Source organism: Ammodytes marinus (genome assembly GCF_949987685.1).
Source record: "Ammodytes marinus genome assembly, chromosome: 2".
In the NCBI taxonomy this organism is placed as follows: domain Eukaryota; kingdom Metazoa; phylum Chordata; class Actinopteri; order Uranoscopiformes; family Ammodytidae; genus Ammodytes; species Ammodytes marinus.
This window is the reverse complement of record NC_137231.1, coordinates 17,660,099-17,901,326: the sequence shown is the minus strand read 5'-3', so window position 1 is coordinate 17,901,326 and position 241,228 is coordinate 17,660,099. Positions and strand designations below refer to the sequence as shown.

At 41.3% G+C, this 241,228-nt stretch overlaps 18 protein-coding genes across 26 annotated transcripts; 8 read left to right on the top strand and 10 right to left on the bottom strand.

The window, feature by feature from the left end:
- Positions 1–5,666: 5,666 nt before the first annotated feature.
- ssh1a (slingshot protein phosphatase 1a) lies at positions 5,667–29,527 on the bottom strand. 3 transcript variants are annotated; one of them, XM_080042753.1, is made up of 15 exons: positions 29,419–29,527; positions 25,303–25,340; positions 18,313–18,413; positions 13,685–13,749; positions 12,997–13,118; positions 11,945–12,013; positions 11,689–11,754; positions 10,804–10,998; positions 10,563–10,656; positions 10,324–10,452; positions 10,120–10,166; positions 9,858–10,004; positions 9,221–9,421; positions 8,423–9,119; positions 5,667–8,291 (listed from the first exon to the last, which is right to left on the bottom strand). In XM_080042753.1, exons 1-15 carry the CDS (start codon positions 29,497–29,499, stop codon positions 7,182–7,184), a joined length of 3,162 nt encoding a protein of 1,053 aa, XP_079898879.1. In that variant the 5' UTR covers positions 29,500–29,527; the 3' UTR covers positions 5,667–7,181. The 3 variants fall into 3 exon arrangements, with proteins under 3 accessions (XP_079898879.1, XP_079898880.1, XP_079898881.1); XM_080042754.1 differs by having other exon boundaries at positions 5,667–8,288; XM_080042755.1 differs by lacking the exons at positions 25,303–25,340; positions 29,419–29,527 and adding an exon at positions 20,492–20,696.
- A 1,188-nt stretch (positions 29,528–30,715) lies between these two features.
- LOC307262043 (D-amino-acid oxidase-like) lies at positions 30,716–38,014 on the top strand. The gene is made up of 11 exons (XM_080042780.1): positions 30,716–30,761; positions 32,073–32,268; positions 32,368–32,482; positions 34,486–34,562; positions 34,992–35,057; positions 35,606–35,660; positions 35,900–36,004; positions 36,082–36,164; positions 36,414–36,531; positions 36,764–36,862; positions 36,950–38,014. The coding sequence occupies exons 1-11, from the start codon at positions 30,731–30,733 to the stop codon at positions 37,073–37,075; spliced, it is 1,071 nt and encodes a 356-aa protein (XP_079898906.1). The 5' UTR covers positions 30,716–30,730; the 3' UTR covers positions 37,076–38,014.
- A 948-nt stretch (positions 38,015–38,962) lies between these two features.
- svopa (SV2 related protein a) lies at positions 38,963–44,707 on the bottom strand (the record flags this gene model as incomplete). The annotated part of the gene is made up of 16 exons (XM_080050913.1): positions 44,670–44,707; positions 43,380–43,537; positions 43,009–43,094; positions 42,797–42,895; positions 42,461–42,532; positions 41,895–42,019; positions 41,750–41,813; positions 41,483–41,608; positions 41,259–41,387; positions 41,084–41,157; positions 40,879–40,955; positions 40,364–40,468; positions 39,653–39,764; positions 39,482–39,563; positions 39,274–39,363; positions 38,963–39,175 (listed from the first exon to the last, which is right to left on the bottom strand). Exons 1-16 carry the CDS (start codon positions 44,702–44,704, stop codon positions 38,963–38,965), a joined length of 1,647 nt encoding a protein of 548 aa, XP_079907039.1. The 5' UTR covers positions 44,705–44,707.
- A 3,123-nt stretch (positions 44,708–47,830) lies between these two features.
- Positions 47,831–53,175, top strand: usp30 (ubiquitin specific peptidase 30). Its single transcript, XM_080051759.1, has 13 exons — positions 47,831–47,913; positions 48,712–48,821; positions 48,913–49,086; positions 49,193–49,296; positions 49,403–49,501; positions 49,657–49,702; positions 49,786–49,880; positions 49,967–50,026; positions 50,130–50,216; positions 50,414–50,494; positions 50,613–50,829; positions 50,926–51,037; positions 51,790–53,175. The coding sequence occupies exons 1-13, from the start codon at positions 47,843–47,845 to the stop codon at positions 52,043–52,045; spliced, it is 1,512 nt and encodes a 503-aa protein (XP_079907885.1). The 5' UTR covers positions 47,831–47,842; the 3' UTR covers positions 52,046–53,175.
- Positions 53,176–55,826: 2,651 nt separating this feature from the next.
- Positions 55,827–58,396, bottom strand: alkbh2 (alkB homolog 2, alpha-ketoglutarate dependent dioxygenase). The gene is made up of 4 exons (XM_080041673.1): positions 58,145–58,396; positions 56,968–57,185; positions 56,680–56,878; positions 55,827–56,609 (listed from the first exon to the last, which is right to left on the bottom strand). The coding sequence occupies exons 2-4, from the start codon at positions 57,149–57,151 to the stop codon at positions 56,285–56,287; spliced, it is 708 nt and encodes a 235-aa protein (XP_079897799.1). The 5' UTR covers positions 57,152–57,185; positions 58,145–58,396; the 3' UTR covers positions 55,827–56,284.
- unga (uracil DNA glycosylase a) lies at positions 57,181–61,463 on the top strand. Of its 2 annotated transcripts, none has more exons than XM_080041656.1 (7): positions 57,181–58,032; positions 58,410–58,607; positions 58,704–58,799; positions 60,474–60,571; positions 60,673–60,761; positions 60,876–61,054; positions 61,144–61,463. In XM_080041656.1, exons 1-7 carry the CDS (start codon positions 57,934–57,936, stop codon positions 61,282–61,284), a joined length of 900 nt encoding a protein of 299 aa, XP_079897782.1. In that variant the 5' UTR covers positions 57,181–57,933; the 3' UTR covers positions 61,285–61,463. The 2 variants fall into 2 exon arrangements, with proteins under 2 accessions (XP_079897782.1, XP_079897781.1); XM_080041655.1 differs by having other exon boundaries at positions 58,407–58,607.
- A 1,200-nt stretch (positions 61,464–62,663) lies between these two features.
- pxmp2 (peroxisomal membrane protein 2) lies at positions 62,664–68,434 on the top strand. The gene is made up of 5 exons (XM_080037192.1): positions 62,664–62,824; positions 66,887–67,009; positions 67,194–67,356; positions 67,507–67,626; positions 67,737–68,434. The coding sequence occupies exons 1-5, from the start codon at positions 62,715–62,717 to the stop codon at positions 67,803–67,805; spliced, it is 585 nt and encodes a 194-aa protein (XP_079893318.1). The 5' UTR covers positions 62,664–62,714; the 3' UTR covers positions 67,806–68,434.
- Positions 68,201–69,200, bottom strand: LOC307257848 (polyubiquitin-like). The gene is made up of 2 exons (XM_080037204.1): positions 69,095–69,200; positions 68,201–68,998 (listed from the first exon to the last, which is right to left on the bottom strand). The coding sequence occupies exon 2, from the start codon at positions 68,984–68,986 to the stop codon at positions 68,519–68,521; it is 468 nt and encodes a 155-aa protein (XP_079893330.1). The 5' UTR covers positions 68,987–68,998; positions 69,095–69,200; the 3' UTR covers positions 68,201–68,518.
- Positions 69,201–71,772: 2,572 nt separating this feature from the next.
- Positions 71,773–72,729, bottom strand: LOC307259250 (polyubiquitin-like). The gene is made up of 2 exons (XM_080039018.1): positions 72,619–72,729; positions 71,773–72,510 (listed from the first exon to the last, which is right to left on the bottom strand). Exon 2 carries the CDS (start codon positions 72,496–72,498, stop codon positions 72,019–72,021), a length of 480 nt encoding a protein of 159 aa, XP_079895144.1. The 5' UTR covers positions 72,499–72,510; positions 72,619–72,729; the 3' UTR covers positions 71,773–72,018.
- A 270-nt stretch (positions 72,730–72,999) lies between these two features.
- Positions 73,000–75,303, bottom strand: gatc (glutamyl-tRNA amidotransferase subunit C). The gene is made up of 5 exons (XM_080041909.1): positions 74,968–75,303; positions 74,813–74,863; positions 74,518–74,687; positions 74,291–74,394; positions 73,000–74,179 (listed from the first exon to the last, which is right to left on the bottom strand). The coding sequence occupies exons 1-5, from the start codon at positions 75,148–75,150 to the stop codon at positions 74,118–74,120; spliced, it is 570 nt and encodes a 189-aa protein (XP_079898035.1). The 5' UTR covers positions 75,151–75,303; the 3' UTR covers positions 73,000–74,117.
- Positions 75,304–79,968: 4,665 nt separating this feature from the next.
- sgsm1a (small G protein signaling modulator 1a) lies at positions 79,969–105,758 on the bottom strand (the record flags this gene model as incomplete). The annotated part of the gene is made up of 26 exons (XM_080035095.1): positions 79,969–80,082; positions 81,733–81,900; positions 82,338–82,434; positions 82,589–82,698; positions 82,847–82,929; positions 83,551–83,675; positions 83,798–85,012; positions 85,223–85,288; positions 85,482–85,664; positions 85,748–85,876; positions 86,530–86,675; positions 86,822–86,886; positions 87,394–87,523; positions 88,082–88,177; positions 88,326–88,461; positions 88,911–89,074; positions 89,247–89,314; positions 90,162–90,286; positions 91,196–91,333; positions 91,674–91,819; positions 92,024–92,091; positions 92,187–92,339; positions 92,621–92,783; positions 98,205–98,280; positions 105,507–105,550; positions 105,665–105,758. The coding sequence occupies 26 exons, from the start codon at positions 105,756–105,758 to the stop codon at positions 79,994–79,996; spliced, it is 4,077 nt and encodes a 1,358-aa protein (XP_079891221.1). The 3' UTR covers positions 79,969–79,993.
- A 5,749-nt stretch (positions 105,759–111,507) lies between these two features.
- Positions 111,508–117,789, top strand: slc6a4b (solute carrier family 6 member 4b; the record flags this gene model as incomplete). Its single annotated transcript, XM_080037688.1, has 13 exons — positions 111,508–111,748; positions 112,713–112,847; positions 112,968–113,187; positions 113,340–113,478; positions 113,578–113,712; positions 114,377–114,480; positions 115,465–115,592; positions 115,702–115,814; positions 116,231–116,362; positions 116,563–116,662; positions 116,782–116,882; positions 117,429–117,596; positions 117,709–117,789. The coding sequence occupies exons 1-13, from the start codon at positions 111,520–111,522 to the stop codon at positions 117,787–117,789; spliced, it is 1,785 nt and encodes a 594-aa protein (XP_079893814.1). The 5' UTR covers positions 111,508–111,519.
- A 6,596-nt stretch (positions 117,790–124,385) lies between these two features.
- On the bottom strand, positions 124,386–132,717 carry ankrd13a (ankyrin repeat domain 13A). The gene is made up of 15 exons (XM_080048990.1): positions 132,244–132,717; positions 131,250–131,385; positions 130,804–130,928; positions 130,647–130,692; positions 130,186–130,329; positions 129,888–130,077; positions 128,946–129,012; positions 128,765–128,846; positions 128,600–128,661; positions 128,382–128,512; positions 128,117–128,274; positions 127,895–128,026; positions 127,621–127,784; positions 126,385–126,455; positions 124,386–126,200 (listed from the first exon to the last, which is right to left on the bottom strand). Exons 1-15 carry the CDS (start codon positions 132,349–132,351, stop codon positions 126,002–126,004), a joined length of 1,815 nt encoding a protein of 604 aa, XP_079905116.1. The 5' UTR covers positions 132,352–132,717; the 3' UTR covers positions 124,386–126,001.
- A 958-nt stretch (positions 132,718–133,675) lies between these two features.
- Positions 133,676–148,586, top strand: git2a (G protein-coupled receptor kinase interacting ArfGAP 2a). Of its 4 annotated transcripts, none has more exons than XM_080043030.1 (20): positions 133,676–134,039; positions 136,849–136,982; positions 137,273–137,385; positions 137,550–137,655; positions 137,770–137,856; positions 137,971–138,101; positions 138,211–138,305; positions 138,574–138,619; positions 139,092–139,140; positions 139,231–139,303; positions 139,446–139,543; positions 139,652–139,763; positions 140,090–140,232; positions 140,355–140,504; positions 142,358–142,606; positions 143,743–143,832; positions 145,264–145,346; positions 145,522–145,713; positions 146,856–146,919; positions 147,297–148,586. In XM_080043030.1, exons 1-20 carry the CDS (start codon positions 133,988–133,990, stop codon positions 147,507–147,509), a joined length of 2,280 nt encoding a protein of 759 aa, XP_079899156.1. In that variant the 5' UTR covers positions 133,676–133,987; the 3' UTR covers positions 147,510–148,586. The 4 variants fall into 4 exon arrangements, with proteins under 4 accessions (XP_079899156.1, XP_079899155.1, XP_079899158.1 ...); XM_080043029.1 differs by having other exon boundaries at positions 139,089–139,140; XM_080043032.1 differs by lacking the exon at positions 142,358–142,606 and having other exon boundaries at positions 139,089–139,140.
- Positions 148,587–148,770: 184 nt separating this feature from the next.
- tchp (trichoplein, keratin filament binding) lies at positions 148,771–152,960 on the bottom strand. Of its 3 annotated transcripts, none has more exons than XM_080043082.1 (13): positions 152,815–152,960; positions 152,322–152,507; positions 151,606–151,816; positions 151,451–151,507; positions 151,040–151,108; positions 150,531–150,704; positions 150,316–150,428; positions 150,154–150,220; positions 149,884–150,056; positions 149,710–149,791; positions 149,439–149,624; positions 149,210–149,353; positions 148,771–149,095 (listed from the first exon to the last, which is right to left on the bottom strand). In XM_080043082.1, the coding sequence occupies exons 2-13, from the start codon at positions 152,501–152,503 to the stop codon at positions 149,063–149,065; spliced, it is 1,491 nt and encodes a 496-aa protein (XP_079899208.1). In that variant the 5' UTR covers positions 152,504–152,507; positions 152,815–152,960; the 3' UTR covers positions 148,771–149,062. The 3 variants fall into 3 exon arrangements, with proteins under 3 accessions (XP_079899208.1, XP_079899207.1, XP_079899209.1); XM_080043081.1 differs by having other exon boundaries at positions 152,819–152,960; XM_080043083.1 differs by lacking the exon at positions 152,322–152,507 and having other exon boundaries at positions 152,819–152,960.
- Positions 152,961–156,435: 3,475 nt separating this feature from the next.
- gltpa (glycolipid transfer protein a) lies at positions 156,436–160,046 on the top strand (the record flags this gene model as incomplete). The annotated part of the gene is made up of 6 exons (XM_080043156.1): positions 156,436–156,523; positions 156,759–156,888; positions 159,192–159,250; positions 159,334–159,467; positions 159,587–159,737; positions 159,864–160,046. Exons 2-6 carry the CDS (start codon positions 156,786–156,788, stop codon positions 160,044–160,046), a joined length of 630 nt encoding a protein of 209 aa, XP_079899282.1. The 5' UTR covers positions 156,436–156,523; positions 156,759–156,785.
- Positions 160,047–163,092: 3,046 nt separating this feature from the next.
- Positions 163,093–177,402, top strand: trpv4 (transient receptor potential cation channel, subfamily V, member 4; the record flags this gene model as incomplete). Its single annotated transcript, XM_080035082.1, has 16 exons — positions 163,093–163,245; positions 166,069–166,496; positions 167,161–167,336; positions 168,783–168,935; positions 169,742–169,882; positions 171,256–171,554; positions 171,685–171,864; positions 172,107–172,265; positions 172,828–172,920; positions 173,048–173,121; positions 173,476–173,641; positions 173,740–173,806; positions 174,325–174,629; positions 175,646–175,773; positions 175,867–175,988; positions 176,115–177,402. The coding sequence occupies 16 exons, from the start codon at positions 163,093–163,095 to the stop codon at positions 176,213–176,215; spliced, it is 2,745 nt and encodes a 914-aa protein (XP_079891208.1). The 3' UTR covers positions 176,216–177,402.
- Positions 177,403–186,536: 9,134 nt separating this feature from the next.
- On the bottom strand, positions 186,537–231,387 carry fam222aa (family with sequence similarity 222 member Aa; the record flags this gene model as incomplete). Its single annotated transcript, XM_080043069.1, is given in 4 exon segments — positions 186,537–188,011; positions 204,307–204,421; positions 204,425–204,449; positions 231,296–231,387. Coding segments are annotated over 4 exon segments (1,707 nt in total).
- Positions 231,388–241,228: the final 9,841 nt, after the last annotated feature.

The following is a 241,228-nucleotide window of genomic DNA, read 5'->3' as shown; positions in this document are numbered from 1 at the left end:
ACCTGCTATCCCCTGTGTGTTCAGCACTACCAAACATTGGAGACTATAGGACTTATTTTGCAGTAACCTACATTTTATACCCTTACCTTTTCTCACTGATGGCTTCCGCTCAACTGCCTTGTCTTGGGATTTCTGAGTGGAATCAAAAGCTGCCTTCATCTGTGCCACCTTCATAGACTGGCCCTGCTCATCAGACTTGACTTCGGCTGGCTTAGGCCTGTCCTGGTGCTGCAGCTTTTCATGCAGTTGAATGGTCTCCTTTATGAGCTCCGACACAGGCCTGGATTTGGGCCCTGTGCTTTCGGATGTTTCTCTCTTAAGCACACTGTCATTCTTCTCTTCGCCAGGTTTTTCATCCGGTTGATCTGGCATCCTATTTTCTGTATAATGAGGATCCTGCTTCATCCTGCTTTCCTGTGAGATGACAGTGCCGGCTACGACCAAAACTGAGCAAGAATCCACAGATGGTGCAGCAGCAATGTCATCAGTTGAGCCCTTTACCCTCTCCCTCCTCATAGATTGAGCATCTGAGCCTGCAGACCCAGATAGCTGGAGATCAGCTTTGCTCTCACTGTCAATCTTAATTTGTACAGGTGGTCTTACAGCACCGGTGTCCGTCTTCTCAGCAGTTTTAGTGGGAAAGAACATTGCATCAGATGCTGACAAAGGTGCAGATTCCACAGCAATCACACCAGTCACATCACATGACGGTCTTTCATGTGACACAGCTGATTGTAAGTTGTCCGAGGGCGGGTTTTTGAAGGGACTGATAGATGGCTTTGTCCCCATGTCCCCCTCGACTGGAGCATCTTTTGAGTTGATGTCCTTCACTGAACTCTGCCAAACATCTTTGGAATGATGCGCTTTTGTGAGTGAGCTCTCACACGTAGCATTTCCAATGGCTCCAGGCTGAAAACAAAGTAGATCTGAGGTCGTACTGTTTGCAGAGTCCTTCTGTTTCGTTTCCGGGTCTTTGACGTGTTGATCTACGGTCGCAAGGTTAAGGGGTTCCTCTTTCAACCCTTTGGTGTCAGGTACTGACGAAGGTGTGTTTACATCTGACTGATTGATTTTTTCAGTGGATAACTCTGTTGCTGCACTGTCAAGGACCTTCTTTGCAGTGGCAACCATGGTGTCCCTGTCAACCTCTTTTACCTCTGATAGAGCCGTTTCTTTCTCTTTTTTATTTCTCATCAGTAGTTTCTCCAAAATAGAACTGGGTTCCATGGGTATGGCGGGATGTGATGCTGCATCCGGGTCTATCTTTTGATTGTTGGTTGTTTCAGTCTCGTCCATTTGCAGATAAGGCCTCACTAACTCCCCTTGATCATCATAGTCATCGACATTTGGTTTTGTTGAAGAGTACTCATTCAAAACCGGCTTCACCTCACCTGCTGGCGTTTCCTCTTTTGTATCCTGTGCTGTTCTTTCCTTTGGAGCTCTGCATTGAATGGTATCACTCATGTCTGATAGAGGCTCTTTCTGCCCAATGTTTTTCATAGGATGTTGGTGTTGAGCTGTGGGCGGTCCCTTCCTCTCACTTAAGCGGCCCTCTGTTCCTGCACAGAGCTCCATATCTTCATCACCAACTTCAGATCCCACGGTGTCATTGTGATCCGATTGTACAGACAGAGGTTTCAACTCATGTCCTACTTCAGCTTCACATATGCTTGTCTTCGCCATCATAGAGTCCTCCTCATCAGTGTTATCACGTGAGTTTGCTTCCTCAAGGTTGTACCTTTTGTCTGAAACTCTGAAGTTTTCATCTCCGATCTCCACGTGTGGGATGGTTCCTTCCTCTTGACGCTCCATCCTAAGCTTTGAGGCCGTGTGACGCTCCTCCTCAGTCATGTGCTCTTCTCTCTTGATTTGAGAGAACAGCTTATATGCTCTTTCCTCAACCCTTGCGCTGCTCTTTTGCTTCAGGTCCGTCTCCTGTGGAACCAGTGGAGCGGTCCTGCCTCCTTCTCCTCCTCCTCCTCCTCCTTCATTTCCTGCAGTCCCTCCTTGTCTCACCTCCCCTATTTGCTTCTCACTAGAAGGTGTTGTTGGCTCCTGGCAGGGGCTCTCAACCAGATCCCGAGCGTCTCTCTCCCCTGAATTTTTTTCCCCGGTGGCACCAGCCTCCTCCTCCTCCTCACTGGAGCTCCCTCCCTCCATGATGACATCAACCACATGATTGCCCGCACCTCCAGAGTCATGGCTTGGGCTTGTCTCCTCAGACCCTTCTTCCCCAAGAGCCTCTCCCCCCCCTTCCATTGTATCCTGATTCTGCCCCATCCTGGGTCTGTGGAGAAAGACCTGATGTTAAGCTTACAAGAAAAGACAAATCCTCCCAAATCATGCCACAACATGTTTGGAATGCTCTACCACAGACTTTTTTTATTCTGAGAGTCTCAATTTGTATTTCGTGTCTGAATAATACACTACAAACTAGACGCTTCTGAAACAGACAAGGGAAGAAAATGAGCAGCCTCTTGGGTTTAAATTCACCGTCAACTACACATTAGACTTGGTTTCAGTGTTGCTTTGCATTTACCAAACAATTCTGTCACACAGGAGCTATTTTCACAGAAGTGTTGAATGGGAAGATCTCATGACTTCAGCTGCTATAGTAAACCCTATGTTGGGTTATTGTATGTCCGCAGTACCTCAACTTTAAGTAAAATTACATTCACAAGATTTTGCATCAATCTCACTTGTGAATTTGAACACTATGTTTTGTGTTTTAGTGCATACGTGATTCAGCAGCATTGTTTTCCACATTCTCCTTATGTAATGAAGTATTAATTCATGGTTATCATTCTTTAAAAATAATGGTTCATTTGAATTCACTATCTAAAGATTCCTCAGAATAACAGAGTGTATATGTGAAATCTGTGGTGAACATTCTGGGACAATCAGCCTCAAGGCACAACACAACGACTCTGTCTTATTGATTAAACCTCCTCTGTTTGCTGTGGAGGTTCACAAAGTCTTATGACATGCCTGTCAGCAAATCTCTCTCCACCTCTCCGCCAGCTTGTTTTGTCCCATTTGTTTAATAGTTTTTCCTGATTTGGCTTACTTGTTACGCAATCTGCTGATTGGGTGCCTATTAGTGCTAAAAATGTATAAGGTAGATATGACGTGAGCATTTAAAAAAACTCTGTAGATATTGCGTTTAAGTTGTGTGTCTTAATCAAACTTTGGATGTGTTTTGTTTACCAGGCTTCTCTAAGGAACATTTTCAGATGTTGCTACGTATTGCTCTTATAGTATTGATGCTGATGGTAACGGTGCTAATGGCCAAAGAGTTTTAGCAATAGCAGCAGTCGGAGGAGGTGGAATGATAGCACTGAGGTAGTTGACATGAGGCCAAACCTCAAATTATCTTTCTGCAGAGACACTTTTCCATGAGATCGTCTAATAGTTTAATGAGTTTTTCAGCCACTAACTTGCAGCAGTAAGCAGAGAAAAATGGAGAGGCACAATGAACAATGATCTGGACCATGAGTTTGTTTCTTGTCTATGGCCTCATCCCCCGTCTGTGTGAGGAGAACATATGACTGCTGTTGCCTTATCATCTGACAGGACAGAGACATGGCTGAGGGAGCTACTGTTATCAACCCATGTGGCATATGTGGGAGAAGAAGATACAAGTATGCTGTTTTCCAGGTCATTGATATTGAGAGAGAGAGAGAGAGAGAGAGAGAGAGAGAGAGAGAGAGAGAGAGAGAGAGAGAGTATGGCCATACATAGCAAAATTACACTAAAGTGTGAGGATAGCGAGTAACAGAACTGTCCTTTCTCTTCTTTCAGATCATGTGGTCTCGTCAGGATAAATCCATAGAAGAGCTTGTTGGAATTTGCACTCATTAACTTCTACCTACTCTATCATTCAGTATAGGGATTTTTCTCCCCTGCAGCAGTCTACCCTAGTTAACAACTGCTCTATTATCCTGTCTCATCCTCCCTGAATGCTCAAAGCCCATCACTTGATCACCACGTGTTCTACTGCCTCAACAAATTCAAAGATGATTTCAAAACCAACAAAGTAGGTTTCAGCATCTAAAAAATTGACAACTTCTTTATTTATAATCAGGTCTTATCTTACAACACAACACAACAAGCGGGGCACAGGCCCAGCTCATGACAGCTCTCTGCTCCTACGACTCTGATTCAATGTAATATTAATCCCTTATCATATTTCCCAAACCAACACTTACCAGTAAGAAGTCCTAGTCGAGTCGATCGCTCTCTCTCTCTGGACCGTCAGAGTGCTCTTTGTTGGTTGTTTGGTGGTGTTCTGTCCGCCCTCAAATGCACAAGCAATGAGAGCCTTATATGACATCCATGTGATGTCACAGCACATTTGACTAATACAATCAGGAGAATCTCGGACTTGTAGTTTTAGCATTTGCTGCCCTGAGAACCCCTGGGTTATCTTTAATATCTCCATCTCTTTGTTTTTCTTGTGTGGGTTCAGGTTCAAGGAAAATGTGTTATGATCCTGAGCTTAGATGTTATACGATGGTGACATTTTCACCTCACACTAAGAAAATATAAAATAAATGTCTTAAGTTTGTTACCCTTACCCAAAACAGTTTGTCTTCTGGTGTCATGGCCTGCTCAGATAATGTAACTTATTCCAGGAGCCTGGTTAAAATAAGTAAGAGGTGATAAAACAGTGTTCCTGTCTGGGATTAATGACTTGTCCAGCAGTGTGGGAAATGTACTCAAAAATAGTTCAGACCTATAACTTTGGTTTCTCTTTGTCTCTATAGTAACATCCAAAACAGGATACTCAAGATAATAAAACAAAAGTGGAGGTACGGCAGCCAAGAAATCACCGGCAGAAGAAGAGGAAGAGAGGCCGAAGAGTGGCCCACACCCAGAAACTGTGAACTGAATGCTGCAGTGTTGACAGTCAAGCAGCTAGCAGTCCTTGTGTTCTTGTGTTTAGAAAGTGTTACAGGTCACTCTCAATCTTGTCTAGACAAAAAGCCTATCTGTCTTTAATTTAGGAAAATAATTAATTCTAGACAGACTCCACAGGCTTCCTGGCGCACCGATGGGGCATTTTACGAAGCGTCTTATTTAGTCCCTCTATCATTTAAATGCCTACAGGTTTACGGAAGGCTCACACATTCATTTACCATTTCACCATTTCTGGAAAATACCAGTCTCAGGTTTCATGTCCACACACAAAAAATGAAATGCTCTACACCACATTCAGTTCAAACGCAATCAAACTCTAAATAACATCTTTGCTGCTTCAATGCCCCAACACCACAGGCTATAGTGTACACAGGGTCTACCATTCATTATACAGACACACAGCGCGATATAGGAGAAACAAGAGCATGTAACTTAACTAATTCACTGATGTCATGCAAACAGTGACGGAAAGCCAAATGTTATATAACCAGGCTCTGAGGAAACAGCTCTCCAGCCAAGGCATACAGATGGGGCACGATGATGTCATTTCAGGATACAGACACCATCACACTTGAGTCACTGCACAGAGATTTAGTTATGCCTGTGATTCTTTCCCCATTCAAGAAGGTCTTCAAAGCAGCAGTCACAACAGTTCTACTTCGTCTCATTTAGTCTTTTAACCATCTAAAATAATTCATACCATTACATTTCACATGAAAAAGCACGGTCCATGGGTTATGTAAAAGAAATGTTTATTTCCATAATGAACACATACAGTACATTATTTTGACCAACATAAAAAGTGCAATATGCATTCAAACTACAGCAATGTACAGTACAAAAGTTACTGCATACTTAAATATAAAAAAGAAAACGGTTACAAAACTGTGAAGTAACCCATTGTGATCGCTGTCACTTCAGTGTGACAAAAAGCTTTCAAACTCACTGATGATATGAGAATAAAGGCTTAACAGCTATGAGCCCAACAACTCCACTGAGTCTTTCATTTTCTCCCAAAAGGTGCAAAAAGATGTGACAGCCTTTAAATGTGTGTATGATTGACATTATGGTTCACATATTTTGTAGAGCTTCCATGGTGTTTCGAATTTGTCCAGACAGCCAAAGAACTTTGGTCTTTCACATTTGAAAAAGCACAAATGAGTTTAATATGTTGGCAACTCTCAAGGTTGAGCTGATTTAACGTTTGGGATGTTAGAAGTTCATTGTTTTTTCTATTTTTATCTTCAGTCCAGGAAAAAAAAACACTTACGTTATACGATTTGACTGCCGATAAATCCTCAGTTCCTGTCACAATAGGCATTCTTATTATGATTTCAAGCCGTGCAGCGTGACTCCTCACTCCGCTCTCCCAAGTACATGTTCAGGGAATGATGAGGCCAATAACATTACTCTAATGTTATTTTGGAAGATAGCTTGCTGTGTACCAGTATTTACTCTATTAAAAAAAGCAGTGCAAAAAGAACAAAAAAAATAAGATTTTTTTTAAAGTTTGTTGAACAGTGAGCAAGCCTCTGGCAAAACAAAGTCACAATATTCTCTTTTTCAACCCATTCACCCACTCACAGACACACACATATAGTTACGCATTAATGCATTACCACACTCCTCTGCATTTAACTGATTTCCTCACTTAAATTTGACATCAGCAAATTAACTGAATTAAGCTCTAACCCGCTGTTCATCCGAGGAAGAGCTTGATGAATACAACATGAGGTAACCATTAATTTTACAACCCTCTCTAGCATCTAAAACACAAACTGTGCGGTAAACAACTCTACATTTATAAACACTTTCTGTCAAGCTCCACCGAGGGACTCAAGTTCATCACTTTGTACCAGATAGGTAAAAATAATCTAAGTGCCAATGGAAATCCTAATATGGTACATACTGTATCAGGTTCTAACAGCTGAAGAGTTAAAGGTTATATAGACTTCTTGTGCCGTCTCATTCTGCAGTCTAACACACAGCTCTGTGCCTCTGGTCTCATAGGTAAGGCACTCGTTTGTCCATAAATCAAACAAAGTTAGAGGTGAACTGATGGCTTTGCACATTTGTCAGATACAGCAATATGACTTTCATCACTGTTAACAGCAGTTTGAGAAACAATGTGGCGAAGGAGTGTCTTCTCTCCATGACAACAGTTGGCATTGTTTTTTTTTGTTTTCATTTGTTTCTTGGACTCAACTGTCCAGCCCGCAGGGTGACAGATGAGGGGATGGGTGGAGTGCCTCCACCTGATGTCAGCTTCTGGGCTCAGCTGGTGGTGCCCTGTCTGGAGTGTGCAGGTCCTTGCAGGGCCGTGGTAGGGCAGAGGTGGTGGGGGAGGCCCACTCTAGGCCAGGGTCTGGCTCTGGGGACAGCGAGAAGAGCAGTAGTGTTCCTGCATCTGAGGAGCAGGCTGAACAAAGGTCCTCAGAGGAAAAGTTGAGGCTGCCCAACTTGGCCAGCGAGTTGGAGCGCTTTAGCCTGGAGGACACGGTTAGCCCAGCCAGACGCATGCGCGTCTCGATCTCCAGTGCCCTCTGACGCACCAGTCCGGGTTTCCCCCTCACGCTGTGCAGACTGTCACTGCTGGAGCTGCGTGTCAGAGCGCAGCCGTGAGGTGAGGGCGTGGGTGTGAGCAGCCCGGACCCCACCGACCCAAACAAGGCTTCGTTGGTCAGCGGCACCACCAGTGGCTCTAACCACACGTGGGATGGTGTAGAAGATTTAGGGAAGTCTCGGGTGAAGCCTGAGAACTCCCCTCTCTCCTCAGCGTGAAATGGGCTTGTTTTGGACATCTGGCATGTGTGCAAAGGCTTGGGAGAGTGCGGGCTCTCCTGGGATAATCCTGTAAGTCTCTCTAGTCTCTCCGCATGCCGGCGGACCAGCCCAGCCCGCTGCAGTTGCAAAAGGGTTTCCTGTTGTTGGCCAACGTAGCAAGCCACGGCAGGACCCTCTTCCTCCAAATCCATTCTCATCAGCTCAGGGAGAACATCTGAGGCAGCTGCATCATGACTTCTCTGAGCCTCAGTCTTTACTTCCAATATATCATCATCGTTCTTTAGATCTGGTGCGCGTAGTGAGTCCCCTGGCTGCTGGTCTCTGTCCAGTGGAGCTATGGGTGGGGAGGCAGCACAGTTGGCACAGTCACACAGAGGGCCACAGGGGCGCAGCAGTACCACTGGAGGCAGAAGGCTGTCAGGCGAGGAATGGGGACGTGGGAATGTAGCACATAGGACTTCAGGAGGACTGGAGTTAAGGCAAAGCTTAGAAATCAGGGGTGGAGAGTCTTCTTTGTGCTTGGATTTAGAGCCACACCAAGACAGTATAGAAGCATCAGCTGGAAGAGGGATGGAAGAAGGCTTCTTCTAAATAAAGAGGAAAGACAATAAATGTTGGAGAGAATGTTGTCATTTATTCAAAACTGTAAACGTGAAATTAACTAAAGCATTTCAAATTTAAAATGAGGATGTAGATTGATCATATAGCTGAAACTTACAATGGGGTTACGTGGGGTTCTCAAATGGTTGTTATTATTGGAGTTTTCATTTAGAGTTGCCAAGTCCATCCCGTTTCCCTCTGTATCCCCCTCTACCTCCACGTCTTGCGTTTCCTCTCCTGTGTCTCCTTGGCCGCCCCCTCCATCATCCGGCTGCATGAGAACCTCCATCTCTGCCTCCTCCTTCTGCACCTCCTCCTCATCCTCCTCCTGCACCGTGCTGAACTCCAGCCTCAGTCGCAGCTCCTCCAGGGGCTCCGGGCCCCGAGAGCTGGCCCGGGCAGCAGCTCCCTCCGCTGTCGGCCCAAAGCCGGGGAGTGGCAGGTCCTCATGCCCATCAAAGGACTCGTCATCCAGCAGTGCGTCCCGCTCCACATCCTCGATCTCTATAAAGACCTTTTCCATCCCGAGAAGGGGAGGGCCACGCACAGGCGTTGATGGTTCGCTGTCCAGTGCCGAGTCAGAGAGCCGGCGGAAGTAGTAGTTGTTGTAGGCGGGGTCGATCTCCAGTGCAACGGTCTTGCGAGGGGAAGGACATGCGGCCCCCTTATCAGACAGCGCTTCATCACAGCAGGGAGACATCCCGGGCTCTGGAGTCAGTCCCTCCTCCCCTCCACAACACTGAGTCATGCCTTGCTGCCCCTCTGCCATCTCACAGTCTGCATCTGGGTGCCACAACTTGTTGTGGCGCTGTTTACTGATATACAGAGACAGTGCGCAGAAGGAGACCAAAAGTCAAACCAAGAAGTATAAAAAACAAAACACTGTGCACAAACAAACAAATAGAAGGGTCTGTACCTGGCATCCAGGATGCCCTCGTACTCGGCCAGCTGTCTCATGAAGCCTGCATTGGGTCGTGTGATGGTCCTCTTTTGCTTGACAAAGTTGTAAGCCTTTTCTAGCGACCAGCCGTACTCCTTCATGGCGTAAGCAATGACGGTGGACGCGGACCGACTGACACCCATCTTGCAGTGAACTAGACACTTGGAGTGGTTCTTTCTATTGGGGGGAATTTAAAACGTAATCATAAAAAGACCTTAGGGTCCAGTTAATATGCTAAATTAAGGGCTTTCAAATGCATCCTGTGGTCTTCCTTAGCAGAAGGAGCTTTGGGTTTCATGGAGACTGTGCTGTTACCAAGTGACAACATATTGGAGCTTTATAGCAACAAGATATTTTGGGAATCCACAAGATATTCCCCCTTTTTAATCTAATCTAGATTTAATAAAGTCTAAAGTTACAACGTATAGCATAAATAGTATAACTTAGATGCATAAAATAAAAATACTTTGTAAAATTAGTTTCATTCTGTCAATACAAATATAAAATAATATAACATAATCATAATTCTCTTAATCTGATCGCCCCCCAAATGATGGATAAGCAGATACATACATACATGAACAACCTGTTTTCTGTTCCACTCAGGACTCACTTTGCTTTAACAATGAAGTTGTACGTGTCATTCCAGTGAGCCAGCAGGTCAGTGGCGTCTACATCGTAGACGCGTATGTTGTGATAACTGAATGTGCCTGGAAAGAAGTTGTCTATCTCCCTGGTAACGTTGAGGATGTAGCCCACTCTGGAGAGGAAAGATAATGTTCAGTCATCAACAACATTCTTTCTTGCTCAAATCATAAAGAATTTTTTTCTTTTTGTGGTTATCTAAGCTCCGTCCATAATATGAAATAAATCACCCCGTGTCTTGCAGCTCCTCCAAATTAGATGCATTCCATTCTGATCCCTACAAACAAATGAGGGGAAATACTGTTTAGACTAAAGGCAGCACTCTTCCTCTGGGATGGAAAGGGAATCATGTTATATCAAAGTTATTCACAGGAAACAACAGATGTGGCAGATGTATTGGTGAATGTAAGATTATCAGGTGTCAAATGTCCCACCAGGTAGACATGGTCAAAGATGAGGGTGGCTTTGTCCATCTGGCCCAGGATCAGCAGCATCTCGTTGTCGATGAACTCTTTGAACTCCTTCAAGTTACAGTTCATTTGTTGTTCCACCTCTGTACGAATCTGACAAAATAAATAAAAGTACAGTATATGTTGATTTGCGGCATTTGTATGTGTGTGTGTTTGTGTGGGTGTGTGTGTGCGTGTGTGTGCATGCGCGCGAGTGCCTTTACCTCTTTGCAGGTTACGTTCTCAAGGTCCTGGCAGGTCATGATGCTTCGGAGTTTGGATTTGATAAGGCACTCTGTCCTCTCTCTCTCAGAAGGCCTACCAAAGAGATACGTTTAAGAAAAAACTTTGCAGACGCACTATAAGAGTGGCTCTATAAATGTCTAAGCTATTTCAATTACATGTACAGTAGTGATTTGTTTCAGTCTTTGCATAATTCTTTTCAATTGGTTTGTGTCTACTGACTTGTCGACGAACATGGTGGGTGAGTCTGGCCGTGGGGTCTCGACGTCCTTCATGGTGTTCCACTCGTTGATGCAGCTCTGATCTGAAGCGATGCAGCTCTCATAGTAGCCCATCCAGGTGAGAGCTATGCCTCCGGGGAAGTAGTTGTACCTGCGTGACACCTCGCATACCTTGTGCAGCACCTGCAGGGCTGACCTAGATTTGTAATGTTTTAAAGAGAGATGGTTATAGGTTCAGATGATTGAAACAATTATATTCCTGTTTTGCTTATACTGTTTTCAGGAGTCTATGCAATTCTCTGTCAGCAGATGGCAGAATTTATCAGCACTGCCTCAACCTGCCTCACTGCAGCACAGTGTGGCACATGTGTTTATAAAGAGATTTATTTATGGTGTGTCATGACTCTAAGGGCCACATCCAATAAGAATGGATTGCGTGCGCTAATAGCTCCATGAATTGCGGGGAAATAGCGCCGGCAATCTGCCCAAGTTTTGCACCTTATACACAAATGAATTTGCACTTAGTATATACTGGCGCTAACATGCTCACAAAGTTTGGCCGCTAGGTGCAGTTTGCCCTCAATTTACATTGACGTGAGCTGGGGTGACAGGGAGACACTTGGAGAAAAAAACAAAAATAAACGTATCATACAAGAAAAGAGAAAAAGTCATAGACGCTGCTTTGCTTTCTAATACTAAAAAACTACAGAGGACAAAAAAACAAGGACATTCTCATCCCACTTCTGTGCTGCAACATTTTGAGTATTTTATCCACGCGAGCATGCTCTGTGGAAAGGCCGCTATTTCTTTCTCTCATACTTTAGTGGATGTGGCCCTAAAGGATTTTAGACAGCCACTGTGGCTCCAGAGGTTGTTCAGTACTCACCACATAGCCTGCACTGACACAGGTTTGAAGACGTGAGTCCGACCTGCTGTGTTCACAGTGAAGCCCCTGAAGAGCAAACGAAACAGATGGGTTATTCCCTGACCACCATGTAGCTGTACAGTATGTATTAAATTAATCCTAAGTGTTGAGTGTAGATGCAGTGTTGGGTGAAAAGCACAGAACAATCTGAGTTAAATGCTGCAGCTGTGTCCTCTGTCTCCGTACAGCAGGGGTCACACCGACAGAGTTGACTCACCCATCTCCATCCAGATGGATCTTTGTGTCGCTCCACAGAGGCAGCACCATTCCGATCGAACAGGTTTTGCTGGCAGAGGAGAATGAAAATGAAATAGCAGGCAAAAAAAGAAGTGCAAAGTCGATTCATAAACTAGATTTTCCACATTTAAAACCTCTGTTGCTACAATTGCTACATTCTAGGATAACTCAATGACTAGCTTTTCAATCTAAACATGTCATGCGAAAATATAAGGGAGGATTGAGTTTAAAATATTTGTTTTTAGAAACAGTATACACAAGGCTCCTACAGCATAAGGCGAGTTGAATCAAATTAAAGACCAATTTTACAAGAACCAAAATTGAAGAAAAAAACAACAACATTAATTACTTTGGGTTGAACAGAATCTATTACTTTAGGTTAGGGACAATTTGCCCAAATATTTATTACGACACAAAACAAGTTATTTTTATTTGGTATGTCACTATTCTACTTCAGGTCATTCAAAATACACAACTTAAAAAAAGCCAATTATAACAACGTGTCACGTAACGTCTTTGGGGTTTTTTAAATTGAAAAACTAATAATCAAATCCTGCTCCCCATGTCGAAGCATTTTAAGGCTTTTAGAAAATGTATTTAAGACATTGTAACTTGTAATAACAATAAAGGCCTTATTTTCAGGTGAATGAATTCAATGCCCTTTAACACTTTTTAAGGATCAACAGGAAACTTGATACAGTTTTGACAAGGCCTGCAGGGGATAAATCATTGTGATTTACTGGACAAAAGCGGATATTTTCGAGTTCAGAAATGACTGTTCCTACAGTAACATGATGGGAATAGGAAACACACAATACTGTAAAACAATTTGAATGCATAAAACAATTTCAGTTCAGCTCCAGTTTGAGGCAGAGCTCTGGGGGTGAGTGTATTTTCCCAATCAATTTATATGTCATATGTTCTTATAACACAAGCTAAATAAAAACATAATTTCATAAATTGAGCTCTGCCTGTCTGGCAAACAAATTATCATAAAACCACACACACACAAACAAAGGGGCTTCCTCTTACCAGTCTTTGCTGTTAAAATCGATTCCCAGTAGGATGTTCTCCTCTGTGTCTTGTCGCCCACTGGTATACACCACAACCATGTACCGCACACGGTCTGACCATGCACTCTCCAGCCGCACCGCCTGCACAGGGCAAGGGAAATTCACTTCAAATTCAAAGCCAGAACATTTCAGTTAAGAGTAAGAAATCCTGTTTCCTGTTTTTGTCGTGGTGCCAACCAAAATCTGTTTAATTACAGTGGCATTAGTTTGTCTGAAATCTCATTACTTTTGGCATTTATAGTAACAGCGTAGTGAGAAGCTTAAATGGTCAATGCCCTGACCTTCCTGCAAAAAACCTGTATCTAACAACTGGATTTTCAAAGAAAACTGGACCACAGATTTGATGTAATGGGGTAAACAAGTCCTCGGGATGTGTGAGAACACTGTGTGGAAACATTTGGTAATGCTCTCCTGTGTGTGTTCAAACCTACTCTTGTGAGCGAGTAATTACAGTGAAAAAAAATCCTTCAGAACACAATAAAATGAATTCTGGATGGATGTTTTGCCAGGTTGTTAGTCACTGGCCTGTGTGTGTGTGTGTGTGTGTGTGTGTGTGTGTGTGTGTGTGTGTGTGTGTGTGTGTGTGTTTGCATGCGTGTGTGTAGGTTTTTGTTTTGATATATGTATTTATTTATGTTGTATCTCACCAGTTTGATTTTGTCCTCCGAACGAAGAATGTTTATCATCACCTGTAGGTGTTGAGGTAAGTCGCCTGTTGAACAACATAAAAAAAATGGATCCATGATGAAGCAGTGTTTGGTCGTCTTACATGTGGAAACATTTAGACTTAAAGAGAAGATCCAAAGATGATAACGATGTAGGGTCTGGCAATGAGTAAAATATCTTCCCAACTCAAGGATGCATTTCAATACCACTGCACGCAATTTGATAGGACTAAGGCCCTGTTTCCACCTGGGATTATGATGTGATTTTGGTGATCCGATCAAAGGTGGCCAGCTCTCAGTCCGTGTGTTCACACTACAAGTAAACATACAGGGCTGTACAGTGCCACAGTTTTAATCGCATTTGCTATTAAAATGCATTACGTGCGAAGATAATTAGAGGTTGACGAGATAGGCTACTGTCTCATTTAGACAAGGAGGAGCAATGCACAACACTGCTTAGAGGGCTCTACATTAACACTCGCAAAATGCGGGTAAATAGCCTCTATAGTATATAAAAGTAAAAGGCGAGTAAGCTATTACGCCACTTTGGCTGGTGAAAGATGTGTGCTCGCTGGGCGGCTTTTCTAACGTCTGCCTCTGATACAATCTTGTCACCACCACTAGTACAAGGCTTTCCATATTAATGCAGTTAAGTTACTGCATGTGCGAACAGAATATTTCCTGTGCGCCTTCACATTAAAAGCCTGTTACTAGCCAAACGCGAGTTGACTTTTATTTTTAAGCAGATACGAACAGGAAGTCGTTGCCTTGCAGCTCACCAGTCAATAGCAGCGATTTCCGTGTTTTCAGATTTACGCAGTGAAATGAAAACAGAGGACATAAAGCTTGTCATTTGCAATACTGGCGGATGCAACTAACATTCATGAGGCTTCTATAAAAGCTGCATGAATGCCAGTGATGCATTTTCAACGTATTTCCGCTCAGGCAGGGGGCGGCAGTTGAGTAGGAGGTCCCTAATATGGCCAAAAGTCACATTGCTGTTTCCACTATAATTTGAATGCGGACACATCGGACACAAGCGACGCAAACCACCTCCGAATGTGGTTTGTGGTTCGATCTCAATGCGTCTTGAGAGTGTTTTCACCTGTAGTTAGAGCTGTATTCATGTGATCAGATCACAAAAACCACATGTTAAAGACAAGTGGAAACGGGCTCTAAGACCAATCAGAACAATGAACAAGGGGACGTCCTTCAGCAACCTTTAGGTGGTAAATTAAACTTTTTTTAAACAGCAAATACATCGTCTTCTGTTAATTTTTTTAAGAAAAAGCTAAGTCCAAATCATTAAGTGTCGAGGCCAAATCTGTTTCAAACATCGTATCCGCAGCCATCTTTGTTGTTTACTATCACAAGTTAGACAATACAGCACTGTCGTCATCCGGTTATGACTACCGTATATTACATTGTACGATTAGATTTTCGGTTGGTGCCCAGAGTAAGCTGCGGACAAATTGAAATTTGCTGGCGGCAAGTCTGGATTTCCAGGGAACTCACTATTGGCATTTTACACTAAATCCAATCACAAACAACCTGTTTCAAAGTAATTAATTTACAATACATTCTCTGGCTTCGCATGTGCATGTTTTTCAGCCACAAACCCACATTTTAAGAGCTTGTCTTTGTTCATTTTACAACCCTCAGTGATCCCTCTGCCAGCTCTGATGTAAGACTTGTCAGTGAAGCCAAATAATAAAATCTGGGGTGGGCACGGACCAACAGCAATTCAAAGCAGCAGCTGATCGGAGAGCACACTATGTGTCCTAAATATGATCCAAACAGGTAGACAAGTGATTTCATATTGACTGGTTTAAATGAATGAATGCTAATGCTGGGCAACACACTCTGTATCTCCCAGCCACAAGACTCATACTGTGAAAACATGTTTGAAGCTTCTCTAAAAAAGAGAAAAGAAATCCCACAGATCACTGTGTTTATTGGACACTGTTTTTAAGTAGGCGGCCTATATATTTTATGTCAAACATATTCAGATAAGAGACCTAAACATAAATCCACCAATAACTCCTTCTGAATTTACTGACTAACCTTATTCTGGCAGCAAAAAAACTATAATTTTCACGCAATTATGATACAGTATATGCTTTAGATCATGTTCCTTGACCAACACATGGTTGCTCAGGAGCTGTGCCAAAATATGCACATTAACACCGAAACTTCTTTCAAAATGTGAAAATGTAAAGCCTGATTATATGGCTAATTACAAGATATCTTTCATTGGGGAAGGTACATGCAAAAAGCACAAGGGCACTAAAAGTATAAATACTCGTAAAAACAATGTGGCACAATTATATGTATTTTTGTAATATAAACAAATTCAAAGATTCTGCTTGAGTAGATTGTGCTACTCACAAAGCAACTACTGCGATACTGTCAGAAATAACAACATGAAATGACAAACAGACACCAGGGGTCCAATGGTTATATTACATTATATGTCCTCTAGAAATGTTTACTCATTTGAAGCACTGCACATGGACTAATAAAATATAATTTACATTGTTTACTAATGCTCTTCCTTTGAGTTATTAGTAAATATAGACTTAGGCAAGTAAGTTATTGAGTCCACCCTCCACTTTAGCTGGTGAAAGATATGTGTCCTCGGGATCTGTGCTCGTGCTGCGATTCTAGGTATAAAAACTTCACCAACGGTAATTACCGGAAGGAGACGGCACATTACCGCAGTTAAGTTAGCGCGTGTAGAAACAGAACATTTCCTGTGCGCCTTCACATTAAAAGCCTGTTACTAGCCAAACGTGAGTTGACTTTTATTTTGAGGCCGGTAAGAACAGGAAGTTAGCGCTTTTTTCTAGCTTGAAAGGCAACTCCTTCAGTTGCAGCGAGCAGTCAACAGTAGCCTAGTCTATTTAAACAAACTTTTAAATAAGCCACTGAAAAGCTACTCCCAACACATTCACAACAACCTATTTAATGTATCCTAAATTGTACCAATATGTATACTTATTTATTTAATAGGCTATGTTTAATGTTTTAAAGTTTAGTTTTAATTAACAGAAGGACATTATAATAATAATAATTCTGAATCAGCAAAAAATTGCAATTGGCAGGTTAGATTCTTTTGTCTAAATTGCAATCAGTGCACCCCTATTCATTTTTCCATAATTATTACTGCACACACTAGGATATAATATTAATTGAGAATCTCAAATGAGACCAAGATAACATGCTCAAAGGTAATTAGAGCGAAATGTAAGGGTTAAGGTTATGCAAGTTTTTGATCATACTTTGTGTGCTACCAAATTTATTTTTGTGCTACTGAATTTTTTTGCTTGCTAGCACCAGTGCTACCACCTAAAAAAAATAAGCGTACAGCCCTGTGTTAGCTTGTTTTTCTTTTGTAATTTTTAAGCTCTGTAGTGTCGTGTTTACCTCTACAAAACAGCTTGTTGAGATATAGAAGTCACTGGTGGTGGGATGCCAGCTCAGACAACAGGGATACTTTTATCAAGCACTTTGCAGTAGTGCCTCGTTATCTTTTCTTTTTTTCTCTGAAGGCCTATTTCCCCAGCCAAATGGGTTGTGAGGACAAAGCAGGACCAGCAAATATGTGGGTTACCTGACAAAGTGGACAAAGCTGCCGACCACAGCCAGGCCTTGCCAAAAGGCTTGGCAGCGTTTTAGTTGTTGGCTGGTGCCGATTTCCCATCATGCCAGTGGACTGTCAGGTCAGCCTTATGTCTTAAAAGCAATACTTGTGGCTTACAAAGGTGATTACATACAATGGCCAGTTCAATGTTCCATCCAGCCTGACATGAGACCTCACATAAAATAAACAAGACACTTGTACTCATCTATTTATTTTCTATACACGTAATGTAACAATAAGCAGCAACCATGTCACTCAGTCTGAACACTATAGGTAATGCAGCTACTGACATTTTTTCTACAATCAACCCAAAACTTTAAGGCCAACTACGTTATTTTAATGTCGTCCAGCTCTTGTGCTATTAATTTTTCATCTCATTTAATTTAATATTTTTTTTATACTCAAGAGATCATTGAGGGGTGACCCTCATTTACAATGACATTGAGTCAAATATAATAATATTGTTAATGTACACAATACAAAAAGAAAACCGTACAACCTCAAAGTCAAATCCCCCTTAAAGTTAACCCTTATCCTAAATAACTCAAATAAACTACACCACAAAGTCATAGAGGTTCTGCAGAGAATATTTATTTACATTTTCCTTATATACGCTTTACTAAGTGAAGCAGTGACAAAAGCAGCGCGCCCAGAAGTTCATACAAACAACAAGGGCCTCCTTAAGTTGTCAACAGAAGTTTTGCTCAAAGTGCTACCAAGCGCTAGATTTAAAGAGCTAAGCTGCCTAAGCTATATGTCTTGAACACGTTTATCAACCTCCATCCTCCTCACCTCGGCTACAAACATCCGCTGCAGGGTCAGGGAAGCTCATTACACAAACGCACCACATAACCTGGACAAGAGGTCTGACATGGAGACCAACGAGATTAAAGCCACAGTTTGGATGAATGGTGTGGATAATAGGTTGTGTGCTTTTTGGGGTGCCGTCCTGTCTTGTGGGTCTCACCTGCATGTTTGTGGTGAGGATGTGCTTTCTGGCCCTGCTGGCTGCTCCCCTGCTGCAGGAAGAGAGCAGCACCTTTCACCATGAAGAAGCTCTCACTCAGGCTGAAAAAAAATGGGGGAAAAAAAAAGATCAAAGCATTGAAACATGGATGATATACATCAGGCTGCAGATCAACATTGTGCCAGTTAGTAAGTTGGACAGAAAGACTGAAAAATGGGGGAAAAGGAAATCGAGAAGATGTGCTTAAAGGTCACATAATATTATGCTAATTTTCAGGTTGAAATTGTAAACTGGGCTTCTACAACAACCTGATTTTTCCCCTACTTTGGGAGTCTATAGTCACCTCAGGGACCCATATAGATGATGAAAACAACATGAAAAAGTTATTTAGCAATAATAGGTGAATAAGCTCAGCTGCCACGTTACAGAGGTAGAACAGCAGCAGCCATGCATCAAGCTTCGATCCTGAATGCTTATCCGTCTTTTTCCTGCTGCGTGTGTAACATTTGACTTGTCAGGTCTCTGCTGGCTCAGTGAAATGCAACACAGACTTGAATGATCCACACTCATTGCAGTTGTTTGCGAAACTTTCACACTGAATGAAAAAGCAGCATCTGCCAGTTCACACCAAGCAGGAACGTTTACTTTAGCAGGTAAGGCTATGGAGATGACATAACTCAATACTGCAATAAAAATGAAGCGAACTCTTGGCTGAGTTCAATCATTCCATTTCAGTGAAAAACAATGTGAGCTCATTCATAAACCTACCTGGCAGCAGGGTGGAACACATGCAGCCTGTATTCTGTCTGTGCAGTCTGGCAAAACCAGTATCGGTCAATTATTATTTTCACTAATGACACATTGAGAATGGCATGCAAGGAAAAGCTTAAACCTGTTTTGCACCTGCAGTTTGTATTGCTATGAATTTTGAATACTAAAAATCAGTATTTCCCTGTGTTATTAATAAATGGGAAAATGCTGATTCTTGTAATGGACTTGAAAAGCATTTCCAGATTTAAGATGCTTTTTATATGAACAACAATTACAGCAGCAGTCGTTGGCAGTGAAATTCTTGAGTCTCAGGCTCCCATCAACAATGCAATATAAAAGAAGGATTAACCTTAGCATTGAAAAACATGTATGAACACATCCCCTTAATCTCAAAATAACAAGGCCTATTGACCAAATGCCTTTGGTTTAAAAAAAGGTATGAATTAAAGCCCTTCTAATAAATGACATCAAAGACTACAATTTCAGAACATCTTCTACATCCAGGCCAACAGTGAAAATGTTCCCTCACTCAATTCTCTCTACACAGCCTTTTAAAACCCACATACAGAAGAGCGGGCCTGGGCCAAACAGATGATTTCGTGGGAACAATGGACTTTGTTTTGTGCACCTCACAATAAATTCCCTCGGCCCCCCAACACCACAGGAAAAAGGCTTTACAGTGACAAAAACCTGAGGGTGGACACTTCTTAAGAGCTTTTGTTTCACATTGGTGGATTTGGTTGAGATTTATGAGGCTGTCAGGAGGGTCTAATGTCAGGGGATGTTGGATAACATGAGGCGAACGTGGCAAGAGCAAGTGCTACAGCCTCATACTGCTCCTAACTTTGTACAAGTCCCCGCTGCTTCAAGTAACTCCACAGATCTTAGCCTGTTATACCTGGCAACGTTTTACAGGTGAACTTTGAGGATGTGTCAAACTTGTCCTTATGCGTAAATCAAGACACATTACAGACTCCAAATTTAACAGCCTCAGCTCTACAGTCTCTTGCTCTGCCTGCAGCAGCCTGCTATCAGCTTCTCCACAAACACTAGGGCTAAAAATACATATGGTATCAAAGCAAACAAAGATTCTGACCAACAGCTCGCCCAATTGGCTCAATGATTCCACATGGATGTCAATCTGATGTACCTGTACCTTCTTTACAGACAGAGAGACAAACAATGCCAACACATCAGGTCATACGGGTAAAAAGAGGCAGAAATATCACTCATATATTGTATTGTGGACACAGCCAGCATACAGCGTTCAGTGTATGTTCATACACTGAACAGAATAAAACTTATAACAATAAAGAGCAAGAAGTGTAAAACATTAGATGTTTGATCTCACATCTCATCATCTTCAAGTTGCCACGTATTCAACTCATAGAGAATATACTTCACTCACATGCAGTGTATCTCACTCTGGGTCAACACAGCATTCTTCACAAAATACGGTAGCATCTTCAACACGGCCTCCTGAATGGGTTCTACAACCAGATGCATCCTGTAGGCCCTTCAGGCACATGCTACCTCCTCTTCATCAGCCTCCTGAAACAGTGAAGGAGCGAAGTGCAAAAGAGAAAAGGCGTCTCGGCACTGGCACGTTTGAGTGACACACTGACTAACTGACAGGCTGCTCTCATCTGTGCTGCTCAGTGTGAAGAAGCCGTCTGTTCGGATGCCACACCCTCTAGTTTCCTCCTCCTTCCTCATCTGAGCGTCTCTGTGTGTGAGTGCAAGTCAGACTCCTGCCTGGAGGGATGTACTGCAGCCTCCACCCGTTGCCTTACACACACACACACACACACACACACACACACACACAAACACACACACACACACACACACACACACACACACACACACACACACACACACACACACACACACACACACACACACACACACACACACACACACACACACACACACACACACACACAACTGCGCTCGCCTCTCCCGGTCTGTTTCATCTGTACCACACTCTTTTAACAGTTCACTGTAGGCTGCACATTCATATCACTCTTTCGTTCGTGCTTCCCTTTGATTTTCAAAACACAAGAACATGTGCAAAAAGCTAGACAGTTTAAGAGGACAATAGATGCAGAAGAGCGCATGAGACACATTTTCCCATCTTTACTTTCCTCGGTCATCCATCCAGTCTGGCTCAGTACAAAATGAACAACAGCTTCCCTCTTTAGCCAATGCAAAGCATGTCCACTTCTAGGATCTTGTGCTGCTGTCCAACAGAAAGCATCTCTCCAAAACCCACTGAGAGTTTCCTTCTCCCTCTTCCGGGGGAGAGAAGAAAGACCACTGTAGGAAGACAAAAACATGCAGACGGAAGAATTTTGGCCAAAACACTCTATGGGATGTCTCCATGCGCATGCCACGCTGGGGGTCAAAAGAATCCAAGGCACTGCCTCCAGGGAGCTGAACACATTGGCCAAGCATTGGTGAAAAGGGCAGAGTCCGGCAATCTCCCAAAACTCCCAAATCTCATTATACCAAGGCTTATAACGGAGAGATTATCTTGTTTCTCTGCTTCAAGAGGCAAAACTGGCTGTCACTCACTTAGCTGTATACCGCAAACAAACCACCATGTGTTACATTATTACTGTAATGAGGACAACTATACGCATGGAAGGAAAGTAAAATACAGAACTGAAATGAAGTATAATTATGCAATGACAGTCTAAAAGAATTGTTGATATTGAGCCTGCAGATTACTCTCCTTGAGGGTGTTGAAAGCGATAATGTTATTTTTCACTAAGCATTCAAAACCCCAGACACACACAATGAAGTGTCACGGCTCTCATTAATCTGGGGGCTTTTAGTTTACAAAACATATTTACTTTACATGTAATTCTTAGTATTGAATAATTCTATCATTTATCAAAACAGAATTATTTTGACGCACCTGGAACCGAATGTATGACAATATGTTTGTAAACACAACTGTGGGCTCTGCTGCTGTAAACAACAATAGTGATACAGTAACTTTTTAGGCAGCTTTAGAACTTCTAAAAGTATTTACAGGTATCCGGGGCCGCTCGTGGTGTAGTGGTAAGAGGGCATGTGGCTCAGTTCTCATTGCAGCAGACCCTGGTTCAAATCTGTCCCAGGCCATTTTCTGCATGTCATTCCCCTCTCTGCCCTATTTCAGCTGTCTCTAAAAAAAGCTAAAATGTATAAATATAATCTTATTTTTTTTTAAATACAATGAAAATTGTATTCCAGGGATAACATTTTCCTATGAGGAATATTTGTTTATTAAAGGAGCTGTAAGCGGAATGGTTCTTTTAGCTAACTTCCAGTTACTGCAGTTAGCAGTCCCCTCGCTCGTCCCTACGTCACCACATTAATGCATCGCGGTCTTCAAGCAGCAAGTTATCTAGCATCATCTCGAATCCATAAGTGTGATAAAACTGGATAAAACATGATAAAAACCATCAAAACAGACATTGGGAATGATTTTTACCTGCTCCGCCATTGTAGGCACATACACATTCACCCATCTGTTGCTCTGGCGTGCACCGGCAGTGAGACCATGGAGTGTATATAGTATATATGAGTGAGACGAGTGACGGTTTGTAGCGTTTTCTCTCCTGATTGGATAAAAAATCGGGATACTACAACATTTTAATTGGGCTATTACTGCAAATCAGAATGACTTGGAGACCTGTGATATGACGTCCACACTATGTTGAAGTGATTGCTGTAGGAATATGGAGTGATATAACACATATATTAACACAAATAAACCGCTCACTTCACCTTTAAGTATTGAATATACCTTTGAAAAAGTTCACTTCTCTGACACACCCAAAGTTACATAGTGCACCTTTAGGGTATGGTTTTGTTCCTGCAGCAGTAGCCAGGTGGACCTTGAAGGGGTCAAACAAGACCAGATGTCCTCTAAAAGTCACTGCTCTGAATCACCAGGTTTAGCAGTGAAAGCTGCACAGAGGGCGTAACCAGGTTGGTTTATTCATGGTTTCACAGTGTTTTGCATACACAAGCACCAATTGGAAAAAAAATGCCTTCTCTTGGGGCTGCAAGTTGCATAATGCCAACATTTTCTCCCTCCCATCACTAAAAGAGGGCAGAGAGACAGGGAGGGAGGGGGCAGGACTGGGAGGAACAAACCTCCTCAGGTATCAATGCAGAAAAATTACATCATCTTTTTACTGAAGAAAGATTTACCTTTAATAAAGACCTAGAGAATGGGCCTAATATGCAGCAGCACGTCTATTAATGGTTCTCCCTTTCCCTTCCACACATATTCTGCATTCAAACCCAGAGGATAGTTTTTGGCCTATTAAGGCATTTAAGTCACCACAGGTCTTGACAAGTGTGCTGTTTGAATGAGAATGGTGAGTAGATTACACCACATATCCACATGCAAACACACACACTTTTGTCCAACTGGGGCCTCTTGCCCAACTCTGCTGTGCACAAGGTGGTAAGATGAAATAATTCCTTGGTTCAGTGCCACCAACACCTGCAAAATGTTTACATTGGACTCCAACAACCCCAGCGGCTTGTCATCATTATGAGGTCAGTCAGGAACAGCAAGCGCAAATACTCCCACTTGGCAGTCGTGTAGCTGTCAGTCAACAGATGCAGCTATCTATCTAGTGTGCTAGATCAGTACACCCTAACCCAAGGAGCAATTTGTCTGTCAACTTAAATACACCTTAATATGACATTATGTAATAAAACATGAATTTACTGGCAATTGAATTGCATAACTGTGGCACACCGGCCATTCCTCAAAAAAAGGGAGGAATTCTTGAGGCAAGACAGGACTCGCATCACGCACAGATCATTCTCGCACACATGCATTGCTCAGGGATATTACATAGCTGGATAAGTTCTTGCATAACTAAAAAGAACCTGAACTCTCATCTTAGGGTCATACGTGTTCTATCTGATTTGAAGATTTCAGCCATTGAGAAGTGGTAAATAACAAATCTCACAACATAAAATCACATCTTCATGACAAGAGAACCCATTCACATTAGAACAGAGGATTCTGTCATTCTGAATGACACATAAAGAGCTACTTAGTCATCATTGTCACCGTCTTGACAAGTCAATATATCACTGGATATGTGGGAACAAAGACATGTAGGCTATTACAAGGCTGTACTGATCTGATCTGAATTTAAATCCCTGCAGCAAATAACTTCACTGCAGTTGGGTTACAATAAGATGCTTGCTATCGAAAGTCACTTAACAGCACAGTTCAGCTCAGTTTTGGGAATGTGTGTTTCCAAATACAAATGTTTAAGAAAAGAACATTCAGTATTAACAGCCAGACACCCGTGGCAGCTTGTGGGTGCTTTTCCATACCAAAGTTGTTACACATTGCATTGCAGTGGGGTCAATCTAAGGCTATACATTATGGATGGTAGTTGGAAGATAAAAACATTTAGCTTGTGAATATCTAAGACATGTTTATATCCTATTAAGCTCAAACTGTCTAACATGTAAATGTAGTGCTGTTAATAAATGAAGTAAAAAAATAAAAGTACAAAGTGCCAATGAGTTCTGGCTTTCTAATTTTCTGATCTTTTCTTAAGACTGCTGGCAGAGAAATAAGAAAATATTGGCACTGACGTTTTCTGCTTTTTATCACTTAAGTCCAAATACACAGACCCAGCTCAGTGCAACACTTCAAAGTATTCAATTTATTAATTTGACTGAAGGAGACAAAGTTGAGAAAACTGTCAAATGTTTACTTTTGAAGCTATAATAAGAAAATATGTGGTGTTTTTTTACCCTGTATATAACCACAACAATCATACCACTAAATTATAATCAGCTTATTCTGTCAATCCAATGCAGCAAATGCACTCTGTAAATAAGCCAAATTAGATTTTTTTTTAAAACAACGTGACTCAACTGATTTGTACAGCAGCTAAATAACAAACTCATCCATCTAAGCGCTGATAAAAATGCCGACACATCTGTCAGCATATTACTTAACAGACTATTAAGAATAACATGGGTTCATTAAAAATTGATGACAGGCAGACAGGTGTTTTATTACACTGTCGCCTAGTTGTCCTGATATGTTGATGCCAACTACTCTCCCCCCCAGATTTCACTGAATGACTCAAAGACAGATGCAGCCTATCAGTCAACAACACCTGTGTATAAAACATACCACGCAACAGAAAGGCTCAACTAAACTCAGAGCAAACTTACCTCTGATTTATTCGCCGTTCATCGTCACTCCCAAAATCCTGCAATGAAGATAAGAGTAAATATCAATACCACATCAAACATGCATTCCAAACATAAAGGTAACTAACTCACAACTGAACTCAGGTTGTGTTCACACTTAATAATCTGCTTCTTTGGTGCGCACCAGTTGAGAGTGGATACATTGCTTTGTTTTTTAGATGGTTCGGTTCGCGTAAACAAAGGCAATACTCAAACGGACTATACATTGTAAACAAAAGTCATGTGCACGTAAATGGTGTCAGACAGTTTGCAGAGTAAAAATGCATATCACCCACAATTCCTACCATTGCCTACATCACAAAGCATCTGCCAGTTATTTTCATGCTAAATGTGGAGCGCATAATGTAACAGACAGAATCTATTAAATGTAGTGCTACTTTCTTCTGTCTGTAGCAGGCAGAGCATGTGGGCGTATGCTCAGAAAACATGCGCTAAATAACTTAAAAACACATGCATTTAACGAAAGACATTATACCCAGGGGGCAAAGTGATTTTATGGACATGGAGCGTTGTAAAAGGTTGTTCACCAAAAATGACATCTATGACCTTCCACGATCACAACCTGGGTGGACAACCTTGTCAACTAGCTGCTGGAAAGCTACAGCGGGCCGACATAGCAAATCAGAACCACTGTTTAAGCGAATGGGGGTGAATGGGGATGGGCTAATGGGGAATTTTTTTAACTTATAGATATCATTATGAAACTTTGCCAGTTGATTACTGACATTAAAACAAAAACTTTTTGTATTACAGTATTTTCGAAAAATTTTAAATAAGTATGAAAAATCATCAATATCTTACTAATGATGCGTAAATTTGCATATCTGCAAAGCCCCAAAATCTAGATGTTGGAAGAAATCAAAGTCAATTTGTTTTTAAATTTAGAAAACAAAACAAGTGTCCAACTGCCTGAAGCCTTTCCTAATCACAGTTCAAATTTGATCAATAACCCATAGAAAATAAATTTTTTACAGTTACATTTCATGTGCTATGGACCAAAAGTGTCCTTTTGGAGTCTCCAGCTGGTATTTTAGGAAACGGCTAGACATTCCCTTGGAAAAACCTGTGTAAAAAATTCATTTTCTATGGGTTATTGATCAAATTTGAACTGTGATTAGGAAAAGCTTCAGGAAGTTGGACACTTGTTTTGTTTAAAAAATTTAAAAACAAATTGACACTGCTTTTGTCCAACATCTAGATTTTGGGGCTTTGCAGATATGCACATTTACGCATCATTAGTAAGATATTGATGATTTTTCATATTTATTCAAACTTTTTGGAAAATACTGTAATACAAAAAGTTGTTGTTTTAATGTCAGTAATCAACTTGCAAAGTTTCACAATGATATCTATAAGTTTAAAAAATTCCCTATTAGCCCATCCCCATTCACTTAAACAGTGGTTCTGATTTGCTCTATGGCCCCCTGTAGCTTTCCAGCAGCTAGTTGACCAGGTTGTCCACCCAGGTTGGGATCCTGGAAGGTCCTGGATATCATTTCTGGTGAACAACCTTTTACAACGCTCCATGTCTGTTTTTCCAAAAAAAGGGGTTTTGCCCCCTAGGTATTATGCAAAAGACAGCGAAATGATGCATCAATACTACGCTTCCTGTGATGAGTGCGGATGGGGTTCACACCAGCAATGATCCGCTCCAGAGTTCACTTGCAAGCGGCCCGAGACATCTTTCAAGCAGAGTAGAGTTTGGTTGTTAAGTGCGCACCAGAGTCTTGGACTGCATTCAAACCAACCCAAATGAACTGCACCAAGGGCTTAAACGCTCCGCACTAAACAAAAGCTGGTGTGAACACGCCATTTTGATATAATCAAAATATTGCAAACCCTTTAAAAGTGCAGAAATGCAAAATCTCAATGTTTATATGGCAGATACCACCACTTCTGTCTTTATACTGTATAATCAGGAATAAATGTGTATAATTGTGTCATAACAGCTGTGCAAAACCTCATGAGTTAATCTTAACACTTGTTCTTAGAGATACAGTGCTGTGAGCAAATACCAGAGTAGTCACTACAAGTACAGGTGTACACAGAGACACGACACAAGAAGTGAACAGTCTAGAGTCTAGACTAAAACAAATGTGTCTGCATACTACAGAGAAAGCACAGTCCACAGCAAATAACATGACGAGATGTTACATTGCAGGGGTATAATAGGGGCTGACGAAGACAGGCTACCTAACTAATGAATGACTTTGACAAAATGTAGTCATTTACGAACAAAACACCAATTGTGACTTGAAAAATACCCACATGTTAACACATAAATCAAAAGTTAGGGAAACATACTGTATATTAAGGTTGGAATCAGTGATTGTGGGGAATTCTTGTTGTCAAAATAATTTTTTGTCAAAATCAGCGTTCTCCAGAATCGCTGACTCCTCCTTTAAAGGCAGGCAGGTATATATTGACCCTAGCATTGGCCGTCGAAAGAAGTGACAGAAACGTCTCAGGGGCTTAAAGACATGTTTTACCACTTTCTACAGACACAAATGTACAGCTGCAGCAGGTCAAGTATACTCAGCAGCAGGAGGAGAAAAAAAAGAAAAGCTACGGTATACAGAAAAACTGAGAGTAGCGTACTCAGATTAAAGAAAAATCATTGCGCAACACACCGCATTATCAATTTCCCATTTCTGTCTATAAGGTGATATAATCTCCCACAGTGACCGCCTCTCATTGCAGCATCTATTAAATCAGTTTACCTCTGTTCCCTTTCCTGCCATAGTACTCTGCCACCCCACCCACCCCTCATGAGTAGATGACATCATAGCTGCAGCAGCTTTCTGCCAGCTTTACCCGTCACGCTTCACCACCCTGCTGCTGGACTACAGCAACCGTTCCAGCAAGACACAGCAAGAAGTACAGGGATAAAACCCTGTCACACCAGCAAACAAAGAAAAAGAAAAAAATCTGCTTATATATAAGTAACAACCAGGCGTCACATTTTAAGTGTTGCATGGCTGTGAACATGCTGTGGAAAAAAAGTAATGTTTTTCCCCCAACTTTGTTTGGATAAAACCCATCTCTAGCTCAAACACTGATGTAAATAAATCCAGCTACAGATGTCCAGTCTCTTTTACTCTGATGTGGTCAAACCATAAAGTCTATGGGTCATACAGACAGCAGACTTTTAGGTGAGCTTTACTGTTTATAGCTGGTGGCTAGCGCCATCTTCTGGCAGCGAGGACGAGGAAAATAATTGTGTTAGAAAATAGCAAAAGGAAGTTATCTTATGGTTGTATTTATGTGGCAAAGGGGATCATAGTTTTCCTGCTTAGGACGCCCAGAAAACAAAACGCTCAAACTGTGACTCTAGAGAAGCAAACATTACAGTTAAATCTTTCTTCCCCCGTGCATGTTTGCCAATCTGGAAATTTCATACTTTCCTTGGCTTACTGGAGGGAACAACAGGACAGTACAGAAATTGACGTATACATATCCTGTGTGGGTGACTGTCCCTAATGTATCGTCTGCTAAAGAGAATAGATATGCCACCGGGCTCAAACTTAAAAACCAATGATTGAATTTGAGTAGCCTACACGTCAATTTAACAGTGCTTGGACTGCAGCAGCACACTTTGTGCCCTGTAATTGTTGTGCTGATAATTAGTGGGTTAAACAAGTTTCAACTGTTGTAATGTTACATTAAAACATATCGGTATTTCTAATATCAAACAAACAATCACATCATAAACTGCCAACGTTAGCCAAAGCTTATGTCATTCATAAAGCACTTGTCAAACCAAAGCTAGCTCTTAAAAATTAACGCTACATTAAAACAGAAGTGGAGTTTGTTATTACTAATATTAAATAATTGAATAACATTTAAATATGACAAATATATCAGCCGTGTTGGATAGGTGATGTGGCCAGCAATATCTGGTTCCATCATGAAGACGTTAGCTAGCTATCATTAGCTGAACACCGAGCACAACACGTTAACTAACGGTACTAGCTTAGCTTTAATCAGCGGGCCTTTCTCCGGCAACATCTCTCCCATCCCCGGCCTATTCCCCCAACACCGGACCATCGCTGTCATTCAGCGGGGACCCAAACTGACCTCCCCCGCAGTCGTAGTCGCTGTGCTTGCGGTGGACGCGGCGCTCGGGGTCGGGGACCGCTGCAGGGTGACCAACGCCATGGCTGGAAGCTGAGGAAGGTGCACCGGCCGGCAGCTGGGCCCGGGGAGCTGCTAGCTGCCGGGGCTAACGACACATAGGATGGATGGAGGGACGGATGGAGGCGGAGGAGCCTGAATACCCCGCATGCAGGAATGTCTGTCTCTGCAGGAAGTGCTGCCTTCAAGGCCCCCGCCATCCTGCTGTCACAGTTCTTCTGTAATTGCGTAGTAATACAATAATTACTAAATTATTCTCTTAGGCCTGCTTGTAAATGTTAAGATTGATAAATCAATTAAAATTATTTAAATGAAATGTATGAATGAATCTATACATAATGATGTATAATAAATATCTTGATGGCCTTCATCAGATATACAGTTGATATTTAGCTAAATAAACTTAATTTTTTGGAAAAGGCATTTTTTGTTGGTGGCCCAATTTTAAGTTATACTAATACAACAGCAAAGATACATAGGCCTATGCCGGAATTTTTGAAAAATACTAGGGAATGTCCACAAAGTTGGCCCGCTTTGTTTACATACCAGTTTACAGAGCCTAGCCTGTGTAGTCGCACATTTGTTTTCAGCGCACAAACAGTATGGACAGGTTGCAGACCTAGTGTGCCTTTAATGTAGCCCACCCTGTGTAACATTTGTATCAATGAATATGGGACATCTGTCTCTGTGATCCCATGGCTGTGCCTATCTATAGGCCTACTGATTTTGTAGCCTATGTATTTGTGCCAGTAATTTCAGCTGTCATAAGCTGTGTATACCAACATCTTGTAAATAAAGCTTTGAAAAAAAAAGTCGGACCAAACCTCTAACCATAATGCAATGCGCTCAGGAGATCGAAAGTATTCTCAAGTGTAGGGCATGGAAGAGGCTGTGGGCAGTGCACTAACGGATTTGTAGTCTCATCACAGCCAGCGCGAGCACTGCTCCCGCCCTCATCCTTATCACCGTGTAGGCTACATACACAACAGACAAGTACTTTGCGTACTTAGAATTGAGAAACGGCTCGTAGGGGATCTCCGCTGTCATATCTGTCAAACAATCCAGACAATTCTACTTGCAGACTGGCTGCTGCCTCGCACGTCACCGCTGCAGATTTTAATTTCGATTTCAAAACCCCCGGCAGTGCTACACGGAAATTAGCTTAAAGGTAAAGTTTTAAAACTTTTTGGGAAGTCACACCGACTCACCTGTTTGTGGATACTTGGTAGGAAATCAGCACCGGATCGGTTCTATCATGCTGCATTTAGCATGCAGGAGTTTTCTGCGTAAGCCATTAGATCTGAAACTCTGCCTCGCTAAACATCACTCAAGATGTATGTATATCACATGTTGTGATCCCTAAATTAGCCTATGTCTGTAGATACAAGTAGGCCTTTATAGGCAACTCATCTCATATAGGCTACCTGATGTCATGATGATTTTACACTTCATAATTACCTTGCGGCGATTTTTTTTTTTTAACTTTTTGTCCTACTCTCAATAGGCTACATTATTACAAGCTATATTTTTAAAATGTAATAATGAATAGATACTTTTCTTATATTCTAACCAAGCACATTGTAAAATAGAGATCCAGGTTGTGAAAATGTCAGGGGTAACACTTTACAATAAGGTACACAAAAAAAGAGTAGTTACCCTTTTAAAAAGAGTAGTTACCCTTTTAAAAAGGGTATACAGTTTACCTTTTAAAAAGAGTAGTTTACCTTTTAAAAAGGGTAGTTAACCTTCCAAAAAAGACTAGCCTACTCTTCCAAAAAAGAGTAGTTACCCTTCCAAAAAAGAGTAGTTAACCTTTTAAAAGGTTAACTACTCTTTTTAAAAGGTAAACTACTCTTTTTTGGAAGGTAAACTACCCTTTTTAAAAGGTAAACTACTCTTTTTAAAAGGTAAACTACTTTTTTTAAAAGGGTAACTACTCTTTTTAAAAGGTAAACTACTCTTTTTTGGAAGGGTAACTACTCTTTTTAAAAGGTAAACTACTCTTTTTAAAAGGTAAACTACTCTTTTTTGGAAGGGTAACTACTCTTTTTTGGAAGAGTAACTACTCTTTTTTGGAAGGTTAACTACCCTTTTTAAAAGTTTAACTACTCTTTAAAAGGTAAACTACTCTTTTTAAAAGGTAAACTACCCCTTTTAAAAGGTTAACTACCCTTTTTAAAAGGTAAACTACTCTTTTTAAAAGGTAAACTACTCTTTTTTGGAAGGGTAACTACTCTTTTTTGGAAGAGTAACTACTCTTTTTTTGGAAGGTTAACTACCCTTTTTAAAAGGTTAACTCCTCTTTGTAAAAGGTAAACTACCCTTTTTAAAAGGTTAACTACTCTTTGTAAAAGGTAAACTACCCTTTTTTAAAATGGTAACTACTCTTTTTTGGAAGAGTAACTACTCTTTTTTGGAAGGTTAACTACCCTTTTTAAAAGGTTAACTGCTCTTTTTAAAAGGTAAACTACTCTTTTTAAAAGGTAAACTACTCTTTTTAAAAGGGTAACTACTCTGTTTATGTGTACCTTATTGTAAAGTGTTACCCCTTTTTGTGTGTGACTAAATCTCAAATGTTGTGTTTCATGCTGTTCCAGCCATGAGGGTTGCAGTGATTGGAGCTGGAGTTATCGGCCTGTCAACAGCTCAGAGCATCTATGAGCACTATCACTCCAAAGTCAGTCCGCTGACCATTGAGGTGTATGCTGACATTTTCACCCCACAGACCACCAGTGATGGAGCAGCTGGCTTCTGGCAGCCATATCTCTACGACAAAGGCAACGTCAAGGAGACGTGAGTAAAGCCTCTTTAAACTTCCTTTGTTTCTATACTTCATCTTCAAAGAAAAAAGGGGGGGCGTCACTTTAACACTGTATTTGTTCTCACATTTAGAAAATGGAATAAAGAGACATTTGACTACTTGGTGAGCTGCCTCAGTTCATCAGAATCCATAAAAATGGGTGTATTCCTTCAGTCTGGCTACAACATCTTCACTGAACCTGTTCCAGTGAGTAGTGCTCTCTTCTGCACAGTGAAGCTGACCTCCAAAGATAACATTTGACTTGTCTAGAAAGCCTTTAAAGGTGGAGTCAGTGATTATGGAGAACTCTTTTGTAAAAATCTACTTTTGTTGAAATCAGTGAATATCTCCTCTTAATCTGCTACCTGTAGGCTACGTGTGTGCGCTGAAAAAAATACAGTGTTAGTTTAAAGCTTAGGCTCTGTAAAAGGGCATGTTGCTAGCTACGGTGGGTCCCCTTTGCTTAGATACCCTTTGTTTACAACCCTTTTACAGAGCCTAGGCTGTGTAATAACACACGTAAGGAGATATTATCTGATTTTGAAAAAAAAGGGTATTTTTACAACAAGTGTTCTCCAGAATCACATTTAACAACCTGGGGCCTGTTTCAGGTAGCTGGTTTTACATACTCTGAGTTTAATCCTGCGCTCTGAGTTGGTAAACTCAGAGCGCAGGGTTGATGAGTAACTCTGGGTTTTCGGTTACAGAACAGTGGATCAGCGTTGGGTTTATCAACTCTGAGCTTGTTCACTCTGGGTGGAGCATGTGCGTAAAAGCCATCGTCAATGGATCGCTGATAACATGATTCACCATGGAAACAGAAGAAACAAATGCTTGATCCTCCCACTTCTCCACTTCTCAAAAAAGAAAGAAAGAAATCTCCGCTCCTCCCACTGAGTTAGAAATATTAACGAATGAGCTTATGGTAGCCTATGGAGAAGAATTAACGGGATATTGTCTCATAACTCTGATCTAATCTCCTCGGCAATTCAGAAAAAAAACAGAGCAAACATTTTTTGTCAAGATAATCATTTTGCTTCCGTATGAGAAGCCATTGTCTATTTTAAAAAGTTACTCATATCAGCTGTAAAGTAATAAAGCTGGCGCGGCACAGCATTGCTGACAGTGTTTTATATTCACTGTATAATATGTTGGCAAGCTATAGCCTAATAGCCTACTGTGCAGTAAACAGAACAGACTGTCGCTTCTTTTAAATGGGGAGTGAAAGACATTAACATCAGACACATTAGGTGACAGTTTCCATTGAAGAGCCTGATTGATTTATTACCAGATCCATTTTCCTCAAGTGATCACAGTTTAAATGATTATATCATTGTTATATTCATATTAGGCTATTTAACGAGGCTCGTCTGTGACTTTAGGATCGCACAAGTAGGCCTAACGATCGCGTGCAGCCGCAGCGTTACATGAATCCACCTGACATAAATCTGTTCAGTGGCACAGACGTTAAAAAACATAGGCCTACAATACAAATAGGTTTATTAATCTGAATGTAGAGCATGTCACGATGTGTAAGGTGGCCGCCTATATGAACGGACCGAGGGCTGAGAACAAGGCTACTGATCAGATAAATGATCGGTCAAACGTAAAATCATCAGGAAATGATAAAAACATCCCGATGGAGATTTCTATGGAGTGACTTTGCTTTAAACTGTACAGGGACGCGTGTGACAGTGACACTCTTTCTTCAGTCGGAGCTGCAGCGTAAAGTGAAAACAAACTCAGGGTAGGTCTAACCACCTCCCGAGCAGGTTAGACCCACGGCGTATGTTGCCGCAGTAACTGACTCTCGGTTGCGCTGAACCTGCTACCTGAAACGGAAAACCCAGAGTTTCCACCAACTCAGAGCGAACAAACTCTGGGTTGCCTCAAAACCAGCTACCTGAAACAGGCCCCTGGACCAAAGGCCCATGCAATCAAATGTTTATTATATGTCATAAATCAGTTTGAACTGTAACCTCAGATAGCTCTTCAATAAACACAGGCATTTATTATTCAGCCTGAATGAAAGTAAAGATGTGTTTAGTCGCACAAAGATGGTTGACTGCTGGGGTTTGACATCAATGACAGAGAGGCCTCATCATGAAAGCATTGGGGTTTACTCTTATTCAGGGCTTAATTGTAACAGCAATTTGTTTTGGACACAAATGATTTGATCTCATACTAAATGATTTGTCTTTGGATTGCAGGATCCCTCATTTAAAGATATTGTCCTGGGCTTCAGACATCTCACTGAGCGAGAGCTGCAGTTGTTCCCAGGATACAGGTAGGATCTGCCATGAAAACAAAACACTGAAAGAACATAAACAGAGTTACATATAAGTTAATAAGTAAGGTAGTTATATGTTTGACCCTTTCTACACGGGAAAGCAGCATCACATCTTCTAACGACACATAAACAAACCAAAAGATGAAAACAAATCATAAAATTGACTGATGATTAACTATATCTCATTGTATCTACAAACTAATTTCATCTTATAAATGCATTGACAAAGAAAACAATAAATGGTGTACACAGGTTTGTATCCTTATATGGATCTATCAAGCTATCTGCAAACAACTTAGATGTTTCATCGATGTTAAGAAAATCCATATCTGTTTTTATCTGACTTAACAATACTTTCAAAATAAGAGAAATAAATATTTCTGCTGGGATGGGTAATTACACATCCGTCTCTTCCAACATGTCCAGTTACGGCTGGTTCAACACTGCTCTCATGATTGAAGGTAAAGCATACCTACCTTGGCTGATGGATTGGTGAGTGATTTACTTCTCTCTTAAGTAACTTCTCTCATAAGTAGCAGGGTCAGGGCCAGGGGTCAGTTCAATCAGTTAATCTTGGTGTGGCACCTGTTTACCACAATATTTATCACCCAATAAAATTATCTCATAAAAAAGGGCAACTGGTCGATTGTTACATAAAGTTCATATTGATTTCAGTGGCTCTCCTCTAGGACCATAAAAGCTTATCTTACCTGTTCAAATGGTGGTCTGGGTTTAGCTTGTCTCTATCTTAAATTATTTATAATTAACTGTAAGCTGTGTTTCTCATTTTGTTCCCTTGCAGGACAATAAAGAACTGAACTTTGTTATCTTGATTGCAAAAAAAGTAAAGTTGACAATAACTGAGAGCTAACCACTACCAGGTATTGTGCTAGCGTGAGAAAAATAGGCACTTATATAGATGGGAATTAGGTGATTCAAGTCATTTTACGCTGTGAAACAAATGGTTAATGGTTGCATAAGTTCTCAATGGTTCTTATTTGAATAATAGACTGGTCCATCTGGTTTTGTGTCATTCCCAGGTTGCAAAAGAGAGGTGTGAAATTTCATCAAAGGAAAATAGAGTCCTTCACAGAGGTAAGTCAATGGTTTTCAATGTAACAGTTGCATATGGATGAATAATTAAAAAATATATATTTTGTTTATTATTATATTGATTTATATCAAATAAATAAATATCATTATTAAATGTATTTATATATTATATAATTATATTACTCTTACATGTATTTGTGTATTACTTCATATTTATTACAAGAGAAGAAACACTGCCATCATCATATTTCTTATCTCTTATCATACTTCCTTGAACTTAGCTGGCAGCAGCTGGGGCGGACGTGATAATTAACTGCACTGGGGTAAGGTCAGGTGCGCTCCAGCCGGACCCTGAGATCCAACCAGGCCGCGGTCAAATAGTGAAGGTGAGAGCATACAAACATGGAATGTAAAGGCACCAGGGAAATGGCAGTTGAACTTCATGGTTCCTTTGTTCTTTCAGGTGGAGGCACCATGGCTGAAGCATTGGATTCTCACCCACGATTTAAAATCAGGAGTTTACAACTCGCCATACATCATCCCAGGGTAGTTTCAATGGCACAAAACACGTCTGAACAGAATAGTGAGGGATAGGAGTACTGTGGCACCCTTAGGCTTACCGTATTATACACGGTATACATGTTTTAGTGTCAATTGTGTCCTTATATCCGCAACCCTTGATTAAATGTAACTAAATTCACATTAATTCCAGCAATAGTTTCAGTGGTTTTACAATTGTTATCTGGGATGGCGGTGTTTTTTTAAAAATTAGCTAACATATGTCTGTGTACGCAGGAGTCGCCTGGTGACAGTCGGTGGGTGTTTCCAGTTAGGAAACTGGAGTACAGAGAACAACCCTGATGACCACAAGAGAATCTGGGAACAGGCTTGCCAGCTCGAGCCCAGTCTCAAGGTCAGATGATGTAAAATAAAACTGTAATCAGAGTATTCTGTAATGCTTAGGTATTTTTTAACATTCTGCATTTGATATATTTACTATAGAATTCTGTGTTCAGAAGGATTTGATGGAAAAATACCCAAATCTGAATTCACACAATGCCTTAACAGCCCTCTAAATATAGTCTTAACTATTCAGAAAATCTCAAACTTGTGAAAGATTTTGTCGTGCTGTTTTCTATCCTCAGCATGCCAAGATTGAAGGAGACTGGACCGGCCTCAGGCCTGTTCGCAACAAAGTCCGACTAGAGAGGGAGACCATACAGTCCGGAGCAACCAGAATAGAGGTGAACCGTAACAGCTAAGCTAAACCATACATTATGAATTTTGGTCTTTCAACTTATTTAACTAAATGTGTGGTGGCTCTCCTGCAGTTGATACACAACTATGGCCATGGAGGTTTCGGACTCACCATTCACAGAGGCTGTGCTGAGGAGGCAGCAAGGCTCTTCGGCGGGATTGTGGAGCAGAAAGGCAAATGTCCCAAAGCTCGCATGTGAATTTTTGTCCAGCAGTAGGAATTGGTGAACTCCATTTTTATGATTCAATATCATTGCCTTGTTGTGTCCCAGACTGGCAGACTGCACCAACTGTTTTGGTTTGACAAACATTTAAATCAAGCATATATTCAGCATCATGTATCCCTCCCTGGGGGTAATAACTTTAAAACAATGTAATTTTGACATATCTCATTTATAGATAGCCCATTCACATGTAGGTTTGGATCATTTAAATAAGTATATAAAATATATAAATATGTATATATCTTTCACTGAACTTGTAATAAATAACAACATGAATCCACTGCCTAATTTTGAAAGATTATTTACTTACTATCATACACATTTACATCCAGTGTGTCGACAATAATCCGTGTACACAGACACTTAATGCAGCACAATATGTCAAACACTGGCAGATAGGAGTCAGTTCCCTGAAACTGTCCTGGTTAATCATTCTCTCTTCTTTTTTTAACAACAAAACTTTGCTCAGTGTGATACTCAGACTGCGCAAAGTGTCAGCTCCACGTCACCTTTGTTACGAACAAAAGCAGAAGACAACAACTAAACCAGGTATTTATACATTATATACAGAGGGACAGAAGGTAAAATCCTGATAAATGTTTCTGTTTGAACGTGTATGTCTATGGGTGTAAGAGATGCAACATGATTACAAGATGTAACACCATAGACTCATGTTAATGTCATTTTTTTAAAAGATGTCATTTTTACTAACTAGGTAGTCAGATTGGGTAATGAAAATACTCCAGAGTAAATTTACATAATGCAGATGTAATGTAATGTAATGTGGACCATAATCCAAGTACCCTGTTGTGCTATAAGAAATATTGACAAACAGTATGATGTCACTGATGTTGTAAAGCTCTAAAGCTTCTGGCAGATTTTGTCATTTTATTTTAAATAAAGGAATGACCTAAAGATCAAGACGTGAGGTGTTTTTTTCATTACTACAACAGTAAGACTCACGTTTACTCATTACTTTAGGAGGAAAACAAACCTCACCTGGGTTAAAATGTGAAAAACAACTGACACACTGACAAGAAGAAGTGTTTTAACCATGGACCTATTATGGTTTTAACAGTATTTAAAAAAGGATGCTTACTGTATATGAAAGTCAGTGATGTACTGTGCAGCATGTTCTTTCACTGCCCACAACTGAATCTTAGATGAAGTAAACCCAGACCTTATTTAATCTAATGGTCTGTTGATTTAATGACGTGATACTGTTCTTCACTCCAGCAAAGCACTTGTTTATAAAGCTCAGTTTGCGATTAGTGTATTTTAACACGCAATGTGTTTGCGCAAGATAATGCTCTTTCTTATTTACTCGTCTACGTACAGTCTGCTGATAAACACAGCTTTTTCATAGGGTTGAGAGTTTGATTCTCACACACAAACAGTATGTAGTTTTAAGGCTTTTTGAAAAGAAGATGGTTATTCGAAGCTAAAACTTTTACCTTTCTTTATCCTCCTTCGCTTCCCTTCCATTAGAATAGAAAAGCAGGATTCAAATACTTTTTCTTGAAGTATTTGGATTCTTACTTGTCGACCCCCATTCATTTTTCTCAATCTTTGAACTTGTGCTGGTCATTAGGGCTTTTTGCAGTCACCCCGTGTGCAAACAGTTATTCAGTGGCAAAAACAATGGTGACAGTAATGGTGGTTAAAGACTTTATAATAATGATATAACCTTGTACTGCCTGGCTCTCTTGACGACACTGTGGTCCCATACATTGAAGAGGCATAGGAAGGGACTGGAGATGACAGAGATGACACAGACAGCTGGGTCTAGCTCTTTCGGCCCTCTTTTTTTGACCTCACTGTGGGGCACCCCTCTCGTTTGTGCAGTCCTGTTCACGTGTGTCCTCAGCCCTGGGAGCCTGAGCTGGACTGAGGGATTCCCCCGGAGCTGCGGGAAGAGGCCCGGCCCACCATCTCCTGACCCCACTCGCGGTGGCTGGACTCCTGCAGGCCCCGGCCCGTCGTCTCAATGGGAAGCGCGCAGGAGGCAATGGCGGCTAGTAGGCAGCAGCAGCAGTACACGGAGAGAGCCAGGTACACCGACGACTCCAGCATCACCTAGTTATGAACAAAGAGTGATCTCCACTTGTGTGATGACGAGTGCAGTGATCGATAAACTACGTAAATGAGAGAACTGACAGGAAGGTGTTAGTTACCTGTGCGACAAAAGGTGTAATCAGGGCGCCGACTCTGGCCATTCCACTGCTCATTCCCAGACCCAAAGCCCTGGTCGCTGTCGGGTACACCTGAGGAGTTTCAGAGAAATTCTAACAGAGGCTGCTGTTGATGTTGGCTCCCCCTCCTCTCACTGTCTTATTTTGGACTGGTATGAAACTGTACAACAACACGGAACAAGCACTTTACCTCTGGAGTGTACACGTAGGCTGCCTGGAATCCGCCTGAGATGAAAGCTCTGGCGATGAATATCAACACAGTCATGGATGTTCTGCAACAGAGAAAGCAGTTCATTCTGAGTAAATTATGGATCCAAAGATTCATATTGGAGCGTTCTCACCACCAGTATCCACCTCCCACCTCCCAACACAGCCGTAGAGCGGAATGATGCACATGGAGAAGATGAAGAAACACAATGCCATGGTCTTCCTCCTTCCCAATCGATCAATAGCCCACAGCGTCACCAGCAGTCCTGTGTGAAACGATGGAAAATGCCAAATTTCACATTTTGGAAGATATAATATGCTGCTTTGCTCTTTATTCTGTTTCAGTGAACAGGTATACCAGGAGGGCCCTGGCACACCTAAATGAAACACAGCCATCATTAATGTTATCTGTGAGAGAGCTCTTTTAACAGTATTATTATGATAGAAATGGACCTTATTGCTGTTTTACGTCTATTTTCTGTGTTGCTGATCTGTGCCGGAAAAGTAATGTAGTAACAGGTGTAATTATTTCATAACATTTAGCAGTATTAGGATGACCTTTCTTTTTTCATGACATAGCAACTGCTGCAGGGCATGATAAGCCTTTGTTAGATGAATATCCATTAGTAGCTTGTGTAAATAACTTGCAGCGAGAAGAATAACAGAACATAGTAGTTACCATTTCATAATGACCTTTTAGTATCACTAAATCCTAAACCATCACCATGCTTGCTTTCAGAGTGCTAAATCTAATTTGTTTTTTTTGTATGTTATTATCCAGTAAATGTAAAGTAATTATGATACAGTGGAAAAACTTGCTTCTATTGCCAATAATGGCATATGCAGAGAATTGACAGATGTGTACCTGGGAATTCAGATAAGGTGGTCCACAACAGGTCTTTGTAGTCGTCTGAGTTCAGATATTTACACTCCAGGTTGCATCGGGGCTCCATCTTATTACGTTTGGACACTAGAGGGAGGTATAAAACAACAGGACAGTTCACACTCAGAACCTCTGTGTAGCTTTTGCAAAACACCCACTGTATAAATGCACAGACCCCCTTTTTTGAAGGCAGACATGTTGACTGCATAGCAGGAAAAGGACAGGTGTGACGCAATCATATTAATAATGTTTCTGTTCTATTACTCCTTGGTAATGTGTGACACTGACATATTTGGGGGATCTTTTTTTAATTCAAAATATATAGACTACAGCTGACACAATTCCCTGAGTTGGTTTTTATTAGCTTGGTCTCCTGGGGGCTCATCACGCAAGTCTCTGAACTACGTTGTGTGAACTTGTGTCTCTTGTAAGTTACCAACTTAAAATGTGTGTGCGTGCCCTTGAGTGTGTGTGAGGGCGTTGGAGCAGTGACTCACTTCCACATGCACCTCCCTCCTGAAACAGCTCTGTGGTGAGCAGCACCAGTCCGTAGTAAGAGAAGGCATTTGCAAACCTGTGGAGACAAACAATGGTTTGGAAATTAAAATGTGTATGTACTTGGAAAACATAAGGACTAAGGAGAGGGAAAATACAATTGGTGAGTAATGACTGGGGATATGATTTACTATTTACTGCATTTACCAGATAAACCAGAGCAGAACTGTGGTCCAGCGAAAGTGGGATGAAAATAAGTCTTTAATCTTTCCACGATCCTCCTAATAAAAATCACAGAGATAAAAGAAAAGACACTTAAAAGCATATTATCACACAGGAATAATGTCCAGAGAGTTTGTGTCTTGCAGAAACAGGCTTTTACCTGTTTGGCAGCGATAAGTTTTCCCAGTGGCATCGGCACTCCATTCTCCGTAGCGATGCGCTTCAGAGTGGCAAGGGCTTTTTCCTGGTTCCCAGTCAGCACGTCGTATCGAGCGCTCTCTGGTAGCCACTGCTCCAAACCAATCCATGTAAATGTGATCAAGCTGTAATTGGCAATGCTTACAGATTGCAGAATATTTGGAGAACCGACAACATCATACTCACAAAACTAAGGATGGCGAAGATGAAGAGAGGTATGGTGGAGAGGCCGAGCAGCCAGCGCCAGCCCAGAGTGGGCATCACCAGGATCGCTAAGAGGACCTCAAACACCGTGCCCAGCGCCCAAAATACCTGCAAGGCAAAATCTAAATCATATAAAGTCCTGCTAGTGAAACAAAGCATTTCAGAACTCTGCGTTTTTTGTCATTTGTGGATGCCCCAAATACTATTTCTAGATAAATAAGTTAGATATTAGCACAGGGTAGTCCTTACCTCAATCAGCAGGATGCATGTGGCTCTGGACTTCATAGGCAGAAACTCAGCATACAGTGTCACCCTTAAAAGGAGGGACGTTTCACTTTAAGCTCCCTTGTTAATTACAGTGTTTGTTTTTAGAGATAAATGATGGCTAACTCACGACTGCGGCGCTCCTCCGATGCCAAAGCCCACCAGTGCACGGAGGACAAGGATCCATCCATAAATAGGTGCAAAGGCACTCATCACGCCGTAGAACATTGTCCACAGCACGCTCATCTTGAGACCCTGTGTGTACATATGGTTGAAACATAACAAGCTGCTAAATAAATGATGGTGATCGGATAATAAATATACCACAGTGCCTGATGTTGATCTCTTTCTTTCATTCAAACCCCCCCCCCCCCCCCCCCCCGCCCCCCCTCCAAAACTTTTTATCGACTATAAACTTAAGGTAAAATTTGTCTTGCGAGGGGGGCGCTCGTGGTGTAGTGTTGAGAGCGTCCCCCCTATGAGGCCCAGTCCTCGCAGCAGACCCGGTTAGAATCTGTTCTCTGCATGTCATTCCCCTTTCTCCCCAATTCCATGTCTCTCTCTCTCTGCACCATAAAAAAAGCATTGTAAATGTAAGAAATTCTTAAAAAAAAATAATAATAATAATTTGTCTTGCGGGAAACAGAATCAAACATCTTCCTCATGTCAAACGGAAGCTTTGTTATGAGAACTTACTGTCTTCCTGCCATATCTGTCAGAAATGTTTCCCCAGAGAGACGAGCTGATCATCATCCCGATAAACACTGCCTGTATTGTGTGGGGGAAAAAAAGAAGGACATTGCCATTAGGTGTGTTGCAGCAGCTTAAGTGACGTCATTAAACATATGACAGTCTATTTAATACCTTCACATATCTGATGGCATCAGGAGCCCTACTGGTTTCCACGTGGTTGTCATTATTCAATACCAGCACTTATTTTAAACAAGTCCCTAAGCGCATAATCAATAACTTTCAGGGTGGCCGTACAGCACCGCAAGCATGAGCACTTAACAGACATTGGAGAGCCGTTACCGATGTGAGCAGTGCCACCTCCAAGCTGGGCAGTTTCCATTCACAGTGGAGCTGGGGGGCTAAGATGCTGAGGATCATCATCTCCATTGCGTCAGCCATCTGAGAGGAAAAATAACCCAGAGGCGCAAAATACACCAATGTTTACTTAAAAAGCAAAAACATAACACAAATGCACAGTATCTTGAAGCAGTATGTTTTTCACAGGTTCTCACCCAAGCCAGACCAGTGAGTATGGAGAGTTTCCACTGGAATGTCCCAAAGCCGATGGCCTCCACGGCATCTTCTACCATGAACGTGTCTGAGGAAATGAGCAGTTTGGAAATATTATATGTTGTGTATATGTTGTATGCCTTATGATGGGAGCACTGGCAGTTGATATGTATTGCTTTCTTACAAACAACCCCTCATCTCATAAGATATTACTTTTAAGACTGGGAATTCCTTCTTGACAAATATAGAAAGATATTACTCATGTGAAATCTTGGTTACTTTGGGGAAGGTGAACATGAGTTTGTTGTGATAGTTAAGGGACGGGGAAGTGATTGGAGCTGCGTGTGTCAGATGTGGCCCTGCCATACTTTACCATCAGTTGGATTTGCAAACTCCCGAGGAACTGGAGCTCCATCTGTAAGTGCAACAGACTCCAGGTCAGTCTGCTCTGCCATCTTGACAACGTGTTCCCTGTTCTCGCCATCATCCTCGGAGCGTGTGCTCTCACCGGTGCGACGGAAGCGGACAACACTACAAGAAAAGTTATTTATTTATTTTAAAACGCCAAGGGGGATTACTATCTCCACATTATGTCTGGTCAAGGGGGTATCAGCAGATTGTATCAGGGCAAAGCTGGGCACATAAGAGAGTCAGAGGCTGTTGCCTTGGTGATATGAGCTTTTTCTGGCTAGGATTTTGTGAATGGGTGGAACCATGTCAGTCCAAATGACAGCTCTGCACACTGCTCTTAACTGCTTGGTAAGCCTGTAAAGCATTGATATGCATGTTTGCTTACATATGGAAGGTACAATCTTTTTCAAAATGTAGATAAAAGATGGTTCATTGGGGATGAAACATTATAAGAGTGCCTGTGATTTTACTTAATCACTGTTATTACTTACACTGTTAAGTGGGCCTACTGGTGCTACAGATGAGTAAGTGGTGTACTGTAAGCCACTATAATTTTCATTTTCTAGCTCTTCACAGAAAAACACATGAGTGAAAATGTCAAGCAATACTGTAACAACCTATTGAAAATGTATTTTGATCATATTTGTTTTAGAAATTTGGAATGTCATCCAAATCCATAATCTATTAAATCAATTTAAAAATATGCATGTGTCATATGAATATGAGTATGTGAATGTGATCCTTATAAGAAGACAATATACGATTATCACTGCATGCGTTCGAGATGACAGTTAGTCTACACCTTTAGTTTAGTGTTTGTGCAGCAGGGTTGAAATCACGGCAGGTTCTGAGTCATGACAGGGACCACAAACAAAAGATGGAAAACTGATCATTTAATAAATCTCGGTAAACCTGCTTCCTATGAATAAAAAACTAAACAAAAACAAAATAGTCTGATAACAATTGCTTCGACTGTTAACAACCTCCGGTGGCTTAACATGCCAAGTAGATATATATATTTTAATTCCTTAATCCTGGAACATTTAAGGTATGACAGGATGCATGTTGTTATATATAAAAAAGAAATGTCACGCTTTTGTGGTCCAGTGAGCTAATCAAACAAACACAATGCGAAGCTGGTAGAGGGCGGCGCGTGGGCCAGAAGAACATGCGGTCTCGGATTTGAACATGAGTCGATTAATGATTTAAACGAACAACAAATCGTTTGTTTGCAGATGATCAGACTACTCACGGCAGCTGTCTCAGTTGGAACAGATCATCGTCCATTTTGGTGTTGACTGACTGACGCTCCGTTTGGCCTCATCGCCGTTCACATTATCCCGACGAGCAGCGATTTCAGCACCGAGGAGAGCAACCCGCTCCGGGGAGTCCGTTCACAGCCAATGAGAGGCCGCCTCGGCTGCGCGAGTCACAGCACGAGCAAGAGATAGACAGGAGTGGGTAGGGTGAGCTCAGGAGGGAGGATGTGACACTACATGACTGTTGATTAACTATGGCCCCACACTTGACTTCATGAACAGTAATTATTTACAGGCGAAGCAAACATGCTGCAAGATTATCAATGAAATGTGTTGGGTTTTTTCATTTTTTTTTTAAGCTACTGAAGCTGCAAGGTAAAGTTAGCAGCATTATATAAGATTAAAAAATGCATTTAATTTTTCAGAAATAACTTGTAATAGAATAATTAGAAGAATTGTATCAGATCAAATACATTCCTACAGACATAAAACCGTGTAAAAACAATCAACTTTAGAATAATATGTATGGTAATTTTGTTGTTTTGATGGTTATTAATCATCTGTAAGACCAGATGTACATTGTGTTTGGTATTTGGTCAAAGTCATACATATTTTTTCTCTGGCTCTCCTGGATGAGGCAACGCATAAGCCTACTAATTTTGCAAAAAGAATTATGACATTATTTATAAAGTATTTATTTTATTTTATTTTGACTGAAACAACATTATCCCACATTAAAACTCTTTACAAATATGGTCAAAGATGAGTCTACTGATGTTTTTTCAAAATATGTTGGTTTGATAACAATCCTAAAAAGATGCAATGCTGTTTCTGGATGGTCCTCACAGAAAGAACAGTTTATGTCTCTCTTGTGTTATGTGACATAACATGAGGAATAGAAGCCTCACATTAATATCATAATGGTTGCGTTCCGAATCGCATACTTTCTACTATATAGTATGTAGAAAAAAGATTTAGGATGTCCCGATTCTTATGGCCAGATTTTGGATGGTTAGAAGTACCCGGATGTCCTACTTCATGCGGCCAAGATTTTTATTTTATTTTTATTTTTTTATTCTTTATTATAAAGAACAACATTTACACAATTCAAAAAGGCATATCACATTCGTATTCCTATCATACACAAACAAACCGAGCGAGATCAACACACTTTACATAAAAGAAAATAGCATACAAAACAAAATAAAAAAACAAAACAAAACATCAACACAAGTGATCAATCAGGAATCAGGGCACACAAATATTCACTAAAAAGTTGGGCACATGCGGCCAAGATTGTTAGTGTTGAAAACTGCATCCTATTTGGGCCATTGCGCACGTGAAGTGACGTCACATCGACGAAGCCTCCATATGAAAACAAACAGGGATGCGACTTGTCAGTCAGAGGTTCCTTCTAACCAAGGCTGAGGGCATCTCCCGGCTCACTTATGCAGCTCTATCCTTGGATGTAAACAAAAAGACTTCTAAACAAATTGACAAAATGTTATTTAATTTTATTTGGAGGAATAAAAGCCACTATATTAAAAATGCTGTGATAATGAACCCGTATGATAAGAGTGGCCTTAACTTCCTTGATTTTTCAACCTTAAATTACACTTTCAAAATTAACTGGCTAAAACAATTTATAAAGAATCCATATTCAATTTGGAATTTCATTCCTAACTTTATCTTCTCCAAATTCGGGGGCCTGCATTTTGTTTTATTTTGTAATTATAATATTGAGAAAATCCCTACACAATTGTCCAACTTTCACAAGCAGATGCTTCTCTCATGGTCTATGATTTATAAACATAATTTCTCTCCTCAAAGATGTTATATATGGAATAACAGAGACATATTTGTACAAGAACAAATCTTTATTTGTTGAGAACTGGTTTGCACATGGTTTACACCCGGTCAGCCAACTGCTCGAATGCAATGGTTTTTTAATGTCATATCAGGAATTTTTGATGGAGTATGGTATTCCAATTCCTCCAAGGGAATTCGCTATTGTCATGGATGCAATCCCTACAGGAGTTTTGATGCTACTAAGAAGTACAGCAGGGGTTAAGCCAACCTTACTACCTCTTGACCCTACTGAGTCTGCAGTTGGTAAGGTTTGTTTCTCCCCTGGAACACGTAACAATAATTGTGGAATACGATCATTGTTCCAAAATGATATAGTCTCTGTCCCATATGTAGTTGCCTACTGGAATAATTGTGTATCTGACCTTAATTGGAAGAAAATCTGGACTTTACCATCAACATTTTTGATCACTAACAAAATGAAAGAGGTATCTTTTAAAATTATACACCGTTACTATCCCTCTAAAATATTTTTGCAAAGATTTAAATTAGATATAGATGTCAATTGCTCATTTTGTAATATGTACCCTGAAGATGTATCTCATTTATTTTGGAACTGTTCCCACTCAAATCTTTTATGGAAAGATATTTGCACTTATATCACTCGTTTCATTGACCCCAATTTTTCCTTTTGTGTTGAACATATTGTTTGGTTTCTTTAATTACACCCCTAGTCAAACAAACCAATTTTTTATTATAAACCTTATTATTTTAGTAGCTAAATGGCATATTCATAAATGTAAGTACTCTAATCAGAAACCTCTATTTATTGTGTTTGAAAAAGAAACCAAGCAATATATGAAAAATATCATATACTCTAAAAATAAGAAAGCTATCATAACACTTTATGTATGTCATTTATATAATGTTTTTATTTAATGTAATGCTGTTTTTTATTTTTGTATCTGTATTTTTATATAGGCCTATCGGCCAGTTCTGTAAGCTACCCCCTGGCGGCTGTTGTATTGCTTATTGTCAATAAAATGTAATTAAAAAAAACAGGGATCGACGGATCACGCCTATAAAAGCAAGAGGCAAGATCAATGCGCAATGTTATGATGAAATAAAAGAGTAAAGTATGTCCCAATAGTATGCCTACTGCATCCTAACTAGATTCTTTTTATCGTCGGATGTAGTATGTAGAATAGAAAAAATGCGAGTATGCGATTCGGAACGCAACCAATATATTTACTGGTCGGGTCGGAGTGTGACCTGTGAACACACCGGTGCGGTGCGCTCCTCTGAGGGGGCCCGTCCGGAAACACGCCATGACAGACGGGAGTTCCACAACGAAAGGAGGATGTTGTGGTGCAGACCAGAAAGCCCCGATAAGCTTATAGCGGAGTTTCTTGGCACTGGACACATAGTCAGGTAAAAACCTCTCTTCAAGCGAACAGCCGCTACAGCTTATACTTAGTGCAGGAGACAGAAGAAAAGTGGGTCACGACGTCGCCGTGCGTGATTTGACCCAAAGTGTAGCACGCGCATACTGGAGGACAGACAGACACTGAGTCCCGGTTTAACGTAATGGCCACACAGACGACTTGCAGTGATACGCAGCAATGAAACACTTAACTTACATTTACAGATAGCAACTTGGATATTTATCTATGGAGGCGACATAGTACGCCGCAGTCAGCTGTCGGTAAGTTAGCCGTAGCTAACTGTATGCTAATGGTAGTGAGAGCTGCTGCGTGGATACCATGGTGGTTACTGGTTACACATTATTCATTGATAATTAATAATTAGACTGTCGCCAAGAGGCTCAAGTCGCCTCAGGTCTGTTTTTACCTCAGATAAACGGCTCAATGGATGATACATCACATCGTGAATGATTTATTTCATGCTATGTTTTGTCTTTGTCTTTGAGGGAAAGAAAAAAAACAATCACAAAAATACATTACAAACTTAATAAAATATATGTAACAATATGTTGACAATAAATATAGCCATCTTCCTCGCATGATAAAATATGCTGTTGGCTTTTACTCATCGTTTTGATATTTTTTTGCTGCAGATTCAGATGTTACACACAGTGAATAAACAAAAAAACACTTCAGTATGAATGTATGCCTCTCCTATTTTTTTAACTACTCTTTGGTCCTTCACTCCCCCTTATCTCTAGACATTCACCTGTTGTGCTTCTTTAACATCATGTTGCTTTTTCAGAAACAAGATGATAAAAAACTGGGGTGTCATTGGAGGGATAGCTGCTGCCTTTGCGGCCGGAGTTTACGTTTTGTGGGGCCCAATTACAGAGAGGAAGAAGAGAAAGAGAGGTAAAAATCTACATGGCAATTGTACATAAATGGATTTAGTATGTCACTGGCTGTGATGCAGCATCTTACAATATGCCTTGTTTCCTTTCAGGTATGGTTCCTGGTCTTTTGAACTTAGGCAACACCTGCTTCCTGAACTCTCTACTTCAGGGGTTGGCAGCATGCCCATCCTTCGTCAGGTGGCTGGAGAAGTTTTCATGTTCGCCCACTATCCAGTCATGCAAAGAAAACCAGCTTTCTACGACGCTGCTTCAGCTTCTCAAAGGTAATTGAAAGCAAGTCTGTGATATGGGTCACTAGAGCACAGCGGACATGCACTGTTGATTTCTTATTGTTGGACATGGACGATGCGTCTGTCTCTGCACTGACAGCTCTGTCCAGTGATGAGCCCGGGGAGGAAGACGTGCTCGACGCCGGATGCCTCTTGGATGTTCTCAGACTATACCGGTGGCACATCAGTTCATTTGAAGAGCAGGTTAATAAGCAATGCTGTTGAATGGTATTTTTTTTTATGTTTCTATACTGTTAAAATCTATGGTGCAGTGTTTTATCAAAGTCTATGTTGACTTCTCCCCTCTCAGGACGCACATGAACTCTTTCACGTCCTTACGTCTTCTCTGGAGGAAGAGCGGGAACGTCAGCCCAGAGTCACTCACTTGTTTGACATGCAGTCTCTCGAGGCAAGTTCACATCTCCCTAAAACTTTACAAGAAGATCTCCTTTACAATTGCCCATGCCCCCAGTATGCTCTCGTAGAAGTGTCAAAAATAAAAAATATGGTAGTGCACACACACCTAGTAAGTTATTTTTTCTGTGTTTTTTTGTTTTATACCAGAGCCTCCCTGATCAAGATGAGAAAACTATGACTTGCAGAAGTCGAGGCAAGGACACTCATGAATAATGGAGCCCAGAATATTAGCCCTCAAAGAAATCTATTTCATCTGTATTCATTTTCATTTTGCAGCCCCCCTTCACCCAATACCAAGCCCTTGGAAGTCGCAGCACCCTTTTCATGGACGTCTAACAAGCAACATGTCATGCAAGCGCTGCGAACACCAAGTGAGTTTGTTTGTTTGTTTTTAGACAGGGAAGTTAGAAGAAAGTTTTTTTTGACTTCCTGACCTCTTATGTTGCTTTTTGTGTAGAGTCCGGTGCGGTATGACTCGTTTGAGAGCCTCTCTCTATCCATCCCTTTACCTCAGTGGGTAAGCAAACATGTCAGCAGCGTCTGAATATCAAATTTATCTTATCTTAATGTACCTTTTTGGTGTTCTGTTTGTCGTAATTGGATCCGTGTTTTGTCCTCAGGGTCGACCTATCTCTCTTGATCAGTGTCTTCAGCATTTCATCTCCTCAGAAACCATCAAAGAAGTTGAGTGTGAAAACTGCACCAAGGTAATTTCACAACTGTAGCAACGTCTTTTCAAATCCTGGTGATCATTTGGGTTGGATATGTGAATTACTTAAAACTATAGATATGAAACCCATGTGACAATACCAGTGTTAACTTATTTGTGTTCAGATGAACATATTCTATTTAAAAAATGTTCCTTTACTAATACGTATTTGCTTTATTTCTGTTTCCCTCTCAGCTTCAACAAGGAACCACAGTAAATGGGCAACTCCTGGAAAGCCAGAGGACAACATTTATTAAACAGCTAAAACTTGGAAAGGTAACTGTCATTTATAATTATTATCCTGATTGATTGATCTCAATATTCTACCACCATAAGCACTGTTTTCTCCTCCGTCCAATAAAAATGTTGTCTAATGTTTTCCTCCCTGTGCCAGCTTCCCCAGTGCCTCTGCATACATTTACAAAGACTAACGTGGTCCAGTGAAGGGACCCCCATCAAAAGACAGGAGCACGTGCAGTTTACCGAGTATCTGTCGATGGACCGCTACAAACACAACACGCTGAGAAGCCAGCGGCTCAAATGTTCTCAGAGGCCCATAACAGCAGAAAGTTCAGACTGTCCCGTAGAAACAACCAAAGCTAATGGAACTGGTGTGTTGGATGTGTCGCCTCTGTAACATCATTCTGCTTTATGCTCAATTAGTTTGTTTGTTTTTCGTCATGCATGTGTGACATTTTGTTTTCCAGACGCAGATCATCGTAACAACAACAACAAACATTTTTCCAATGGAACGTGTTCATCTGTATTTCTTCGCTCTCCTGGTGTGAATCCACAGCTCGGCCTCACATACGACTTCAGGTAAACTTAATCTCAAATCAAGTGGTTTATCTATCATGCATTTGGCATGAATACACACTGGCATTAGTGAGAGATTGTTGGTCGGATCATTATTGTGTTTTTTTGTCCTGTTACACCTCAACATATTCATTTCGATACATTCTCAGCCTTTTTAACAAACGGCAACATATAGCATCCTAATGCTAACCAGTATTACACTTTCAAAGGCTGGAGCAGATGTGCTCCACTGTGAAAATGTCTAAACTAGAGAGGGAAACTTTGCCTCATGTGTCATGGTAAACAAACGGTGTTCTAGACACATTATCACACTAGTTCTGAAATACTATATGTGTGAAAGGGTAGCACAATTTCATATAATGTGTCGAAAGGGAATAATGACAAAGGGAAAATGAATGGTGAACCTTGAATAAATAACAAAATACAGTACAGTATAAATTCAATACAGGGCATGAGGCGTAATTGAGTGGTTCGATACTATGAAAATGATGTGAATCATATGCTTCATTCAACAGAACTCAACCCAGTTACACACCAATGAGACAGCTCTTTTAGAGAAAAAAAACACGAAATGAGGGATTATCTTTTGGAAACGTGTTGTTCATCCCTCCAGTAGAATTTAGAGATTTTGAAAAGATAAAACACAGAGTACTAAAGCTTTTGTGCTGGCTCATGGTGACCTCACATCTTACTAAAAACTGTATGTTGGTTTCCCTTTTATTTGACACCTATGTTTTTATGCCTTATCCTTCCAGTTCTTCAGAGTATCTATTCCAGCTCACGGCTGTGCTGGTTCACCACGGGGACATGCACTCAGGACACTTTGTCACTTATCGCCGCAGCCCTTCCTCACCACGCAGCTCCACTTCGCCCTCAGGCACCCAGTGGCTTTGGGTGTCTGACGACTCAGTGCGAAAAGCCAGCGCACAGGAGGTGCTGTCTTCCAACGCGTACATGCTCTTCTACGAGAGAGTGCGAAGACTGAACCTTGCTCTGCGCTCAGAGAAGTGAACGTGAGCTTACAGCCTCGCAGCCTGACTGACTCAAACCTTTCCGCTCAAACTGTCACAGCTGTAAGCGCCGGGTACCAACAGGTGCATTTTTAAAGAGGCCAGAGAGGAAAGCCATCCTAAAATTATTGTAGAGATAATTTTTGCATCATGGATCACAGCAACAGGTTGTTGTCAAGCTATGATGTGTTCTGATCTTCAACCCATGAGTGGACACTTTACCTGCAGCTCTGATCCACAGCAGGGGGCTCTCGATCAATCCCAAAGATTATGGACCAGCAGGATATTTAGTGAAATATCTTGGATCACATAAGCTAATTTTTTCTTCTAGTAGTGCAACACTCAGCTTCTATGGATCAAACAAAAAAATAGTAACATCTGACAATATGGTGGACACCAGGGTGATACTTAGTTCATGTGTAAAGGTTATAAGGTTTTTGTTGAGTTCAGAGGTGTTGTTCAATTCTGTGGCATTTTTGGGATGCTCTCATTTTAGGTGTTTCGGATGGACTGCATTATACCTGAAGGTGTTCTTGTTATTTTGCCGACTGCCTGTACATTACAGACATGTACTGAGGTAGCTGATTATGAATTGTTACTTAGAAGTTACAGATCATTAAAAGGCAAATAAGTCAAATTTGATCTTTTTTTATCTGTTGTCTAATCATTCCCAGCAGTGTGGGTAAACTGTATTGGAAATAACATCTCAATTAATGGTGTTCATAAAAAGTTGAATTTGATATTTTGTCTTTCTATGTCTCCAATGATCCTCAGACTGTCATGATCTGCCTAAGGAGAGGCACAGTTGAGGTTAAAGTGCCATGTTGTCTTAAAATGCTCAATATTTTTCACACATGAATGAAGCCATGTGTGCTACAAGTGATGAGAACAAACGTAATGCATCAGAGCAATTCGGCACGGTGTTGATGTGTAGCAGTTTAACAGATTAACAATTATCTGCGCTCGGTCAATAAAGTTCCTGAATCCTGATCGGTTTTAATTCCCTGTAACCGACGACTGCCACTTTTGCTCCAATCAAACCAAGGAAGTCAAATTCAGCCTGGTCTGGCCTGGTGCAAAACTGCCCATACATGTTCTGCAATTTTTGCACAAATATATATATTCATTCGAGATTGTGTGTCTTTCTCTGAAACCTGTTTATGGTGATTGTTTTCAGGTATTAAAAAAATTAAAACAAAATTGCAAAGTGGTGCTTTATTTCTTAAAGCAAGATAATCATTTTCATATACACTCACCTGTCACTTTCTTAGGTACAGCGGTTAATTTTCTTGTTAACACATATAACTTATCAGCACGTCAGCATCTCAATGCATTTAGGCATGTAGACCTGGACGAGACAACTTATTGAGGTTGAAACCGAGCAACAGAATGGGGAAGAAAGGGATTTTAAGTGACTTTGAACATGGCAATGTTGAGGGTGCCAGGAGGGCTGGTATGAGTATTTCAGAAACTGCTGATCTACTGATATTTTCAGTCCAAACCATCTCTAGGGTTTACAGAGAATGGTCCGAAAAAGAAAAAATATCCAGTGAGCGGCATTTGTGTGGACGTTAAATGCCTTGTTGAAGTCAGAGGTCAGTGGAGGATGGGCATACTGGTTCGAGATGATAGAACAACAGTAACTCAAATAACCACTCGTTACAACCAGGGTATGCAGAATACCGTCTCTGAACGCAAAACACGACCAACCTTGAAGAAGATGGGCTACAGCAACAGAAGACCCCACCGGGTGCCGCTCCTGTCAGCTAAAAACAGGGAAATGAGGCTACAATTCTCACAGGATCACCAATATTGGACAATAGAAGATTGAAAAATCATGCCTGGTCTGATGAGTCTCGATTTCAGTTGTGACATTCAGATGGCAGGTTCAGAATTTGGCGTAAACAACATGACAGTATGGATCCATCCTGCCGTGCACCATCAACCATGCCATGTTCAAAGTCACCTAAACCCCCTACTTTCCCATTCTTTTTTTTTTAAAGATATTTTTTCGGCATTTTTTATGCTTTATTGACAGTGCAGAGAGACAGAGGTGAAATGGGGCAGAGAGGGGAGTGACATGCAGAGAACGACCGCGGGTGGGAATCGAACCCAGGTCTGCTGCTGGGCCCGGCCCGGGAGGGGGACGCCTTACCAACTGAGCTAAAGGCGTGTTGTTTTGATTGTGTTGCCCTTTTTTCTTTTCCATGCTAGCTGCCTTTTCCTGTTCTATTCTTTCCTTCTCTGGGGTGTCAGTGAGGATACAGCTTGACAATTTCTTTCGTTATTGGGTTCCTTTTCTGGCTGCAGAATTTGGATAACATGTGACAACCAACCCCCCAAAAAATGTGACGACCAACCCCATCTTGAATTTCTTGCTAGCATCAAGGCCAACAACCATCTGACAACTAATTAGCTTGCTAACCACAATCTAAACTATAGTTTACCCCTCACACTTTTTATGGGTAACAAGTGTTTTGTTATAAACCCATTGTGTAAAAGCCTAGAAGAAAAAAATCTGATCCCAATTCTGGATATTTACATACCAAAATTTAACAGACAGCGCCTTCTGGTTCCTAGATATAACGATTGTGACAACCAACCCATGTGACATATAACCCCGTTCTCCCCTATGTGTCATAATAAATACAAAGGTGAAGTCATGGATGGATTTAAGGGTCAGAAAGTTTCCTCCAACGTATACAATACCAACCTATCTAAAACTGCTTTCGGACAGTGTCGGTCTACATTCTGACCAAACTCAGCCCATCAATATAATTAATATATAAAACAGGCATCATGCACCAGGAGATACAAACTGTTTAACATCATGTTGGGGGCGTGCTGGAAGGTTTTCACTATCAAGTTAGCATTTATCAAATGTCTTGTCTGGTAAAGCATCTATAGGTCCCATGATTTGGTTCATGGTATCTGACATTGTTTAGTCAGCCTGATCAGAAATCATCATGGCTGCCAGTGGCGCAGCTCCTGCTTCCCAGTGTTACCCCCTGGGTCCATGGACCTATTATAAAAAAAAAATCAACCTTTTGACCATCATATATTAGTCATACTTATTTTCAATATAACAATATCAATTAATAAAATTAATAAGGACATTGGTCTTAACATTCCGATAAAGACATTTCCAAGTGTGTTTGTGGTGTTGTTTAGCAGCGTTTGAAATGTATGTATCCCCGAGATACAATGCCAGATTAATTTGGTCAATGTGTACAATTCAAAATGTTTCAAACTGGAAGGCATGTAAATAATTACTGCAGTACCAGATATAATCATGCACAGTCATGTCCATTACAACAGTGTTTCTGGGATAGTGTGATTTCCTGGCATACACCAGAAAGAGCACATTTGGCACAGACCAGGGTCCAGTTAAAGAACTTGGAGTTGCAGCCAATTTTGTTGTTCAACTCTCTGCAAGACCATCAATAACCCATCAGAGTGTGTTGTCTACTTTGATAACCTCTCTACCACCAGGATGAACATGCTCTACTGAGGCAAGGAAGGGGCAGCTATGACTACAGGGCGGATAATGAGGTTGAAGTGGCTGTTGTGAAATGGGCTGACAACAAAGCTGTCGCTCCTGTGCTGCAATCAGCCCTCTCAAGGAAGTCAGGCGTTTCTTCAAAGAGCAGAGAAGCAGAGTTGCTGTTCCCTGTCCAAAACAACAACAATCGTCTGTACATAATGTGGTGTTCGTCTGTGCATCATCACCGATCAAAATCCATGCAACTGCTTCCAAGTATTCCACAAAAGATACAACTGGGAGATAAAAAAATCCAAAATATATTTTAAATGTGGAAATATTTTTCCTAAGCCCAAAAGACATGAGTGACAAACATGGAGTTATTTTTTGCAACAAATTTTCCACTCATGCCTGCATTAGGGATAATAGCCTAAATAATAATATCATTCAATATAAATATAAAAAAGTGTCAGTTTTTGACACAACTCTCCATCCGGCATATCTACATTGCTCCATCAAAGTACACCAACAGTTCAACACAGAGCTAAATGTAAGCTACATGCTTTGCACTTAATGGGAAGGATATTTTATTTTTTTGTGAACTTTTCCAGAATACCGAATTTGAAAACCTGAAAAAGTAGATGAAAGTAAAGGAGGTAGTTTGAGCTTGACTCAGTCAGAACAGAAGTTTGTGTCTATTTCATTTGAAAACTAATGATTCACTGTGTATAAATGTGCTCATTCTCTAAACTCTGATCATCAATGCTTGGTCGTTTCTTCCTTTCTGTCCAGTAGGATGCGTCTGAAGGTGAGGTTGATGCGAGGCAGGGAAATCTTCTTGCGAGCAGGGAGGCTGTGGTACCAAAAAGTATTGGTTGGTGGGTTCATGAGGAGCATGCTTCCGTGAGCCAGCTCCAGCTTCACTGGTTCAATGCGTCGGTTGCTCTGTTTTCCCCTAGCGTCTCTGTGCCGGAAGACAAAGTCCCGCGCTGCGCCCAGAGAGACAGAGGCGATGGGGCAGAGGGGGTCCAGCTCCCTCTCATCATCACGGTGCTCGCCCATGTGATCCTGGCCATCTTTGTACCTGCCGGTGACAAACACTTTCAGCATGGAGACACATATCAGGCTTGGACCTCTGTGGCTCACTCTCTCACCTGTTGACCAGGACAAAGTTAAACGTTTGTCCAGTTGTTTTGGTGACAGCATCCCGGATATACTCCAAGGTTGGAGTCCACGGGCAGGCCAAACGTGTCACCCTAGAATAAGTGTAGGTCAAACCCACATCTCCGTATGTGGCCTGCTTTCTCGGTATATCGTACACCTTTCCAAACACATGGACCTTAGCCTCTTCCCCTGGAACAAAAAAAAGCCAACATCACCCAAATACACCAGAAGCTTCTGATAAGAACTTTACAGGAACGGTTTTGTTGTTGTTGTCATACCTGTTGAGTACACAATCTCCTCCTCTAGTTGTTTAAAAAGGCGGTCTGCTTCCTCTTTGAAGAACAGCAGAGCGTAGTCACAGTCCAGACCCTCTGCCTCGATGTTCTTCCAGGGAACAGGATGACAGAACTCTGCTAAAGCGCCATGTTCCTCTTCATCCTCCTCTTCCTCCTCCTTCAACATTGCATCAATCTTCAGTTTGATCTGCTCCTGTGGACTTTGTGCATCATTAATGCATGAGATGTAAAATGTGTTATATTTTGTTTAATTCAGGATCCATTTTTTAACAAAATAAAATTTAATTAATTTTCGTTCAATTTTAATTCGTTTTTCTGTGTTTTTTTAAATTTTCCTGATTAATTAATATAAAATGTAAAGACAATAATAACAATTTCCCTACGCCCAAGGTGAACGAATGAACAGTCCAAGATGTAAATATTAAATGTAGGGCCTACTATCAGACATAAAAAAGGCATAAAATCCTCACATTTAAGAAAAATTATCCAAAACATTTATAAATTGCTGCTTCAAAAATTACTTCTATTAAATTGATTACGGCATATATTTTATATTTAGCCTACAAATGTAGTATGTGGAAATATTTTTCTTAGGTCCTAAAGAGATGTGTGATAACATGAAATTATGTTTTGCAACTTATTTTCGACTATTGAGCAATCAAATATAACATAGCCTGATTATAAAAGAAAAGTAGAAAAACGTATTTGTATCTCCGGAATGCACGGTTCTTCGCCTGTCACAAACTGTTGATAATATCTCGCGGGAGTTTGTCTTGAACAGCGCTCATCTCATTTCCATAACTCTGCTTTCGTCACTTTGCTTTGGCGCCAGGTCCTCAAAGTGTTTAATTTTTGCCTAGGAGCCCACCACTGTACTGCTCCAGCGTTTGTTAAAAGGTGCAGTTTATTAGTCCACGGCAGTTTACGGCCAAGGTGTTAAGCAAAAAAATGATTGGACAGAAGACTATTCACTCATTTTTCTCGCCTGTCTCGAAAAAGAGAATTTCTAAGGATTTAAATGAAGACGAGGAGAATGCTAAAGACCCGGTGAGAGTCATTTCTGCTTCACTGTGTCCGCTCTGTAACTAACATTAGTCAATGCATATCTTGCAATGTTATAGGCCGAATATAACTTTTGTAATATTAAAACGGCAGTCACCGTAATGTGTAGGAGTATATCAAACCGTGAAGGATTTGTTGTTTCCCCTATGTTTCCCGCGAGACGGTCAACACGATCCAAGCTGCGTTCACGAGCTCCACTGTGTTCTTGGGTTTGTTGTTGTTAAAAGCTGTGCCCAATCCACCACAGCACGAGAATGCTTGTGCTGCTGCACTGTCGACTGTTTCTGAAGCCAGTTTCACCTCCAGCTGCACGCCTCTCACCGTCTCTTTGTTTTGCAAAATACACTAAAATCATACAGAAGAAGCGGAAGTCGTCGGCGTTGGAGCCTGAGCCTTCGGGCCATCCTCCTGCTCCACTGTCCCCGGATCAGCTGGACAGGATCTCCGTCAACAAGAGGGCAGCGCTAGAGAAACTGGTTTCCGCTCACACACCCCCGGGGTTTGGGGAGAGCTGGAGACATGGATTGGCTGCTGAGTTTGTGAAGCCCTATTTTAAACAAGTGAGAGGACACGTTTACCATACTGCACACATAGTTATATAGTCTCTGATGCTTTTGAAACTGTTTCTAAAACTTCTCTACAAATCTCTTCCACAGTTGACGAGTTTCGTCTCTGAAGAGAGAAGCCGCCACACTGTTTACCCACCTGCTGAACATGTCTTCACCTGGTCTCAGATGTGTGACATCCAAGATGTAAGTTCAACCAGACTGACACCTTCCATTTACTGACCTGCAGCATGGACTGACACCAAAGAATCAAGCATAGATATGGTGTAATAGAAGATGCATAGTAAGTTTGAAAAAGTTCCTTGTGGTAAGTAGGCTACCTAGGGGGCAAAACCCATTTCTTTTTAAAAACAGACATGGAGCGTTGTAAAATGTTGTTCACCAGAAATGATATCTAGGACCTTCCAGGATCACAACCTGGGTGGACAACCTGGTCAACTAGCTGCTGGAAAGCTACAGCGGGCCGATAGAGCAAATCAGAACCAATGTTTAAGCGAATGGTGGGCTAATGGGGAATTTTTTAAACTTATAGATATCATTATGAAACTTTGCAAGTTGATTACTGACATTAAAACAACAACTTTTTGTATTACAGTATTTTCCAAAAAGTTTGAATAAATATGAAAAATCATCAATATCTTACTAATGATGCTTAAATTTGCATATCTGCAAAGCCCCAAAATCTAGATGTTGGACAAAAGCAGAGTCAATTTGTTTTTAAATTTTGAAAACAAAACAAGTGTCCAACTGCCTGAAGCCTTTCCTAATCACAGTTCAAATTTGATCAATAACCCATAGAAAATGAATTTTTTACACAGGTTTTTCCAAGGGAATGTCTAGCCGTTTCCTAAAATACCAGCTGGAGACTCCAAAAGGACACGTTTTGGTCCATGGCACATGAAATGTAACTGTGTAAAAAATGTATTTTCTATGGGTTATTGATCAAATTTGAACCGTGATTAGGAGAGGCTTCAGGCAGTTGGACACTTGTTTTGTTTTCAAAATTTAAAAACAAATTGACTCTGCTTTTGTCCAACATCTAGATTTTGGGGCTTTGCAGATATGCAAATTTACGCATCATTAGTAAGATATTGATGATTTTTCATATTTATTTAAACATTTTCGAAAATACTGTAATACAAAAAGTTTTAGTTTTAATGTCAGTAATCAACTGGCAAAGTTTCATAATGATATCTATAAGTTCAAAAAATTCCCCATTAGCCCATCCCCATTCAACCCCATTCCAGTGGTTCTGATTTGCTATGTCGGCCCGCTGTAGCTTTCCAGCAGCTAGTTGACCAGATTGTCCACCCAGGTTGTGATCGTGGAAGGTCCTAGATGTAATTTTTGGTGAACAACCTTTTACAACGCTCCATGTCCATAAAATCACTTTGCCCCCTGGGTAAAGGGCAGAAGCCCAGCATCAAACAGGACTTTAAATGATCTGTATCTATGGGGGAGTGGGCCAATACATTTTATGTGCACAGCAGTATTTGGGTATTTTATAAATCATTTTAACTTTGTCACAGTTGCGTTGTAGAAAACTGAAATACTTCCTTTCTTTTATTTCTTTTTATTCTTTTATATATACAGTAAACTAAGGCAAAGTTGAATTGTGTCCAGCTTCATAGTTTCAGATTGACAAACTTGTTTCAGGCTCTCCTTGACAACAAGGAAACACAGCTGGAGCATCTGATTTCAGTTGTGATAGTGTTTTAAAGGCCCGCTTCAAGATAAAGGGGTAGTGTCACAGAATTGACTGCCTTCTTTTAAAAATGGGAAGTTGAGTATTATCTGAAATGTTTCTTTAGTTCTTTATCACAATAGTGGCCTTAGACTGAGATCTGTTTCTATTTCCAGGTCAAAGTGGTGATTCTTGGCCAGGATCCGTATCATGGTCCTAACCAGGCTCATGGATTGTGCTTCAGTGTCAAAAGACCAGTGCCTCCTCCACCCAGGTTCAAACCTTGTTTTGTGTCTTTCACTAAGTTTTTCTTTTTTGTCCCCTGTACCGTGCAGTAGTTTGACATATCACATCCCGATCCTTTTTCATTTCTAGTTTGGAGAACATGTACAAAGAACTGGTGTCGGACATCGAAGGCTTTCAGCACCCCGGGCATGGAGACCTGACTGGATGGGCCCAACAAGGTACATTTGATAAAGCAATCTGTTGAATATTTATTCACAGTTACACAGTGTTGGGGCTGTTGGTCTTTATCAGGCCTGATGAATTCACTGTCCGTTAACCTTGCTCATCACCAGGTGTGCTGTTGCTCAATGCTGTGTTGACTGTCCGAGCACACAACGCAAACTCCCACAAAGACAAAGGCTGGGAGAAGTTCACTGACTCGGTGGTGCAGTGGCTCAATAACAACCTGGAAGGCCTTGTCTTCATGCTGTGGGGTTCATATGCTCAGAAGAAAGGAGCCGCTATTAACAGGGTAGGTCTACACTATTGTTTACAAACACTTTAAACTGAAATACATTTTTTTCTTTCAAGCATCTAAGATTATGTGCTCTGGGTTTGTAGAAACGCCACCACGTCCTTCAGACTGCGCATCCGTCCCCATTGTCTGCCTATCGGGGATTTTTTGGGTGCAAGCATTTTTCTAAGGCGAACGAGCTGCTCATCAAGTCAGGAAAGACTCTCATCGACTGGAAGACACTTTAACTTGTTATACATGTTAGCTTTTCTAACAAGTATGTTTGTTATATAACCACATACAAAAACCCAACCATAAGCTTTCTAATGTTCCTGTTCTTTTACTAATAGTATGTGCAGATATTACTTTATGAAAGAGTTCATGTTGGCTGTTTACATAGTTTTATACTATACACTATTATCATAAAAGCCCTTTTCTCAAACTGTTGTGATACATAGTTGTATCACCTTGTACATATGTTTGTGTTTTTGCTTTTTTTATTAAAATATTGGTTATATTAAAGTGGTTCCAAAAAGTAAATGTTGTATATTGTTTTATATCAATGTTGCTGTATTGTAATGGATCTGGGGCAGTAACTTTGGATTGAAGCATCGATATTACATGTTGCCATCGAAATCAATCATCATAAAATAATTTCTAAATGTTTCAGTGGCAATAGTTTCTCTTTCAGTTCAAATTTTGTTTTTATTTACTGTATAGAGTTGAGGTACATATATCACAGCAGCTCCTCTCATAAGAAACAGTTTGAGCCCAGACTTATTACACAATGTCCTCAAAGATGTTCTACTCCGTTGACATCACTAGATTTATATGGTTTGCACAACATGAAATCACAACACTGACCCAAAGCACTTTGCATGGTTTTGCTTCATTCACATACACATATAGCAATTTTGGGTTCAGTGTCTTGCCCACTGCAACATGTGGTTGGGAGGTGGGGGATGGATCCAACAACCCTGCAATCCAATGACAACTGCCCTACCCGCTTCACCACAGTATTCCCCTGTACCTCTTAACAGGAGGTACAGGGGAATATCTTCTTTTATACACAGAAGATAAAAGTAAACCAAACTTAACACAATATATTTGTATATCGTCATCCACTAAAGCTTGGGTATAGTGTGACTGTTGATTGCCAATTAATGTCATTGTGTTAATGCTAACTATCTACTGGACAATAAAAATGTGTGGGTGAAATGTGGCACAGGCTCATATGAAATGATGAGGCTGCGATTATATCTCATATTCGTGTTACCATCCAAATATTGACTAATGGCGATAGAAGTATACTGAAAGGAAATTAACAGACTTAACCTGCAAGAATAGTTTCTTTGGTCACAGGGGCAGCAAAAAGCAGGCTGCAAAAACGACTATCAGTCACAATCATCACCTGATAAAGTTCACGTTATATTCATATGTTTTTGTATTGTTTGATCTGCAAGTATTTTAAACTGTTCGTGACGATAAAAAGGATGTATGCTTAATTAAATAATCACTTTTTTTCTTCGCTTTTCTGCTGATCCGACGTCGACGTGAAGGCGTGGATTCAACGGTGACGCAATGACGTCGACAGGAAGACAATTGAGGAGTTCGTTTTCAACTTCGCCCCTGTCAGTTGGGTTGTTGTAATGTGTGTACAGTTAAAAAGCTGACAACAATGCCTGTGCAAAGCCTGCCACTTCGCGATGCCTCCATACATGTCCGCTTGTTACAGCAATATCTGGCTCTCCTGAAGAAATACCCCATCCTTACCAAATCTGTAACCAGGTCAGTGGATAGTTAATTTGCTCTTTGATATGTAATTTCTTCAGCCTGGTGCTTGTATTTCTGACGTGTGTCCCAGGTTGACAGTTAAAAATGAGACTTCTTCCTTTGGATTGGCGTTTATTAGCCTACATTCTTTTCTACATTGTTGCAAACTTGGCCATTCGTTTGCAGCATTTATTTGATGGTTTACTTATAAATGTATCCTATCCTTTGGTCCACTGTGTTTGCTTTGACTACAGAGTGCCCTCCTATGCAAACACACTGCCTTTAGCCAATCAGCATCTGCTGGGAAAAACTCCCCTGATAAGTTAATGAAACTGATTTTATTCCATCAGGGTAGGCATGGGACAATATGGAAATGTCAATTTACGATAATCCTTTCTTGGCCATAATAATTTACTGTGTAGGCCTACAATACCTGGAGAATCGTCAAAATATTACTAAAACTCCTAAAGTGGCCTCAAAACATACTGTAATTCACTATATCCAGTACTCGAGTTGAGGGGGGGGGGGGATGGCATCCCCCCTTGGAAATAAAGATCGCAAAAGCATCCCCCTTCTAAATCGGCCATCCCCCCTTCCCATCCCCCCTGTTATTTTATCAATGAATGGAGAAATATCACCACTATTTCAACATTTAGTAACACCTGCGCATACGCTGCCGGTGTTGTGCCGAATTCCCACTCCCCCGCAGGATCCCACTCCCCTACGTATTGCTACTTGTAGTTTGGGGGGGGGGGGGGGGGGGATTTCGGCAGGTATGAAAAACAGTGTTGCCAAAATCCTACTCCCCTTCTAACTTTTACATTCATGCAACTAGTATCAAAAGCTTTTTATGGCACACTCTACAGGGCATGAGGAGCCAATTCACATATTACACTCATTTCGATAATAGGACAGTGTAGCACAACATCGACATCAACATCGTTTTTCAAGTGCAGCTCCAAAGTACGTCTATTTTCGTGAGACAATCATTCGGACTTTACGAGTAGCACGACATACAAATCGTATAGGCTCTCAAGTGCAGCACAACATAACTTGTATTTTGATGAACCATGAATTAAATAGCCTACTAACAGTTTCCTCAAAGCCTAAGAATCGCCTCGGAGGGGAGTGGGATCCTGCGGGGGAGTGGGAATTCGGCACAACACCGGCACTCCACTCGATTCTGGCGCTTGCCAGGGTTGGGGAAATGTATTTACATTTGTTCAGCCAATTAAAAAATGTGTATATAATATACCATTACCATTCGTAGCTTCGGATTGGATGGGCACGGCGAGAGCCCGCCTCCAAAATCAATCATCGCATCACATGCTTTCCTGTGGTCAACCGTCAATCACGTCCACAGAGCGCAGTCTCCCCTTTGCAAAGGCAGTTAGTAGGCTACTCGGCGACTTTTCTCACACGTTAACTTGTTCTTTCGGATATTAAATGCTGTGCGCAAAAGCTCATTAATTTCCTACTTTATCCAAACCGACTTACAGAACTTTTTGTTTAGCGTATCGCTTATTTAAGCCTGTAAACAAGCCTAGTGCTGCTTCCAAGAGTACCTATTTGCAGACCCATGGAGCAAACGGACCTCCACTACACCGGAAGCAAGATGGGGCCACGCCCCAAACTCATTTCATTGGTCAGAATTGTAACCTACTCTGAGTTTGTTTTCACTTTACGCTGCAGCTCCAACTGAAGAAAGAGTGTCACTGCAACAACGCGACCCTGTACAGTTTAAAGCAAAATCACTCCATAGAAATCTCCATTTTTATAATGTCCTGATGATGTTACGTTTAATCGATCATTTCAGTTTCTCCCGGCGAAAATGAAATCCAAGCTGTGGCCGCCATTGCTACAGTTTTTAATTCAGGTTTTTAAAAGATTTATAAGTTATTAATTGGGTTTTTGATAACATTGTTGGTGAGAAATGTGTGTCATACTTTCACAATCTTCACTCAGTGAATGTGTACGATTTAGTTTGATGGTTAACACGAGTATTATTCTGGACATCGCAAGGTTTGTTTATCTTTGATCAGCTGCTTGAACAACGTGCATTTGTTGATAGCAGAGGTTGCTCTGATTGTGAATTAAACAGACGGATTTCAGAAGATGTACACACAGCTTCGTTGCTTCATTCATCTTCTACCTCAACATCTACTTTTTACCACCGTGACCGTCCTGGCCACTTGGGACCCTTAACAAACTGACGTATTTTACTGTGTACTAGCACCATAACCGGTGGAAACTGTGTATTATTATCCACCGCTAGGTGAACTCCGGCAGTAAAACAAAAAGAAGAAAACAAATTCAGAGTAGGTTACAATTCTGACCAATGAAATCCACTTCCGGTGGAGCTCCACTTTCCCCATGCGTCTGCAAATAGGTGCCTCTCGCTGCTTCCGCCTCCAACGATGCTGCTGCTGCAACATCGGGGTCACTGCCTCTTCCCCTCAGCAAGCGCTCCCCCAAAGCCTTCTCTTCTATCGGCTCAGGCTGCCTACTGTACATGTTTTCAGGTTGATGCAAGGGGCGAATTAAAAAAATAACTAAAGGGTGATGTTTATAAAAACGTTTTGTTTTTATTCATCAAACATTTGGAAACAAAACAGCAAGCAAACAAACAATCAAAGTCGATTGCATATTGCGTTCTACAGGTTTTATTTTTTTATTTCTTTTACATAAATTAGATTTTTCCCTCTTGCAATTTTACTAGTTTTGTCTGGAACATTCCTTAATATCAGTGTTTCTGACAGCAGAAGTGGATTTTTAATTGAGAGTTAATGACATAATTATCTATTATTTCCTAAGAAAAATTAAAATTAAATATTTCTGCTTTTCATAGAAGTTGGCAGATGGTTTGTATACTGATGTGGAAAGCTTAGCAGTGCTATCATGGAAAACCCCCCCCCATACAATATTGATGTGTCTAAACCTTACATACAGTCCCTGACAAAAGTCTTGTCGCCTATCAATTTTGTAGAAACAACAGCTTATAAACTGACTTTTAATTAATCTATTGGTTTTAAAAAATGGCTCATATGAAAGCTAAAACCCTCCCAAATTATGTTTAATATACTAAAATAAATTTGCTTCACTACAGAAATATTGATAATTTAATGAACACAGAAAGGTCAGATTTTGGCAGGACAAAAGTAGGCGACAAGACTTTTGTCAGGGACTGTACAGTAACTGTGGCATAAAGCAAGCGCAAAGATCTTGCAAGGGCAAAAAAATTCTGCTCGCGTGCTGCGCACGCTCGCATCTTGGGTAGCCTAGCTTTGCCAGCCTATTAGGCCTATTTGTATCAGCACAACGCCTGAATGGAGAGGCTGTTGAATCTTTGCATCTTCACTAAATATTCACAATATAACAATGGTTTACTGATTTGCTAATATGTCAATAAGGGAGTACTGGCACTACCCCCACCCCCATTTCAAGCACTGAATATAATATAACAATTATCTCTATCTGTGCTTAAACAATAATCATAAGGGTACACCGTTGGTCTCCCATCATATGCGCTGTCATCAGCACAAGTGATCTGTCCCTAAATGTTAAATCCAATCCACCATCCCCCCTGATTTTTTTTTACAACTCGAGTACTGACTATATCCCACATTTTGTTGAGACACAAATATTTTTTATAGGACATATAATCAAAAATCTTTAAAAATGTACTTAAATTTTGTGGGGTATACAATTTCCAAGCCGAGCCTTCAGCCCTGGTGACAGGTTTAGGATTTTGGAAATGACCGGGGAGATGCAGCTCCCCCTTGAGGCAATTCGAAATAAATCCGGAAATCAATAAATGACTGTTCTTCAGAGAGCTTTACAGCTTTTTAAAGACACCCATGTGAACATATTCTTAAGAATGTTGGATACCTGCTAGTTGCTGTGAAGTGCTTTAATAATAAAAGTTGATTGATTAACCCAATAATGGAAATTCACCACGATCAACATATTGCTTGTGTTATCCTGATAAAGTCCCATCCCATCCTTGGATCAGAGTATGTTATTCTTAATGTACCTGTTGAATATTGATGCAGTTGTGTCTGTGCTTGACATTTTCAGTGGCATCCTCTCAGCTTTAGGAAATCTTCTGTCTCAGGTTTTGGAGGCAAGAAAAAAAGCCAAAAGTGGAGCCCCCGTCAATGAGATTGACGCAACTGGAGCTGCACGCTATGCCGTTTATGGGTGAGACTTGGTTGAGACATGGTTGACACTGTAAAACACCTCAACCATGGTAAACCATAATTACTGTGACTGATAGCAAAGTATCTACAGAGATAACATGTTGTTCTCGCCTGGTGAAACATTTTGTATTCAAAAATTCAACCTCCCTTTTACATCCATAGTTATGCCTTGTTGTCTATTACAGGTTGCTTATCACTGGACCGGTGAGCCATTACTTTTACCATCTGATGGAAGTGTGGATGCCTAGTACTGACCCGTTCTGTATAGTCAAGCGCCTGCTACTGGATCGGCTCATTTTTGCCCCCGGCTTTCTGCTAATTTTCTACTTTGTTATGAACATCCTGGAGGTGGGTCATGTCATTTAGTCTACTTTTCTTAATTTATTTTGTGCAATATAAAAAAACACGCTATAAAGTTTTATCTATAGACAAAAGTATGAACTGCTAAATTTGCAAGATGAATGTAAATACTGTATGTAGTCATCCAATCTATTCCAGGCTAAAGGGTGGGGAGACTTTGAAACAAAGATGAAAGGAAGTTACTGGACTGCTTTAAAGATGAATTGGAAAGTCTGGACCCCCTTCCAGTTTATCAATATAAACTTTGTGCCTGTTGAGGTATGCATTTCACTGACATCCTGTCATCCAACAAATAATGAGTCGCACAATGAAACCACTGGTTATGTTTTTCCCCTTCTCTGAGTTCCTGTGTCTGTTTTTTCTTTCAGTTTCGAGTGCTGTTTGCCAACATGGTCGCCTTATTTTGGTATGCCTATCTTGCATCAGTCAGAAAATGAATCTGGACAAACAGCTTCTTCACAGTGGCTGTTTACTGATCGACTGTATACTGTTCCTAATCCAGACAATAACTTTCACATACAGCAGATCCTCTGATTAACTCCATACAAAGCCTGTACAACGAGGTTAAACCATAATAGCATGCTGCTATGATATTTTGGATAGCCTACATGACCAGGTTTTTTAATAACAGAACATAATTGTCATATAATAAAGGGATGTCTTGTTTACAGATCACTGCCATAACCTATAGTCATATCTATCGTAACCCGGAGTGCTATTGAGATAGCCTCTTTTATATATTGTAGCCTAATAATGGCTATTTGAAATTTGCAATGCTCCAGCGAGCTTGTCAGTGGTTGTGAAAAAAAGGTAGCCTACAGTACAGAAAATGTAGAAATCACATGTTTTTATTTGTCATGTCCAACAACATAATTCAAATGTGTCCGTGACATAATCAAAATAAGATTAGAACATGCTACTTTGTGTTCAACACATTATGTATAGGCCTACTGCTAAAACAAATAACATTTTAAGACAGCACAAGTTCAGAAATGACACATGAACTATCATTAACATTGTGGTGTGGAATGTATTGATTTTTCAAAATAAAAGTATACCCAGAGTTTGAGGCTGTTCAATTTAAATTAATATCAAATCAAATAATGTACATTTTATTAAAAATATGGTAAAAAAATAACCGGAAGAGTAGTCAGCCTCCTCTCAGACGAAGCACCATGTTGATGGTGCTCAGAGCTTCGACGTTATAGTCCGAAAGTTTCCCGCTCGTCATCTCCTTGCTTTGGTGAATGAGCCTCTGCTGGCTGACCGGGACCCTCTCTCTCGCCTCCACCCTGCTTTTGAAGTGGTTCACAGTCTCGTCGGGTTTGATATCATAGGTGCTCATCGTCCCCTTTTCGTTTCTGAGGAACACCTGTATGGTCACCGGCTCGGTCACCAGAAGGGACAGCTGGGAGCCAGACTGTAGTCCGTAGTCGCAGACACGTTTGGAGTCGTCGTTGAGATGGACCGTCTGACCGTTGACGTAGACCAGCTTCTGCCTCTGAGTAGCAACTCCTAGTTTCTGATGGATTAGTATTTTCAGCGAGCCCACTGTGTCCTCATGGTGCACCCTCAGACTGAGGGACCTTCCATCCAACATAGTGATTATTATATCCATGGTAAAAGTGGCCTGAAAAATCACACAATATAATGTTTAAATAAGGCAAACTCTATGCAGTGAATAGGCTAAGGTATTTCAGCCCTATGTTGTTAAAGAGCGTCCTACCTTGTGATCACTTCAGTAGAGTCCCCCGGAAAACTTCTCGAAAAGTCTCGACACGGTGAGAGATAAACAAACGATGCTCTGCAGCAGCTGTTTCTCAGCATTCACATCACCGCACTTTATATAGAGGCTGTCTGTCCCAGCTGATCAGCACCGCCCCCTTTAGTTAACATTCGTTTTCCTTGCTGCCTTTACTAACTTTCGTTTTCTGAATATCATGACGTAGCTGTTATGGCCCCTTGTGTTGTTGTTATCATGACACTGCTCCAAGGCGAGGTGAGGAATTTACCAGTTATGTAGCCCTACCATTGGAGAAACAGCTAATATCAATAGGCTATTGGACTTACGGGACTTTCAGGTGGCCCGGTACACTGAGTTCAAATGAGACTGTGACCTGTGGTTACTCTACTCGGAAAACTTTATGACATCTTGCAATGTTCGTTTGTTGGTAGGATTAGTAATAATTAGTAAATTGCTCATCTTTACTAGCTCGTATCTTATCTGAAAACACACATGGCAGCAGTGGTGGCACACTCAGACAGGGATGGAACAATATAAAAGGGGATCAGCTGCCCAGTTCAAATTTTTGGAATGAGATTGTTTAATTTTGAAACTAAAATGTTCGCCTATAATACGCTACTACAACTCTAAAATAAAAACTCATGGTAAACTTGTAACAATTCAAAGAATGTTACCGTTTAGAGGCCAGCACATAGCACAAGACATTACACTGCTTGTCATTTTCTCCACTGACATCAAAGTTTTCTATTTTGCTTTGTTATTTTAATTTTTGTAAAATGGACCCCCATTCATGTGTTTTAGTCCCATTCTAATTATGGCAGCAGGCCTATGTGTAGCCTAATTTTGCTAGTCATTTTAATTTGTATTCTAAAATCTACTGAATGGCATATCATTTTTGGCCAGTTTCATCCGATACCATAACTCTTTAATATAACTTTATGTACAGCCTAAAGCACCTTTCAAAATAAAGCTACAACGGGCTCTACAATAAAACAGTAAAATAAACAAAAGAAGAACCACACCATACAACATCTGAAACAGGATAAATAGGAATAAGTTTGATTTTTTGTTTTGTAAAATGATAAAAGGACAAGATATGGATGTAGAAGATAACCTGCATAAAGGAGGTTATGGCTTATGTTACATATAACTAAAGCGCTATGTGTATGTTACATCTTGGTGGAACCCCAAATCTTTTTAATTTACCAATGTAAACCTCAGGGGTTAGTAGCTACACATTCCAAAGTTGAGACTTTTTCCATCATTGCTTACTTACTATTAGAGAAACACTTGCCTTAAATTCCAGCAGACTCACAAACTTCAGGTGTATATGTCTGATAGCGTCTCTGGAAGTCTGTACCACAGACTCAGAGGCTAAATCAATGGCTGGAGGGATGGCCTTGCATCAAACTCTTTCAGGAAAGGTTAGCAGGGAATATGAGAGGAATTGACTGGCCTGCTTAAAGATTAAATGGAAAGTTTTGAGCTTAACATCAATATCAACTTTGTACCTGTTCAGGTATGCATTTCCCTGTCATTGACACTTTTTTTTACCCCCCTTTTCTGTGTTCCTGTGTCTGTTTTTTCTTCCAGTTTTGAGTGCTGTTTGCCAACATGTTCACCTTATTATGGGATGCATAAGAAAAAGAATCCGGACAAACTACTTCTTAACACTGGCTGTTTACTGATACCTGTTCCTAATCTAGACAAGAATTCACACATACAAGGCAAGGCAATTTATTTGTATAGCACAATACACGGATGCAATTCAAAGTGCTTTACAGAGTAAAAAAGAGGTAATTGCAGTAGCTCCTCTCAGGCCTGATGTGACACAAATTGCTGGGCTTCTGAAAAGGTCCAGTCAATGGGACCCCCTTTACCCATGCTTTACTTGTATCAATGTTTGTGCATGCACTCATTCCTATATAAACATATACTGTAAGTGTATTTGGAGAGAGGCTATATATTATCAATTTACAAGTGACAAGTTCATGAAAAATTACAAGCACTGTACATGAAGCGTAAACTGGCTGCATTTATAAATTTAAGTCAAATTTATGAGCACAAGGGGTTAAGACACATTAAAGCAAGTCAGATGCACATAGGGATATAGAGAGCTTGTCTGGTTGACCTTTTGACATTGCACACAAAGGCTATGAGGGAAGAAAAAACGTTGGTTTAAGTTTTAGTGAATATTTTGATTGAAATAAAGTAGGCCTATCTATCTACTTAGGTTCTTTGCCTCTAAATACCATGGGCGTGGACGCTAGGAAGCTTTCCCACTTCCTTCCCCTTAGGGCAGCCTTGCCTCTGATTAACTCCCAAGAAAGCCTGCCTGGATGAGTTTATTCCTTTATAACATGCTTCTATGGCATTTTTGATACATAACTGAGTTTGTATAGCCTACAAAACAAAGTCTGCTGAATTTCTTTGAGAGCACTGCCAAATTATTAAATATTGATTGATAGTAAACATTGAAATATATAATTAAGATAGCCTCTTTTAAATAATAGAATTTTAAATCTGCATGTTAAATTGGCCTATTTGTCAGACTACTTGTTGTGGTTCTGCACAGCCTGGTACAGCATCACCCCAGCTTAAGTTACAAGAAATTAAAGAGACACGTATACAAATTCACATGTAAGACTTTATTATTATTGAACAATGTCCTGTTAAAATGTTTGATCAAATTAATAATAGGGTGTAATAACATAGGCTAGTGCATTTTGTGTAAAATATCGCCATAACGAATCTAAGATACATGCCACATGAATCACACATCGAGGAATGCATAGGCTAGATGTATCAAAATAAGAATACAAAAATAAAAGAAACAGTTTACGGCTATTTCATCTTAATTTAAATAAAAGAAAAGAAAGACCATTTATTATGTTCATAAAGCATCCTCAGCCTCCCCTCAGGCGGGAGGACATCTCGATTGTGCTATTAGCTTTGACGTCGTAGTCCGAAAGTTTGTGACCATCCTGCATGTCCCTGCTTTGGTAAGTTAGCCTCAGCTGGCTCACCGGGACTTTCTCTCTCTCTTCGACCCTTCTCTTGAAATGGCTCACGGTCTCGTCGGGTTTGATATCATAGGTGTTCGTCTCCCCTTTCAGGTTTCTGAGGAACACCTGGATGGGCACCACCTGGATGGGCACCACCAGCAGAGACACCTGTGAGCCAGACTGAAGTCCGTAGTCGCAGACACGTTTAGAGTCGTCGTTGAGATGGACCGTCTGGCCGTTGACGAAGGCAAGCTTCTGCGACTGAGGAGCATGTCCTAGTTTCTGCTGGATTAGTATTTTCAGCGAGCCCACTGTGTCCTCAGGTTGCACCTCCAGGCTAAGGGGCCCTCCACCCAACATAGTGACTACAATTTCCATCATGGTGAAAGTTGCCTGCAAGATCACACAAAGTTAAAATTAGGCAAACTCTTTTCAATGAACTAATACGCTATAGCCTAGTAATGTATCCTATTTCAGCCCTGCGTTGATGGAGCCTCCCACCTTATGATCACTCCAGCAATGTCCTCCGGTAATTTCTCGAAAAGTCTCCAGACGCTGTCAGTTTAACAAGGCTCAGCAGACACTGATCATCAGCATTCAGGTCAGCAGTTTTATAGGGCTGTCCCCAGGTGACACTGCCCCCTTTCGTTAACATTCGTTTTCCATACTCCCTTAATACCTTTCAGTTTCTATTCTCCTAACATGACGCATCTATTATGGCCCCTGGTAATGTTTTTTTTTCTTTCCATAAACGATTTTTATTGAAATTTTTCTTTTTTAACAAACATACAAAACATTTAGAACCCCACCCACCCCACAATCCTTGGAAAGATGACATATAAAATGACATAAAAAAAAAAAAAAAAACATTAAAAACAGTTAGAAAAGAGACAACTACATGCAGTGTGTAATATGACATCATCAAGAAAGTTCTAGAATGCAACATTCCCTGGGCAACCCCACTCCTTACAGATAATAACAGAAGTACAGTGGCCCTTAAAGGGGCACTGTGCAACATGACACCATCAAGAAAGTTCTAGAATGCAACGCTCCCTGGGTAACTCCACCCCTTTTGAATAATAACAAGCTAGTGACTGTCAAGGACAAGAACAATTCTAAATTTTAAACAATGCACCTGATGGCATTCCAAAAACATGGATGCCTCCATAAGACCTGCCTGCTCAATGTACAAAATGTAATATTAATATTTGTAATTCAGATAATTGGCAGGTGATTTTACACCAATGAGGACATATTTATGAATGAGGATATTGATTTTAGCTAATAAATTACTTAAAAATGTTACAGTGTCCCTTCAAGGACAAGAACAATTCCAAATTCCAAACAATGCACCTGAAGACATTCCAACCATGACGCCTCAAACAAGGGCGTGCATAGGCTGTGACACATGATATGGAGAAATATGGAGACATAAGAGACCCTTTCTAAGAGGGAAAAAACATTAAACACAAATAAAAAATAATAAAAATCTAATCACCCTGGTAATGTTTTGATAACTAACACTGCCACAATCAGTGGAATGAATCACATAATTGGGTATGAACTTTAAGATGGGCTGATTTACCTATACTTGGGTCAAATCAGGACTGTCTAGTTTCATTAAAGACAAGGCAAAATGATTCATCAGATGAAATGTGACTTACAGACACGTCATAGCCACTTATACTTTAACAAGTGTTTTAAGGAAACAAAACAGAAAGAGAAACTAGAATGAAAATGACACGACATGAGCATCATAACTCCCCAATCAAAACAATGCACTTACAACATACCATTGCACTGAATGTCTTCGTTATGCAGATTGGCAACACCCTGCACTACCACAACTTAAATTATATTGAAACTAAAACAAGATGTAGCCTTTATGTGTCAAATGAAACTGAAAAACAACAATCTAAATGCAAGACCAGCCTGTTTATTTCACACAACTTCCCAACATGAAAAAATATGAATAAATATCAAGCATAAATTCATCAAAATCACAACTCTGAGTTTTTCATCATGGCAGCCCGCTCCTCCCTGGCTGGTAGAGGAATATTTCCTGTGGTGAGAAAAATAAATACTCAGTTAACATTCCTTACAATGGACACTTATAAATCATCTTCTTTAACCACATATGTTTAAGAATAAATGTATGGATTTTTTTTCTTGCCTGGTGGTGCCACAAAATATTCTTCAACTGTGTTTTTGGAGAGCTGGAGCAGTTCTTCGGCACAGTCCCCATCCGTCACTGCATCGTCCCTCAGGTATAATGCCCTGAATGTGCAGATCAGGAAAGAACCACATTCAGAAAATATATTTCGCAAGTTAAGCTGCTCCTCATTACTCATGCCACTTTTGTTTATAACTGCTGCAATGACAAGGCTGTGTGTGCCGCACCTGTCACCCAGAACCGAGTCCATTGGCTTGACACCTTTCGTGTCAACGACATGAAGCTGGTCTGCAAACCGGATTGCTTTCTTCAAACAGGCCAGTCCCTGTTCTGTACGGAAATCCACCAATGCCAGTCGCTCCAGTTTGTCCACCAGGTCGGCAGGGATTTGGGCAGGCTGAAAAATCAATGACACGTGACAGTTTCAACCACCGCCTTTAACTAGAAGTGACATTTGGATAAAGTAATTACAACTATAAATAAGTTATATTCTTGTCAAATAAGATGACATGAGGAAGTTACCGGGGGAAGTTGGTCATCCGGTACTTGTTCCCATGTTGCAGCTTGTGGTACCTGTTAACACAGACACATAGTACACATCACTAGTCTGCAATGGCTACAGTAATGAAAACTATACTAATTTACACACCCCCCCCCCCCCTCCTTTCTTTTATTACCTTGGGGTTATGTTTGGAGCTGAACTGACGTACACATGTGTTGTGGCTTTGCGAGCAGCATTTTGTTCTCCCGTGGAAGTTATCTACGTCTGTTACAGAGTATCCGTCGTTTGCTAACAGGCTAAGTGAAGACCGGACGACTTTCATTGACACGCCTCGGAACGCAAGACGATACCCTAACATATTGAGAAGATTTAGCAACGCCGACTAAAATCCAAATTATATAAAAACGAGTGTAACATTTTTCATAGCATAAACTAGCTCACCAGTAAGGTCAGTATTGGGGTCTCAACCTCAACTAACCGGGCACGGATGTAGCTAACGACCTGCCGTAGCTAGCCCGCGCGGGGTAGGATTAGGAGAAGCAAGAGCAGTAACCTCTTGTACTTCCTTTTTCGTTTATGTCCCAGGCAGATAAAATACTGATTATTTTTAGTTTACATAAAGTCAGTATGAGTGTCTTCTATGTGGAGGAATATTGTTCTATTAAATGTGAAACATACCTAGTCAAATGATCGTAAAGTACAATATAAGCGAAAACCATCTATATAATTGTGGAAGCGACGTTCCTCGTGACAACATTCGCAGTTGGCGCAGGTGTACTATTGTTATTGTTTGTCACGTTACAGTTTAAATAGTTCGCCTTTTTATTTCACATATGCTCCTTTAAAGACACTTTTTTTTTTTTTACTATTATAGTAATACGTCACAATTTTATCACTCTCAATCATACCTATGTGCTTCAGAGCGCCCGGATAGCTCAGTCGGTAGAGCATCAGACTTTTAATCTGAGGGTCCAGGGTTCAAGTCCCTGTTCGGGCGTAGAACTTTTTTCTATTCCCTCAGATCTACTGCTGTCCAAGACTCGCCATTTCCATCTTTTTCCCAACTAATCACCATGTTCAACATTTCAGCTCATCCTGTCCAATCTCCATCTTTCGCTGACAGCCAATCATGATGACCCGGCCGTCTCCATCTTTCGCTGATAGCCCATCACAAGGGCCAAAACAAATATGTAACTTGGACGTTGATGATGCTAACATGCTGATTTGTATAAGTTTGTTGGTATTTGGTCGTAAACACTTCAAAATGTATCTGAAGTTACAATTAATCTTGAAATGGAAATGGATTCATGCCGAAATGTAATCACAATTCTTCCAATAGTTGCGGTGATATAGTATTTAAATATTAAGGTTATTGTTATGGGTCCCAGTGTTACGCCCCTGTAAGGGGGGTTATAGAAAAACAACGAGGACGCAGTATGTTTAGTTGAAGTCCAACGTTGTAATGCACAGTGCATTTCTTCATGCAACTTCAAATATCACAATGTCAATAAACAGTATTTTCACAAATTATCTTTACAGTACTCCTGAAATAGCATAGGCAAAACACATCAGAATTGTACCTTTAATTTACAAAATTACATTAATAAACAGAATGAAGTGTGCATAGTTTAAGGACTGAATACTGCTTTTTAAGCTTCTACACATTTCACATTTTTAACACATTGGCAAATATTTTACACATTAAATGAGAACCGCGCCAACACGTATTGTCGTAGAATGGCGGACACTTTCTTATCACGCGCCTGCCCGTGTGATGCTGCTAGCAAGCACGCTACGGCAGAGGGACTCCTCCGTTTTTAACCAAAATAATCTTTTTAACACTTCATGTTTTTACTCTCGGCATGTTCCCTAGCATTAAACATATACATAAACAATTTCACAGCCACCGTTCTTACCTGTAAGGGGGGTTATAGAAAAACAACGAGGACGCAATATGTTTAGTTGAAGTCCAACGTTGTAATGGCCGAGGAGACGGCGAGCACGCTATTCCCCTACAGGCTGAACGAGGTAAACTAAACTAATCGAACCCAGAGCATCTACAGATAAAACTAAAAATAACGTGAAATAAAGAAACACTGCAACAACTAATCTAATTTAGCATTTCTGAAAAGTGTTGTAGTAAATAAATAATAGATCCTAAACTAAACATGGGATTACACAAACACATATTCACCCGGCATCCCATTGTATCTAAAAAGGGGAGAGCAATACATAACAGATAATGATAGTGCTAAATCCGTTTTTGCATTTAAAAGCATTTCAGAAACACACATCTTTATAACCATTACACCAGCAGGTCATGGCGCCCGTGGACAGATGTAGGCTATAGATAGCCTACCTGAAATATTAGAAAACAATGATGACATGAGAGAGTGACTTGTCTTCACAGAATCCTCATTTGTTATATTTATTCACATGTTCTTTACTGTACTGTTCAACTTCACATTGTCGATTTGATTAACCAGTAAAATATTCATGTATATGTATCGTCTCCGTAGACATATTTTAATGTTCCAAACACACATTTTGCCACTGTGTTATTCTTGAACTTAACATTTTTAACATACACACTTTCTTACCAATAGGCTACACGTTAACTTCATGAAATTACATATTTGAACTTTACTCATGAACTTCAACTTGCATGTCTTGAACCCGTTTCTGAACAGTCTATTTCAGTGCGTTACAACACCAATACACCGTACAATAAATCAAGGAGCGAGCCACATGTTGTAATCCCCATAAAACAAAAGGTATGGACTTCATGTCCATGGTATGGACTAGGTTGGTCTACTAGCTCACAGCAACTAGCTAACCTCTAACAGTTTATTTTATGGCTCCCCATACACTCCTCTCAGCGAGCGTTGGACCTTATTAGTTACAAATGACATTCATTTCCAAACTCATACTGTACTGAAACCGTCCCTGGACATTCTCCGTTCAGTTACAGCAACTTCTATTAAGTTTTAAACACAATACCCACCTGAAATATCAGAAAACAATGATGATGACACGAGGGCGGTGGCTTGTACTCAAACAATCCTAATTCGTTAATAGGCGCTCACGGGGATACAGGAAACCACGATATCACTGTGCCACCTACTGGCGGGATTGTGCAACTGCATTGCAACAATTTAAAATTATAAACGGTGTTGCTCAAACTAAATAATATAATCGTTATAGAAAATAAAGTATCTTAATAATATAAAATGGTGCAGTATATTAAAATCCAATAAATCAAATATACAAATGTGGGCACACATTAGTGGGCATCACATTATGTTGGTGCGAGAGGATCTAGCACCACATCTAAATACTAAACTCAGAGGATCACCAAAGTAGAAACTTTTTCAGCCTGTGGAGAATGTGAATGGCTGTAAGAGATAAAAAAAAATCACTCTCAAGGATTGTCAACCTTCTACCTTTGTGATGTCTCTCGAACCTCCTTGATTCAAAAATGCACATTACAATATGGTTTGGAAAAATAAGAGATTCCATTTTATTTTTTTATTATAAGAACATATACCATTCAATATATTTATATATGAACTCTTAGTATGGAATTTGATTGTTTTACAATACACATGAAGAACTGGCGACAAAATACAAATAGCAGCTTTACAAACAGAGCAGCATCTGAATGAGAAAATTAATGAATAAATAAATAAATACTTTGGCAAATAAATGTTACAATAACTTAAAATAGTTTTTCCGACAGCAATTAGCATTCACAAAGAAACAGCAATATTATATATATATATTGCTATATATAATATAAACCAATTTATCTTAGCACATTCATGAAACAACACTTGAAGACAAACTGATTGAACTTTTAGGCAACGTATGACAAGCATGAAGGTCGGTCACTGAGACCACCATTAGCGCTAGCCTAATTCAAGGGGTTAAAAGCAAATATATGGTGGTATGTCATCACAAGCCCCAAATCTGCCAAACATCCAAACAGTTCCCCTCATCATAACATCAGGTTAGTTTGCAATTAATTTAGAAATTGTGACATACTACCTTAGTACCTCAGTTGAAGCCTCTCTCACACAGAATAATCTGAACAATGTGGACCCACAATATGTTTCCTCCGGTCGCTGTGACTAAATATCACATCTCATTTATTCTTCATAATTATAATCAAGCTGGAACGAACATCTCAGTCAACAAACACGTGCCAGACGATACAGAAAAAAAATCAACATGGTAAACTGCACAATATACAGTGGTTCACTGGATAATGAAAAATAACTTAAGATAACTTTTCAAATCAGGCTTGTTGCTTTATATAAATCTCCACTCAGACATTCATAAGTCACTTACATATTAGGTTATGATTTTGCAAGTGTTAACATAATATAATCCTTATAAGGTAAACACATTTTTCTCACACACAGTACAGTAGAGTTCACACGTGACAAAATAAAGACATAATAGTTGGCAGTTCAGGACATTGAAAACACTGTTGGATGCTAAATCACTGACATGGTGCTAAAAGCTAAATTATTCCTACTTCGTGTTAAACATAACCATGTTACACAAGCCAGTGTTCTGAATCAGTCTGAATGAGGGAGAATTGTGTTTTATTTAAGAAAATTAAAAGTCTGCTGACATTCTCTCCTTCGGTTAGGGATAGGAATAGGGGATACATTGCTGACATATTTAAACTTTAGCTTTGACTATTAAAATAATTATTATAAACTATTATCACAACGTATCTCTCTCATAAATATAGTCTCTGGTTGAATTCATCTCTGCATTTTGGTTTGAAATGTGCAACTAAAACCATCCTTATCTCAAAATATCAAGTGCACTCGGATTAAGATTAACACTTAAGGGATTTCTGACAAAAATATCTCGAAATATTAGAGAAATAGTTTTTCAGGTAAATTTGTTTTCACTTGAACATACGAACACATGAAGCATACTATTCTCGATCAACCGTTGACAACACAAACAACATCAAGGATACACTCAATAAGGCTCATAGCAGCAAACTGTGATTGTAAAGGCTGTGGGTAGAGGCAGACGGAGAGAGAGAGAGAGAGAGAGAGAGAGAGAGAGAGAGAGAGAGAGAGAGAGTGTTTGTGTTTCTATGTATTTTCTTTATTTGTGTGCGTGCTGCTACAGCCGTTCACACTTCACTTGGAAGGAAAAGAAGAAAAACAGCACAATCACTTGTTCTCTATCAGCATCTGCACCTTGCACACCAGATCTCTGGCCTGCGTCAAAATCTGCTTTATGTTGTGGTGCTCTGCCATTTCTGAAAGACACAACATACATGGAGTTTAGTTCTTATGTTCACTGCAAGAATGTCAACATTTAAATAAATAAAGCAAAAGGTTTGTGTCAACACAATGAAACCTGGAAGTTTGTGAGGTCACATTTGAAAACAAATACATTCATAACTACATTCATTCTGAAATTCTCCTGCTTAGAGTCCAAATAAAAACAGTTGAACGGAAAGTTAGACTCAAGTGCCTGCATGCTGTTATACCTGAATAGGTATAAAACACAAAACAACCATCTGTTTAGTTCATGGGAGCCAACCAGATATTTTGTCTTAAGAGGGCTGACCAGTAACTATGAGGTCACTGGTTTGATCCCTGGCACTGGACACAAGGGTGTTAGTAGTAAAACTAGTGGTGGCTGGTAATACATCTATGGTGCCCACCATCTCTACCATTGTGTCCTTGAGAAAGACACTTAAACCCCCCAAAAAACTGTTCCAGGGGTGCGGCACTGCTGCTGACCGCTGTGGCAGACCCTGCCAAACAGTAACACCAACATTTAGAGTTGTAGTCGGGTCAGATTCAAAAACAGTTTTACGACTTTAAGTCCCTAGTACGAGCCAAACCCTTGTGATGACTACAATACCAACAATGCATCATGATAGTGGCTTTGTTAAACCCTTCATGCCAAATACATGTTTGCATTTTTCCCATTATACAGTCATATGAAAAAGTTTGGGAACCCCTCTCAGCCGGCAACATTGCACTGATTTGTTGAACCATGTACAGATACACAATCTGCAGCCAGATGTTCTTGCAGGTCTTTGGAGGTGATCTTTGGGTTGTGTGCAACCATTCTCACAATCCGCCGCATATGCCGCTCTTGTACTTTTCTTGGTCTGCTAGACCTGGGTTTAACTGCAACTGTGCCTGTGTCCTTCCATTCCCTGACAACGTTCCTTACAGTAGAAATTGACAATTGAAACCTTTGGGAAAGCTTCTTGTAGCCTTCCCCTAAACCATGATAATGAATAATCTTTGTTTTTAAGATCTTTTGGGAGCAGTTTTGATGATCCCATTCTGTCTCACTTCAGCAGAGAGTCAAAAAGAAGTGCAACTTGCATTTAGGCACCTAAAATACATTTTCTCATGATTAAACAGACATTTCTATGAGGTTCAAGGCTTAACAACATAATCCAACCAACTTTGTGTTTAAAGTCATCAGTTTTACATGCTGTTACAGGCATTAAAATCAACAAAACCACAAGGGTACCCATATTTTTGCACAGCCAGTTTTTCACATTTTATTTGATTTCATACAACCAAATACTGCTTTTCAAAAAATCTTTGTTTGGAAAACATCCCAGTACTTAGCTGTTCCTGGTAAATTAAAGACATACGACTTTTATCTTTTTTTTGTGAAAGCAGAGTCAATTATAATGCCGGCTGAGAGGGGTTCCCAAACTTTTTCATATGACTGTAAATGCTTCCACTTTCAACGCGCAAACTGGAATATCCCTGATTACATCACTGGGGTAATTTACTGCGTCAGAACCACATACATGATATACTGTTTTGGCAGGCTGTACTCCCTATGATGACAACACTTCTCTCAAATGTGTAAAACCAGTGAATTGCCCCTTTGGCACAGTTAACGTCATCTGTGTAGTGCCATGTTTTACCATTGAAGAACTTAATGATGTCGGTGAAGTCCATGTTGTTCTCCAGGATGATGTCCCTGTAGATCTCCACCAGCGACAGGGCAATGAAGAGGACAAAGTGACTGGAGGAGACACACTTGGCTGCCCAGATGGTTTCCCAGACTGCAAACACGTCGTCATACACCAGCTCTGGAAGACAAAGCACAAAGAGGAACGGGAGTCCACCCGTGTCAGGATGGGAGGACTCTGATGGGAGGTGAGTTTGTAGAAAGGGAATTAAAGGAAGAGAGAGATAAGAGCGGAAGCAGGTGTTTTCAGTGGGAGAGTAGAAATAATGAGATACACTGGTGAGAAAGTTTACAGACAACAGGAGATTTGATAGTTAAATCCTCAGTATGAAATATAATATTTTTAAAAACCTAACCAGGCAGTTTGTGCCAATTATTTCATAAGCAAGGACTGGTTTTCCGAATCCCTTAAGCCTTTCCATGCATTTGATGGCTGCCTGTCTTGTTAGCATGCGGTCAAATGGTGTAGCATTTCATCCTGACACACGACTTAAAGAGGACTGAATCTCCTGCTTCTCTAATTGGCACAAACTCACTTGTACCATGCCTTCTCTTTACCTCGTTTGAAGTCTAGAAGGAACCAGCGGTAGCAGAAGTAGAAGTGGGTGTAGTCTCCGTTCTGGTGCATTAGCTCAAAAAGCTCAGAATCCAGGATCTATACAGAGAGGGGACCAGGGGAGTTCAGACAAAGATATAATGAGACTGGTTGAGTGAGGATAAGGGTAAAAGGGTGGAGCGTTTGTGGAGTTATGAATGGATTTATTGAAGGAAAGAGTAGGTGTACTAAAAGTTTACTGGTGCTGTGTCACCTGGATTAGAGAGCGCATGTTGGCAAAGTGCGTGTCCATAGCTCCTCCGTGTGGAAAGTTTTGATTCATTCTCTTCATGAGCTCCGTGAAACAGCTGAAGGCCATTGCCTCTGTAAAGAGGAATGGAGAGAGGGGAAGCTGGAGTGAGAAATTGAGCGGGCAAACTATCCTCTGTTTTTTTACCAACAAGAGCTATGAAAACACATCAAATGTCAGTGAAGAGGGAAAAATGAGAAGTGATTCAGAGTGTTGACTCACCGTCATCCAGAATAACTAGCAGTGGAGCCAGCAGGTCACACATGCCCTGTACGTAACCGATGTCAAGGTGCTTCCAGATATAGCTGAAAACATACAACCAAGAGAAGCGTTTCAATTGGGACAGCAGCTTATGACTCAGATCTGCACATATGGAAGTATTTCTACTTTTTGAGTGGAATAATATTCATCTTTTATCTTTTATCAAGTCAACCATTGGAACATTTATACAGTTACAGGTAAGTATGCTACATACATGTTTGCTCTGCCTATACTGGGGAGAAGGGGGTGTCTTTTTATAAAAGGGACAAATTTACCTCCTGTAAATATTGAGGGGGACATGCCTATATACACCATACGCCTATGCAATCAGGTGTCAATGGTGAATTAGTTGTCGACTATTTTGAGGTGCAAATTGAGACATTAGTTCCTCTCGTCAGAAAGAAGGTGTATAAGGGATGGCAACAGTGGATCATTGATCAATGGCTATACAGACAATACTTGTGTCGTGTTTTGTCTTTCCATGGGAAGTGAATAACAGTAAGAAAAATTAATTTAGCTGGATTTCCACTTTAAGATGTCATTCATTAATTTATTTGATAAGAACAAGAAAAATAATATATGTTTCACATAAAATAAACAATATGAAAATGGATAAAACATGTTAAAACGCCATTACATCCCCGATGCTGTCCCTGTTGTTTTACCTGCACATGATGTTGCGCAGTTTCTCCAGATTGGCAGGAGTGAAGTACCAGTAGTTTCTGTCACAGCGCTGGACATCCTTATCTATGCGGTGCAGATTTAATGTGTACAAGTCCAAAAGCTCTTGCTGAAACAAACAAAACAATAAATATACCGATCAATTAAACAAACAAGCTCATTAAAGCCTTGATTATCTTTTAGAGGTTAATTGAATTTGAACCTTTAAAGAGAAGAAAAAATAATGCATACAGAGAAGGTGCTCCCGGCAGATTCTTGCGAGGTGGCCTGGTCCTTGGTGTTTTCAAATGAAGAAGATTCAAAGTTGGGGTAAAGGCTCTCCATCTCTGGTTCCTCTGTCTGGATGTACTCTGTGCTCTCTGGACCGGGCTTCCCCTGCTTCTCCTCTGCTTCACAGGGTCCCTCCCTGCTCCAAGGCGCCATGGTAACCTTGGCTGTGGGGATCTCCTCCATCTCTATGGCTGAGGGAGACTCGTCGGATTCAGTCGTGTGCTGAGCCTCGTCTTTCTGAGGGGCAAAGTGGGCTTCTCTGGCGCTCAAGATCCCGCCGTCTGCTGAGAAAACAAGGTTCTCTTCAACTCCAGGAGCCGCCACGGGGTCTACGCATACATTTTCCTTCCTCTCCACCGACGAAACCTCCTGTGGTTTACTCGTCTCTGAATCGTCCATTTCCTTTGTCTTTTTTTCCAAATTCGATTCTGCAGTTGTCTTTTCCTCACAACTCTTTTCTACCTCTTTATGAAGACTTTGCTCAATTAGTTCTACTTTGGGTTCTGTTGCACCTGCTGATACAATCACAGTATCCTCAATGGACACTTCTTTTTCGCTTTCCGCAGACTCTAAAGATTTCATTTCTTCAATGTCTGCGGGTGAATGGAATTCTTTCTCCCCACACTTGGGCCCCTCTATTGTTATTGTTCCAGACTCCTCAGCGGTTTCTAGTGTTTCTGGTTGCAGACTTGTCTCTTTGCTCACCTCCAGCAGTCCCTCTTCCAATGGTTGCACCGCATTGTCCCCTGTCCCCTCAGTCTCTGTTCTTCCTGTAGGTTTGGCCACCACATCTGGTGCTTTCTCCTCCTCTTCCTCTCCATCTCTCACTGCACTTTTCACCTGGGTGTCCATTTCCTCTGTGACTGGGCTCTGTGGCCCCGGAGCGACAGCAGCAGATTTGGGGGTTGTGTCCTGTGCGGCGCTGTCCTCTGTGCTGAGCGAGCCGTCTGACAGGCCAGAGGTGACGGAGAAGTTGCGGGAGGAGGGATGCCCAGAGTCGGGGGAGCTGGTCCCGTTCTGCAGGGCTCCGTTGGGCACCTTTGGCACCTGTTTGACCTCCTCAGTCTTGGGCTCCGTCTCGATCTGGTCCACCTCCTCCACGGACTCAAACACCTGAAAGAACAAGCCAAAGGGAAGCAGGCTACTCCAGGGGAAGGACTGGGAGGATGTGAAGGACTAGCAGGAGAGAGAATGCAGGGATCAGGGAATATTGGTTCGAAGAGTTGAGATCAAGTGTGTTACTTTTGCCATGTATTGAGTAATGTGGCATACAAGATCAGGATTGGGGGTGTTCGAAACTCTTAACAGAAGTGTTGTTTAGTTTGTTTGAAAGTTGTTTTTAATAGACCATATATGCACGTTGTAATGTGTAGAGTTTTCTGATACCTGAGTGCTGCTGCTGGAGTCACTCTGCAGGCGAGCCAGACTCTGCCTGTCTGAGCTCTGGGAGGAGTGGGACTGCGTGATAAAGACATTCATTCAATGCCCATGTTTCTTTTAAAATGCAGATTTTTTTACCTAATAGAAAGATCCTTACAGAGTACAGCAGATAGTCACAGTTTCCACATGAAAGCACCGCCCATGATACTAGAGAAAAGCGTTCACAATTTCTATCTCTGGATATAAGTGTGTATGACTGCTTTACCTCATTGCTGATGGTGGAGTCATGGTGGATCATCTTCTGACAGGGAATGTCCATGCTCGCTCCAGACGAGCACTTGGCTATCGCCGCAGCATGCTGCTCCTTCTCCCGCTGGCGGACGATCTCCTCACAGCTAAGCCACTCACGCATGGTCTGTTGGTAGCATACTCTGACGTTCTCATCCACCTGGGGCAGGGGGGTTAGGGGTGAAGGATCAATGGTCAGGGTTCAGGTGGGACATGCTTTCGGATGCAAAGAAAAAAACCAACCTCCTTCCTCTTGGCTTCTGACATTCCAAACTGGTAATGACCCAACAGGAAAGGCCACACCTCCTTACGCAGCGAGGCTTCCACTCCGCCAAAGTACACCATGCGAAGCAGCTCCTTCTCCTCGTATGCCTGATGACGCAGGACAAGCCTTCAGTCGACTTTCTTTTGGGTCACTCTTTAGATTTTTCCCTTCATTTGAAAAGCCAAATAGGTGAGGGGGGGGGAGGGGGCAGGCGCTGGTCTCCAAACGGTCACTTTACGTTATTGAATGTGCTCATTATTTAGAATTTACTGATAAAGAAAAAACACCTTAAGATGAAATAAATAAAATTGTCAACAGCTGTTACTCAACCAGTAATCCATTTATCAACTAGTGCATTAACTAAGGGTACATTTGTATCCCTCTCTATATTTTAATTTTGATACAGATTTGTAAGGGGTTTTATAATGTTACTCAAAAGTACACACCTTAATAGAGTATTTTCTAAATGTAGATGTAATAAACTGTCCATGGCTAGGGTTACTAATGTCTACAGATACACTGTCGATGTGGACGGAGACTGACAAGACCATTAGTCAGGCTTCATGCACAGAGACGGTTGTGAGACTAATGGTGTGAGCCACATGATTAGCAGGGGATGAATATGGATGAGACAGAAGAGTGACAGAGTGAAAGAGATAGTCTGGGAGTGCACATGCATGCATGTGTGTGTGTGTACGTGCATGTATGGCACAGCACTGTGAAGTTTGTGTTGCAGTGCTGTGACACCAGCGATGCTTACTGTGCAGTCCTGGAGGAACGTCTGCCAAACGTCTGCAGTGAGCCCTTTGTAGGCATCGCACGGCCCGTCGGGAGCCACAATGGTGTGATTGACGAGAGCGGAGAGGTGTGTACGCACAGTGGACAGGTGACGGCAGTATGCCAACCCTGGATGAGGATATAGTTTATCATGTAAAGCCTCTGCAGATGTTAGTGATAATCATGTATGTACTACTTCCTGATATTTTCATTGTGAACGTGCATAGATACTGACAATTAAGGCTTTTTACTCTAAACAATAAGAAAGCACATACACCCATAAAATGCCCGAGAGATGATCTGATACTTCATGTTGTCGCACAGCAGCTTTAGAGGAGCCCTGCGGGAAGACATAGCACAGAGCATCATTTCACTCAATGTAGAAAAAACACTTATGCAACTATTCTGTTCTCCTGCCTTTAAAGACTAGCATAAACTGTCTTTAAAGTAGTCCTGAAGTGTGGGAGAAATTGCTCATATAGTCCTGAATGTATGAGATACTGTATCTTATGTAGAGTTTAAAACAGTGTTGGGCTAACCTTTTATCACTCAACTGATAACCTATTGTGCTACCATATGGAGCAAATTAGCCCTTGCCATTTTTTGAATAGCTTTTTTCCATTCATCTGCCATGCTTATCACCTAATTTTCCCAACACAATTTATTTCTGGGTAATTGCTAGGTTTGTGTATCTTTTGCTCCTTTCCTAGTCTGGTCTGTATTGATGTTGATTTCTAGTTGGTACACAGGGCTGTCAGGTGAGCGTGTCTTTCTCTGGAGCCTTCAGCAGTTTCCCTATGACGATCTAACACAACTGTGTCTGGCTGGAAGTGTGTACATCTCTCACCTCTCATGGTTGCAGCCCTTGGGGGTCGCCCCATCGGAGAAGCTCCCCTGAGAACAAGAGGAACACGACGACTTCCTGAGAGTGGGATGCCACATTGCAGCTCCCTGATCCATCAAGTCTGGAGGAGTCACTGTAACATGCGCACGCACACACACACAGACACACACACACAGACACACACACAGACACACACACACACACACACACACACACACACACACACACACACACACACACACACACACACACACACACACACACACACACACACACACACACACACACACACACACACACACACACAATCTCCTGAAAGCGATTCAAAGTACAATTTGTTTTGTGCTTGATTGCTGGTAGAACAAAGATGAAGCACACAAGCGAAAAAACAGTTATGCAATCAAGAAATTATGCATAAGTTTAAATCATTTGAGCCATCATATTCAATCACATTTATATAGAGAGAAAGATCAGTTGAGTAGTGAAAGCCTTTCTCAGACATATGTGATCAATCACCCATCAGCTCTTAAAAGGTTACTGCGCTGTAATGCAGTAGAAAAGCCATGACACTAGGTGGCAGGGATAACGCGGCACATCAATAAAGTTTTGCCAGAGGCGCAGGACAGGTCAGGAGGATATTAGATGCAGGGAATTAAAGCAAGGCAGGCTGACAGACGAGTGACAGTATTACAGCTGCTTCCTGTGACTGAGGGGGATTCTTGAGGACAGCTGAACAACCTCTTGGGTACAACCAGGGTGCCTGTTTTGGAGGGGCAATGTCCACTCAGTTGAAGGGAGAGGGAGGAAGTCGGATGAAGATGGGTTAAAGTCACTGTAACAAACAATGAGTCATATTTTCATAAAACAATGAACTATCTGAAGGGGGCCCCATGGGCGCTCCTCATATCAATTTACATTTCAAGAGGGAATCTCACCAAACTCTGACTGGCTGTTTGGAAAGAGGATGCGGAAGACATAGTCTGTGGCCTCGTCCCCCTCCTTGTCTGAGGCAGAGTCTGAGGATCCAGATCCCTGGGGAAGCCTATTCCGCAGCTTAGGAAACACCTTCCCCTGCAATGAGGAAACCACATAATCAACAACAAAATATCCTCAACCCTCAGAACCAATCCATGTGAAGTACAGCCGAGGAGTGTCTGCATGCTTAAGTCTATTAATGGTGGCTGAACATGCGTGGTGGTTTTCCATTTTTCAGATTAGCTGCGGAGACAATGCTAGTTACTCACAGTCCACAAAAGCATCCATTCACTTAAGTAGAACACTTTGTGTGCTGATGCAGAGTGAATTTTCACCAGTGACCCTCCAACCAATATTTACAATCAGGCAGTGCATCTGTATCGATGCACGTAAACATATATTTTTATTGATTTATCGACCAGATGACGGCTGATTTAGCATTTAAGTGCTGTTTTTTTCCCTAGAGAAGAATACCTAATGTGTGTCATTTGTGTGCAGGACCTGAAACCAGAGGAAGACCCCAAAGAAAGCCCTTGTGTGCTGACCTTTCCCCTCTGGGACCAGAGTGGGGGGTCCAGCTGGCCATGGGGAAGCAGGCCGTTCTCCAGGCAGGAGAGGAACTGGAGCAAGTGGCCTCCTCTGGGGAATCGAATTGGAGGTCTTTGGATCCCATCCTGACTGACCAGCACCACCGTCCCCCCACTGTCAACTACAAGGGGGAGATACGGTAAATGATTTCTGTTTTTGATGATTTGTTATGACATTTTGTATGACAGTCAGTAATTCATTGCAGGCCCTGATAATAAATAGACGACTCAGTTATAGCACGCAAACACTGAGTTAACACTGTGGTATAAAAGTAAAGGTTTGCCTGGACCCACCTTGTTGGTGACAGTGAAGGTAAACTATATCCTCTAGAGGTATCGTCATGGCATAGTCCCAGTATACACTGAAAAACATAAAAAAAAGAGTAAAGAAGAAGAAAAAAAGATCAAGAGTGCCTTGGTAGTTTCCTGGTAGTTTTCCACATTTCCGGTCTGCCTTTCAGCTTTACTACTATCCATTAAAAGCAAAAATGTCCCAAAAGTATCTTAAAAAATAAACAAACAAAACAAACAAAGTGTTTTCCACGTAAGACTGGGCAATAAGTTGGCTAATGCAACAATCAATTATTTTCCGGTGAGAGGAACCCCGCACAGGCACATGAACATAATACGGTTTTCTGGTTTGAGAGATGTCTGACAGTGTCCCAGTCACTAAACCATCTGCCTGCTGCTGGTGTGCTAAACAAATAAGCTTCACCAGATCGGCTGCATACTGAGCCGGGGAGCCACACACAAACACAATACATAATTCAGTAACAGCCAACGGCAGCAGAACAAGTAAAAAAAAATTGTTTACAGGCCTTCAAGGAAGCACATTACATTAGGTTGAGAAGGATTACTAATATTATCAAAGGCAGGCACTCCAACTACAATGACTCTGCGCAGGGAGATGAGATTTTATAATTATTTTTGCACTTGTAATATTACAATAGTAATCCTAGTTGTTTGATATAAGTAGGTTGGGATTTTTTATTTTCGTATACAATATATTTGTTTTATTTTTGTGTTCTGACTTTCTTACTTCATTGTGTGTTTTGTAAGTTATCAGTATTTTTTGGCCATTAAGTGTGTGTATATATACTGTGTATATACACAGTATATACACAGTATATATATATATATATTTACAACTGTCTAGACAGACATTAGTCACCATAATAACAGTCCATTTTCAGTCGAATAATGTTGCACCTGTGCTCATAGTCCAAGTCTCCAACGGAGCCGTTCATGAGCTGATTGGGTGTCCACTTTAGGGTCATCATGTCTGCGTTCTGGTGCAGGGACAGGTAACCTGGGATCGCCTCCATGTCATCTCTCTTAAACAACCATGAGGACGGAGGTTTTTATTTAATGCAATGACAGAGGATATGGCAGTATGCATAAGCCTGAATACTGTAACTGTTTGTAGAGAAGAAAACGCTAAATAAGGCAGTCTTGTCTTTACACAGATAAATAACACACACAGACAAATAAAAATAAATTGTTTTGTGTGTGAAAAGGGGAAGATTTTCAGGACATATGCATTCACCAAATGTCCTTGTATTGCTACATAAAAATGGGCAGGTGAAGTTTGAGCTATGCAAGACTGAAAGTATCTCCTACAGGCTTTTGGACAAGCCTAGTCTATCTTTTTTTATTTGTATTTGTCTGATGCTGACTCTTGTTTGTCCTGCATGCTTTATGTATTTTAATGCTTGAACTACTGAATACTTGTATGTGGTTATAATTAATGTTTTATCTGTTGCTTTTATATTTTATTTTTTTAACTCTTCCTGTTATTTGCTTTTTAGGGAGCCTATTGTTACATCTGGCCAAGGACTGCAGATGGAAAATAGCCTTCTGGCTAAATCTGGCATATTTACAGAAATGTTTATTTATATGCACTGTCCCTGTCAAATAAACGAATAAATAAATTGCATTTATTGCAGTATACTCAGAAAGTATCAAAAAATATTCTGTTTGAATCAGGTGTTGCCAAGAGTATTTTGGAGCATATTACGCTCTTACGCTTCAGTTTTCCTGAGGTGTATGGATGACAACACAATATGCAGTCTATCATTTTGATCTTGTCCCGCTGAAATTAAATCGTCCTGATTAATGATACGATTTAGCTAGAGTTAGAGTTTGTTAAAACGTATCTAAAACTCGTTGTAAATTGAGATTCTACTTGTAGGCGGTGTCACATCTATATAACGATGAGTGATTAAGATGATTTTAACAGTTACCGGTTGTACGAGCACATTGTTTTTCCCAAACAGCAAGGTAACCCTGTTGTTTTGATGCAGAGACTCCACATAATCACGAGCTGATGGCGAGGGGGAAGGGCGTTCATCTATGCTGCTGCTGGAGTTCCGTTTCTGGATCTGCACAACACAGACACAGAATATGTCACATCAGATTACAAGCATCATAAACCAGTGCTAAACTGATAACTACTTTGCGGAATACATTACAGGCTGGGAAGTCAAATCATAGCCAATAAAAGCCTTTCTGTCAAATGAGAACATTCATTCATGTGCAACAATGCATCCTCCCTTCTCAATGACGCCAAAGACCAGTCCACTCCTGCTTATAATACAAACATACAAATACACAGCACCAAACAACGGTAAAAGAGTATTGTGGTGTTGTAAGAGTGTCATAAAAAGAAAGCGACAATAATTCTGCATGACCATCCACTATGTTACCATTTTTAGTACTTACACACAGTGCAGGCCTCTTAGTGGGAGAATCCTGTCTGCAGTGGCCACTATGAATGCGATGTCTTTGCACCAACTCGTCTGCAGACGGATCTGTCCAGAAGTGGTCGGCCGTCTTCATCTTGGTGTACTCCAGAGCACAAGGTCCAACTGTCACAATGAAGGTGAACAGTTACATGGTGCAGACGCATGCTAGATTTCATTAACTTCTGATCTGCACAATATTATCTAAAACATCAATGAGAACATAAAAAAGAGGAATAGAAGGAGTGTACTTTTTAGAGATGTCCCATAATAAGCCTCAGATGACTTCTACTCATATTTTCATGCATACATGAGCCGAGAAACCTATACCTAACAAAGAGGCAAGGATAGGTCCGTCCACCAGGTCCATAAGGACAGCCTCCTTTTCATAGTATTTACTGGAACACAGGCATGAAAGGGAAAATGTAAGGGGACATAGACGTATTGTACCATTATCAGCTGAACAGAATGTCCCTGGGCCCTCTCAACGTACCTGCTGTTCTCCACCAGGAAGAGGACAATCTTATCCAACACCTTCTCAAATAGAGCCGTCCGGATCCATAGGTTCTTGACTCCCTGTGGGGTGAAGCTAGGCAGTCGGGGCATCTTGCGAATCCCGTCTTGACTTTGCAGGCTTTGACTTCGCCTGCGGAAGGACAGAGTCACAAGATTTAAAAAAACAAAGCAGTATAGGTAAGTATTCTATGTTTTTAAAATGTCATGAATTAAACTGCATCTGCATTATGCTAATGAAATCAGCAATTCATGATCCCTAAAAGCTCTACATGAATAATTTAAAAGCTTTTCATGCATCAAAAAATAGGCCTTCAAGCAGGCAGCCATTTCTTTTTAGTGCTTTCGTTTTGCACAGGGCTTTGATGTACGCTTTGAAGTCTGCTGTGAGGAGCTGTGATGTGCATCTCTCACTTTGTCTCAATGATCTGCTCAACCTCCTGGGCTTTCCTGCACAGCTCCTCAGCTGGGGCGAAGCTCTTCCCCACCTTCATGAAGAGTGCCGCTATCTTGTTGCTACGCAAAAACCCTGCTGCTCGGCGTTTCAGCCCATGCAGGACACATGCCTCCACTGCAGCTGTTTAAGAAAAACACATGGTTAAAAGTGCACTCAATATAATACTTGCAGAGATGGAGCAACATTATCATTCATTTGGAGACACATTTCTGATTCCCTGATGAAATCAAGTCCTCCAATAATCACTCATTTTAGCTTACTTCTGGGGTCCACCAACTACTGGGTAAAATGTCTGGCTCATACGATCAACACAATACATTTGCAAATTGTAGAACCAAAACAATCAGGTGGAAGATGCCAAAGCACTCCATTGTTAGTATAAAAAGTCTTAATAGCACATTTGAACTTGTAACACGTTGTTGAGATGAACATATTGTGCAATAAAAGCATAATTTGTTGCATTGTCACTTACAATAACATGTCCCCAGAAATAATTTTGAGGCAAAAATGAGTATAATCTGTTTTGTGTAATCTTTCTGCTATATAATCAATCCATTCTGCTATTTTTTTTGGTTTCCACTGGAAAGAAGACAGTATATTTTGTAAATGGATGTGTAGAAAGTGCAGAATAAAAATATTCTAAATTAATTTATGCATTCCCACCATCATCCACACACGATAAAGGTTTAAGTCAGTTTATATCATTATATGCTCTAGTGGACATAAGAGTCGATGACATGATGACACACCTGCACAGTAACTTGACTGTGTGGAAAAACAACAGATTCCTCTCTCTCTCTCTCTCTCTCTCTCTCTCTCTCTCTCTCCCTCCCTCTATCAGGCCTACGTGGCAGTGCCTGGAGCTGTGTTGACATTTGAGTTCTTTTTCAGGACTAATCCTGTGGCTCTGCTCACATGGGGTTAGAGGGGAAGGATGGGGTTTCCATGACAACCTCTGTTGATGGAGCGATCGAGCTCTGGGAGAGACAAGTGGAGGGAGGAGCGGCAGCAGCAGCAGCTCATCAGCATAGCGATCTCTCTCTCTCTTTCTCTCCCTCTCGCTCTCTCTCCTCCATCCCGTCCCTGCTGTTACTGCGATCGCTGTTAACAGGGTTTTACTTTATCTCAGGCAATAAAAGTGTCATCACGCCCATCAACTTCCTCATTCTCTACTCTGCTTTGTTTCTTCTTCTCCCTCTTTATGCATTTTATCCCTCATATCTCTTTGCTGCACCCCCCCCCCCCATCCAAGATCATTATAAGCGCAAGAAGCTAAATGTCAGAACAACGCATGACATTAAAAAGGTCTCCAAATATGGTTCAACTCCCTCTCTCAATATTCCTGCTAACTAGTTACAGAGGGCTAGAGTGCAAAGAAGGCAACTCCCAAACCATTCCATTTTATGAGAACTACTGTTCGCCAACATTTTAGTTGTATCTAAAACTATTGCCCTACAGCGATAATCCCAAACAACAATTAAAAGTGCAGCGGAGCAAATGGGTATGGTGTCAGCAGGAACAGCCGCTCCTGGTTAAAACAGCTAACCCAGTAAATTGCCTCTAATCATCCTGTATCTGTGGCAACTGAGTGCATTAGGAGACTGCTGGTCACACAGCTGGTCAAGCCGCAGAATGCCATCTAAGGATGGTGTTGATCCATTTATCATTTGTGTTATTTATTGGCTGTGAAAAACAAAAAAACAAATCAAAAAATCACAGGTACACATACACACTGTGATGACTTTGTGATGATTTTCAATTAATTGTCTATTGAACATCTTTGGAGGGTTATGACTAGATAAAATGCAATAAGCACATTTTTGGCATCACCAAGGCTTTTAGGCTGAGTTATTTTTATTTGACATTTCATTAACAGAATGAATAATGAGTCGATTGCTCAAATTATTGCTAGATAAATCGTAAAAGCATAAATATGAAACTTTACCACCAAGTTTATTCGTATTAAGCTATAATTCTTAAATGTATAATAAAAGTAATAATAATAATCTTTTCTATCATCTTGTATTTTTGTAGATACATTGTAATATGTACCAATTGAGCAAATAGTCCATTTCAATCATGTTTTGTAATCTGACAAAAAGATTTACAAATGCAATCTTTATTTGGTTAAAGGGACAGGGGTGCCCTTTGTCAATTAAGTTAAACAAAATATTCTTAGATTTCTTTGGTGAGTCTGGAAATGTAAAAAATAGAGTAAAGATCTAAAAGCTGCTGGATGTTGGACATGAAGATCATGTGATTGCATTGGCACCTTGCAGTGATCACACTCTAATATGTGTTCATATAATAGAGATATAAAATTGAGTATTTAACAGTTTTATCACATTTAAATATTAACATCTTTGGAAAACCATTTTTTATTATTATTTTTTTTAGCTGTTAAGCTGCGAAATGCAAACAGTTGTGGAAGCTGTGAAATAAATCAGTGTGACTGAACCATGTCAAAGAGTTGTTTTGACATGCAAAGGGGTAATATTAATTCATATTATTTGGAAGGAGAACAAAAGAAAGAGTTAAATCTATCACTAAAACTGCGGTTGTTTCTAGCTCTTTAGTGTTTTTCTTTCATTGTGTCATAACAGAACTCAGGAGTAGCCTTTTGACACACATTTTCTCCACAGCGTCTCCTTATCAGACTGTGCCTGGGCAGATCATCAAAGTAGCTGTGATGGTGGGGGCTAATTGCTCCCTTGAGAGCTGGCCGAGCTCCTCATCCTCCACTCCATTCACATCTCTAAACAGACCACAGCTGAAAGAGGACGTGTAGAAACAAGAGTCGCTATAAGGATCCAATGAGAAGTCGGTAAGAGTTGCAAGCCGGCTGAGCAAGTCATCCTGAGGTAGCCTACTAAGTGTCCACAGGGATGTATGATAGTAGTAGAAAATAGATACGCTTTAGTGTGACCAGCAGCTTTTTGAAAAGAATATTACATGATCCAATGGATAATGCTCACATTGCAGGCTAAGAAAAGTGTGGACTGGTGGAAATTAAAGCACCAATGGACACATAAAGCACACACAGTGCCCACAGGACTGGCATGTAAAAAGAAGAAAAGGCTTCCCACTGTCAGAAAAATCTGTGTTCGGTGACAAATGCTTTTCATAACCAAAACTATAAAAAGAGATTTGGGGTGAACTGGTTACTGGGTTGGAAGGATGTTAAAACATTTTCTCATACGGGTTTGATACGTTTTCAAGCTGTGCTGCAAATTAATTTCACACCATGAAATCCAATCCGAATTAGCTTAATTTGGACATCATGGTCATACCTCTGTGGAACAAAGAAGCACACAACATTTACATAATCATGATTGCAGAAAGAAATTGGACACTCGCTTATGCTGCCTCTGCCTCAACTTTATTAAGCTAATTTCTGTGTGAAATGATTATAATAAGTTGTGGGATCGAAGTGACTTTATTGTCTTCAGTAATTGTCTGAGTGTATTTTATATCTTGAATTTCTTGGGGAAATTGTTACTAAATATAAAAATGTCATCAACTGCCATACTAAGTCTGATCTAAATGTGCAATTACAATTTCACATCAATATAGAGCAGACCGCCGATAGAGATGGAACAGTTTCTCCATATTTTTGTTGGTGCAGCCCCTATCACATTACACCCACGAAATTGTTTCATGATGTTCAGGAATTCTGAACGGCACTTCCTGATCACCTTTTTGCTTAGGCTATATGCTTTGTGTGACAACATATGACTGCCTCTGATGACTATAAATGTCATTATTTTGTAATTAATAGCCTATGTGTGTTAGCATGACTGATGGTAGTAGGAGTTTGTTTCAAGGAAAGGTTACGATAGCATAAATACAGTTTTCCCACATTTTAATGGCTTTCAAGGAGCCTTTGGCAGCCCTTGTCTGCACACATGGAGCTGTCATTTTTCTTGACTTTTTCACACTTAAATCCCTCAAAATATCTTGTTGCTGATTACAGGTCTGAGCCAGACATCTCACAATTTGAGTGCCTGCGTGTGGGCAGTGTGTTTCTCTCAGTCATCCCACTGCACTGCATGTCAGTGCCTGCCTGTTTTTAAAGGGGATGCTTAAAACGCAAATTCCTTCCCAAATATTTTTGAGATATAAACTACGTACACTCACCGGCCACTTTATTAGGTACACTGGTTCAATTTCTTGTTAACACATATAACTAATCAGCCAATCTCATGGCAGCAACTCAATGTATTTAGGCATGTAGACCTAGACAGGACAACTTGTTGAACTTCAAGCCGAGCAACAAAATTGGGAAGAAAGGTGATTTAAGGGACTTTGAACGTGGCATGGTTGAGGGTGCCAGACTGGCTGGTCTGAGTATTTCAGAAACTGCTGATCTACTGGGATTGTCATGCACAACCATCGCTAGGGTTTACAGAGAATGGTCAGAAAAAAGAAAAATATCCAATGAGCGGCAGTTGTGTGGACGAAAATGCCTTGTTATTGTCAGAGGTCAGAGGAGAATGGGCAGACTGGTTTGAGATGATAGAAAGGCAATAGTAACTCAAATACCACTTGTTACAACCAAGGTATGCAGAATACCATCTCTGAACGCACAACACGACCAACCTTGAAGCAGATGGGCTACAGCAGCAGAAGACCCCTCCGGATGCCAGTCCTGTCAGCTAAGAACAGGAAACTGAGGCTAAAATTCGCACAGGCTCACCAAAATTGGACAACAGAAGATTGAAAAAATCTTGCGTTGTCTGATGAGTCTCGATTTCAGTTGCAAAGTTCAGATGGTAGGGTCAAAATTTGACGTAAACAACATGAAAGCATGGATCCATCCTGCTGTGCACCATCAACCATGCCACGTTCAAAGTTACTTGAACCCCCTCTCTTCCCCATTCTGATGCTCGGTTTGAACTTCAGCACGTTGAACTGAAATGTAAAACCTTTCACTTTACATTAGATTTTTTTGTGTATTGTGTGTGTGTGTGTGTGTGTGTGTGTAATGCTAAAATTAGGATAAAAACCGCTGTGTCTTCAACAGAACTTAAAAGACGCCATTAACTATTAGGCTATGCTTTCTTGCCTGTGCCTGTATTACTTTGTGTCATCATGTATCTCAGTTTGTCAATGTTAGTAAATTACTTGGGGGGTGTGTTTTGTGTACAACTCATTTGTGAACAAGGCTAAATAGATAAATGACAGTATGCTGAAAATGTATCAACACTAAATAAAGTAATTAGTCTAAAGTTCAAGAAAGCAATTCATGTAGAGTAAAATAACCACATTAAAATGAATCAGAAAATATTTCCCATATGGTAACCTACAGTAGCAGTTTATTATACGGTAAAAGCATAAATGTCAGCCAAGTAACTGAGGATAAAGCTTGCAAAATGTCACAATAAGTGTGTTATTAATATTATAACATGTATTAAACAAGACAAAACAGGTAATTTTTTCAATAAAGAAAAACCCACTTAGGCTCTTTTCAGTGTTGCAGAATGACTCAACCTGAAGGGGTAATAAAAGCTGCTTGATTCACCTGTATGTTTGGTAACTTACCACAGAAGGACACAATATGGCTGCTGTCTTCATGAACAAATTTCCTGGTGACAGCTTCCTCCATAATCTGCTTCACCTGTCAATCACAAATGGCAGATGCTGCTGGATGACTCATTCATTAACATGCCACCACTGGCACAAACACAAGCAGTCTGTGAGGTGCTGGTGGGTAAGTGTTTGACAGACTGATAAAAAACATTTCAGAATTTTTTTATTTCCATTTTCCTTTTAATTTGTTCAGAGAAAAACAGGTCAAATGGGAACAGAGCGCAGGGCTGAGGGGTGAACTGGGATTCCAAAAGTTAAGAGAAAGAGAAAACTGTGTGGGAAAGGTGCATGTTAAGTGGGTGGATGAGTCACCAGCTCTCATCCCAAGGACCTCTACTGGGAAATGGAAATGGTTCATTTGGGGGTGGGAGGGAGAATAATAGAAGGGGCTTTCATCCATCACACACCCCTATTTCTGAACAGTTTATAAACGTCAGCATCTCATTCTGTTGCCTCAAAAGCTGATAACATCATATTCAAATTGATTTTTAAACCAAAGGGGGGATGGTGAGAGGCACATGCTCACAAGGCAACGCTCATTTGTTCGCTTTTTGTCGTCAGGGCGATGTGCAGTTTTCCCCACAGATACGACAACAGCTACAGACCAACTGTTGAGACGACTGACAGATCAATCTCTCCGGTGGCTATGGAGACGTAGCCCTGTGTGGGCACCCCTCTGCACTCATCATGGGGAATAACAACCTCCGGACACAGCCAACCAGATAGCTGTAATTTCCTGTTCAAATGACTCTGTCTACAATGACCATGTTACACTGCCAAGTGCACCTGCTACACAAACATACACTCATTGACACACACACACACACACACACACACACACACACACACACACACACACACACACACACACACACACACACACACACACACACACACACACACACACACACACACACACACACACACACACACACACACACACACACACACACACACACACACACACACACACACACACACACACACACACACAGCCATTCGCTGCAGTGATCAAGTTTTCAATCCTTTGGTAGGGTGAGCAAATCTTTTCTCTGTGAGGTCGTTCTATGGTCATGTAGCAGCCAGCTGTCCAGCAAAATTGATTTCAATGTTTTTTTTATCTGCAATTTGATGATGATCTTTACAGGAGAGGAGAGACATTTCAGTCCTCAGGATAGATTTCCCATTACGTCTCAATGTTATGGACCAATACATTTAATATTTAGTTTACTTTCTATGGATGAATGAAAATAACTATAACTTTCAGTGGTAGAAGATGTAAGATGTGATACAATGTACTTTTAGTAAAATGGATGTGTCAGAGTGTCTATGTTATAATTAGATTATTACCACCGGTGAACAGCTGTGCTGCATTTTTATGTTGCGGCTGGTAAACACAGAGCTAATTTGTCTTTCTTTACAGTAAACACGGTTGGATCTAAAACAATATATCATCTTTCATTAGATGATCATGTGTTTTATATGGAAAGTCTTGATCCTCAAAGCTATATTCAATAGCTGCTAGAAATGTAAACGTAAAGTTAAATTGTACTTGGGTTAAGCACAAGTTAATTTCCACCACTGGTATCTTTATATACTGTATCGTTAAGCCGGTCATCCATTATGTAGTGTGTTTTCTGAAAATGTAATTAGGGAGCCATATAGGGATAATTAATAAATAAAATAAATAATCAGATTTTCAACTCTTTTTGGATAATCCAGTTTTAAATACCTGTAAAACACACGCCACACACATCTACACATCCATCAGTCCAATATGGAGTTCATTACTTTTCCAAAAAAGCACCTGACTAAAGGGAGACGAAGAAAATTAAGGTAAAAGAACAAGATTTCAGGTTTAAGAGTGAGACATTGTGCTGAGAAAAATCTGCCCGCTGTGCACTGATTGCACCCTTGCTGTTAAATTAATGCAAGATGAGGACCTAAAACCGACTAATCTCTGACTAAAAAGGTTTACAAAACACTTGGAAAACACAATGAGCCCAGGAACAGGTCCTCCCGAAAACATTTCTATGAAAAAACTAAAACATTCACTAATTAATCATCAGCCATTACTCATATGTGATCTGTTTGCATCGGCAGTTTTGTTATCTTCAGCATCCACAGAAGTGATTCATGCTGCCAACACAACAGAGACAATGTCGGTCTTATGTGATGCTCGATCGCTCCTCTCATGATCACACTTATATAAAAGCCACACACACACACACACACACACACACACACACACACACACACACACACACACACACACACACACACACACACACACACACACACACACACACACACACACACACACACACACACACACACACACACACACACACACACACACACACAATCTCCTGAAAGCGATTCAAAGTACAATTTGTATTGTGCTTGATTGCTGGTAGAACAAAGATGAAGCACACAAGCAAAAAAACAGTTATGCAATCAAGAAATTATGCATAAGTTTAAATCATTTGAGCCATCATATTCAATCACATTTATATAGAGAGAAAGATCAGAGCAGTTTTCTTTCTGAGTTCACCTGATATACAGAAAGCTGATTGAGTTGGCAGCTTGAGGGCTTCTTCTTGTGTTTTCTAATCTCTCTCATCTGGGCTACAGATCAAGCCTCTAAGGAATTTAATATGGTGAAGTGTCAAAGCACAGACGACCCGCATGTTTCTATGGAGACGGCACGTGTGCAGTCGCACTGTGGATCACTTCCGCCTAAGAAGATGCGTCAACAACATTCATTTATCTCAGAAATAAACACAAATGACTGCAGCTCCCCAACTACAGTAACTAATCATATTCAAATGTACAGTGCTGTCGTCAATTCACATTTTATCCAGCCACCTTAGCGCCCAGGTGTGTTCATTTCAGTATCAAAAAAGCACAACTCTACCCATATTTGCTATTTAGAGAAGCCATATCCACTGAGATAACAGCACAAAATAGATTTTCATTATGGAATTTAACGTTAAAAGGACTTGCGTGACATGAAAACAGTCATTAAAATGCCTATGTTATAGTGGCAAGGTGTGATGAGTCTGCTCTAATGAACCATTGTAGCTTGAAGGCATCATACAGAGTGATAAAAGATCGTCAGAGTTTTCCAATTAACTTCTGCAAAAGCAAAGCCAAGGAATAAGAGCTAGACAGAAAGTCCCATCCATTAACATTGTCCCGTTCATTATTCATAATGATGATAAATGTAGGGAGAACACAACGGGGAAAAAAGAGAAGTGAATACACATGCAAAGAGCTACACTTAGATAGATAACCTCTGTTTATACAACCAATTGAGAGCTTTGGCAATATAGTAGGCTACTACATAAAAAAGTAAATATAACAATGCAGAGGGGTAACATGTCTAAGGAAATTCTTGTTTTACTTCTGATTTAACAAAAAATAGAAGTAAAAGGCAGTGAACTTGACTCTGCCACAAAATCAATTCAACCACGACAAAGCCTAAAATATCTGAGTAGGCAACATGATTGCATGATCTGTAGACGTTTTGTTTTTTCTAAGCCCTTTGAGGACTTCTTGTCTATCTTGCCTTAACCTTACTGCGAGATTATAATGTCAATTTACGAGGTCAAAAGTACATTTTCAGCACAGGTACACTATCACTCGAGGTTTAGGGGGTCCACACTTTACACAAGCTTTTCCATAAAGCATCTATACTTTCTATACTAAAGTATAGATGCTTCATAGATAGAGCTGCTCCTACACTTATATATTCTATTATGTAGAAGCATCTCTCAGTACAGACAGGTAATCCTATCCAATAACACTTTCTTACATCATGCTACCACGAATCAGAAACGATCTTTTGAGCAGAAAACACTGAACAAATGGTAAACAAGCTGTACTTATATAGCGATTTTTTTGTCCACTCAAAGCGTTTTAACAATGGCGTCACATTCACCATTTCATTGACACAGTGATGGCAGAAGCTAGCCTTGCACCGCCCGCCTACGTACTTCCGCTCAGTCTGGTCCTGCGGTACATTTGCGTGTTCGAATCAGCAAACAGAGGGAGTGGCTGAGAACAATGAAATTGAGGTTATGTGCCAGTTTCAGTTGTAGTCAGAAGCCGGCGCATGACATACGTCACGACCAAACGTTATGCTATTGGTTGGCAGATCCAGAGTGGCACTGGGCAGATCCAACAGTTTTAAACTTCAACAGACACCCGCCTTCAAGTGAGTTAACCTTTGTCAATTGAGCGATTCCAGACCCTCTGTACAAATGAAATGAAGTATGACGGTTTGACTAGGCAAAGGCTGCTGCCCATCAGAAATTCTAAGGCTTACATTGTTTGCCTCCCAAGATGTATCCATTCACACACACTCATACACCAACGGCAGCAGGAGCAACTTGGGCCTCAGTGCTTTGCCCAGGGACACTTCGACATGTGGCAGGAGGCGGAAGATCGAAACACCAACCCTTCGATCAGTGGACGACTGCCCCACCTGCTTAGCCACAGCCATACAAGAAGGCAGGGATTATTTTACAATCCATTGCCTGAAACCTTATCCTGAGTGAGCACTCTGCATTTAACATAACAAAACAGGTAAGCAAATGGTGCAGATCTCGGTTGGGGTATTTCTCATAGTTTATCTCTCTCTCTCTCTCTCTCTCTCTCTCTCCCTCCCTCTCTCCTTTAGCAAACACAGGTGTGTATTTGTGTTTGTTTTCACTAGTGACATACAAAAAGACAAGCAGGAGGAGCACAATTCAGAGGCACGATCGGTGCAAGATGAAAAGACAGAGGCAGACTGAGAGGGGTTCTGTATCAAAGCCAAGGCAAATATGAGATCTAATGCAAACCAATTTTGTGCCAGAAAGTAATTCCGCCGCCACAGACGCCCTGCGCTCTCTGGATAATGGCCCACATCACGGTGAATTCAGCAGACTGGTGGCACATAACCAGCTGGACAAAGAGAGCGTGAGAACACACAGCATAGAGACACCATATGGCATAACGCACACAAAGTAATGTAATCATAAACTAATGGAAAAACAGACAACAATAACATTTATCTTTTTTCTTCAAGGGGATAGATATATTTTCTATCTGAGGGAATCCTACAATTAAAAGGAAAACTCTTTGTTGTCTATAGATGTCTCATCTATACTGTAGATTCATGCAGATTTTCATGAAGTGCTATCTGAGAATAAAGTGTGTTATCATCATGCTGTGTCCACAGACTCCTAAAGGCCGGATTTGCGGTAAACAGTGAAAGAGCCGCTGTGAATGGATCCCATCAAGGCCGTATCAGCACACAGGAGGCAGGTTTAATCAAGGGCAGGGTCTGGTCTCCACTGATAAGACTGCCAACAGGACTCAGAGGAAAACAAATCCCACCAAGGACTCCACATTCCTTCTTTAACGAGATCCAGGATGTGATGATGATTATCTTTGTTTGTATGGCAGACATAAAGTCTTGTCATTTACGGAGGCCATCGGAGATAAAAACAAAACAAAACCAAACAACAGAAACTAATTAAATCAATCTATCAATTGAGGGAGATTAAAACTACTGTTATGGTTCATCTGCTTCAGAGTTTTTAAGTGACCAAAACCAACGACACTAGAAGAGTTTAGGTTTTGCTGGAAGGCTCCCAGGGTTTACTGTATTATGTACATTTAAAAGAGATGTTGGTGATTTTGAGAAACCCCACCCAGAACAAACAGAGAGAAACAAAAAGCTTCAACAGTAGGAACCACAGAGAACACATTGCTGCAGGACAATGGAGAGAAAATGGAGTGGCACACATCATATTTCATTGAAACATATAGTTAACTTGGCTATATTCTATCTCCAATTCAGTGAATTTATTATAGTTAGTTTTTATGAGACTGAATTGGTATAATTATGAATATTTTCTGAGATGCTGTGAATGCCGTTAATAGGATCATTCTGGGCTGGCTTAAACAAATACTGCCCTCTGCCTCTTTACGAATAAACATAATAATAATAATAATAATAATAATAATAATAATAATAATAATAATAATAATAATAATAATAATAATAATAATAATAATAATAATAATAATAATAATAATAATAATAATAATAATAATGATAGGCTTGTCTTATGCAGTTACAATACAAAAGTGCTAGATTTCAACCCTTCATATTACGCTGTGGGGGGTTTCACCGGCCCCTTAAATGAGGGAATATTACGTCGTAATAATCAAAATATTAGGCTTTTCTTCTTTTACTTTTTTTTATTAATTATGTCAATTTGCTTTGACCTTTACATTTTAAGTAATCTAGTTCCTTTTAAAAATCCCAATGAATACAGATATTTGAATAGGAATAAATTAATCATTCCTCCCCCCCTAAATGGATGCTCATGCAACCTCCGTTTTGCATCTTAGCATTCAGGAATATTTGCCTCCAAGTGAAAGGATGACAGGCTTAATGTGGCATTTTTTCTTTCTTCAAACACTCATTAAGCTAATCACATGTCCCCTTGGTGCCTCTGAGAGGAAACATCTTCTAATGGTTGAATGGCAGACAGTGATATATGTTGAACACCTGAACTGTCTGCTTCCATGTTTGTTTCCAATCAACACCACATAATTCACCACACACACACACGCGCACACACGCGCACACACACACACACGCGCACACACACACGCGCGCGCGCGCATACACACACACACACACACACACACACACACACACACACACACACACACACACACACACACACACACACACACACACACACACACACACACACACACACACACAGTTTTTTGTCTAACTGAAGCCAGAAGGCTGATGGATTGCTCGGCCATAAACACCACAAACACAGAAAACAGACAATCTGCTTGATGCTGCTCCTCCACCCGAATAATTACTGAGCTGCAGCAACACCCAAAGAGGGAACACTGACTAAGAAATATAGATTTGAAAGAAAAAGCGATTAACAGTAGGCCTACTTTGAAGACTTCTTATATTATTGTGATATTTAATATAGCCAAGGCTATAGGAATACCCCCCCCCTCCCCGCCCCCAATCTTTCCAAAGAGATAATTCTATTGAGCATCCCAGCCGGTATCTCAGGTTTAATCGCCAGCACATTCAGTAGCCTACAGACACAATAAGTGTCAGCCAGTCTTTGTCAGTGAGTGCATGAGAAGCGTACAGGTCGAGCTGCTTCATACAAAGCAACGTGTTTGTTTTTCGATAACTGCTGAGCTGAAAACACCCACCTCCTTCTTGACGGTGCGCAGCAGCCTCTGACGGGTCTCTGCCTCTGAAACACAGCACAAACAGCCCCACACAGGACGCTTTTACCATATCTCACAACTTAACACATTCTGTATTCCCATAAAGCGTTCGGAAATATTAGTTTTTTGATGGTCCCCACCTGCCATAATTGTTGCCATGGATCCTGTCTCCTGTCTGCGAGCAGCACCCCTCACATCAGCTGAGTGCTGCTTGTATACAGGGACGGGGATCATGACTCCACCTCCACACGCCTTAAAGACACACGCAGCGCGTCCATTGGCTGGTCCGAGCATCACATAGCCTACACCAGGCCAGGTACAAAAATAAATACAAATTAATTCTAGCCTTCAAATCTCCACTGAAGGTAGTTACCTGCATAAGTAGGCTACGCAAGTTGGATTCACCAGGTATTAAACTTTAATACAAGTTTCATTGAGTGAGACACAATGTTGTGAACTTGTGATGTCCCTATTATAGGCCTATCGGTAAATCTCCGTAGAAATAATTTCATAAAAACATCAAATGAATGGGTGAAAAAATATCCCCCAACTGAAAACAAGCATAGGTTTACGTATCTATGCTACTTCTTGTCAATTTTCCTGACACAGAAACATGTTATCTTAACGCCATCTTGTGGTAAGGATATGGAAAGACTGGGAGACAAAATCAGGATGAGGAACATTTTAGATTTATCCTGTCAAAATATTTTCTTATGGTTCTCAGTGTGCATACAATCCTAGAAAATGTGATTCTGAAAGAATGATGTGCCAGATGTTGGATCCTTTACATTTCAATGCAAGTTTGCTCCCATGCTCCATTTGCAGAGCACCTGTTGCTGGATAATCTTGGTCAGTTCAACACTTGACACTTGAGATCAGGTCAAAGATCAGGTCAAACCCTATGGTCAAACCTCAATAATGAGGACAAACAAAACGCTGTAAATCTAAGCTTGAACTCATAGAAAAACAAAGTTGTATTGTTTGAGTAAGCCTACATTAAAAAATATGTACTTTATGTTAACTTCCTCACATCACCTTTGTAAAAGAACATGTCCAAATGTGCCAAGAACTTCAACAACAAAAATTGGATCCTTTTTATGATCTGTTGAACTATTTTTATTTCATGGTTACAGAACAGCTATATTGCATTATATCCAGAAGATGGCGACTGTTTCATTTTTGATGCCCAAGTTTAAAAAAAATAACACATAATTCCACATGGACAATGATCTAAAGTGTGCACTGGAGTGTGTTTCTTTTTGCTTTGGGCCATGCGTTCAGTTCTGCCTGCAGGACTGAGCTGTCAGGTAGATCTGCTGGTGAAAGGATGCTGGGATAACACAGGATGACAGGCTGAGAGGTGCAGGAGCGGAACCCGGCCTCCATGAAAGCTACCTTCATAGTCTCAGAACCAACAGATGTCATTCCTTGGCCTAATCCAAATCACATGTCCAGACCTGTGAATTTACAATCCGACACACCTATTCAGCCATAGAAGTGTTAATGTTAACCATATGGTTTTGAAAATACAGAGCAGCAGTTTATGTGCCCTTGACTGTGATCCCTTCTTCCTGCAGTGGCTTCATTGTGACAACTGTGCGTTCTTCATCCCATTTATTTTTCCTCCATTTTCATGACAAGCATCCTCTTCAATCCCAGGATTCCCTTGCTGGGGGTGACTCATGTAAAAGCGTGTCTTGTTAAATGCCACATTAGGACTTTTGCCTGAGTGAACAGCACACCAGAGCTCCTCTGCAGCTTGGCCTTCGTTTAGCCTTCTTGTCAATCTGCAAAAACATCTCTTTGTGTCTAAATGTTAGTTCAACCTGCACACAACAGCATCTATTTACAGTGAAGAGTCAAATGCTTGTCTGCAGAAACGTGTTGATGTTGAGGAGACATAAAGAGATTAAAATAATTTACAATGTGGCCAACGCAATGCAGGGGAAACAGTTCAAAACAAACCCCTTATTGTGAAAAACAACAATGCTGTGTCATATCCATGGCCGCTTGCCTGTCAGTTGAGTTTCTGGGCATGGCCAACATGCACATGTCCGTATGTGATTAGAGTCGACGTGCTCTAACAGGCACCAGGGCACACCATACAGGCTCCTGTCAGTCTGATGTTCTTCTGCCCATGTGTGCCAATGCAGATTGACAGGGTTGTATATTAGAGAAGGCCAGTGCTATATGATTTGTGGTTGCTTTTGGCCCTCAGGGGCCCCAGCACCTTGGCTGAGCAAACAGAGCTTTTTCAGCCCAGCTTGCTGAGTGTTACTGTTTCCCATCCTGGCTCTGGAAATGAGAAGACATATGGGATCTCTACCATCTATCTATCTATCTATCTATCTATCTATCTATCTATCTATCTATCTATCTATCTATCTATCTATCTACAGGTGATAATCATATTACAGTTTTTCTCAGTCGCTTTGGTGCTTTTCTCACATCACTATTAACATTTGCACAGCAGTTAGTGCATTTCTCAAATCAATTAGTGCAAACTGCAAAACCTAGTTGATAACCTGCAAAAGTACGTCACTTGCTCAAAATGGATAGTCTATTCCTCAAAAGCAAGTATTCATGTCAATGAAACTGCCAGTGTCATCAAAATGAGAAGTCTTGACACCATCGTTTATGAACAAGATAGTCAAATGGCTTTGTCATATTTTCATTATGACAGTTTATTCTCTCAGTGTTTTCCTATGCAAAAAAAAAGGTCAGAACTCGGTAACACTACCTGAAAATGCTCAAAACAGCACTGTACACTATTGTACAGCCATTTGAAAACTACAGTAAAGTTACACATTGCTGTAGTTAGGGGAGTAAGTGAGTACAAGACACTGAATACGTATGTTTCACATTTTTACTGTAACTTTGCAATTCTACAGCATTGTGCAAAAGAAAAATACACTTCAGTCACTTATTTAGAACAAACATAAACAAACACCCTTTTGGTAGAGCTGTGCACAAATGTGAACAATATAACAGGACATATTGTAACTGAACATATATAGGTAAATCATTCTGGCACATCCAGACGTTCCTGTCTGTCTGGCCACATATTTTCATCTACATCACAACGGATATTATCCCTTGCAATGAAGCGAGGAAAGTATCTCCTGGAGTGGCGAATCCACCCTCTGCATGACTCTGCTGTAATGTCGTCACATGCTCCCTCTTCCCCTGTTTTGCCCCCTTCCCCTTCCTCCCCGCATCCTCAATCCTTTTCCACGATGCCGACCTTCCATTTCTGTGTCACAGAATTGTAGAAATGGTACACACTCCTGCTCGGTTCATATATGCTTGGCTGCCAAGTGAGGGTTCATTGGATTCATCCCTGAGTGACTGTGAGCAAGTGGCTTGTCATTGGTTACAACTAATACTTCACACACCTCCTCGTGAGTGAAAGCTGAAGTCCACCTGAGAGCAATTGTTCAATTTAGGAGACATTTCCAGGAAAAAATGATAAAGAAAGGTATAATATTTGCTTGACAGAATTTGATAAGTAGTTCAACAATTTTGTATGTAATGACTCAAGCAATGAAATGAAGACTATTAGTTTTATTGGGAACGACTATTCAGCATCCATAAGTATAGTTCATTTTGTCATAAGCAAATGACAAATGTTATAAAACAGCAGAGAATTGTATGAAAGCAACTGATATATGTCCAAAAGCATTTGCAATTTGTTCAGAGGAAGGAGACATTGCTACTATGATGACAAATGACTAAATGTTGCGGAGGTTGAACTAATAGTTCTGAGAATTTTCATTCTGATCTGAAAAAAGCACCAAAGCAACTGAGAAAAACTGTATTAGAATATCATGGAAAATTAAATGGAATTGAGGCAAGAATTCATGCAAAAGGGGAACAAACTAAGTACTGAGTACATATGCATGATTGTACTTTATAGAGGGCCAACATTTCTGTATTCAAACTCCCATTTTTATTGATTTAATGTAATATTTTAATTTTCTGAGATTTAGATTTTTTTTTTTTAGCTGTAAGGCATAATAATCAAAATTATAACAAATAAAGGCTTGAAATATCTATCAATTTGGAGGTTTGTGTGGGGTTGGTGTGAATGTCATTGAAATGGATTTTGCACCTCCTCTGCACTTCATAGCAGACAATGTACTGGAGTGACACTTTTCAAACAAACAGTCTTCACTATTTCCCAGTTCCAGGTGACGCAGCCAGACAAACAAGTCACATGATATCAGGCAACAGATTGGCTGCCACTTGACTTTTAAGTGACACTTTTATGATGGTGCTAGATGTCTCTTGTGCCATCTCAGTGTCATATCCATTTCCTAAAGTAACTTATTTTGTTGCACTCCCTGCACTAGCAGACTTGCGTGACCGCTCCTCTCTGAATATCCAGTTAGCAGCCGTTTCAAAGCGCTCTGTGCTAAAAGCAGTGGATTTGATTACAAAGCCTTTTTATTAGGTTTTTCCTAATGAGTGCAGTTAAGCTGCTTTGATTCCATTTTGCCAGTCTTCACCAAACTATATTAAAATAGGATCAGGAAGCCAAAGTGGTTTGAAGTGCTATTTATAGCTTCCTGCATCCAACTTTTCGGAAGTTCAAATGGACTGGCTGATTGGTTTGAACAGGATCTTGATCTTCTTACAAATTTGACGTTTTCTCCAGTTTCTACTCACCTGCTCATTGTCTCAACATTGTTTTATTAACATTATGTCTACTTTATATATTTCTTCTATATTGGCTATATTTTATATCTCGCTTTTGACTTCTATTGTGAGGCACTTCATTGCATGTTATCTAGAAAGATAAGCTGGAAAAAATAAATTGCGAATAAAGACAATGTAGATGATCCCTGATGCTGCCCATGTCAAATTCTAGCTGAACATTTAGAAGCTTGACAGCAAGATGAAGCAGCAACAGATTATGTTCGAAAGCTGCAGAACTACTACTGTAAATGTAACCAACATGGACGATAAGTCCTTAATATGAGGGGGCCACTTCATCTGCTGATGAAGATCAGAGATGATTGAAAAGCTTCAGCTACTCAACGGTAGGTACTAAATGGACCCTGTGGTCTGATTGCTTTCTCAACTGAAAGGAGTGAGAAAAAAACATACATTCAAATCATTCTATGTCAAAATGTTAAACCAAACATGAATAATCTGGTACTTATGCTGTAATACTGTAAATAATGAGCTCAACATTATTTTTACTGAAGAGTGACAACCAGTAGACAAATCTTTGCAACCATTAATGTAACATCCTTATTATAATTTTTTTTTGGTAACCTGTTTTTTTTATTATTCTGGAGGGTACAATTTCAGTCATGTAAGCTAATATGTGCATGTGCTCAAGTACACTAGCACTTTTTACTCCATTGCATTTATTTGACACCAAGTCTGTTACTTTGCAAACGCAGAATAGAAAATGTAATCAACAAATATTGAGGTATTTTTATAGGCTGAGCCGTAGGGGGAGGCTAACCAGCTTTACCCAACAGCATAGGCTATATGAAGTGTTTCAAACGAGCTTCCACGTTCAAGCTGGGACATTAAAGTAGTCATAAATAATTAAAGAAATATGGTTTAATACATTTAGATAGTACAACTTCGTCTTTTTACCGAGTTAATCTTTTGAATACAGAACTTTTACTTGTAATAGTGTATTGTCTACACTTATTGTCTACTTAAGAAAATATCTGAAAACTTATTTCACCGCAATCCAATTCAATAAACTGGTACAGGCTATGATTGTAGGAAGGATGTGATGCGCAGTGAGTCATCTAAATCAGCCTGTTGACACTCAACCTCTCTGTTTTCTTTCCTTCTCTGACAGACAGACAGACAGACAGACAGACAGACAGACAGACAGACAGGTAGGCCTATCCCCCAAGTGTCGGCTGCAGCTCCACCAACTCCTCCCACCCGGCCCTGTCATCATAACGGGAGAAACATCCCTCTCCTCTCCGTGGAGCGGGTCCTCTGACTGACTTTTCATAGTCCGATGGCCCGACAGGACTCAGCAGTCATGGCAGGAACTTTGACGCACCACGGCTCCCCGAACCCCGGCTACAGCTCCAACAACGCTGTCCCTGCAGTGCCGGTCATCACTCAGACAGAGTCCAGGGACAAATGGAGCAAAAAGATGGATTTTCTCTTGTCTGTCATTGGATTTGCTGTGGACTTGGGAAATGTTTGGAGGTTTCCGTACGTGTGTTACCAGAACGGCGGCGGTAAGTGGTTTTTACAGATTTCCATTCAGTTCATTCATCTTAATCATAGAAGTTGGTATTTGGTAAGATGAACTCCGTATGTGTGGAGCCACTTGGCAAACAACTTTGTATGTTTGACAAGTCTTCAAATAGATTAAATCTCAGGATTCTTGGTGGTATTGGATTTAATTGATTCGACAAACAGGCTGAAGCTATACGCATCTGGCAGCAGAAACTGTCCATGGTGCTGAAGTGCGCATCTGTAGACTTCGATAAGAAGTGCACAAAACAAGTGTGTTAATTTTCCTGTGATACAGTATCACTTTTTATCAATCTTTTTTTTTTATTTTTTTTTATTCAAAAGAAAATATTTTTTACGACGCAGAAGCTCGAACAATCCTCGTTTGGAGAAGCGTTTTTAACTCATTTCTATCTAATCTTTTTGAATGATCTGCACAGTTTCTTAAGTCATTATGTTTGTTGTTGGGCATTAGTCAATCCGGTTGTAAGGCATGACAAACATATTAATTTACTTAAAATAGACAACATATAATTGTGATAAAAACGGGTCATAGATAGAAGATAGAAGTTTAAACAACTGGATATTATTATTTGTATATGTCGTTTTATAATAATTTTCAGTGGTAAAATAGCCTACATTAAGTGTTTCAGATGTGAGTAAATGTTATTACAAAAAACAGCATTAATTTTTTTTCCATGATTTGATTAAATAAATATTGTAATTCTTTCAGTTTCCCCTTTGAGCTGAAATTGAATGTAAACTACATTTCACACAGTATTGGATAAGAGTGAGATCTCAATTTTGACATTTTCATTCAAATTAAATGTTTTATATTCAGATTCAGGCCGTCTTAAGTCCTCATTTAATGTACTTTGTCACGGCACACGAGACAGCACTAAAAATCATCATGACATGATATATAAAAGCCCTGCATTACATGTATCCTTATGCATCCCTGTGCAGGTGCTTTCCTTATTCCCTACATTATTATGGCCATCTTTGGTGGTGTGCCACTCTTTTACATGGAGCTGGCACTGGGGCAGTTTCACAGAACCGGAGCCATATCCATTTGGAAACACATCTGTCCCATTTTCAAAGGTAAGACCTCACACTGCACGACTCAATAGCACATATTCAGTTAATTCTAGATACCTCGGACATATGTATGACTGCAAAATCAACCCACTAACATTCATTTAAATCCATTTTTGTTTGCAGGTATAGGATATGCCATTTGTGTCATCGCTCTGTATGTGTCCTTCTACTACAACACCATCATCGCCTGGGCCCTTTTCTACTTCTACCACTCTTTCTCCAGCATCTTGCCCTGGACAAACTGTGACAATGTGTGGAATACCCCCGACTGCACCAACTATTTTGGCGAAGACAACGTCACCTGGACCAATTCCTCCAGGTCTCCAGCAGAGGAATTTTACACGTAAGTGCATGTAAGTGTGAGTAGCAGAAGCCACGCATATAAATAGATCTACAGTAATACTCTACACAAACATTGGCAGCCGTTGATGTTTCGGGAAAACCTTCTCTCATGTGGTGAAAAGATGCTGATGCGTGTGTTTTATCATTGTACAGGAGGAATGTTCTTGCGATCCACAAGTCGTCAGGGCTGAAAAACGTTGGGGGTGTCCGCTGGCAGTTGATGCTCTGCCTTTTTCTCATTTTCACCATCGTATACTTCAGCCTGTGGAAGGGCGTCAAGACCTCTGGAAAGGTAAAACATTGAAGTTGCTAACATAAGATTATAGAAGACAGCTGTGTATGTTCTTTAATCACATCACTGCTCCTGATTCATCTCCTTCTTCCAAAACAGGTAGTGTGGGTGACCGCCACCTTGCCCTACATAGTGCTTTTTATCCTGCTTATTCGAGGCGCCACACTGCCGGGAGCCTGGAGAGGAGTGGTGTTTTACCTAAAACCCCAGTGGGGAAAGCTGCTGGAGACTGGTGTGAGTTGTACAAAGTTGCTCGGACCTCTTACATGAAAAACATGGTCATGCCTTATATGTAAAGGTTGTGTTTTATAGCCTAATATAAATTATCCCTATCAGACTATTTATATATACCACCATTCATTTGAGAATCTGTCTATATTGTTTTAGATCTACTAAGCTTCCTCATCTACCTCGCCGGCTCACTGTGCTTGTTTGCTAAACATGTGTGAGAGCTTTGGTTGGAGGGGATTATGGATGAGCTGAGATGAGATGCATAAATAAACCACAGAGCAGGATAATAAGATGCATAATTGGTTTAGATTTGCTGCCCATTAACAAAGGCCTCCCTTTCTGTCTCACTCACCAATTTCCGACGCTGCCCTCTTCTTTTTAAAGCCGAATGCGTGCTCCTCTTCAGATCTCCCTGTGTACAGCTGTGCGCAACCCGATTTTATGTACAGCTGACACAACAGCACACTGCTGGGTAAATTAAACACTGGGTGATCAGAACCGAAATAAGAAACTAAAAAAGTAGATATTCCTATTCTATTCAGGGAGGGTGACATCATGTCACAGATAGGAAACTGGTTCTCATTGGTGTAAGAAATAATGTATTTTTTATGCTATTAAATACTCATTGCAAAATACATCTCCCCGTCTCTCTTTCTGTCTTATCAAGGTGTGGGTGGATGCTGCCGCTCAGATATTTTTCTCCCTGGGGCCCGGCTTCGGGGTGCTCCTGGCTCTCTCCAGCTACAACCCTTTCACAAATAACTGCTATCGGTGAGATCTGAGACATACTGAGTCCCACATGTGTGGCTGGAACACATGCAGCTTGAACAAACTAGAGGAAGAGGGTCCAAAAACACAAGGCTGAAACCTTTTGCTATTTGTATGATAAGACCTCCTGTTGAATTGAGTTAAACCACTTCGGTGCACAGTGTGCGCTCAAAACTCAGCTGTGGGATTTATTGCTTATGAATTAAATTGTGTGATGGAGAAAATGATATTAGAGGCACGGTGGATATGAATGCTAAACGGTAGGCAGGAGAAATTAAACTGTACACTCCCAGTATGAGTGGGATGTGTGGGCATGATATGATTATTAGTAGAGCAGAGGGCCATGGCAGGAAAATACACACGGACCATGAATGAAACTTGATGAGGCATTTTCTCCACAGAGAAACCCATGAATGATAAAATGGGTGATTATGTTTTTCAGTGCAGACTTAGATATAAATGCACTACTAATGTTTAAGTTATTATTGTGGCTTTTTTATGTATAAATGCATGATATATGTGATTTTTACTCTTTAGTTATTGTGAATCATTAATGAGTCTCATTTTTGACGATAGAGGATTTTTTTTGCGTCACTAGAAGCATTCTGCTGATTGACACTCAATAATTAGACTGTTTACATTCGATGGATGTTCGATGAGACGTTTTTTATATCCCTAATGAACAACACAACATACATCCTTCAGCAGAGTATTCCTCAATAGTATTGTTGCAATATGTCCCCTGTTGCTAGCTGGGTGTATACTCACGTGTAAGACACAAAGCTGAAAAGAAAAAATATAAAAGAGCCTATTAAACGAGGGTCAGAAGGGGTCAGTGAACCCTTGAACAGCTCTCATCTCAGACAGCAAGACTTTGTGACAGTATCTGTCAGAGAAATTAAAATATTTGATTTACGGAAGAATTTGTACAATAACAATTACCATGCAACATGTCTTTAAATGGGGTATAATTTTTTTACCACACAGCGACGCAATTGTGACCAGTTTGGTGAACTGTCTGACCAGCTTTCTGTCGGGGTTCGTTATCTTCACGGTGCTGGGCTACATGGCAGAGATGAGGAAGGTGGAGGTTGAGGATGTAGCCAGGGATAAAGGTCAGCGAATGAGTCTTGTGTGTTTAAATTCATTAAAAAAGGAAAAACTCATTAATAAAATCCAACACTCACCCCAATCAATTCTTATACAATGTTTTTGTGCTTTCAGGACCAAGTTTACTCTTTATCACGTACCCAGAAGCCATTGCGAACATGATGGGCTCGACCTTTTTTGCTATAATCTTTTTTGCGATGATGATCACGCTGGGACTGGACAGTACGGTACAAACTGTGAACTCACCTTGAGCACATGAAGGTCACATGGTCACTGGGCAAGCCATTACACAATATATCTGATCAAATACTTCATCTTAATAAATTGACATTTTAATAAGTTACATATACAATGACTTTATGCTTTTAAAAGCTTCAACAGTAAATACACAAGAGTGCCACATTAAGTTTAGTTTATTTCAGTTTCAATTTTACATAAAAAAGTATTTTATTCTCATCTCTTTGTTTACTTCAAATATTCAAATTCAGGCTGCATGCAGTGCTGTGATGATGTAAAATGAACTACAATGTACATTTTTAGATGGCATATAGCAACCACATCAAATGAATTCCTTGTGAGGAATAAAATATGCACAGGCTACAATATAATGCAGTATATGTTAAACCTTCTCTGTGTGTTTCAGTTTGGTGGCCTGGAAGCGATAATCACTGCCGTGTTGGATGAATACCCAGATCAATTGGCTCACAGACGTGAACTTTTCGTTCTTGGCTTGGTAGTTGTCTGCTTCTTGGGCTCTCTAAGCACGCTTACAAATGTAAGGAGGTTTTCTTTTAAACATTTTAAATTTGTTAACCTGAGAGAACAAACATCCAGCAAATTATGCATTCAAACAGATAGGTTTCAGACATTGTTGTGCATTTCAAAACTGAGATCTGCAGCCTGTCACTTAAACTGAGGAAAATGGGTGATGATGGATGATGTTTTCATTAGTCACTTTAAGAGTGTTACCGACAGGGCGGTGCCTACGTGGTGAAGTTGCTGGAGGAATTTGGAGTGGGAAGCTCCATTATAGCTGTGGTTTTCCTTGAGGCCATTGCTGTGTCCTGGTTTTACGGTAAACAAGAGAAAATAATATTGTTTTTAATCTCATATATCACCTCTAATCTGTAAGCATGTGAAATACTAATCATGTAAGTGACTGTGCCTTGCGTCTATCTTTTATTTTGCTTTCAGGTATAAACAGATTTAGCAATGATGTGAAGGCCATGCTGGGCAAAGCTCCAGGGTTATTCTGGAGGGTGTGTTGGGTTGCCATCAGTCCAGCATTTCTAGCAGTAAGATATTAAGTATTCAAAGCTACATTCACATTCACAACTCGTGTATCTTAATAAATTGCTCACGTATACTTTTTTTCCTCAATTCTTCAATACAATTTCAATTTGTTTGTTTTTTTAATCCATAAAGATATCCATTTATGTAATCCAGTGATCAGTGGGTCGTAGCAGACCAAGTGACCTTTGAAGCTCACCTAACAGCTGACCCCCTTACCTTGAAGAACCCTCTTCTATGGGATATCTTCCTCTAAACCTTGGCTGCATAACAATTGGCCAAATGTCAATGTTCCTTCTCTGCATGAAGGGTTAGGGTTACTTAAACTGAGGAAAATGGGTGATGATGGATATTTGCACTCTCTTCTGTTGTTGTCTTCCAGTTGACATTTGTCATTATTACACTATTATGGCTGTTTTTCCTTCACAATGTTTGGAAGTATGGCTGATATATGGCCCTTCCACAATATCATATTTTTAAATGTAATAATACTGAAGTGACATATGGAAATCTTAGATATTGACATGTTTTGTATCCCGACTCTTCTATAGTTTATTATAGTGAGCTCCCTGCTGAAAACGCCACCCCTCACGCTGTTTGATTATAAGTATCCTGACTGGAGCATCACTGTGGGTTACCTCATCGGCTTCTCATCCTTCATGTGGATCCCCATCTACATGGTCTACAAGCTGGTGTGGACACCTGGGTCTCTCAAACAGGTCAGGAGAAAGAAAGGGAGGAAACAAAGTGTTCAAACTGCTGAAAATATGAACTTTCTTACACTTGTTTTTCCTATAAATTCACCTCTTCAAATTGTTTTGTTTTTCACAGAGGCTGGCGGTGTGTCTCAGACCAGAGAGGACCTTACCAGACATCCACACTGACACCCTCAACATGGCTACTGTGCCCTAAGACAAAAAATACCTCCTTAACACATGAAAAATACAGATCAAAGTTTTTAAGTTAATTTGCCATCAACATGCCATCCTGAACATTAGAAGGCATCATGACTGTTATCTGTGTATAATGTTGAACATGTCAACTTTCTCTGCACATGTACACTGTAAAATGGTAAAAGCTGCTGAATTGCTGAGATAGCAATACTTAAACCTGACTCTACGGCCCCTGTGTATTAAGATCTATATGCACCACCAGGACAGTATGTAGCTTTCACATGTTGCCATTTTCAAGTGTGCTGTGGTTTTGGGAGTCATACTGTTTTTCGGTAATGATCTACTTCCCCCCTTAATCAGCTGTCTTTATCTCACAATAACAACATTTAAAACAAATTAAAACATGTATTTTTCAAAGTAACATTCAACATTTCTATTTGCATGGGGCCGTTTTTTCTTGTTGGGTTCCATATTTTTTTGTAGTTTTGTGGGATGAAATCAGTTCTTCACATTCAGCTATTGAAACAATGGAACCACCAGTGTTGCACATAGAGCAACAATGAGGTTAACACAGTTTTTCACCACTGAAAAAAATCATGGCAGCAGTGTTTGTTAATACATTTGGCAAACAAGATTTTTCACATTTTTCTGTAATTTCTGTGGCAAATTGAAGACGTATAGTGTGTGGCTGGACGCTTCCACTCAGCCCATGAGGAGTGAGTATAAATGGGACCAAACCTAAATCCTTTACGGAGTAAATTACAGACCCTACTTTATTTTTTGTTTGATTCTATATTTGATATTTTCACAGTAGATCTATAATACAGTGCTTGTATAGGATTTTATGACAGCTAAATATATCTGCTAAAAATGTTTGGTTTTTCCCTACAAGTGTTTGTAATGGAGTTAAAGGGACAGTTCAGAATTTTTTGAGTGGGATTGTATGAGGTACTTAGGCATAATTAGTGTGTTATCTTATGGAGATGGAGATCAGTGCAGTCTCTATAAGGAGTTTAGGGGAGAAGTCACTGTAGAAGAAGTCACCTTTGTTCTGTTGCAGAGGGAGCTAGAATAAATAAGTTTTTTCCTTTACATATATAAATGCTAACCTAAAACCTAAATATCCGTTCTATTGTACGCTGAAATTAGATTTTTTTCAGCAGCTTTAGTTTGCTGCCAGATAGCTGTTTGTTTTCTTGCGTCTGTTGAATAACCTGCAGGAGCTCTGAGTCAAGCAGCTGACTGGAGTGAAACCAAAATAAACTGCTGCCTGGCGGCAAACTAAAGCTGTAGAAAAAATCTCAGTTAAACTTATATTTATGTTTTAGGTTAGCATTTATAAATGTGGAGAACATATGTTGGTCTTCTTGCCCCCTCTGCAACAGTACAAGGCTGACTTCTGCTACAGCTAACTCTCCCCCAAACTCCTTAAAATGACTGCGCTGATCGCCATCTCTATAAGGTAACTTACAACTTACACTTACAATTCATAAGAACCTCATACAACCCCACTTCAAAAATACTGAACTATCCCTTTAAGTGAGGCGCTCAGAAAAGACCACATCAGTTCAATTCATGTTTTCAGAAACACATTTCTCGGATACAGTACAATATGTACAACTCTAATTGGTTCTTTGAATTCAAAAGGAAATGTTTGGTCTTTATCTGATAGCTTCATTTGACTTCAGATAGCCTGTTTTGCCTTAATCTGCCTAAGTATTACACTGTATGTACAAAAATGGTAAAGGTTCTGGTGTAAGGTTGTATTGATATTGTGCCTCTCCAATGTTTCCTCTCTCTAATTTCAGACTGTTCAAAATGTTTTTCAGACATGCAGCATAATATCACTGGTGTCTTTATCACCTATGTTAAACTGATCTAAACACGCTTTACACTCTATTTACATTCAGAGAATAATGTGTGGAACAAGGTGATGATTGTTGTGTGATGTTAGTCGTTTTCAACATGGTGTATGTACTAGTGAGATTTGTAAAAAATTAATCATAGTATACGTTTAAATTACATATTTCTTCTTTGTGCTTTGCTTCATTTTTGAGATTCAACACAAATACGAACAAACAAACTAAGTGTCACGTATGCAGCTATATCAAGTAGGTTCAATAGTTAAAATCCAATCTCTATCTTAAAATAAGTATTTATTTTTTAGTACAAAGAAGCCATTAGAGATATGTTCTTGTAAATCCCCTTATGGTGATGGTTGTATGAGTCTTTGTAATGGCTGTTGGCTGTTGTTGCACTCCTCTATTAGATATTCTAATTAACAAGCTGATTTGCAATATCCAGAATCCATCAGCACAAGGGAATAGAGCGGCCTCTACCTTCAAATACTCCTCAACAACCCCCCTCTCTCTCTCAAATACACGCTATGACATAAGTACCACTATATCCACACAACACAAGGTATTAGAGCAGCCTCTACCTTCAAATACTTCTTTCAGATCTTTACTTAATCAACTGATTTTCATTCTAGTGTAAGCCAGGACTGATCACTTCAAGGACGACAGGTATGAACGTACCCCAGAGTAGAAAGTGGTTTAGAACATGTGATTCCCTATTGAGCTGCTGCTTGATAGACGTGCAGATCAAAGCCCCTTTGTGTCACTGACTGCTATTGAAGTAGAGAACAGCCAAGCACAGGAGACACATAAAAGAGACGCAGCTAAATAGACGGTTTCTTCTCTACCTGACACGAACAGCTTGACAAACAGAACATTAAGGAAAGAAGGACTGCTTGGATGCTGAACATTCTATGAATGAACCTGCTGGAGTGCATCCATTCATCCTCACATAATACAATAGCTATAACTGAGCACAAAATGTAGAGGGGAAATTATGGATTTCAGGTTTTAACAGGCATCAAATTGTTTTGAAGCATTCACTAAGATTTACCAATACTGTATGGAACAAAAACAGTGATGCTTACACCTTGCCTTCACCAGAAAGGTGAAGGTTACATATTTGTTGAAATTGGCCCTCTTTGTTTACAACCAATCAGTTAGGAAAATAGTGTTTTAACTGTTATATTACTGTAACGGCTATATTCTTTATTTGTTTACAATATGATTTGCACACACACCTCATCACTTTAATTTGACTCCATAGATAGTAAAACTGCCTATTCTCACGTCATCTGTTCCAGAATGGTGACATCACCTGTATGAATTTGAACAGTTAAATCAGTATAAGACTTGGAAATCTGATTTGTTATTGTTATTATTTCTAAATATTCCAGTTACTGTTGTGTTAATATACGTCTTGACGTTAACTGTGATGAAAATCTTATAAAATATAAAATTATATTTATGTAACATCCCTTTATATCTTTTGTCATAACCTTGTTCAAATTCACTGATGAATCGACGGGAACATATTCAAAAGACAACAGCCTTTAGATTCCTGCTCATAACTTAAATGTGTGTATTTAAGCTTCATACATTATTGCTTACTCAGATCATATTATAAAAAATCAGTTTGAAACCTTTGCATTGCCTATTAACCCAGGATCTTTGACTACGTGTTGAAAGGGAAATGTTTTCTTGTTGTGGTAAATTTTTCAAGGAAGCCTCCAGTTGTAATATCAGGCCACCGTGAGTGACATTTACTAAGACTCATTAAACTTCTCAGGCATATAATTAAGAGTAATAAGTGTTTGTGATGGTGCACACTCTTCAGTTCTATAGAGGATGGAGGTAAAAGGCCATATACATCAGTCATGCAGAGTAATTACATAGGGACATAACCCCAAGGAGCTTGACCTTTATCTCTATTCTTCATTGCTCTTTGACATTTCAAAAATAGGAAATGTGATGGCGGCCTGACACTTGTTTGATGGTTATCAGTAAGAGGAGAGATTTTATACACTTTGTATTTGTCAAACTGCCTTAAAACACTTGAAGCTTCCAGTACCCTGGTGCAGTCAAGAATGCAGAAACTGTTGTAATTTACTGTGGGAAGGTTATTTCTTGAGCAAAAATGTCAAAAAGGTCCACTGGATCAAGGTACTCACTGAAAAAATTAAACCCTTAATCGAGAACATTATCCGCAGATTGATCAATAATTAAATTCATAGATCACTCTATAATTATTCAAACTGTAAAGATTAAAAGTTTGTAATTTGTGTATTGGGGTTTGATGCAAGTGTTTATACTATGAGTGTATTCTGAGTGACAGTGTGTGATATTTCAATGTGGATTGTTCATAGTGTTTGCTGCAATGACTGTTTTGCAGGTGAAGTGAACTGTTCAGCTCCAGTGACTGTTGGAAGCGCAGACTGTAGTTAGAGTTTTGCACATTGAGCTCCTGTTGTGCCCACTGTGGCGTAGCGATCGAAATAAACTGTAATAAAGTATGTCTAATTATTATTATTATTACTATTATTATTATTATTATTATTATTATTATTATTATTATTATTATTATTTGTACCTAACCTTTATATTGCTCAAGGAATGGCATACGGAATGGACCTTCTTTGAAGAAAATAAACTGGATCTAGGTCTCCAAATAAATAAATTAAATGCATTATAAGTAACTGTATAATTTGGTTATGGTAGACAGAGAAAGTGTCCAGTTTGTCCACTCAAAATAAATGATTAATTAAGAAAAAAGGCTACAAATTAAATATGTATAACATTTCCAATAATATGCCTACATGAATAAATATGTTCGTTGTATCTATTTCAATAATGGCTAATGATCAAAATCATTAATGTTATCACATCAATTTTGCCAACTTCCTTTACAAATCGATTCATCAAGGTATCAATGACTAGGAGACAACACAAAATCGCAACGGCCTTAGGACCCAGATCCTTCGGCGGAAGAACCTGCAGCTCTCGCTCTCACCACCCCCATCAGCATCATCACCATCCTCCTCCAGCATTCACCGCTAAGATGCTGCGTCTCGTCCCACAAGCTCTAAAAATGATTTGCTTTAGTGTGTTAGTAAGCGGACAAACGGAGGACTCCAGAGTGAGCGACAGAGCTTATGTGATTTTACAGAAGCAGAATTTAGGTGAGACTATATGTAGGCTAAGCTAACGCAAGGCCTGTCAGTGAGGGTTACACCAATGAGTTTGTGACTGCGAGGTGTTTATAAAAGGCTACGTGTCTTTACCAAAAAGAATATGAAAATTAAAGTCAGGGTTTGAGTTAATTAATTGTGTCTGTTGTTGTTATTGGCTGTGATCGGCGCTGCAGCTATAGTGTCTTTGTCCCTACAGTCACTCTGGGGAGTGTCCTCGCAGTCCTGCTGGTGCTGATGATCGCCATGGCTGTCTGTGTCTACAAGCCGCTATCTCGCCGGTGAAACCTGGAGGACGGAGGGGGAGATCAATACCGCCCGGTGCGGAGAGACACACACCGGGCACAGAGCGCCTATAGCCCGACGGGAAAGCCAAGCTCTGGCTGCGAGGATACCAATAACTGAACACATCCACTGCACTTTTACCTGGGGTTCCATTAACTTGAAATCAGGTCAATTAGCCTACTAATGATGGCGTGCACAGACTAAGGGGCATGGACAAAGAATGAAAAATGGCACCTCCTCTATGTGAACAAACGGGGGAATTGTGCGTGCTAATAGCCCTCAGATATTGGGGTGAATATCAGTTTTGGATAAATTAGGTAGAGGCGTGCGTGCGTGCGTGCGTGCGCGCGTGCGCACACACACACACACACACACACACACACACACAAATGCACCTCTGATGTAGCCTATCCTTAGGGGCAATGTGTTCATCTTACTATTCGTGGCCTACAAGCATGGAGGCCTGCAACCATAAACTATAGTGGTATTAAAAAGCAGGATTTTAATTTGATCTGATTGTGGAAATATGCTCATCAATTTTCTGGTATTATTTTCAGGCCTATATGTTTTTTTTTATACATCTGACTGTGTGACACATCAAGACTGGTGATGTTGTAAATAGGTGTATTTTGTTTGCATTCAAGGCTTGTCTTTTAACCTTTTTATAAGGACTTATTAATAAGGTCAATAAGTGTGGATCAGCAGTAGAACTAATGTTTATGGCGTTTGATTGACTCAAGTGATAATCAGGAATAACTCAACCCCCATCCCCCCAATGTAAGAATCTGCTCAATTTACTGAAATAAAACTGAAGGTTTGTTATCATTATTTTCAGGGAATTTCCTGCTCTGCACTTGATTTTTGAATAAAGGAGCTCTGCATATAAACTACAGGTGCGTTGAAAAAAACAACACAAATAATACAGAATAAGATGGAGACAGTCGAAACCATTTCATCTGGGATCCCATTTTAAATTACAATTAAAAATCTTTTTTTTGTATTGCCGACTGCCTGAATGGCAGCTTTACCCTGCTTATCCAATTTTCCCACAGCATACTTTAATTTTGCGCTATATCCAGAATACATATGTTAGAACAGGAACGACTATGAATAAATTAAGCAGCTATATTCACTACAGAAAAATTGAGTAATCACTTGCTCTGACAATGTATAGAAATCCATTGGTTTTAAATATGTACTGTACTGTATTTCTTATTCATTAATGGATTAAAAAGGTTTTTTGTAAATGAAGCACATCAACAAGACATATTTAATCTTCATGGAAATAAAGTGCTTTTATTTTAGAAACAACATTTTGAAACCGACATTTACTTAAAACGTTAACATATTAAAAAAGAAAAACTTTGCAGCAGAAAGGGTGCATTACAAAGATCTGCATTCAACTGACCAAAGCTAGCATTTAAGCCAATTGCTCACTCGGTTTGGAAACTTGATCGTAATAATTAGTAGTTTTTCAGCTGAAGCCCCTGAAAGTCAGACACAACAGCTCAGGAAGAACATTTGATGTTCTGAAGTGGTTGGTGGTCAGTAAAATATAGTGGTTAATGCATTTAGCTCATCATCACCCTGGTACAACGAAATTGTCATTATTTAGTTTGTTTTTTACATTTCAAATATTTAAAAAAAATCGTATTCAAAAGTTTAGTCTGAGTGGCACCAGTTGTCACCAACTCTTGCCCGGGCAAAGTGTTGTCAAAGCAAAAACAATCTCTTGGCACATGCTGAAGAAACTAATCCTACGTATGGTAGGCACGCTTGATCTTTGAGTCTGTGCTGCCTTTTCTTCTGCTCAGAGGTGTTGAGTTGTTCGTGGCTACAAAAGGCTGATAGACTGCCTTTAGGAATCTCAATAATCTCTGCAGTACTGGTTGTGCGACTGCTTCTTAACTGCATGACAGCTGGAAATCCACAGACTGGTCACTGCTATTGCATTTATGAACTAATGTTCGAGGTTGCTCAGTGACGGTTAATAAAAACAGCCTTTCTCACCATGAAATCTGAGAAAATTAAAAAGAAAATCAGGCCAGGAAAGTAAACCACCCACCGTCTGTAGAAGCGCACATTCACAGAGTACAGGAAAATTCATTTATTTAGGAACTTTAGACTCAATGAACCCAACTTTCTGAATGAATATGACATGAGTGATGGCATGGGCCATACCATTTCGCACAGAAGTAACATTTATCAGGCCACAAACTGATTCCAAAGTGAAAGAAAATGTGACACTGGAACCCTGAGATTTCCATTATTTAGTGAGCCCATGGTCTTCAACAAAGTGACTCTGAAGGAAGACTTCACAGTGGAACTCAAACCCTTTAGGTCCTCAGTACTAGTAGCTTTCTATTGTGCTTGGTTGTTTTCATTCCAGCTTTCTAAAAATCGGTGACTGAGGCTAAAGGTAAAGTAAAAAAAAAAAAAACAATTCTCTGGACCTTAAGTGTCACATTTGAGTGTGAGCACTATGTGAAGTCACATTGAGTAGTCAAACATTTTTGTTCAGAGAACCTTACTTACACCGTTTTGACTCGGGATGAGTGATCAAAACATGTGGTTTGCTGCATCGATTTGGAAAAGAAATAAATTAAAAGAAAAACCAAACCCGAAATTATCCCTAAGAGTCCATGAATTAAGCTTGAGGATGGAGACACATTGCACAGAGATAGAAATATATAAAGGAGTATGCTCTTACCAAAAATACCTTCTGGAAAATATTGGATACCGATACCGTCTGATATTGCCTGTGCAATAATCATCCGTTACAGAAAGAGAGATCTGCGGTTGCATAGATGACTACAGTGGTTAGGAAGGTAAAATTGAGGTGTGGTGGTTGCTTCTGGATCTGGAAAAAAAATTGTTATTATTATTTCCCTCTTATTCCTTTTTACTTCTCAGTGAGCGATAGCTGCAAAATCCTCTCCAGATCCTCTTCCTCCTGCTTCCTCATCCTCTCCTCTTCTGCTTGAGCTTGTGCAGAGAGCTCCATGGCCAGGCGCAGTTCACAGTCGGGGCTGGAGGCAGAGGCGGAGCTGGCAGAGCTGGGGGTGTCTCCCAATTCCACTAGCACCCCCTCTGGGATACTCCTAGAATGACATTGACAGGGGAAAGTCAGAACCAGCTCGTTTTCTCTGGTGTTGACTTACACATAAAAGAGTTGAACAGGTCAAATTTAAATCCTTGTAGGACAAGCAGGTATCAAGGACTGTCACTTTAACCACATTTACTTGTGTAATTGCCATAGCATGCTACATGATAAAACAACCTTACCTGTCACTCTGGCTACTGGGCAAAACTTCAGTGAATTCCCCATCAGCCTCCTCCTCATCACCATTCCCCTCCTATATTAACACAAACACCAGGAGTACTTAAAGGTGAAGTAAGAGATATATTTATGTTAATATACGCGTTAAATAGCTCTATATTCATACAGTGATCACTTATATAGTGTGCACGTTTCATAACTCCGATCTCTGCATGTAATCGGCAAATAAACTTTTCTGAGATCCCACAACTAAAATCCAATCAGAAGAGAGAATGCTACAAACCGCCACGTCTCACTGCCGGTGCACGCGGAGAGCGACAGATGGGTGAATGATTATGCGCCTACAATGGCGGAGCAGGTAAAAATCCTTCCCAATGTCTGTTTTGATGGTTTTTATCATGTTTTATCGCACTTACGGATCTGAGATGATGCTAGATAACTTGCTGCTTGAGCCCAGCACATTAATGACCGCAGTGCATTAATGTGGTGACGTAGGGACGAGGGAGGGGACTGCTAACTGCAGTCAGTGACAGGAAGTTAGCCAACTGACCATTCCGCTTACTTCACCTTTAAAGGGTGCAGAGAATTGCAAAATCAAGGATTAGATGCGAGTGCTGGGCTCATTAAAAAAGGTACAGTGTGTAACAGCGGAATATTGAGCGACATCTAGTGGTGAGCACTCTAGATGGCAAAGCTCCCTCCTGTTTGGATCATTAACAGAAGCTACTGTGGCCTTCAAGAACAAGAAGCTGTTTATTATTAATTTAAATAAAGTAATGCACCGTTTCACTCGGTCGCCTGTCAATGACGGGGGTCCGTCTACTTCCTAAAAATCCCTGCGAAACCATTAGCTAGTGAAAAAATGGGTGGAGACGATAACACTGGGGAGGAAGTCCCTCCACAACCACGCAAAAGAGAAAAGGAACAAGAAGTAGCTTAGAATTGTATTGCTGTTTGTTTAATTGTATAGTTTTGTTTGCACCATCGTGATAGACCACATTTATGCCCTGCCCATACGCTGCTCTCGCCCAAGATTTTCTCATGTTCAATGACGTCATCAAACTCTGTTTTGCGTTATTGTTTTGAAAGTAAGCCTTGTGAGCCCCCTAACGGCAGAATATTACATATTGTGCATTTAAAACATACTTATGTTACAATTTTTTTTCCATTTCTACCAAGTCTGATCTGAAAAATACTAATTCATTCTACACACTGAACCTTTATGCAATGATTGTCCTGACCTGGCCGGGGACTCTGCGAGACTCCAGAAGACTCTGATGGATGGCATACTGCAGAAGCTCCTCGTCGTTGCTTGGCACAGGGGCGTGTCGGCTGCCTCCGCGACGCAGGTAGCTGCCAGGCACCTCAAACACTGAAGGACACACTTCAAACAGCGGAGGCAGTGCTAGATGAATGAAGAGGAAAGAGAAAGAAAAGCGGTTCTAGGAATCGCAAAAACACGTGGCTATTTCAATCAGCTGTCGCATTCAGTGGTTAAACTGGCGGCATTTCAACCTGCAGCTTCTCCCTCTTCCCCTGGGGACGTTGGCGTGGCTGCTGGCGTTGGAATGGCATCCTCTTCTGTGCCACATTTATTGACGTTACCAAAAGTAATCCTGGCGTTCAGCACATGAAACAGGGGGATCTCTGCAAACAGATTAGAGAGAGTATATGTAAAAAAAATAAAAAAAAGAGACTACGGTTTTATGTTCGTCATTTGATGGGAATGTCACATACCTATTTTGACAGGAAACCCAGGAGGAAAGTTCAGGGTCACAAAGTCTCGCAGCCGCGCAAAATGGGAACTCGTCCGAGCCATGAGGTCAATAATGGGGGTCACCTGCTCCACCAGGGACAGAGGATGTTCCTCGCTCATCCACAATGTGCCTTTGAACCTGCGTGAGACAAGATTAAAGCAAAATGCCATTCATATGTATACAAAGCTTCATTTCTTGCTATTAAAGTATGCGGTATCTATATCCCAGAAGCTGTGTTTTCTCACTTCTGTGTTCGAATGCTCAGTTCAATGGGTCGGCCGATGTCTCTGTTCCCCAGGTCAAAGTCAGGATCAAAATATTCCTCTGGAGTGATGGCAGTGGGATTGGTGGCAGTTGCAAACTCAAGAGTCAGGTCCTACAAAGTTGAGCACTCGTATCAAATCAGCTACCAGTTGGGAACAAGACACATCGCTTTAATGTTACGATTGAATGCACGGCTTACCCCTTGTGCACTTATGTGCTGCTCAACAGTCCCCAGCACAGACTCCAAGATGTTTCTTTCACCTTTACAATGGACAAGTCTAACGTCAGTCCACTCACACATGTTACGGTATGTATTGAAGGACAGAAACGTAATACATGAATGAATATCATTTTTTCCACCTACTTTTTATCCTAGCTTTCTCCTCATCCGTAAGATGCTCCGTTCTCGTCCTGATGACCACATTTACATTGTTCACACTGAAAACCTGAGAAACAAACAATGTAAATGTCATATATTATCATAAAGAGGCTCTACAGTTGCTTAAGTTTTAATGAAAATAATAAAACGTATAACTTCTGGGAACCTTTGATTCAAATCCATTGACCACTTCGGTTTTGTCACTCCTCCAGCCCCAAATTCCAGACTTGTTCCTGTGAAAACAAAAGCACCATTATAGAATAACTTCCAAAACACAGAGGATACACCACTACTGATATGGAACATTTAAAGTAGCCTGTTGATTCATTTTAATTATTTGCATTAATCTGTTAATGTTCTCTCATTTTAAGAACTTTAACACAGCCTTTAACATACATCAAATATGTCCCTCAATTGGGGATTTTTTTGTTGTTGCTTCAATTACATTGATATTCTCTCATCAACCAACATTAAGGATGACCTGTTTAATCCAGATGTTCCAATGAGCTGTGCAGCTGAGAGCCACTACACAGAATATCAAGGCTGCTGCTGCACTGAACCCCTGCATGGAAAGCAGCTATCATTGTTGTAATTAATTAAGCCTGTGTTTGTCAAGTTAACTGTAATAGATATTATCTAAAAATAATTAAATATATAATTACAGTTGTCTGTCAAGTAAAACTGTCCCCTGTATTTGCGGACGTTAGCCAAAGGAAGATATGACAAGTATACATCACCTGAAGCTATTGACAGACACACCCAGTAAGATTTGCTCACATTATTTGCTATTGTAGCTAAGGCAGTTAGTTTATAGTATTGCACGTTCCATCAGAGTGAGAACTGACAGTAAGACTTTTGATTCAATAAGCCAATGTAAATATTGCAATTTAGATAACTAGATGCAAGAATAATACTAGAAATTTCATCTAGAGGTCAGCTCAAGGTGGTGTTTAATAAGTCTAATGAAACCTCTGTTTACATAGTGAATTGACGATAAAACAAGTGGAAAAAAAACATGAGAGGTTTCCTATCATGAGATATTGTCACTGTACGGTAGTTTGTTTTTGGCATTTAACTATGCAAATTGTGAAAGAGATGCAACTCTCGCCTCTCAAAAGCGATGTCCTTGGTGTCCAGGTATGTGTTGACAATAGGAGTGGTCAGCCTTTTGGCAATTTCCTGTTCAGCTGGCTGCATTGACTCTAGCGTGACATCCTCCATTTCTTGGGTTATGTTGAAGCGCTCAGTGTCAACCACTTCATCGTCATGATTCACCTCCATCAACTCTGCATAAGAATCTGTTAAAAAAAATACAGCCAAGGAAGGATTTCAGTCATTTTGCAGAAATAGTCAAATCATAAAGAAGAAATCCTAAAAAAATGTTGTAAGGGAGTTCAAACACACACCATCTCCTCGGAATATGTAGCTTCTACGCCCTCTGATCCAGGTCATGTTTTCGAAGCCGAGAAGAGTGGCATCCACTCGCAGGCTGGCGCCACTTTTCCAAATGCGACAAACATCACTCGGACAAACCCGGGCCAGAAGGGGGACTGTGAAGCAACAGCACATGAATGTCTCACAATGGAGAGAAATATCCGCACAAGAAAAAACAACTTGACTCAACACAGAACCAAACAAAGGTTTATCAACATAGAGGCAGGTATGTAGTTTTTCCTGTATGACCGACGCAACCCTCTTGCGGCTATTCACTTTGTGTGGCTATTTCATTGCACGGTAAAACAATAGAAGACAATTGTAGATACCTTCTTCTTTTGCATACTGAGGTGAAGTGTGCTTTACTTTAAGGATACACATCCATGCACACACCCCCCCCCCCCCCCCCCCGAACACACACAACATAACTTACCCCAACTGGTGAATTCCCACTTCATTTCCATATAGAAGTCTGGAGACTGTGGTTGAAACGATAGAAAGAGCCATTATTTTTCTTTGCCGGTGAATATTTCCAGACACATATGTAGACTGAAAATAAGACAATGGGAGAAAGGGATGGAGCAAAAAACCTCTCTGATCTTTGCCAGCAGCTCAGGTACTCCTCCCAGCGCAGTGGAGGCTTTGAGGTAATCTCTGCGTTGAAGCACTAACTGAACCATCTCTGGGTCTCCGGTGCTGACTGCCTCCTGCAGCACTTAACAGAGACAGACGAGTAAGTATAAACAAACCACTGAACCTTTTAACGTAACAGCATAGGTTCCCCAAAACCTCAACAACAGTGTTTTGTAATGGAGAGCAGGGAGAGGCTTTACTGCAGAGAGAGGAGTGGGTATGCATTTTTACCAGAAACCCCATTTACAGCAGATGAGGTGTAGGTTAATGTGAGAAGGGCACTAAGTGATCAAACAACCCACAGATCCTTACTTAGCAAGTGTATACGCAAGAAAAATTAAAGACACATTCAGGGAATCGTAGCAGGCTGGGCCTGTTATGTAGCCAGCTCTTTTTAACAAACCTGTCCAATTGTAGGAGTTTTCTTTAGTTACTTGGGCACCATGTCTCAGGAGCACTCTCACCGACTCCAGGTGCCCGAGTGACACAGCCAGGTGCAGAGCCGTCCGACCTCTGGGGTCCACAGTCTCAACTTCATTCTGAGAAAAATAAAGGAACATTTCAAATCTAGGCACCAGTTTAGGCTAACTACTGTACAGTATTCACACAACTACATGTTATATAATTAACACAAGGGCAAGCTGTGCTGGACATTTGAAATGGTAGCAACTGAAAGCCTTTACAGTGGAACCTATAGCTTAATAGTTTAAAATAATTTAACTTGGTGATCACTGATTCATGCTGACAACACTAATCATCATGGCAGGTCCTCATATGAGTCAGGCTACCAGGTTAAATGTTATTTATCAGCTTTGTGGGTAATAGAAATCATAGACACTGCACCATAAAATAAATTGATAACATCGCAACAATGTAGACCTACAGTAAACTTATAGATTAATTTATGTTAGGAACAACAGTATGAGGAGATCGTACTCCATAACGTTTTAGATCAGACAGCTGCAGCATAAATATCTCACTATTACCCAGACAAATACAATCTTCATAATAATAGCATTACAATTCCCATGACGTTTAAATAACACCACAAATCAGTATATTTATTTGGTAGAGCAGTTCTTACCTGATCATATCGTAACTAGTCAGATTATATAATGTGTTGTGTCCAATGAATTGGGTTAGAAGCAGCAGCATCCTACAATCCTTAAATCAATCTGAACAGGAAAATATTTATAAAAGTGAATTTACAGACCTGTTGATCGGTAAATATTTATGTCATTCCTTTTCCGTGTGTGTGACTGTGATGCATCTGTCAACACCACTGGCCTACTTTAACCAGATGGCTCAGGAGATTTAATAACATCTCCCTCCCGGCTCCATCGAGCTAGCATGCATTAGTGCGAAGGTTTTGCCACATATTTGAGTGTTTGACTAACCTGTGGTAACGCCAATTGTTCCTCCAGCTTCCTGTAGTCATTGTCCCACACCGCGGAGTGCAGGGGAAACTTCAGCCCGACGTCTTCGCTAACGTTAGCCGTGGACATCTTCCTCTTTACGGAGCCGCTCAGTGCAACGTTAGCCAGCCTCTAATAATTACAGCCATGAGGGGAAACTGCGACACCTACACGCTAGTTATTCCGAAAATGTGCGATAAATATGATCCATGCTCCTGGAATTTGAAAATAGCAACGTCAAAATATCAAAACCTCATCCAACTTCCACCCCAACCTTCCCCTAAATAAAACTTTTGAACAAGGAAGTGCCAGGAGTAAAGCCCAAAAAAGATAGGGGTGTCCTATTTAAGATTTGACTCACTATCTATTAATTCCCACCTTATTACGACAGTTGTACAAGCCCATTTAAAAAAAGCTATTTTTGTGTGTGATAAAAAATATGTTGGCCTATTTGGTCGACACTCGACGGGAGCACGATTTGTAAATACAATTAAATCATGGCCGTTTGAAATTAAAGAATAGTCAGTTCCAGTTGGACGGAACCATTCAAAATGTCCCCATGTGGGGCTGAAACCAGCTGAAACCGTTCCAAACAAAAAACTATTCCTCTATACACGTGATTAAGTGTCATACTTTCATGCATTCTACGCGGTAAACAATTTTATTTTGACGTGGTTCTGCCCCGCGAATGTTAGGTCAAAATGCAAATTTCATATCCAGAAAATAAATGTACTGTTATGCCTATAATGTCAAGATGGTATCGGCGCCTTTACTTTAGGGGAGGTACCATGGGACGGTCTGGGAGAGGTTTGGAATGTTTACCGCCAGCATGTTAATTTGTAATGGACTGTAACACAAAGACACATTGCTTTAGCTGTGTAGGCTTTTGGTTACTGGTAATATTATATAGCCTGTGGCGGTTTGCTATAGTTTTTAACACTGTGCTCAGTTAAGTTGTGCAATACAATTGTTTTGAGATGTTGCTATTTGATATATTGCACAAAAGTCATATTTTTAAAAAGTTTTAGAAGAGGACCTCGAATTATTGTAAATCCAGTAAATGCCGTTTTATAAACGTATTTATGTGTACCGTGCGGCCCGTGCCACGAAGGTGCATAGATCAAACTCATCTCCTTCGTTCGTATTTTTTGCCCTTCTCTTAGTCTGCCAGGTTGTTTATCGCCCAAACCCACAACAAACTAAACCAAATACTTTGTTTATAATAAGATGTTATATATAGCTTTAAAGAAAAAAAACTGCGTCACGGTTTGAATGTGTTCATCCTAGTCAAAGACACAGAAAGGGGCTCTTGATGATGCTGATGGTGAGAAGTTTGCTTCCTGAGAGGCTTAATCCTGGGCATAGTGTTATTTATCATAGGTAACAGTCGCAGCTGCCGCTGGGAAAGCTGTTGCCTACTCCGTCCAGACGACCGTCCAGACTGAAGAGTTGACTACCAAATGGGAACAGGCTAGTCAACCAGGTGCTAACTTTCAGGCAGTAGTGTACCTAACTCCTGTGGGGGTTAGGGTTAGAATAGTTGTATCGCAAAACGAAGAGCTAGCAACAGCTCAATGAAAAAGCAGGTCGCTGTTTTTTTTAAATACATAATTAGCACAGTCTTGCTAACGCGGAAGGCATCCCTACAGAGTAATCAATGGTTAGCATAACGTAACGGACATACCAGTGTGCTCATTTTTAAAGGCATTTTCCTCCTGCGTGAAGGATGTCTAAACGCCTGCGAAACACTGAGCTCTGCGCTGACTGCAATGTCCCAGGTAAGCACATTCACACCATTGTTTTAGCTGTTTGACGTCATTTATTCACACTGTCGTTTGGTCCTCTCAAACTTACTACTAACAAAATTTTACACTTCACTCTTCCGGATTAAAGCGGATTATCAATGCTGGCCCATGCTGCTGTCTTCTGTTCACTTAGATCTGTGGTGTGTACGGTTGCTCTGATCGGGTCAAGTTGTTAGTGTTGCCGACAGGTCCATGGGTTGAAGATGCAATTAGAACAGCAGCAGCTGTCTTTTTAACTGTTTCCATCCGGTGCTTCTTTCTTAAACAATCAAGAAGGCTCTTTTAATGTGTGTCAATGTAATTGCACATTTGTTGGCAGGTTTGCCAACAAATGTGCAAGTAAATGCAAGTAAATAAACAGTGTATATTTGAAATAATGTCTCGTTTATATAGAAGTTTCCAGCATATGTATAACAGTGTACTAATCCATTATGACATCTCATGTTAGAGCAGCAGGAACATTCTCTGTAGAGATCTCTGCCATCTCTAAAGTACAACTGGGATGGCTGCATCATTCATAGGCAGACAATGGGAACAGTGGTCTCCTTGTTGAACGTCAATAACTGTGTGTTTGAGATGAGGAATAACTGAATGAAAGGACTCTTAATGGTTGAGCATTTTTCCTCAACTGATCCCAACTGTGAATTATAAAAATAAGAGTCGTTAAGATATTGATAGGTGAAAATGTGTCGCAAAATTAAAATGTTCACATCCTAAAGCCAAATCTGCACCATCTGCAGTGTTTGGCAGCATATCAGTCATTCCAGGACTTGTACTGAAGAAAACTCAATCTCGTGCGTGCCCATTATATGAAATCAGACTCAAAGCAATACCAGCATCTTCTTACAGAGATCTGTTTGCTCTAAATAGCATAAGGAATGACAAAAAAAAAAATTGAATTAAGCTTTTACAATCAAATGTTTCTGTGAAAGCCGAACAAGTATGAGTACCATTGTGTGTGAGCTAAATTGTTTTAGAAGTTCCATGTATATAGAAATGACGCAATGTTTTTCAGCAGGCACAGGAAGCAAAACAGGATGCTGTGCAAATTTACCGCATGCTTTCAATGCAGAAGAGATTTTTTGGTTTCTTCCTCTATTGTGTCACCATAATACTCTGTAAATGTGGTATACTGTAGGAGTAGTATGTCAAATGTTAAAAAAAAAGTAAATAACTGTTTTATTACCTTTTTTTAAAATCCAGAAAAACAATAACAAGAATGTTAATATACAGTATGACTTGATATTTAGTACCTCGTCATTGTAACTACTAGTTATACCCTGCTGGTCTCCACAGCAGCTGGCCTGGATTGCCCTTCCAAGCGACTGTTACCAGTTGTTGTTGGGTGTGAATATTTTTAGACTTTCAAGATGTGGTATTAAATTTAGCAGCACTTGTCGAGGAAAGGGTAAAATAGGCACGTCAGCACCGTCTCTCAGGGTCTCTGTGGGGAGTTAGTACGGAGGAAAGCGGGGACCAGGTGCCAGAATTTGACCAGCAAACCCCTGCAGCTGTTCCTCCTACACCTCAGCTGCCTCTAAGACATTTACAGTCATATCTGCCCATCCTGTCACAGTGCCAGCCACTTAATCACATTAGCAGTTTGTTGGCCATCAGAGCATCACATGAATTATAAGTATTTTTGGGCGTTCAGAGGAGTCCATGGTTTAAATGCCAGACGTCGCAACTCATTTGTATGAGAAGAGGTTTGCTCAATAGGTCAGGGTTAAGTAAACATTATGCCTGGGTCACAGTGTTTTAAGTGCGCTCTGCCTCAATGTCTAATACCATACATTTTCTTAATGTGCGGCACTAAAATTCGCGATATTATTTGACTGGTTTTTGACTATGTGGTAAATGAGGAAGCTGCTCTGTTACACAGCGATAAGGTTGAGGTGCTTCAACCTAGGACTGCTATAGTCTTCACTTCCTTTCTACACACTGCATGTTTGCCTTCAGCTTCATCTAGTGTCAAGAAGACCTTAAATGTTCAACGTGGCTGAATTGTTACTTCCCACTTTTTTCTTCCTGTGACTTGAAAGACTCCCTGAAGGCATGTTGTATTACTAAAAGTTTAAACAATGGTCAAAAACTCAAAACCTAACACTGTGTTCACTGTTCATGTTACATTAGTGCTTCCAATGGTCTGAGCTGGACCATAAGACTCAAAGGACTCTGGTGCTTTTCCTCATTGTAAAAAAATAAGTGTTTTAAAAGTGTGTTTTTAGGCCCTGGATTAGTACACAGTTGGTGCTCTACTGAGTATTTCCGGCAGCAGGACGGTGAATGCGGTATTAACTCAAAATTGACTACAATACCCAAGTTTATCTAGTAAACAAGTACAACAGTGATGCATTTTTATTTTCCTTTTTGGGAAATGGTTATTATCAGGATTCAGCTTTTTGTTGGTTTTGGTCATTTTCTGGGATTTTTTGAAACAAGAAAAAGGTACAATATTCCTAGCCTTATCCTTTGGGCGCCTGTCGGCAACACCTTTAACACCATGGGTTCTCATGGTCCTGTCAGTGAGAAAAGCAGAAAAAATAAGAAGTGGGGTGCTAATAACTAACATTAACATCACATGTATTTGAATAATGCTTCTGAGCATGAAAAGAGGAGATGACAGACACCTTTTCAGTCTGACTACGGCAGGTACAGCAAATACAACCTGTGAGAGCCCAGGGATACAATATTGTACTTTGAGCTCCTCCTCAATGGTTCATCAGTTCATCAATCACTGTGAGCATCCTGGTTTAAGTTGTGGTTTTCCCTCTCCTATCAGAGCCTCACTGGGCCTCGGTGAATAGGGGTGTGTTGATTTGCGACGAGTGCTGCAGCGTTCACCGGAGTCTGGGCAGACACAGCTCACAAGTCCGCCACCTGACGCATACACCATGGCCTACTACGCAGCTACAGGTAATAATCCTTATTAACTGTGTAAAAGCTATGTATCTTCTATGCTTTCATCTGTAAAATTGGTGCAGCTTTTTGTAGTTTTTAGTGCCAAAAGTAAAAATGAATTTAGCAGGCCTCTATCGTTGCTCAAGATAAATCTGTTGTGCATCAGATCCCACTGAGGTATATTGATTTTGGTACAAATATAGAAAGTGTTTGTCCAGGAAGTGAACCGTTAACAGCCAGTCAGCATTCTACTGTGTGAATCAATGGGACGCATTTTACAGGTTCTCTTTTCATTTCAACCCCAGATGGTTCAGACATTATACAGCAATGGTGCAAATTCAATATGGGAGCATTCTCTACTGGACCCTGCGTCGGTGATGAGTGGAAAACGCAAAGCCAACCCTCAGGACAAACTGCAGTGAGTCATTATAGTGTGAAAATTAGCGCTTTAGTAATTTAGGAGTGTTAATTTAATTAAAAAATCACAAAGATTGTTTAACTTCCAACTTCATGTTCATGTCACTGATTGATTTATCGCCTCTTTGTCGGTTTGAATCTCCATGTTTCATGTTGTCCCAAAAGCCCAAACAAATCCGAGTTTATAAGAGCCAAATATCAAATGCTGGCATTTGTACATCGCATGCCTTGCCGGGAGGATGACAGCTTGACAGCCAAAGATTTAAGCAAGGTGAGGAGAAATAGCTGCCCACCCTGATTGGCAGAAAAACTAAAAACACATGCACAAATCTGATTTTTTTTAATCTATTTACAGTTATAGTTTTATTTTAATTTTTTTCCCCAGCAACTTCACTCAAGTGTACGCACTGGGAACCTCGAGACTTGTTTGAGGTTGCTATCCCTGGGAGCACAGGCCAACTTTTTCCACCCTGTAAGATCTGCTGTATATGCAAACCAGACATTTTATTTATACATTTACTTGTTTTACTTCTTTTGACTCTTTAAGATCATACTGTTTTTTTCATGCTAATCAACGTCCCTCTAGGAAAAAGGAAACACTCCTTTGCATGTAGCTGCAAAGGCAGGACAAGTATCTCAGGCTGAACTATTAACTGTTTATGGGGCCGATCCAGGAGCGCCTGACAGCAATGGCAAAACCCCCATTGACTTTGCAAGGTTTGCATCTTTTTATCATTTAATCATTAACACTAAATATTATGGGCATTTAGTGCCAACCCTTGAATTATTAAATAGTGTTATTTATTTTTGTAACGTGCCTTTGCAGGGAAGCGAGCCACCACGACCTGGCAGACAGATTGGTGGAGGTTCAGTATGAACTTACTGATCGACTGGCATTCTACCTTTGTGGGAGAAAGCCAGGTGTGCAGTGAGAGATATCTTCAAATAAATTAACTGTGTGTTTAAAAATGATAAGGCCAAATAATATTGTTCATGTGAAAGATATTGTGATAGCTATGTGGCACTCCAAAGCAGATAAAAACAACTACAGCTCATTGCATTTGATTAACTTTGTCGATAGCATTATGTTGTCTATATAAACCCCGCTTTAAAGAAAGTGTTGACATTTCCCATAAGTATTGATGATGTTGTTGGCAGTTATCCACAACATTCTCCTCGTTCCTTTCAGATCATAAAAGCGGACAGCATTTCATTGTTCCTCAGATGGCTGACAGGTAAGAAAGTGTATGCTGTCAACATGATGTAAGTTGTTATGAAGTGATTTGTCTTTTAAATTAACGTGAGTGAAAAACTGAAATCCAGCCAATAACCTAAGCACGGCAAGGCGGATGTTCATGGTTGTATTTTTTGTTCTGAGGCCTGTTTGGACATGCTGCTGTTGAGATCTCTGCAGCTATCTGGGATCTATGTTTGAGGAAACAGACCCAGTGAAGCAGTTAACATTCCCCGCCAAATATCTCTAAATGCTTCAAACGACATTAATTCCAAGCAAGCAGAACTATATACAAGTATACGATCATTATACTTTATCAATTGATATGATACATTTGATCTATTTTTTCAATTGCTTTCTTTGGATGGATTAGGAACATGTAAGTATTCCTCAGAATAAATAGTGCATTTTATGCGACTTGAGAGATCCATCAGCACGTCTTTATGAAAGTTTTCTGTTTTTTTTTCTAGCAGTATAGATTTATCAGAACTGGCCAAGGCGGCAAAGAAGAAACTGCAGTGTGTAAGTATTTCACCAAGTCGCTGTACTAGGCTCTTTTTCTCCATTTACTCCAATGTGACAAAAGTGTCATTTTCCCCTATTTCCATGCAGCTCATCAATCACCTATTCGAGGAGCTGGCCATGGATGTGTACGATGAGGTGGACAGACGAGAGACTGACGCTGGTAAAGTAGAAATCATCCAGTAAAACTCTGTAGTGACTTTTCTCCTCACACGGATACTTCAGAACCTTCACCGGTGTTGCAGCTATATGCGCATCTCAAAAACCAGATGCCATTAATCTCACTCTCATGCTTCTATTTGTAGTGTGGTTGGCTACACAGAATCACAGCACGCTGGTGACGGAGACCACTGTGGTGCCTTTCCTTCCTGTCAATCCAGAGTACTCATCAACCAGAAATCAGGCAAGCCCACTTCACAGGACCCCCCCCCCCCCCATGCAAAAACACTTAAAAGTTTTCCTCCTGCACACATTTAGGACTGATCGGAATATTCTTTGTTTTCTTGTTCAGGGTCGACAGAAGCTTGCAAGATTTAATGCACATGAATTTGCCACTCTGGTGATCGATATATTGAGTGACGCTAAGCGCAGACAACAAGGGAATTCCATAGCCAGCCCCAAAGGTCAGCATCTTGTTCATCATTCATTTCTTAAAGGTGGAGTCAGCAATTCTAGAGAATGCTTTTTGTCAAAATCAGTGAATATCTCCTCACGATCCGCTACCTGTCCTGTGTGTGTGTACACTGAAAAAGAAAATCCAGTGTTAATACACAGCCTAGGCTCTGTAAACAGGCATGTTGCTAGCTACGGTGGGTGGCCTTTGTTTACATCGCCTTTGTTTACATACCAGTTTACAGAGCCTCACACCCACTACAGACGGGAAGTGGATCTCACTGACATAGCCGTGATGCACAGATACACAGTAACGATTTGTATCTGCTCATTCCAGACAATGTTGAGTTCATCCTGAAGAGTGTGTCGGTCAGGCACTGCAACGATAGCCAGGACAACGACCAGCCTGACTACGACAGCGTGGCTTCTGACGAGGATACAGATCAAGAGCTCCCTTCGAGCAAAGGAGATAGGACCAAGGTACCGTGGCCTCACTTTCACAAATGAAGACCTCTCCTCCTCCCCGCCCCCTGAAAGAGACCCGGCCTCTCTCTAGGTGCCCTTTTTCCCCATTTTAGTTTTTTAACCCCTCTCTCCAACAGAGCGTGGACTCTGACCAATCAGACGGCCCCATTACTATGCAAGACTTCTTGGAGGTGAAGAACGCGCTCTCCGCCTCCGAGGCCAAGATCCACCACCTCATGAGAGCCAACAACAACCTGAGCGACGAGCTGAGGCTGATGCAGAAAAAGGTATCCACCGCGCTCCACCAATAAGATCACTAACACCCGGGGGGGCCGGAATGAGGGGGGGCCACAGTGGTCAGCAGAGCTCTTCTCCTGCCCGGCGTGATCTCTCTCTCTCTCTCCGGTGTGGAGGACCCGGCCTGTGGGTTGTTATAATGATGTTGGAGCTATCCGAAACAGGAATGCCCCATTTAAAGATAAGGCTGCTGCGACACCCTGCTGGTCCGCCCTCTGCTTTGGCCAGCATGTTTGATTTCTACTGGAGTTTTTACATTTTGTTCACCCTGTTTATTTTGATGATAAGAAAGACACCCTCCAATTAATAACAATTAACCCCACCCCCCCATATTTGGTGAAAAGTAAAGTTAATGCAATACCGTCTTATGTCACTAACAAGCATGTTTAAAGACAAAGCATGAAGACAAAGGTATTGAATCCCTTGAGAGCACATAGTCACTAACTGAAATTGTATGCATGTGCCTTGCTTCATCATCACACATATACTGTGTTCAATGAGTAGAAATGTTTTAGTACTTCTGGATTTTATTGTTTGACATGTTTTTTTTGTAAGTGGTCACATTTCATAGAAGGCATACTGCTCAGCAGATACAAACCTGGAAGACTGCAACTCCACACTGACAATTTATAGAAGTGACAATGTTTAGTTTGAGATTCTGCACAAATGTTTGCAGCGTGCTTCAACTCAGGAATGACAATGATGGTATTTGGCCACAGATGTTTCTAAGCATGTTTAGAGCTTTTCTTTTTGTTAGAAAATGAACCCCTGTCAGTGAGAGTGATTTTTTTTTCTTATGTTGAAATTGCTTTAATTTGACTGTTTGGTACACTGGACACTCCCTTGCGTTAGACATAAAGCACTGTAGTGTGCTGTACTGTTTTTGATGATGTGATTTTGTTTTGTTTTAGCCTACGTTTAATCAGATTCCCAAAAGAGATCACATTCAGATGCAGATGTTACGAGGAAAACAGGAAATGTGGTTCAGCAAGACATAATGAAGCACAAGAGTAGTCACAAGATGGTGTGAATTTAGTTTTCCTTTATCTTCATTTGGAATGACAGCCTTCACTAAACATGACCCGTCAGTTGTTATGGATTAAGTTACTAATTGAAACTCAAGATCTACAATTTTATTTGCACTAAATGCTAGTAGTTGCTAAAATTAAGAACAGTATTTCTTACCATCCTGATTTTGTTAATTCTTGGATGCCTCTTATCTTCTCATAATTCTTCAGTCAATCCGTCTGTACTGTGGCTACATCTTTGACTTAAACTGCACCTCTGTTGCTAACCTGTGCAACAACCTTTTGCTTGCCTATCTATCACCTGCTTATTGTTTTTTTTAGACCAAGAGAAAATACTTCCATAAAGTAAAAAAGAAAAAATCATGTTATTCCTATGACATTAGGAGGTTCGGCCACAACCCCATTGATGTTCCACCTAATGGATTTTGAAATAAATCACAAGATGATTTACCATAAATACTTGAACTTAAGTAAGCACTAGCAGCATTCTGTAATCCATTGACGTTTTTTTAAGGGCAGTATCTAAATATTAACTGAACTTTCTTTATCTTGGTAATAACAAAAATTCAAAGGGTAAATTCTCAGATTTTATAACCACAAAGATGTGTTTATTTGCTGCCAAATGAAAACCCCGGCAGAATGAAATGACTTTAAGCATGCTGGCAAAGCATCAAAGCATGACATATATTATCTTGAGGAACAATGGGATGAAAGCTGTGATTGTTGTGCTGTAAACATAGAGTGGCTCAGAGCAGGGAAACACAGCTTGCTTTGCTGAGAGCGCCTCTTAGTGTGTTGCTGACCGTCTCTTCCAGCTGCACTCTCTGCAAAGCGAGAACATCTCTCTCAGGCGGCAGGTCACAACCACTATCTATCAGGTCCCCAGCGCTTCAGACTACCCTCACCCCTCCAGCCCCTCTGCCCTCAAACGCCGGCAGTCTGCGCAGTCCAGTCGGCCCATGTCTATGTATGAGACCGGCTCAGGCCTGAAGCCCTTTCTCCCTAAAGGGGAAAGTCCCTACCCAGAGGATGGTATTCCCACCCTGCAACCCTTCCCACCTCATGTAAGTAAGACCTGTTCCCTGCTCTCCTTTTGCCATTTCCTCTCCACTGCCTTGATTCCACCATTTTCCCTCACGTTCTTCACCCTGTCTGCAAGCCTTTCTCTTCCCCCCCTTCATTTTTTTTGTTTTTTACCTCCTCATACGCCACTGGGTAGTTTTTTGCAGCATCAAAAACAGTCATCAAAAAGACACAGCCACTCACATCTGATCTTGTCCAAATAGATATTCAAACAATCATTATCCTGCATACAGTATATCTGTTGTTTACTGGAGTGCTCTTGTTTGTGGGACCACACGTAGTTGTACAGGCAGTAGATGCTGTTATCATGATAGGTTTGTACTGTGTTTTATGTTGATGAAGCATTAAAACTACCATACAAATAATCCTGTGTTTTTGTAATGCATGATAATTCCACACACTCTCTATATATCTCACCTGTTTAGATTATTTCATTGGTATAAATGAGTTAACAATGAAGTTGAATTTGAGTATATGGTGGTGGATGGATTAACTCATTTTTCCTTCCAGGACACTGATCTCTGTAAGGAAATGTTTATGAGCTCAGAGAATACATTCAGAAAGATGATCTGCAAAAAACAACTAAACTCATCAAAGTTGTCTACATATTATTTTAAGTTAACCCCTCTTCAATAATAGAATTTGATAATCCTGAACTAAGAGGTCATAGTCATTGCACAGATACAGTTTTCCCTCAACTACATTCTCATTTAGCAGGATCTGATCAAAGGTGGAGTCATCAATTCTGGAGAATGCTTGTAGTAAAACACTTGGTGAAAATCTCCTCACAATCTGCTACCTGTCCGTACTGTGTGCGCTGAAAATTATAAAATACAGCCCATGCAAACTGGTATGCAAATAAAGGGTGTGTTAACAAACACTGGATTTCTTCTGCCAACACACAGTTGGGACAGATTGTGAGAAGACATTCCCTGATATTGACAAAGTGTTTTGACAACAAACATTTTCCCGAATCGCTGACTCCACCTTTAAGCCACAATTGGCTTGAACAGACTTTTGGGACAAAATCAGCCTTTTTTTTTAGTTTGTATAAACTTTTTCTCTTTTAATTTAAGGAATCGTTGTCCTTAAAGTGTCATTTGAACCCTGTCTTTAGAAGGAAAGGGCCGCTTATGTGAACACCTCTTCATCCCTCCCCTCATTTCCATCCACCCTGTCTTGGTCGAAGGACGAAAGTGCTCAAAAGGTTAAGTACATCCTCACTCGGCCCCACATGTTGTGGGACGCAGCAAATCCCCTTGGAGCTCTTAACTGCTCCAACTTCTCTCTCCCCTCCCTCACCTTTCTCTGTCCTCCATATGCCGCACTGCTGCATGAGCCACACCTCCGCAGATACCTACCTCCACCGGCATCATTCTCATTTTCAGCGCTAAACAACTGAAATTGTGTGGTCTTGTAAGGCAAAACCTCTTGCCTGATCGCCGTTCTGTTTATGATGCAGCACCTGCAAATTTTAAAGCTGTCCTTTGATCCAGAAACCTATATAGCGGGTGATGATGCAAGAAGTTTGATTGCACAAAGTTTATCAGTGGTGTTAGCCACCTGTCTATTAAAAAAACATAGCGAACCAGCAGAATCGCTCTTGTTAAATCTATTTTATACCTATGGAGAGTAGTTAAACTCATCATGTTTTTCCATTTCAAACACTCAGTGAGCAGTCCCCGTTAACCCGGTCTCTAACAAAAAGCTTGGCCCTTTTGCACAGTTGGTTTCCAACAGCATGCTCTCACTTCCTCTGGTAACACACAAACACTGTGCTGATCCTGAAGTGGTTTGCAGCCTGAAAAGATGTATCCTCTGTAAAGGCAGAACAAAGATCTCTATCTGAACATGCATTCGCCGATCGCATTTCCTGAGGCAAGTGTATGTGTGCTACATTGTGCCCCTGCATACAGGAGGAGGACTTTGATTGGATGTTGGGACAGAGATTGAAAAGGTTTGAACAATGCTCTGTGTGGCTCGAGTGCATTTGTTTGTCTCTGCTTCCTGTTTATAAATGCAGCTTTCAGTCTGATAGTGAATCTGATCTGAATTAAGTTATGCTGCAGAGAATCGTATCCTGTGCAAAGATAAGGCTTTGCTATTTTGTGTGAAACACTAAATAGCTGTGTTGTGTTTGATTTAGTTTAATTTAAGAATTCATCAGAATCCGGACTTCCTCTCCTAAAACAATGACACTCTGAGTTGTCCTTCCACATAGTTTTTCTGTGTGTTCTGGCCACGCATCCTCACCTTCAGGAGACACATTTAATGATGAAACTGATTTCACGCTGATGTGAATTAACTATCCGAGCTCTGCATAATCTGTTTTTACTAACCTTATATTGAATGCTATAAATTGTTCATTATGTGCTTTTGCTTCACAGCTTTATTGGCTTGTTTCATTCAGAGCCCTGCTCATCCGCTTTCACTTGTTTGTGCTCCAATTTGTCATACAAGGAACAGAAAGGGGAGCATTTCCAACATACGTCCCTTTTATTTGTCCATGAATTTGACATGTAGCTTTAAAATTGTGACTGCACCACAGCTGTTTCTGGTTTAAATCATCAGCACCGTGGGATGTCTTACCCTGAGACACAGTTGTCAGTGTCTTTGCCTTTTCTTTTCCTCCTTCCAGGCCTCAAAGTTAGAGAAGCAAAGCAGCATGCCGGAAAGTGACTATGAGAACACGTTCAATGATTCGGAGATGGATGATTCGGGGTAAGAGCATTACCCAGATTGATGGTTTGTGCTATTTGTCGAGGCTACGACAATAAGACTGGCTCCTAATTACAGTTTAAAGTGGTATTTTTTTTAAAACTGAAATAAACAGGTGTTTTGAGATTGCTGAGATGTTGGCAGTCAACATGATTTATCTGGAATTTGCGACTTTCAGTTTGAGCAGGAGAGGGAGGCTGAGGAACAGTGGCTGGCTGGGGGAGGGCACTTCCATCCCTGAGCTGGATGATATGGAGATGGAGCCAGACCCCGCGCTGCCCAGCACAGAAGACGTCATCCGCAAGACTGAGCAGATCACCAAGAATATCCAAGAGCTGCTGAGAGCTGCTCAGGAGAACAAACATGACAGGTCAGAGTCTGAAGGGACAAGCATCCTTCTTTATCATTTTAGGATCTGTTTTACTTTTATTTGCTTCTATTTTAAACCCTAAGTTCCTCTTACATTCATCAGTATATTCAGTTATGTTTAGTTGCGTTTATCGCCTATCATTTCCCGTTTTTGTCTGCCATCTTCCCCCTCATTCTACTTCCACCCTGCTCCTCTGTCTTCATGTTGTTTTTGTTGACTCGGTCCCCCTTCCCTGTGAGCAGACCATGTGAGCGTGAAGGTGTGCGTCGGCTCAGGCACAGTCTAGGATGTTTCAGCACTCTGGTGCCCTGGGCCGAGAAGGCCTCCACTCCTCTGCAGCCACTCAGCCTGCGCTCCCCTGACCCCACCTCCTGGTACTCTGGCCTCTGTCCCTGCCTCCCAGGCACACTTTTCTTTTCCTCTCCCTCACACAGTTTTTGCATTGCGCTTTTGCTTCCATCTCACCTGATAACAAGCTATTCCCTTTTTCTTTGATGTGCTACTGAATGTTTCTACTTTAAAACTTTCTTTTTTCTCTCACAACAAAAAGTTGAATTACGTATGCACTGACTTGCTTTTAATATATACAGTAGGTGACAGTGTTTTTGACATAACACATTTTTCAGGTGTTGTTTCTACCAGGAAGCCACATTTTGTAATACACAAATGAATAATGCTTAACATGTCAGTTAAATAGCATGTTCTGCTACTTGATGTAAACCCACTGTTGAAGATGTTAACGCACGGTGTTTTGTGAATACTACACATTACCTTACTCAGGAAATGGTCTTGCATCTAAACCTTAATGAACATTAGTGGCATTTATTTTCGGTTACATTAAACGGATGCTTGCACTTAACATGGACCAAAAAGAGCTATCTACTAGCCTACAAGTGTCACCGTCAACTACTGGCTTTGCATGCGTACTACACCGATTTCGTCCCGTTTTCCGAAACTATGTGCATGATGAAAGTTTTCAAAACAATTGCTTCTGAACTCGGAAACTTTTGAAAACGTAAAGGGAAAATCTTTCAGTTTTCACATTATAAACCGGGCCTAAAAGCTTTTGGTTAGTAGATATTTGATCCATTAATGTTTCTAACAATACATTGAACTAATCGACAAATCTCCTCTCCTCACAGCTTCATACCCTGCTCAGAAAGAATACATGTGGCTGTAACAGAAATGGCTGCCCTCTTTCCCAAGGTATGTAAACAAATGTTTTATATATTTTGCTTGGAGAGAATGGATCAGACAGACAGGACGTTTTTTTATTTGCCATTTGAAGGTTTTACAAGCAAGTGCCCAAGGTCTAAATAAAGCAGTATATTCAGTGGTGACAGTTTCTGATGGATTATTGTTATTTAGTATAATTACAACCCAATGGATTGCTCCCAAATATGTACATTTTTGGTAGTAAATATCATTCTATTTTAAGTGTCTTTTAAAAATAGAGTAAAGTAGTTTCTGGCCAGATTCAGTTCGGGGCCAGGCCAGCAGAGTTCAATGTAAATCTGCACTAAACTGCCTCTGTTTGTTGACACTTTCCACTAGTATTAAGATATTTAAACCTTCTTCTTTAGAGGCCACGCTCAGAGAGTGTGAGAGGCTCTCTGCGCCTGTTGACTTCCAGTGCGTACCGGCTTCAGGGCGAGTGCAAGAAGGCGGTGCCTTCGGAAGGCTGCCCAGGACCGGACATGCAGCTGGTCACCCAGCAGGTCATCCAATGTGCTTATGACATTGCCAAGGCAGCCAAGCAGCTAGTCACCATCACCACAAAGGAGAATACCAACTAACAGCACTTACAAGGCTTCAAACCGTCAGCATCTCAATTTTTTTTCTAATATACATTTTTAATGTTTATGTTGGTTTGTTTTTTTGTATTTGTGGTATATGCATGCATTCGTTTTTTATTTATGAATAAATATTTGAAGCAAATTCTGCACAAAAGCTGAGTGTTTAGGGAAAATGTCAGCAACTTTACCCAGCTGCCCTTGGTTTTACTAGCTGTTAGAACCTAGCTGTAGCACCATTTCTGTTAAGGGAAAATAAGATCTTGTACAAATCTAGCACCTAGCAGGCCTGGGAACTTTAAGGGCTTCTAGATTTCTCTAAAAGTTACAGTAAAACTAGCTCTGTTACAAATAATCTTTGAATCAGTCTTTAACAGATAAGCACAGAACACTAAATCTACATGTTGATATCGGTAAATGTCCGAAGCCAGACATGGATGCTGAAAAGCCATAAATCCATGTCATTGAATGCTAATGCTAACACTTTTGTACAACTAAAGGAGCCCTCATTAATTGCACTGTACAAGCTTCATCATACTGAAAAGTGCAAGCTTCAAAAACAAATACAGTTAATTTAACTTAGCTCTGCAATACTAATGCGTGTTGCTTCAAAATATAAGCTATTTATAAAGTCCCCCACACCCACTGTCCAAGTGTAATCCAATCAGTGCACTTATTGGAGCTATTTATGTTTGCCCATTTGTTAAGTCAGTAAATGCAAACAACACTTGTTTTCAGGGGTGGAGTTGGATTCTTTACCATTACATTGCCAAGATGTTGTTGTGTTAAACTAAAGTGAGTCGCTGTGTTTCTGAAAGGCACCACACTGTGTTGTATGTGTGCCATTGCAATGTCAGTGATGATATTCAGAGCTAATAGCCATATTGCCTGTATGTCCATGTTTTTTGGTGTTCTGTTCCATTGCTACTAGTTTTGTATTTAATGTGCAAAATATGGGATAGAACTCTAGATGTCTCCAGTGTAACTGTGCAGCCCAGCATTCATCCTCATCCGGTGTTTCATAGTTCATTTTCATTTTGAAACATGATCAGGATATTTTCCCTATATGTGCTTGAACAGAGTCAGTCTAGGGATGTATGTGATGCAGCTGTTAAGTTGCCCTTTGAAAAAAAATATTTAAATAATCTAAATAAACTTAATTTATAACTATAGCCTGTTGTGGTTTGCCATATTTAGCATGCATCATGTTTCACTTCTTGTTTCCTTCTCACAAAATACTGATTTGACTTGATTTGATTGGAAAAGTTTAATAAAAAAACTGTCTATAAATTCAGGATATAAAATATACAACTCTAAAAGTGCAAAATCAAACCATTGCTTCTCCTCTACATATGCAAAAAACAGCATTTAAATATTAACAACATGGCACAATATACAGCCTCATAACCAACATGAATGCCTAAATCTTTAAAAAGGCATTTGAGGATAAGTTCACTTTTTTTGGTAACAAAAAATAGCGAAACTATCATTTTAAGCTAATCAGATGTAGAAAAATATACGTCAAATTCTGTTTTGATTTCAGTCTTGCAGGTTGGTCATGTCCAAGCTGATCGAGGTCTTCTGTGAATCTGAAACGGAACAGTTTTCAAGCATGTTTTAACATTAAAGAAGCATTTTTATATTTGGAATAAGCACAATTAGAATCATTTAATTGTCGTGCAGATGGACATGAATCTTTTTACCTTCTCCTGGTAGCCTCTCTCTGCCATCCTCTGCATCTCCAGCCTCAGCCCTTCCTCCTGGATTCGTTGAGCCTCCCTCTCCTCCTCGTCCTGCTGCTCTATCCTGCGCTCCTTCTCCCACTGCTGCTGGCGCTGCTGCTCCACCTACACATACACACAAATGACTTTAGGCTGATGCTTTGACTATGATTGGCGTTGGAAAATACAAAGCACTGCATTGTGTGCCAACCTGATCATCTATCTCTTGCATGCGTGCGGTCTTGCGGCCCTCTTCTTTCACTGTCTCCTGGTGTCTGATCTGCCTCTCCAGCTCCAGCTCCTGGATCAGCTCCTCTCGTCTCCTCAGGGATTCCTCTTGAGCCTTCTGGTTCGTCTGCACCTTAAGCTCCAACTGCTGCTGTCTCCCCGCGAGCACCTTCACAAGAAGAAGAAAGCAAAGCTTTTTTTTTAGGATCATTGTCATACATTTTGAAGGACACTTTTGTTTGAAACCAATTCACCTCTTGCATAAGCCGCTCTCTGGCTTTCCTCTCCTTCTCCCACTGCGCTTCTCGTTTCTCCCACATGCGTTGAGCCTGTTCTCTGAAATGCACATTGTCACATTGATTTGTATTCAAGGAGGAGCAGAAGTCCCCTTACAGTGGAGTTGGAGCTTTCTGAATATCTGTGCTCACCTGTGTAGGATGTCAAACTCAGCCTCCCTCTCCTTCTCCAACTGAAGCTGCTCCTCGATCACGCGTTTCATCCAGGCGGCATCAGCGACGGCCCTTTCCTTCCGTTCAGTCTCCACCCTCCTGTCCTCCTGCTGTCCTTCCAGCAACGCTGCCAGGATTTTACGGTCGGCCTCCTGGCGGACACAGAGGAATTAATGGGAAGTGTTAAAGACAAGCAGGTTTACATGTAGAAAAATATAATGTTTCCAAAGAGGGTGAAGTAAGACTAACCAGTTGCTCCTGCACTTGCTGCGCTCTCCTCTTCAGCTGAGCACGGTATTGACGGGTCAGGAAATGCCTGGTGGCACACACATGCAATGAACCTCCTGCCTCACCAGAATAGAGTATTATCTCACTTGTGATCAGGTATGTGCAGAAAGAGCTTGCCCTTACCCCATCTCAGACTTCTTTCGCCTTTCCTCCACCTTTCTCCTTTCCTCCTCCAAGTTCTCCAGCTCCCAATGTTTCTTAAGCAGCACCTCCTGCTCTTTCTTTAGACGAGTTGCCTGAGATAGAAAAAAAATGCTTTCAAAAATGCATCTGAAACGCCTATAATTTTTTGGTAAAAAATTCTAACTAATAATGAATTCAAATGATAAGGTCCTTACCTCTTCCTCCCTCAGCTTCAGTTCTTCCATCTGTTTGCGAAGATCTTCTGCCCTCTTCCGCTCTTCTGCAAACTTCTCCTCGTCCGCTTGCTTCATCCTCTCCAGAGCCTCTCTTCGGGTCCTCTCGTACTCATTTTCAAAGTGTCTCTTCTCTTCCTTCTCTGCCACATTTTGCTGTGTGTTTACAGAGATGGGTTACTTACAAAAGGTGCACAATCTTAATTATGTACCAGGTTGAAGGGATTGAACCGAGTAGATCTCAGACTTGATACTGTGCTCACAGATGACATGAGCACCGTTTAATTAAACATTGATTTGTTACATAAATAATTTAAAGGATAGTGATTTGTCATCACTGGCTTGACAGAGGTGAAACTTAAGAGAACTAGACATTATTTTCACTATTTGATTTGAATGTAATTGTATTGTACAGTACACCAACTCCTCACAAGTGTAACAAAGGACCTTAAGGTCAAAAATACTAATATTAAAACACTTGAATGTCTTACCTGTTTCCTCTCAGACATCTGCTCCTGCCATTGGCCGACAACATGATCTTTATGTAATGATGACTCAACCTGTGGACAGATTAAAAGAGCGACTAGTGACATAGAAGAGACAGAGATACTGATGAACTTGACCTTAAGTGGAAGGGATACCAGAACACTTTATTCAACACTGGACTCAGGTTAACAAGAAAGTCATGGAATATCCACATCACAAGTCCTATTAGTTTCCAGATCAAGTGGATGTCTTGAAAAAAAAAGTGTCCGTTTCCTCAACTTGCGGAGCTCATCGGACGCACAGGATTGTCACAAGATTCCTCAGGCCCATTTATCACTTCATCGACCAGCCAGCCTTTAAGGTAAGATATATGGCAACTTGTCACTATTTGCATCAATAGTTTAAACTTAGTTCACCTCTCGCAATTCTCGGTTGTTTTTCTTCCAGTGTTCCGTAAGCAGCTCTTGTGCAAGCTAGGTATAAAAAAAGAAGAAAGAAATGATATTATACAGCGACAGTAGAGAACCATGAAACATCACTGAGAAACAGCCAACCAATTCAATATAACTACCTTCTTTCTTCTCTCCTCTTTCGCTGTACGAAGCTCATCCGTTTTTTGCTGAAACTGTCTTGACAATGTTCTCCGGTCAGGGATGACTTCCCTGAGCTCCGCCTCAAGACGGTTTTGCTCCTCTTGAAGCATGGCCCTGAGCCGATTTCTACGCTGCTCCAGGCTGGCCTTCTTTTCCTCCTGTAGCTGCTGTTCGTGGTATGCTGACATACTGACAACACAGAAAGAAAAATGACTTGGCTTATATGTCTCTGGTATATTTCCCTGCTGATGAAGAACATACTAGAGACAAAATACTCCAAGATTATATCTGAATGGTCAGTGTCTTTTTATCATTCACACATTAGAACACACATAATGTCACTGCAAATGTATGGAGAATACATGGTGTTAAGGGAAGACACACTGATATTCTGTATACCCGCAGTATAATCAACAAGCAACTACATGCTGAAAGAGAGGGAGTGACACTATCACTTTCAGTATACAATTATGATGTTTGTATAGGATGATCAACCTCTTTATTCATGAATGTACTTTTTGTTGTTATGTATGCCCTCTGTCCTCAGCAAAAGAGTTGCTACACTTCCGATTGTTCTACCTAATTCTATTGTTTGTCTGGAGTTGTTAGTAAAATCGTGTGTTATGTACTCATTTGGATAGCTGTCGTTTGGTCTGGCTGTGCCTGTGCGAGACTATCATGTGGATGAAATTACCTCTTCTGGTAGGAGTTTCTGGAGCTCCACGCCGCCTGTTTCTCGCTGCGGACGTTCTCCTCTCTAAAGTACCGGGCATGCTGCTCCCACTGACTCCGCCAACGGGACTCCTGCTCCCGCTGCCGGGCCAGCTGTCCCGCCCAAACCCGGGCCCGGCTGGGCGCATGGGTTGGCAGAGCCATAGACCTGAACAGTAATTACTTTAGTTGGTTAATCCAAACTAATGCCGCGTGTTTCATAATTGATTAGTTACCCGGTCAACTCAACTCCGTCTACAACCCGAACACTACCATCCATGTACTGAAGGCCATACCTTCACACAAAACCAGTACATCCAGTTAACCGAGTGTGTTATACGAGCTATAGGCCACGAACGTTTATCATATAAGAAGAAGAAAGAAATAAACAATTCAAAACAATGTGAACAAAGCTTTTATGTTAAACCGCTAGCTACGTATAGAAGGAGCGTTATAGCTCGTTAAATAATACATACTCACACTTGTGGTGATAAATGTGGTTGCCTTATCTTGGTGTTTGTTGAAATCAGTCGAAGTTTTTCATTTTTACAAGGACTCGTCTTTATTTAACCCGATTTAACCCCCCCAGTATGCCTTAGTTACCAACACACTTCCTAGTTACTCCCACGCTACGGGATGAAGTAAGGGTCGAAATTGCTCGGATAATGAAAACGCGAAACGTATATCTTTCAAAATTCATACAAAGGAGTTGTTGTCTTTCGTTTGGTTTGTTTGTTGGTTTTTGAGCATCCTCATTTCCTACTTTTAGTTTTCAATATGATTAATAATATGTTTGACAACTTATATAGACCTAGTTTTATTTTAATTTCAAGAAGAATGAAAACGTCTAATAAGCCTATAACCTACTAGGCCTACTACCAGAGCAGTACTGACATTGTTCAGTGACAGTCACGAGTAGGCTATTGATAATTCTGTGACCATACACTTATTTCTCCCCTAGTTATTCTGGCCTTTTGGAGAAATTAAAACCAATATTGCCTAAATAAATTAAGGCCTAATTACCTATAGGCCAGGGGTGACCACACTTGTTCAGCTTGTGAGCTACTTTTAAAATGACGAAGTCAAGATGATCTAGGCTACCTACTTTAAAAATGCAAAACAAATTTGGCCCTGGGGCTTGGGAGGTTTCGCAGGCCCCCTGAGTGGCCGTCCCACAACACAAAATGTGTAATATTTCTTTCAATTAATAAACAAATCATTTTAAGGTAGGAAAGTATTTCTCACAGGAATTTGGCAGACTGTGGTGGGGTCTCAGGCCCTTATAGGGGGCCGGGGCCATGACCCCCGGAAGAAAAATGTGAACCTTTTAAAGTCAAATGTATCAATCTGGTGCATTTTGAGAAGAAAACTAAGGCTTAATCAGCTGTGTCCTATGTGAGCTATTTAGTACTATTTTCTGGAATAATTTGGAGACACAGAATTACCAAAAAGCAGAAAGAAAAAATGTACAGGTTTAAAAAATCTCTCTGTGAAGTCTTTTTTTGTTTTTGTTTTTTAATACAGTATAGCTCAATATAGGCCCCTGATCTTCGTAGCCACGAACAATGTAATTTAAAAAATAGGGTGAATTTGGGTAATCTGGGACACCTAAACTCAAATGTGTTTATTTCCTTTTCTATCAAAGTTTTGTCAAAACATTTTTTACTACAGGTTGAGCATGAATGTCACGCAACTGAAATGATAGGACTTAATGGGGGGATGTCACAGGAAGAGGCAGGGCACTTATCAAACAGAAGCTTCCCTGAGAATTTCAAGAATGGGTCAGTGACAGGATTCTGATCAATTTAATGTTAAGGACTAAACATTTTATAAATAACGCATGTTCTTGATTTTTTTTTAAATTATGTTGTGATTAGTTCAAGCAACCAAATATGCAATAATATGTTGAATATGTGTTTTTCAACCATTTTGTTGCTGTCCCAGATTATCAAATATGATTGATAATCTGGGACAGCATGGTTTGGCTAATCTGGGACAGTCATTTAAATGATCCAAATGGGAACAAATATGCATTTACAGTGCTTAAAGGCCTACTTCACCGGTTTGAATATGAAGGTGTATTGAATTCTGAGATCCTATGTTAGCCTGGTCCAACCAGACCATCGTACTTCATTTCATTTGTACAGAAGGTCTGGCAGTGCTGTAATTGGCAAACGTTCACTCACTTGGAGGCGGGTGTCTGTCGAAGTTTAAAACTATTGGATCTGCCCAGTGCCACTCTGGATTAGCCAACCAATCGCATCACGTTTGGTCGTCACGTGTGTCATGAGCCGGCTTTTGACGGTGCGTTCCAGTTGGACAGGAAACTCGGAAATTTCCGACTTCACTACATATTGTAGTCTATGAATCTAGCAACAGTAACTTGTTAGAGCCTAACGTTTAGTTATTTGGACGAGAAAGGTTTTAGGCGTCCATACTTTCGCGAGCAGATGCACTGGAACACAGACAGGTCGGAACTCGGAACTACCAAGTCGGAAATCTCCTTCTTCCGAGTATAAAGGAACGCAGCATTCAACTGAGCCACTCGCTCTGTTCGCTGATTGGACACTCAGAAATCTGATTCGAGCAGGATCCCACTGATACACCCCATCACCAGACTGACTACTGAAGGGAAAATGAAATTTGGGCGGAAGTAGGTAGGCGGGCGGAGCCAGGCTAATCCTATGTAGTATAAATGTGCGATTTTTTTTTAAATCGGTTCATCCTAGCCTGAGAAAAGGCAGAAAGAGTGTTTTTTTAACCCTATATTTCTCTTTCTCGTGACATCACAGAAAGAGAAATATAGGGTTAAAAAAAAACTTACTTTGTAAATATTACTGTGATGTCTTTTACTGTGACATCACAGTAATATTTACAAAGTAAGTTTTTCTTTAACTACTAGTGCAAAGTACAATACAATATCTTATCTCCATAAAATATATAAAAATATATGACCTATTGACTTAATTGAATGTATTAGGCCTACAGAATAGAATGGCCCCACAATGTCAGGAAAAGCGAGCACGACTGAAAGACAATGTTTTGAATTAATTCACATGGTAGATCAGTTCATCAAGTGTACAATGTAGCCTATTTGACTTATTCAGCTTTCATTGTGTAATTTTTCCACAATGGTTTTATAGGACTTGTTGATATTGAGGCTGAACTGCAGAAAATAAGGTGATTTAGGCTTTTTTTTAAAAGGTGTATACAACTGTCCCAGATTACAATGTCACCTGTCCCAGATGATCAAATTTAGGCAGAATATTTAATTTGGCACAAATAACAGGTGTGGCATGTCTCTTCTTGGTATCATATCTAAAATAAAATTATTCTAGTGTTGTAGAAAACATTTTAGGGATTTCAGAAATATATGTGTTAATATTAGGCCTATGTTTAAGATAAGATATTGCAATAGGTCGCTAAAGTCAAAATTGCGAAAAACGTGGGGGCCTATAATGAGCCAGTCAATTGTTTATTTTCTTAAATAACATTGTTTGGGGCCTTCAAATATTAGGAGACAATAGCAAGTAAAAAAAAGTGGGGGGGTTTTATCTAGCCTACCCACAATGCCTTTGCGATGACCGGTAGATCGACCTTATGGGCACCCCTGCTATAGGCCTATAGGCGTATTATTGTTTTTCTTATTGTTAATATTATTAGCCTATATTTGGTGTGTTGTCTTTTTAGAATGAAAAAATAAACTATTGAATCAAAGATAGGCTATAATCTGGTTCCACACCTTTCAATCTTCGGCTAGCCTATATTTTGTCAGGATTGAATTAGGCCTAGCCTAATAGGCCTACAATATAAAGGTAAAGATAAGTACAGATTTGTCTTTCTTTCTTTAATAAATAGGCCTAAGCCTAAATCGAATCAATACAGAGAAACTAAATGGTGAGTCAGTCTGAGTTGTATGGCCACACCCATGTAGGCCTATTATGACTGTAGCCTACATTTTGAGATTCCACGATTCACCATTAGTTGGCAGCAAAACAGCATGTGATCGAAAGCAGTGTCGTGTCAGCTGATTAGATCACATCAGCTGCCGCTCTTGTGTTTGTTATTTATGTCTGTTTGCCCGTGCGCCGTTAATCGGCCTTTTTACCCGACAGGGGGCGACGATGACCAGGATCTATCAGTAAGAAGACGATCACACAGGACAAGAGCTGCCAGCCTTAAAGGGTATTCCATCACTTTTCCTGCTGGGTTCAATGTAGGTGATTTGTGTGTGTGTGTGTGTGTGTGTGTGTGTGTGTGTGTGTGTGTGTGTGTGTGTGTGTGTGTGTGTGTGTGTGTGTGTGTGTGTGTGTGTGTGTGTGTGTCACACACACACACACACACACACACTCAAGCTTCTACTGGTGTCACTGTAAATCTGCAGGAGAGGGGTTCACAGCCTGTTGCTATATCATTTCAGTGGTAAGAGTGTGTGCGGACTATAGAGATGGCTCTGCTAATGGAGCACCAGTTCAGGCAGCTGCCTGCTGACAGACAGGTGGAAACAAGACCGTTTCTGGAGGCTGTGTCATACCTTCCACCCTTCTTTGGTAAGTGAAGATTTCCCCGTGTGACACAGTTTGTAGGTACCATGCACAGACGGTACTTGATAGTTATGTGGAAATAAATGTAAAAGCTCAAATGACTGAGAGAAAAGAGAGAGAGAGAAAAGGAGGCATAAAAGTGGTACTCATGTATAATCTAGCCTTTTTGTAGTTGTCAAAGGTGCACATTTACCAGCCGGATTGAAGGCATTGACTAAGAGATAATCATTTGTGTTAAGCATGTCAAATTCAGTGCAGTATAATTAAACCTCTTCTGACTGTTAAATTGGCGTAACATACACACTAATGCAACATTTTATCAGACAGAATGGCTCTGCAATGTACCTTTTTCCACTGCCCTGAATGTTACATGTATGATTCGTTCAACTTTGATTAAAGACAAACATGTTGCTGTAGGTGAAATCTGTCACAACACTTTTTTATCGAACCTAATGAAACGATGAAGCCCTTTCCAAATTATAATCTTTTTTGGATCCTATTTCTCTCTATCAAGCTGTCCACAATCCTTTGGCATGCATAATTTACTCCACTGGCCTGGATTTTTAAGTTGTGAAAATGATTAGTACGGTGTTGAGTTCCCCTTGCCCATTCACCAGCGGCATGGTGCGCCCGGGCATCTTTGTGTGACTTCATTCTGTATTAATATGCCAAAGGTCCTCCATTGAATTTGCCACGTGAAACCCTTGAGAGGAACCAAGTCTGATGTCAATATTAAGCTTTTTCCTCCTTGTCGCCATTGTTTTTCCTAAACCTATACATTTCTTGGCCAATTTTCCTACAAGCTATTCAAGTCCTGCACACTATCAAAGTGCACTTGCACAGGTGTTATAAATGATTTGTCTCTTCTTCATGGTTTCGTGGACTGCACTTCTTTACTCCCCTGCTAGGTTTACAGCTGTTTTAGCAGGACAACACCTCCTATTTTTATTATTTGAAGTGTAAGTAGTTTAATGTCCTCAGACAACTCCCAGCGTGGCTGTCTAAGGTCAACCTGAAAAGAGTCTAAGTAGCCAGAATAATTAACACCTGTGTGTGTTGAACGAGCCAAGAACTGAATAAATGATGCTGAGTCTTTTTTCATACGTGTTTATATATTCTAGTTTTATTTCAGTGTTCTTTAATAGTTACTTTTTTTCAATTTTTATTATTGCTTATTGTTTCCAGAGGCCCTGTGTGTTTGAAACAGAACTCTTGTGAACAGAGGGATAGATATAGAGACAAGGATGTCTCCCTGAAACAAGAGTGTTGTGGGGATGCGTCACATCAGCATTAAAGAGCTGACTTTGTCATGAGTAGTTTCCTCTAACAGCTAAGGAGCTGAAGGCTGTGTCTGTGGGTCTACCAGGAGCGCGTGTGGTCGGGACCCATTGTTCACTGCCCCGTCACTAAATACTCCTGTCCTCTAGTAGCCTAAATAAAGGACACCTCATGATAATACTGCAGTGATGAGTCAAACAGCAGTTGCTGGAAGTGCATGTGCCTTACCTGTCAGCATTGTAGTGTCATTGTGTGTTCCATGTATTCAACTTAACTCAACAACCCCTGGAAATCTTGTTTTACTCAATTCAAGTTTGTAAACCTCTCACTTTGCTGCAGTGATGTGTACTCCGTGACCCAGTGGCATCACTGTTGGGTGTGGTTACAGGTGCAACAGAGAACAGACCAATAGTTGCTTGGTCCAGTAACTTACTCAAGCTAAATCATACACAATGTAAATGAATTCAAATATTCAGATACTTTTATTTGCTCCACAATTTATTCAATTTGAAAAATTCTGAATGTCTTGTGCATCATTTTATATAATATTTTCATTTATTGTCCCTCTAATTCAGCCTGACGTTATAAATGCATGCATTTGAGTCTGGTGCTAAATTAGTTAAATAAATAAGGCTGTAATGGTCATGAGCTCTGTGCCCCAGTTTAATGTACAATGCATATCAGGATATTTGTGTAATAGTGGTTACTACGGAAACTGTGTCTTCTGCATGTTATAGATCATGTTATAAGCTTTAGCTATGCAGAAATCCAACTTGTTTTAGTCCATTTGCGAGACGAATATTAAGACATGTTCATGATTGCAGGTTTATAGAAACAATTTAACAATTTGTGATAATATCCATAAAAAGCCACACACTGTATATAGACCTGCATCAACTCAGGACTGAGGTTGGTGGTAACCACAGGTAGCTCTAAAGAATGCTGATGTCTCATAATGGCTAATTAGTTTTATTGAACATGTCCTATGTGTAAATTCTCAATCATACCCTGTGTAAATATTCCTTTCACAGACTGCCTTGGCTCCACCATTTTTGCACCAATAAAGGCTGACATCACTAGTAACATCACAGTAAGTATGAGTTAAATATGTTGATCTAGTCTTGAATTTCTCGGTAAAATTACATTAAAATATGCACTGTTTTACCCTAACAGAAAATCAAGGCAGTTTATGATACCAACCCCGGACGGTTCAAGACACTGCAGATGATCATGGAGGCGGAGAAGGAAATGCATGGAGCAGAATGGCCCAGAGTTGGAGCAACATTGGCTCTTATGTGGCTAAAAAGGTTTTGAGAAGTTTTACATTTCAGGTTTTATATTTTTGTTGAGTTTTGTGTATTCATTAAATGTGAACATGTTACTGCACCCGTAAATACTGCATGTGCACTTCTCCCTTTTCAACCAGGGCTCTACGTTTTATTCAAGTCTTCCTTCAGAGCCTGGCGGACGGGGAAAAGGACGAGAGCAACCCAAACCTCATTCGAGTCAATGTCACCAAAGCCTATGAAATAGCACTGAAAAAGTATCATGGCTGGTTTGTGCAGCAGCTATTCAAGGTGGGTTCAGAGTTTTTAACAAGAGCAGATGTACAGTAAGGCTGTGTTGTATTTGAAAAGAAATGTTCCACTAAGCATATAACGCATGGACATTTTTAGATCTGCCATTTGTATTTGCTCCTCTAGGCGGCTCTTTTTGCTACTCCATATAAGTCTGATTTTCTGAAGGCCCTCTCCAAGGGACGGGATGTCAAGGACGAGGATTGCTTGGAAAAAATCAGAAAATTCCTCGTTAACTTCACTGCCACCGTAGATGCTATTTATGATAAGTACAATAAGGTGAATGCTGATCTTGATTACAAAGTGTGACTGCAGGACGGTCCTCTTTCCACTGGCGATTCACTTAGTTTACAAATCATTTACACTTCTCGAGGTCATCTACCAGCTCACCGTGGGATTGTATTTATAATACACCAGATATTTGTGCACCTCTAATCCTCTTGTGCCTGTTATGGCTTCCTCAGTGTGCCTTTTTCTTACTGTTGTTTGTCTCTGGGGCAAAGACTTTGCTGAATCAAACTCTGTATCCCCCCCCCATTTTAAAAGTCATGTTTTTGTACGGGAAGCATGTCATATTTAAAAGCAGTATTTATAAAACAGTATTTGCCAGGTATTTGTGTGCATGATCATAAGCACCCACACACAGATAATTTTACTCTTCCAAGAATCAAAGTGCTCCTTACTCACAAACGTTTTCGAAACCAGGACTCTTAGAAAAACTTAATGTAAAGCAGTGAGGTGTTTGATGTTGAAAGGTTTGATGAGCCACATTAGTATCAAAACTGAATATAATGCAAAAATTCAATCACTGTTTTAATAATTTCTACCTTTTTAATAGTGATTTTCTCTTCCGTCTTCGACCTTGTTGTAGGTGTTAAAGGACGCAATTTAAAGTTTTCAATTTCTTGAATTGAATATTGTTCCTATGAGCAAGTTAATGGCTACATTTATTTGTGATCATACAAAAAATTGAAAAATTAATAAAAATGAATTTGTAATGTGATATAGGCATATTTTGAAGTGTAATTACACATGTTGTATGTGATTTTACAAATACTTTGGAAAAGAAGCCATATGTTTCCATCTTACACAACAAATACAGTATTAATTGTCCACGTTTTCTGGAGATTGGATTATAGTTTTGCATTTTTAATTACCAGTGTTTACCATTAAGTTATAGCATGGTCCGAATGTTAAACAAACATAACCATTTTATCAATTACCATGAGCTCTCATGAATAGAATACTGTTTAAATAATGCAGGACTTGAACATTTACCTTTTACTATTCGTTGTAATAGTTATAGTGTTGATGGGACATGAAGTGTTGCTTTATGAATTATTGCCTTCTGCACGTTTGTTTGATGGAAAATTTCAGATCATCATCAAAACTAGGTTAGATATCAAAAGTAATATTCTGACCACAATCTGACCATGCATTGAGGTAACGCTGCTGGCCTTTCGTTGATTTATACAGTTTTAAGTTTTAAAATGCCTGTCTGATGATGTGTGGCTGAAACAACATTGCAGTGTGTGTGTTTATAGTGAAACATAACAAATCTTGTATTTTCAATTTATGTCAACCATAATTTGGAATAAAAATATACGCAACTATTCATGCTCTTAAATTCTTTCCTTTATTTATTTCTTGTGCATTTCCACAATTTTCCAACCAGAAACCAAAATTATTTTTAAAGATTTCTAAGATATGAAGCATGGTTATACAGTAATTATGACTGCCTTAAGTATATAAAATAGTTTAACATGTTTATGCATCAGTAACAATCTAACAATACAATGTAACAATGCTGTCTGATAAGCAATTTTACTGCATTATGGACTTTCTTGTGATTTTGTTTGGTCAACTTTGACTAAGCCTAATACTTTGGATGATGGAAAAAATTAAAAGAAGGAGCAATACAGTACATTATTTAATATTAATTTTAAAAAGTTACCTTTGATTATTTTGAATTTTGGATTTCTTTTGAAAGTATCTGAATGTTTCCTCCACCACTGTGAGGAAGGGACTTTACATTAATTAAAGCGTTCAACTCTCCATTATTCTCATTTGAGCAACAGCTTTTACAATGACTCATACACATTAAATTCTACATAGATCATAATGTCTGGTGGAGACTGGTTAGCTTTATAAAGATTATTTGTATTTCAAGTTAGAGGCTTCAAACATGTAGGGTTTGAAACGTTTCTGAGTTAGTTTGGTTTAGATCATAGATAGCCTATATAATATATAGGCTAGTCTGGATCCGCGCCTAGCGGCCATCAGTGATACTGCACCTTACTCTGCGTCGTCTGGTCAGTCTGCCACTTTGTCCCACCCTAACTCTGTGTGAAAGCATCCGTTGTTCTGTTGACTGACTTCAGCGGCAGTCGGAAACTTGAGTCAGGGCGGGAGACTGTGATTTAGTTAAAGCATGGTGTGTCATCCGGCATAGGTCACAGTAAACCTGAAGAGGCAGCAGAGGTGCGCACAGCACTCGTGAAAAAAAATCATATATTTTTGGATACTTTTAAACTATGGAACTAGGCTGCAGAGTTGTTCATCTTTTCAAGAAACACGAAATGAGATCAACATATTAGAAGGTAGGTAACACCTGGGATCCTTATTTTACAATAAACATTAAATCCGACCTAAAAATTGGTTAGATTTGACCAACTAGTGTGAGGCAGAAAATATTTAACTGACATTAGTTGGCTAGACCTTCAGTTTAGTCACTGTTGAGACATTGGCTGAGAAACTTCTAATGATTCTTCATTTTTAACATTGTGTTTAACTTTAAAAACACTGTTTTCGTGTTGAAAGGTATTTATTATTTTCTTACTCCTTTCTAGAAATGTATATTTGTTTGTGTTTGTTTCTATGGTAAGCATATAACTTAAAAACATAACAAAACAACTATGAAATCTATTATCATCTAAAACATTAGATCCACCCTTCCCATTAGCCATTTGGCTGGAGGCCTCTTTTATACACAGTCTATGCTGGAGGCAGAGCTTCTCTGGATAATGTCACATCAGCTGTGACAGGAGCAGGAAGTCCCACATCTCTGAGTGAACATCAGAGTCACTCACATTTAGAAAACGTTCACAAGTGGATTTCCACTTACTGACCCAATAAGTGGATAATATGTAAGCTCTCGGTCCTTTATATTTTATGATTCCCGTTCTATCACAATGTTAGGTTTTAATACACAGTGGGTCCTCTGCCCTTAGACACCTCTACCAAAACAGCTAAATCCTTCTCTCTTAGACTGTTAAAATAAAGAAGCTTATCAAGGGAAGCCTTTCTCTGTTCCTCTGTCTTTTTTACTATCCAAAGCCCGTTGAAGTGTAAAGGCATGTTAATCCTGAGTGTCAGACAGAGTTGTGAGTCATGCCTCTACCCTCAGTGGGACCCCGGCTCCCCTGTTTGTGTTGCTCCTCTGCAGCAAAGTCTGGCTTTGATAGGTTGTCAGTGTGATGAACAAACTCAGGAAAGAGTGGAGGGACATGTGAGGAAGTCATGTTGTCCGAATTCCCGTGTGACTTTAACAGTAACTTGTGTGTGTGTGTGTATGTGTGTGTGTGTTTGTGCAGAGAAGCTTGGAAATTGTAGTAGTATAATGTGATTTTGCCTGCTGGAGAAAACAGATCCTTCTGACCAGTGACTGGCCGGACTCAAAACCATGCTATTGGTGTTGGCACCAGTCTCTCCTAGTTTTTTTCCATACATCCTGACCCCAAACGACAGAACTCTTTGTATGTCACTCTGGACGTAGAGATTTTTTTCCTTGTCTGTACTGCTGTGCCAGTAATTCATATGAGGTACACTCTCTTTTTGTTTCTACAGGACGCCCACATGTTTCAGCATCGTTTCCAGTATCCCCTGAAGAGGAATTTGGCACATCATTGTGATAAGAGGGATGAATGAGGTATAACGGGGTTAAATGTCAACTCTTAAATCCACTTTAAACTTTGATTAGGATGTTCCTTACCCTTTGGTAACAATGGTAATTGTAGTCTTCATAAAATCAGATCAATTGTTTCATCATTTTGCTCATATCAGGCTCAGTGTACAAACACCTACGTCACCATTGTTATTTCAGGGTTTCCTGTATAGCAGTGGAGGTTGACCTCGCCTGTTGCAAAGAAACACACTTGAAAATATCATCAGAAATCATATCAACAACATAATAACATTAACTTTGAGTTAATTAGCTATTAATTGTTTTCTATTTTGAGGGTCTTACTGCAATTACTTATTTGTACACAGGGCCCATAAGGGGTATAAAGTGGTAAAGGAAGTGAAAGAAAGTGGCCCAGCCACTTGGGGGGCCCATGGTCTTTGGAAGCCAAGAACCTAACTAAGCTAAACTTTATTTTTAGATTTTTTGATATTTATGTCACTATCTATTCAAAGTTGGGTGTTTACACAGAGCCGCGGCTCCGCTTACGGCCGTTTAAAAAGCAGTAGAAAAGCAGAAATTTTCAAAATGTTACAGATTGAGCACAGCGGAGTGTAACCGTTTCAAACATAATCCATCCTATAAACCCTTTGTGTGCCAAATGGTGACAAGATTGGGTTTTGATATTAAACAGTTTTGGCTGGATTATATTTCCAGAGTCGTTCCTGCTCACGGAAAACACATGTAGGCCTACCTGCTACTTGTGTCTGGGTGTTGTTGTGAAAAGTATTTGGACCCCATTTGTAGTTCTTCTACATTCCATAATTACTCTGTAATTTTCCTGAGTCTACAAACACTTTTGTGAAAAATGATTTACCTTTGGGGACTATAACTTCTAAAGGCTTTGACATAAGTCTTCAGGTTGACACGACCAGCCAGGTCTGACCAGTTTTTCACAAACCTGGCCAATTGACCAACCAGCATCATCCTGTTTTAATTATTGCCGTAACCACCAAGGTCCTGCTTTCTGTATTGTTTCTAAAAATTAAAAATTAAAATAGACCTAAAAAAGTTCTTAATGCAAAGAAAGACACGAGGCACAAAGAAGTTGGAAATAATTGAAGGAACAGATTTGAGTTCAAAGATTAAGAACTTTTTTTGTAATGATTTCAGTGCTTTTGCAGTGATGAGAGCATAATGAACTAAGCCTAAATGTTACAACCAAACATAGGCCAACTTTATAGTTTTGAGGGTAGGTTGGTTTGGTTATTCATGTAGAGAACCGCCTTTTTTCATTTGTGTGTGAAGAATTTGTTGTTGATGTTGTTTTTTAAGTGTTATTTATTTCAACAATAGCACCAAAAGTGCAGAAATACAAAAAAGTGCAATATTTTGTGCAGTCAATTAGTGTAAATGTATCTTACCAGAAACTAGTAGCATAGGAAACGTGCAAATTGTGAAAAAACTGTTTGCTTTAGTGAATACTAAAGAAGAACAATGTCTCTGTGTGAACTGATTATTTTATAGAGATCTGTTGATCTGTTAAACAATTGTGTGAGTGTAAGGGAATCAAAATTGGTAGGTATGCTGGGCTAAGTCAGAAATGTGCTACTATTTCAAAATAATGATGAGCCCTTGCTCCCCCAACTGTCCCTGCAAGTCCCTGGTTGATAAGATAGTTAGTCTCTCTACAAATACTGTACATGTATGTGTTTATTGAGGGATGAGCGCACTCACACTTATTGTTGATAGGAGTGGGTAAGGGGGGCCCATTGACTGGAGGTTTTCAGGGGCCCAGCCATTTGTGTGGGCAGGCATGTTTGTACATCCTCCTTTCTCACGTGGCCTAGACATTGATCAGATCCATCCTGATTAAGGACATCTCAATCCTCCTAACACTGTCAAAAAAAGCAAGAAAAACATAATTAGAGAAGAAATAAAAGCCTTAATGATGAGTAAGCCATATGTTCCTGAGTTATGAAATATGTACAATTTGAACGATTCCTGTTTCACCTTAGATGTCTAATTTAATTTTAACAGATTAGTTTTTTAATTTGGAGTGACGTGAGTGATGCTGGTGCCGATAAAAAGGTTTCAAGATTCAAGATGTTTATTTGTCAAGTGCACAACAATTACAGCAGCAGTCATTGCCAATTAAATTATTGAGCCTCAGGCTCCTCTCAACAATGCTGAAGTGAAGAGATCCACCTGAGACACAAATAAACACAAAGGTAGTGCAAGGACACATTGCAGATAAAAAGTGTAGAGATAAGGTGCACCATCTAAAAAGAAATATAAATATAAAGGTGGCAGTTTTTTAGACCTCAATGATGCACTATAAGACAACTCCACAGGTCACCTTTAAGACATCCTTGTCTCTAAAACCTTCCTGACTACCATAGGAACATTTCTCTGTGTTCTTTATTCCAGAGTCGCTCCGCTCTCCTCAGAAGGTGCCAGCTTGCCTTGTCCAAGGCCGACACCCTTGGCTCTGCCAGAGCCGCTGTCTCCGTGGACGATGGCGGGGCGGCTCAGCTTGAGAGCGATGCAGAGCTGCCCCTCTGTGAGCTGTTTGAGAGCGAACATGGTTGCCCGGCAACGCAGGACACCAGTGAGGGTTCAGCCCTGGAGCTGGTTCAGCCCGGCCAGCCTGCGGACAGCAGGCAGAACCTGCGGATGAAATTCCAGGGTGCTTTCAAAAAGGGCATTTCAAACCCTATGGACCTATTGGAAACCACCATTTATGAGTCAAATGTGGTTCCAGGCCCCAAGAAAGCACCTATGGACTCGCTTTTTGACTATGGCACCTGCAGAAACACTAGCAACCAGAAGCGACGCAGGAAGAAGCTCCCAAGAGGGTGAGAAGGGGACTCACTGTATTGTGTATTTCCAATATTAAAGTTATAGTAGTAGTTGTGTTCCCCTTGTAGACTACTTAGGTAAGGGATTTACCTCTCTGTCTTAACACAAGTCATCCTAGACTGGATATTTTTTTCCAGGCACAAAAGAGCTGGAAAAATGTAATTAAAATGAAAACCGCCTACAACTGCCGTTCTGTAGACAGAGGAAGTGTGTACACACACACCCACACACACACACACACACACACACACACACACACACACACACACACACACACACACACACACACACACACACACACACACACACACACACACACACACAAGCAGTCCTTCATTCAGCCCATTCACTGATCTAACAGAGAGCATGTTGTTGGTTCCTCTGAAGCAGTTGAGGTAATATTTAGACTCCTGCCTGTTCCTGGCTACTCTACCTGTCCTCTACACACAGAGGTCTATTTATTGCAGCACTCTAGGGTGTGGGCGATTTCTTACAGTTAAAGATGGCTTATTCATCAACACTCATTCAACTTCTAATTTTTTTTTATCATAGAAATGTAAAAAGTATCAATGGAATCAAAGGGATTCCAGTTTTTGTTGTCTTCCCTTTGCATCTTACTGCGAGGGTGTGACATCTTGTCATGTTTTTGTGTCTCCCTAGTAAAACTGAGACGTCCTGTGATGACAGTCTAAGCTCAGACCCACCAAAAGTAATGAAAATATTCAACCGCTCTCTCCTCTTTGACGGCGTGTCACGTGGAGACCCCGAGGCCCTCGAGGGCTTGTTGGAGTACCTGCAGAGTCAGGAAAAGAGGTTAACTGATGAAGAATTCAAAGGTGAGAGTCAAATGTGTTGGTGTTCACATAGGACATAGATTGCATGTATTTTCCCTCTTTTTACAATTTTCTTTCTGCCAAAATTTGCCCTCATAAATTTCAGCTCTTCCTTCGCTCTACAGTGGAAACTCAGCTCAGTCTAGTGGTGGTTTTACCTTTGAACTTTTGTATTCCCCTTCTCCCTTCTCAATGCTGTTTTTTCCTCAGAGGATGTTAGGGGGAAAAGGCGGAGTAATGTCAGAGTCATTGTCCTGCCAGGGGCGGGCCCAAGAAACACTTCCTGTGTGTGTGTGTGTGTGTGTGTGTGTGTGTGTGTGTGTGTGTGTGTGTGTGTGTGTGTGTGTGTGTGTGTGTGTGTTGTGTTTGTGTGTGTGTGTGTGTGTGTGTGTGTGTGTGTGTGTGTGTGTGTGTGTGTGTGTGTGTGTGTGTGTGTGTGTGTGTGTGTGTGTCTGAGAAGTTTATTCTGGCTTATGACAAGGAGCCGAGAGAAATCACAGCAAACTGTCAACTCTTTCAAAGAGTTAAACTGACGGACTAAAAATAGTGAAATATTGCCCTTTCTTTAACAGTTTGATCTCATGAACCTTGTGCAGTTAATCATTTGCATGCTACAATTCCCAAAACTCTGGCTATTTCCTGTTTTTAAGTACTCTCTTTATATCTGAGTACTATACAGTGCAGCTTGAAAGTACAGTGTGAACCCCTTGAGCCTTTTGGAATTTTATTTAGTATAATCATTATTAATTAATTTTTATCAATACCAGCATTTTATATATTAAATAACAGGTGTGTGTTTATCAATTCAACATTTTTTTTTCTCCGGAAATCAAGTGTGTAGTTAAAAGAATCAAATAAAACAGATTATTTGCCAGCTTTTGTATGTGCAAAAGCAAGTGAACCCTGGGCTGCATTGCTTAAATCGAGCAGTTAAACACAATCAGACATCACAACTCTCTTCCTGAGATCCTCTGAGATTTTCTTTCCCTTTTTGCATGTCTGACCTGTATGGGTTAACTTTGGTGGGCCTAAACTAACCTGGTTTGATCTCTGTTTTATATAGATCTCCCAATTTCTTCCCTAAAATTGGTCCATTTTATTACTCAATTTGGCCCACCTGATTATGTTTACCTGCTTGATTTAAGCAATGGCAAATCATTTGTTTTTTTTAGTTTTAGCAATTGATTTCCGGAAAAGAAAAATGTGGAATTGATACAAAAAACATTTGTTGTTTCATATGAAAAATACTGGTATTGATGAAGATTAATTAATATTAGTTAAACTAAATAAAATTCCAAAATGCACAAGGGGTTCACATACTTTCAAGTTAAATAACATCCAGTTTAAAGGCAATTCAAATTTTTTTGTAATATGATGGGTAGTGTTGCTGAAGGTTCACATAAAGAAATAAGTAAACTTTCTTTGTTTTAATTTCATTTTTTCTACCAGAGCTATCCACAGGGAAAACATGTCTGCCTAAAGCACTGTTGAACCTTTACGGTGGGCAGAATGACACCATCCCACTGCTTGTGGAAATAGCAGAGAAGACTGGAAATCTAAGAGAGTTTATAAATACGCCCTTCAGAGACGTCTACTATAGAGGTATGGAGATAACCCAATAGTGATTGCATGCAGTTACATAAAACTCTGTTGTAATGGAACATAAATAAATAAGTGTCTTACTAATTTTGCAGTTTTTTACAAGACTGAGATCTATTCATGTTAAGTTCAGGCTGGCATAGACAGTTTTCCTGGCTGGAGGGTGAGGCCCATTTAGGGGTAAAAGGACTGTATTGACAGAATGTGTGGAGTGTCTATTCATATCCCTGTGAATGAGAGAATCCAGGCCTCATTTGTTTAGCTTTCATCCCTTTACATTATCTTGACGAAACAGCAAAGGAAGCCTTTACACCAATGCAAGAAATAGATTTCAGGAACACAGTCTAATACAAAATGTGACAGTTCTTCACTGTTTCCCCATGAATACCTGACTTGCCTATTAAACTAATCCCTGCACTTTATGTTTACATTTTAAGTATGGCAGTCAGTTTGAAAAAATCATTCAGATTTTTTTTTTAATTTACAAAAATTGTCTAATTCTTTGTTTTTATGACTGTATGCCTTTTTAGGCCTTCAAGTTCATAATTGTCTACCTGTTTCTCAACAGGAAGTAATCTTGTAGATAAATGGCAAAAATCTACAATATTTCTCTTGTGTAACTGTGCTCTGTTGCAGAGAGATTGCCCCTTCAGCATAATAAACTGCATACACCTCATTTTAGTAACTACCGCTTGGAAAAAGCACATTATTTTAGCTGATACTTGTTGATTTAAACACAAATAAGCTGTTTGGAATACTTATGATAGTTTAAATGTTTCTCTATTTGTTGTGGTTGTTTACATTGCCAGGTCAGACGGCGCTCCACATTGCCATAGAGCGCCGCTGTAAGCAGTATGTGGAGCTGCTGGTGGAGCAGGGAGCTGACGTTCACGCCCAGGCAAGGGGTCGCTTCTTCCAGCCCAGAGACGAGGGGGGATACTTCTACTTTGGTAGTAACCTTTTGTCAGCACTTGGAACTAGACCGGAAACAAAAGAGCTCATTGTGCCCCTGTATTTCTGTGTTTAGCAAACCGTGCACTCTTATCCTTAGGTGATACAGCTGGCTACTGTATTTCCTGCCTCATAATGCTAGTAATGATGTGGTGTGTCTGTGGTTTCTATGACTTCACTGGTATAGCCTCTTTCCATTTCCACACTGGCTCAGAGTTTGTGTTTCACTCGCAAGTTTGGTGATGTGTGCTTCAGCAACACTGCCAAGATAAAATAGCCTAGTTAAAGCATGGTACATGGTCCTGGTGGGAAACCTTTTTTGCCATGGCGAAATAAAGTGACATTAGACCCCACCCTTCTTTATTTTTTAAGGTGGCAGGTTAGGGCTGACCAAACATAGTCAGGATACTTATGTGGTCCACCTTATGTTTTTGGAAGTATCGTGCGAGCATGCGTCATTTGTGAAGCTCCAAAAACACATGAGAAGACAAACATGATGTCATATGTTCAAGAGGTTATCCAGTGAAAAGGCGTCGGTGTTCTGCAGTACAGAAAAGTCAATATCCTCTGCTGGTCTGAAGGACTAGATAGACCAAATAACAGTATAGGTGACAGAGCATGTAAGCCCAACTCAACACTGACCTCTGCTGGCGACTGTTAAAGCCCAACCTCCAGGAGTACATCACAGTATATGGTACCCAGTAAAAGAAGTTCTTAATAAAGGTGAAGTAAGTGGTTTATTTATTATACAGTTCTCTCCAAAAACACTGACAGAACGGTAGATATGGACTTTTTTTTACCCAACCCAATTTCAAGAATAGTTCAGGTAATTCCATTGATGCGTTTTATTCCTCACTCATCACAGTAGAGATGATTTCTATTTGCACTTAGCACGGTTGTCATTCCCAAATCCCAGCGTGTCCGGGCACAGTGTGAGTAATTTGCCGCGGAGCTTTGCGGCGAGGTGAACAGGAACCTGGCAGGGCTGATGGCTAATGGGATTTAGACTCACGCTAACACTCTGCATGCACCCGTGCAAATCCATGAAGAGGAGTGTTTCTATGTGAGGTGACAAAGTAATCTGTCACCCATGGCAACGGCTCATTTTCAGCAGCTGCTTTTGGCACTCTGGCCCCATTGCGCCCCTCCCTCAAACAACTGCTAATTGTGCTGTTTTTCATAGTGGGGATTTAAGTCAAGTCTTTGATCCCTGTTTAGTATGCTTTGCTAAAACACACAGACGCCAGCTACAGTTTCTTAATTAACCCTCCTGTTGATTTGCTTATTTTTAATCTGAAATAGAGTTCCCTTTAATCTTCCACGAATTGAATTGAGTATGAAGTGAGTCTTCTCTCTCTCTCTCTTTGCCCAGGTGAGCTGCCTCTCTCCCTGGCTGCATGCACCAACCAGCCTGACATAGTGCACTACCTGACTGAGAATCCCCACAAGAAGGCCGACCTGCGGCGCCAGGATTCTCGTGGTAACACGGTACTGCACGCCCTAGTGCACATCGCGGACAACACCAAGGACAACACACGATTCCTCACAAAGATGTACGACCTGCTGCTAATCAAGAGTGCCAAGCTCTACCCAGACTGCAGCCTGGAGACAGTGCTCAACAACGACGGCATGTCACCTCTTATGATGGCCGCCAAGCTGGGCAAGATAGGGGTGAGGATACATATTACATCAGTGGGTTGAGCAGCATCAGTACAATTAAGGTTTTCACATGTCTGCAGGACGCAATTTGATCAGGTCTGGGTCAAAGGTCAATAGGTCAGCTTGTCTATAATTCCCCCAGGTTTTCCAGCACATTATCCGGCGTGAGATCAAAGATGAGGATGTTCGTCATCTGTCGCGTAAGTTTAAGGACTGGGCTTACGGGCCAGTGTACTCCTCCCTCTATGATCTGTCTTCACTGGATACATGTGGAGAGGAACCATCTGTCCTGGAAATCCTCGTCTACAACTGTCGCAATGAGGTGAATAAGAACATTTGGTTCACAGAGTGTATTTGTTAGTCCAACTTCTAAAGAAATACAGCTTCGAATTAAATATTGCTTCGGTCGATAATATATCAGAGTAGTGATGCAACAAAACTCAAGGCATCACATAAAAATGTGTGTGGGTGCGATTGAAGATACAAAGATAAGGGTTTCTTTATTATATTTGATTTAATTTATTACATTGCGTGTCAGTGTCATGTTTCTGATCGTGTTTTCAGAACCGCCATGAGATGCTGGCAGTGGAGCCCATCAATGAGCTGTTGAGGGCCAAATGGCAGAAGTTTGCTGCCGTCACCTTTTACATCAGCGTAGTTTCCTACCTCATCACCATGATCATCTTTACCTTAGTGGCTTATTATCACCCAACACAGGGAACGGTAGGTGTGAAACTATTGGAAAATGTCAACGTTTTCACAGAATGGACCGATTGAAGGGTATAGTACCTGATTAATGCATCATCATTGGAAATTGTTGAATGCGCCCAGCACATGAACATATTTGTTATCAAAGAAGGTATTTCAGAATCAGAATACTTTATTAAACCCAAAGGGGAAATTCATTGAGTATTTAACTATTTTTTCTCATTTAGTAAATATGTTCTGCGTTTTTCTATGTAGGCCAAATGTGCTAAACATTAGATAGCATAATACATTTTGCCCATGAGGCGTTACAGTAAATCATAATTAGGCAGAGCAGCATATTTTTCCAGTTTTCCAATTCCAATTTTTTTGTGAGGGAAATAAATTCATCTCTCCTCTTGCCAAGAGGTAGATGACAGGAACACATTATATATATTTTATTTTATATTATATAAATTATATACAGTGTAATATATATATATATATATATATATATATATATTAATATATATTATTAAAACATCATATCTTGTTTAAGCTTTTCTAAATAAAAAGAATTGTTTTCTTTTCTTTTGTCCAGCCTCCGTACCCCTACACGTCATCCTCTGACTACCTGCGTATGGCGGGAGAGATTATCACCTTGGCATCAGGAATCTTTTTTTTCCTCACCAATGTGGGTTAACAAACTCTGATAACCTTTTGTTTTAAATGGTTTGATCATTAGTTGGTCTCTTAGATCAAACTAAAACCTGTGACCTATAATGTTGCCGGGGTGAAAATATTTCTTCTTCTCTTTGCAGATTAAGGATTTCTTCTTGAAGGGGGGCCCCGGGGTGAAGTCTTTATTCATCGATGGATCCTTTCAACTGCTGTAGTAAGTCTCTATCCTCTATCCCCCCCCCCCCCTCACCTCTTGCTGACATTTACAGGCAATTTTTTGCATCCTCCTAATTGAGTCAACTAATTAATTTCTCCACCTCGTCTCTGGCATGTTTTTATAGTTTACATCTTTAATTAAACCTGCGATACAAACAAAGAGCAGAGACTGTCGAGCACCCCTCTGAACCGTGTTGATTTAAATCATTAGCAACATGCCTGTGATGTCTACGCTCTGATGCGAACGCCAGTGTCTCCCTGCCTTCATGTTTCACTTCAGTAACACAGAATTAAGCATTAGAACTGACTTCTTTAAAGAAATAAAAAACAACGATTTCTCTGTCCACTCTAGCTTCATCTACTCAGTGCTGATTGTAGTCACCACTGCGCTCTACCTGTCTGGCATTGAGGCCTATGTGTCTGTGATGGCGTTTGCACTGGTCCTTGGCTGGATGAACACTCTTTACTTCACCAGAGGTTTGAAGCTCACTGGCACCTACAGCATCATGATACAGAAGGTTTGATGATGGAGAAAAATGAACAGAAACTGAATGAATCTCTCCACCCATGTCTCAACTCGTGTTTTATAATTTTTTTTGTGTTTTTTCCCCCGAAGATTCTGTTCAAAGACCTTTTCAGATTTCTGCTGGTGTACGTGCTCTTCATGATTGGATATGCCTCAGGTAGGCTTATTATCACCTATCTTTTTTAATGTCAGCATTAGTTAGAGGGATAGTTTGACATTTTAGGAAATTAATTAATTCGCTTTTTTGCCAAGGGTTAGTTTAGAGGTATGGATACAACACTCTTATATCAGTCCCTTAGTGTAATACCGAACCACTGCCTGGAGAGGCCAGGAGCAAACAGGGTGTGCTCATTATTTTAAGCTTATCGTCTAACTGTGATCCTAAAGGTTTCCCCCTGTTTTGTGCTAAGCTACCAGTACCCTGTCTACTGACCTGGCTCGGTCCGAAAGAGAAAAAAAAAAGCCTACCAATTGTGTAAAATAATACTGTAGTGTAAAATTGTGAAGCTGTGGTTTTATGGGGACTTTGATTCAAGTCTTTATGCTAATAACCTATCTCCTGGCTATAGCTTCACTTTTCATGGTCAGACATGAGAGTAGTATCAAGTGTGCTTTCAAACCTTTTGAAATATCCCTTTAAGTGCTCACAGACCTCTTCTGTTTTTCACGCCACAGCCCTGGTGTCCCTGCTGACAGTGTGTCCACCAGCCGACGCAGTGTGCAACGGGGAGTGCCCCACTTACCCCAAGTGCAGGGACCCGGATACCTTCAGCAATTTCCTCTTAGACCTCTTCAAGCTGACCATTGGGATGGGAGAACTGGACATGCTCGACAGTGCTAAGTATCCTGCGGTCTTCCTTATCCTGCTGATAACATACATTATCCTCACCTTTGTCCTGCTGCTCAACATGTTGATCGCTTTGATGGGGGAGACGGTGGGACAGGTGTCCAAGCAGAGCAAGAAGATCTGGAAGCTTCAGGTGAGTGACTATAAATATTAGCAAATATTTGATATATACACATTAAATACCTCTAGTGGTTATGCAGATAGTTTTGGTTTAATTTTGCCAGTTCAGTTTTGAGATATCCATCTCTGAGATCTATGTGCGTTATACATTTTTGAAATTTCACTTGAAAGCAGGTGTCTGCTGAAGTTTAAAACTATCGGATGTGCCCAGTGCCACTCTGGATCTGCCAACCAATCGCATAACGTTTGGTTGTGACGTATGTCATGCGCCGGCTTCTGAGCTACTCCCTCTGTTCGCTGATTGGATCGCCAAAAATCTGGCCGGAGAAAACCAAAGAATATACCGCAGACCCAGACTGACTACTGAAGGGAAATGAAAATTGAGCGGAAGTAGGTAGGCGGGCAGTGCCAGGCTAGTACTGAGGTTGGCTTTGAGCTAATTGTCAACATCAGAATGCTAAACTGCTTAACAATGACAATGCTCACGCACTGATGTAAGCAGGTTTAAAATTCATGTCTCTCCATGTCATGTTAAACTAAACATCTCTGTTTAGCCTTATGGCATGCTAACTAACACGCAAACTAGCACTAAACACAAATTACAACTGAGGCTGATGGGAGTGTCATTGGTTCACTATACAGTATTTGATCATTACCCAGAGTATTGGAAAATTCAAATTAGACCCAATGAAAGATCAACTAAATTATAAATTAATGTAAATCTCCATATTTATGACAACCCACTGAATAGTTGTCAAGATATTTGCCATTAAAGCACAAATGTCATACTCATGGTGGCGTTAGAGGAAGTTGGTTGATTATTCTCCTGGCACCATGGATACCTTTACACAATTTCATGGCAATCCATCTAGAAGTTATTGAAAGTAGTTTTTGAATGTTGGGTGGAAGCAAACGATCCAAAGAAAAATCTCACACCCTGGATGAATAAAACCCAAACTATCAGTATCGCTTGTACCAGACAAGGTGTGTAAAGCAATTTTCAATTGTCATTTGACTGTATACTCCCAGTGGGCGACGACCATCTTGGACATAGAGCGCTCCTTCCCAGTCTGCCTTCGCAGGTATTTTCGAGCCGGGGAGATGGTAACAGTGGGGAAGAACTGTGATGGCACACCTGACAGACGCTGGTGCTTTAGGTATTTTGCACGATTCATAATCACGCTTACTTAGCAGCTCATATGCCTCTTTGAAGACAATTGCCAATCCCAATGGTGTCATTGTTATGTCAGGGTGGATGAGGTGAACTGGTGCCACTGGAATCAGAACCTGGCCATAATCAATGAGGATCCGGGCAAGAACGAGACCTGCCAAGCCAACGGGTTGCCGCAGAGTGTCAGAGCCTTGAGGAGAGGTGAGATTCTCAATGTGCTCTCATGAATAAATTCATAGAAAAATAAATAGATATGCATATTGAGCACACCTTTAACTTATTCATACGGATCAAATAAAAACCTTCTTCTTTTTATTCCCCTTCCAGACCGTTGGTCCACAGTGGTTCCCCGGGCGGTGGAGTTAAGTAAGGGCCCGCGGAATCGTGACCTTGTGGTAGAGATGGAGCCGCTGAATCCCAGGCACTGACCCTGTCCTTCTCATGGAGACACAGCAGAGAGCCATCAGCAGGGGACCATTTGGCCAAAAAGGGTTCTATTTTGCACAGCTCTCATGTGCCTTTGGTTCAGAGAAATGCCAGTAAAGATTACAGTTAGACAGTCAGTGTAATGGGACAGAGGACAGGATGCACAATCTGTTCAAGAATCACTGATCTAAATAACACAAAACAGAGTTGAGCCTGTAAACAAACAAGAAAAACACCCTGAGTTACAAATGAATGACACCGTGAGCTGTAATTTTTTTTTTCACTTGTCACATAAGAATATATAACTTATTATAATAATGTACCGTACGTCTGCATTTCAGACATCAATGGCCGATCACTCAGGGATTTAAGAGAGTAAAAATATCTGAGCATTTCTTGTATAGTGTTACAGAAGGCCACATCATAGGCTCTCTGATAGCTAGCAGAGGCTTCCTGTATTATTGCAATAGCAGTGTAAACAAAAGCTTTGATAGAAATGCCATCCACATATCACAATGGCATATATTTTCTCAAGAAAACATGGCAATAAATATTCATAGAATAGAGTCAGCCTCTATATGATTTATCACAAATATATTATTGTATATGCTAATAATATAATGTTTTGGGGTATCATTGTATAGAAACAGTATTTATGTATTTTATAAAGTATATATTATTATATTGTCTCCATTTTCTATGCTGCATTCATCAAATAGTTTCACAACCATGAAAGTGTCAGGCTTGGACTGCCAGCTCAGGCAGCATAGCTTTCATTTGAACTGAAACAATGCACTATGGCAATTTCTGATGTGTGCATTATTATATGAACACAAAGACATTGTTCTGAACAAGATGGGCCTGATGAGCAGGTTATAGTTGTCAAGCAAATATGCAAATGTGAGACAATAGCCTCCTGTGTTATGGTTTGTCTTTGAATTTCCAGAGTTATTGTTCCTCTGCAGCTGGGGTATTTGCATAATCAACTATCAGGCCTTGCCATTATGTGCTTCCCCCTTTTTGCTGCTGTGTTTTCATTGCAATTGGCTCTTTGCCCTATATAGAATATTTTGTATGCGCAGCTACTGTATGTATGCATGTATTAGTAGTATTGTTCCACATGACATGGTTTGATTAAGAGCAGATATACCCTACAGTTAATTTTCAACAATTCATTACAGTTGAAGGTCGCAGGTCATTGTTTACTATGTTTTCATTGCTTTTAAAGGGGCACCTATATGCATTTTTATATCGTCTGTACTTTTCTGCACAGAACAATAAACACTGAATTTATTTCATAAACCATACCAACCACTAGTGCGTCTGCATTCCTTGAATAGATATGAAGCGCTGTTTTCCAGATAGAAGATGTTTTCCAATCGATTGATATAATTATTCTATAGTTTTATTCTACTAATCAGCATCAGCCAGAAATGATTATCCAGTATTTGAATTGATAGGATAATATTATCTAATAAAAAAATGATATGAAAGCTCTGTGAATAAAAGGCAAAATAATGAAGGAAAATATTTTGAGTGCTAAAAACTCAACCTATTAAAAATAAATAAATAATTATCAGTTTTATATGGAAAATGTTAGAGTTTTGTGGGGGTTTTAAATCAGCTTTTGTTGTCTGTTTCCACTCTTACAAGTGTAGCTGTTCATATAATCTCACTTTTATCACAGCGTTGTTATTAAATTTTTGAATGAAATATTTTACATTACTGTGCTTAAAATTTTGATAATCATCCATCAACCATCTAATCTTCAACAGGCGATGAGGGCCATTATATGTGTGGAAAAAAGGTGTTGTTGTTGTTGTTGTTGTTGTTTTGTTAAATATACTTTCATTACTCTCCAGATTAAACATGATTTAAAAAAAAACTCAAAACAAAAGCTTTTCAATTCTGTTTGGTCTTCGAATGTAAACTAGAACTTGCAATTCCCACTCTAACCTGCTGATGGCTGCAGAGTTCTAAATTCTGTGTTGCCTGTCGTGCAGTCCTGCTGCCTGCTCTCACCATAGATAGTATGGCCCCCACTTGAGGCAGACACATGTTAGCCGTGTCTACTCATGCAGTTACTGTAAGGCACAGATATTTGTTCAAATTATAGCTGTAAATATTGCCTTGTCAGTGCTAACTGTTATTACGATAATAGCTTACAGTTTGTAGAATGCAGTCCACTTGTGAAATATTTTTTCCTTTTGGAGCTCAGGTGATGTGTCGTTGACCTTGCTGTAACACCCGGTCGGTAATTATGGGCCTTCCTAATGAAACCACAAGCTGGCAACAATTTATGAACTGCTTCATTTCCTCCCACCTTTCATCGTTACGCATCACCTTCCCATCTCCTCTTTAAAATGTTACAGCGGCGATTCTCACTCATGATAACTAGGGCCTCACCCCTCACCTCCCATCCTCCTCCTCTCTCGGCGGCCCGGCAGTGCTGAAGGACACAGGGAATCTCTCACCACCTCAGAGAAGAGGCTAATCCTCTTTGCCCCAACTTTAACTGGGCCACTAATCCTCCAGGTTTTATCTAAGCAGTGAGCACCTAGCGCTGCTGACAACTTGGCCTGCCCTCCTCCCTGCAGCCTGTTAAGTAGGGCAGGGCTCGGTCCTGCAAGTGTCACTGTCAGCAGCTCTGGAACCGCACACTTGCACAGGAAGTGTGAGCTGTTAACAAAATGGCTCACCCACTTGCAGCATGTGTGGTGTGCGACGCTGCAACAAATGTGTCTCAAGAAAACAAGTGACAGCCAAGCAGGCTCATGTTGTAACCCGGGCGATCATTTAGTAACTGCACGCAAGGGAAAGTTGCAGGTCTCTCAGCCAAAGGTCTTAAGTAAACTAACTAGCTTAGATATTGGCATTACAAATTGTTCAGCTATTGGCCACCCAGTTAAGCTGTAAGGTGTTTAGGCTGATGAGTCTCAAGCGGGTACTGGACTGATGGGGCCAAATCATTCTTTATTCACTGAACAACACTGATGCCTTCAAGGGGTAACATTAATTATCTGCCTGAGGTCTAGCAGCCTGATACTGACACACACACACACACACACACACCTATAATGGTATGGTGACTAATAATTTTTACCATCTACCACTGCAAAACAGACAGATTGATCATCACTAAATAAGTCCCTGTGCTAAAACAAAAAAAGATTCCTAGGGCAGGTCCCTTTTAACAATTTTAGGTGTGTGTGCTAATTTTTCTTCCCTGAAATAATTCCTTGAAATTCCTTCCATAATCCCCAGTGAAATATTTCACCAAGATGTGGTATTTCTAAATGGAATGAGCAATCACTGGAAGCACTGGGAGATGAGGAGCCGCAGACATATTGACTAGGTGGCGTGTGAGATGACCTTTCAGTTCATCTAAGATGAAACGAGGCTGCTGAACCCTAAATGATTCAGAGTGTCCAAACTGACAGGCGAGGGCATGGCCGCGTCAGAATGCTGCCTGGCCTCTGTCGGCATCTCCCATGATTCATTGTGAAATTGCCACGGACTCAATGTGGCGTGCAGGTGAATGAGTTTAGCTAATAAGAGAAGCATTTCTGCTCCATGGAGCTCTTTTTTTCTCTCTCTGTGAGCGAGCGTGTATGAAATCAGTGTGCAGTCTCCCAGTACAGCATGCTCTGGTGGAGACGGAGGGCTCATCAGTCTGTGGATTATCTGATGTTTAAGGTGAGCGAAGATGTTGAGAATGAGCAGAGAAAGGGAGAACGGAGGAAACAGCAACATTATTGACTTCTTGTGTTGCTAAACATGACAGGGTGTTTGCTGTGTTCCTTATCTCCGGAAAGTGGACTTTTCGGAAGACAAAATGGTGTTTTCCTAATAACAAATGAAAACAAATTCACATTAAAAACAATAGCTTGACGTTAGAATTTTCACAATTAATGATAGAATTACTTTAAAGCACTTATGTATGTTGTAAGATTGGCGTGTTTGTGGTTGAGGCGTAGGGAACAGAGGGGTATGCACTTCAGTATGAGACAAGGATAAGTGGCTGTGCTTAGATTTATAACAAATACCCCAAAATGCTTATTTGGCTAAACTGATACTCCCATATAATATAGCTTAAACATCCATGCTTCGGAGGAGGACACCTTGTTGTCTTGACCACTTTGGTAAAGTGCATGTAAAGAGACCTAGCTTTCCTCTGAATCTGCTTAAGAGCAGGTTCTAAAGGTCCTCATGAAAACAAGTAGATTATTATTCCCATGGTATAAAAGGAAAATGTCCCTCTTTTTCTTTCTTTATTGAGTATCTGAAACTGTGACTGCTTTCCTGGTGATAGCACAAACACATCCTTTGTTAACTGCAAGGCAATGGTGATGCCATGGATACACTGTTGCAAAGGTGAAACAGGTCAAGTGACCAACAGGATCTTAGAGGCCAGCATATGGCGGTGATGTGCAAAGTGAATAAGACTAATATGCTTACCTTCATTACAGGAGGGTGCCTTCCAGAGTCTTAATAATTATTTACAACGATGTAAACAGCAAAAGAAAAAGAGGAAGAAGAAGAAGAAGAAGAAGAAGAAGAAGAAGAAGAAGAAGAAGAAGAAGAAGAAGAAGAAGAAGAAGAAGAAGAAGAAAGACTGAAAGAAAGAGTTGACTACTATGGATGAGTATAGCAACAAGGCAGGCATGGAAGTCATCTGCTTTATTTACTTTTGTCAAACAATAATACATTAGAGAGGAGAGGTCAAATGAAAACCAACCATCTATGTTAAAATAAAGGAATTTCAGTCCTGAGATTGACAAAAAGCAGGGAAGAGACAAAATATCTACTGTGGTTGTTGGGATGGAGGGGGGAGAGGGGAGGGGGGGGGGAGAGGCAGTTTCAGCAAATTGAAGATGATGGTTGTGGGGAGATTATGGGGAGATTGCAGAACTGGAGAGAGGGTAGAGGGTAAGCAATCACTGGGATGCTTGGCTGTAGGCACATTCAACAGTTGAAAACCCCACGTCTGAAGGATTTTACAGCTTTTTTTAATATTCAGACTTCTTATTTTGAAATCTATGACTCATATATTATCATTTTCAAAAAGAAAAGCAAGGTATTCTTTAAATTTTTTCATCCTGAGGAGACAAATTCATTTTTTAAACATAAACACAACACTGCAGGGAGAACAATAAGAGAGATGCTTTATAGATTTCCCATTTCCATATATATGATTTTCTCAAGGTTGCTGCACCCTCAGACTTTGGCAGCGTTGGTGTATTTGAGATCATTTGAGAAAAAAACAGCCCTGTTTGTCCGCAGGAACATTCGGAGAGCCACACAAACAGTAAAAGGAAACAGGAAGAAAAAAAGCAAAATCCCCAGACTTTTGTGTTCAGATTGGATACAGCAATATACCCACCACGTATACTGTAGGAATATTTGGAGGCCATAAGCTTTTGTCGCTGAACATACATAGTTGTGACACTGAATAAACAAAAAGCTGTAAGCTCCTGGAATTACAACCTTCTGCATTGCCTTTTAGAAAACGGGCTTTACCTTTTGGAAAATATATCCTGATTAATTATGTGTTCTGTGCTGATTCTTACCTTGTGATGTAATTCATGAATGCTTGAAACCACATTTAAATTGTACGGTGCTCACATGATGTGACCCATCCAGTCTTATTCAGTAGCACTAACGAGGTAATGTGCTCAAACTCTGTGGCAAAAAAAGGGATAATCTTTTAATGACATTGTACAATACAGCTAAAAGGCTGTGGAAGCCTCCTCAGGACCATCTGTATTATTGATTGACATATTTTCTTGCAAGGTAGCAGCTAAATGGAGAAGGACTGGCCTCATGACTTTATCTTTTGCAGACGTGGGGGGGGGGGGGTGGGGGTGGGGGGGGTGTTTGGATGGAGATGAGAGCCCCAGGGGCCCAAGGGCAGCCAGGGGACATGACTGAGGTTGACCAAAGCAGTGTGGGGGGGACATCGCCACATCGCCAGCCCTCCGCCCGCCCACCCCGCCCTCTGTCATCTGTAGGTTAGAGAGGCAGCGCCAAGACTCTACAGAGCGAGCAGCTGCCTTTATTTTTCCTATCCCTCCACTTCCCCTATGTTGTGACAGTGAAAGAGCTGACCCAGCTTGATCAGGCCCGTCCGCTCGCCGTCCTTCTCAACAGTATTTAAGGAAATTCTATGCAGGCTATAGACCTTTGCACTGGGTAAATGTCTTCATGGACTTACTGGGATTTACTAAGGGATTTTTACAACCAGCATGAGTTAATTCCCCTCCACTTTTCCCTCAGGCCATCCTCGTGAGTGTCTCATTGCCCTTGAAAACGTGTTAACAGTCAATAGTCTGTAGCCATGGAGATAAATTATAGATTTAAATGTCCTCATTCAGACGGGCCTTGAAGGGTGTAATTTATCATTACACCTGGGCAACCAAGTTGAAATATTTTTTCCAGGCATAATTATACAAATGAAGTTTTTACTTAAAAAAAATTGATGCACAGTAAGTTTTTCAGTGAGGAAAGTGATTTCCTCATAGCTTGAATCTGAATGTGAGGCCACGGAGGCAAAGAGGGGAAGCTGAAACCGGCACCAGGAACATGGCAATTATCCTGATTACTGATGCTTTGAGGCTTCTATGACCCCCAGATCCCTCCCTGTATCTCTCTCCCTCTTTCTGTCTTGTGCAGAGGTCTGTCACATTGCACAGGGACCCTCAGCCAGGCATGGAGCAACCATGTATAATCCAACAGAAAACAAATCCCCTCCATCAAACAGAGCCCAGCTTTTAAAGCAGGCCTCTGAGCTCTAGGCGCCATGGTGCGGTGCTGAGGCCCTCAGAGACGCTGTGGAGGCTGTGATTTAGCATAACCCCCCCCCCACACACACACACACACACATCTTCAACGCCAACCAGCCAGTCCTAACCTTCAGTTTGTTTAAGAACTGCTGAACCCTGTTGGCCCTGGACAGGGGGAGGGTGGGCTTAGATAATGACATGCCATATGCCACTCTGCCTCTGCAGCTGAGTGAGCCCTGCATGGATCAGCTCAGGCACAAATCTAGTTGAAATTTAATTCTATTATCCTAATATGGGCTAAGCGTCCATTGTCCAAATCGTGGAATTGTGGAATAGATGGGAGTTGCAGGGATAAGATGCATCCCATCAATAGGAGCTAATTAATGCATGCAAAGGACCAAGGGGACAGACAGTTTGGAGCCTGTATACAGTAGAAAATTAAGCCACAATGCTAAGACAGGAAAATTATTTAAATAATACTTTATATTTAATACACCATTAGAATTGACTGCTAAAAAGAAAATTACTTTATTTTCTATCACATATTCCCTTATTTCTTTTGGTTGAACTCGACTCAAAATGGCCAGATTCCTGTTAGTGCCTAACAGGAAATCCCTTGCTATTTGAAAAGGGTTTGATTTCAGCCCTTTGAGTGAATGATACTCTCCACTGGCAGTGTCCAGCAGTCAGGCGTCACCCAATATTCCCATTAGCAAAGAGGCCTGGTGCCTAGGACCTCCACTGGTGGGAAAGGCCAGACACCAGAAACTCCAGTGCCTCAAGTGTCTTCTCCTCACTTCAACATCATGTGACAGGGTTTAATGCTTGGATGCAGCAGCCAAACGGAGGGGATTTAGGGACGGGATGTATCTGTAAATCTGTCAAAATATTTCTACTAGACAGAAAATATGCTGGGATCACACTGTGGCTGGGGTATTAAGCTGTTGAAACAACATGAAGAATTTTCACTGGAATGTTGAGGAGGCTTACTGTGCAAATTTAAGCCAAGGGGGCTCGGTATTCTTTAGACTAAAATCTTCAATCTCAGCCTTCAAAGACAGTAGTGTGTCTACAAACACCATTAGCTCCGAATTTAAGGCTCATAGTAAAGATGGAGCAAGGGGTTACTTTAGGGAAAAAAAGGTGTATTTATGGAGTGCAAATGATCAAAGAAATATAATTTACTGTTTGTCACATTGTCCTCAATATTCATGAGTTAAACCTTTATTTATTTCTACAATGCTGTCCGTCCATTATCTTTGGATGGCCAAAGTGTAAACATTTAAAAGATGATCAGATGGGTATATGTAAGGTTCTCTCAATGGCAGAGGTTTATTAGCTACAGTAAAGGAACGGATCTATATCACACCCAACACGCTGCACTCTGGATCTCACAGCGCGTCTGAAACAAGGGCCCAATTTCCCACTGACTTTTAGAGGACATATGGGTCAAAAAACAATAATGACAGACTTCAAAGCCAAGATGTGGCTTCTGTATATATTCTTAAAGAAATTTATTTTACACCTCAAAACAAAAAAGGATAGGGATTAGGGATGTGGTACATTGGGAATGTATTGACAACTGTAGTTTACATTTTTTTTTGGTGTACGCTCAGAGAAAAATGTTAATACAGTCATAATAATTGCACTTCATAAATCTAGACTGATGCCAGTATTGCCCCACAACAAAGCTCTGTCTCTCCCGCCCTCTCTCCAGTTGCTAAATTCAATTTACCATTGAAATTTGACGGACAAAAGAAATGCTAATTTAAGACCAGAGGACTGTTGCACTGATCCAATTTTCCTCTTTCACTTGAGTCCCACAAGGCAATAAAACATTGCAGTAATTTAAGTGCAGTACATTCAAGAGAATCTCACAGTCATAATAAATATTTCAATGCTTTGAATCGTCAAGTTAAGACCAGCCCGGGCTAAATACATCGCAACCAGGGGCTGAAATGGACAAGGGAAAGCACTGAGCCTCGTCTCATTTCATCTGAGTCAGGGCATGATTGTTTTCATTTTGTATTAGTTTGTAGGATTAGGGGTAAATAGTTTCCCCAAAAAGGGACTTCCATTTGCGCTCCCACCTTTTTCTGTCATTGTGATAACATTTGACAACAGTAGGGGATGTAGCAATGTAACTACAGGAGTCATGTGTGAACTTGATCTCTTCTCTAGCTCCAGAATAATCTAAAGCCTCCAATAAAAAGGAGCAAGATTTGCAAGATGTCTTCTGTACATTACTCAGATATGATTTTTTTACGAGACTGTTGAATCCGTTTTTTAGTATTGGTGGTAGAAATCATGTAATGACACAATTGAAAAGAAGAAAGTCTGAGGATTTTGAAGAACACAAACTAATAAAAATGCACACACGCGCATGCACTCAGCCACATACACGCATAAACATACATGTAAGGTTATGTATATAACCTCCCAATCACATTCTTCATTGTAACATTACTTTTTCATGTATTTCTTTGCGACATTTTAGTTTTAAATAAGTATTTCAAGATTTATTGTATATTCCAGTGTTGGTTAGGAAAAAGAGCTCTCCGACCAGGTTCTTACAGAACCAAAGCAGCGACTATGCCTCACACAGGGACATAAGAAACCGCACGTCAGCTTAAGGAGGAATTATTAACTCATAAAAACAAAGTGGAAAACAACCAAATAAAAAAAGCATTCGAGACACTTTTCCCCTTAGCAGCCGATGCATATAATATACCTACAAATATATAAAACAACAAAAAATTGGTTCAAGTTTTTCAAGTTTCTTAAATATATCATATCCAAACTACCCAATTCCAAACTTCAAAGTTAAAAAGATTCAAGCAGTGCAATTTATGTATCAATTATAACAGCAATAATAACTAATATTGTACTATCCTTTTAATTTAACCTTATGATCCTGGTTCATACCCACCCGAGTACTGCCCATAAATTTAGTATTCTGATGTACTGTATCAGTACATTTGTGTGTCTGTATGAGTTCATGTTTGTGTATGTGTATGCGTGTGTTCATCTGTGTACTGCGTTACAGAGTTTTGGATTTTGAGAGCAGCCCTAAACTTTGGTCCTTTTAAGACCATTTCAGTGACAACCTACACAGTAGCTTCATCTTTAGTATTTGGAAGGGGGTAACAAGTGGCGTATACGCTTCATATCAACCTATGATTCTCATCCAAAATGTTGAGGCAAGTAAAACAACAAAAAAACTGAAGAAAAAATATAAATCAAATCCCAAATTCCTATTGGCAAACCACACAATGGAACATCTGGAGAATCTTGAAATCCCTTTTCTCTCCCACTGGCAATCACTACCACCTTTCATTTTTGGGATTCCCACAGCCAGCCTTGAAACCTCCAAACCATAGGGTCACACAGCACAACAACTGCTCTTCTTTAAGCTCCCACACTAGTTAAAGCAGTGCAACTCTCAACAATCTGTACCCAGGAAAAAAACATCAGTTTTTTAACTTTGATTTTCTTCACAAATTCATAACTCTTGATTCTCTCCCTCCTATTCCTTTCCCCTCTATCTGTAAACAGGGAGGCGGATGTGTGCATGCTGGTGGTCTAACAGACGTGGCACCGACACAGTCTCGTAGCCTTTGCCAAGCATTTGCTCCTTGATGCAGGGTGGGTGGATGTCGTTGATCAGGTACTCCAGAGACTGCAAGCTGCTGCTCAGCACCGACGTGTTGCACATGCTCTTGCTGGGCAGGCTGCAACACAAGCCTCCCCCACTGTCTATAGCAGGGTGGTGATGGTGATTGTGGTGGTAGTGGTGGTGGTGGTGGGGGTAGCCCATCTCTCTGTGGCCTGTTGCCGGCCCTCCTCCTGAGGTGCCCAAAAGCTCCTGGGGATTGTAACAGTCACTGTCCGGTGTCACAAGCACACTGTTCCACGGCGGGGCAAAGTATTGACCCACTGAGAAATTCCCATGCATACCCACACAGTTCAACGGGGAAGAGCTGACTTTGTCCATCCCGCCTCCTCCGCTGGCGCTCGCCATCATGTGGTACGGTCTGGAGGAAGAGGAGGACACTTGGGCCGCCATCATCCCCCCACCGGTTTCGGGGGACTTGCTGATGGCGCCCCCTCCTCCGCTCCCTCCACTGTACATGCGGAGCACTGCCTGCTGCTGTTGCTGTTGTTGTTGTTGCTGTTGTTGATGATGTTGATGTTGCTTCTGCCAAAGGATATAGTCCATGCCATCTGCATACACACCAGTCTTCATCGCCTCTGCATTTTGAGCCGGCAACCCGGGCCCTGTGTACACCATATTGGCCTGGGGACCCATTCCTACCACGTAGCCCCCACCTGAGGAGCTAGAAGACAGCCCCATGACAGTTGTGCCCTGCTTGGAGGGGCTGGAATTTAAGGGCGCGGTGGCAGCCCCCTGTTGGCACACCTGCTGCAGAGCCTGGGCCTGACAGTGCTGGTTAATCTGGTAGATGATGCTCTGGATGGAGGGGAGGTTGGACTGTGGGGGCAGGGCCAGGCCTCGACCCCCTGTTACAGGAATCACCGAGCCGGCTACAGTGACATTTGGGGGAACCGATAGACCAGGGCCTTCTGGAGGCTTTGAGGGCCCAGTGTGGTATACCATTTGGCCATGGTTACTGGCTAAAGTGCTGCTATTAGGGGGTGGATACGGGGCAACTGCTATGTGGGCAGGAGAGAGCTTAGTCCGTCGGCCTTCTGAGTTTTTGAGAACACCTTTTGAAGGGACAAAGGTGGACGAAGATGATGATGAGGAGGAGGCCTTGAGGATGGCGAGCAGGCCCTGGTAGCCCCCTGTGTGGAAATGTGGGTAGGGGCTGTAGCGTGTCCCTGTGGTGTCGAATCCATTCACGGTCCGGTTAAGGTGCTTGTGCTGGGGAACCCTGATGTTGGTGGGGAAGATCTTGATGGACAGAGGGCTGTTGGCCGTCTTCTGAGCGAAGGCATCGAGTTCCGCCGCGGAGGGGTAACGCGGGGAATGTGTGGTGGGCACCACCAGCTCACCTGCAAGATAAACAGAGAGAAGTGTGAGTGAAATGACCCAGGTGAAAGAAGACAACTCATGACGGCTGCATGCTGACAAGAACAGAACAGCAGACCAAATTACCAGACATACAGTATCTAAGGAGCCGGCAGCAATGGCCGCCACAAAGTCCGATCAATCAGTTGATAACCACTATACTCTGCTGCAACAGGAAAACCTGGCAGGAGTGACTACATCTAAGGCAGATTGAAAAATGTCTGCATTTCTTCAAGAGCAGGTAAATAAAACCATAGAAACAGCAGACATACATCAGAACAACCGAAACAGAGTCTGCACTTTTGTAAATTAATTGTCATTCAGCTATGTTCCGTAACTCTCCTCCTTCATTATTGCTTTTTTCCATCTCATTTTCACACCCTCCCGTGGAAGTTCATCCCTAGACAAATGGATCTTTTAAAAAACTCATTCTGTCATAGCCTGGTACCTTAGGCGCTGTTAAATCAGTCCATTGTGAAATTAATTCGGACTCTCTTTAGCATTGAATTGGGTTAGCCTTGGATACAAGAGGGATGAAGGGGAGGGCTAAAAGCTTGTTTAATTTCAGTGGCACATATGAGATTTATAAGTGGTAACACTTACAGGGTCTTACCCTTGGCCACAGAATTTTCACATTTATTCAATGCAGTAGTATGTGTAGAGGCCCTCAGAAAAAAACTATTAAACAGCTATTGGGAACTACTTGCCTGGTTAAAGTGAACTATATCCAACCACAGTTAAGTCAAGAGTGCTGGAGTGCTGCTATTTGCCAACTTGTTCAAGGAAAAAAATGAAAGGTTGGTTTGCAGATGAGCACATGCTGAAAAAAGCATTTCTAAAGATAGAAACTCATCATTGTTAAGATCAAATAAATATAACTTTATTAATGCCAATGTTAAAGTTTTGTGTGACTAAGATTTTTTCAATGATGAACAGAGAGCAGCCAAAGATGTTTTTTGTTTTCATTTGATATAGATTTTTTAGAAAAACATGACAGAACAGAAAAAGGAATTGTAGAAAATATACATACAAATGCTCTGTAATTGTTGCCATATGAAACCACTCCAATACCGAATTTCAATTCAGCAGTGAACTGGGCAAGTGAGACAAGCATGGCCGTCTCTCAATGAGCCAAGGCTTGGCCATTGTGAATTGAGGTGGCAAACAGGAAAATGTCTATTTCTAAAAAACCCACCATGTGTCATTGTTTGGGGGCTGGGCCTGGGCATGGAGGTGAGGTGCTGCAGTGAGATTGGATTTAAACGACATTATTCAGGCAATTTCATGGCTACTTAGCTCAGTGTAACCAAAAAGGGTGGGGGGTTGGGAAAATAACTAAATTTACAAGCAATATATCGGCTGCAACAAATGACTTGCAACCCCTTCAAAAATGACGTTTTTATGCAAAAGCTAACAAAACGCACAAAAATTAACGGCCACAACTGTGCCGTCAGCAAATGTCATGGCGACCAAAGGAGACTGCAGGGTGCAGGCTGTGACTAGGACTCACTCCATTTCCTCCCGATTGCAAAATCATTTTAAGGAGACTCCACAGGCAAGTAGCCACAATTCTCATTTCTTTGCTCCCATTACAGATAGCATGGGGAGTTTATTTCTACAACCCTATGGGTCTCCAACTGTGAAAATGATTAAATCTACGAGATCCATATCATAAAAGGAATAAATTAGGAATTTAACCGCAGAGGGGAGACACTGGTAATATCCCAAAACCATATTTAGTACAAAACAATTCAGTCCAGTCAGTTTGGATCATCCTGCAAAAAACATACTTCCTTAATCAGAAACTATATATTCAAAATATAATTAAGATTTTAAAAAGAGGCACACTTTAATGAGTACGTTTGAATCAGAGAGAGGGAACCTGGTGCCATCCTAATCGGCGAGGCTGAGAGTGCCAGACCAGCCTATCTAAGATAAAACCAACCTTACTGAGGCAAACTCTGCATCCCTGGTGACAGCAGTGCCATTTGCTTTGATGTTCTGACTTGCAGTGGAAAACTGACAGAAGACTTATTTCATTTGCTCAGAAGAGAAAAACATGCTCATTTCAAAGCAGATTGCTGATCCACATGCAAATGGAATGGCAGCATTTTTTCTGATCTTCTTTACATGAGGGTAAAAAAAAACCTGTCTTTGATCACCACATGGTCTAAATGAGGGAAGATACTTGGCTTTCAGGCATATCAAGGGCCTGTGCCCTGCCGCCCCTAGAAGCCCCCAGCTGCAATATGCCCATCATTCCAACTAATTACTGCCACATGAGGAAAAAAACTACAAAAACAGCCAGGAAATGTATTAAAGGGTGGCTAATTCTATTCCTTCTCACTGACTGAGTTCATATTTTCCATGCCTGAGCCTGCATTTCTTCCAAGAGAGCAAGAAAGCCCTCTCCCTCCGTCTTTTCCCAGCTTGGCCCTTGTTTGTCAATAGGCAGAGTCTTTGGCACACCAACCTGGCATCAAAGGGTTTCACACTTCACAGGCCACAGGGATTAGAGGCCTTTCAGGCCTACAAAACCCATCTCAGCTCCACAAAGGCTTCCGGTTATTAGAACCCACAGGCATAAAGGAAGGAGAGGAGGAGGAGGCAAATGAGCATCTGGATGCTTCTGATTCCAGCTTCCTCTTTAAAAATTTCCATTGTATAAATTTTATAGCAAAGTTGATTACAGTAAGTATTGCCACAAACTGAGGTGCAATTTCACTTTTGTACACACACTGTTACTGTGTGTTTGATGTGCAGGGTCTCCACATATCTCTCCTCCAGAGCAGTAAGTCTATAAGTGAGGACATGGAGGTTAAAGGAGAGAGTCTCTTTTTAGGCTGGCGCTCTGTGACTTATTGGTTTAGGCTGCAGTAGATCATAGCTATGAGCAGCAGCATACAGATGGTGCTGGCTGATAAACACCCTCTGAGGCAGCCAACACTGCCTCCTTTATGCAAGTGAGCCCTAACCTCCTCATAAGGTAGGGGGTTTCCTACACCTGTGCACATTCTCCAGTGTGGTTGTGCATGCAAACACAATGCACGATAACAGCAAGAAAAAAACAGAAAAAAAAAACAGAAGAAAAAACAACAACATACACACACAAACCTTCGCCTACAGTTGTGTGTCTCATTTGCCATCAGCGGAGCATGTTGTTATCCTCTGCTCAGTGCTCTCTCATGAAATGTAGGGCAGGGACAACAACAGGTGCCTGTGCGGGCGACAGCCTGCAATGCCTCCTGGGCTAAATGCTTCACACTCGCTTCATTTCGACATGCGACAGCCTTGTAAGGATTAATTATTTCCCCTGGGGATGGAAGAATATGCTTTTTCCGTTCCTCAGAGCAGGAGGCTATGTGCACTCACAAGCACATGAAACAGCTTATAGCACGTGAACAGGGAAACCTGGTCTAGTGCTGCTTTTACAATAAGGGAAGGGGAAACTAAGTTTCACATGAAAGGAGAGTAAACAAAACCAAGCATATGATGGAACTGCATTGGAGATGAGATAAAAGCTCAGGCAAACACATGCATTAGTTCTGAGAGATCACGCACCAGGGAGCGGAGATGGCAGGGAGGCAATTAATGGGCTGACCTTCGTCCTTAATCACCCAGTGCCTGGCACACAATGCCCATGTGTCAGAGAAGCACATCTCTAAATGCCACCCCTCATTAGCACGATGCACACAGCGAGAGAGGCTATCTGTGCAGTGTTACACTCTCCAGCGGTCGGATGGAGATAGCAACGCTGGGATAGGATAACATGGCAGCACAGAGCTGGACTGAGCTCCAGTAGGCCATGATATGATCTAGAAATCCCATTTCACTTGGAGGATGGGCACTCTCCTTTCTCTCCATTCTTGATTGGCATGAAACTCCCCAAGCGCGACGTCCTTGGTGTACCCCGTGCTGTCACTGTGATTGCATGTGTTCCTCAGTGTGTGTGTGTGCGTGTGTATGCGTGTGTGTGCGTTCGTGTGCCTGTGTGTTTGTGTGTGTGTGTGTGTGTCTGTGTGTCTGTGTGCGCGCGTTTTGGTGAAGGGGGTAACCAATTCTGAACACTCAATTAACACTCCTTTAATTAGCTAGCAGTACATTTTGAATTCTGATGAAGTAATTTTCTTGGCGTGAGGGTGGAGGAGGTGGTGCGGGGGTGGAGGGGCTGGTAAGGATGAGGTCCACTGGGTACAAAACAGCAATAAAGAGGGATTAGAATGAATGTAAGAAATCCATTAAATTCCGAGCACTTCTTCCAAGTAAGAGGTCAAATTGTGTTGATCACAAGAAGCGCAGGCAGACAGAGAGAGTATGAGAGCAGGGAGTTAGGTTAGTAGGAGGAAGGGGTGGTGGTAGGGCAATGTAGAAACAGGGAGAGGAGATAGGGAGTCAGAGGCTGTGCGAGGTCGCAGCACCATATCCAGAAGACCATGAGAATGCTTTGCATTTTAATTACTGTAGAGGTTTAAATGAATAAGCATAGGAAAAGTAAGAGAGAAATACCCTCGCTCCCATTTATTAGTGTTCCATTTTTTTTTATGAGCAGGTCGGAGAAGTTTCTTATTATTAGAGGAAAAAAAGCTCAAACACATCAAAAAGCCCTCAACGTTTTTTTCACTCACTCCTGCAAACCTGTATCCCTACTCACCACAGGCTTTGATTCCCTCTGACCATGTGCATTGGCGAGCAGGGCTTGTTTAAATGAAGGAATAGGACCGTTTGGTTGAAATGCAATTAAGTTTTCCCTGAACTTCCAGCACGTACAACGAATTAACCTTGGCCAAACAAACAGAGCCCTTTGATAAGTCCGGGCAAGCAACAGGAGCAGAAGTGACAAAAAAGATGAAAGAAAATGTTAGCTGGCAGCCATTTGACCTGAGTGGGACAGTCCCGGTTCAAGATGTAAGGCCAGACAGGTCATTGGCTCCTTTAGGGATCCTGTCTCCTTTGAACCTAAATGCAGCTTTGTATGATGGGTCCCTTTTACCCAACTGTAATTCTGTTTTTGAGGTAGTTGCAATCAACAAAATATTCAAATTAGGATTCTTCAACTATGAGCTATGTGTTTCAGAGCACTGGGCCAGCAGGATATCCCCCGTGCTCCACAGTCTTCTTGTACCACATTTCATCACTAATGAACACTTTGACCTCATTGGAATGAAATTATTCAAATGACTAATTCTGTGCTAAAACTGTCTTCAAATCCTTCACATTATAATCGCTCAGCTTGGAAAAAGTTTGACCTGTCAAATGTTTTGCAGCCTAAAAAGGGGCAGATCCAACTGCATTGTTCCAAGGAGGAACCCTTGACCTGTGGCTATTGTTGAATCCTTTGCAGATAGGATCAGGGTCTATGACATCCTCTCCCCACCTCCGTTGGACTTCTGTAAAAGGACGGGCGGGCGGACGGGGGGAAGCCAGAGGCAGCTTCGCGTCCTGAACAATACCTGCCTTGTGCTAATGGAGGTGTCATCTGGCACAGGGCTGATTAGTCAGCGATTACAGCCAGGCCTCAATTGCCGTGACAACTGTAGCAAACACAATGGGCCCTGATAGAGCCAGCTGTTTGGTCCTCTGCAATTAACCCTGCATCCCACTCGTCTCCGGCAGTGCGCTGCCTCTAATTGACTATCGTGCACACAAAGCAGGGACTGTCGGCCAGACCCCCTGAACATAGCCCACCCCCCCCCCCCCCCGCCCCTCTGCAGAGGTAGAGATGATAATAATAAAGGCGTCCCGTGGTCTCGGCCGTCAGTCAATCAAAGCCTCGGTGCCCCACAGGAGCTTCCTGAGGAGCGAGAAGGAAGAGGAAGCACATGTATGAGCAGAGTAGTGATCAACAGAGTAGAGCAGCCTCGCAGGGGGGGCAGACATGTTGAATGTGCCCTCAGCCAGAGTACTAATCAATTCAAGTGCACGTAAGGGGAAAGGGAACCCTGCTGCTAGCTTGATATCAGAAAAGCCATTTTTAGGAACACTCATCTCCCTCTGTTCATACCAAGGTTGATTTTCCTGTGCAACAGAGGGAAAAATATCAAGGCAATTATTTGTCAGGCCTGTGTTATCTATAATTGCAGAGATAAAAATCAAACTGCATTGATTTCCAAGAGGATAGAGCTGTCTGAATGTGTGGCTGCTTGTGTCATCGTAATCATTAAACAAATGCATATTGTAAGACAGTGGGAAAAGAAAATGTGGTCTGCACCTAACCTCTCTCCTTCTCTAAATTATTCACGTTTATTTTTGAGGAGGTTGACTTATTGATGTTGCAAAGTCAACAAACAGTATAATTCACCATCACAAAGTTTTACTTTAGAAATGGTCAAATGTCAGTCACTAAATAACAAGAAAATAATTGAATTAAATGGATCTCCGACATGTAAATACAACCAACATTTTCCATGAGAGGAATCCAGCAATCACATATTGGGGTAGAGAGGATAATGACAATGTTACAGCAATCTGCATACTGATCCTTCACATGCACGTAGACATGGCACAATGTCAAAACAATGGATTTATTCATTTAAAGGGACGTTTAAAAAAAAACTTGGACAAAACTCCCAAATGTAATCCTTCACTTCATTAAAACCTGATCCTGTTTAAGGTTTAATTTAAATAGTTCCTGCACAAGCAGATGGAAGAAATACCAAATCCAGAGCCTAATTTGGGCTTCCTCCTGACACAGTCTGCAGCATGAGGTCATTTAGTCAGCCTGTAGGGAGGCGGTACACGTGTGCGGTTAATACAGTACTGAGACACAGATAAGGCCCACAAGTACAGATAACACTCGGAAAGAGCAGAGGAAAAACAAGATCCGCTTTCACTTCAGAGATGTTTGTCTATTAATATAATAATTATTTTACAGCTCCACATACATATAGCGTGATGGTGGACAATGGGTCAGATCAAAACAGCTAATTAGTTGTCTTTTTTAAAGGGTTTCCTACCAAGGAAATGTGAAATATTATACCACCAGGACACTGTCATGTTTACATTTTCTCATTAGAATTTATCTCTAAAGCCAGATGTTACTGAATCAGCCATGAAAATTAATTAGCTGGTTTGATGTGGCAACCTCATGCTCCTTCCAGACAGACCTGGCTTTTATGGGCTGTAGGGGAAATTACTGAGAATTGATTGATCCTGAAGGACTCCTCTGTACACAGGGCCTGGCAGGCAGAGGCACACACACACACACACACACACACACACACACACACACACACACACACACACACACACACACACACACACACACACACACACACACACACACACACACACACACACACACACACACTCTAACACAGATCCCGCAAACAACCGTTGATTTTACCCTCTGGTTAAACCTAACATCCTTTCTCTTTATTGGCTATAACTTCAAATTCAAATTCCATGGATGTAAATAAGCTGCATATATATTCTTAATTTCTTATTCACAAAAATCCAGTGAATACATGTGAAACACTATAAAATCAGATGGAGTTGTGGGGACAAATTACTTCAGTGCCATCTGAAAAAAAGCCCTGAAATTACAAACTCTATTTCACTCTACATGTCTCTTCCTCGTTCTGCTGCTTTTTTTCTTTCTCTTTCTCTCTCTCTCTCTCTCTCTCTCTCTCTCTCTCTCTCTCTCTCTCTCTCTCCTCTTTACCTCATCCTCTTTACCTCTTATATTTTCTTTGTCTCTTCACCCCCCTCTCTCTGTCTTTTCCTTCTCCCTCTCTGAGTAAGTGAGTTTCATCTGGGGTGCTTGCCGGGCGAAATCACCTCAGGGCGAACACTTTATTATCTGTAGTCAAAGCGTCACCACAAATACCATTCTACACACACAAGTGTCACTTTCCATTTGTCTGCACTCTGGCTGCATCAGCAGAGCCTAGCCGGCACAGAGCCTCGTCTCAAACGCGCCCTGCAGAAGAAAAGTAACAGCGTGGGAAAGCACTCGTCCTGCATTCCTGCCCCATTTACACCACAACAGCAGACCTACTGCCTTTTAACTGAATCGGAAACATTATTATCAGCACTAAGCTTTGTGAAGATGGCATTTGAAAAGACAAAAAGATAAGGTATTTACAACGTAAAGTTAAAGGCAGGATGTCAGAGCGGGCATAAAGGAGAACTAAACATAGGATTGCCCTTTAATTCAACGGAGATCACAGCACGTGTTAATTACTGACAATGTAGCTGCCTGTCCAATCAAAACAACACCAGTGGGTAGTTGATGTCCTCTTTGAGCCGCAAAGGAATGCGGGTCAGCCGCAGCCATGTCATGCCTTGTTTGAGACACTCGTGCACCAAACAAACACATAAACTGGGGCAACATGTTTACCTCACACTTACACACTGCACTCCATAAACAAAATGGTCAAACAAAGAGAACGGGCGCCATGTTCCCATGAAAGCCCCCCAAAAATAAATAAAATTATGTTCAATAGAGAAAATATCAACTCTGAATATTTCACAATATGAATCCCTCACATCCGACCTAATTTCAGGCTAGAGTGTCACCAGGCTCTTTCCATTTGCAATAATTTATGGGCCTGGACGGGAAACCTAATAGATTATAAATGGAAAAAATAACAATATTCATCACAAAACTGCCCTCTGTTTAATAATCAAGTCTGGCCAAAGGGCTTAGTGGAGTCCACGGTTCTGTATGGATGGGGGCGGGGGCGGACTATAACCCCTGGTTTGTGGGCTGTCTGTGATGAGCCAGCCCTCGGGCCTGCCTGGGCCACCCTCATTGTGCATACAGCATGGTCTAGAAAGCAGAGCTTTATCAGCAAATACCCGGAGTCAGCACAAGCAGCGGGGTGGTTATGCGTTGCGACTGGCACACCAGCCGATATTGTCATGTGCGATTAGGCCCATGCTCATGAGCCTGTGAACTCATTCCTATGGCATCAAAGTCCACCCCACATCCTACTCTCCTCCAGTTATATCCCTGCTGCCCTCTCTTCCTTCTCTAGGGTTTTTAAATGTTTTACCCGGCCCTGCCACTTCACAGTACACCCTCACCGAAGCGTGTGGAACGCAGTGCTCCAGTGCAAACAGATACAGAGTCAATACAGAGTAAAAGGTTCGACCGGTTTGATTTCCAAAACAAATCTCTGCAGCTTAAATAACTCAGAAGGGTCATCCACAAGTTAGAGCTAGCGAGTGCACCAACAAGCAGCTGGTGCCAGTTGTTTTGTCTCAGCACACCTCTCCAGATTACAAGGGCTGATAGAGAGGAACAAAGGGAGGCTCATGAAAGGACGAAATTCAAAGTGTGAGGCCATGGGAAAGATACAAACATAGGTGAAACCATTCAGTGATGAGGCAGAAAGAATTGCAGGACACAGAAGCAAGAAATAAATACAAAGAGCTAAAATCCTAACCTGAAAGATTTATGTCTTGGCCTCCATGTCCTGTCTTTAAGGGTATACACCAGGCTCTTACACCATTTTCTCAAAGGGCTACATGTGGAGCCAAGAACAAACAGCATTCACATACTCAAATGGACACGGCAACAACATGTACACAAACACACACAGGTTTGGAGCAAAGGACCCCAGAGGTACAGATTGTGAGCACATACAGAGATAAGAAAAGGAACCGGTGCAGACAGCAGAGAAGGAGGAAGAAAAGGAGAGAGTGGGAGAAAGAGAAATAGAGAGAGAGAGAGAGAGAGGGAGAGAGAGCGAGAGAGAGAGAGGGAGAGTTGAAGGGAGGCTGGAGGCGCCTGGGCAAGCCTGTCAGACCGGAGGAAGTACTGGTGCGCAGGCCTGCAGGTAAATGGAAGAAGAAAGGCGCCTGCAGGCTGCCTGAGGCAAGCCTGGGCCCTTCTGTTCTATCATTTAGGAGACAAGTCCTCCACTGATTCCCAATTAATATTTAACACTGCACAGACAACAAGGCACTCGAGCTGTGGTACACATGCCAACGAGAGGAGAGGAGAGGAGAGGAGAGGAGAGGAGAGGAGAGGAGAGGAGAGGAGAGGAGAGGAGAGGAGAGGAGAGGAGAGGAGAGGAGAGGAGAGGAGAGGAGAGGAGAGGAGAGGAGAGGAGAGGAGAGGAGAGGAGAGAATTAATAAAAATAAATAAATAAACATGACTTAATAAAATGACTTGATTCTCTATGATGGAGATATAGATATAGGCCTGTGTTTGTAGGTTTTCCTCCTCCTTCATGAATAGGAGCCTCACCAGCGAACCTCAGAAACTGTGGTAAAATGTCCCACAGGAGCGATGATTTCAGCATTGTGCTGTGGTCAGTTGGCACTCCCATGCTTTCTCCGACAAACCCTCCGCACTATTAGAGTAGGCTGAAAAAAAACACCGCCAGGGATGGTAAAATGTGGTGCAAGTTCAAGGCTGGATGAAGCCAAAACACCGAAGATATGCCCAGATACTGTTTTCATTTATTCACGCAAAACTTCGGAATTTTCCCAGCAAAATGGCACTCTTTACAGGAGACCCTTAGCAACAACATACTGATCAATATTTACCATTTGTGAGTTTCAATCATGGCTGAGAGGTTAGGGAATGTGTGGGCCAATTTTCTAAATTGAAAATTAACAGATACCGCTATGGTAGATTTAATTTATGCAAGAAAAGAAAACTGCACACAAGGGTCTTACCCAGTGTAACCAGAAAGTAAATGTTGCTGAATGGACAAAAATAAATAAAACATGATTATGTATCCTTATAAAACAACATATAAATAATACAATTTTGATTTAAACTTTCAAATGTGCTGTTATTTCCTGATGATCCAGATGAAGTAACAGGGCAGAACAAAATAAAGGCTGGAGATCTTGTTAAAAAGGACAATGAAACCTTTTGTTCTAGTCATAACTTTGTGAGTCCAATGTTGGACCACAATTACCTTTTTATTTAGAGTTTTGTAATGAAGACAGACACCACTCAATAACACTAGATGTGGGGCGCTCCGGTGGCGTAGTGAATAGGGTGCGTACCATATTGGCTCCGGCCTTCGTTGCAGTGGTTCAAGTCCGACTCGTGGACCTTTACTACATGTCATCCCCCCTCTCTATCCGTCTCCCCATTTCAATTCTGTACTGTCAAATAAAGCTTGAAAATGGCAAAAAAATGATCTTAAAAAAAAAAAAAAACACTAGATGCTGCCAGGAGTGTGCAAAACACCTCCTGAACGCCTCTGATGGTCAGTCTGTGGTGTGGAGTGTGCTCGGCTCGGACATGGCACCGGCTGCTTGTCATTTCCTGTGGGACAAGAGACGGCGGACACTCTCTGTCACCTTGCACACATCCCCCAACCTATCCCCACTCTCTGGCAGGCGAAGACAGAGGGTGTCGATGCCTTGCACCTGGGATGTCCAAATGCCAGCTCGGAGGCTTTGGAACCAGGAGCCTGTTTTCCAACCCAAGTCCCGCTGTGACCAAAACTAAAGCAGATCCCCTTTTCCTCAAGCTCACCTCCCAAGGCAATAAGATTGTTTGGCCCCCCGTGTTCACAGCAGAAGGCAGAGGGCAGAGGGGAAGGCACGGCTCGGTGGGACGCCGCCAGCCGGAAATTATCCTCTGTGTGCCAGCGCTGAGACGCCAACATGACAGAGGAGCCTGTAGTATGAGGCAGGACTAGCCACCTACCACTACCACATGGCTCTCAGTGTCTGCAATGAAGTCAAACTACCATTAATGCTCCGGGTTTTGAGATATACATATAGCAATGTGAGGAAAGTGTGAATGCAGAACCCAGCGATCCCCAACATGAGATTGCATAAGTAAGCACCCAGGAGGAGGCCGGGCATGGATAGCTGTCAATCACCTTTCACTGTGAAAAATACCTCATGACCTCTGCTTCCCTGCTGCAGACTGTGGAATAATGACAGTCGCTGTGGGCCCTCGATGGAATTCCAAATGGGAGTTAGAAACGAGCTAGTTCAATCAGTGGGAAAAGGTCAAGTGCATGCAGATTCTCTCTCCCTCGCTGCAGTCTCCACTTTCTTTCCCCCTGTTCCACTTTATGCCCCCCACCTCCGGGGCACTGAGGCAATCAGGGAAAAGGTTGTTATTTCTGCTGCTGCTCATGACCACTTTTAAATATTCAGCTGGAAATGCCCCTGCCGCCCACCCCTCTCCGCTTTCCCTCTTGCATATAACAGCAGTTGGAGTAACCCACTGCAATTTGATATGGCCAGCTAATTCCCCTGTTATGTCTCGCACCGCTTCCGACAACAGTGGAGGAGAGGTGGCTGGGTCATTACCTGAGCATATTCCCTTCTCAGTGGAAGTGTGGCTTAGGAAGAGAAGCTGCTAAAAGCAAAGCAAACTAATGGTTCTGGCAGCTCTGCCTGCAGAGGCACAGGGCTATTAGGAAAACTACAATCCCCAGGTGAACCTCCATGTCATGTCCTCAGGCTGTGTGTGACATGGCCAGGTTGTCTCTGTCGATCAAACTGGAAGAGGGCTGAACCTGGCCTGACATAGCATGAACCTGGCATATCAGGCCTTCTGGGAACTTTTCATCTACTGATTGGCACCCAAGGCCTCCTGGGTGGTGTCACACAGGGTTACAGCTGCAGGTGTGCTCCTGTGTGTGTGTTCGTACTTAGTACATGTGTGCACGTTTCTGCTACAAGTAAATTCTGGACTTTGCACCAGTTGGAGACACTTAACTTGGGAGTGGGGACCAGGTTTAATTTCACCACAGTTGCATTCATACTGAGGTGAAACAGTTTATTTTGTTTATTAGGGTTAGACAAGTAATTGAAATTTTACCAAAAGTATGCAGGATTACTTTGTGTGTGTGTTTGTATGAGTTGCAGCCAGGCCCTGCTGGGGTTAGACACAGGAGGGAACACCCAGGTTTAGCCCAAAGTCGGATCCAATCACAGGACAAATATGGGAGTGGCGGTGAGGTGTGTGGTTAATGAGGGCAGAACCTGCAGCTGGCCTGGGTAAAGAACACAAACGTGCACACCCAGTTCAACAACGACATTCCTAGAAAATATCATGCTGGTGCAAATGTAAACACTAAGTAATGATAAACAAATTAAAGAAACACTCCGCAAATATACAATGATGTTATTTTGGAGAATAGCCAGGCAGAAATATCCCCATCAGTTAGTCAATTGAGGGATTCTAAACCTGTTATTTTTTAGCTGACATGTGGCAGAGTAATTGCTGTCTGGGCCACAGAGGAGGCTGGATATTGGAGGGGGCTGCTTGGCCTGCTGTCCAGCCATCTCAGTGTTGCTCATCACTGGACTGGTGCACCTTACGCTTATGCATTTCCTCCCTGGACTTCAAATTCAGATCCACAGTGAAAGCAGACTGAGTTTACCTCTCCCCAATAGGGTGGCAGGGGTCGGTAACATCCATTCGCCCCTCTCCCCTTGCAGGGCCTTCCTCTCTCGTCTGTCTGGATGGGCGCCCTCTCTCTGGGGCAAAACACGATGAGAGGCCCTGGCTCCGCTGCCATCTCCGCCTTTCATGTCTCCATCTAGGGCAGCAGTAGAGAGACGTGGCGAGGAGAACGAAGGAGGGGGCAGGCTACAAATGTCACCCATAAGGGGGGATTTAATTAAAAATGACAGGGGCTGGCGCTGGAGAGTGCAGGCACATATGCGTGGAATTTGGGCACAGTGAAAGCAAGTGCCTATGATTTATAATTCAAGTAATGCTCTGCACTCCTTTTAATTCTACGGCCAAAGGAAAAAAAATATATCAAAAGGCCGTCTCTGTGAGGCTAATCCAATATGATATTTTTAAGGGCAGGCGGTCAATGGCTTTTTGAAAAGCCAGCTCCGTCTCCCTGCTTCTCTCTCTCTCTCTCTCTCTCTCTCTCTCTCTCTCTCTCTCTGTCTCCCTTCTCTCACTTGTCTGTCTTTCCCCACCTCCCGCTCCCTCCTTTTCTCTCCCCCTGCACTCCCAGATCCACTACAGTACCTCACCCCCCACCCCCCACCCTCCCAAAGCCCTCCGAGTCCAGACACAGAGCGGGGCTGTGATAATGGAAACATCCCGCTCTCCGCCTCCCGTTTCTCCTGCTAAGCTCTGTGCGCTTGGGGGAAATTGATTGTCTGGCGAGCCGATCTGAACGCTTCCAGCTGATGGTAGAGCCAGTTAAGTCCTTTTTTATTGAGGGTATGAGGGATTTTTAATGGGAGTCGCATCAATGAACTGTGCAGCCACTCGGCATCTGCATGCGGGGGCTTTATCTTAAACCGTCCTCGGCCTCTCATCCCGAATGTTCTGCCACCCCACCCTTCGAACAAGCACGCACACACACGCAAGCACATACACACAGAAACACACGCCTTTTGTGTAAATGACCTCAGATGCAAATGACACAGCTCAACTCTACCTCATTGCCAGGTCATCCCCCTCATGTGCTCTCAGTGACTCTGTGTCTTTGAGGGGTGTATTCTGGTATTCAGCCGGGTCACCTTACCCACACAGCCCCCATCCACGTTGGCACAAACTGGGCCACAAACAATTAATCATGGGGACCTGCTGAGCATGGTGACCTGAGTGTGCCCACTCCTGCAGCCAGACCCACTGTCTGCCTTTCTGCACCCCTTCTGGGCCTGGACAGAACAATTGCCTTATTGAAGGCCAAGAGCTGCACAGTGGTGGAAATCCAACACTTGCGCCCCCCCGCCCCCCCTCCCCAAGGACAGAAAGGAGGCTATTATGTTCAAACATCCTCATTATGAACCTCAAGTCAGTGGCTGTTCTAGTCTTTCAATCAAAGGGTTTAACAGGTGGAGCGAGAGAGCGAGACAGAGGGAGGGAGGGAGAGTCAGACGGAGAGAGAGGGCCAGTAAGAGGGAGGCAAAAGGGAAGACTGGAGACTGTTCTTTTTCTCTATTGATTTGAGTCCTGACTCCCACTGGCTGCTCCTCAATAAAGGACCGAGAGAGGAAGTGGGCTAATCCTACGAAATTGGAAGGATACAATCGATTAAGACGACTGTTGAGGACTCCCTCCGTTTCTCTCGCTCCCTCTCCATCTTTACCTTCTCTAATTCTGTTTTGTGCACCTTCTCTTTGTCCTCCCTTTTCACTTCACTTTCGCTCTGTAAAAACCTCATTAGCGAGCCCGGTTGAATCCCACTTAGCTGAAGTGCTGCTCCCTTCCAAAAGGCACCAAGAGCTCTGCCTGTCACTCACTGTTTCACACACACCTACAGTATACAGCTACATATGAAACATCCATCCAGAGCAGCAAAAACAACTCCAGGTCTGAGGACAGAGGTATACCCCAGCCTTCTTGTTGTTAGTGCCTCTTCTCTACCCTGTAGGAGGAGATTGGATTGTGATGTTGAGCTGAGATGAAGCTAATTGGCCGGTGAGGCTCTAAATGCCTCATTTCTTTGCCCAGAGCCAATCAGAGCCACATTAAAGCCTTTCACTGGGCTGTTTACAGGCCTGATACAATGTCCTACTAATGAAGAAGCACAGAAGCATGCCATCCCACACTAAGCCTCTCTAAGCTGAGGTAAAAACTGCTAGGTTATTGCAGCCCGGCTTTCCATCCGCCAGTCCTTTTAATCGGCTTGAGGTATAGCTTGTAGGCATGCCTGCAAGCAAGGGTCACTGAAGACTATGGGAGTGTTCAATAAGGAGGAAGGACCTTTCTTCACCTCATCAGGAAAACAGGCACTCACTGTAAAAGGCTTATCCAAAAAGCTTCAACGAAATTAGGGAGAATTTCACCTTCACCTGCAGCTCTCGCTAATCCCAAACTGGTTAGAACTAGTCTTGCCAGCTTTGTAACAGTTTTCAGCAGTGGCTCATCTCCGTCCCTTTACACCATTTTGTGAGAGGACAGAGGGTGGTACTCGGAGAGCAAACAGAGCAGCTGTCATGCTTTACAGGCGGCCGGCACAGCAAGGGCCAGACACAGTAAATGTTTACAGACCCTCAGGGTCACCCAGGGCCAGTGAGGCACGTTAAACACTGTCTGTTCAGCCCTGTTGCCACGACTGCACAATCAGCACTGCTAAACAGTCGCCCTTACAATGAGTAGCCAAACAACATGACAATCCAAGGTCTAAGTGCGGAGCGAATTCAACTGTTTAGAATTCCTCAGAGTAGTGAGGGAGCACCGTGACAAACAACAGAAACCGGAAATTCTATTTTCCTTCACTTATTCACAGTCAGGGTTAACTACCCGTTTCCATCATTCAGCATGACCGATACATTAAATACAAATGATAAACACAAGCCACTCTCATTCCTTCCCCTTTAGGCGTGCTGAACTCTTGACCTGCATCGTTCCCTGTCACTTTGTTAACTCACATTTCCGTCCAAGGGCTTGCAGGGGCTCCAGGGTCTTGCTGGCACACAGCGGGTGCTGGGGTGGAGGGTTTTGCCTCCTCTGCAGACAGGCCAGCATGGCAAGGTGGGCACAGTACTACAGCCGGGGGAGTTCTGCGGCCAACCTGGGGGCAGAAAAAGGAGAAAGAAAAAGAGAACGAGAGTGAGTAAAGCAGGATGGTTCAAGGTTATAGCTCCATGGCTATGTCCGGTAAGCCTACAAGAGCTGGCTCTGGGCTAGATGGGTTAAGTTTCTCACCCAGGACCTAATTGGGAAAGCATGCCCACAGCTGCCAGCCTCTCAGCTCTGTGTGCTGAATGATAAACACACACCTGCACTGGCGCAGCACGGTTGACAAGGGGTTCAGTGCACAGTCCAGGCCAGTCACTCTGCAGCTTCAAACAGCACATCTATACAGCCATTCAACCGCATCTCCTGTCTATGAAACCCTTCTCAAAACAAACACACAGGCACACACAGAAAGTAGCAACACCCAGGCACATTCCTTCCATGTGGTGATTGATGGCATTATCTATGGACAGCAAAAAAAAAAGGAAAAAAATGGTAATGCTGAGAAAACAGCAGTCTGTCTGCTACAACTTAACATGCAACAGCTCTGGGGGACTGTCAGAAAAGGCCTGGGGGACTGAGCAATGTCTGGATGTATGTGTAGCTGTGTGTTGAACTGTATGGTTGTGCGCGCTTGTGTGTGTGTGTGTGTGTGTGTGTGTGTGTGTGTGTGTGTGTGTGTGTGTGTGTGTGTGTGTGTGTGTGTGTGTGCAAATGCAATGGGTTGGGAGGGGGAGACTGCCAACCGTACATCAGGGCTAGTGACGGCACTAATCAATCTCCCTCTAGGCCATAAATCTCAAGCTCTACACTCCCACTTTTCCCCACAGCCACCTTCACTCAGAAACGGGGAAGCAGTTGTTGCTAGTTTCCTCTCAAAAAGCCCATCACAGCCCCAGTGGAAACACAAGACGCAGTCAGAGAGAGAGAGAGAGAGAGAGAGAGAGAGAGAGAGGGAGAGAGAGAGAAATATATATAAAAGGAAACCCACAGCTCCCTCACTAGGAGCCCTTAAAAATCGAGTAGCATGGAGGGTATCATTCATCAGCAACATACCAGTGTCACATAGAACAATGATGACTGATTACTAAGTCTTCTCCTTGGATTATGTGCCAGATGAGAACAGCTAAAGCAAATCATCTAGGTCCAGAAAGTGTTTTCATATGATAAGGATCGAGATTCATTCTTCTATAGTTCACTTTGAGGATATTATTTGGCTTCCATGAAAGAATGTGTTCTTACTGTACTGTGTATAACACTGCAGAAGCTCAGGAGCCATTTTGGCCTTAATCTTAGCTCTAAATGTGTTTGAGCCTTTTTCTTCCAAAATGCATCGATATGAACCACTATCGTTTCCATCTGGGCTGGTCTCCTCCCATATTAAAACAAAGAGCAGCGGCAAATATTTCATCTGAGCTGTCAGCTCCAGCGTCTCCTGCCATGATGCGTGGCAGATTATTGAAAAATGATTTCTAATGCGCCCGTCACAGGCTTGTCCCCTGTTATTTATTTTCTCAGTGAATCACTAAATGAACATTTAGCCACCTGCCATCAGTTCATTACTTAGCTGTATAGATTATCATTTTAATATGAAAGAAAGCAATTACAATGATTACGATATAAATTAATGCCAGTCCACAGAGCTCATTTAAGGAAGAAAGTAAAATGTAGCTCATCCGTGAAAAACATAAAAAATATTAAAGCACTAATAGAAGCATTCAATCAATCCGACCTTTACAGATTACAAAATGTTCCTGCAATATTTGATCAAGGTGGAAAATCAGGATTTGAAAGTAAGATGAGAAAAAAAGACATCTACAAAAATACTGAAGTGCAGTATGTGAGTGCTGAAAATGTTTAACCGGGGAAAATAATTTCCATCCATACAAGATGATGATATTCAATTCACTGGTCACTTTCCGGATCACATTACATTCTCTGACCTTGAAAACTAATCGTTGAAAAATAAATAAAATACATTATTTTGTTTGAGAAGAAGAGTTATGTAAATTTTCTTCCACTCTACAAACAAATAGATAGTACCATTTAAAAATGAAATTCAACTGACTATAATTTTCACTAATAGGTGCATTTGTATAAACTGTAACAGTCCTCCTTCCACACATTCCAGTTTAGCGCAGTCTATACAAATTGAATGCCACTGCTTTATTTGCATTGTTTGTCACAAATGCGTTTTTCCTCACACATATCAAATAAACCCTGATTAAAGTATGGATTGATAAATGAAGGAAGGAGGCATGATAGACAAACACACCACAATTGACTGACTATAATGAAGGTTTCTGGGTTTGAATACCTAATAATTAGAAGCAGGTGTTACATAAAAGTCCATAATCCCTGGAAATCCCTAGTCTTTCAGTCATAACAACCTTTAAAGAAAGAATTACATTTGACCTCAGACCCAGAGGCTTGTATAATACACTTAACACTCTTAGTCAGATGTGTATTTTTAAACCTGTCAGAAGCAGCACAACAACAACCTGAAAATGTAAAATACAGTGTCAACAGAAAAGCTTCAGACTAATAAATGTACAGTGATTGTGATAGGTGTTTCAATGTAGTCAGGTGGTCATTGGAGCATGGACTAGGGAAATTGATTGGGTCCCTAATAAAATATGAAGGTTTTTTTGTTAACAAATTGTAGTGTTAAAGTCGTGCTTGATGTTATTTTGTCATAATTATGGTTATATTCAGGTATGATGAAAATGTATTTGATCGGCAGCAAATAGCAGCAATAGCTGAAACTGAGTTAGCTGTACTGCTAGCATGACAGCCAGACAGTCTGTTTGTTTGTTATTAGAGAGAGCCACCATTGCTTTATTCTATTTTAGCACATCAGTTACGCAGGATGTGCACCAAGCAACATCACTGAATGGAAGTATATTAAATGATAGGACTATACATTTCTTGTTAATTCCAGTTTCTCTCTCTCTCTCTCTCTCACTCACACACACCCATACTTAGACACAAACACACACGTTGCCGATGGAAGAGAGGGGCCACTCTATTTCTCGCCAGGTGCTTGAGCAAAAAAAGGTCGCTCGTAGTGCCATTTCCTCTCTCACACAGGCAGGCCTGGCCCAAACACACTGGCACTTTGAGCTCATTACTGGCTATTCACATAATCCTTTCTGTGTGTTCTCTCGGTGAGGATACTAATTTCACAGCAAGCCCATCCTCACAGACCATTTGTCAAAAGATAGTGGTTGAAAGAGAGAAAAGGGGCACATGGTGTCGATTGAGAGTGAGAGCTAGTCTAAACGGGGGGATAAGTAGTTCCACAGTTTTACCCTCTCTGAAATGCAAGACAATCGGGTAACTACCCTCCATTTTTCTCCATTTGCTGCTCACCAAATGTATTCTGAGGCATTATACTTTGCTAAAAGAGAGCCACTTTTTTCTCCAATTCAATTTCAAGAACCAATTTTCCCCTATTATTGACTTAAAGAGTGAGGCAGAAGGAGCAAGTATTTGGCTTGTTTGTCATGTTCCCTTTTCCCCTCATCTCTTCCTGTGAGCTTAACAGATGTCTATCAGTGGCAGGAAATTAATTCCAAACTAAAAGCCTGTGACCCATCATCCAGCTGCCCCTAAAAAAGGCCGGTTCTGTCCGGGTCAGTCCCAATGAAGGTGCTGGATAATGTGTGTGAATAATACACATACACACATTGCCCTACACACCACTCGAAAAAACACCTGCACTTCACTCACTCATCAAATCCACTCACAGGTCTCCTATTACACCAGTGTGGGGATATCTCAAAAGCCAGGATGTCTATCGGCTCTTTTCCTGTTCTGCTAACGCTGCTGCAGGGTTTGCAATGGGGGCGGAAGATCAGTCCCATGAGATGAGGGAATAAGCCAGATTCAAGAGGCATTGGGTTTGGCGGAGGGCTAAGTTAAAAGGTTCTTAAACTGCAGAGGAGATCAGAGGAGATGGCTCCTTGCGCCCAAAAGCTGTCTGCTCAGATAAGCATCCTGCCAAGTGTGGGGTGTCACAGGCTGGTCATGGGTGAATAAACGCAGTGTAAATGTGTGTGTTTTGAGCTACACACGTTTCAGGTGAAAGAGTGAGGAAGCTGATGCTGGGGTTGCGTATTGAACTCTGAAATAATGTTTGGTGTACCTAAATACAGGAAACCAAAGTTCACCTCCCTTCACATCCTACAACAGTGGTTCCACTTTTTATTAGCAGAAATTACAAACTTTACCTAGCACTTAACATACTTTAACCATAACATATTTACAATAACCACGACCGTTACATAACTTTAACCAGAAGTAGAATTGACCAATATAAATATGTTCTACAAAGATATTAGGAGTGTTATACACATGCTAATAATTCTCAAAGTAAGTTATTGAAGAAGGTTTCATTTTGGTATCGGTATTGAAACTAAAATATTGTAGCAGAAGCTGAAGCAGCTTTAGGTAATTGTATCCCTTTAGAAAACCAAGCTTCTTCTATATACAGTAGGTTTGAGTGTCTCAGTCCCTCTTCCACTGTAGGACCAGCCGTGGAGCATAGCAGACAACCACAATGAGCGAGGGCGGGGCTTCAACCTAATTGAATGGTGACCCTGCCGTCGCACTGTGGGACGCCCCATGCAGTGCTTTTAACAAGCTGCTGTGTCTCCCCTCTTAATAAGCCCAAACAAGTTAATCCAATCGACACACTCAAACCCTTTCTTTTTCTTTAACAAGGCACTGCCTCTACCCCCTTAATCCCTGGCTCCCCCTTTTCCATCACCATACCGTCACATGAATGGAGGAAGAGAGAAAGGCTCCATTAGGAAGGACTGGCATTAAACCGCTTCCAGCTCTGCACTTTCCACACACCCACACTAAATAATTTGCAGTCATACTGTTTATTCAAAACACACACATAAACACAAATGTTCTTGTGTACCTGATATCAAACTGGTATGCTCAGACATGGCAAACAATGAGAGTGTTATGTGCCCCGACCCAGATCCACACACACATACACACAAACACACCTGCGACAAAACAACACACAAACAAAAATTCTTAAGGGGACGTTTGCCGACAGGCACGCACTCTGGGACATAAAGTCATTGTTAACAAACCCTCCCAGCTCCACAAACAAGAGCCACAATACAAGCCCCTGGATGCACTCACCAACCAGCATTGCACAACCTCAGACCAGCACAATAAATAACCTGCACAACAAAAGGCCATTGTGTGTAAAAAGCCAACAGTTTAGGCATTATTGCCATGATATACAGTGTTGGAATATTGGCAGCTGATTCTTATTTATACGATGCAGCATGCTTCTGTTATTGGGGCTTATACAGCGCCTTTTGCTGCACATTCGTATTTATAAGATGTTTCTCTGCAGATGAAGGGCATTCTTGGCAAAAACACTCAGCTGTTAGCTTTCCATATTCCAGTCAGCTTCAATAGCGTCACCCTTGGGATGAAGGGTGAGGAATGTCTGGCAATCCAATAGCAGCGAGTCGTCTGTCATCTCTAATCAAAACACGCCTGCCTAGACTAATGTCAACCCTGTAATAGCAATGAGGACTAATTTACTTCACAGCCAACTGCTGCATCTTTGTGCTGGGCTAGGTTTTATTAATGGTAAATAACGGGCTAACAGGGCAGCAGGCCATTATGGCTATGAAGCAAGCACATTCAAATGCAGAAAATGCAGAAAGCTGAAGTAAATTAAGATGAATGATACTGATAATGATTCATACAGCAACAGTATGAAACTGCAATCCAAATGCAGGTTGAGTGGAGATGCTACAAATACTGGAATGAGGAATGTTGAAGGTTATAGGAAAAATTGAGAACATAATAAAGAATTAAAGTAAAAGGGTAAAATTTAAGCCTGTCATTAAGTACTTACTGAGCAATCATTAGATGTGGAAGGTCAACCAATCAAATAGCCTTGGTTTAGGATCTGTCAATTCTAGTGCGAAAGATGGGATCCCCCACTGCAGTACAGCCCTCGTGGTTCTGTCAACTCTTGGTACATTCCCCCTTCACCAGGGATATTAAATATAATTTGCTAACTTGTATGTTTTTAAACTAAAAACATGTCCCCACATATTTGAAACATTGTAACTGGCTTTTACCTCTGCTACCAAGGCTATACCCTAGCTAGTGATAAAAACAATGCCTCTTCCACTGCAATACATCATAGCAAACAACACAAGACTGTAATTCTCCTAAGTATTACTTGTACAGCTTTTGGTAGGGTTTACCAAAGGATCAGTTACGTATTCTCTGCATACTTCTCTTTTTACACCTACACTGTAGATGACCCGTGTTCAGGGTCATAGGCTACAGATAGCTAAACCCTGATTAGCTTGACCTCAGATGGTCACATGTGAAATCTACAAGTACCTCCTCGAGCATAAATAGGTTATATGGCAGAGCAAAGAAATTAGTCAAAGTGAGTATTTGATATGTTCTTTTGAGACCTATAAGATCAGTGTGTCATTCAAAAGATAAGGTTATAGATAATAACTGATATCTTTCCACAATAACATAAAGACAAATTAGCACAAGATCAATTAAAACTAACTTTAAAATCATTAAGCTTGAAGATTAACAACACAACCATACAATAAAAATGCGGGAACATGCATCAAAACAAATTAAAGTGATAATTTGTAACTTTAAAAGCAGCACACATGTTTGAAGGTGTATCAAAAATAAAAATGAGTAAGGGCATGGAAAAATCAACTTCTATATCCTTAGAATTTGTGTATAAATGTTTTAAAGTTGTTCATTCTGTGTATTTATCCTGTCTGCCAAAAACAAATTCCTGAAAACGCTGAAAAAGCCTCCAAAAGAAAAAATCTGCTCCTACCGACAATATGACTGAGCCTCCATGCTCCTGATGATGCCAGTGTTTGAGCAATGAGAGCACGGTTAAAGATTGTCAGACAACCCACAGGGGAAACACATCCTCTTCTCTTCTCATTGCCTCTGCCTTTTTTGTATTGTTTTGTAAAGCGACAGCGTCGGTTTTCTAATCTAATACCACTTTCACACAGGAACCCTGTGAATGTTGTGACATACTGAACAGATGTGGAGGGTAGCCGTGGAGTTTATAGTCAACTGTTGATTGCAGATACAGTAACACCCGGGGACTGCAGTTGAGAAAAGACACTGACATAGGATAATTTAAATGAATCAAACACAAATCTGGCTTCATTAAACACTTTTCATACTTGTTGCAGCCTCACCAGGAAGAGCTTTCAAAACATAAATCCCAAACCCTCCTAAATAAATTCCGCCAAGTGTGAAAAATTAGCAGTGCTTTGTTGGTTTTCATGCTAGGATTTATACTTTCCCAGTAAACCTTATTACACACCATTTGTAAAGCATTGTTGATATTGCAAAATTTCTTATCCCAATGTGACACAATCCTTTATTGTCTCAGAATATTCTTTATTGTCCATTCACGGCTTAACACAACAACAATAAAACAAGGGTTCTCTTTTTTCTTCTTTCCTCTACCCATCCTACAGTGGCAGTCTTGAATATTCAAACAGTGTTCATTGTCTTTTTGTGTTTTGTTCATTGTTTGTTGTGCTGTCATTCCTCAGCTTGGCTCCTGAACTTCAAAGAAAAGCTTATGTCAATTTGAGATGAAATGGAGTGGAGAGAAAAGAGGGAGAGAGAGAAGGAGGGAGAGAGCGTGGAAAAAACCTTCATGCAAAATGGCCCTGCCTTCGAAATGTATGCTTATTAATGGGTGTTCAATAAATCAATGGAATATAATTAAATTCAAACAATGCGACTTCTTCTCTCACTTTGCCAAAGCCTGACATAGCTCTCTGCAGGGCCTAAGGTGACCCCAATTCCTACGGTCTAAAGGACAACTCTGCCTTCTTTCACTGGAGGGTGTCGTGGATCTAATAGTCATCCATGCATAACATTAGTGTGTTGTAAAGCCCACAAGGCAATCAAACGGAGCACCTTTTTGAAATGTTGACACTGATCTCATTTGATATATTTTGAAGTGTGACAAAGCCACTTTTGCTCCGCTGGATATTAAGGACTACAGAAAGAGAGGGTGACACAAGTGCTCACAGCTTCGCTAGTGGGGAGAGGAAGAAGCAGACATTTTCTCCACATATTTTTTTCCTCATTGCAGTTTCCGTTGTTGAGACTCAGCAGCCTTTTCCCCTCTTTACTCCCCAGTGTGTGCACTCCAGCTGTTGCCATCCTGCTCCCCCTGTAAAGCTGGCCCTGACCATGCCAGCAGAGGGAATCCAATTGGACAGAGTGGGAGGTGAGGCTGTGGTTGGTAATAACCTGCTGGCTAAAGGCACAGATGGCACAAACACCAGCAAGATGTTCGTGTAGCAAGCAATCCAAGAAGTCTTCCCTGACAAACACAGAAACCTACAGTGAGCTGAGGAATGCAGATTTGATGCGGTATCCTCTCAGCCAGGTGAGCTATACAGTGAAGTGCAAAGAGTTAAATCATTGATCTGGTTTTCAGGGGCAAGGTCTTGTTGGTGTCACTGTTCAATGATTGGGTAAAGTGAAAAAGCGGACAGGTTGTAATGATTTAAAATGGTGGACTCTTTCCATGACAAAGGCAACCCAGATAAGGGCTAACGGTTATCAGCAAGCTTGACCAGCCATGAAGAGAATTTAGAAGGCGAGGTCATCGTGGAGATAACAGCATACGTGCAGACTGATTATCTCTTCCCCTCTCAAGGATTTTTTATACAGTTTGCCGCTCCTGTGATTTATTTGCCAGACCAAAGACTTGTGCGTTTCAGGTCCCTGAGCTACACTTCAAGGAGAACATGGTTGGCGTTCACCTGTTAAGATTTACTCAGTGACAGTCAATTCCAGTTTCCATCGGGATTAACAGAAGATATACGCTGATACATTTAACTACAACGGTGCGTGCGAATGTGCAACTGTCACTAAAATCGTGCGCAAAGCCTGTTAGCTTCTCTGTCTGAGCTCAAGATGAAGGAAAGTTGGACCAAGTCGTTTAGTTTATTGATGTTGCTAGCAGAGATTTTTTATGGTAGACAAGGCTCCCAACACATCAAACATATCAGGCTAAAAATGCCCCGGAGACATCCCTCATCCTGAAGACTCCCCAGCAGATGAGCTCCTTCTGCTCTGTGTGTTACCACTCTGTGCCTTGGTTTGTCCTTCACAAGAGACAGGTAACACTGCCAAGACCCAGTAATTAGTGCAGATGGAGACTGTAATACTCTCTTCCCCTCCCTGCAGAAATGCCAAGGGAGGAAATCTATAAATTCCTGCATATTAATGCAATTTAAAACCACTCCAGACACCTTGCTGGAGGCAGGTGATAAAAAGGTGAAAGGCAGACTACCTGGCACGCAGCTGCTGATATGTCACTGACATCGGTCCTGTATCAGCATCTTCCATACACAGCACTACCAACACACTCTCACACACACACCAAACTAACTTGATAATCCTTCTCAGAAGAATGCTCTCCAAATTCTGACCTGAGGCCTTAAAACTGAGTCCCTATCAATAATTAAGCGGTAATCTAAAAACCCATTTTAGTTGGGTCTTTCTGTACCATTGTCCCTGCTTCTTCTCTTCTTCCTCCGTCTATTTTTTCCTCTTTCTACAAGATCTAGTTAGAGATTCCATTAGCATGAGAAGGCAGGCTAGTAATTGTCTTCACCCTGCTGAGTGATCCCTGGATAGAGGATTAGGCAGAGAGAAAGCCCTATTTCAACTCGGAGCACAGATGCTGCCCACAGCCACCCACTCCAGATTAGATTAGGCTGCGGAGGGATGAAACCGGCCGGTAACTTCGAGCAACATTAAGCAGAGGGCGTGGACAGGAGGTTAAAACCAATAAACTTTTGCCCACCTTTCACCACCAGCTGTGACCCTCTTGTTTTCTTTTTTCCTCTTTTCTATTTTGGACGGGGGATATTTTCTCGTTAAACTACTAATATGCTTTTCTGCCCAAAGCATGTGATTGGGGGAAGGCATCTCTCTCTCTCTCTCTCTCTCTCTCTCTCTCTCTCTCTCTCTCTCTCTCTCTCTCTCTCTCTCGCATACATAGAGTATTTAGAGCTGCATCTTCCTAAATCATCCCCCTGGGCCACCCTGTCCGTCACTAATCTACACGCCACCGCCCACTTATAAGGAGGTGTCACATTTCTGGCACTCCTCCACTGGATAAGCACTTCAAACACCAAAGCTTCTCTCCTTGACCTTTCCACAGAGATGATCGATTAAGCCCACTGGATTCATTCCATAAACAGGCAGCCATTACATCAAAAACCCAAGGAATTTAGCTCATATAAGCTTCATGAGGGTTCAAATCTTTATTGGCTATTTCAATCCACTTCTTGCAGCACATTAATAAGCGCACAGCGCTTTGCAGAGGAATTTTTGGGTCTCTGAACTACTGCAGTTGTCTACCTGTAATTATTGGAGCAAGTCACAATGACAACAGAGGGGAAAAAAACTGCTCATCTCCACTCCATAAAACCTGTGATGCAGAAAAATAGTTTAGCTAGCTCTCCCACCAGAGTAGCATGAAGTGCAGTATACAATGGACTAAAAAGTTTAAAAGTATAAAAACAGCGCCAACATAGCTGCTCTGTTAAAATAGCACATATACTGTGGAAGGTCTTCACTCTGCTTTCCACCTATCCAGGAAGCTCTGTGGGGTAAACCAAGGAGCACAGAGGCCAGTAAAAGGTCTGCTGCTCGCTTGCTGCATGAGCCATTAAGTTACAACACTGCAGGCTTCCTGTTTTCATGGTTGAACACCTTCTACATGCTTTCAGCAAGGACAAGACTAAACAATCTCGAGTGAAACACCGGGGAGGAGAAACCCGAGGAGACAAAGACAATTTCAACGACAGGCTGCTCTAAATCACAGCAAAATCAAATGTTGCTTTGAACGTTGAAACGTTGCTTTGAACGTTAAAACAGGAAAACCTAAAAAAAACATTTCATTTCACTAGAAAAAGGGAGAGCTCCATCTAAGGAGCCCTGCTAGATACCTCCTGTGTGTGATCACAGTGGCCAGTGAGCTCTGCTTCAGTTCTAAGGGACTCCTGCTCTATGGTAATCATATCCTATTTGAATAATGAGGCAATACCAACGCTCCTGCCGCCCATTCCCCTTGCATCCTTGACTGGAGTCTTTGATAGACACTAATTCTAGCTCCATCTATAAAGCTCCTCTCATGCATTTTTAATAGAATCTATTACTTTAGGATTAAATTATAAAAGACTGTCCTCCTTAAATTTTTAATAGTTTGCATAATTGGTACCAGAGCCTGAATGCGAACCATAAAAACCCAGTTTGTACAGGACTGCCCGGCGAAACGAGCCAGACAAATCCACACAGCACCGTTGCAAGAAAAAGACACACATGGCAATACCCTATCACAGACAAGCACACATCTGCACATGGCTGTGCACGCACACTGGAGCAAGGACTTTATGGCCTTGTGTCCATTGCCATGGAGAATAAGGTGGTATGAGCTAAACACTGTGAATGAAGGGGACAATAAGGTCAGGGACCATGAGAGCTGCTTTTGGCTGCAGAGCTCCGGCAGAGGTCTGAGGCAAGAGGAGTCACCTGATGGAAACAGGAGACATAAACCAGGTGTTCAAAGACACCTGCTGCCTCTGATGTCAACTGGACAACAACACTCAAACAGCAAAAACTACTTAGCAGGTTAACACCCTCCCTTTGTCATAACAGTCCCTGATAACTCCATTCAGTCAGCTTAAATGGATATGTATTTCCCTTCTCTGTTCCCGGTTCCAGATCAGCCATGAGTTAAATGTCATCTGCACTCCAACTCAGCTCTTTCCAATGAAAGACGGAGCGTACAGGAGAGCAAATGTGTCTCAGGCATCTCGTCTAAACCAGAGCCCCCTTAGAAATCTATGCACGTCACCATCCCCCAAATTAGCACCGCAGGGACACCCCCCTCACCGCCCCCTCCTGCTGGCGGCAGCTCTTTGGCATATCTGTACCGGGGAAAATATTTCACACTGTATGAATTATTAAGTGCGGGGCCAGTGCTAAGCAGTGTGGAGATAGACCAGTTATTCACAGCTCTATTGGGACGGATGCGTCGGAAACCCGGGCCGCTCGCCTATCAGATCGTTTGTCACGAGCGATAGACAATTTACAATGAAAGAGTTTTCCAATTTATTCATTCTGCTGTCATTGCAGTTTTCTACCTCCACTCATTCCACTCAACAACCCCCTCCTCCGTTAACTCTGTCTCGTCTGGAGTGGGGGCTCCACGGCTGAACCAACCGGCTGCTTCTCCGTCTGATGGTGTTGCCTTTGTCTTTTCTCAGTGGGAGGAGAAAGGTGGAGGTGAAACACGTGTGCAAAAGACATGAGGCGAGCGGATCCTGTTTTAATCATCTTAACTGAGGTACAGGTGTTTTGGGGACAGCTGAGGGGTCTGGGTCCCAGTGTTGAAGCTGTGGCTGACTGGCTGTGTGATAAACAGAGCAGGAAACAAGGCAGACACAGGGGCTTGGCTGTGCCTCTTTAGGACTAAGCTCCTGGCAAGTAGACAAACCAGGAGCCCCCCCTTCCCCCATTAGAGAGAAATAAAAAGAAGCACTGAATTAAACAGCAAGTGACTTATTGACTCAAGACCAGGCAGTGAAGAGAGAAAAAAGTTTGTAAAAGCCTAGACATGATAAATATGTACTGACTATTTGGGTCTCTATAGCAATAAAATAATACATTTCAAAAGAGAAAATTGTCCCAAACACAGGTTTTCCTTTTAGGTAGATGGAAATGTTTTTCTAGAGAAAAAGAATGGATCCTTGGGGGCAGGATCTTGTTTATTTTCACTTAATTTTCACTCCTACGCAGATGGGCAGAGGACAGACTTGCAATTCAACATTAATTACTGAAGGTGAACCCGCAGTCAAAACAGCCAAAGATTAGTTTTTTTGGTTCACAAATACTCTCTGTTAAAAAGACCGGCATCAAGAGTCTGAGCAGAGCTCATGAGAGCTAAAACATAAATGATGTTTTTATTTTTTTCTCTCTAAACTGAATATACCAAAGAAACAGAAAATGACATCGGCAGCTTTGTTGCTCTAAATGCTCGGTGAGAGCAGTTTGACCTGTAAAGCAGCCCAGAGTGTATCCGTAATGTCCTTTGAATGCCAGACGCAGACGGCTTGCACTGAATGGGCCTTGATGTGAAAGGCAGAGATGTTAGATAAATGTCCTCACAGCCAAGCCCTCTGCCCTCTTCCCGATGATGCATTCTTATACTCAAATACAACAACCCCCTTCACACACACACACACACACACACACACACACACACACACACACACACACACACACACACACACACACACACACACACACACACACACACACACACACACACACACACACACACACACACACACACACACACACACACACACACACACACACACACACACACACACACACACACACACACACACACACACACACACACACACACACACACACACACACACACACACACACACACACACACACAGTGAAACACAGACACACAGTGAAACACAGACACACAGTGCCAACAATCCCACTGAGGGCAGCATTTGTTTGGAAACAAGGTGACCCTGTTGCCTAGGGCCTGTGAACAGTCACAATGAAGGCCTCTCATCCTGCACACACCCAGCCGGCTGTGTTGGGCTGATGACGGGTGGAGTGGGGAGAGGGGTGGGGTGTGAGGGGCATCACAACACCCTGCTACTGCGGTTTTAAAACCCCCTATTCAGGAAGCCCCCTGAGATAGCTCCATTCACACCACGCACAGACGGAGCAAAATCCCTGCTTGTAACCCAGAGTCACGCAGTCAACAGATGGAGCGGCTATTCAGTGAAGGATCGCGCCGGCAGAGGCGGCTCCTCATCCATTCCCTACTGGAAACAATGGGGCAGCAGGTCAAGAGTGCCGTCTCCAAGAGGAGGGGTCAGGGAGGAGGGGCATGCTCCGACACAGTCCAGCTATGTGAACGTTTTGACACAGAGGGACATAGAGAAGCTTTTTTCTTCGGATGATGGGTAGAGGGTAGGAGGCCGGTGGCTACATGTGAGGCCCTTGGGCTTCTTTTCAGGCGATCAGACTCAGGTGCAGGGGGCCTGTGTGAATCTAGGACAGCAGTGTTTGTGTTTAACCTGCAAAAAGGAACAAAAAGACATTTCCCGCCTGCACACATTTGCATGCTTAGAGGAAACAGACTCGTGGTTTAACGCACATTTCAAGGACCAACTGTAACAGACACTCGCTCGTCTTTAGAGTGCACAAAGCTCTCAATATTCTCCCAGATGCATCATGTGACATTACAGGAAAGCGACAGACTAATGCCTAGTGTAGAATTGTGGATATTGTTCTTAAGTTGTTCTGAAGTTGTTATTGATGGATTGATTTGCTGTATTTTTAAAATAGAGGAGAAACTGTGAGCCACAGACAGTGAACAACAACTCTGAATGGCTCAAACGCTCGTGTGTGGGTTTGCATGCATGGGTGCGTGATCACACAGATGATCACAAAGCATATGCAGCTCCCTGTAGGGGAAAGTATATCAATTTCCATTGACCAGCAGTCTTGCTATCATGTGGCTCTGACCATGGAGTCAATTAGTCATCTAGGTTGACCTGCCTCACTGGGTTTCCACAGCCAGAGAGACGATACAAGGTATAGAATGGTCCCATGACTACACTATTTATATACGTGTGGTGTAAACATTCCCAACTACTGAGATGCCAAATACTTTTACCACATGTTCCTCAAACATAAAAGGTTTCGTTTATGAGGCTATTCTGCATAGGAATGCACTCAATACAAAACAGAAGGTGTCAGGAGCGCTTCAGCAATTCTCTATTAACAACTACTTGACAATAAAGGACAGACCAAAAAAAGACTTTCTACCACTTGGGACAGTGTTCACAAATCACACCTTATTAAGCACTGAAGCCATGGCCATTAAATCAAAAAGCCTTTTCAAGAGAGAGAGGTGAGGGTTTTCCTGGGTTATAGGAACAAAGCTTTGTGCGAGGATGCTGTTATTGCACTCATGTTTGTCTCCCTCAAAGAAATTGTCTATCTTAGTGCAGAGGGACAAAGGGTGGAGCTGCTATTCTTCCTTCCCGAGGTCACACCACAATACATCAATGGTTTGCCATTTCAGAATATGCCGTTGTTATGCAGTTTGAGCCCAGAATTAAAAAAAAGAAAAATCCTATTCCAACCATGCTGAAAGGGATCAATAAGAGCAAAGAAAAAGAAATTGGCCATAAACACAGAGGCTTTTATTCTGATTGCCACAATGCAGCTGGAAGCGCAAATGCACCTGGAGAGCAAAGCAGAGAGCGGCAGGAGAAGACAATTTGTGTATTGGCTGTACTCAGACCTCAGCACCATCTATCTCCACAGCAGCTACTAGATTTCTAATATTGTTGGTTTTTAAGGAGGCACGGCTCTCCTGCCACAATGAGAGGGATCCAGCACCAGTTTCCCCTTTTTCATTTTCAGTGTGGTCTCGCAAGGTCCTCTGGGTTTTGTTCAAACAACACTGCTGGGCTGCGGCCCTTATTTAAAAGATTAATAGGATGCTGTCTTGGCATAGAAGCAATCACTGAGGTTTCTGTGACAGCAGAAAAAGTGTGGAAACAAGGCAAAGAGGAGAGACCATTGTCACGGATACCAACTGGCTGCCGCAGCTCAATTGAGATGGCTGTGGCTTTCAAGCCCAGCTGTCAATCACAGCAGCAAGCATCAATGGAGTAAATTTGAATGATAAAACAATAAGTCATGAGCAGGCGATTTCCCTGTCATCGGGACAGGCGCTGTTTTAGTGTAGCTCACTATGGGTGGAAAGATTTCACCCGAGCCATACGAACTTTGGTTTTGCCTGGAGTTGTTGGCTTCGCCCTTCAATCATGACGGAATGTGTAATCACCAAATGTCTTCCTCTCAATCCTTGTTGCAATTGGCAGCACAGCGCTGTCACCAGAGATGGGGGAACAAAATGGAAAGCTGACTAAAAGACAAGCTTTAAGTGACACTTAATTTGAGATACCCAGGCATTCTCTTGGCTCCAGTAAACAGGATCCATCAAACTTCGCCCAGAGCCTTAATCTGCAGCTGTTACCAAGAGGGCTGATGAAGAAATCAAGTCCTTTAAAAGTCCCTAAAGCAACAAAAAAAGGCACAGGGATAATTATGACACTCTTAAAGAGCAAAGTTTTCATCACGACCAAATCTAAGGCAACACTCAGAGCATTTTATCCTTTAAAGACAAAACCGGGCAAAAAGAAAAGCATGACAGAGCTAATGACAGCCTTGGAGAAGACAACAGAGGGGGTAAAATGAATAGATAAATATGCGAGCTGGTGAAGGAGTAAGAGAAAAACACTGAACAGCTGCTTTCTCCCTTCTTCCCTTTGCTTATCCTAGGATAGAGTCCCATGCGATCCCCCTGATCCTATTTTGTGGCTGACAGAGGGGACCGCAGCTCTGTTAATTTCCCTACTCGCATGGCTCTGTGCCCCCCCCACCACACACACACACACACACACACACACACACACACCTCACCGTCACTTCACTTCACTGCCAGGAGGAAAAGGTGGTGGTGGTGGTGGTGAGGGGATACATCAAGGAGAGACTCTCCCAGTGGGCTCTCGTCAGTTCCAGGCCATTGCACCTTGCTCGCTGGGATTTTGTTTACACACACCCAGACACACAGGCACATACACACAGAAGCAGATGACTATTAATGGGAACGATAATTTTTTCGCTGCACAGTCACTTGTTTTTAAGAACTGTTATGAATCGCTTCAGTTACATATCACTGTAAGTTGGTGACAAACAAAATGAAAGTTCCATGCCTCGCAGAGCTTATTTAAGTGGCACAGGAGCAGATAACGTTCAATCAAAACCCAGTGATACGGTTGATGTGGTCAGTGGTAATGTGCAGCCAAAAGGCCTGACACACTTTCATGGTCTTTGGGGACGAGCGGAAAACGGCAGGCTGCCCTTGTGCGTTCAGTCTTTACAGATGTTGCCTTGGAGAGCGGCTGACTGGCTGGCTGCGGTGACAGCTGGACAGCTGTTCCTATAGACGCAGCCACGGAAGCATGCCACAGTGATGGGGGTTGGGGGGGATAGTGCTGCGTGTTTCGTTTATCCGTATGAAGTTCCCAGGACGTGCATGGCTGTCAGTTTTAGCAATGGTGCATGAGCCTGGATAAGGAAAGATGGCACTGAACAGGATATGGAGAGAAAGCACAGATGGGTAACTATCAGAAACGGCTGACATTATTTGAAGAAGCTCCAATAACAGAAAAAATTAATTTTTTCTTCTTCTTTTTTTTGTAAATTGTAATTTGCCTATCCACAAATGAACACACAAAGCCAACACCGACTAGCTACACTGGCATACGTCTAAACATTTAATTTGATCCACAAGGTCTGTTGAGCAGCCGTGACTTTATATTTTTATCATCATAAACAAGTAAAAGTTTAATATGAATTTCATAGAGAATGTTTTACATGAAAGAGGGGAGGGAAAGAAAATCTATTTTCAAAAGCAGAGAGGATAATTGGCTGAGCATTAAAACGACTCTGGACTTTGTGCCAACATTAGTGTCTCTTGGTGATGAAGGGCGGTTTAAATTGGGATCATGTTCAGATATTATACATTTATCCTGCCACTTCAAAACACAGTTACCTAAAATTATAGAGACCTGCTGGAGAACAGTGCAGATTAAAGACAGCCTACGTATATATTAATATCTTGACTAGGGTTGGAAACTTTCCGGTAAAAAGTTTCCGGTAAATTTCCAGAAACTTTCCACAGGAACTTTCGCTCGGATTTCGGGAATATTCAAAATTGGGAATTATAGGAATTGACTAAATGGTGGTAATTTAAATTATCTTTTTCATATCCAAACATAATGATAATGTTTTGTCATAGTCAGACATCCATGCAAACTAATGCAATTAAGAAACATTACATTTGAACAGATTTATTTGTAAGTAGAACTTTATCAAGTTTTGATTATTTTATGAACTATCAATAACCTCACTGAACAACAAAAAGATTCCCATTTATTCCCATAAATTCCTGTTAATTCCCATGGAAAGTTTTAACTTTGAAAATTCACGGAATTTTGCAACCCTAGTCTTGACTGAGGTGGGGGATTGGAAAAGAAAAGCAGCCGACAAAGGAACTGAAATGTTGTTAAACACTCAGCAGTATTAAATGCTGTCACCTGCTGAATAAACACACAGCAAATCATGAGTTAAACAGCTTGGAGTGACGCCAGTCACTTCTGCCAAAACTCAAATTTTTCCTAAGCAGGCTGGGCTATTCATTATGCCCCAAAAGGTCAGCAGTTTGTTCAACTCAATAAAAATGTTAATAAAACTAAGAGCTCACTAGAAGAAGCCCTCATAGCCTCGGGTCGCTCATCAAAAAACGTGAATATGTGAACGAGTGCGCCCGTGCGGATGCATCTACTCCAATACAACGTTACTGCATTGCGTAGGTCAAAGGTTGTACAGCAGCAGCTATAACACCAGGAAATATAGCTTTGGCCTCGTCGTAATCCCGGTCAAACTCCAGCGACTGCTCAACACGAAGCAGATCTTAACACGTGCTGACACACACTAACACCTACAATAACCATGAGTTGATAAGTACCCCCCACACCAAAATCTCTAATTCCAGCTCTCACCCTCAACTCACTCTTCTAAATAAATGAAAGGACCCATTAGGCAGATTTCAAAGGCCATCAGTGGGCTTATAATTATATATGAAATCTTTTAGAGGAAAAAAGTGATTACTCGGGATGCAAGTCTGGAAGCGGGTGGGGGGTAGGTTATTGCTAAGCAACCAGTCATTATCCTCCAGAGTGGAGCGAGGTGACCGGCCATCCGTCTAACTCGGTGGCTTGCCTGGCTCCTGTGCAAACCAACCCCCTCCCACCCCCCACTCTCTCTCCATCTCTCTCTCTCTCTCTCTCTCTCTGCCGTCTCCCCGTCCAAATACAAACAGAGATAAAGAACGCTGCAATCGCTCTTGACACACAAATAGGTTAACACAATAAAGCCGGCTTTGCCTGGCTCACTCGAGGGAGGAAAGCAATTCCAGCAGCAGGCAGGAGGTAATAAAACAGGGCTATGAGTGTGTGTGTGTGTGTGTGTGTGTGTGTGTGTGTGTGTGTGTGTGTGTGTGTGTGTGTGTGTGTGTGTCCATACATGTCCTCGTGTCAGTGTTCCTATGTTTTTGTATGAGAGTGGAGGCAGGCACACAGAAGCTCTTTGGCCTCGAGGCCTAATATCCCACAGATTTTCAACCCATTCTTGACACAAATAATAACGTGGGAGAAAGTATGGAAATTCCAGGCTGCTTCTCCTTCTAGATTAAAGGAAATGGTGGCTTAATATTAACAATATAGCTAACCTGCACCAGCCCTATACAAACACACAGCTGTTTCCCTATGGGTCATATGCCAGCTCTTTTGTAAATGGTCTTCGGCTTGGTTAAAATTCAACAAGTAAATTGAATGAGTTTTATCAGTGCAAGCCTCCGCTTACGCTCCCTGATGCGGGCTGCCAGGCCTGGCAATAAATGATAAAAATCTCCAGAGTTTTATTAAATCGTGTTGCATTCACGCTGAACTCAGGGAAAATGGTGAGGTGGCTTCTGCAATTACAATCCAGACCAGACAACATTGTTTTCTCCAGTCAGTGGAAATTTCATTACCTTACAGCAACCGCCTTAGAATTGGGTAATAGCCTCTTTTTGTCACAGACACAAATTGTCTGTGGGAGGTGTGACACCCCATGAGTGTTATCCATTTGCAACAATATGCATACAGCTGCTTACAGTCCGGATGCTGGTCAGCGTAATGTGCACTATTATACAGTGATATGGAGGAACTGAAGTCAGAAAACAGCGGTCAATAGCCAATTCCTGGATTTGTTGTAGTGTAATCAAACTCACTGAATACATCCATGCAGCTCTCCTCGGGCTATTATAGACAGATGACGTAGGGCGCACATGCTCCCCATCTCTGGCCAGTCAATAAACAGAGAGAGGCCAAGCACGTTTTCCCTTGGAATGACTGAACTGTGAAGAAACCCCAATTACACTTCTGGAAAACTTTCCCACGTCGTTAAGGTCATACAGGATGGTCATTTGTGAATGCCCATGCATTCCATGCAACCTTTCCATGCTTTCTTCTCACCATGTTTCTTGGCCCAGGTAATCAAATAGCAGCAGACATGTAAAGTGGTGGCCATTGTGAACCAGGGAAATAAATAACCAAAGAATGAAGAGAAAACACCTTATCTGCCTGATGTATTTTCTGTGTCTGCAGAAAGCTACAAAGCCCAAAGGGGGAGCAGTCAACCAAAATGCATAGGAGATGGAGATTAGGATGATGTGCGGTTCCTTGTTCCATTAAAGTTTGATCTTCCTCAATAGCCGAGGAGAATCAGATATCTCCCATTCGAGATTAAAGTACACCAGCATAGAGGGGAGATTAATCAGAGGCCTGCATGAGATAAAATCCAGCCTTGCTTCTGGCATGGAAAACAGTAGCAATAAAGAGTTCAGCTGATAATGTGAAACACGGCGAGGCACAATAGCAAATCAAACGGCACATACGGGCCTCCAAAACAAATCAAAGCGCCGACCAGACTGCGATACAGTGGCTGAAGGAGTGCAGCGAGAGGGGCCCGATCTGATAGTAGCCAAGGCCTTCATTTTATTACTGGTTGAGGTTGAAGAGGGCACACTGGAGATTTTCCCATGTTGCTCACTGTCGCCAGGCTCTCATTCCCTCTCCTCCTCCTCCTTTCCTTGAGATCAATGGCGCTGGGGTGATTTCACAGCAGCCTGCACTGTCACCCAGAACAAATCAATGTGACCATGAGGAAGGCAAGAGCGGCATTGTTTTTAAGGAGAGCAAATTCGCTGTTGGAGAGCTTGTCAGATTTGCTTTATTCTCTCTCTTCCCCCCAAGAACACTTTAGGAAAGAAGCATGCCTCCCCACACTTTTTTCCGGCTGGGTTATGGAGCAAACTATCAACTGCACAGCACTCGGCCTCTCTCTATACTAGTGTACTCATTAACCGCATATAAACTGCACAGTTCCTGTTGACTATATTTCCCCATGCCCGAGAGCATTTCTTTCAACAAAAGGAAAATATACTAACCGCCCTAACCTTTTCCCCAAATGAAATGCTATACATTAACCCTGGGGCCCTGGTGAGACGTGACTTCTATTAAGTCTGACAGTGGGTGAGAGGGGAAGAGTGGGAGGAGGTGGGAGGATCATGGCTGTCCGTCATGCACTGTGTGTGGCTGCAGATAACCCTGACGAAGAGTTGCCAACGTCAACCATGGCAGCAGATCAGCCCACAGGAGCGGAGCAGTGGTCAGTTGGACCTTTTACTATACAGCCAGAATTACAGGAAACTAGCAGCAGCAGAGTAACGAGCCCTGAGAACCACGCAGCGTCTTGCTTACACAGACCACTTATCACATACACAGCAGGGGTGCATGTTCGCAGCCACATGCCTGTAAGTCTGTTGTTGTTGTAGCCGCTCCACATCAAACAACAGCAAGCTTTGAAAAAATGCTTGAGCTCCTCTTTAGGAAAACAGCACTGTTTCAAAGGTTGGGGACAATTCCTCGAGCTGTCACATATAATCTTTGTGATCATTTATAGGATCATGTGCATTTTATAGATTACACTGATTAAATGGGATTTTTGTGAGTGTCACATGATTAAACAGGTATTCATCAAAATAGATGTAGACAGAGTGGCATGATATTTCAAATTTAGACACGGGTCAATAAACATAGGAAAAAAAGCAACTTTAAAAGTGAATCAGTCACAGTATGGCTATTAAAATGTTGAAAACTGAGTTTACCAGTGCTTGACCAGGAGTGACCCTGAGCAATTAAAAATAATCTGTGTTTCATTATCTGACCCTGACACTGTGGAAACAGACCAGAAAGAAAATGAAAGCTGACTGTTTGACTTTGACAGCACAGCTAATGAGACTCAATCACCCAGCGGTGAAATAGATATAGTGTGTATAGTTTGATGCATTATAGCACAAGGCATGCGATGTTAAGCATATACATAACCTGTAGTTCCACTTTAAAACACTAATGCCAAATACACAATCAGAACCATCTCTGATAATCCTGCCTTTAAACATCATCATCTGTGCCGGAAACTAAACATCGCCTGCACTTCTTCTAATCACTTACGCTGACTGACTTTTATCATGCTTTGTCTCCACCTCCCAAGTACTGATGTGCAAGACAAACCTCGCTGCCAGGACAGTGTGGTTAGTATAAACTCATGTAACGCTGTGAAGTGCAGGAGAGGGCACGTCTCTTTTGTTTGCCCCATACATGAGAAGTGCTAAAACAAGGACTTGTAATAGACTTTGCCTGAAATGAAACACTTTGATCAGGTATATATTGAGCTGTTGTTGACACAGGTTCTTTGATAGAAAAAATGCTCTTGTTCCCTTTAAGTGTCCGATGTTTCCGCAGAGTAAGAAAGCTCTGCGCTTTTCTAGGATATCAGCTAATCATCTAGGAACTTCTTCTTCCTTCGACAGGGGGAGGGAAAAAAAATGTCGCGACTATTTACATCTACAGTATATTTTGCTATAATAGAGTTTGTGGACACTGAAACAGAGCAAGAAAAAAAGAAGAATAACGACTAAAAAGAAGCACTTTCATTAATCCATGAGTTCACACAAGAATTGACATGCACAGATCACTTCAGGGGTGGAAAGATCTTCAGTAACACTCACCCTATCCCTCTACCCCCCCCCCCCCCCCCTCTCTCTCTCTCTCTGACGTGGACACACACACACTGTATCTACTATTTTAGTCATCTTAAATGCCTAAATTAGTTTTGCTGCCTCTGGGTAGGTGTTGAGACAATCAAACCATGCAGGGATTAAAAAAGATTAATACATGGTGCAGGAAATTAAACTTCAGCGACTTTAACGATATTCATGAGTAGAGCTCACTTATTCACTGCAGGCAGGAACTTTAATAAGCAAAGAATACAGTAAGGAGCCCAAACGCTATCAATCAACCAAACAGAGGTGCAATTTTAGTTGCAAATTGATAAAAATGACAGGCTTCTTCTCAGTGCCTTACTTTTTTATTAATAGTGCCATAATATGCCCTGTGTCAGCAGTAGAATAGAATTATTAGCTGGTGTGATCAACCTAAAAAGCGCTAATATTTTTTTTAAGGTCACTTTTTGTATTTTTGTTTGCAAACACGGTGAAAGCCAGAGGAAGATGAAATGTAAAGTCTTGCAGCAGGACACTTGGTCCAATGTTGTGGAAGGAAATAATAAAAGGAAGATCTAACAGCAGGCTAGAAAATAAAGAAGCACAACAAGAGCTACAAACTCCAAAAGGTAATTCAGTGACCTAGATATTAAAGCTTTTCTGCCATTCTGTTCTCCCCTGCCCAGTCCAACCATCATGTTGAGTTAAGGCAAGCATTATGCAGGGAAGACTATTTGTTTAGGTGAGGAGCAGCCGCAGAGCTAATATGAGCACAATTTGCTCAGCAGGTCACAGGCGCAGAGTGGAGGAAGTAAATGAGGCAGTTCTGCCCCCTCGGGTGCAGCCCTTGCCTCATACATCACTAGATGTTTTATTCAATACAGCCAGGAAGGCTCTATGGCAGGTGCCCTGACTGTGGGGGCGCCTGGCCTGCTGTAGGGGCCCATATTATATTCAGCGAGCCGCCTGTCTGCGGGGCTGCTGGAGAGAGCATGACTGGAGCCAGCGAGGAAGACAGATATTGAGGAAGCTTGTAGTCTAATGATAAAACATACTGTGTGCGGCTATTTCACTGCACAGTCAGCACAATGAGCAGGTCCATTTGTGTACAGAGTAAGGGCTGAATCTTAATATTGCAAAGCAACCTCAGCAACCCGCAAGGCTAAAAGTTCACTGAAGTCGAAACATCCTAAACTTTATCAGCCCGTACTCAAATAAAACGTGGACTTCAGTTACATTGGAGATAATCAGACTTTGCTATTTGCATTCTGGGCCGGGGCTGCAGAGGACAAATTTGCTGAAGAATTCACGGGACAATGACAAATTGCCTCCAGACTTCAATGCAGCACAGAGCATCATCCACGTCGCCGAGCACAGAGTGAAAAGTTTTACGGTGTCGCTTGATAAAAGCCTGTCACAATATGCAGGCACGCCATTAACAGAGATTGTATATCATTAACACTCCAGGGTGAAAAATCACTAATTGCAGTAGTCGCTCTCCCAACACGCAGTGACACACGGGGGCGCACAGATGAAACATTCGCACCTTTTACTCTGAGCTGCAACTCCTCCAGTGCCACATATTCCTGCCTGCGGTGCCTGCAGTGCAATATACCCCACACAATACACTTAATTGCTACCCATACTTGAAAAGACCAATATGACACATAAAGCGGTTCCTAAAGCCATTCGGGAGCGGCTCTCTAACAAGTCGATTTTTACAACACTTCCTTTATTGTGGGTCACGCATGAAAACAAAGGCTTTAAAACTGAGACATCGCTATGTGAGCAGCATCATGGGAAAATAGAGCATTTACAAACATTATGTTTCTGCTGTTCCTCAACCAACATTCAGCGAGACTCCAACTGCGTTAATGGTTACAAAGAATGACCCAAACCACTCTGAATTCACAAGACTTCTGCGGGGGGGCAGTTGACATTAAATATATTTACCATAAATTGCTCCGTAGTGCAGACTAGAACTCCATGCAGATTGCAGCATTCACTGAGCGATCTGTCTCATACTTCTGCGGTCCAAATTAAAAAGGATTCATTCTGTTCTCCAAAATCCACGAACCCCGTTGTCGTTGTCAAATGTTGATTAAGTTTATCCTCCTCTTCTGATGGTATGCAAATATACCGTTAACACTGCCAATTAGATTCCACACTCTAGCCTCTAGCATGCAAAGTTAATAAGCTTTGCCTATTTTCTCGACTCGGCCAATTTTTGTCTAGGGCAAAAGCGCAAATAGGTAATTTCAGGAGCGTCCTCGGAAGTATTGCGCACCAAGTGCGCTTCGGGGTTTCAACGTTTAGCCTCCGGAAGAAAGTAAAAGGTCCTGGGTGCACCTTTCTCTGTTGTAGTTATCTCCAAAAAACAGGACTGTTAATCGAAAGAATGCGTGGTTGAACTGCTACGCAGTATTCCAAAATCCATCGCTGTTACGCATGGGTTTAAAGTGGTCCGCCTTCTCTATACGACCAAAGATGAGATATATAATGAAATTATTAGCAATATAATTTAGGCAATAATGTGTGCGGTACCATGAAAGAAATCAAGCCTGGGCCAAAGCGGCTGCCTTCAATATCCTAAACTGATGCGATGTAAAATCCCAGTGGTCGGGCTCTGCTCCGTCCGTCACTTTCTCCGTGGTGTCGGCAGCCTCTCGGAGATGTCTTGCCTCCCGATTCAGACTCAGATTTCCCGCTGAGGCTGTGGAGTAACCTCGGGAGCGATGCTCCGAGATGCTCTCTTTGGTGTATGAACCAAATAAGAAAGGGTTAGGGCTGAATAAAGAGCTAGCTGCTTGAGGCAGCTCCGGGATGCGGTCCTGCCCTTGTGCTGAGCTGCCGAGACTGACAATAACCCGGAACGCTGCAGACTGTCAGGCTGCACCGACCGCCCACCGACCAATCACTGTACTGAGGGAATAGAAACATTCCCACGGGTTGGCCAATCATCAGTAATTGAGGACTGTTACCATAGAGATGCTCGGCGTCCAAGCGTCTGAAACCACGTTGTTTATTCGTGGAAAGAGAGAGAAGAAAAAACCGTTTGATATAAATTACCGTGGCAAAATGCAGATTGAGATCTTTAATCACTCCTTTCATCCTTAGCAGCAGCATAGTTAAAGGTTAAAGGCACCATCGCATCATGGGAAGACCTGTCAAACCTGCAGGCATCTTGTGCAAGAATCACTTCAAGATTGTATGAGCTTCCCTTCTGCTCTGTAGTTGGACTTCAGGGAGAAATAAAGTATTATTATGCAACCAGAATACAATTAAATGTGATTAACATGCAATATTAATCTACGGTTTTATGAATTGGTGGCTGTAAAATGCTATTTAACTTAATTGGTTTGTAACCCCTATAGGACAAATATCCCAAACAGATCATAAGCCTCTGCAATAATCCGTTTATTATATTGAAAGTTTGAATGCTGTGAGAGTTTATTGTCCTCTATGGGATTAGATTGATTTAGTGATCCATAATGAAGGATGCACTGCATGCACTTATAATGTTCCTGAACATTAATCTTGCAACAACTCTTACAAGAATGCATAGACTCATCCACACAGTGTGTGCTTTAAATCCATCGACTACCTCAAAATGTTGAAATATCTAAATACTATATTTCAGCCAGACAGTCTTTTATATTTAAGTAAAAAAATATATAAAAAAGAGAATATACTGTATATGTGGCTGTCGACTTAACTTTGCAGAATTCCCTCACTGTCACCTCCAGCTTATGTGAGTCAGAGGAAACCTTGCAAAAGATCTATTTTTTCAAAACGTCATTAGAACAGCGGGGGAAGTGGAGGCTTTACTTTGACAGAGGCCCCTGAGCATTCATTCTTCTTCTTCTTCTTTTTGCCAACTGTGTCCAGTTGCACACAGACCCCGGGACACACAAAGGCAGTACAAGCAATCACACATCATGGACTCTCATAATAAGCTGACGCTGGGAAGTGGGTGATGCAGCACTCAGCTTATGCCAGTGCTGATAAGAGCCTGAAAGTATTACCTCGGTCTGGCAGCCCGCTCCAAGAAATCCATCCTGAGCCAGGTCATCAATTCTGCCCTATCTGATTGCTCACCAATCCCTGGCAGCTCCATGTCGCTGTCCTGGCCTCTGCCTTTGAAATTCTCTCTATGACTTGCACTTTCATGCTTATTTATTTCACAGAAAAAATATGTACATATTGTATGTGCACAGTGGGGGTCTTTTGTGCGGTCTTACACCTACATGACAAGAAAATAAAACAGTGAAGAGTTTGCATGGAGGGTACAATTTTCAGAGCAATGGAAGCGCCTGAAACAGTCAATCCCTTCAATGTATTCAGTGCAATCACATCTCCCCCTCATTGCTGCAGTGGACCTATAGAGCATACATTAAAGCCCGCTGAGTTCAATCATATCACCTACGCCGTTTGGCTGCATAGTCAATCAAACAGATGAACAAATAATTGAAAAAAAAAACAACCAGAGCTGCTGTTGTTCCAGTGAGGCCCGGTAAATAAGCCATTTGATTAGCTGATAAGCAGATGACTCAACAAACATTCAAGGCATGTTTACTGTGGTTTGATTAGAGTGCACCCAATACGCAGAAGATTGGACACAAATACGTTGTGAAAACACTCAGCTGTTCCAATCCCCAAAGGCAGCATGAGGGCACATAAAAAACAATGAATTATTTATGGGGGAGACTAGCGAAATATCACAGCGGATAATTTTCCGTGATCTATATTAAATGTAGTTTTCAAAAGTAATATGTCTGAGTCAGTGCATTTCCCAGCAATCATTCCCAACGAAAGGATCGAGAGCGTGGAGAATGGATATGAAACCTACCAGCCTTTTTACTAAAACACCCAAGCAAGGGTTATTCACATGCTAATTGGGCCTCCCTCTTTCTTAGCAAATATGATCAAAGGATTTTTGCTTTGTCTCTGATTCAGGTATTAGCTCTGGTTTCAAAAGGAAAGAATACAGTATCAAGGCAAATCCTTTAGCATGCCTCATCTGAAGCGGGCTCACAGCACCAAAAAATTCAGGTTCAGCTTCACTAAAAACCACTGCAGCTTCTGTTTGGAACGGGGCATCTCATAAATAGAGTTCTTGTTCTCCCCATTCGGAGCTATAACATTAGTGTCTGTCTTCGGAGCTGAAAGCCTTGTGCTGTTAAGAATTTGTTCCTGAAAGTGAACTCAGTTTAATTGAGCAAAGTTCAAGTCTCCACAAACAGCAAAGTAACAGGAAAAGAAAAAAATCGATGCCAGCAGAGGCATGGAAAAAAGAGATAGCATTGATTTATCTGCCATTGATCGGTAAGGATCGCTGCATTGTGCCCTGCGGGTGAAATGCACGCTGTCTGCCAACTGATGGGGAGGAATCTGAAAAGGTGTCAAGTGGTTAGAGGACACCAAGGTGGTGGATGAGATCAGGGGCAGCCAGAGGTGGCAGGGGAGGCAAAGTAGAGTGGAGAGGGAGCAGGGGGCATGCAGTATTAAACAGGAGGAAGCTGCAGATGGAAAGGCTTGATAAGAGGGCATAATGTGGCCAGGATGACACTGACTGCCATGCAGGCTCCATTCTCCATAGTGTTGCGTTGAATGTTTTTGACAGAGATCAACATGTAAGCAGAGAGCTGAGTGGAAGAGCAAAAGGCCTGGACCTAAGACCATCATAAAAAAAAACAAGACAACACATTCAAACCCAAGACTTCTCGGTCCTGTTGACAGTATCGACATCTTAAATGACTATAACAGAGTTGACCCCTATTTCAACAGTTATAAGCACAACACTGGGCCAACTTCAGTCGACTCAGTGTGAAGTCAAAGGCTGTTGGCTTTCGATAATCCTGCATGAGTAAGCATATATCAAATCCTGCTGTTGCAAGCGCTTGACAAGACAAGCATCTTTTGCAATATTTTAAGTCTCAGCAATTGGCAAATCAATGTCTCCCCGGAGACTTTAATACTGACAGCCAAATGTTGTCGGGAAGAGGGGAAGCCAGGACAGAGATCAGAGGCCAGGAGCAGCGACGCAGACCCAGACGAAGTGTTAGTCCTGAACTTTGGTATTTTTACAACATCCCTCCGTCTGCTCTGTGGGCTGTTGGCAATCTCACGTCCACACTGAAACTAAAGGAGAACTATATGTGTTTGCAATTGCAGCTTGTGAAGCAAAGTTCAGAAAAAGTGTTAGGTTGATATTGTAGAAGGAGAAAAAAAACATCTATGGTCTTGCTATTGTGAAGACTGATATTTTCTTAACAATTTTGGTCTACTCTGTGTTTTTTTTCCTGCAATGTTCAAGTTGTAATACAAATGTAGTTGACTTGACAGCAAGGATTTGTTCCTAAACAAAGCCATTCTCTCTGAAGTGCTTAGTAACCTTGTGTTTTTTTTATTCAATGTGTAGTTTAAGTGAGGCTGACTTGACTTGACACAAGGACTGTCACATGTTTGTGTCTTAGAAAGGCTGCTTTTCTTGAACAGTGTTTTGGTTCAACCCTCAAAAGCATCTGGTTTCCTATGTGTGACCAGTCAGAGATGTCTTCGTGAGACACCACCCAGAGCCCCAGCATACACACAGGAAACTGTTTGCAGACGGGATGAGTTGAGGTTACAGTATACTGTATGTAGCACCATTCATGTTTGGGATGAGTGTGCTCTTGGGTGGTGACTGTTACTGCTATTCACAGGCCTATAGTTTTCTTATTGAAAAGAAGCCGTCTCATCAAATGACTGCAATAGCAAAGGGGTGTGAAAGCAGAAACTGATCTAGAAAACAAGAAAAAGCAACATTCTTTTCTACATTTCTAAGAGGAATTTACCTCAGACAAAATCTACAGATGATCAGAGGTGAAATGTGTATGGCAAATTGTTAGGTCTTGTGTGTCTCGAATAAACAGAAGCATGAAAGTGCTGCAGTGAGGGGAGGTTGCTGCACAGCGTGACCTCTGTCACACCTGGGCCTGTTAAATCTCATGTCAGCTCCTCCTCCTCATAAAATCTGAAGACACTCGGGAGGACACGCCCAGAACTATTTGAAGTCTGACATCTAATGCAGGAAATGATGTTCCAGTAATTGGAAAGCTTTGAAGGAAAAGTTCTTACGTCTGGCTGTCAGCATCCTGTGAGGAAATAAAACTATTTCTAAACACCTTTTCCTTGTGTTTGTCAACACCTTAATGCTGGGTAAATCCTGCTGTGTTTTTTTTGTTTTAAAGATACACTTACCCATACTCTTTTAGATGTTAAGTTGTGTAAGTGTACCACATAAAAAGCTTTTTGATACCAAAATAAGAAACAACACTCCTAAAAAACCTGTTGTACCAAAACTCAGTTGAAGCCGATGTCAATAAAGGAAGTCTTTATGTGACCACTCACACTCAGATTGTGTGTGCTGTTGCTTTTGTCCTCCTGACAGCAGCTGGTGACGGCAGATCTGCCAAGAACACATCCATACTTCCTGTTGTTTAAGAGCTTCACATGTTGCATCTCCCCTCTCTCCACACAATGCAGTCAGCTCAGCACTGGTGTCGGTGACAGGTGAGGGGCCTCTATTCTTTGTTTTGGTTAAGACCTACCTTAAAGCGGCTACGAGTAACATTTAAATATCTTTTAAACAGCCTCATGTTTCCTCTGATAATCATAAATTACCTTTAACAGCAAACGAGACCATCAGTGCAAAGAAAGACGTTTTTAAATAGTTTTTATTACTGCTTTTGGTCTGGTCGCACACCCAGTCCGATTTTCGGTTCGCTCGTGCAAGCTCTATGGTCACATATCCGTATTGGTCGCAGATTTCAGTGTGGCGCAGCAACGTGAATTGAGAAGCCTATCCCTCCAGGTGAGGGAAGGGGAGCGGGAGCCTTGTTTGATACAGTTATTTGTCGTCATAATGACTGATAACGGGGCTGAACCATCAAAGAAAAAAAATAAAATGCAATGAAGAAAAGCTAAAAGGGAGAGTGATATAGGCTACGGGGGGAACGAGGGCGTTGCCAAGCAACGTGTATACAATTTCACGAGAGCAAAACTAGACTGCAGTGTTTACTCCTAAATGAATGAGCGGTTGGTACTAACACAAAGTTTGCTTTGCTTCACCATCATCAGATAACCATTATCTGAAATAGTAATTATTTACAACAACATAAACACATTACCTCATCGTGATCCATACTAACTGCCGTCTATCGTTCATTCGCTTTCTGTGAGGAGTCGGACACGTAATCTTTCAGCTCCGTGAGAGAGAGTAGTTAGGTGACACTGCTGCATCAACTCATTGCAATCAGGTGCGTGTGGCAGTGACTGGCATTAGTTCATGCAGTGTCAAAACCACTCTCACGGAGCTGAAAAGAGTCCTCACACTTTCAACACACAGACATGCACTATATTGCTCCCTTCTCAGTTCACACTCACGCGCCTGGCACGCGCTAGAAAACAGTTTTGCGACAGCGGGCGTCGTAAAAATACTACCGCTTTTGTCCAAAGGGGACGCCAACGTGCCATGTTACTCGTAGTGGCTTTAATGAAATGCACCCAAGAGGACAGATAAAACACAAGCATTCGCAGAGAATCAATATGTGCATAAAACGGTAAGTACAACTTAAAGGAAAGTCCGTTTGAAATCATAGATTTCCGCCCGTACTCTTGACTTACAGTGCCCCTCCGTATAGAGAAGGCAGTGGGGATGATCTCGGCACTAATCAGATACCTTTATCTCCTTTACCTTTATAAAAATTTGACTGTGATTTCATTACAAGTTGATTATAGTCATTCTCCGTGTCCCAGTACTATATACTGATTTTAACTAGGTTTCCAGTTCATTCTGGAAGAGTGACATAATTATACTAAAAAAATATTCAAGTACTTGTGAATGGTGGTGAAAGCTGCAAGAGCATCTCGACAAAACAAATCCAATTCAAGATCCATCACTAGCTTCATAACAGTTTCCTATCGTATTAAATCGTTGTCATAAGAGTGTGGAGTTTTCTTAGTTGTCTTTTACGTATCTGCAAACATGTGGGTTCAGTAGACGCGATTTTACTGTAGTTTCAAGTTCATCTCATACAATTTACCATTTCCAGTTAGTATTCTTCTTTTATTCTATACTACCAGTAACATGCTATGACGAGCAAAGCTGTTGTTTATTGAATTCCCATTTACAACATTATTCGAAAGAATTGTTGGACACATAAAAATAAATGTGCTTATGCGCTTTCGAGCTAAGAGAAGATCCATATACTTTCATGATTGTCTATTCAATATGAAGCATGTAAAAATGTCCAATTGTGTTTTTCACAGGGAACAGTGTGCCAGACTATTTCCTGTCCGGGAGCAATATCTTCCTGGTTACACTTTGGGTATTAAATATATGACATATCTACATATATTAGTTAACTTTACTATTTGTTTTGCGTGGATTTTGTTTAAAACCTACCTTTGGACAGAGCTAGGTGAGCTGTTTCACATTTACCCTATAACAAATTGGTTCAATCTTCTCACCTAACTCTCAACACAACATTTTGTCAGATTCAGTAAATGTTTTAAGTACTGCTTTAATGTAATAGTACAGATTCTGTTACTTGACAGTTGTAACCGTCTCTCAAAAACAATCGCCTGATCTGCAGTCCTTCCTGTTGCCAGATACTGCATTCTGGATTCCTTGTGTTGCATTTTGAATTGCTTGAGCTTGTTCATTTCAAGTTGTGAGGCAGCCGGTTGAACACTTTTCCATGTCTCTCCAGTCAGTCAGGCTCCAGTGGACAGAGGGACCATCATCCTCTGCTTTGCGCAGTGCTCAGCTCTGCCCAATTTTGCACCTCCGTTCGCAAGTGATAGAGCACTATCAGTTCTGACAGCTACCCAGAGCCACTGGGATTTGAGTGCACCCTCCTTTCACTCACCCTGCACCCCCCAAAACACACACACACACACACACACACACACAGACACACACACACACACCCCTACTGTCTGTCTCTTAAAAGGACAAGGGCTGGAAATGAAAGGCGGAACAAAAGCTGTCAAAGTAAAGAAAGAAGCAGAGAAGTGAAGATATCTGTAGGGATGCTAAGGACAATGGGCTACTTTGTCCCTGGTTTCATTATTGGCTTGTGTTTAATTTGAAACAGACAGCTAATCACATTAGAGACAACCTCTCCACAACACTCGAGCAGCGCTGCCTCTTGGAAGCAATCACCACGCTGAAACTGTCTCATTGGATTCTTGGTCCAATTACTTAACTCTGTACAAATTGTCCTTGATGCTGCTGAATTGTGAAGCTGAAATGCTTACAAAGACATTAATGCCATAAATTGAGAAGTTTTTACTACAGGAGTCACAAACATGATGAAAGTGACAATAAGGCAATCATTATATTATTGGTATTTATTAAAGCTTAACTAGCTTGTTGTTTTTGGCCTTTATGTATGCATATTCCTTTTTATTTGTTTTGTTCTGACAGTTTGTCAATGAAAATTTGGATTCAATATCAAACAAATGTGTTATTGTTATTCAGAGTGAGAAGAAATAAAACGGTTCTCCTCTAACAAATGACACGCTGAGTTTTTGACCTGTCAAAAACATCTTTACTTAATTCAATACACTCAGAGGGTTTTGCTGCTATATCTTATTTGGTCTGGTATGAACATGAGCTTATGGTGGCCAATGTTAGATATTATTAGCAAACTTAAGGCAAATGTTGTTGTGGAAATATGAATTCTAGGGGTTAGCAGGCGGCTTCATGACTTTTCTTAACTTGAGCTATACTGCTACAGCACGTTGTAACATTTGCTGTCATTCTTCTGTTGTCACTTGTGTCAACCGTTGCTAATGAACTAAAATATTTTTTGCCACTTTGGGGACAGCTCAAACAAGCTTGAAACACACCACTGGTGTATTCACTTTGAGTTGAAATTGGAAAAATGCTAACACGCAGCATACGACATACATTTTTAGAGTTGTGTTTCTGGCCACCAATCATTTCCTATTAGCTTTGTTTTTAATCTCTGTACTAATGGCACCACCTAGCTATTTAGCAACTGAAACCATCACAATGTTCACCAGCTTGTCAATAACTTATTCTGTCTGCAGTTTGCTGCTGGGTTATTAGCGCGCAGTTAAATAAATGCTATGAAAACTGTTAGAGAGAGAACTAAATCAATACAGTTGTGGCACAGAAAAACAAAACTATTAAATTAAAGATGCTAAATAAGTTCAGTATAATAGCTGACAGGACCCGCAGAGTCTGGTTATGATTATCTGTGGGTTAATCACTTCAAGCAACCCCTTTTAAAAATCATCTTGGGATCTATTGGAAAATATAGAAGTATTGATTGCTTTAAAGTCACAGAATTTGGCAGTGAAATTGTGTTACACAGAAACACAGGATCATGCTGTTAAGTCAAAATGAAGCAAACGGAAAAAGGGGTTTGGTTATAACCACGAATGTCAGAGCAGGTTAAAAGCCTGTGTGCGAAAGCTGGTTAACAATCCCAGCAGGACATCTCAGCTCAAAGCATGGCGGATGAATGAGATCAGAGAAAAATCTAAAAGCGGGTTGTGTGCTGGGTGCAGAAAAGGCAGAGCAGGAGAGAGAGAAACATGCTCTCAACTCACATGGGAGCAGACACCAGCCGAAATAAGCTGCACGCAATTAGCCGGAGTTAGAGGTTGCTTTGTAAAAATTAAATAGCCCCATTACCCATTTCACCATGACATAAATTACTTTGGGAGTGATTTGTATTTGTTCATCTAAAATGACTCTGTAAGAAACCGGAGCCGAAGAAGCCCTCGTAAAAAAATCCAGGTGTTCATTTACATGTCCGTTTGCCTTCCTCGTGTCTGCACGTCAGCCACTGGTTAAAAAGGTGCACAGACAAGAAGTGAGCGCTCAGGCTAGAATGGTGGATGCTGGATGTGGATTATAATAACACCTTGACCTCTGTCTAGCACCCCACACTTGTCTTCCTCCAGCTGCTCTGTCTCCACTACGCTTCAGTTCCTTCACATTTGATTTTCCCCTCTATACACACACACACCACCTGACTCACTTCTATCTTTCCACGCAACTGCTTCTAACCTATGACTCCCCTCTACCACTTTTAATCCCTTTTTTTTGTTTCAAAGAAGGATCTCGACTGCATCATTCAATATTCATATTTCCATCTTCCATAATTCCTCTTCACTCAACTCTGACCTCAGAAAAAAGCTGCCTTTTCCCTTGCTTGGTGAATTATTATCCCATCTTCTGTGAGACCTTGCCAATCTATTAATCTAACTTGCCATTTACTGTCTTTTCTCTCCAGCTCTGTTAAAGGTTGGCTGCCACTCGTCTCGCTCTATCTGTCAGTCAGTCTTTGTGTGCAAATCCCACGTCTTTCTCTCCCGGACTGAATTATTCAATTTAGATGCCATTTGTTTCACAGTGCTCAATAAGGACCACATGCACTTTCCCTTCATATAAACTGGGGTGCTAATCGCTGACCGCATGCACCAGCGCGCTCACACCTTCTCCTGTAAGTAGGCTACTCTCTCAAAATGCAGCCACATTTATATTTCACATTCCATTTCTGTCCTCTCCTCTATAAATTAGCAGCACATATGTGTGAAGAGGGTTTAAGCAGGGCCGCTGTCTCCGAGGACAACCGTCTGTTTCACACATGGAAATCAATTTGTCGAGACGAGCGTTTGACTGAAGGGTGCCATTAGGATTGGCTGTATTAACGGGGAAGAGGATGAGGTGACTACGGCAATTCCTTCTTCTCTAAACTGACTACTAATAATCCAGAACGCCACACCAAGGCTGTTCAGCAGGTCCGACACAAATCACAACCATTTTTTCAGCTTTACATTGGCTTCACATCAGATTTAAGATTCATTTTAAAGTTTTTGTTGTCTGCATGGCAAGGCACCGGAATACATCTGTGACCTTTTTCAGTCCTTAATTGGCAGTAGGTCACTTAGGTCTTCTAACAGCTGGTGGGCCCTGGCTATCCCGTGCTCTTGATTAACAAAAGGGGATCCAGTTTTTGGGGTAGCGGCTCCAACACTCTTCTTTCAGGCAGTCTGCCTCTCAGTAGATGAATTTAAAAAGCAACTGAAGACCCATCTTTTTAAATTGGCCTTTGTCTCACTTTAAGACTTAACTTTTTATTGTTCTTTTGCTTGTTATCTTGGGAGTCCCCTGTTGCCTGTTTGGGTGTTTTCATGGCCTTTTCTTTTAATTTATTTTCACCCTCTGGCTTGTGTTTTTTTTGAGCACTAGTTTATTTTTTCTATGGCCGTATTTATTGTAACCTTATATTTTTTTGAAACGCTTTCTGAAATAAACTAATATTAAAAAATTATTAGCTTTCATCTGTCTTGTAGAAATACTATGCTGAATTCCCCAGTTCATGCAGGTTAGAAGTAAAAGGTGTCTACCCATCTATTCAAATGTAAATGTCTGCTGATCCCTGAAAGCTAAAATGGGCAACAGTTGACCTAATGTGCCTGTAATACTTCAGAGAATCTCTCCTATAAGCTATTTATAGGACGTGAATCAATGATAGTGTTTCCTTTCTGGTGCCAGTAATGCACTCTACTACCCCTAGCCCTGACAATCATGTATCCTTCTAATCTAATCTCTGATGCCATGGTTTCCAACTCCTCGAGTAACACCTCTGCTCCAACTGCAAATGGAGGCAATCCGTTGCCCAGGCAACAAACTTGTCTCCTGGCTTCTGTCATGCAAATCCCTCTGAAAAAAAGGGCAAAAAGTTAAGGAAGCCGTTCCAGCCACTTTGCAGAGTGGTATGAAAGAGAAAGGATTCAGAGAAGGTGGAGAGACTCCTCTCTCAACAGAGCTGCAGGGTTGTCTCGCTCTCATTTTCATTCTCCCCTCTCCAATGTTCCCATCTCTTATGGAGAGGTGGTCAATACGGTGTAGAAATATTACAGTCTCACTT

Bases quoted from the DNA above. Each gene is read 5' to 3' on its own strand.
- unga (XM_080041655.1), top strand. From the start codon at position 57,934: ATGATTGGACAGAAGACTATTCACTCATTTTTCTCGCCTGTCTCGAAA. The intron at 58,033-58,406 runs GTGAGAGTCATT...AAAATCATACAG, and splicing joins AGGAGAATGCTAAAGACCCG to AAGAAGCGGAAGTCGTCGGC. The intron at 61,055-61,143 runs GTAGGTCTACAC...CTGGGTTTGTAG, and splicing joins AAGGAGCCGCTATTAACAGG to AAACGCCACCACGTCCTTCA.
- pxmp2 (XM_080037192.1), top strand. From the start codon at position 62,715: ATGCCTGTGCAAAGCCTGCCACTTCGCGATGCCTCCATACATGTCCGC. The intron at 62,825-66,886 runs GTCAGTGGATAG...TGACATTTTCAG, and splicing joins CTTACCAAATCTGTAACCAG to TGGCATCCTCTCAGCTTTAG. The intron at 67,357-67,506 runs GTGGGTCATGTC...AATCTATTCCAG, and splicing joins TTGTTATGAACATCCTGGAG to GCTAAAGGGTGGGGAGACTT.
- LOC307259250 (XM_080039018.1), bottom strand. From the start codon at position 72,498: ATGATGGAAATTGTAGTCACTATGTTGGGTGGAGGGCCCCTTAGCCTG.
- LOC307257848 (XM_080037204.1), bottom strand. From the start codon at position 68,986: ATGGATATAATAATCACTATGTTGGATGGAAGGTCCCTCAGTCTGAGG.
- ankrd13a (XM_080048990.1), bottom strand. From the start codon at position 132,351: ATGTCCACGGCTAACGTTAGCGAAGACGTCGGGCTGAAGTTTCCCCTG. The intron at 128,847-128,945 runs GTTCCCAGAAGT...TTTGTTTCTCAG, and splicing joins TCAATGGATTTGAATCAAAG to GTTTTCAGTGTGAACAATGT. The intron at 128,027-128,116 runs GTATGTGACATT...ATCTGTTTGCAG, and splicing joins TGGGTTTCCTGTCAAAATAG to AGATCCCCCTGTTTCATGTG.
- ssh1a (XM_080042753.1), bottom strand. From the start codon at position 29,499: ATGGCGTTGGTCACCCTGCAGCGGTCCCCGACCCCGAGCGCCGCGTCC. The intron at 13,750-18,312 runs GTGAGACCCACA...GTTGTTCAACAG, and splicing joins TCCTCACCACAAACATGCAG to GCGACTTACCTCAACACCTA. The intron at 9,120-9,220 runs GTACAGACCCTT...TCTGTATATCAG, and splicing joins GAGGGCATCCTGGATGCCAG to TAAACAGCGCCACAACAAGT.
- LOC307262043 (XM_080042780.1), top strand. From the start codon at position 30,731: ATGCTGCATTTAGCATGCAGGAGTTTTCTGC. The intron at 34,563-34,991 runs GTAGGATCTGCC...CAACATGTCCAG, and splicing joins CAGTTGTTCCCAGGATACAG to TTACGGCTGGTTCAACACTG. The intron at 35,661-35,899 runs GTAAGTCAATGG...CCTTGAACTTAG, and splicing joins AAATAGAGTCCTTCACAGAG to CTGGCAGCAGCTGGGGCGGA.
- git2a (XM_080043029.1), top strand. From the start codon at position 133,988: ATGTCTAAACGCCTGCGAAACACTGAGCTCTGCGCTGACTGCAATGTC. The intron at 139,304-139,445 runs GTAAAGTAGAAA...TTCTATTTGTAG, and splicing joins CAGACGAGAGACTGACGCTG to TGTGGTTGGCTACACAGAAT. The intron at 140,233-140,354 runs GTACCGTGGCCT...TCTCTCCAACAG, and splicing joins GCAAAGGAGATAGGACCAAG to AGCGTGGACTCTGACCAATC.
- tchp (XM_080043082.1), bottom strand. From the start codon at position 152,503: ATGGCTCTGCCAACCCATGCGCCCAGCCGGGCCCGGGTTTGGGCGGGA. The intron at 150,429-150,530 runs GTAAGGACCTTA...TTTCTATCTCAG, and splicing joins TGAAGCTGAGGGAGGAAGAG to GCAACTCGTCTAAAGAAAGA. The intron at 149,792-149,883 runs GTGAGCACAGAT...TGTGCATTTCAG, and splicing joins GAGTTTGACATCCTACACAG to AGAACAGGCTCAACGCATGT.
- usp30 (XM_080051759.1), top strand. From the start codon at position 47,843: ATGTTGTGGTGCAGACCAGAAAGCCCCGATAAGCTTATAGCGGAGTTT. The intron at 49,881-49,966 runs GTGAGTTTGTTT...CTTTTTGTGTAG, and splicing joins GCAAGCGCTGCGAACACCAA to AGTCCGGTGCGGTATGACTC. The intron at 50,027-50,129 runs GTAAGCAAACAT...TTTTGTCCTCAG, and splicing joins CCATCCCTTTACCTCAGTGG to GGTCGACCTATCTCTCTTGA.
- gatc (XM_080041909.1), bottom strand. From the start codon at position 75,150: ATGTTAGGGTATCGTCTTGCGTTCCGAGGCGTGTCAATGAAAGTCGTC. The intron at 74,864-74,967 runs GTAATAAAAGAA...CTGTGTTAACAG, and splicing joins GCTCCAAACATAACCCCAAG to GTACCACAAGCTGCAACATG. The intron at 74,688-74,812 runs GTAACTTCCTCA...TTGATTTTTCAG, and splicing joins CGGATGACCAACTTCCCCCG to CCTGCCCAAATCCCTGCCGA.
- alkbh2 (XM_080041673.1), bottom strand. From the start codon at position 57,151: ATGTTGAAGGAGGAGGAAGAGGAGGATGAAGAGGAACATGGCGCTTTA. The intron at 56,879-56,967 runs GTATGACAACAA...TTTTTGTTCCAG, and splicing joins GGAGATTGTGTACTCAACAG to GGGAAGAGGCTAAGGTCCAT. The intron at 56,610-56,679 runs GTGAGAGAGTGA...TGTCACCGGCAG, and splicing joins AACTTTGTCCTGGTCAACAG to GTACAAAGATGGCCAGGATC.